Below are 288,358 nucleotides of genomic sequence, written 5' to 3'. Positions count from 1 at the left end.
GCTTGACTGGCCAGCAAACTCGGCTAACCTGAACCCCATAGGAGTCTATGGGTTGTTGCTATAAAAGCAACATAGTGCTGTAGGCTGATCTCCTCCATGCCACGCCGTATTAATGCAGTAATTCATGCAAAAGGAGCCCAACCAAGTATTGAGTGTATAGAAATGAACATATTTTTCAGAAGCCAGACATTTGTGTTTAAAATATCCTTTTTTTATTGATCTTGTGTAATATTCTAATTTTCCGAGACAGAGTTTTGTGTTTACATTGTCTGTAAGCCAGAATGATCAAAATTACAAGATATACAGGCTTATTTCACTCTATGTGTAGTGAATCCATATAATAAACAAGTTTCACTTTTTGAAATAATTGACAAAATATATTGAACTTTTTCACGATATTCTAATTTTTTGACATGTACCTGTAAATATGAAGTACCAGTGTTTTTTTAGTTTGTGCTCCTGTGTATTTTAAGACGCATTGATCGAAACTGAAGGCTGTTGTTTGCTCAGTTAAATGCACACAGTTTTGGGGTCTATTTGCATTATGCACAGTTGTGGAATGTAAATAAGTACATTTACTCAAATACTGTACTTAAGTAAAAATTTGAGGTACTTGTACTTTTCGTGAATTTTCATTTTATGTAACTTTATACTTCTACTGCACTACATTTTAAGGGCCTGTATTATACTTTTTACTTCACTACATTTAGCTGACAGCTTAAGTTACTTTTCAGATCAAGATTTAACATAAGAAATACATTATTAATTTAACTTGATTAGACATTCTTTTTTCTTAATTAAACCTATATTGAGTAGTTAAAATGAGCCCTATCTTTACAAAATTAAAATGCTTCTTGAATGAATGCATCAATACAAATTATCTAATAATATATTTAGAATATCTAAAACAATCTGAGTGGGTCCATTCTGCCCAAATACTTTTACTTTTGATACTTTAAGTACATTTTGATCCTGATACTTTTGTACTTTTAATTAAGTAGGTTTTGAATGCAGGGCTTTAACTTGTAGTGGAGTAATTTTGCAGTGTGGTATTGGTACTTTTATTAAGTAAGGGATCTGAATACTTTTTTCCTCCGCTGATTATGCATAACCCCGCTGTATTAAACTTATGCCATTTTACAGGAATTTATGGCAGCTGCGTTGGCATTCAGGAATAAATATGCAAGTCGACCATATTTGCCAGAGGAGCTCATCCCTGTTGACGACAAGAAGGTACCAAGAGATATTTTTAAAGCCATTTTTAGTCCCTGAAATTATGTTTAGGAGATGATGTGTGTATTTTTTTGAATTTCTTCCCACAGCCTTTTTTCAGCATTGACTCAGAGGTGGAGTGGCCCAAATTGTCTTCCGGTGATGCTGAGCTCGGACCTGGAGGCGAGACTATCATCAGGTCAGAAGGGGGCCGAGCTGTCTTGATGCTGTCACCCTCAGGTGAAGAATTCTCCGTTGAGTTCACATGCAGCCTCAGTCAGACTCAGAATCAGCGCCGCAGCCTGCAGGGTTTCAACAGAGACTCTGAGAGCAGCGCAGCAAATCAGCTGCAGCAGCAAGTAGGCGATCTGACCATCAATGATGTGAACAAAGAGGCGCATCAGGGAAGAGCAAGCAGAAGGAATGAGTCTGTTAGATCGAGGTCTTGCTCTCCACGGATTATCAGCACTGGCCAACCAAAGGTAATGCTTCCGAGCAACATTTCTCTGCTTATATCGTAGCTTTGATTAAATATCTTATTTCCCTTCCCAGCCAGAGGAGATATACCAGTCCACCACAGTGCTCCAACATCACTCCTGCTGCACTGTTGCCCCCATCTGGCGCTTCCCTCTCTCCTTGGCTCACCAACTCTGGACGGCTCGCCTCTCTAAACCAAAAGATGCCAGAGCACAGGAAACTGGCGAGCTCACCCAGGCACAGAGGAGAATAAACACGTCAGATGTCTCCAACGCTGAAAGACGGTCTCACCTTCCACAGGCTCTGCCTCTCACATGTCCATCACCTCACTGGCACAGGTTAAATGATCCATTCACCTGAGGGGAAACAACAGACATGCAGTGAACTATTTAACAATGTTTGACTTATTTAAGCCTTCCTTCTCATGTATTTAAGATGGAAAGTTAAAGACCCCCTGGCCAAAGAAGAACATTCAGACCAAGATCTTCCAACAGAGTTGGTAAAAGTGATGTGGTGTCAAGGAGTCTCCTACAGGTAGGTATGCAGGGATTTCAGGATTTAATTCAAAGATTCTGAACATATGGTATATGACATATGGAACAATACTAATTAGGGCTGCACATTTATATCGAGCTGATAAATTATTGGCCGATAAATGCAAATTTATGTTGTTATGCATTATTCCCATGATGAAAGTACTGCTTATAAATAGATACAACGTCAAATTCCTTTCATTGACTTTATACAAAAATAACATGAAGTGTCTAAGTATGGAGTCTAGCCTCCCCAAGAGATTGAGATTGAAGCAAACATATATAACCAGTAGAGGTGGGGGAAAAATCGATACAGCATAGTATTGCGATATTTTGCGTATTTTTCCACAGGTTTTTTTTCCGGAGTCCGTAGTGGGCTTACTTTTAGAAATATACTTGGGATACTGGTATCATATGAAATTACAAGGTCTAACGAATCTTTAGGCACCATATGTGTCAGGATATCATGTCGGGAAGTTGTCGAAATAACGCAAAATTAGGCAAAATTAGTTCATTAAAAAACATTCAGAGCAGTGAAGCTTAAAGTTGAGGAAAGTTTAATAAAATGCTGCAATTGCTCGTCGTCCATACATGTTTGATATCAGTTCAGTTCAGTTTGACTGAATACTTTGTTGGTCAGTCTGTGGGTTCGACTCATTGTGGAGAAATAAAAAGACTTAAGTGAGATGAATAGACTGTGAATTTTCTGTTATTTGACAAAACAATTCTTGATTGAATTTAATTTTGTGGACACAAAATGCAGTTAAACAGTTAAATCGCAATATATTGTATCGCAATACTCTCCATATCGCAAAATGCTCAAAATCGCAATAATATCGTATTGTGACTCAAGTATTAAGATAAAATCGTATCGTGGTGCCTCTGCTGATTCACACCTCTAATAACCAGAGGACAAATAGCATCAGAGACAATCACAAATTTAAGATGAACGTTTATTATATCATTTGGTCTTACAGAGATGGTGGCGGCGAGCATTAGGTGTTTGAGATCTGGTGACTGTAAAGCTTGTAACATTTTATTCACATCATTTTCATTCACGCCAAACCATTCAGTGAGCCCTGGGACCGGAAAGCATCTGAATTGTATATGTTACTCCACTGTTTTGTTCTAGTTTTTGCTTTAACTTGTCCCCTATCTGTATATTTTAACTGTGTGTCTCCTGTTTAGGATACTGAGCGGTACGGTCTCAGTCATAGAGGTTTCCCCAGGAGATGGATCAATTATCCGGTCTAACGGTGTCCTGAACACTTATTTTACCCATCAGAAACCTGAGCTCCAGTCAGGCCAGGTAAATATAATTCTCTCATCATATAACTGTCACAAACTCTAATCCATTATATTTAATGTAGCTTTTTTTGGAGATAAAATACAAAACCAATCTAGAATTGATTGATCTCACAGGTGAATGAGGTAACATACCATCTGAACAACCTTCCGCCTGACGTACCCGGGCAGCTGTACTCTGTATGCTCTGTTGTGAGTCGTGCGAGCAGGTGAGCCGAAGCTTCATGACAGAATTTGACGTCTTTATTGCATCAGTCTATGACCATCATGTTTCTGTGTTACAGGATCCTCACATGCTACAACGAGGCCAAGCATTCACTGAAGCTCCCTGCAGCACCCAGCTGCTTGCAAGAGGTAGAAGTAGTGATGCTGATATTACTAGAACTGTGGATATCTACAGTATTTGCACAATATTAAGGCTTTAAAATGTACTTTATGTTGCATCCAGGGGGGGCATTTTTCTAAACCAGCAAGGATTGAAGAAAATCTGTCCAATCTTCTATCTTCTAAGCAGCTTGTAAATGTCACACAGATGGCAGAAAGTCGGTGAGTTGTATATTTTTTCTGATCACTTCTTTGGTATTCCATTAATAAATGTAAAAATATTATTTAAAAAAATAGTATTTAATGTTATATGACTTTCCATTCTATTTAGGTCAGATCTTGTAGCTGCAGAACTGGAGAAGATAAAACGATTTAACTGTATCCTTTGCACTAAAGGTCATGCATATGTTGCAAATGACATCGACACTTCCTTGTCACTTTACTAAAATAATGCTGATGTAGATCGTTCAAGCTCTTTAACATCCTGTGCCCAGTTCTACTGGAGAACAACCACTTGCTAAGAGGTGAGAAAGGATGTGCAAAACTGGAGGGTGATTCCGCAGAAGAGGTGACTCATGAACCGGTGACAGAGAACTATATCGCTGAGGCTCTTCAGAAAACATCCAAAGCCATACATGATATTGATGCTCTCATATGTGCAGCCACACTAACTTGATAGAGATTCGATTAAGAGTAAAGTTTTAAGAAGAAGAAGAAGCCCCAATGTATAAGCTTGCCACTTAAATATATAAAGCTGTTTTCCTGCTATGTGTAGAGACCAAAATATGGATTTCTCTTTATATTGATGCTGGCAAATGGTTTTTTATTATTTACTAATGATCCTCAAAGGTTATATTTTACCACTAACTGCCAAAACTACAAACTCTGGCATGACTCCCAAAAACTTTAATACAGAAAGTGCTTTCCCAGTTGCTAATCGCCACGTCTTTGTCATCACACAGTCCCTTCCTGTCAGATAAGAACTTGCAATGGTTAAAAATTTCTTTAACAACATGATGTTTTGTCCCCAGACCCATGACAAGTTGCGGGTATCATGTACAAGGTGTGACTGTTAAAGAAAAAAGACCTCAGTTTTCAGGCTTAGAAGTGCATTAGTGTTAAGTATAAATAACAACATGCCTCAGGTGCAATATGTAGGTCTATATCATGGCAGTGTTCACGGTCAAAAAGCACTAGAATTGTTTTTTCTCAAACATTTCAGTAAATGATGAAAAATAAATGAATAAATAATGCAAATATAGCCCGCATGCATACTTGTGTTTTTCATTTATCGTTGCAGCTGATAAAAAACAACTTTATTTTTGCCTCTATGTTAGAATTCCTCGTTATACACTTTATTTTTATATTGTTATATTTACATTTATATTATATATTATTATTGTTACCTATTTTGTTCATTACTTTTCTTATATTCTCCTATATTGTGATTGTGTTTGTTATTGTTTTGGAGGCTTCGGAGCAATCTGGAACCAGAATTTTTCTTCAGGATTAATAAAGTTTTATCTTATCTTATCTTATCTCCTCTCATGAAAAATGTTCCCAGTCTCCAAAACATACTGCATGTAGTCATGAATTATACTTTTTTTAGACAGCGCATACTCTGAACATTTCCATTACAGTCTGTCTTTCTTAATTATTGGTTGGTCTAAGGTTTGTATTCATGCTGTCAAAAGTATGTCCCAATAACTTATTGAATGACTCATCTTGAGTGCTAATCAGCAGGTGGGCGATAACGTTTTTTATCATAATAAGGAGACAGCATTTTGGTTAAGAGCTACATAGTTCCCTTATAGGTGGAGCATTCTTCTGTAGGGAACAGCTGCATCACACAGACTCTGGTCACTCAGACCTTCACAGCACTTCATACCAGCATCAGGTGAGTCGCTACTGGCAATTTGTTCTTTTTGTGAAATCTTCATCCATAGTGCTCTCAACTTTTTTCTCCCTGTTTTTTGTAACCTCTACCTTTACCCTTTCTTGTCTGTAACTTGTGGCAATTTAGTTTTTTTTTCATGCACTGGTCAATTTTGAGATTTTGATTTGGACCAAACATATTTTAGATCTATATTCTCAAGCTCTATAGAGATGGGTTTTATCATATATAAAAATCCCTTATTTCAGACCCAGGGGATCGATATCCCAACAACACAGAGTAAAAAAAATACAATGCTTTCCACAAAGTTCAATGTCTAGCATACAGACATGTTCGCCAGTGGTTCCAAAGTCTTGAATAAAATCTGACAGTACTGCGTACAGTGTTTACCAGGACAGAAATTTGGTTGTTTTGCGACTCAGATGCCCTGCACAAATTTGTACATTAGATTCCATAACACACATATAATTCGTAGCCTGAATTATATAAAAAATATTCCTAAAAACATGGCAAATCTTTTTTTGTGTGAGTGGCTGGTATTTACTATATGGTATTTTCTACAGAAAGGATTAAAAAAAACCAACTGACTAATATTTTAATTTAGGTAACAAGAAATTTGAACTTGGTGGTATTCGATGTTCATTTTTTTTCTGGAAATGTATGCAAATAAACACATATTCAAGAAAAAAATGCTTAATTCGCATATATAATTTTTACATTTGAGAAAATTTTAAAATGAATCACCATTAGCAGTTTCATGGTAAAATCTATTGTTTATCTTTTTTTCTTTTCTTTTTTTTTTTTTTTACATATTCATCTGTATTGTCTCCATTTAAAATGTGAAGCTGGGCAGAAAGATTTTCAAGACTAAACAGGATTTTCCCCCTTTATATAGGGGATTTATGGCTCACTTTTACACAGATAGCAGCTCTGTGCTGGATGCGTCCTATAAACCAGCACTCCAACAGAAGGTGTGCGCTGCATCTCGAGCAAGAATAGCAGCCTTCGAGGGGAAAATATCAGGTTCTGTGAAAACACCCAGCAGTGCACGGACACCTAAGCCTGAAACTGAGAGATTTACAATCACACCGAATATAAAGCAATCATCACACAGTTGTGAGTGAAATTATTAAAACCTAGTGAAACTCACAGTGACACTGACTCCTCTGGATCCTCTGGGCCTTCTCCTCTGAAAATGAAATCAAATATTGGTGATTACAGACAAAACAGTGTGTCTATTGCTTCAACCAAAGCAGGGTGGATGAATAACAACAGAGTGAAGTCTCTGACAGCTCTGAAACCAGGAACCCAGGAGTCAGGTGTGCCGTTCTTTCCCAAAGTGTGCCAGAGCACCGTACTATCTCTGGCACAGAAAAACCTTTTCACCAAAGACAGAGATGATGGAGTCAAAAACAACATCCGCACCAGCCATCCCAACCCCAAAAATGCAGAAACCTAACTTCATAAGAACAAGTGGAATGGAAAATAAACTCAGAAGAGAGAGCAATGACTCCTCTTTTCCCAAGAGAAGGCTTCCTGGTGTGCTTTCTCTAGGAAAACCTCCTCCGAAGCCAAACAGGCCTCCAAATGTTGACATACACAGAATCAGAAGGAATCTAAAGTATTACAATAATGGTGAGAAACGGCTTTAAATAGTGCATCATTCCCACATGTGATATATTGCTTCTTAAAATACCATTATGTTAAAAAAATGTAGTATGTTCCATTATAGGGAATCAAATTAAAGTTACATTTTTGTGCAACAGGACTAGGGATGAAGATGCCACTTCCTGTTGCTCCTCCAAATACCCCTCCACGTCTGCGTCCGTGCCCATAACCCAACCAAGCAGCTGCTCTGTAAGTGTTCGTATTGTGGAGCTGCTGTATTGTAACAGACATGGGCCTTGATTATAAGCTTGATCAAACTGATGAATTCCTGTGAAGTCATGCTTCACAGCTACAACACTTTGCCTGCTGCTTCACACAGAAAACTGATCTCTGTAGTCTTGAGAAAATTTGACTTTCATCATGCACCATTGTAAAGACAAAGTCTATCCCAGTCTGCCCATAAAATGTTTGAATTTCTCTTTCTGGCCATAGTCAAGGAGACAGCAGTTGGACGAGGATGAGATATATGACGATGTCGACATCATTAACCCTCCACCACTCTCCCTTGAAGGTCATTCCCAATCAGTCAGCTGCAATGTCTCAAATTTCATATTGCATTCAAATAAAAGTCTCAAGCGAGGGAGTTCAAGTATCTCAGGGTCTTGTTCACTAGTGAGGGTAGAATGGAGTGTGAGATGGACAGGCGGTTTGGTGCGGCATCAGCAGTGATACGGGCATTGTACCGGACCGTCGTGGTGAAGAAGGAGCTGAGCTTGAAGGCAAAGCTCTCGATTTACCGGTCTATCAATGTTCCAACCCGCACCTATGGTCATGAGCTTTGGGTAGTGACCAAAAGAACAAGATCTCGGATACAAGCGGCTGAAATGAGCTTCCTCCGTAGAGTGGCTGGGCTCAGCCTTAGAGATGAGAGTGAGGAGCTCAGACATCCGGAGGGCGCTTGGAGTAGAGTCGCTGCTCCTTTGCGTCGAAAGGAGTCAGTTGAGGTGGTTTGGGCATCTGGTAAGGATGCCTCCCGGGCGCCTCCCGTTAGAGGTGTTCCGGGCACGTCCAACTAGGAGGCCCCAGGGAAGACCCAGAACACGGTGGAGGGATTATATCTCTCTCCTGGCCTGGGAACGCCTCGGAGTCCCCCAGGAGGAGCTGGACGTTGTGGCTGGGGAGAGGGGCGCCTGGAATGCCCTGATTATCCTACTGCCCCTGCGACCCGGCCCGGATAATCAGATGAGAATTGATGGATGGATGGATGGATGGATGGATGGACTCAAATAAAATCAATTTAGGGATAAGATTGTGGAATAACTTGTTGCTTTGTATTCACAGCACATCCCTCAAAGAGAAAAGAGGTAATACAGTAATCCTGCCACTGTTAGAAGTTATGTTGACAGTTTGATGTTTTTTTGTCCTTACAGGCACATTTAAAAGAAAACATGTATGAACAACTCAGGCAGAAATAAGGCACATATTGTATTGTATACACACAATTAATATTTAATTAAACATCTCTCCAAAGGAGAGAAAAAGGAGAGGAATCTAAAAAAAACTTCAAGAAAGTAATAGTAGAAAAGAGGACGCAAACCAAGTCAAAGAGGATGGTTCCAATATATTTGTGTGTTGTATAATGTTTATACTTGCTACCAAACCGGTGTCTTTAATATAGATTTGATGCAGTTATAACTATGATAATCAGGAGCATAAAGGAAGGAAATTAAAGGGCAAGATTTAAAAGCTGAGTAAATAACTGACATCTCCTTCTCCCCAACTCGATTAAAGGACTTGCTCACATAATCAAGAACTGGAAGGCGTTCGTTGATTTGAAATCAGACTCAAGGTCTCTGGATCAAGGAAAGAGCAAAGACGTAATCCACAGAACAGGTAACTCAAAGGAAGGAACATGGTGTGCTTCTGTAGATTGCTTTACATGCACTGCAAATGTAGAGGGGAAATAAGAAAAGAGTGGAATGGGGATGTGCATATCCAATCCTGAGCGGTAATCTATGCTGATTTATGGTCATATATGCTTTTAGGTGACTATGTGAGGACTCAGTTTGTCAATAAAGGCCATGATGATTTGGAAGAAGGGGAGTATGAGCCTATAATTTTCCAGTCAGAAGCAGAGCCAGATGTGTAAGACAACATTGGGGCACCAGCTGAGGTTTGCAGGTGCAAAATTACTCTTAAATACTCCAGACATCCTGAAAGACAAAAAAAAAAATCAGTGTAAAGATTTCACTTTTTTCTTTTAGTGGGCTCAATGCTAAAAATGGTCAGCCCTTTGGATTGAGTATTTGTTTGAATATGACAGTATGACAATAAGCTCCTATCATTTTTTTCATTTTCTTTTTGAAACAGACGAGGAGGATGACGTTTATGTTGTACTCTTTTTTTAATTTGTTTTAAATGGATGTGTCAGATTTGCTTATTTATTAATCTAGTAAATTGCAGTGGGTTTATTTTAAGTAGATGGTAATGATATGGGTTATAATGTAGGTTAGTATTTAACCAAAAAAAGTAATAAAATGCATTTTCTTGAAAAAATGTAAGTACAAAAATAATATATACATAGAGAAAAATGTAATTCACAGTCTAAAGAAATAGTGTAATTGTCCCTTATAATTATTTCCTATAGTTAAGAAACTAAATATTTTTTCTACAGTTTGGCGTGATGTGAATTGTTATGTATGGGTGACACCTTGTGGTTGACATAATTATTGCAGCTATCTTAAAGTGTGTGTAAACTAAAGTAGTTAAATCCAACATAATAAATGGTAAATGGACCTGCACTTATATAGCGCTTTTCTAGTTGCTTTGCGACCACTCAAATCGATTTACACCACAGACTGCGCTCATTCACCCGTTCACATAATACCTCTCTACAAGTCATTAGAACCATTATTTTTCTTTTTGCAAGTGTTTATGGTATACTGTCCATTCACTTTACTTAAAACGTTTAAATATACAAACTTCATGTCTCTTTCAACCACACCAAACTGCATCTTTCTAATTATTTTTCTCTTCCCACCAGAGCTTTTCCTCTGCCACAACCAAACACAACATATGTTAAACATAAATGTCTTTGTGCCCACAGATGATGTTTATGATAATCTTGAGTATGCTGAAGAAGGTATATGTTCTGATCACTCAAAAATAATAACTAACAGACAAGTGTTCTGTGGTGAAAAACAGCTATAAATGTACTCAAGCATGAGCTTCCATAACACACATTCTCTCAGACATCCAGAATACACACATGGAAGTGTTTTATTTCACTTTGTCTTTTTGCAGCTGTAGATTTTTCCTACATTCACCAAAAGTTACAACAAGATAATGCCTCATTTGTGTATATAAAATAATACAGTAAAAAAAAATTCAGGTGACTTGTCACCTAAAAATAATTATCTTAATGTAAGAAATCAACATGGGAAGTTTCATGGTGATATCTATTATTTAATAATTGACATGGAGTTTTACATTATATACCTGTAAAGGCTGCTTTCTCAAAATGAGCCAGAAAGCTTCACATACACCAAACTGTTCATTTTCATTACTGCCCTTAAATAGAGTATATTTTACATTGTGGCATTTGTATTTTAACTCAGGATCTGAATGCGTCTTACACCACTGTAGTCCAAATATTCATTGAGATTCAATGTAAAGAGAATACAACAACAAAAAAGACTAACCAACTTAAAATGATTCCTTTTTTTTTTTCTTTTTTTTTACAGGCGATATCTATTTAATGTGCTGATCTACAATATTGAATGTCACATGTGAAAGGCACATCTCAGACCCCTCATTTTGTAATGTATATTTTCTTGATTAAAGTGCATGATTAATGATTTTGGCTGTGTTAATGCATATGACATACATTTGTATAATAATTAAGTGAAAAACAATACGAAAATCATTAAAACATGTATAGCTTATGTTTATTTTAGGAGCAGTTTTAGAAAGTGGAGATTTTTTTTTACTCAAAGTCAACAAGTAGGATTTTTTTTAAATCTGACACTGGAAAAAAAAAATCACTGTTTGCAAGACTGTAAAAATCCCCTAAATATTTAGAATATAGTAAATAATCTAAATTTTCGGGACATTTTTGTGCTTTATTTAGTTTTTTTTAAATATTCAGTTCATAACATTTGAATAATTTTTTGGGGTGTGGTGAAGTTAACTTTGAACGCTTATTGAATTGATCATTTTATGAAATCTGTTCAGCCGTCGAGTCCTTGCTTCACTGACCATAAAACAGTCGCCAGGTCAGATTTACGTTTTTATCCGTCGTAAGATTAAGCGGGTGATTAAGCAGGATCTATCTGATCTCAGGTCTGTGGGAGGTCTGCTGTTGCGGCTATGCCTCCGTTGTCCGTTTTCTTTTCTCGCGAGAATCCGCGAAGTTTCCGGTGTTGTGTATGTTCCTGGAAACATGGCGGCCAGCTTCCGCGGCCGTCCTATCCGGAGTCTTCGGATGCGAGGTAAGCGTGAAAAACTCGATTCAGTGGTGTGTCTAATAGTGGCATATTGCAAAAATAGATGTTCTCAGGCACCTGATGACCCAGTTGTAACCCCTCACCGTGTCCGCGGTGTCTGTTTTTGTCAGGTCGGAATGACAGCGGGGAAGAAAACGTACCGCTGGATCTGACCAGGGGTAAGCAGAGCTGCATCACATCATCACCCTCAAAGCGATTATTGTTCAAAATGGATGAGGAGCTGTCCTGCAAACACTAGCCCCATGAAGTGAAACCCCACTTAGTCCGTGCACTTGTCCTGTCATTGCTGTTGTCATTTCGTCCCTTTTCCCTTTCTGTTTCGTGTAATAACATTGCTAGCTATCATAATAACAGGCGGCAGCGAGCTAACTTAACTAGCTGAGTTAGCGTTAGCTAGCTGCCACAGCTAACCAGCCATGACGACGCTCTGTTGTTTTGATTGGTGTGCGTGTGGGCAAGATAGCCTGTTATTTAGCCAACCAACCATAAGTGCTGTAGTCATGCATTGGTCATCGCTGGCTGTATGAGAAATTGGGTTTCAAGGCTGTTAGCTGAGTAGCATTTAGACAGCGGAGGGTGTTTTTTTCCAGTGACACACTGATACACAGCTGCACAGTTTGGTCAGATTTACTCCTGCAGCAGCAGCACATACCAGTTTGTTTACATGGAGCTGCGGTTCTCTCTCCCAGTCCTAGGGGCCCAGGCACCGGCGGATTTTCTAATATAACCATGTAAATCGTGCGATATTTTGCAACCGAATGAATGCAGCATAAAAAGCCAACTGTATTTTAGGCCCATTGACGCCTTTTGGAGTCCCCCACATAATTAGCATGGACTAGATATGTGAGCTGTTTCATCATGAATTGGCAAAATAACTGTGTAGAATATAGTAATCAACCTCAATATTTCCTGTCAGATCAGTGTGTACGTGCAAAACGTGATGGTAGTGTGCCACAGATTTTTGTATATTCTAAAGCTGCAGATTTTTTCAAGTGTTTTTCTTGCATACACTGTATCCCTGTGATGTGTCTTACAAGGGACACATCCTCAAAGGCCATTTGCAAGCGACTTTTGCACACACACACACACACACACACACACATCTATATATATATATATATATATATATATATATATATATATATAAATATAGATACCTATCACAACCCTATTAACTACTGGATTGTTATATCCGACTTGCTGAAAATGGTTATTATTTAATAATTTATTCTTCAGTCTTTGTATTAGAATCATTTCAATGCTAGCAAAGTTGTTTGCAATGCTATCTGTTTTTTAAGTTCTTATTTGTGTTTGAGTTATTGCTTTGGCTGATGACAATTTGAAGGATTGAAACATAATCTGGATCATTCTTATTATTATTTTTGCAGCTAAGAAGAAAATATTGCATGCAATTCATAAAGCTGGTGTTTTCATAGTACCTGCAGCATTTATCTTGTTGTTAAAATGCACTATCTGGTACTCGTTTCCATGCAAACTAAATCAGGTTAAGGCACTGATTCTTGCCAAGAGAATTCTCTTTTATTTAAAAAAAAAACACCATCTGTCTTTTGTGAAGAACATTTAGTATCACTGAAGCACATAATCGTTTAAAGGAACCGAAAACAGAAAAACCCATCCTGCACAAGTCTTGCTTTAACTGTCTAGACCTTGTTTTGACTGTACACACTTATTTAGTTCTACCAGCTAATCCAACTTCCTTCCTGCAACATATAAATAACGGTTCATTGACTGATATTATGACAATATAGCATAATTCTTGTCTTGGTTACATTGTATTTCCTTTCTCTCTTTCTCTGGCAGAGCCATCAGAAAACTTCCGTGAAATCCTTCAAAATGTGGCCAAACCACATGGAGTCAGTAACATGCGAAAATTGGGCCACCTGAACAACTTCATAAAGGTAATGCTGTCAAGTTGTGACGCCTTTACCTCAGTGTTCTATTCCTAATCGAGTCAATGTTGAGAACACTTAGAAGTATTGAATTAGTTGTTATATCCCAGGACCAACATGAAAGAAACATGGAGCTTTCAAGAAGGTTGACTCACTGTTTAGATATCTGTAAAGATTGACTAGCTGCGCTCCCCCATTCTCTGTAGTGCCACCACTAACCTCTCCTTGATCCTCTCCTCCTGGGTGTTGCTGCCAGCAGGCCTAGCTGTGCCTGTCATTGTGACGCTGACAGTGAATGTAACAGGAGCTCCAGGGATAGGAAAGCACTCTGACATCAAGAGCAGAACTCAGACTTTGAAACCTGAAAGTCCTAATCTTTAGTTATTGTTCATATGAACCCCAGAAACCCTCATTTTTAGATGTGAATGTTCTGTGCACAGGTGATAAACAGTCAGTCTTGTCTTAGTTTGCACTGCAGTGTTGATGGTAAAAGCAAAGATGGCCCTGTACGTGGTGTATGACGTACATCCAACTTTCTCACCTGGATATGAAAGCAGCTCAATTATGTGGAGGTAAATGGAAACATAAATGGAGGCATTATGTTTAAAATGCTAAGAACAAGCTGAATAACTGTCTGTCATACTTATCAGCAGGTGATAGCTGCTATGCACAGATTTTTCTTTACAAATGAATAGTTGAGGAAGAATTAGATAATAAGTTGTTTTCTTCTCTTTTTTTTAAGTTTCTGTGCTAGACACCTACAGATGGAAGTTATTTTCACATGTCATCAGTGGTTTTAGATTTTATTGTTTTTCTGCAGACATGGCGGGCCACTGTCAGCCCCGTGGTGCACTAGTGACCTCTCCAGGGTGTTTTTCTGCCTTCCACCCAACACATGCTTGCATAGTCTCAAGCTTTCCTGTTATTCTGAACGGGAGTAACATGGTGTAGAAAATGTGTAAATGACTTGCAAAACTGAAAGCTCAGTATAAGGGGAAAACTTGCAGACATCATTTTTGCTCACCATCACCTCATTGAGAAATGTTGAAGCTTTTTACACAACACTCGCCACTGACTCCTGCCCAGACGTTGCTGATTTCTGCTGAGCAACTCCAGCTGCCTTAAACCACGTCTGACAGTCTGCCATGGAAATATTTTGACCAATTGTTGGTGGCCGTGCAGGCATTGAGTGCTTCAGAAAACTGTAGCTGGCACAATTGCAGTGTGTGGGCCTTCCATACACCTAACTCTCTTGTTTACAACTGACGGGAGGGTAATAGCCATGGTGCATGCGCGTGTGTGTATAAGTCTGTGAGAGCACCATGCCTCTGATTCCTTATAAGGGTTCCAGGACAGTGAGGGTGACCTAATCCCCCCCCAGAGAGTGTCACATACCCCTCTCCCCTTCTCCTTTCCCCTCCTCTTGCCTACTCGAGCTCTGACATCACAGCTGGTTTAAAACAACCCCCTACTCACCATGCCTCTCATCACCCATCTCATTATGCTCTCCTCCGGCTTTCCTCTGTGGTTTATGACGAAGGAGAGAGGAGATTTATGTCTAGCCTTAAGAAAGAAGTCTCACCAAGATTACCTGTTTAATTCACTCATCGGCTCTCCTTGCTGCTGCCTTGGGACTGGCGAAGGTAGACTGAACTCCTGTGATGGAGTAGCACTGACTTGTTGGGAGCGTTAGGCTGACTGGGGGTGCCCATAAGAAATGTGGCAGCTCCAAAATGGCAGCATCCTTTGCCGAAGGAGCTCATTTCTTTGTGCATATAATGAGTTTTAGACTGTGCTGTTGTTAGCTTTGGCCTGCCAGTTGACACAGATTGTTGCTGAAGGCTTATTGTTTTTTATAATGAACTGCTTTTGTGTACATAGAATTTGAATCTTGTATACACCAGCTGTGTGTGGGCCTCTGTTAATGATTGAGGACCTGTGATGCTAAAAGTGGCAATCCATGCTAAAAACAAGGTCTATTGCCAGGCCTGGTACGATACAGAAAACAGGAACAAATACTCCGGCTGTGCACAGAAGACAACAGAACCTATTGTTTACTTTATGTTGTCACATTCTACTTTCATATATCCAGCACATATATTCATACAGGCACATGCACTCACAAACAATAAATGGTGGACGTGACACCTACCGACACCCACTAATGGACCTGTGAACGTGTTGCCCCAACGCTTTCCTGATTATAACCTTCATCTACCACCAGCGAAAGCACAACAATAAGCAGTCACGATTCACCTTCTCCAAACAAGTCAGCATGTAACAGACAAGTGGAAAAATACAACAAACACACCTGCATGGCTCCTGCGGCATCCTGCAGGAAAGTGTTGTGCTGTTTGTTCGACACTGTTAAACAGTGCGTTTCTCAGGTGAAGTATGGTGTCATTTTGGAGTTGCGTAACTCCCTTATGAACTCCTACAGGGGCTCCAGTTCTAGCACAATGCCCATGCTAGGCTTATTTTTATACTTGACCGAAGCAATGTTATTACATCCCTTGTAGGTCTGTCACAATAATTACAATATCAACTCATCAAGCTCAGCAAAAAGTATCGAGGTCATTTCCAGACATTGTATGATACGTTTAAATGCATTTTTTGTTTACATTAGGACATCGGCAACATTTCAGCCAACATGATGCAGAATAAACAACGTTTTCCATTTTTCTGATCACCCCCCCCCCCCCCCACACACACACACACACACACACACACAATTATAAGTTTGTTGCACTTTGAAAGGGTGCATTATTATGCATTTATATAATGATTACATCAGTGACATAAAATTGACATTTTGTTTTGTTTTGTGTCTCTGTGTTATAGCTGCTATGCAGCATTAACCACCGCGAGGAAAACTTTGGGTACACATACGAAGAAATCATCATTTGGTAAGTGTTGTTGGCACCCAGTAGTTGCTAATTGTACACCATGTACTTTTCTATCAACATGTGCTCTATTTACAATTCATTGGCTTGTGATTTTTGAACCCATGTGAACTTGTTTGTAAGTCTGTGGCTAATCAACTGGAATGTTTTGCATTTGGAACATTATTTGGTAAACGGCAGTAAAGAAATCATCATGCTTATGAAAATTTTCACTGAATAATAAGCATTTGTGAAGTCTCAGTTAATATTACATCATGTCCATTTGCAATGCATCTAAGTGTTTGTTTTTTTTACCCTCTAGTCTGCGACTAGCTCTACTGAATGAGGCTAAGGAAGTGCGTGCTGCAGGTTTGCGGTCGCTCCGCTACCTCATTAGAGACACCACAGTGCTGCAGAAGGTCCTCAAACTACAGGTGGACTATTTGATAGCCAGGTGAGATCCTGCTCTGACCGTACCAGTCAGGTGAAAAAGTGCTGTCTCACTGGAGTCAGGAAGAATATTCCCCTTTTTTTTCAAGAAGTCATCTCATTTGTCTGGAGTCTGCCAGTTCCTTTGAAATGTTATACTTTATTCACACTTTTCTCTTGCTGATACATTTATTGTTCTCCTTCTTGCTGGCAGTGGTAATAGAAAAAAGGACGTGACTAATATGCTTTTATGCTTGTTTAGATGTATTGACATCCAGCAGAGCAATGAGGGGGAGAGGACTCAGGCTCTGAGACTAGTCCGAAAGGTAAGGTCACATGTGTTTTTCTTTATTTTCACGCCTCCACCGCCTTTCTCGAATTGATTTAGTCACTGTCGTGTTGCTAAAGAAATCTGCCCTCTGCCCTCACAGCTCAGCCTTAGTGCCAGCAGAAAGATCATTGGGTTAGCAGCAGTGTCAGTGTGTGGACGGTTTGCACAAGTCTGCAGGGGAGGTTATTTATAGCCCTTTCTGTAGTTTACTGTAAACTCTCTTCACACGCACACACTCATTTGCACACACATCACACAGACACACACATAGAGTCAGGGTCTGGTTTCAGAAAAGGACTATTGGCCATCCAGGCAGTAATATAACCCCTGTGTTCACTGCATAACATATCGCCACTTAAGATAAAATCTGATATATTATATAAATTCTCAGAATGCATTCAGGTAATCTTTTTGCATTTTTAATATGCATCTTTTTCGAGAGCACTAGAAGAAGTGCCATAGATATCATTGTAGTTATTTTTCTTCCTCTGTTTGTCAGGATTTGTTTGATGACTCATGTTTTCCTCCTCTCCCTCTTTTAGATTATCACTGTCAATGCGATGCTGTTCCCCTCCTCTGTTGCAAACTCTCTAATTGCCGTGGGCACTGATGGCCTGCAGGAGAGAGACCGCATGGTCCGCGCAGCCATCGCCATCGTATGTGAACTAGGTGAGTTCCTGGCCTTTTAACATGGACACTGGAGAAGAACAATTAATTCTGTACACACAGTGGGTTGGGAAGTTGTGGTGTTTTTTTCTTTCTAAGAACTGCAATTGACAGCATACACATTTTTGCAACTTTTAATTCTTGAAAAACTAAAAATCAATTGTTCCTTCACAATGAAAAATTGGCTATTAATACATTTTCTTTACATTTTTCCCCCCAAATTGTGCCAAGGTACAGGACCCTTCTCTCACTTTAACAAATTTCAAAATAAAAGTGCTCCAGGACAGGTCAATTGACAAATAAAATCAAACTAAAATTGCAGTTTATCATATCTTTATGTAACATGCTTTACTTCAGAGGAAAATGGGGGCAATTTTCAAACTCCATCCTCACATAGTCACTTGGTCTTTCTTGAGGTTCTTTTTTCCCCCCTGTTAGTGATGCACATGTCAGGGTCCAAAACATATGCTAATAAAGCGCCAACTTCATGCAATATAGTAGCAAGATTGTCAGAACTGAGAAGGGGGGTTGTAAATCACACTGTTGGTCAATGACTGTCAGCCATCGCAGACCAGCCCTACTGCTGTGTATGCAATGCAAAACCATTATGCGGCACATGTGTGTAAACTCAACTGGCCAAAATTGGATATACATGATTGATCTGCCGGTCATGGCTGTGCAACTGACAACCGGGCAGTTTCGACCAGTTACCGATCGACCTGTGCATCTTTTCTATGAAGACATGTGAAAAGCCTCTAATGTTTCTTTGTTGCTGATTGTGTAGCTCTGAAGAACCCAGAAGTGGTGGCCAAACGTGGAGGCCTCACCACCATCCTGAAGAGTGTGATTGACTGTCAGTTGAGTCGCATCAACGAAGCTCTGATCACCACCATCCTCCATCTACTCAACCACCCACGAACCCGTCAGTATGTGCGGGTTGACGTTGAACTGGAGGTACACACACGCACACACACACACACACACACACACATACAGATATAAATTCAGGGGAAGTGGCTGTTTCTAAATGAGCCAGTGTGCTGGGAGTCATTCCAGTCAGGATTAGCAGCCGTAGGTTGCCTGTCTCTTTCCCATGGAGCTTACAGTAATCAGTTACAACAGTTCTCTAAAGCCTCATTGTCTGTAAACAGACACCTGGGACAGAAGCATCTCATCACCACAGTCATAATATCCACATGGATGTCATATGAGATTTGAAGCAGGTTCATTATTACTGCAAGAGTGGGGATATTTAAAAATGCTGCCATTTAATTTTCATGAACTAATGAAGAGCGTTGAAGTATGCTGTATTTTGTACTCATCCCTCTCCTGTGTGTGTTTGTTCCTTCAGCAAATCCTCGCGCCTTTCACAGATTTTCACTACCGTCACAACGCAGACACGGCTGAAGGGCAACTCAAGTGAGTGTGTGTGTGGGGGGTATGAAGAGTGTCACTGTTACAGTAGAAACAAAAAGATAGTGTTCTGACATTTCCCTCTGTTTACCGTTTGCTGTGCTCCCATATTGGTAACACCATGCGTTGAGAAAGTTGAGGGTTTGTATTGTGTTTTTGTGATATGACCCTTGTTATCAGGGCTGCTTGACTCCAGCATGACTCGCCTGAGGTTGTGAAGCAGGCCAAGTCATGATAATCCTTTAAGTCACTCTGAAAGATTTGCTTTTATATCAAAAGATGTTTTTATGTTTCTCCTTGACTTCTTTCAGTGTTTTCTTTTTTGTTTTGCTTTTGCGGTGTATGTTGATCTTTTGTGAGATGCTTGGAAAAAGCGCAGTACAATAGAGTTGGGTCCCCTTGCAGTTTTGCCAGTCGGGTTCGGTGTACGAGCTTAAACCGGTCTGTTAGTTTGTTAATACTAAAGGAGCCACTGGTGTCTGACAGGTAGTGCGCTATTAACCGCCGAATCAAGGCCAGCAACATGAAGGAGATTTCAGTAGAGATAGCTGCGTTGTGTTGCGTTATGTTCATTTTGCAATTTGAGTTCTTAATTAAATTGTCACTCAGTGGTTTTATAAAATCTGGATTTTATCCAATGGCTGAAGAAAACGGGGGATCACAAAGAACGCCCTAAGGCGAAAAGCCGGCACAGATCTTTCGGGCAATATAGCGGGACATTTGCAGGACTGCACTATGAAAGGGGCTATTGTCTCACACAAACATACTATTTGTCCCGAATTTGGTATATTGGGATGAGGTCACCCTAGTAAGACTAAAACCTTTGGCCTCTCAAAGGCATATTGATATCTTTGGTATCGGCATGTATGTTGTCCAGTATTAAATTCTTACGTAATATAAAATGCAGAATACAATGCTTGGGATTATTTAGAAATAGTGTAAGCTTATATTGCCATATTGCTAATGGGTAACCATTGTCTCGTCTAACATTGTTTTTTTTTCTAAAAAAAAAATCCATATGGGTCAAGCTCTAATTTAAAGCTAACAAAAGAGGTGAGGAGTACTACACTCATTCATGGGCTCTCTCAGTCTCATTATGTTCCCAATCATGAGCGGCTGCTGAGCAATGTGCAACACCTAGTGGTAGAATTCTGTATAGCAGTCTGGTGTTTGGCTGAATATCAAACTGGTTCGAAGACTTCTACACCGGCCCAACCCTACTGTACAGAGTTCATTATGATGCTGTGTGTATGGAACATGGTGCGCTGTTTTTGATGTGTGCATGTTTTTATGTTCACAGGGAGGACAGAGAAGCCCGTTTCTTGTCGAGTAGAATGGCTATAGTGGCAGCCTTTCGCTCCTGGTCTGGTAAGAAATTGAATCTAGTTATGAATAATTTCAGTGAGAATTGTAAATAAACAGACTCGTGTTTTTTATTACTTGTGCTTTACTGTTGATGTTTCTCTTCAATGTCTGTCTTTTTGCCCCCTATTATTCAGGTATTATCCACCTGTGCAAGGCTGGAAATTCTGGAATCCAATCTTTAATTGGTTTACTTTGCATACCAAATATGGAAGTTAGGGTGAGTATTAAAACAATTGCGTACATAAAAAAAGTTTATGTCTGCAAAAGCTTAGCAGTGAATAGAAAACTTTTGTAGCATCAGTCTCATTTTGCTTGCTGTAATGTTAGCACTTATTTCTATGGTCAGTCTGACCTCCCTCACTATCCTAATAATGGCGATGACAGGAGCCATATTGACCTGTGTTCTTTTAGGATGGAATACTTCAAATAAAAAACAAAACAAGGCCTTAGCAGTTTTGTGGTGGAGTCTGGTTTCATTTTCGGAGCACAGAGTGAGTTACAGTATAACCGAAGGCAGCAGCGGCAGGGATAGATCAAATCAGATATTATCACTCCGTTTCCTGTGGATTCAGAGAAAAACTAGGGCTACCCTCGAGTAATTTGAGTATTGTCGAACACAGCCACAACACAGACATATCAGAAGTGCTTTTTTGAGTGCTTGCAAATGTAGTTTGTGCTGTATCAAATGTGTATCTGATGGCTTTAATGTAATTTGCCCTGCAGAAAGGCTTGTTGGAGGTGTTATACGAGATATTCAGGCTCCCTGTGCCCATTGTAACTCAAGACTTCACAGAAGCTCTTCTAAGTGTTGGTAAGAAAAATATGTATTTTTTTTCTTATTCATTTTTGTGCTTCCTCCCAGCTGCTGTTTCAGCCCAAACAAGTCTGTTTCAGACAAACAGTTCGAGCTAATCTTTCCCCACGTCTCCTTCAGACCCCGCCAGGTTCCAGGACACCTGGAGACTCTCTGACGGGTTTGTTGCTGCTGAGGCCAAAGTCATCCTACCCCATCGGGCTCGCTCTAGGTGAGAGGAGAATGGAGATGGAATAGGCTAAACAAAATTTGACAAAAGGGATAAGTGATGCAAATGTGTGGCGTCCAAGTGTTGTCATATAAATAACAAACCCGGCACTGACCCAGACCTAACCCAACAGAGACAGTACGTCCTTCATTTAAAAAAAAAAAAATGTTTTTATGGTCCATAGAAAAGCCATTAAACCGTTTTTAAATTTCGCACAGAGAACCCTTTCTATTGTATGTCCAGTCCAGTGTTTTTATTGATTGGGACCCAAGGTACTTGTATAAGTCTGCCATATTCACTTCCTCTTCCTGGCTGACAACCAGGAAAGGTCTTCAAGTGAAGACAGCATGTTTCTCACTGGAAATTATTTCATACATGTCACAATAGTGATAACTTCCATTTTGCCCAAAAAATACACTTGATACCAATTTAAATAATACATTTAGAATCACCACTGATATGGATGTAAACTTAACTTGTCTGGTTGGAAGATGCGTTCATCCTGGTTTTGTGTTTTCCTTTATTAGGCCTGATCTGATGGACAACTACCTTGCATTTGTTCTTTCTGCCTTCATCACCAGTGGGCTGTTAGAGGTGAGCTAATACAGTTTTTTTTCCTCATACATTTGCACCTAAAGGCTGATTTCTAAAATATTTTGCACAGATGTTTATCAGAGTATCAACACACCATGGCCTTTAATGGTACTTTAAATGGTAAATTAGTTAAACCTTATCCTCCTCTATTATCACCACAGGGTCTTGTTGAAGTTGTGACCAGTAGCGATGATCAGCTTGCTGTGAGAGCCACCATCCTCTTGGGAGAACTTCTACACATGGTAATATTAAAAGCAAAAAGTATCTCTGACCTGTTTATTTTGGAAAGCTGAAAAAGTATTGTTTCTACCCTGAAACCCTTCACACGAAAGAATGTTTGTGCTAGTTTGTGTATCACTGCAGAATAAACATTGCAGAAGTCTGCAAGATTTGTGTGTTTTGAAAAGCTGCCTGCTACAGCTGAGTTATTTTGAATCTAATACTAAATGCACCCCCCCTCCCCCCCCGCCCTTCTCTTGTTTAGGCAAACACCATCCTTCCCCATTCCCACAGCCACCACCTGCACTGCCTCCCCACCCTCATCAACATGGCAGCCTCCTTTGACATTGCACAGCAGAAAAGACTGTGAGTACACTCAGACATGCATGTCTGTTCCCCCTGACAAAGATATAATCAGTCCTACCAAATGTATTTACCAGAACTACAGTAAATAATTATCTAAACTTACTATCTCTCATAAATATATGCTGATACAGTAGAGCAGTGAACAGACAGTTATGTTAACATTTTCAAACCAAATTTCTGTCAAATCCAAACATTGCAAACATATTTGTTGTTTTGTTCCAGTCGTGCAAGTGCAGCAGTCAACAATCTGAAGCGTTTCCATGAGAAGAAGAAGAGAGGCTTGAAACCGCACAGTCTTTACCTGGACCACATCATCCGCAAGTCTGTGTCTTCACATAACCGTAGAGAGTCTCACTCACGTGTCCACAGGGACATTTATGTCATTAAGGTAATTATGAATTTTAACCTCAGCTACCCTACTTTTCTAAATGCTCGAGTGTGCTACATTGTAACATCTCTGGTCTCTCCGGTCTCTCTTCACCCGTTCTTGAATGTAGTGTAGTGAGTGACTGAGCGCAAGTCGATTAAATGAACGGTCGTCGAGAAAATGAGATGTTTTCCATTATTGTTATGTAGATTTTCAATCAATGTTTTCTGTGTTTGTGTTCAGGACACAGAAGAAGCACTGATGATGAACCTGAGAGACAGTCAGATTCTCAACCACAAGCAGAACCTGGAGTGGAACTGGTTGCTGATTGCCACCATCCTAAAGGTGAGACTGTTTTCATGAAGGACCAGAGACTCTGTTGTCAATTTTGTTTCTCCTGTCTGATGAAATGTTTTCTCTTCCAGTGGCCACATGTAAATCTCAGGAACAACAAAGACGAACATATGCACAGGTAAGACGCCTTCATGTCATCAAAACCTGGAACAACATTTGCAGTAGTCTGATGTATTTCTCTGACATCTTGTTTTAAATACTTCTCTGTTTTCTGCGGTGCAGGTTTGTGCGGAGGCTGCTGTTCTTTTATAAGCCCAGTAGTAAATTGTACGCAGGGCTGGCATTGGATCACCCAAAAGCCAGACAACTCACTGTGGTTGGCTGTCAGTTTATCGAGTTCCTCATGGACTCAGATGAGGTTAGAGAAGTGTGCACGTACACATAAAAAAATACTTTCCTGTTTTACCTTTTGTCATATTCTAACTTGCCTCTCCTGTCAACGATCTCCCTCTCTCCTTCTCTTGCTGTCACCAGGACGGCCAGGGTTACCTGGAGGACCTGGTGAGGGACATGGTGTCATGGCTGTCCTCGTCCTCAGGGCTGAAGCCTGAGCGCTGTCTGCAGAGTAACGGACTGCTCACCACACTCAGCCAACACTACTTTCTCTTCCTGGGGACGCTCTCTGCAAACCCACAGGGAGTCAAACTGCTGGAGAAATGTGGCCTGTTTCAGTGGTGAGTGTACAGATACATAATCTATGACTTAAAGAAATGTTTGTTGACACATTTTTATTAATGTTCGGCCAAAAACTCTTGTTCTCTGCTTTTGCAGCCTGCTGAATCTGTGCTCTGTGAAGAACCAGGATGCTGTGCTGAAACTTGCTGTATCCACACTGGACTACAGCAGAGACGGTCTGGCCAGAGTGATCCTCTCCAAGATCCTCACTGCTGCTACTGATGTAAGACAGCTACAGCAACACATGTTTACAAGTTGTCAGTTACCACAAATTGTTCAAAACATTAGACATCACGTTGTGGAGTCATTATATACAAATTCATGCACCCAGCACGTCATTGTTTCTTCCCACCTACAAAAACTGCATCCTGATGTATCCTCTTTCTCCCAAAATGCTTCTTGTCTCACTGAGCAGGCGTGCAGGTTGTATGCCACCAAACACCTCCGTGTGCTGCTGCGTGCGAGCGTGGAGTTCTTCAGCAGCTGGGGCATGGAGCTGCTGGTCACACAGCTTCACGACCACAGCAAAGCTGTGTCCATGGAGGCCCTGGACATACTGGACGAGGCCTGCGAGGACAAGGTCACTAAAGCTGCAAGAAAAATTTGTACATTTTAAAGTAAAATTCATCAATTTGGTGCACTTTGACAGGAAAATTAAGTTGTGGCTTGACATGTTGAAGTTAATTTGCCTTATTTGATATCACACCTCCTGCGAGGTGACTATTGTACATGAGCACATTGCAATAATGATGCTTAAGCAATGTTTATTGTGCAGCCCTACAGTTTTGAATGGATTCTTCCCTCCCTTGAGAAGGGAAAAGAAAAAAGTTTGTCTGACAGTGGTGTTGTATGTCCACAGCTGTTGTTTGACTCAGTATGTTGTGCTTGTTCACAGGCCAACCTCCACGCTCTGATCCAGCTGAAGCCAGCTCTGTCCCACCTGGGAGACAAGGGCCTCCTGCTGCTCCTCAGGTGCGTGTTTACAGCAGTACTGCTGATCAGACACAGCTTAAAGTATATCACATGTTTCAGTCTTTTGTGTACTCGATAATGAAATAACCTGTACATCTTGTTTCTGCTGTTTAGGTTCCTGTCCATTCCTAAAGGTTTCTCCTACCTCAACGAGAGGGGTTATGTCAGCAAACAGCTGGACAAATGGCAGAAGGTATAGATAAAATGGCACAATAAACTCTAATTTGCAATCCATGTCTAATTTCATGTGTACTATATTATAGGACCACACTCTAATACTCTACTCTAATATTCTAATAGAGGTTTTTGTTTGACCTAAATACCTCTTTGGTTGCAGGAATACAACCTTAAGTATGTGGACTTGATAGAGGAGCAGCTCAACGAAGCACTAACAACTTACCGCAAACCTGTCGATGGAGACAACTACGTCAGACGCAGCAACCAAAGGTGAGAAACTGGAGTCTTTAAATCACCTGATGAGCCAACAGGATGCGCTGCAGAGGGTGTGCCTAATTTCTTTCTGGTTGTGTCTCCAGGTTACAAAGACCAAATGTCTATCTCCCTGTGCACTTGTATGGTCAGCTGGTCCACGATAAGACGGGCTGTCATCTATTGGAGGCTCAGGTAAATGCTTCAGCTTGCACAGTCTGCTTTACAATTTTCTACATTAGTTTCTGAGTAGCATTGTCTTATGGAGATTAAGCGTCCTTTCTTCCTAATGTCTGTCTTTGTCTCCAGAGTGTGGTTCCTGACCTCAGCTATACGGTTCGCTCCCCGATGCTGGACACCTGGGAGGGCATTAAACAGCTGAAGGCTGCACTCTGGGCCCTGGTCAGTATCACCTACTGTACATTTATGTTACTTTGTTGCTTTTTAACATTCAAAGCTTCTATTGAGGTTTTCATATGTCAACGTGACATATGAAGCCTGAGTTGCTGTAAAAATAATAATAGTTACAAAGAGATTTTCCTGATGGTTTGTGTTGATTTCATTGCAGGGCAATATTGGCTCTTCAAACTGGGGTCTGAATCTCCTGCAGGAGGAGAATGTCATTCCTGACATCCTCGCATTGGCTCAGCACTCTGACGTGCTGTCAGTACGAGGGTAAGCTTATCATTTCCTGTTTTTACCAACAAAATATTTTCCTCTAGACTTTGTCTTAAAAAATTGTTTTGTTTCCTCCAGCAAGAAAACAATGTTCGCAGTAAACAAGGTCTTCTGGTGGTGAGAGCTCCAAATATAATAAACAGCGAGGAGTAAAAAGCAGTAAAACGAGCTGCTTACAATGCTGAAGTCATTTTTTTTCTTTTTTAAATAGAACCTTTTATTTTGCTACATTTGATTAGTCATATTGACCTGAAATGCCTTTCAAACCAATCTACTCAAGCAATGGCACATTTTTCTGAAAATATGTACGTTAAGTGTGTTTTCTAACCGACCTCTCCCATCCGCAGGACGTGTGTTTATGTGCTGGGTGTCATCTCCAAGACCCGGCAGGGTTGTGAGGTGCTGAAACAGTACGGTTGGGATGCAGTCAGACACAGTCGCAGGACGCTGTGGCCTGTCACTCCAGAAGAGGTCGATGCACAGCTGACCTCTGAACTCTCCTCAGTACCAAGCACGCTCAGTCTGAACTCTGAATCCACCAGCTCGCGCCACAACAGTGAGAGCGAGTCTCATCCAAGTACGTAGGACTTAATTTGACTATGCTTTAGTGCCAGCACTCATCATAGTAATCAAATATTTATTGTCATGGCAGTTATGATAGACTCCTATGCCTCCTATGCTCATATTGTGTTCTCATTTCTCTCTCTGTGCTCTCAGACATGTACATCCTGGACGATGACAAGTGTGATGTTCTGGACCAGTCAGACGAGCCCTCTTTCTATCTACACTCCAAACCAGTCAAGGAACGCAGTCCCTTCACAATCCTGGCCTCCACACGCTTCGTTCGCACTCGCTTCCTCAACTCCCTGTCCCTTCCTAGCAAGAAGCTGCGTTCCACCAGCGACCCCAAAACCCCATCAGGCTCTCGCACCCCTACTGACATGAAGACGGGGAGTATGAGGCGGAACAGAACAGTGACGGAGCCCTCTGTCTACAGCCCAAACCAAGGGGACGTCTTCACCCCTGTATTTAATGGCAGAGGGATGCCGAAGAGTCCCACAGTCAGCCTGGAGACGTCCTTTGTCGGGACCAGGGGGGGCTCTGAGGAGCAGCTTGTGGATGGCAGGCTGGCCAGGAGCGGAGGCTCAGGCCTTGGACTAAGTGGTCTAGGAGGGCACGGGACCGTGGAGCATCCCAGCCGAGAGAGGGAGCAGAGCAGCCGAGAGCGTCTAGCAGGAGACGGGGGCTCCTCGTCTAGTGGAGGCAATGTGGGAGGGGTTGGAGGGGGCGGCGGAGGTACTCAGTTTAAAAGCCGCAGTCAGAGCTTTAACACGGACACCACAACCAGCGGCATCAGCTCCATGAGCTCCAGCCCCTCCAGGGAGACCGTTGGGAACCCCGAGCATCCCGAACCCGAACCAGACTCCTCTGACTGTGTGAGCCTCAACACAGTGGTGTCAGCCAAGACTGTCAAAACGCTCTCTTCTCTCACCCCCCAGTCTCAGACCAACCACATGTCCTCGTCTAAGTCCTCCACTGTCTCTCTGGTACCGCCCGGCTCCTCGCACACTCTCCCCCGCCGAGCCCAGTCTCTCAAGTCTCCTTCAGTGACCACCATTAAGAGCCTGGCCGACTGTAGCTTCATGTACACCAGCCCACGAGACGCCCTGGGCTACGCTACGCTGAAGAGGCTGCAGCAGCAGAGGATACATCCATCTTTGTCTCACAGTGAAGCGTTGGCTTCCCCAGCCAAAGACGTGCTGTTCACCGACACTATCACTATGAAGACCGGCAGCCTGGACTCAAGATTAACGCCTCGCAGGTAAGTCAAACATCACTACAGGGATGATATGATACGAAGCATCTGTACCTTTTTCTTTTGTCTACATGAATGTGTTTGTTTTTGCATGAATTAAAAGATGTGTGTTTACTCATCCCAAAGAAATTCTGAAAACTTATCTCCAATTCTGCTGCTTGTAGCTTAAAACCCTCTGAACCTCGAACAGTTTCACTTTTTTGTTCTCGTCACATTTTACTCACTGTGGCCTCATTTTTACTCCATGGAAGTCCTGCACCTCTATGGAAACTGCACAGTCATGCTGAGAAGTAGGAGTAGCTCAAACATTTCTTTTGTGCAGTATAACTACAATTTTATGAATCTTACAGGACCTGCTTAGTGAAAATCTTTTTTGGCAAAATTTCACATGTAGAATAAAAGTGAATTTGATTAAATATCACTATGCTAAACTTAGATTTAGTTAATGTTCCTGACAGAAGCAATTGAAAATGCAACCATGATTTCTGTTTCTGGGGGCAGGATTTTCACTTCTGTCTGCCTTGGCAATGACAGTTGTGAGTGTGATTTGTGTGCACCTTCTATGTCTGTCAGGATATCAGATAGAAGGAGTACCTGTCCAGAGCCCGGCATCTTAAGTCCTTACCGCAGGCTGTCCAGAACATTCATACCGCGGTGGGTGGACCGCCCAGTGTCCTCCTTTGTCGAGATGTAGCTTCTAGCACTGGTCCAGACCAACATTTCCTCACTGTAGCTCTATGCCTGCAGTTTTGTGAATGCTCCTGTAGCCCCGTAGTGTGAAGAAGCTCCGTGTAGACTGATCAGTTGTTGATTGTTCCCTTCTCTTAGAGCATCAGCTCTTCATAGAGGTGTGAATAGCACACAGGTAGAGATTGGTGCCATAATATAGATGTGGCTGTGCCTTTTGTTCTGTTATAAAACCGTATTTTAATTCTTAAGTAGCTTGTGCATGTTAATGCAAAGGTGAGTTTTGGAAACAATGACTGACTAACTATTTTTTATTTAACACAAAGTTTTTTTTTTTCCTCTCTTAAGAACATCTGCATCCAGTTCAACCTCAACTCTATCTAGGTATTTTAAATATGTGAACCTTTAGAATAGTAGTCCTTGTGTGCTTTAGTGTCTTTAAAAGCTATCCCAGTAGGTACCCGACACTGCTTTAAGACCTCGATATCACACTTTGCATGAACAGGTGTCCTCGAGTTTACCTGTAGCTGTAGGTTGCTGCAGTCTTTCAGGCTTTTGTGATCCAGTCTTCCTTCTCACTTTCTGTTCACTAAGTCTGTCTCTCTGTGTTTTTATCCAACATTTTTTTCACTTACTCCTCATGTTCCTTTTTCTGTCCCAGTCTCTCCCCCCGGATCCTCTCACGCACCTCTCCTCTTGCCCTCCCTAGGTTTCTCAAAGCTCTTAGCTTTGCTTCTCTGGATAAAGAGGAGCTACTCAGTCCCATCAACCAAAGCACTCTTCAACGCTGCTCTTCAGTGCGCTCAATGGTCTCTAGTGCCACCTACGGGTGTAATGATGACTATGTAGGCCTAGCACTTCCCATGGACATCAACGACATGTTCCACATCAGAGACTCCGCCTACTTTCAGCAGAGGATCAGCCCGCCGTCAGAAGAGCGGAAACGCTTCCTCTTTGGAGATGGAGACGGTAAATTCAGCTTGATTATTAAATCTATGAAAATGTGATGAAGAAATATAGATACTTTGTCAAAATAATGCTGTATGATAAATATTTAAGTATTTTAAAATAATGACAAAGTATCTTGAGAAAGTTTTCATTGCTTGAGGTACTTTGTTTCTCATTAAAATGACTTTATATTATCATTATCATTTATATACTCAATATTTTTTTAAATTGTATTTGTGGAAATTTGTTTCTATATAAATTACAGATTTGTGAGAAGAGACAGATTTTGAAATAGATAATCTTGTTTGTGCTCACCATGGTTTTCTCTCTCTAGATCGCCCTCCTCTCCCAGCACTGAAGCAACAGTTCAGTATCTCTGAGCTGATTGTCTGCCGAGGTGACAACCAGAACCACACGATAGGTTCAGAGGAGACGGGACTGCAGGAACACACTGAAGAAAACTGCCTCTACTGTGTCGGAGCCATCGTCCTCGGATACCCCACACAGCCACAGATCAACAGCACACACCCTCGGACAGGTGGGCCGAAATAAAAAGATGCTTTGTATAACAAGGCAAAGATTGAAAGCCTTTATTGTAGCAGCTAAATCATTGAAAAGGCCAGCATGTTTTGATTGTTTGGACCATGTTTCATCAGGGATTTTAACAAGGATTCACATACACAGACTTAAAACTCCGTGCAGAATATAACTGGTTATCTTTTTTACCCCAGACTACGTCGACTTCCCATCATGGGGAGGGCAGGGTGGCCATCGTCTGGAGGCGATGCCTCAGTCCAAGTTCTCTGGGGTGTCAGGCTGCAGCGATGCTGCTGTGTCACAAGGCTCTATCTGTAGCACGCCCACACCTGGTGACATCGTCCTAGGTAAGACCAAGGTTTACCACAGCCTGCCGGAATGTTAATTTGTAAAATTACTTTTTGTTTTGTTATTGTTTCAATAAAACTTTAAAAGCTTTAAACTCTTACTCTCTGCAGTTTTGTCTGGATGACAAATTCTTATTACTGTACCTCCAGTATTTGCACAGTGGTACTGCTGTATATTGTGAATATTAAATATTTTTTTCATGTGCGTCATGTAGGCAGCAAGACGATATCCGAAGACGGCCCCGCCTCCCGAGTGTTGCTGAGGAAGGAGGTGCTCCGCCTCATCATCAACCTCAGCTCCTCTGTAGGAACTAAAGGCCACGAAACAGGACTACTGACGTAAAGCTCTCTCTTCTCCTCATTCTACATATATTATTTGAGAACAATACACATTTTTTTTAAGGCCTGTTGAATATCTCTTTTCTCTGCAGGATAAAGGAGAAGTTTCCCTATGCGTTTGACGACATCTGCCTGTACTCCGAGGTTTCCCACCTCTTAGCCCACTGTATGTTTCGTCTGACCTCAAGACGTTTCATACAGGAACTCTTCCAGGACGTGCAATTCATGCCGGTATGTAGAATTTGGTCTTTTTCTGGCTTTGCTGGGCTGATTTACTGGAATGATTATATGCCAACCAGGTGAACCGGCATTTGTCACTATGGCTCTTCTTTTCGTTTGCTTTCCCATGTCTAACATTGCTCGCCCTCTCTCTTTCCCAAACTTTCAGATGTATGAGGAAGCAGAGGCAATCCTGATGAAGCTACCAAAACCTGTTGAAGAGGACGGTGACCCTCCTGCAGAATCCTGATCATCCTCCCCCTTGTGTTCCCAGCACAGCCCCGGTCCTGCCACCCTACAAAACACAGAAAAAACGACTGAGAGAATATAAGATATAAGGTTGGGGAGGTGCCTGGCATGTTTCTGCTGCTCAAAACAGAGTACAATAGCCCAAGGAAGAGGAGGAGTCATCGCTCACCTTTTGTGGAAGCGTAGGATGTCGATTTCTGTAAACAAAATCTAACCCGACGCCTAATGCTGTTTAAGACTTTTTTTTTTTTTAACAGGAAAAAGGGGGAGCAGTTTAACCAAATACTGTTTTCAGATGGGTTGGCAATCTTGAGCAACACTCAATAATACATCAACATAATGCTAAAGGACAAGCTGGATCATTAAGACAAAAGACTCACGTTGTGTTTAAAAGAAAAAAAAATCTATCAACATTTTATCTCTTTCCAGAGATGGTGTTTTTCTGTAATGAAATGAATAAGGCATGTTGTTGTGTCTACCCAGTGATTCCTCGGACCCCGCGTTCTTTTCTCCTTATGAAACAAAACACTACAGAAGGGTCCTGCTGTTTTTAAAACTTATCTGGAGCCTCCCTGGTTCATATCCCACCCCGACTTGTGATCTGTTCTAGCCAGATGCGTGCTTTTGCTTCTCTTGCCTCACCACTTCCTACAACCTGTAGCCTCTTGTCAGCACAGACAGCCAATTACTTTTCTATTTCTTATATCTCAGACAATCAAACATCACTAGTATTGTATTTTCTAAAGCACTATATATGCCACCCTTACACAGTACATGAGGAGAATAGCATGTAATTTAATGCTAGTTTATGCCATCCTTTACTTGCTTAGGACCTATAATGTTTTTCTTCAGCCATGTCATTATTAGTAAGCTCCTCAGGAGGTGGCTTGATCTTTTGGAAAGATGCTCAGTCGTACACGTTATCTGTAGAATGACTCATTACAGATTCAGTACCAAACTCTGCTCTGCTCACAGACGTCTCCAAAACCTGCTAAAGCCCAGCAGCTTCCCAACTCTATGCCTTCTTACCTCTGTGCTTCACTTCCACTGCATGTGCAACAAGCATGGCAAAGTTGTAACGTCACCTTAACGTGTTTCTTGCTTGTAAAACTTAAAAAAAATAATAATGATAATAATAGGTTGCCATTACATGCTGCCATTACATTGTAGGAATATAATTGCCCCTGAATCTGTTTCCACAATGCAATATCACTGTCTGTCATTGGCTGAGATGGAGGAGGGGGGCGGTGTGATGATGACTAAAGGATTTGTAAAAGTTTTCCAGGGAAACGGGGGATCTCTGTTTCCATTGGCTTGTTTTTGCTATAATGCTGCTACACAAATGGACTCATAGAGAGATGATTCATAGATCAGCTGAGTGATGTCAGATCTGATCTATTTATTATATGTCTGTACCATAGAGTGAGCTCAACCAGAGAAGAAAAAAAGTTATTTATATTTTTTCCTCAAGACTGTATTATAATTTAAAAAGATTTTTTTTTTTTTTTTTTTTTTTTTTGCCTGAATCGTGGTTTCCCTTGTATAATGTGTACAGTATGTTTTTGGGGGCATTGATGACCTAAAGAAACATACAATCCTATCAAAGGGATGCATTGTTAATAAAACAAAATTTTAAATACCCAAAAATATTGGACACTTTCTTTATTTCCATTTTTCATGAGTAACCTATATCTGGATTTACTCACAAACTGGGCATGTGTCAAATGTCCCGACATGGATAGTCTGTCAAACAAAAAACCACATCCGGAAAACTCAAGCCTGGTTTCATTAAAAGTTTTCTCAAAGAAGTGTTTTTTAGTGATGTGTAAATGAAGCTACATGGACCACTTTCTTTATTTTCTCAGCACAATAGAGGGCACTCTTGGTTTTGATAAAAGACTTATGGAATGGAAAATTCAGTGTGCTTTCAGTTCTTTGTTGAACAGAGAGCACAATCTTTTGGGCCCAGAAAATGGTTCATGAAACTTTGCCTCACTCTGCCAGCGGTCCCTGAAGTCTTTGAATGAAATGTATGAATAATATATGAATCTGAAGTTTGTTATAGCTTGTATTTATTTTATCAATCATTGCTTATTACACAAACTACATATTTTCCACAAATACATTTTTAAACCTTTATTTCCATTATCTACCATTTAAAATAATGAGAATTCACGTTTTATACGTATGCACTGAAAATGAATCTCTCTTGTGAGCGTAGAAATCCTTTCATTAAAGTGTCCAGTGCTCAATTAGTTTAAAGGCCTTGCATGGTACCAAAAGGGCACCCCCTCAAAGCATGTAAGTTTTTGTCAAAACAAGTCAAATTTTAAATGACCCCCTCAAAAAAAGTCATACTATAGTATGTCGATTTTTGTCAAATTGTCAAATTTTAAAATGCCTAAAAATGCTTCAAATGGGTCAATTATAGTCTGTTGATACATATTAGAGCAGAATGTGGCCAGAAATGACAGAAAAACACCATATTAAGGGATGTCCAAAAATGACCCCCTAAGATCAATATACTACAGTATGTCAATTCTTAATTTGCCTCACTCTGTTCGGGGTGCCTGAAAAGTTTTCCAATTAAATATATGAATAATAATCTATGAATCTAAAGTTTGTTATAGCTTTCATTTATTTTATCAATCATTGCTTATTAACACAAACTATAGCCTATTTTATATGCCTATTATATTAAAGCCCCAGGCTGGCACTGTAATTGTTCTTTTTTATGCTTTTTATTATTTCATATATATTTTAAACTTTTATTTCTACCATTTAAAATAATGAGAATTCACGCTTTATTTAGACTATGACTACTACTATGCACGAAAAGTGAATCTCTCTTCTATTCTAATTCTTCACATACGTACATTAGGGGGATTCTTGTGTAAGAAAATGAGAAAGGAAAAAACTTAAATATGAATAGAAATCCTTTCATTAAGGTGCCCAGCTCAGTTTGAAGGCCTTGTACGGTACCGAAAGGGCAATAACAAATAAAACCATCCTCACAATAAAATCTGCATAATTTATTTGATTACACACAAAAGCATTCACATACAGACCTTTTTTGATGGTGCAAAAACTAGTGTGTGAAGGCTCCTTTTTAATCCATAAATAACCTATGAAACATAATGATACCACATTAAATATGTTTTTACTGATTACATATTTTACAGCAATATCCCCCTACTATTATTGAAGAAACTATAATATGAAAAGCTGGAGTGTGTTTTCTTTAAAAATCACTCTACACAGTGCTAATGTGAAGTATTCACACATAGAAAATAATTACATTCAATACAAAAAAAATATACAAAATGACTAATTCAAGAACATTCGTCGACTTCCTGTCCTGTCAAATCTTGCCTAGCTGCAGTGCTACTGAAGACAGACGTAGTTTTTCTTTTTTGATATTGAGACAGGAAGATGACTGTCATTGCATTGTTCAGAAATATTGCACAATGTTGTGTTGTTGTCTCCAGTCCCACTTGTCCAGTTGTGATTGAGGTACATAGTTTAAGTTCATGATTTCCACAGGGAGACAATACATGTTTGCTATCTTTGTCCTTTTCTGTGTCCATCGTTGTTCACTCAGAGCTTAAAAAACAGTTTTGTTGTTGTTGGTACTCAGAAACGGTCAATTCTCCCCTCTTTCTCCTCCTCCAATGGTTTCTCTATAACCTGTGATGGCTTTGTGGAGTTTGAGTCTGGCTCCTGTTTAATCTCACTACCTTCATAGCCCATGTTATCATAGACTTGTCTCATGTTGTTTCTCATCTCCAGCTCTTTGGTGGCCTTCGCTTTGTCCTGCTGCATCTGCAGCAACACTGCTTTATTCACACCAGGACCTGAACAAAAGAAAACATGAAGATGTGAAAATATGCATTCTGTTTTCATATAGCTCTTTGTTGCACACATGAACAAGCACCTATAAAGCACATACCAAAGTAGCTGAGCAGCACAGGGAGGAATATGAGTCCGTGAGCCATCCCCAGTAGTGTAATGACCAGGTTTAACCGGAAGAAGAAGATCTGGATAAGTTGCGCTTTGGCAAACGCCAGCACAAGGATGCCTGGCAGGTTGGTCATAGCAACACCAGCAAACACCTACAAGGTGCAAAAAATATATATTTAACTCACTGCAGATATTTTTACAATCAACTGTTTGTGGCACCAAAACTAGATGTTTATTTCTCTTTTTAAAGGGATTAACAGTTTCTGCTCTAAATTGCCCTTAAATTCACTTACCGCGCTGCCCATGTTGGCTGTAGCCTCCTTGGCTCTCTCTACATGTGAGGGCTTCGTGCTCAGTGCAAAGGATCTTGTCATATGAGACACAAACTCCACAGATATGCCCACTGCCTGAAAACAACATGGACAACACAACTTAGTTTAGGAAGAAATGATTATACAAATTAAGTGTGATGATATGGATTAAAAGATAAACTAAGAACTGAGCATATTCTCCGTTCTTCTTACCGTGACCAGATTGATAAGGGCCACTGCGTTGTAATCGATGCCCCACAGTGTCATGACACCAACAGTGTCCACTGTGATCATGATGATGGTGATTAGGTTGAGCAAGCCGGAGCGCAAATCCAAACCCAGCAGCAGACAGCACACCAAGAAGGTCGGCAGCAGACACAAGGAGATGTTGAAGAGTCCCTCTGGTACAATGGTTAGGTACTGCTCATAAAATACATTAGTCACCCTGGAAGAAGAAAAGAGAAAAAAAAATGGTCAGATATGACAGACTGCACAGGCCTAAAGGGATAGTTCGGATTTTTTGAAGTGGGGTTGTATGAGTTACTGAGTGTAAAGCATAGTATGCCATAAAATGTCATAGAAAAGGTAATATCATTATAAATTTAATAAAATGCTATAGTATAGTATGCAATAAACATGTCACAGTATAGTATGACGTCCAAATTTTCATAAAAAATGTCATAGCATAGCATGACATCCAAATTTCATATAAATGTCATAGTATAGTATGTCATCAAAATATCATTAAAAAAGTCATAGTGTAGTATGACACCCACATTTCATTAAGAAATGTTATAGTACAGTATTAAATACAAATTTAATTGTAAGTTAATTGTAGTATAGTATGACGTTCAAATTTCATGAAAATTTCATAGTATAGTATGACGTCAGAATTGAATAAAAAACGTCATAATGTAGTATGTTGTCCAAACTGGATAATTCACAGACATCTTGAAATATTGCTGCCTTTCATAAAGTGCATGTTCAGGAGTTGCAGAGTTGCATGAGTCTCTCTCATGTGCAGGACTGTTGGTCCAGGACTTAAAGGCACCATGCTCTTCTGCTTCTGCATTGCTTTCCCCAAGTGGTGATAAGAACAATGTGTACTTTAACCCAAGTGGCCTCAACACAACAAGATCAAGACCAGCTCATGACATTGGGTTCAGTGACGTTTTCCTCGCCTGATACTTACAGGGAGGAGCCGATACCTACTATGCTCCATCTGATCGAGACAGTGGCAGAGCTAAAGACTGTGAATGAGAGAGAGGACTTTGGTCTTTGAAATATACTCTAAGAAAGGCTGAATGTGGGAAAATGTGTCTCTCCTGCTGATAAACTTTCAACTCTTGTGTGCCACTCCCAGACCATTCCAAGAGATGACCTTTGTGAGAGTCATCAAGCTGAAATGTCTGATAAAGGGTTTGTACGCCTATAGGTGTGTGTTATATGATGAGTGTTGTGTGGATACTGGTATCAACTTTTTTACTCAGCTTATTTCAATGAGTGAAGAAGAAGATGAAAAGATGAATAATGAATAACTAGATAGGAAAGGTGTTAATTATTCTGACTTATCCCTCTGGAATGTAATGTCCTTATATATTTTTCTGTTTTGTCTTATAATTTGTCATACATTTGTCATTAAATCTTCAAACTTGTCAATTTTTTTTTCTTTCTCTAAAGTCCTGTAAAAAACGTTATAGTATAATATGACATCAAGATTTCATTAAAAATGCTTATATGGGTCAATTATAGTTTGTTGATACATATTAGAGCTTAATATGGCCAGAAATGACAGAAAAACATCATATTATGCGATGTCTAAAAACTGCAAAAAATGAATGTTGATTTTTGTCAAAAATGGTCAAATTTTTAAATGCCTAAAAATGCTTAAAATTGGTCAATGATAGTCTGTTGATGACCCCTTAAATAAAAAAGTCATACTCAAACTATATGAGTCAAACGATATAATATGTTTATGTCGATTTTTGTCAAAATGGTAAAAAATTTAAAATGCCTAAAAATGCTAGAATTGGCCGATTCATGGTCTGTTGATACATATTGGACCGAATATGGCCAGAAATGACAGAAAAACAGCATAATATCGGATGTCCAAAAATGACCCCCTCAAATATAAATCATACCATATAATATCATCAAATCATATGTCAATTTCTTTTTCCATAAATCGGTCGTTAATAGTAGTTTTTCCCTCAGAGTTTCTGCCGACTTAAAGTAACATTTACATACATAGTAGCAGTAAATCTTGATGTTCAACCACCTAAACTTTGGCAATTTAATCCTATTTTGGGTCCTTTACTATCCTGACAGTGAATACAAGTCAGGAAATCTCACATTGTTAAGGGTTAGCTAACTCATGTAAGATAATCTGTCATTGATAATAAACCATGGAAATAATCAGTAAAATCATCTGGACGATTCATATTATTTGACAACTGTACCGCTCTCAACTTCCACTTTCTGTCACCAGTTAGGCTCAGCCCACAAAATAAGTCATCATTGTTGGTAAACAGTAAATTGGTCTAAAGCATGACGTCATAATTTAATAAAAATGTCATAATACAATGTGTTGTCTAAATTCAATTTTAAAAATGACATAGTATAGTATGGTGTTTAAATTTAATTAAAACTCACATTATCGTATACAGTAAAAGTTTGATTAAAAAATGTCATATTATAGTATGTCATCCAAAATGTAATAAAGTTCAATAAATATAAAGTACATACGTATAAGGAAATACTTCGAAGTCCTCTGAGGTGCCTGGTATATTCCTCATGCCCATTGTGATGTTGTGGGCCAGCTCTCTGGCCATCAGCAGTGCAGCGGTGAACTCCTGAGAGTTGGTTAAAGGCGTGTGGTAAGCCATGAACCGGGAGGCTGAGAACACAAAGAAGAAACTTACCGCTCTGAAGCAGAACAAAATTTTTTGACTGCTTTGAGATGATTTGAGAGACCTACCTATAACTTCTCCAGACTGATCTGTCACCACAGATGTGTCATACGCTCCAAGACCTCTGTTAAAGAGGACGATAAGCAGTGAGAATGTTGTTTACATGTTGTGATGTTTTTAGACATGTGCCGCTATGATACACACCCTTTGGGGCACTGCAGGTCCGGTCTGTTCCCCAGGAAGTCTGGGAGAAAGCGGTTGAATTCTTCCACACTGGGCCTGAGGACGCCATCTGGAGGAGTAGCCATACACTTCTTGATACATTTATAAGCAGCTATGGAGAAAGGAAAGCAGAGTCGGCGTTAATGAAGAGGCCTTTCATCATATAAGGAAACTCACAGTGTGTCTAATGTGGTGACTCACGTTCGCTTGCAGGACAGAATTGTCCTGCATTCGGACCATAGGCGTACAGACGACAACATTTGGATCCAGGGTTCAGCCAGTCAATGAAATCATCCACCCAGGAGTTAGCAGGAATAGCCAAATAGGAGCTACAGATAAAATAATCAGTGGGTTAAAGGAAGGCACAGTTATAAATCCATGTTAAAGGATATTCTAGGTTTTTCTTATGGTCACCAAATTCAATGAATATACAGAAAACAACAGTTAGTCCATCCATTTAAAGAGAGTGAAACTGAGATGTACGTCTTTAAAACAGCTCACAAATCTATACTTTCATTTCATTAAATATTTAGTTATTGCCTGAAGCAGTTGGCACTGTGATCTTTAATCTGGAATGTGTGTGTGGATTCAATGAGCCCAGTTTTATTCATGTGTGTGTTGATGTTATTGTAGTGATTATTTTTAAACTATTTTTGAAACTTGACCTCACTGTATAAAACGAGCTGCTGTGACCTTTAGGATAATCACAGCCTCATGAAACTACAATCACAAACTAGAGACCTAGAGCATTCGGAGGATGTGTAGCTTGACAGTAAGAGGGTTTCTGAGCAGTTTCCAGAACAGACATTCTCACCAACCATTCAAGCATTATCTGAAAGTTTTTGATACCAAATCACAGCATGAATTTTTTCTTTGGTGTTCCTCAAGCTCTGTGTGTCTTAAGAAAGTTTTGGGGTGGATTTTTGACCATTTTTATACATTTTCAAGTGGTAAAAATTGTATAAAATAGCACCAAATGTGTGTAACAAATGGTTTCAACCCAAACATTTGCTGCAACAACTTATAAGTTAACTCAGCAATGTAATTGCTGTAATGTGATGTAATGTAACTCTAAGCGCTCAAAATTGTGTATAGACGCCTGACCAAAACAATATGTTTATCAAAGATTCCCTGTCCTGCCCTAAAAGAGACAGAAATGAGCCTATGTGGGCCTCTAAGGGTTAATTGGAGCACCATTTGAGCTCTTTTAGGCAAGCATTTGGTAACTAATCCCTTCCAGTAAATCTAAAAACTAAAAACTAAATCATTGCTTTTTCAGTCTCACGTCTTTCACTTTCAAATGTAATTCTGGCAAATCCCTCTTTCTGAGAAGAGCTTTGCTGTTTGCCAGCAAGCAACAGATAATGCTAACAATAAAGTAGCTCCATAATCCTTTTTATCAGGAGGAAACAAACATGTGTTGTAAATTCTAATCCCTCTAACAGTCTCCTTCAGCCCTTCAAGTAATCTATAGCTGATAGGATTTATGCCATAATGTCATGTCAAATGTATCACATTGATCACAAGCTGATAAGTCTTTACTGTAAGAGTTCAGATTAATTTATGCATCAAAAGTTAACTATTTGATGGAAAAGATACATATTATACTGCAGGAAACAGCAAAAGGAAATAGTGTTATTGTTTCTTTCTTATCAGCTGTTTTTACAGGGGATTTCTGGGGTGATTGCTTTCTTAGCCTGGCACGATCGGTTAGAGGAACCCTTTATCTGCCCAGTAGCGTTCATGTAACCAAGTTCATCATTAACTGATCCCATTGCTAGTATGCAAGAGGTGGCTACTATGATATCAGCAAGTTCAAGGATCTGTCCGTGAAAAATAATAATGTGAAGGACAAAGGCAGAGAGCCACTCTGCTCTGAGCTGAGCAGTAATCGAGTTTGGCAGAGCAGCAGCAGAGTAAAAAAAAAAAAAAGTGCACAATTAAATTGTAAATTAAGCAATGCAGGTGACTGGTGAGGAAATATGAAGAGAACTTTTATGGAGTGTCTAGAGGGGGGCCTTTACAATTTATTGATATACTGATTTGTGCATTGGTGGATTATGAGACAGTGGACCCCTAGGCACAGACATGAGAAAGGCCGCACCACCTCTCTCACACTGACTTTACAGGTTTTTTTGGCTGTTTTGTTGTTGTTTTCTGTCTCTTTGTCGTCCTTATGCGTCTCTCTATAATTTTGTGCATCTTTGTCATCTTTTGGTGTCTCTTTGCAGTGGTTTTGCATCACTTTGCAGTTGTTTTGTGTCTCTTTGTAGTTGTTTTGTGTTTAGTAATCTTGTCTTTTTGTTTTGCTCATTATCAAAGCCATTGTGAGTCTCTTTGTGGCCTCTTTGAAGCTGTTTTGCATCTCTTTGTAGTTGCTTACTGACTCTTATAGTTGTTTTGTATCCCTTTGTAAATTAAATCTGTGGTTGTAGCATTATTAAGTGGTGCCTTGTTTTGAATGTGCTTTAACTGCACCTTACTTTTTTGTTTCATTGAAATACTTGAGGTATGTCACAAAACACTTGTTTTAAAAAGGTGCACATCTTATCTAAAAGCTCATATTTTTTCTTTCTAAGATATGGGCACACTCACAGTTCAGGGTAGTTGGTGGCGTATTGGATCTTCTGCGTGAGCGAGAACTGATCGCAGCCCACACTGGAGCAGACTCCATTCATGCCCTCAAGAGAGGTGAAGTTGTAACCCTTTTTTGTTACAAAATAAACAGGAACTCCGACTTCAAAGTATTTGTACAGGTACTGAAAGTAGTCCAGCATATAAGAGCCCTGCATGAAAGAAAGAATAATCTTTGTAAGACTACATTGAAAGATGAGCATGCAGGCATTCATTTATATTTGTATTAATATTTATAAATTAGTTCTTAGTGACCTTAGGCATAGCCAGCTCCTGATCCAGACCCACAGTCACATTAAACATGAGGAATAATGATGCACAGAGCATGAAGATGAAAACCAGCATCTGCAGAGATAAATATCTAGTTAAAAGGCTTCAGTGCATGGCGAGAATTTTTTTTTATTTTTATCAGAGCTTATATTCAGTCCATTTTTTTCACATTAAAGGTACATCAGATGTCTTATGTTGTATGTCTTATTTTAAAGCTAATGGGTTAGTAGCTTTACCACTATGATCCTGGTGACACGGTGCAGGAGGACAGGGGCGTAGTATTTCCTCATGAAGGGCAGCAGGAAGCCCTCGTTTGGCTTGTTGGGACGTTTGGTTGATACTGTTTCACAGCAGAACAGTTCACAGCGGTTGTTGTCTTGGCGCCGGGCATCCAGGGACAGCAGCGCCACAAACGCTGTCATCTGGAGGACGAAGTCCATGAGCACAGCAAGAGCTGCATATAGTGCAAAGGACTTCACTGCTGGCATGGTGGACAGGGCCCCTTGGGTGGCAGAACACACATAGATAAAGATTTACACATCATTCTGACACTGCATGTAAAAACAATTGTGAGAAAATGTGTTTTTTTGCAAAAGTTTCTTACCTAGAAAGAAGCAGACAGACTCGGACAGACTGCACAGGAACATGCTGGGAGCCACGTTTCCGAGGACACGACCAATCTGCTCCTCTCTCTTCTCTCTGGGTCTCCGTACGTCTCTCTGCACAAAGGAGGGAAAGGTTCACATCACTAACTGGAATGGTACTTGGCGAGCACAGACCTCCGCCAAGGCCAATGGTGCATTCACACACTCCTCGGATGGTCCAGTTTACTGAATTGGTCAAGCGTATTTCATTTTTATTTTGTCTTATTTGTATTTTATTGCTCAGAGCATTTAAAAAACATGCTGATAGCTGTTTTCAGTATTTTTCGTGACAATGAAGTGCAAAGGAAATGGATCAGGTAAACCAGTAAAAACATGATAGGGAAACAAATTTTTCCAGTTATTCAGACACCACATTAATGCAGTACAAAAGCCCTGTCACAATGTTAAAACAAGTGAAAATGAATGAGTGTATCCTCTCTGTGATTTGGACATGTTATGTCCAAATGTTTTTTTGGCATTTTTTATGCTTTTTATTGATAGTGATAGAGTGAAAGGGGGTGATAGAGGGGAAGACATGCGGCAAAGGGAGCTTAGGCCGGATTCGAACCCGGCTCCACCGCAGCGAGGACTGTAGCCTCTATACATGGGCGCCTGTGTAACCCACTACGCTACGGGCCACCCCACATGTTATGATATTTAATAGGTTCTTCCTTGGCCAGTACTACACTCTTCCACCAAGTTTCATAAAAAAATCTGTTCAGTAGTTTTTTTGTAATCCTGCTGACAAACAGACAAATTTAACTAAAAACATAACCTCCTTGGGGTAGGTAAAAGTAATATATACATCTTATAACATCTGCAAAGCTGTGCATTGATGTTGCAAACAAATACATACCTGGTACTCCAGAACAAAGATGAATATGTTGTCAGCTCCAACGGCGAGCACCAAGAAGGGTACAACCTGCAGAATGACCAGCGAGGAGGGGATGCCGATCCAGGAGTAGAACCCCATTGAGGCCAGTACAGAACAGCCGACCACCAGGATCCCACCCAGACCCACCAGAAACTTGGAGTCCACCTGCAGGACAAAGAGAAAAGAATCAAGATGTGGATTCAACTCAGAGAACCTTCATATCTTCTGCTGTATCACTCACGTCTTGTGCATTGTATAACTTCATGGCCAATAAACATACGTGCTTCCCCGTAGAGATAAGCACCATACAGCTGACGCAGCTATACTACTGCAGTCTCTCCTTATCATGTGTGTGATAAGTGCCGTTTCATCAGTTTTACTTTTTTTGGTGCAGGCTTATCGTATCCCAGGCACATGTTCTATACATCTGTTTTTATTGTATGACAACACATCATACATGTAGGAGCAGCTTGATAACATTAGACACTGGGCCCTGTTGTTTCCATTGAACATTTCTCAGTCGTGCATAAAGCCCAAAAAGTTTGACTTCCATAAATAAAATTAACTAGATCTTCTGCATTTGTGTTATTATCACCCTCTTAGTGCTTAATGCTTATCAGGATGTAACACAGCTGAGAATGAAGGGAATATCATTAGTTTAGCAGGAATGTGGTCATAAACACAACTATTGGACAAAGTACAATTTTGACCCGATAATTGTCAGGGGGAAGTTATTACAATTCATCCAAGTGGGACATGGATGTGTGTAGAAAATCTCGAGGCAATCCATCCAACACAAATATGAACCTCATGCTAGAAAGTGAGGGGATCACCAACACCTGTAGGATTCATCCTCAGGGGAGCAGGAACGTCTGAGCAAAGGTTAATAATCCATCCAATAATTATTGGGTAATCTGGACTAAAGACGTGGACCGACCAACTGCGAGTGGCTAAAATAAAGTCTTACCAGTATCCGTTTCCATGAGGAGTATTCCCCCAGTGCCACAGCAATGTAAACAAAGATAACAGCATAGCTGATCATGAAGATGGGGATGTCTTCTGCTGTTGTCCGGTTAATCTCATCCTCCAGAGACCGCTGTAGCCCGAGGGGGGAGGCCAGAGAGAAGAAAGAGGCTTAAGAGTTAAAATAGCTAGTGAAAGAAACAGAAACAGCTAGAGAAGTCTTTATTAGTATGGTTACAGATTACTCCTTTTTTTAGGCATTTTGCCGATGTAAGATATGAGATGGCTGAGATGAGTAATGACATGCAAGAAAACCCATGACATTGTGATTACAGGGTCATAAAATCTTAAGCTACCACAGTGCCCTGGCTACTGATCACAACAATTATTGCCTCAATCACAAAAGTTTATGATCATTAAACGAAAATTGTTTATGTTTTTGTTATAGGATAGATGTATAATGTTTTTGTGAGACTTCATATTTCACTCTACCTCTGCCATGTACGCGAAGGTGAAGTTGGCAGCCGGGCTCTTCTGGTAGTCCTGGACAATTTTAAGAAACTCTGTCTCCCACTGCATCGCCACTTTGAACTTGGGGTCGTTGCGAGGGTAGTTGTTGAGGGAGAAAGTCATTATCAGAGCCTCAGCATTGGTGAATTCATCATCTAGGAAAAGCAAGATGTATAATGTTCAAGTCAGTTTTCTTGTAAGTAATTTTTTTGTAAAAGATGGTGCGGAAAGTCACTCACTCTGGTAGCCTCCCACAGCCAGAAAGTTGAAGACTGGAGCTCCGTAATCAGCCATGCAGCTCATTTCTAAACCAGTGATGTCTTTAAAGGACAGTGGAGAGCTAGAGAGAGAGATGGAAGAAGAGAAGGTTATGTTGAAGTTTCTGAACAGTTGCAGGGGATTTTTCCCCCTCGGTTTGATTTCCAGTTCTTACCCAAGGCAGTAGATCAAGTGGTCTCTCCAGTCCACTTCTTTGGTCACTCCCAGCTCTGTAACGTTCACCTTAAGGTTAATATTTTCCAGGCTGTTCTGGAAGTACTGTGGCAAACTGTTGACGGCACAGTCTGTGCTGGAGGGGTCGGTTGGGTTCAGTGGTGCGAAACACACATCCTTCAGACTCGCTGTGCGGTTCAGATCCTCGGACCAAAACGAGATGTTCTAAAAGTGGCATAAAATAAGCATCCATATATCAAAATCACAAATTTAACAAATCAAAATCAACACAAGTTGGACTTTTAAATTAATGACAATGCCTACTGAGTAGGCCCAGGGGCCCAAAGTGATAGGGGGCTCCCTGGTCTTCACATGCAAAATATCACTCAAAGAGACACATCCCAACCAGGTTGAGACTCAAAATGACCAAAAAGAAACTTAACTAACATAATAACGACTATAGAGAGACACAAAAAGACCACAAGGAAACCTAAACAACTATGAAGCGACACAACATGACCAAAAAAAGACACAAAACCATAGAGAGATGACTACGAATACAAAACAAAAACAAAAAGGTTATGGGGCCCTTTAGCTTATAATAGAATGCCAATGACTCATGACTTAAATTTGTACTGAACCTTTTTGACTTGAAAATACTAGATACCTTCCCACCAGCAATCTTTTTTAAATCATGATTTTTTGGGGCTTAAGTGCAAAGACTGAAGACTTTCTTCTGTCAACTGTCAGCTTTGATTTCGGGGCTCTGTACCTGGATTCGCGCCTGGAGCTCCAGCAGCTCTGTGATGAGATCTTTGGACATGATCCCGCTGAAGTTCTGCGGCCCAAATATCAAAGAATCGTAGATGTGGCCTTTTCTGCCCGGCGCCGTCAAGATCAGCTGGTTTGTCCTGAAGAAGGGACCAAAATACGAGTCGTGGAATTCTTTCTCCTGGCGGGCACGGCTGTCAGGAGCGGACCACAGCTCGACCGGGTCAGTTGTCAGCTCAATGGACTTGAGGCCAGCAGAGAAAATAGCCACCACTATGGCCGACAACAGGAGCACCTTAAATAAAGGAAAATATTAACAGCTGAGACATGTCTTATTCCTCTGGCCAACGACTGTTTCTTAAAGCCACGGTGTCGAATTACAATGTCTTTATAAAATGCTTCATGTTTTTTTGTTTTGTAGCCTCCATTTGTACCAAATTTCAATTGATGAGGAGTAAATCAACAGCTAAGGAATAAAGCTCATCAATGACAGTAGTGAGCATACAGCACGACTGGGGCTTGACGACACTGTGTTTTATTGTTGTAGAGGAGCTAAACAATTTAAAAATGTTGTTATTGATAATTGGGATTTCATAAAATTGGTATCAGAAAAGGTTTTGTTCAGGAACTGGTATCAAAATCGTATCGTATCTTTTTTTTTTACAGAATTCTACGCTACTTACGTGTAGGATAGAGTTCTTGTGTGATCAGTACCTAAAGTGGCTAATGTTTCTTAATGTGAGCAGTAAAGTAAAACACCGCCAAACTAACCGTGAGAGGATAAGTGGCCATGATGGTTCCCCAGTGCTGAAACTGACAGCTTAGGAAAGCTTGAGCAGCCAGACTGTTCCTGTCAGCGCACGTCACCTCTGACGGATCAACAAGCCGCTGAGTCACATCATTGCTGTTCTGGTCTTTGCCCTTGCCCTTTCTTTTTCCTTTCTCTTCATCCTTTCTTTTGTGAGACCTCACAAAGCAAGACACGGAGAGGTATAAAACGAAGGCAAGCAACAGAAGGCAGAGTAAGAATATAGAGATCACGAGGAATCCATCCGTCCCCAGCAGTCTGAAGGGGCCGGGGGGCTGCGGCGGTTGCGGCATCCTCGGGCACGACTCTTGGCAGTCCTGGCAGGAGCAGGCCTCACCTCCGGACGGGGTGGTCTCGTTACACTTTAGAGCACGGCCATTGTAGGGAGTCACGCCTTCTGGTACTCCCTCAGTGTCTCCCTCTTTTATCAGGCGGAAGTCGATGTCCAGTGGAGCCAGGCCGTTACTGGAGTCTCCCTGGAAGTCATACCAGTGCTGGGGGGTGCACAGCTTGGCTCCATACCGTCCACACATGGTGGCGATGGCGAAGCCTCCTGTGGCGGGGATCCTGACATTCTTACAAGACCCGAATGCAGTCTCTGCAAAGGTGTTGCTGATAAACGCCTGGTAACCGACCACGGCCTCCTTCGTCTTGCCCGTGGTTGAGGTGATGTTCATGACCTTTGAGACTTTTACTGTTGTGGTCTGGTTGGGGCTGCAGGTGTTGATGCAGTGCAGGTGGGCAAAGTTCTCAGCGCAGGAAGGGCATCGGTTCAGCACCGCCTTGGACAGGACCAGACTCTTTTCCAGGGAGTTCAACTGTTTGATGGAGCAGCAGGCGAATGTGTTGCCCACCCCGCGGTCCAAAATGGGACACACCTGCAGCGACAACAATACAAACTGAAACACAAGCTCACTTCCTTCCAAAGGATTTTTAAAAAATGATTCCCTAACACTCTACCATGCTTTAATCAGTCATGTTGCACACTAACCAGGACCTACAGACCTGTTTGAGTTTCCTGTAGTGCTCTCCTGAGACGGATCGGGCGGGGCTGTAGTCTAAACAGGGGACGATAGGCGGGAGGAGGGATCCTCCAACTGACGGGTTACGACCACACTCCTCATAGAAAGCACAGAATCCGTCCTCATGTTGGGCCTCCGACAGCAGCTGCCAAAGTTGGTATAGATATAGTTTTCAATATTAATTGACATAATTTCTCTCTCTCTCTCTCTCTCTCTCTCTCTTTTCTCTTTTCTCTTTTCTTCTCTTTCTTTTCCTCAATGAAATAATTAATTGAATAAGCAAACAATTAAACATGAATATTTATTTACTTGTTTATTCATTCTTTTGGCACTGCCTCTTGTAAAAAAATGCATAAATGTGGCAGGATGAATTGAATATGTGATAAAGCTGCTAATATTTGTAATCTCATAACCTGCAATAAAGTATTTTTTAAAAATGACATAGTTGACATTATTATTTATTACAGGAGAGAGAACTACACTATGTTGCAGGGAAGAAGACACACTTAAGACACTTCAACACTGATGCTTCACAAGTTATATCCTAATTTTATAATATAATATATATAAAGTATATTATGTACAAAGTTATTTTGCATAAAGAGATGTCTTTATTTTGATACATATTCCAAAATTTTGTACTTTTGTTGTGCACTTGTGTTGGTGTTGTCATTGTTAGAATGACTTTTATCTGTTTTTGCACATTAACTCTTCATATGATTAACAATAAAATACCAAATACCATAGTTATTACCATTAATTATCATGTGTCATAACTTGCTTCATGACTTTGTTAGTGTACTGTGTCCTGCTGTGTCAGCTAATTAAAGCCACCTTGCAACATTAAATAAAAATTAAAAAAGTTCAAGTTCAATTGTGTTGCGTATGTTCAAGGCTGATTACAGCCACAACCCACATCAAGAAGATAACAATGTCCAAAAATCAATTACAAATAGATATCAGTTTCATACTGAAGCAACTCTTTAATAGTTAATTAATTCATGTTGCCGTGACTTATTACTTTCCTTACTCTTTATAAACAATATAGGGTACCCGTATTGATGATAATTATCAGATTTAAAAAATGAAATATTGATGTCATGTCAATAATACATATATTATAATATTGTGTGGATAATGCAACTCCTGTTATCATACACTTTTCAGACACTTTTGTGTAAATACACTATTATTATCATTATTACTATTATTATTATTTTTTATTATTTTTATTATCATTAAAGCTTTCCTAGACATTGAAATAACATAATTATTGTGAATACTTTTGGCCACAATAATCATGTAGTGAAAATCTGATATTGTAACAGTACAGTTTTTCAACATGATGCAGAAAATAAAGGTTGAAAACAGACATTATTCTAGATGAAAGTCATAAACATGTTTAAAAGTTTTCATTTTGAAATATCATCTTTTAAAGATGACAATTTGTTTACACTAGATTAGTTAATATAAAATATATATTGTATCGTACTTTACTTCATTAAACCATTTAGGATCATTTTAAATGCCTAGAAAAACAGAAATAAAACAGATGAGGCTACAGTAAACATTTTTAAATACCTATTATGATGTGTTTATTTAGGCATTTAATATGTTTTTGTTATGGTGCTTTACCAGGGTATCTACGGGTACTGGAGAGTTAAATTTAGTGCTTTTAAAGATTGTTTAAAGAGTTTTATAACAACAGAGAATAGGAATGTTTTATGGAATAATCGTCTTTAGCTTATTAAAATGAGCATTGTAGGTTATTGTGAAGGTAGCTATATATTTGGTCTTGTGCTAAGGTCATTTTAGGTACAAACATTCAGGTTACATACATTATTCAAACATATTCCTTTAGATTAGATAGCTGTAGCTGGAATACATCAGACCATTTTTCCCTTTCTTATTTTTGTGAATGCAACATTTTATACAGCAAAGATTTTTGTGTAAATCTCTCCACAGATGCTGAAGTGAATAAATAAGGTTTCTTGTTTGCATGTAGCTGTTATTAATGAGAGTAAGTGTCAAGCTTACTTACTTACTTACTTACTTACAAAGAAAATATTAAGCTCAGTGGTAGGTTAAAACATCTGCAGTTTCGATTTTCATGCAGAAGAGCTTGACAAATTATGATAAAAAAAGACATTTTAAAAAATATAATATAAATTAAAATGTTTGTGTGGAAGATCTCAGACTGTTTAGTGACTCAATGTATAACATATGCCTAATCTAAAACCCTGTTTAGTGCCAGAACAAATAGTCGGCTGTAGTCCTTTTGTGACAACCAACATCAACATGTCCTCTTGTCTGTAAGTGACAACATTTTGTAGGTATTTCCGTTATCAAAGCACCTATATGTATTGTGATACTTTTCAGTCCTGGTCACAGATCATATCTAAGTAAACACAGATAATGTTTTTAATAGCAAGCCAATAGAGCAATGCGAGTTATTATGTCGCTCACTGAAACAAGTGTTACAGTTATCAAACTCAGGAACAAGAAAAACTTCCAGCTTACCACACAAGTCAGAAAAGTGATCAGGGCTGCAACACGGACCATGATTCCTGAATATATCTCAGCCACAGAAGAGTCCGGGTCCTCAGGTACAGTGTATGTGTAATGGAGTGTGTATTATTCACTGCTGCCCTGTTAGAAGAGACATCAGACAAAGTAAAGCAGTGAGAGAAAAGTCCCTCCAGCTGTCCCTCCGTCCTACACTGTTAGGGTTGGGGAAGGGGGAAACATCATGACGTGTACCACATCCGTGATGTCACACCTGTCTTATCTGGTGTGATGCCGCGTCAAGCCAATCGCAGTTACTGATGGACAATTCTCTGTCTGATAATTAACCTTTCGATAGGTAAGGAGGAGGAGATCCAAGAAGAAACTACAGGTGGAGCCGAAAGTAACAACCGCACCCAGATCTTCACATTGTTTTCACTGACACTCTGCAGCTTTTGGTGGTTTTATTGTAGAAACACATTTGTTGACAAGAATCAGATCAAATGTTCACTGACCATGACCTTTGGACCATCTGCTGTGTGCAGGCCAGCTGATACAGTGCAGAGAGAGAACTATCTGCTAATCTCCCTGATTCGTTTCTGTCCAACAAAATGTTTTTTTATATCATTTTTTATATGAAAGTTTCAAATCAAACCCAGTGACAGCCTGAATAAAGCACAGACGACTATGCCAAGACAGCACTGATTCATTTTTAGGGTATTTTTGCCTTTAATGGACAGGATAGATGGAGAAAGACAGGAAAGGGGGAGAGAGAAACAGGAGATGACATGCAGTAAAGGGGCGAAAGTCAGAAACGAACCCAGAGACTCAGCCTTTATACATGGGGCGCACTCTCTACCAGATTAGCTACATCAAGCATTAACATCAGCAATGAACAGGCCCTCACACCACTCTAAACATCTGGGGTGCTGGTGGGACGTTGGTCAACACCGCTGTGCATTTCTGCAACCATCGGACACTGCATAGTGTGCATGCGATCTGCTGGAGATAAATATAGAGCAAATTTTGTATCACTTCCTATCTCCAATACGTAATGTTAGAGAACACACATGCATTATGTCACTTTTTATCCAGTGTAGACCACACAATGGAAAATTCTATGTAAATCCGATAATGTTTGTCACATAAAGCTGACTTCCTATGAGTGGTTATGATTTGTACATGTTCTCAGGACTCATGAGAATAAAACATGAGAAATGTGGGTCAGATATGATCATATACAGGTGCAACTCAATAAATTTGAATATCATAGAAAAGTTTATTTATTTCAGTAATTGAAAAAGTGGAAATAACATATTATATAGATCCATTTCACACAGAATGAAACATCTCATCTAATTTCTTGTAATTAGGGCCCTAGCAGGCAACAACCTGCGAGGTCCCTATTGTATTTCGAATTATTTTTTTTTTCTTCTTCCCAAATGATCACATTTTTCACTGCCAGAACATACCCCAAAACTCATGAAACTTTAAATATAAGTCACACCTGGCGAAAATTTTTATAATCTATTGTCATCCTGAATTTCCACCACTAGGTGGTGCTATAATAAAGGAAAGTGCGTTTTGGCTAATAACTCCCACATACTTTATCGCACATTCAAAAACCTTATATCCACACGTTCACTGAGTTGTGCTGAATCTCGTGATATAGGCCACGCCCATTTTCGCTTAGAGTTTTTTCCCCGCAAATTTGCAAAATGTCGTAAACATACTTTTTCGAACTCCTAGGCAATTTCATCGTTTTGCACCAAACTTTGCACACATCATCTATGGACCTTCACAACAAAAAGCTATTAAAATAATTTTGATAACCCAAAGAATACTCAAGTTATTGAATAACAACTTCCTGCAGGTGGCGCTATTTTAAACACAAAACACGAAGTGTTGCATATCTTCACATTGGTGTGTCTGAATGACATGAAACTCAAGATCCTACTTCCCCATGAGCCCCTGAGGCTCTGTGCAAAATTTTGGCCGATGAACATTAGGTGGCGCTCTTTAAATTTAAGTATTTTATATCTCCACATCGGTTGGTCGGATTAACACCAAACTTGGTATACTTATTGTCAATGCCCTCCTGAGGATAACCCTTGAAGGTTTTATTGATCGGCCCCTAGGTGGTGCTCTGGTGGCAGTCTAATTTAATATTTGGCACTGTGCCCAGACCATAAGACTTAAGGCAATGAAATTCATTATCATTATCATGTTTTTTTTAATCTTTTTATCTATGTTATTTACTTCATACTGCAAACAAAATCTACCTCTGGGTACAAACAGAGTCCTCATACACACAAACAAAAGAGGTACATATCACACATCATTCAACTTAAGACAGTGGGAGTTAAGAAATGGCAAGTTAAATAAAAAATTTAAAAAGTAAATTAAAAATTATTAAAAGTTCTTAGATGTCCAGACTATACTTAGATATTGATGTGAACTAAAATACGAATAGCAAAAAAAAAAAAAAAAGAAGACAGAAAAATAAACAAAATAAAACAGCAAAATAAAATAAAACTTGTTTTGGCTGTATAAAACGTAGATAAAGGTTAAAATGTACATATAGAAATAGTAAAAACATACATAAAAGCAACAATAAATAAACACCTGTGCAAAGCACAGCAGGGACAAAACCTTTTTGTGTCTTTTTGTTCTACACCTAGGGATTGTAAACCTACGCCCAGAGGAGAGGAGCTGAAACTCTGTGTCAATTTAAAATTGAACCAATAATGCGCTGTAATTGTTTTGTGTACAAGGTCTCCATGTTGAGCTGTGGCTCTCCAATTAGTCTGCTAGACCACTTTACTATTTTGGTTGACTGAGTTTTTATTTTTCAATGAGAGGTTGCCGTCGGGGTGTGTGCGTTACAGGGGCCAGTCTATACCACCCCTATGAATTTCATTGCCTTAAGTGTTATAGTGTGGCCACGGTACCAAATATGAAATTAGACTGCCACCACAGTGCCACCTAGGGGCCGATCAATAAAACCTTAAAGGGTTATCCTCAGGAGGGCATTGACAATAATTGTACCAAGTTTTGTATAATAATGCACAAACTATCCCTTTAATCCTCATACAGTTTCTGAAGGAGGACTCTTAACTGATACGTATAAGTTAGAAGAGGCAGGTAGCAATGGTGGAAAGTAACTATGTACATTTACTCAAGTACTGGACTTAAAGTAAAATTTTGAGGTACTTTTATGTACATTTTATGTAACTTTGTACTTCTACTCCACTACATTTTGAGACATATATTGTACTTTTTATTCCTCTACATTTAGCTGACAGCTTTAGTTACTTTTCAGGTCAAGATTTAAAATGAAAAACATGATACATTTAAAATGATTACCCATTTTTATAAATTAAACTACTTAAAAGTTTATTAGGTAGTTAAAATGAGCGGAGTGGAGTCATTTCACAGTGTGGTATTAGTACTTTTACTGAAGTAAAGGATCTGAACACTTCTTCCACCACTGTCATTTTTACTTCTTTCCTTTTTTTAAATTTTTTTTTTTTAACTTTTTTTTTTTAATTTATTTTTTAAAATATTTTTTTATTTTATTATTATTATTTTTTTTAATTATTATTATTATAATTTTTTATTATAATTTCTTCTGCGTTTCTGCGTTTCTGCGCATGCGCGGCTTTTTCCGACTTCTGCGCATGCGCGTCTTTTTCTGCGTTTCTGCGCATGCGCGTCTTTTCCGGCTTCTGCGCATGCGTGGCTTTTTCCGCTTCTGCGCAAAACCCGCGCATGCGCAGAAGCGGAAGAAGCCACGCATGCGCAGAAGCGTCGGGAAAGCCGCGCATGCGCAGAAGACGGGAAAAGCTGCGCATGCGCAGAAGCAGGAAAAAGTCGCGCATGCGCAGAAGCGGAAAAAGCAGCGCATGCGCAGAAGCCGGGAAAAGCCGCGCATGCGCAGAAACGCAGAAAAAAATTATAAATAAAATAATAATAATAATAAAATTTAAAAATTTTAAAAATTAAAAATTAATTAAAAATATATATATATTTATATAAAAAAAAATAAAATAAAGAAAAAAAAATGTAAAAAAAAGTTAAAAAAAAAAGTAAAGAAGTAAAAAAGAGAGTGGTGGAAGAAGTGTTCAGATCCTTTACTTCAGTAAAAGTACTAGATGTATCATGTTTTTCATTTTAAATCTTGACCTGAAAAGTAACTAAAGCTGTCAGCTAAATGTAGGGGAATAAATAGGGGTGGTATATAATATATATTTTTTTTTTTAGATAAAAGGACTTGACAGATATAATATGAAAGTATGTGAATATATTAAGCCAAAATAAAGCACACACAAAAAAACCCCTATTTGGGTCGATCATGGATCCCACTTCACAGATACTATTATACTATATTTTACTATATTAGATATAGTAAAAAATAAACTGCCTAATCAGTAATCACTTTCTGGATCACATCCTACAATATCAGATCAACTTTGTAATTGTGTTGTTATCTCATGTCAAGGTCGTGGCTGAGATAAGACTTTCAAACCAAGGCTCCTTGATCATGCCACAGGTGCATCAGGGCCCTGCACTATCAGGGCGAAAGTGCATAAACATCTCGATTTGTGATAAACGGAGATGGTAAAAAGGACAAATGGGGCAGATATGGGGATGTTCTTTGTTCTCTCATATGTTGATAAGTCACGACAGCGCGCAGAATTTTGTAATTTGGCCAGTAAACCCAAAAAACTATTCTAATCAAAAGGCAAAATCATGTGATTTAGTCTCTATTTATCCACTGTAATCAACATGTTACTTTCTTCTGGAAAGTACTTGTTTACAGTGTTTTACCTTATAAAATACTGTAAACTGTGTTTTATCTGTGACCTAATTATCACATGAGAGGTGCAAAGTGTACTGGCACCCATTCTTTATGATCTCCTAAATTCTTTTCATAAAATTAAATAAGCATCAGCACTTCCAGAAGAAACTATATCCTGCAAAATCACAAAATCAAAAGGGCAGAATCTGAATTTTAATGTCCGCTGCTACAACTTGTCTTCAGTGTATACAGTAAGGACTTAACTACAGAGCTTATTTTACAACTCTGGTTTTAAATTTACACCAATACATATGATGAAGATGTATTTTATATATTTAGCAAAAAAACAACAGCTTCAACAGATGTAATATTGATGCAACCACTTTTTTCCTCCAAGAGAGGACACAGAAAAAAAAAGTAAAAATGCTTTTTATGGTGAATTGCTCACCTGAATTATCTGACACAGGAAATTTCAGGGGTTGGACACAAAAGCAAGAACACCTGATAAATACATTAAATGTGATATATATGTGTGTGTGTGTGTGTGTGTGTGTGTGTGTATATATATATATATATATATATATATATATATAGATATAGATATAGATATAGATATAGATATATTATATTTACCTTAATAATGTTATATTGCTGTTAAGGCTGTCATAGCAAAATTGATTTTACTATATGGTCATTTTTTATTGTTTTACTGTTACTAGTGATAGTGTATCTGATTTAATTTGACACAGCTCAAACTATTGTTCCCATTATCCCTCCACAATGAAATTGACAAAAACGTGGACCCCAACATGGAGTATTAAAGAAGACCACTAAAAATAATTCAAACTTACTTGCTAAGTTATTTTAACATAAAATGTTTTTACATAAAAGCACCAGCCATGATTTTTCCAAAGAGGGAGCAAAAAGGTTTACAGACATGAAAGGTTTTTATTTATTTAAAAAATATATTTATTTCTGGAAAACATTAAACCTTTAATGCACTATATATGCATTTATATTATTTATTTATTTAAATATTTATTTGTGTTTTTAACATAAAAAAGGGAAAGGGAACACTTTACAAAATAAGTCATGTTAAATTTCATACATGTTTAATATATAATATTGCTCAGAATACTAATTTATCTATTAGTAAAAGTACATTCTACTTTTATTGTACAATGTAATGATTGTACTACATGATCATGAGACAGAAACAAGGGGTCAATAATTGAGTTATGTGCACTGATACTGTTTTGGCATTTTCCCTTAAATTAAACTGCATAAAGGACAAATATAGATATTGGTGTAACTTTTTTCTTCTGTGGTTCAAACATAGGACTGAATTTTATATAAATTATTATCTAAAAAGGCCATCTACATGCCGAGAGGTCACAAACACTTAAATAAGATTTATTTATAATCTGACATGTAATATATTTATATAATCATGCAGGCTTTAAATCATTACGCATGCATATGTATACAGAATGTAAATTATGAGGTGTAATTGGTGACAAATATCTACTGAATCATTGTGCTTTTATAAGTCACAGGCTCAGAAGTAGAAAAATCTTACAGAGAGTTGTGGAAAGTCTCTTGCCATCTATCCTCCAAGGTACAGTAAAAATGTACTTATCTAGAGCATTTTTTCTCTGAGACCTTGCTGATCTCACCTTCAGATAAAACACACTTTCCCCTCTTTATGATCAAGTCCTTATCAATCATCATTTATGGAGCTGTCACTATGCTGGCAGGTCGGTCTTGACTTTTTGGACTCCGGTATGGGTGAAGGGTGGCTTCCTCAGAAAGACTGTGGCTATCAGCTGAGAACTGTAGAGAGGATATAAAACCTTCGCGTGATGGAGATAGGAGGATCCTCAAATATCTGCAATTTCAATCAGATTGTCTCTTTTATCAGGTGCCCTATCACCTACAACAACATCTATTGCACGTCTGTCCGTCCTGCGAGATGGATCCCTCCTCTGTCGCTCTCCCTGAGGTTTCTTCTTCTTTTTCCCCTGTTGAAAGGGTTTTTTGAGGAGTTTCTCCCTGGCCAATGTGAGGGTCTAAAGACAGAAGGTGTCATACTATGTACAGTCTGTAAAGCCCTTTGAGGCAAATCTGTGATTTATGATTTTGGGCTATATAAATAAAATGTACTTGACTTGCCCTCACAGCTGGAAGTTTAGATGTTTGCTACAGCTTCAAGTCTTCTTTATTACAGACGTTAATTATGGTCCCATTTAGAGTAAGAAAAACATACGATAAAGCAGTGTACGCTTAAGGTGGGGCTACATGTGATGTGATTGACAGGGGGCTGCCACCTTTACTTTTAAGTAAACAAACAGTGTTCAGTGTTCTGGTGTGCTAAAAGACACTCCAGGGAGTCAGCTTTTCATTTTAAATAGACTTTGCTCTACAAAGTATAACTGGAGCCACTATTAATATCTGTTACACCTGTGCCTTTCCCACCACAAATTGTCATTATAGCATACAACAACTATTAGTTGCTTGCATTAACTGATAAATTATCTTCTGTGCATGCACTGGCTACAAAAAAACAAGATGGTGACGGGCAAAATGCAAATCTCAAGGCTTCAAAACTGGAGTCGTCAAACAATGGGTGAGGGTTCGTGGCTATTTCAATTATTTTTATACAGTCCATACCAGGGGTCGGCAACTTTTAATAACAAAGGAGCCGTTGTTGGCCAAAAAAAGAGAAATAATGTAAGAACGGAGCTGCAAACCTTATTTTGAGCCTTACAATGAAGATAAAACAGCCTACTTAGTCTGAATTAGCCTACCAACATTACTTATAGATCTTAATGAGCATTTATTAATATGATTTTGTCAGAATGCAGCGAGGACCCAAATACAAATGAGAAGCTGGACGCTGAAGAAATATCTCAGGAGATTTGGAATAGAAAGCTAGCCTAGGGAAACTCAAAACTAGACTTGAAGTCGGCAAAATTTAGAGGTTAAGGCACTGCTTTAGGCCTACACCAATGATAAATGAAAATATCTAAAGAAAACCATTTTATTTCTCTTTTTATTTTTGTCACAGCCACAGGGTGCCAATGCAGATGGCTTGAAGAGCCTATTAAGGTCAAAGGGTACAGATGACACCCTTCAGATGGGGGCCCATGCAAAGCTATCATACTGGAGTGGGTGTGGATGAAGGATCTATTGTAAAATGTCCTCCCCTTGTCCATAATTCCTTTTTGACGTGCCCGCTCCTGCCTCACAATTAGCGCGGGTTATCTACCAGTAACAGTGCATTGCTTTTTGTAAATCTACTAACAGTGAATGAGAGGCCAGAGCTACTTAATTTGAATCTCTAATTTACCACTGTCACTTCCCTAACTTTATTTTTTTGTTTTTGCGACACAAAGTACAAGAATATAAGCCGTCCCTTAATGCACCGGTCTGGCACATGCATGCTGCAACTGTTTGACTATTATGCAATCATAAACAGTTTCAGTCCACTTCCATTACAAATCAGACTTTCTCTGCATGCTGTTTCTGTTTGGGTTTCATCCTGACAGCTCAGTAGATGACGGTGTTTTTTTTTCTCTGCATGAAACTCAAACAGTAGAACATGATGTGCGTTACACACTGCTGACATGGCACGGGTCTGTACTGAGATCAGCACTGGGAGCGAGCTGAAACAGCATTTAAAAACTTTTATTCTTGTGTTTCACCCTGCTGGGATCGATGAACTTTGATCTTTAAACTCTGAGTCTTTTGAGTATTTTCACAGAGTTGTACATAAAACTCCAGCTTAAATTTGCATCATGGAGAACCTTTTACTCTATTTCAGTTATCTGATAAATTCAGTTACTCTACAAGTTCAGATCAATAAATAATAAATATTACAGCACAACTTGTTTATTATTATTACAGACATATCATTCTATCTATCAGCATATATTTTGTAAGATATGTGCCAATATGACATTTTTTCATAGGACATATAATGCAGAAAAAGATGCTTCTGGTGATTTAGAAATGATGTTACATATTATTTCTATTTTTATGTATTCTTTATTTTAATTGCCAGCAATTGACTGATACAGAGCATACAGTACAGATGTTTATTTAGCTATCTATTGTATTTTTTATTCTTTATTTTCTAACTTTTCATTTCTACAATTGGCTGACAATGTCATACATTTATGTATGTCTCATAATAACATTAATAATGTTAATTATTCTTAAGAAAGTAGCCTTCTGAGAACCTTTTCACATACTCAAATCGGTGCAAAATTGATGCACAATCCAGATAGAATAGGTCTGTCTTCATTCCAGCTAAAAAAATATATGTGAATTATCCCATTTAAAATCTTGAAAATCTCATATCTTTCGGTTTCTTTTTACCACCAGTCTATAAAGAAATGAACATGAGCTCCACCATTACCAGCTGCAACATCAAATTGATGAACACATTAATGCACTAATAATCATATCATGTATTATTCTAGTATTTTGATAAGTATATTTTGATGCTAGTAGTTTTCTCGAGTAAGAATTAAAATGCAGAACCTTTACTTGGAACGGAGTATTCCTAAACCTTCCTGTTTATTAGGCCAGACAAAGAAAATAAAGAAAACGTTTGTATGAATCAGAACTTCCTCCTACTGCTAATGTAAAGCAGACACCCCGTCCATTTAGTGTCATTAGTCAGTGAATTGTGACATTTCAGTACACACTGCTCACTGTGTCGGTATGCAGGTGTCACTACCCTCAGTGTCAGTTTAGACTGTGTGGGCACGATGTTTGCTTTATTCTTCATTCAGCGATCTCCGACTCTCTCAGCTTCCTCCTCGGTTAGAAGATGGATGAGTCACAAAGCGTCTGGTTCTGTAGGTAGGTGGTGAATTACCCCGGGAGTCACCCGTCAATAAAAATCAGTGGCCTTTTTAACAACACACACTTTCTGTTGCCATAGCAGGGAAATCACTGTCCCACTGGGTTCCAGGAAGCCTTAGCAGCGGCACACCTTAATGCACTGGAGCCGGCATTAATATCCGTTACACCCAGGCTCTGATTGCTATGAAACATCATAACATATGACTTTTAGCTGCTCATGATTTATGGCAAGCTGTTTAACGTTAATAAATAAATTAACAAAGCCACACTCCTATCTTCATAATAGAATCTCGTGGTTTGTCACTGGCCAGAATGAGAATTAAAGATATCCATGGTAAAGTTCTTGATAGCAGGAATTGCACTTTAAGATATAGTGATGGAAAAAATTATTAGACCACCCTTGTTTTCTTCTATTTCTTGTTCATTTTAATGCCTGGTACATCTAAAAGGTACACTTGTTTGGACAAATATAATAACAACAAATATAGCTCATATGGGTTTAATTTAGGAGCTGATATCTAGCCATTTTTCATGGTTTTCTTGATGATTTTGGTTATCAAGAAAATCATGAAAAATGGCTAGATATAAGCTCTTAAAATAAACTCTTATGACTCTTATTTTTGTGATTATATTTGTCCAAACAAATATACCTTTAGTTGTACCAGGCATTAAAATTAACAAGATATTGAAGAACACAATGGTCATATGTTTTTTCCATGACTGTATCTACAGATTTGATTGTACTATAGTCAAAAATAAATTTAATATATTTGTAAATCCTTAAAAAGTAAAAGTGGCAATTTTAACATTTAATAGCTAGACTGGAAATGTATTGCAGACATCTGTAATTTATTTTTTCCAAGCCAAAAAAGAACATTTCAGATATCCACAATCATATTCTCCAGAAGAAAATAACTTATGACAAATATATGACATATACATAACTTTAATTTCAGATATCCACAACGCAATTTTGAATACCCAAAAATACATTACAAATATCATTATAGATATCAACAATTTGCATTGTCACTAGTTAAAAAAAATGCAATTTACGATATCTACAATTAAAATGATGTCAAGAAATAATGCAACTTCAGACATCCACAAATGTATTGTTGATATCTGTTGATGTGCAGTTTTTGGATATTAAAAATCATGAGAAGTAACAACTGGATTGTAGATATCTTAATAAATGCATCATACATTTAGAGTGCAATGCATTTACTTGAAAAAAAAAAAAGCTTTGTTGTTGCCAAATCACTGACACAATTATCTCTAGAATTTAGAAATAACAGGGAAAATATTTTTCTTATATTGAGCCAATGTCTTACACTCCTGTAGAAACGGTACTTTTTTCAAGTAAGAATTATTTTGCAGATATCCCGAATGTTAATACACTTGTAGTATACAGAACAGCTTTATTTAAATCTTTAAATAAAGCTGTTTTTATACTATAGGTGTTGCTGTACTTTTGACCTCTTCAGATTTTTCCCTCTCCATGCAGCCTTGGAAATGAGTGGGCCAGAACCCTTGAATCTGAAATTAAAAGCCCAATACACATGAATGGCAAAACATTGTGGGTGTCTGAAATGATCTTTTTGAAGAATCGAATTACAAGTATCTGCAAAACACAGTCAGTTTAGCCATTATATGTGGCTTGTCAAAAAAAATTGTTCTCTGACTGGAGGGGAAATAAATGTATGACAAGCTCACAAAACATTTGTAATAACACAGCCGAGCCTACAATAAGGAAGAAAAAACAAAATCAACGATTAATAATTAATCAGCAAGGTAATTCACATCAGCTGGTGTGTAGAACAATCCCAAAATAACCTCAACATTAGTATTATTTCTTCACGATTGTTGTTACTGTGTTGAAAAGCAAAGCAGCAACTGTTTTCATGACTGTTTGCACTATATTCTGCCTGACTCGTTGGAGATTGTGCTATTGACGTTGACATTATATGCTGCCTTGGGATTGTGATTTAGGTCACTGATTTATCAGTGGGCCCAGAGTTCATACAATCAATACTCTAATCTGTGCCAGAATGAGACTTGCCATCTTTTCTCTACACAATGGTTATGTAGAAGCTAAAAAATGTGTCTTAATGGGGACAAATTTGGCTCCAAGCTGCTCTGAAACACATTGAGAAGTCTTTAAATTAAAAATAAAAAAACAAAATTCTTAGGGAACCGTGAATTTATTCCAGAAAAAGCCAACATGTCCAAGACAAAAACATTTTCTATCCCTAACACTAAAGGTGAAAAATAACATAAAACATATGGCTCATTTGGAGTTATGACATTTTAGTACTAAAGACACAACTCAAAAAAGGTACAAATAAAAAGGTAAAAAAAAAAAGACATGCAACAGTTTTTTAAAGTTCAAAAAGTAACTCACTACCTGAACTTTAAAATACAGTGAGTATGAAAAGGGTAGACATGTGATTTAAAATCTGCGCTGCTTGTTTGGTCCATAGTCTCCAGGCCCGGGGAGGCCTCTGGGGAAGCCACCCTGGCCTCCTCCCGGCATGTTGTTGTTGTTTCCTGGCCCGGACATCATTGGAGCATTCTCAGCAGCCATGCCGGGAGTACCTGCAGGACCAGCGTTGCCACCCAGAGAGTTTCTGTTCATCCCATGACCGCCCATATGCATCCTCATGTCTTGCTCTCTATTTTCAGAGAAGTTGCCTCTGAAGCCCTCCTGCTGCCTCTTCAGCATCTCCTCATTGCGCATCCTCATCTCCTCCTCTCTCCTCCGGCGTTCCTCCTCCTGCCGGAGCTCGGCCTGCTTCCTCTTCTGCACCTCCTGACTGTGGAGCTCCTCCATCCTCCGCAGCTCCTCCTGCCTCCTCAGCAGGTCCTGCCTCATCAGCATCACTTGGTGCTCGTGCCTGGCTGCCTCCATCTCAGCCTCCAGCTTCTCCTGGGCCTCCTTCATGTTACGGTCCACCATCTCGTACTGCTGCTTCTCCATCTCCATCAGGGCCTTCCAACGCATGGCGTACTCGTACTCGAAGGAGCCTGGCTGAGCAAACCGTGGTGGCTGCTCACGCTCTTTGTGATACTGCTGGTTTTTGTTTATGAGTTTCTCTGACAGGCCCTCGTCTTCATCAAGCTGGTCCATGGGCTCCACTGTAATAGGTCTGGGGAAAGCTGTGAGCAGATAGGCACCATCACTGCATTTATCCAAAGCCTTTCTTGCAGCTGGCTTTGAGGTGTACTCCACTATCCCCTTCCCTGTGGGTCTTCCTCGGTCATCCACTATAACCACAGCTCTTTCTATCTGACCAAACACAGCGAAGGCCTCCTCCAGCAGCTCATTGGACACAAACTCTGGTAAATTTTTCACAGTTAAAGCAGCACCGTGTGTGGCAAATCTCACCCGAATTGGCCTGCCTCTGAATGGAGTGTCATCTAGCTCGGCTCTGGCGATTTCTGCTATGATCCTGGTCTCCAGCCGGATGAAGCCGAAGCCCCTGTCCTTGTTGATGAAGATCTCGCTTGCTTTGCCGTACTTTTCGAAGAGTTTCTCCAGATCCGCCTCAGTCACTCCGGTTGGTAGGTTCCCCACAAACAGCCTGCTGCGCTGGGTGAAGGTTTTCTCCCCGGGCTTTCTGAAGCTCTGCAGGTCCAGAGTTAAGGCCTCATTGGGGTTTGTCTGCTCGCTGGGATCAGGCTGCTGCCCATTCGTGTTTGTTCCTCCGGGTTTCTTCTGGTCTCCCGGGCGGTTAGACCCGTGGTTCTGCTGGCCTCTGTTTCCTTGCATCTTTTTGTCTTTTTGCAAACGAATTAAAACCCGAATCGACGGTTAAAATATGCTAAATTATTAGCAGCTAGTGGCGCACAAAGAGCGATGAAAATGGCGAGGCTGCGTGCTGCCGCGACGCTTTTGTGACGTCGATGTTCTGCGACTAATGTTTATAAATCTGTGACGTAAACACTACGCGACGGTGTGAAAAAAATAAAAAAATAAACCGGTCTCGGTTTTTTAATCTTAACATTATACAACCTTATACCCGTATATATAACAATAGTGTGCAACACTACATCTTAACGTGTATTTAGGTACTTTTCGTCTCCGGTTTATGGTACGTTACGTTACTATAATGTCTTATTTTTGTTTGATTTGTTTTTCTCGCGAGATTTCGCGCTCGCCTTGAAAAAAATTGCAATGTTGAGCGAGTGATTTCGCGGGAACTGTTTCTTTTGCTCGCTGTTAAGGAATAAAATCAGTGATATCTGGAAATACAACGTAATACCTGATTTAAAACGGGTATCAGCTGAAGCTCGACTTTCTCTCTTCTAAGGTAAGGTTGTTACAACTGTCACAGTAGCGATATTATGAAAGCAGTAGGCATGTTTTGTAAGAGACAGTCACAGCACTACTCGCTGTCATTAACTAACGCGAAGTCAAAAACTCCTGTGAAGCTAGCCTGGTAAAGCCACTTTGTAAACCTGCATATGTACATCTCCCCTGCTTCAGGACAATCATGTTTTCCGATATGAGCGCCCAGAAGGAGGGCTCCTCTCTGCTTTGCCGACCTGCCTCCGAGGACCAGGGACCGGTGTTTGAGAGGACGTCGCTGGCCTACAGTCCATGCTCCGACCGATACACAGTCGGGGATCGGAGTTTCAATCGCCAGTATGCTCACATTTACGCAGCACGACTCATGCAGATGAGGCCCTTGCTCTCAGAAAGAGCCCAGCAGAAGTGGGGTAAGGTTAGGACATTTATGCCCCACATGTGGGAAAGTAAATAAGTACATTTACTAAAGTAGAGTGCAATTTGGAGGCACTTGTACTTTACTTGAGTGATTAATCGACTTGCACTTCTGCCCTTTTACTCTTTATATAATTGAGTTTTTCATTATTTTTATTGTTTTCATTGTTGTTGTTTTTTAATGTATCACTATATTTGGGTATGATTTTATTGTATTTTAATAACTGTACAGCAATTTGGTCAACCAAGGTTGTTTTTAAATAAGCCTTGACTTGACTTGACTTATGCAACTAAAAAGCATCTGAATTAAATTTCCATGTATTTTCTCATCTCTTTGTCTCTTTCTGTCTCTGCAAGGATCGAATGTGCTTATCAGGAAGCTGTGTGATCTTCAGACAGGGGAGCAGTGTTGCATTGTGGGAACCTTGTTCAAGCGTATGGAATTGCAGCCATCTATTCTGAAAGAGATCAGTGAGGAGGTTAGCAGTCGTGCTTAATTCAACATCTGTGGCCCCTTTCTCACAGAGACAAAATGAAATCAGCTTCTGGCAGGTGTTATGGATGTATCATGTCTGCGGTTTTCCTCTTTCCATCAGCACAACCTGCTGCCTCAGCCTGCACGGACCAAATACATCAGCGACACAGATGAGCTGATTCTTGAGGATGAGCTGCAAAGGATCAAACTGGAGGGCAAAATTGACCGAGACAAGTGTGTCACAGGTCAGGATCTTTCTTGGTGTCACAGCAGGATGAAGAAGAATTTAACTATCAAATCACTAAAAGAGTAACATCTCTTTTGCATCCCTCCTGTTTCTCTTTCAGGTAGTGTTATTGCAATATATGGAGCTGAGAAGAATGATGGGAAGTTCACAGTTGAGGACTTTTGCATGGCTGATCTTCCTCTGCAGACACCAAGACCTGCGCTTAGCTCTGACAGGTACACACACACACACACACACATACACATAAATCCAAGCATTTTGTGATAATAGATCCTAATCTATTGTCTGTCACTTTCAGGTTTGTGCTCCTGGTCTCAGGACTTGGTCTTGGAAGTAGTCATGCTGACAGCATGCTAGGGTTGCAGTTGCTTGTCGACATGGTAACCGGTCAGCTCGGTGACCAGGGGGAGCAGAGCGGGGCAGCGACGATTTCCAGGGTCGTACTGGCTGGAAACCTCCTGAGCCAAAACACACAAGACAAGGACGCATCAACAAAGGTAACTGGAGCCTGTTTCACCTTGACGCACATTTACAGACATACATATATCTCTTATTGGTTTAACTTCTTCAAAAAAGTTGTTCACCTAAAAACATCCAAATACCTGTTTACCCTCTCTGTGTGTCCAGCCCAAGTACCTCACCAAGAAGACTCAGGCTGGCAGCGTGGAGGCCATGCGTCTGCTGGATGAGCTGCTGCATCAGCTGGTGGTGAGTCTGCTTCCCCCTCTACATATGTCCAGCATATGCATTTTTTATATTATTTTGTACAATATATAGTGTGCATTGATATATTTGTTTACCCTCCGAGATTGTGCCATATTGTTAATTTGTTTTATTATTCCAGTCTAATTATTAAATCCAAAAACAGGTTGGGAATAGATTTTTGTCAGAAAAATAGCTAAATCGTGGTACGTCAATTTAAATTACGTAAAAAGTGAGGATTTTATCAATCACCCATCCTCTGAACCCCACAACCTGCCGACAGGTATCTAATCTTTAAAAAGAATGAAAAAAGTTACACCATTTATCATAGCCATAAACTGTAAAAAATGAATAATAATAAACATTAGACATATTAAAGCCTGGGACAAAAGACTGCTCAACACAAGTTAAGTAAGTAAAATAATTTTGAACTGAAAAAAGTGCTTCAGTGTCACTTCTTTCTGCTTTTCTAGGCCTCGGTTCCAGTGGATGTAATGCCCGGCCAGTACGACCCCACCAACTACACCCTCCCTCAGCAGCCTCTGCACCGCTGTATGTTCCCCTTGTCCTCAGTGTACCCCACACTAAACTTGGCCTCCAATCCATTCCAAGCTAACATTGATGGAGTGAGGTGAGCGTAACATCCAAAATTGCTGTGTTTCAACTTACCTTTTGAATCCCAAGCAAGTTTCCAGATGTTTAAGGTGTTTGTCTCACTACCAAGGTTCCTGGGTACATCAGGCCAGAATGTCTGTGACATCCAGAGGTACAGCAGCATGGAAAATCACCTGGAAATCCTGGAAGACACGCTACGACTCAGACACCTGGCCCCTACGGCTCCTGATACTCTTGGTTTGTTGACAAGTTGATGCAGAAGAAAACACAAACCTTCATGCTGATATCAGTCCAAAGTATTCACACTGTGGTCTTTTAATTTTGTCAGGTTGTTACCCATTTTACAAAAAAGACCCTTTTATCCTCGAGGAGTGTCCCCACGTCTACTTCAGTGGCAACGCCCCGACCTTTGCGTCCAAGCCCATCAAAGGTCAGTATGTGATGTGCACATAAAACTAGTTGGATGATCACGATGGTCTTACTTTAGACTCCAAAATATTGACACTATTTTGGCTACATTATTCCATATGAAGGGACTTTCTCTTTAGTAACGTGCCAACATATTTCTTCTTTTTCTCTTTCTGGCAGGCCCTGATGGCCAGGAAGTCCTTTTGGTTACTGTTCCGGACTTCAGCAGCACCCAAACGGCGTGTCTGGTTAATTTACGTACTCTTGCATGTGAGCCAGTCAGCTTCTCAGCCTTCTCCGCTGACGACGATGAGGATAGTGAGATGAACATCAGCCACTGAGCTTCCATATCCACATGCAGCACCAACACACCGACACTTCTCGGACACTATTTGTTAATATTCATTCTGGGCACAAGGAATCAAGGCAGCAGTGGGCAAAGAATTGCAGTCCTTTCTACACTGATGCTGTCCAGTATCATAAGAGTCAATGGATTGCTGTTAGAATCACCTTTATATATAATGTTGCTTCTAATGCTTCTATTAAAGTGTTTACATAAGACTGTAAGAGATAAACATCACTGACATCCTGCTACTCTACTCTTCAATCAGTGTTCACAAAGGTGCCAAAAAAGAGACAAGCATTCTGTATTAACAAGCCTTTATTTGAAAAATAACCAGCTGTGTCTGCTTCTCTGTTACCAACTTTGAAAACATTTTTAAAACCTTCTGTGACTGTTCATACTATAAAAAATATTTCTGCAATGGATGGTAAATAACTCTGGTGAAGTAAAAAAAAAAAGCATGACTTTTCTTTAATGTGCGTCCACAATAAACAACTTTTCATGAAGCAAACAGACGGAATAAGAAGTCATAAAAATGTGAATTTGTGTTTGTGTGTACTCTTATAATTAACAAGGTCAAGTACTGTGAAGAGGCGTTTTGTTGAGTAATAGATGCACTATCTTTATACAATGAATGTAGTTAATATTCTGTACATTCCCACTGCGTTTGTGTCATACAAAGACAGGATTCCTCATTAGATTCTTTATCAGCCTGCTCCAAGTACAACACGGCAATGAGAACTACTTGTAGAAGAGGACCGTGTGTGTGTGTGTGTGTTCAGATTAATAGGCATCAATCTTGTACTCGTAGTTATAATCCAGGAAGGAGTCTGTGAAGCCGCCAGGCGTCGAGGACTGTCCCTCCCCTATGACCCACGAGTCGTACCAGGATGTCGTGGTCTCTGGTGTTGTGGGAATTGTAGTTGTTGGGGGTAATGTCGTCGTTGATCTTAACCTCAGTAATCTCTGCTGCCGGAGTCGACGGAGACGAGCTATCCTGAGCCTCCTCTGCCGTTCAGCGCTGATTTGTGAATTCTGTGAATATCCACTGCTGCCACTTACCACACGCCGGTTGCTATTGGCAACTGCAGGGTTGTGTACTTTGTTGTTGCTGTAGCTGAGTCTAATGGGCTTGTTGCCATGGAGGGCCATAATCTGCAGAGAAATTTAAAAGAGACTTTTTTAGGTACTAGATCATTGTGATGCACATATTGCAATTTTAAAAACAGACCTTCTGATTCTGATTTTCTATGACAAACAATTCTCAATTCTTCAGTTGTGTGTTCAAAGTAAAACATTGGCCATTGAATAACTTTTACACTTCCCCCCAAAACTGCACAGGACTATAACAAATCTCAAAATAAAAGTGTTTTAAAGTCGAAGTCCAACTAAAACTGAACCCCAGATAAATTAGCTGCCTATTCTGGTCACCGGGCAGCATGTCTTGCACTTGTATATCATTCAGGCAGCAAGTATTTCATTAACCAATTACAGTAACTGGGCAGTGCTTAACCCTTGAAGCAGTGCGTGTCCATGCAAAATACACTGACACGCCACCACATTAGGTACAAATGTACTAGTTTTGACCCCCATTTGTCTTTTAAAACTGCCTTCATTCACTGCATAGATTCAACAAGGTGCTGAAAATATTCCTCAGACATTTTTGATCCATATTGAAATGATAATATCATGCAGTTGCTGCAGATTTGTCATCTGCACAGTTGAACAGGTGTACCTAATGAATTGGCTGGTGAGTGCAGATAGCAGAAGGGGGCGGAGAATTCCATATGAAATTGCTCGCCAATGGCAGGCTTATCCTAATACTCTACTTTCAGTGAGTCAGTCTAGGGTGTGGTCAGTTCAGGATGTCTTACCTGTTTAATGCGGTCCCAGTTGGACTTGGCCAGGTTGAAGCTGCAGGCGGTGGCTCCTGACTGGTAACCCACCACACAGAGTTTAGTCACAGGAGAGAAGCCCTCAGCTCGAGCCGTCACGCGGTACTCCCCAGGGTTAAGCAGCCGCCAGTAGTCCCCTGTTTGTGCTGCAATAACAAAGAGAGGAAAGGCATTTTGTTTTTAGCACAGATTGTGCTACACTGTGTTAAGGCAGCTAAGTTAAAACATATGAGACGCATGAAGGGGAAGAGAGGAAGTCTTTCTGCAGACCTGTAGTGACATCATGGTTTATCCCTTCTACTGATACAGTGGCGTTTGCAATTGGGCTCCCCTGCTGGTCCTTCACAATGCCTCGGATGCCTCGATGCACCTGGATAGAGAGGGGGAACCGTTTAAAAGAGGGTCAATGTAATTACAAGGTTCCTGCAAATTCCTAAAAAGTCCTAAATGAGATTGTTAGAAAGGTCACAATATGTTATAAAAAGTCGTATTCATAATTCTAGTAGGTTTTAAATTTTGAGACGATGCCTTTTGAGGTGCCACTTATTAAATATGATTTGCTTCCATCACAACTCAGTCCAGTTCTTTCTTTTTCTTTCAATGTTGCAGTTATTTCTCCACAGGTCACCTGCAATTTTTAAGTTAACAGGATTTAAGAAGTACACAAATGTACAGATAATGGTAAAGACAGTTTGCAAGAGGATTCTGGAGAAGACTGTGTTAGTCTTATGTTATTTCTGATAGTAAGTAAAGTAGTTCTATTTATTATAAAGCACACCACAGTGGGACACATTTATCATTTATCAATATGGAGACAGAACAATATCTAGAAAATATTTTAATATTATCAAGTTGATTTCAAACATAAAGGTCAACCCTAATGTGGATTTGTTAGAATTGGAGTTATTTATTGTGTTGCCACCATGACTGAGCACCATTTTCATTTAATATACCTGTTTTTTGTTTTGTTTTAGGACAATATCAAATCAGAAAGTCTGCATTACAGTACAACAGATTGTATGCTGAACATGACGTGCTGTGTGTGTGTGTGTGTGTGTGTGTGTGTGTGTGACTAACCTGCTCCATGAAGATGAGCATCGCTTCTCTGTTCTTCTCCCACTCATACGCCAACTCACTCTGATGAGGGAACTTATCACATCCCAGGAACACGGAGAGCTCAAAACAGTTGGTGTGCAGATAGCTGAAATCATTCATACCTAGAGGGTGAACACACACACACACACACACACACACACACACACACAGATTAACCTCAGAGCGTGCATTTCACATATCGTCCACCAGGGTGTGATGTAAATGCATGCAGGCAGCTGAAATACCTGCGACCCACATGATGAACCCAATGGCCTCTACTTACTTCCTGTGACTGGCTTCCATTTGGCCCGGTTGACGATGCCGTGCACCCCGGCAGCTGCGTCTCCGTGGCAGGAGCCGTGGTAGGTGTGTGTCATGGTGAGGTGTGTGGAGGCGTAGGAGACAGCCAGCCACCTGAAGAGGGACTCGTCTGCAATCACCCGAGGCTCATCCTCCGGCTCAGTGTACTGGTAGCCGTCACTTCTTCCTCTGTCTTCCTCTTCCTCTCTGTGGCCATAGCCTTGGTTGTGGTCATAGCCATGCTCATAACCTTGGTTTTGGTCGTAGCCATGGTCGTAGCCTTGGTTGTGGTCGTAGCCATGGTTGTAACCTTGATTGTGGTCGTATCCATGTTCGTAACCTTGGTTGTGGTCGTAGCCTTGATTGTGGCCCTGGTCGTAGCCTTGATTGTGGCCCTGGTCGTAGCCTTGATTGTGGCCCTGGCCGTGGCCCCTCCACTCTTCTTCTGGCTCTCCGTATCCCCTTCCTCTCCAGTCTTCCTCTGGCTCCTCGTGATAGCCCCTTCCCCACTCTGTCACATCGAAACTTTCCTCTTCATACCTAAAAGAAATATATTTCTGCTGAACTAAGACTTTAACTTTGCATGAAGCGGTTCATGCAGAGCCACACAGAAGATGAGTAGAAAAAGTGTGAGATGAAATAAATGTATGTGTAAAGCAGGAAAACAACAACAACAAACATTGTGTCAAAAGGAGAAGATAAATTCATACTGTCTCTTCTTGCGGCTGTGGGGTTTCTGGCTGTTGGCAGGCTTGTTGAGACGTAAGCTGTCATAAGGGTAGGCTACAATTCTCTCTCCGCCCTGGAAGTTTGCACCTAACACAAATGGATAGCTTTTCATCCAGGAGATTATGGCCCTGGTTTCCACAGCAATCTGGAACAACAACAGGATCAATGTAAGTACAGTATACACATTTTTGTTTACTGAGTAGGCCGCAACCACCTTTTTAAGAGTGCAAAGGTCTTTTATTTCCATTGTATAGAAAAAACAACAACACTCGTATATGAGGAGAAGAGCTTTTAAGGAAAAACAGCTGGAAGTGTGTCGGAACCAGTTTCCTTATTACAGGTTCCCTTTTCCCTTAAGGGACCTTTGTTCTATCACTGGTAAAGTGATAACGCCCTGACTGAGTGACATAATTTATGGATTTTTCATATAATATGCAATGCACAACAACAGCAGTACAGAACAATTTATAATAATAATAATAATAATAATAATAATAAACAATTATACAATTAACCCAAATAGTTAAGGCAATTACTGCAGGAAGTTTGTGTAAAACAAGTTATTTTGATTCATTTTGAGCAGATTGTTTCCTGTGAATATTGCATTTGAAATTTGAGGAGGTTTAATAAGGTTACCTTTACTATTATTATTATTATTATTTTTGTCTTAACAAAATAACACATAAACAACACATACATATCTAATAAGCTTCTTTTTTTGACAAATGACATGTTTTATTTTCTGTGAAACTTGGCTGTTGTTCTGTTAGCTCATTTGTGTACTTTTCAACCAAAAAATGGCTATTTAACGAAGATTTTGTAGCATGGTTACGACAATGATTAAATTGCCTTGTTTTTATTGTATGTTAATTGAGATGTGCCGTCCCTCATGTGCGATCGGATCATATTGAAGCCCCGCCCCCTTTCTGCTGACCATGGATTCTGATTGGTGTGGCACTCAGTCGAGCCTGTCAATCAACCAATAAAGTTTTCTGCAGCTCAACAACAGTAGCAGCTGAGAACTTAGTAGATCGTTTACTTTGTCTTTTTTGTGGTTGAGCTAGACTTTGTTAATCATCCACCTATTTAAAATGTTTTCTACTTGATTTTATTACATTAATGAAGTCTCTGGAAAATGTAAACAATAAGAAAAGCTTGTCTACCATACAAAATTGTAACCAACTATTTGGTGATCTGTCTAGCATACAATGTTAATTTGCTCTCCACATTTTTATTTATTTCTGTGTCATTCTTTAGTCTGTCATGTGGTTCTTTATTGATGTAATTATGGCTCTAAGTTGTTTGACTGTATACTATTGTAACCCACAATTTAAAAAGAAGAAGCAAGGCTTTGTTGATTGTTTTAAAACTCTGGGGATTTATACAGACACTAGTTAAACTTTCTGGGGAATAATCTCCGAAAACTGATGAAACCTACACACACAGATTTATTTTGTTTATTAGTTAGTCAGGGGCTTATTTTAATGTTTAATGGTTTATTTAGTTGCAGCTCTTGGTTTAAAAGTCCTCATTTTGTTTCTTGTTTTTTAACAACAACCACAAGCCATTTGTTTTTCTTTTAGTCTGACCATTTATGATGTGTTTGCCTTTTCCTTAGAAATAAATACCTTGACTTTTAACCAAGAACACCTGGTTTTTGCATTGCTTTCCTTTTACCATGCTGAGCTGGCACTTAATACCTGAACCCTGAAAAAGTTGTTTTCACCCCTCAAAATCAAGAAGGCCTTTCAACCCCTGTGAAGCTTTGGAGACCCCTAGTCACTTGAGTTCTTCTGTCTCCTCTGTCTCTGTTCCCTCCTCCTTACCGAGCTGTTAGTCTCGTAGCTCTCTGGTATGGGTACGTGGTGATTGGGGGTGAGTTTGGGCACCATGCCCTTATCTTCGGCATCCCACAGGATACTATTCAGGTCGGGGAAGTTCTGGAAGATGTCATAGCCGTCGTTGGTGAAGTGTCCTGTGGTCCATCCACTCAGCTCTGATCCCTGCGGGGGAGAATTTGGACAATCACATGGCGCCAAGTCACCCTAAACCACTACCACAGCATGATTCACTGACATTTCCTGTTTGTTCCTCTCTTTTGTTTGCCAGTTAAGTAGAAACACATGACTTTTAATGATCACTGACCGCTTCAAAAGCTTCCATCTGTCCGTCGGGATTGAGCGATGGCACCAGGTGGATGCGTATTCCCTCTACCAGCTGCTGGGCTCTGGGGTTTCTGTCTTTGTACTCCTTGCACAGGTACTGCATCAGAAGCAGGATCATCTCCCGACCCACTGCCTCGTTTCCGTGAAGACCTGCCGTGAATCGCAACTCCGGCTCGCCTGCAGAGACAACCAGACGTGACTGTAGTTATTTGTCCCTTCGCCATAATCTGCTGACTTCCACCTGGTGTTTATTTGGATTTACAGGAATCATAGGTGGTGCCATCAAGACCCATCAGTCCTCAGGTGTTTAATAGGATAGTTTGGATTTTTGAAGTGGGGTTGTATAAGATACTTAACCATAGTCAGTGTTTACCTACAGCAGGGGTTTAGAGAAGAGGGCAGGAGTACTGACAGGGAAGCTAGTAAGTAATATACCACTATGCAATATCAGTTTAAGTTCATTCTATGTTTAGAATATTTTCACTGCTTTACCTTACCGCCAGACTGCCATTTCTGATGGAGAACTGAAGCTGCAATCTATGGTCTCTGAAAGCCACCAGACTCCTTTGACAAAAACAGTAATTTTACCTTGCAGAACACTGGAGTTGCTGGTCTACTGCTGCCCCGATCATTTAGTTTGTCTGTGTTATTGTGTGACTTTGTTCAATCTGAACTAACCCTTTAAAAAAACCAAAGTCACACTATAACCCAAACAAACTCACTGATCAAGGCAGTGGTAGACCAGCAAATTTCGGTGTTCTGCAAGGTAAAATTACTGTTTTTGTCAAATAAGTCTGGTGGCTTTGAAGAGGGCACAGACGGAAATAACATTTTCAGCTCCCTGTCAGAATGGGCTGTCTGATGGCAAGGTAAAGCGGTAAAAATATTCTTAATATATACATACATTAACCTGATATAAAAAATTTTTTAGGTGGGCCTTTTTTAAGGTGGCTAAAATAGGTTTTGCTGCTGCCCCCATTCACAGAAGTAGCTTCAGTGTCTGTACTATCCATTTCATTTCTTATTAACTTATGCTATTATCATGGTTGTATGAACACATTCATACCTATTTCATGCTCTGTGGGGTTGCCAGAGATGACCATGACCATGATATCCAGTCCCTTGGAGCTGCGGCCCAGGCTGTAGATGTTGGTGATGTTGGGACACTCAGAGTTCACTGCCTTCATGAGCTGAACAGGTGAGATTATGGAAATCATCAGTGTGCAAGGCATCATATTTACACATTATTTATGCAAGTCAGTCATCCATCTTCAGAGGCTTTCTTGCAGATTTGTCACAGCAATTTATTAAGTTAACAACAAGCCAATTGGATTTATCTGCGTTATTGAAAAATCATGAATCGTGCCCTTGAACAATGTACTCTGTACAATGGACTCTTCATGATTAGCAGTGCGTCAGTGTTGAAAGGTCTTGTTGCCCTCTGGTGGTGGCGAAATAACAAAATGAGGAGGAATGAGCCCTCTGCAGGGGTTTAAATATCAGTTTATATTAAAGTGGATTTAAACAGACCTCCTAGTTCAATGATGAATTGTTCCAGAGAAATTATTTTGTTTTCATCTTTGGGGAAATAACTGAGGATTTCCTGTGGAATTTCAATCAGCCAGCAGACACGCAGGCGGTCTCTGTATGAGGATACTCACTGCAACCATCTCTGAGTAGCTGTGATGTTTGAACTCCAAGTAGTCTACCGGGGTCACTTCATTTTGCCTGAACCGAGCATCTGCTGGATCTGTGAAACAAAAAGAACAAAATGCATTATTAATTGAATGTGTTTTAGTGTGTGTTCATGCATAATCGTTGATGTTTGAGGCCCACCTTGCACGGGGCAGCCGAGAACCTCCAGCCTCATGCACAGAGAGCCGTTCCAGCTCTGAGGGATGATTCTCATGTAGCGGGCCACCACAGGCTCTGCCAGCTGGTTCATGACCGGAGTGTCCCTATCATTGTTTCCAAAGAACAACTGGGACAGAGAGAAAAGGGAGAGCCTTCAGTCAGGGAAAGAGGAGACAGACTTCATGCATGGTGCCCATGGAGGTGAACTCACCCAGTCAGCGTATCCATCATGGATGGTGGTCCATTCTCTGCTGTCATTGCTAAAAGCCAGGAAGTAGGACGTCACGTAGTCACTCCTGAAATGAGACAATAAATTAGGAAATGGAAAATGGAATGTAATCATCTATGTTTATATATTGTTTATATCTTTGTGTCTTACTCGTTGGAGGAGTCTCGTCCTTGTGTTAGGATTCCTGTGAACTCCGTCTCCCTGCGAGCATCGATCTCAAACCAGTGGATCCTGTCCTCTGCGTTTGCACACCACGCTCCACCTCTCATGTTATCTTCATCTTCCGAGCCCTGGGAACCACAGAGGCCACAACACACGCTGATGCATCCTTTGACTCATGCATAAACTTCAAATATCAGCTCATCATGCACTGACATGCAAGTCATTGAAAGGGATAATTCGGTGGGGTTGTATGAGGAAGTTGGTGTAAGCTTCATACAACTTAATTTCAAAAGATCCCTTTAAGCCCGTCCCTGCACATACATCACAGATACCATAAAAAGTTGGCATTCAAAGTAGGTTTTGAATAAAAAATCAGCAGTGGAAAGCAGGAGCATTTGGAAGATTTATCATCTGATTTAATTACTAAGCTGCTAAAAAGATTCTTGGACTATAAAGATTGCTGAACATAAACACCCAAAGCAGCTAATGGAAGCGACAGACTTAGCCATAACAGTATTTTCCGACATGTGTCTGGAAGCTGGTGCTTATTTCCAGGTCTGGCACTATGTAAGTGATAGCTGTACTGTATGTGAGCGTTCAGACCACAGCGGTCCTGCTCTGATTGTTGTGTACCTGCATGTTGAGGCGCGCCCTCTGAGGTGCAAAAATATATTGAGACATGGAGGAGGCGGAAAGCTGGTCTGGCTCGACCTTATGGGACTCCAACCCCAGGGGAGGACACTCTGCCACGTACACAGAACATCAAATGATATGTTAATTATATTAGCAAAGCGTATGCAATGTTTTCCAGGTTTGTAACAGACGCTGACTTACTCTTTGGCTCTTTGTAGACACGTGGTCTGCTCCTGGCTCGTTCCTCTGCCTCCTTCAGCTTCTGCGCTCTCTCTGGCAGAAATCAGAAAAACAGTCTGAATGCCAGATAAATTGCGCTGTCTTGGATGAATATTTTCTCTCTCACTGCCCAGAAATGATTTGGGAATTCATGTTTATTTTGCTGATTTTATATGCCAAAACTCCCCCATGGCTGGAGTGCGGTGAACCCCCCCAGATGTTATAATCCCTCCCATTCCAAGTGTGTTCCCATCAAACTTGGATCATCCTGACCCACAGAGTTTATACTTTTGAAGAACACTGCAGAATCCTCATCCATCATCATTGACATGATGCAGTGTATTGCTGGCAGTATGGCTGCCAGACGTCTAACTGACAGCGGGAATGTGAAACATGTTGTAAGCTCACTCACCTACAGTACCTACATGCACAAGTGGACAAACACATGCACCCATTGACACACATTGATGTCTGTGGGTGCAATCACACATCTGCTTTAGACCTCTGTGTTACAGATCTGTGCTTCATGCAACAGAAACTGCTGAACTTGTGTTAGCTAAAAATGCCTTTTACTATAAGATAGCAATAAACTGTGTAGAGCTGTAGTAAATGTCATTTTTTGGAAATGTGAAACTTCTATTGAGGTTTTCAAATATCTGTTGTCGTTTTTTAGTGTGAGAAGTGTAAGAACGGAAATAGATTTTTTGTTATTGCAGGAAAAATTTAGTTTTATTGTAAGACTGCTGCTTAACCGCCCTGTTAAAACCAGTGTGTGCCTCCCTTTGTGTGGAACAAGAGGGAACATCTGCAACAATGAGTTGGCTAATCGATTAGTCGATCGAAATAAAAATAATTGTCAACTATTTTGAGTATCAATTAATCATTACTGTAATTTTTTATGCAAAAATTGCAAAAACAAAATGCTGTTTTCAGCCTCTCGAATATGGAGATTTCCTGCCTTTTCTTGTTCTTGTTTTCTTGTATCATATTACATTAAATATCTTTTGGTTTTGGACTGACAAAACAAGACATTTAAAGACATCACCTTGGATTTTGAGAAACTGGGAAGGACATTTTTCACTATTTTCTTACATTTTATAGATGTTTTTTTTTCAACTGCAATGAAAATGTTTTTGAAAAGCTGAATGGCAACAAACGAGGACTGACACAAATATTTTCTTAGATTAAATCATGCTGTGATGACTGGAACTGAACGTGAATGTCTTTTTCCAATAAATTTTGGTCTGGAGTTATTTGAAATGCTGCATCACAAGATTCAGAAACAATCTGAAGCAGCCACCACTGGAATCTGTTCCACAAAGCAAAACAAAAACAATTGCTGAAACTAATTTGAGCTATCACGCTCCATGTTGCTGGATCAGCCTCCAGAGGAGCTGAAAATATTGATATTTTTAAAATATAAACTAAAAACCTGCATATTTAGTCTGGCTTTTGTGTAGAGGTTTATAACTCTATGTCCTCCCTTTTTTCGCTTATCATCCTCATTATTTATTTGTTTAATAAACAATTTACTGTTGATAATTGTGATTAATTTTATTAAATTTTATTTTTTTAAGTTTAATTATTTTTAGCATCCTGAGTCACTTGTAAAACGCATTTAATTTGTTTAAATGGTAATGGTAAATGGACCTGCACTTATATAGCGCTTTTCTAGTCGCTTTGCGACCACTCAAAACGCTTTACACTACAGACTGCGCTCATTCACCCTTTCACACACACATTCATACTGGTGGCAGAGGCTACCCTAAACGGTCCCACCTGCCACCATTGGGAATTCATTCACACACCGATGAACACAGCATCGGGAGCAATTTGGGGTTCAGTATCTTGCTCAAGGATACTTCGACATGTAGGCTGGGGATCAGGGATCGAACCACCAACCCTTCGGTTAGGGGCCAACCAACTCTACCAACTGAGCCACAGCCTCCCGTTTAAAGGTACCATATACATAAGGTTTGATTGACTGATTGATTGATGCAAATAGTATATTACTAATAAAATTACTTTAGCCTAATATTTTTCTGCAACTGTGCAGAAATACTGGGTTTAAACTGAATAAATAGACATGTAATACAAAAATGAATAAAAAAGAAGCTGCACAGAATTCAGGTGCTAATTTAGAATTTGAATGTCAGTGTTATAAATGAAGCATTGAGCTATCCGGTACAGCCCTAGAACTGTCCACACAGGAAGAGCCCTATTGACACCATGCCTGACAGTGTTATATATCATCGTCTCCAGGCTCGCCTTAACCACCAGCTAACCCCACTACACACAGCAGACACGTGGCGGAGAAAAGAGTCCAATGTGGTGTGAATATTTTAGACATTGCAACATTCTCGCCCTGCTAATTCTCCCTTGTCGTCTCTTTCCGTTATCACTCTCACTAATCCGCTGCGTGCAGATCGTTCTCAGTTGACCTCCCACTCTTTGCTTTTGTCCAAGAGCTTTCTGTATAATTCCATTTTGTACTGGTGGGCTCAACTTTTGTCCCTGCCTTGCAAGTTAAAGCAAGTACCAAAAGGCCAGCTGACATCAGCGTGGCGGGAAGTCACATCTGCGTTCTGTTACAACAGAAATGTGATCCAAGGGAGTGAACACCTTAGCGCTGTTATCTGTTAGTACTTTGGCACTTAGGTCACAGAGCGTGTTCTTTGCTTTGGCAACTACAACATCGTATACATTCAGACATGACTGTGCACAATGATGTTATGTAAGAAAAGGGGGAAAAAAGTCTAACATCTGGGTTTTCTTACCTTTTGCTTCCCTCGCCCTCTCTTTTTCTGCCCTCTCTCTCTCCTTCTCCATCCATTTTTCGTCTGTCTCGTCTTCTTTCTTCCCTGTGGAAAATCAAGGAACAATTTTATAGAAATACCTATAAATACAGCAGCCCAGTATTCAGCAGTGTGCAAGTCTTTCTGGGTTTTTGCAAGCTTTTAGGAACCATAAACGGCAAAAAAGGTCACAAAGGATCATTTATAAATCCGGAAAATTATTGACCTGACTTTTTATCCTTTTTCCTTCCTCTAAGCTTTGTTGGCAGGAAGTTGCACTGCAGCTTAAGTAAAGGATCTAATGTAAAACACTCAATATGAATAGGTTTCTGTTGTGTGTGTGTGTACATACTCATTCCATATTCATCGTAATCATCATACCACGTCCCCTCATAGGGAGTGGCTGTGGGCTCCTCTGCATACAAAAAAAGAAACATCAAGTCAGACGACTCTCTCAATCACTCAGAGACACAGCGACATTACAAGTGAGACTTTATAAGATGACATGGTTTAATAAAGTTTTACAGGTTAGTACGGCCCTGATTTATTCAACCACGACAACTGTTCTCTATTTGGATGCCACTGTGAAGCCTACCATGTATTTAGGTTGTTAAATCTTTAATTTACATTTACAAGAATCATAACAGAGTTGTGATCTGATGACAGAGCGCCTTTTTTTTTTAACGCCACATCAAAACCGAGGAAAGTTTTGTTGACTCTGTGGAACTAAGCAAACCCACCCACTCCTGTTTGGAAAGTAGGGCAGGTTAGCTCACAGACTCACTATTATGGTATTCCCATGTGTTGAATTGCTCATGATTTCTCATCTGCTTCCAGCCTAAAGGCACAGATGGAACAGGCATTTCATCTGCGTCACAAGTCTACAGAGATTTCTTACTAGTTAACGGCCTAATTGAACATTTGACAGATTAATACATGTCAAAGGGATAGTTCGGATATTTAGAAGTGTTTATATGATGAATTTATCTATAGTGTATTACCCATAGTGGGTGGTTGGCATGCCCCAGATTGGAGAAGCAGAAAGGAATAAAGCAAAATGTATTTTAGCCAACTTAAAAAAAATGAATATCAGATTATGTACACTATATTTAGAATATTATCACCGCTAACTTGTTGCCAGAGAGGCCTGTTTAAGTTTATGTGGGGGAAGCTGCAGCCAATCTGTGCTCTCAAAGCCACCAGACATCATTTACTAAAACATTTTACCCTGCAGAATAACTGGAGTTTCTGGTCTACCGCTGCCTCGTTCTGTGAGTTTGAGTGACTTTGGTTGATCTGACTTCCGTAACACCAAAGTCACACAATAACACTCACTAACATACTAAACAATCCGGGCAGCGGTAGACCAGCAACTCCCATGTTCTGCAACGTAAAAATATTGTTTTTGGAGTCCGGTGGCTTTGAAGAGAGCAAGCTCCACGAAAACTTAACCCTCCAGTTATGTTCGTTTCTTCAGGAACAGCAATAACCCAGGGCATGTTTATTCATCCAAAAGTGTCAGAAACTAAAAAATCCCATCATTAATAACTCCATTACTAACCATTTCAATCAATTTTTTGTGCAATGGTGTTCTTTATCTCTCAAAGATCATGGTTTAATGAGGATAATTCACTTTCTTTTTCATAAAAAATGCATGTAAAAACTTTTTTTATGTACTTTAGAAAAAGAACTACATATAAAATAAAATCGTTTTAAATTACATTGATTTTTTTATTATTTCTTTTTACTTTTTTTTTAAATGAAAAAATACTTTTAACAATTTTTTTATTTATTTAGATTTTTAAACTTTAAATAACATAATTGCAACATAAGAGGAAGTTTAAACAAGACTCGTTCACAGTGGTGAATATGTTCTAAATATAGTTTACACTTTAAACTGATATTGATTTTTTTTAGGTGGCTAAAAGGCATTTTGCTACTGCCCCCTCCACAGCAGTGCATTACTTTGCTTCTGTGATAGTACTCCTGTCTGCTTCCTGCCTTTAATTGAATATCTCAAATCTCCGAGTGGCAGCAGTTACCTGTGATAGTTTCTACTTTGATTTCAGGGCTGACCTCTTTACCATCAGGGAACGGAAGATTCTCTGGCACCTCAACTGCAGGAGTGGAAAAAACAAAACATAGTAAAAAAAAATCGTAAATGATCAAACAGAGGGATTATTTAAGTGTCGGAAGCAGACACAGAAACAGGAGAAAGTGACAGAAAAGGCAGGACAGGCGGCGAGTGTGAGTGAATCAGTGGAAATGTTGGGAGAGCAGACGTTCTGTACAGTACGCTGGAAACACAGAGTAATGAGGACATGTTAGTCTGGTCCAGATGAGTGTCACAGAGCCAGACGACACACTGTTTCCTACATCTGAGCCTGTGGAAAAAACTGGTTCAGTAACTGCTGACTTCAGGTGGACAGAGGCTGGAAGAGATAGTGGTCATACCATATGAAATCTAATTTAAAGTCTGTAAATTAGATCCTAAACCCTAGAATCTCCTGGTCTAAATATTGTGTCTAATATGTTGTTTTACCGACACGTCAAGACTTGAAAAAAATACAATATATATTTTATTCAGGATTAGTTGTTTGGACTTATTTCAGGTAGTTAATGCAACGCATCAAAATTAATGCTCATTATTGACATATGAAAACCACTGTGAAAACCAATCTGCCTAGCATTAAAAAATAATTATATATTTTTTATTTTAAATGCAACAGCCACATTCTGCAAACAAACTGCCAATTAAAATTCTGAAAAATGACTTAATATTTGGTGGGAATGATCAGGGCTGAAGTAAGTTAAACGATTTAACTCTGTGAACGTGGAAAATTATATTATTATGTAATTTTTTGGCAGTTTTTTGACCTGAACATTTTCTTTCTTTAAGGAAATCAGTTTTTCAAAAGGATGCAAAAGGGTTAAACTACTCCCTGCACTTTTTCTTTGAAACATTTCTGACACTGTTTTTCAAACCATGACTCACTTATGCATGTTTGGCTGCGGCTGTTACCAACACAGGAAAAACAGTAGTGATGAGGCATTGTGGTGCATGAAGGAACAAAGCAGAGTAAAAATGAATGCAATTGAAAATTAAGTTAAAAAGCTCTTGTCATTCAAAGTAAATATTTGTTGGCTTAACTTTATTTGTTAAATGTATGTGCTTTAAAGTCTTCTCAATAGCAATGAATCATCAATGAGGGATCATTATAGTCTCATCTCATATTATTCATGTTTGACAAACTGTCATCCCACAAACATCCTTAATCAAATCAAAGCAGAGACAAACAGAGAGTCAGACTTACATGTGGCGTCCCAGTAATCAATGTCATCCGTCCCGACCTTCCCATCAACCTCAGGGGCAGGGGGCGTCGGGTCCGCCTCCTTCCAGTAGCTGTCATAGTTATCAGTCACAGGAGCATAAGGGTCTTAATTGTCTGGTGTCCAGTAGTCGTCGTAGATATCAGGCAGCGGAGTGGACGGCCCTTTCTCCTCCGGTTTCCAGTAGTCATCGTAGACGTCTGTCACGGCTGGAGCGGCTGTGTATTCCTCCTCCAGCCTCCAGTCGTCATATGGAAGATCTGTTGTGGGAGCCTCGGGCTGCTGGGGCCTGGGGGGTGTGGGGTCAGCTTCCCAGTAGTCATCGTCCCCTTTCCAGTACTCATTTTCTGACACAGAACAGAGGCAAAGTCAATCTCAGATGTCTGGACAAAAGTATTTTGTATGGTTCTCAAGTTTATTATATTATGGTTCAACTTCAGTCTAATTCCACTTCTAATTTGTGCATTGTTGGCTGTTATTCCATAAATCTATTAAGGTAGGTAGGAATGGTCTCCTGATGTGCCAGACACGTGCATTAAGTGTTTGGAAGGAAAGGGTACTCTGTACCACTGCGTATGGGATTGCCCAAAATTAAAAAAATATTGGGAAGAACTTTCTCTGACTTTAACTGAGAATGTTGGAGTGAAGGTACCTCACCAGGCAAAAATATGTATACTTGGTATACACATGTATCTCAATACATTAGAATATCTATGTCAGTAATTCAATTCAAAAACAGTCATGGAAAAAATTATTGGACCAACTTTTGTTTTCCATGGTTTTCTAGCATTAAATGATTTTGGTTATTACCAAGAAAAACGTGGAAAATGTCTAGATATCAGCTCTTGAATTAAGCTCTTATGAGCTATGTTTGTTGTTATCATTATATTTGTCCAAACAAATGCACTTTTAGTTTTACCAGGTATTGAAATGAACAAGAAATTGAAGAAAAAAAGTGCTCTAATATTTTTTTCCATGACTGTATATGCACTCAATACTTGGTTGGGGCTATTTGACTTGAACTACTGGAAATTTACTTTTCCATGATATTCTAATGTATTGAGATGCGCCCGTATATCCAAAAAAATGTATTGTCACTCCTAAAAAGTCAACTTTAATTGACTTCAGACTCTTGCAGGCCAGGAGGATGATCGCTCTGTTTTGGAAAAAAATGGATGTGGCCTTGATACATGTGTGGATAAAGGAGATGGCATCTTGTATTGTGTTGGAAAGACTGACTTATATAACCAGACTGCAGAGTTTGAGACTGTGTGGAAACTTTTAATAGGGTTTTTTAAATGTTAAAATGCACCTCAAGTTTCTCAACTTGAAACTGCTGTGTTGACATGTGTAGTTGAGTGTTTGTGTTTTATTTAGTTTATTTCATTTGTTTAAATGTGTGCAGTATGTGAAGTGTCTTGTTGTGGACTGTTTATTTTGTGGATGTTATTGTTTTGATTGTTGTCTATCTGTATAAGTGAAATATATATAAAAGTTCAATAAAATGAGTGTTGAAAAATAAAGGTAGGTAGGAATGCATTAAGGTAAATTAGATTACAACATCTTTTAGTTTACTCCACCAATTTGGCATAGCAGTCCTTCCACATTGTTGGTTACATGATGGATCAAAATCAAAGCAACAGAATGTCTTTTCAATTGCACACATTCTTCTACCTTGTGAAAACATCATGCCTACTTTACCGACAATGCAACTTCACTTTGGTCAGAGATTTGTGTGTGCTCTGCTACTGGTGGCTAAGGTAGCCTTGTGCCTTGAGCATTAAGTAGTGATGCAAATTGACTTACCATTGCTGTGTAAGAATTTGCATTATCACAAAAACCTGATCTCAACTTTATGCAAATGAGGTCCATCCATTACAACCCACCAGACTCAGATCAAACTATATAATATATAATTCAAGATTTTGTTACTGCAATGCCTATTTCTAGCCTCAAATGTCGTCAGAATCATATTTTAGTGTACTGTTTAGTACTGAGGAGAGTTGTGACCCGGCCAAGATGTTGAAAACAGTCAAGACAAAACCAAGCACTGGAAAACAGCCACAGTAAACCCTCCAATAAATCATTTTGAGTTTCGGCACATCTTTCTTTCGCTTGTTTGCCAGATTAAGTGTAGCTCCACCAAACTTGTGAACAGCCCCACTTAAAGCACTAAATCACTTGAGGTAATTTATCAGACAGCACACATTAAAACCTGTGAAGAGACTTCCCTTAGTTATTAACCCTCTATGGTACGATGTTGCCCTCAGACAACATAACCATTTTCGGCCTGTCAGATTTCTACAATGCATGTTTTTGCAAGAAACCGGTTAAAAAAGTTTGTTTTACAATGTTTTTAAATTTAAAATGTTATGTATTGGACCCTGTTGAAGTGACTCTTTTACACATGTTTATTAAATAAATGATGTTAAAATTAATTCAAAAAATGTTCTTTTTCACTTGTGCACTGTTATGGTACAATGTTGCCTACGGGCAACAAACCCCAAAAGCTTCCACAAAAAAAAAAAAAAAAAAAATTATAAATTTTATTCAGATTATGTTTATTTAGTCTATTTTAAGACAAAAAAACCCCACTCATTTCCTAACTGACATCACAATGCGTACCATAGAGGGTTAATGGTGGAAATTGTTTATCATTCCGGTATTTTAAGGTAAGTGTTGTAGTTTTTTTCCTAAGTCATGGGTAGGGTCCAAATTAGATATTAATGTTGTCTTGATGTGAAGAGTGCAAGAGAAATGTAAGATAAGCTTTTCTTGATCCCTAGCAGGGAAATCAACTGAAATATATATATTTTTTCTAAGATTATAAGATTTATAAGATGTATACACCATATATAGAAGTATATATTTACAGCCCATCCCCCCTTAGTTACTCCTGAGTGTGTGTCACTCACTCACCGGGGTCAGGATAGGGGTAGTCCGTGTATGGCTCTGTGTATGTCTCTGTGTATGGCTCAGTGGGTGGTTCAGTCGGGATTGCTGAAGGCAGCAGACAAACACAAGGTCAACAACATTCAAGTCATTCAAGTACAAACTTAGCTCTCAGCTCTGCTCTGCTCCGTCCTCACCTGTTGTGGTTGGTGGCTGAGTTGTGGTTGTTTTTTTGTCCTTCTTCTTCTTCTTGTCAGTTTTGGGCTTTTTGGTGGCGTTGGGGTCCTTTGGCTCTTTCTTCTTCTTGTCCTTCTTCTTCTTTTTTTCTTCGTCTGGCGCCCTCCTCACCCTGCCCAAAATACCTGGAAAAACGAGGAAAACGAGAAGGGAGAGGTTTTCCCAAAACTCACTTAATCGACTTTTAGTCAGAATCAAATTAAGCACGTAGCACTCATCAGAATAAATACTCATGCATAAATCATCGTCTTCTTTTGCCAATACCAGACGGCAAATTATTCATTGATTAAAGCACATTCAGGGCAACATTTTGTTTGATTAATTTATGAGCAGTGTGAGATTCAAATTATGCAATGATTTCTTTCCTGCGATGTCAAAAAGCAACGCTGCCAGGGAAAATCCAGACAGCCAGATACATTTCAGTGGTTGCTTCAGGTTCATCAGTATTTCCTTCTGAGGTTGTCTGAAGTTTTGAGGCACTTTCATGGAAAACACTTCTCTCTCTTTCCATTAGTTGCGCTCTATTAACCACGCTTCAGTTTTAATGACATAAAATCTATCCAGATGCTCAATAAACATATCACAATCACCTCAGCAACATCTTACAGCGAGAGCATAAACCCATCAGTGAGACTCATTAAAGGGCTAGTGCAGACTGATGTGTATTACATTTGAGGCTTAGTTAGAAAGTTCTAGAGAAGAGGTGTGTTGCAACAGTCTCCCAGAACCATTCTTCCAGCGTGAATGTGCAGTTGAGTCAGCATTAATCATACAGGGTTATAGATGGTGGAAAAGGTCAAAATCTGTCTGCAAGATGCTTGACTCAGTGTCTTCTTCTCATGTCTGTTTTAAGCTAAAAAAATAAAAAAAATCTGGCTTTGGTGAAGTATTAGTGGACAGATGAGCACCTGGACTTTCTCATGGCTGTTGAAGATGTCACACACTGAATGGGTGTGTGTTTGTGTCTGTGTTTGCTCTTCCATGTCATATTGGAGCTTAGACCAAACCTGAACAGCTTTGATGTCTCGTCTGTGTGACTTATTTGTATTTCTTTAAGTACAAAATGTGCCCACTCACCTGCCTGTGCAGCCTCTTCTGTGTCTCTCTTGTCCCTGCTGTCCCCTGTGAGTCCTTGCTCCCTTTCTGGGTCATCCAGGGACTCATCTCGCATCTGATTCTCCACTTCAGTCTGCTGGAGAGAAACTATCCCCCCAGCGCTCTCCCCTCCTCTGGGGATCAGGAGGCAGCACAGGGCCAGCAGAGCCACAGACACAACCACAGTCTGGCTTTTCATACCTGCTGCTCTTCCAACTTCAGAATCCTTTGGTTTGGAGTTTTTTCTACCTCAGCCGTCCAATGCTGCAACCTCGCCCCTCCAATAGAAGAATTCTTTGTCACCCTTTCCTCCCCTGTGTCCTTGCAATGTGATCAACACTTTTACTCCAGCAGAAGAAGTTTCTGCAGCTCCACACGTACCCACGGTGTCAACCAGACTGGGCTAGACGGAGATGGAGTGGGAGGGGGGTAAGAAAAGGCAGGGAGGGGAAGGGAGGTGGGTTATAGAGAGAGACGCAGAGCAAAGCAGCAATCCAGTCAAATGAATAGACTGGGTTCCTAATTGCCCTGCAGCTACGGTCAGCTGAAAAAACAGCGCAAGGCCAGAGGATCCCCTTCACCTGGCAGACGAGTTAGAACAGGTGCAGGGCTCAGACAGGAGGTGTGGGGGGAGGAGGATGAAGGAGGGCAGGTGAGGCCTCAGACTACAGGGCTTGCACCTCCTGGGTTTGAGATAGAAACCAGCTCTTTTTTCTTCTGCAGCTCCTGTTGAATTCCTCAGTGGAGAGCTTTCACCCTGCAGACTCACCACAGAGCAGAACAGCAGGAGAGGAGTGAGTCCTAGGACATTGAATTCCACAACAGGAGGAGGAGGAGGAGAAGGAGGAGGAGGAGGAAGGGGCAAAAAGGGGAGGATAGGGATTTAGTGTGTGTGTTAACAAAACCAAACACCACTAATCATCAGAGGGAGGAATTCAAAGAAAATGAAAACAGGCAGGAGTAGAACATAAATTATTTTTTAGTCCAGGACTTGCTTCGTTGGGAATGAATCTTTGCTTTCTCTTCTCGTCTCTGTGGCGCTCTGTCATTCTTTCCTTATGGCGTTGCGCAGCTCGCTTTCTTCTTTCTGGAGAAAAAGTTATGGTCGGCAAGGGGGCCATGGAGGAGCAAAGTTAAAACTCCAAGGACGGGAGGATTGTTTGAGCAGATGACAGAATAATAACCTTTTTAAGATTTGGTGTTTTCTCTGCCATCCCCCATCCTCCTCCTCCTCCTCCTCTGTCTGTCCACTGTTTGAAGATCTAGTCAGGGCCTTGAAATGCTGGAGGTGTAGTATATTTCACTGCGAAGAAAGTCAGTGAATATTCTTGTCCTCCCTGGTAATCCAGAGCTGTTTGATCTCAGTGAGGAATATGATAGATCCATTTTAGGTCTGAAATGTTACTCCAGTTAGACAGAAATAACAACAATTTTAGTAAAATGTTAATCTCAGCTAAATCACATACATTTATTAAAGTGAGGAAGAGATGCAAAACTTGTTAGTGGAAAAAGGTGTAATGTTACCCCACTTATGCAACCATTCCTACAAAATGCAATGACCTCAGCCCAAGTTGTTGCCTCACTTTCCTAAGAAAACTCCATCGTCACCTGCACTCTTCCACAAAAGTAGGTTTATTATCTAGACATGACTGATGTCTGAATAAAGCAGTGCAATCAAAACACTGCACAGCCCACTAAAGGCCTATTAGACAGAGTCATAAGAGTTTCAGTCTGAGCAAAAATGTCAGCCAAGATGGACACACGTGGAGGCACAGACTTCCAAGTGCATGCAAATACACACACCTGTTCAAATAATTTAATTCAGACAGTGGAACGGAACCGAATTAAGCTGAGGAGATTTGATTGGAAGAAAACTGTCTTGCAGATGCAATCATATCTGGAGGATATGACTAAGACTGCAAAGAATGCAGCAGATAATTCTGAATACAGTAAGGTTAAGCAGAGGCCTTTTCAACTGGCAACGATACAGAAACACACACTGGGGAGCTGGCTTGAGAATGCTTTCACTTTTTTTTTCAACCGAGCTATTTCACAATACAGACAGCAATCTGCAGGGGCAATACATTCAGTAATGAAAGCCAAATGAAAGCATGGAAAAGAAATATGTGAATCACTGTAATTACTTACTCATAAAACAGGAATTAGAAGAAAACTAAAGAAGCTACTTTCTGATTAAAAAACATTTGGTAACACTTTACAATAATCAACTAAGTAATGTTTATAGATGGTTTATAAAGCAATTATTAACACTTTACAAAGTGCTATACATATTTAATCGTTAAATGTTTTCAACCAATTTCTTAAAGGTATATGAATCATTTCAAAATCATTAACATACTTAATATGGCGTTAAAATGTTACAATGAGTGCAACTAAAACTATTAATAAACTATTCATTACAATTTAATTGTTTGTTAATGGTAAAGTAACTATAAACTTACATTAATATACATCTATTTGCCATTTTTTTAATTATGTAGTTAGTTAAACATAAATTGCCTATAAATGATGATTCAACATTATTAATCTCTGTTTACCATTTATAAATGATGGTTATTGTAAAGTGTTACCAAACATTTGTCTTACCTGATTATGGAGGGAAGACACATACTTTTATATTATATACTTTAAAAATGAAGCAACATTAGCTATGTGACAAGTTTATCAAATTCATACACTGTTAACAGATTTAACTATCCAATAATCTAGCAAGTAAGCTAGATTCACTCCCAACATCTACATTAAAGCGGTGATAAATAACACATCCTTCCTATTCCAGATAAACATGTGTAATGTTCTGCTATATGCAGTACATCCGGGCTCAGATAAGATTGCATTCCTGTTTGAAAAAAGGCCTCAGTGCTACGTCCCCCACAGAGAACAAATATAAATTGCTGGGTCTCGAGAGGAAGGGAGAGCTAATGTTAGTAGTTTGGCTGAGAAGTGCTACTTCATGAATGCATGTATCAAAAAACAGGTGCTCTTTGGATTCAAGGAGAAAATTAGGCTAGACGTGTAACTTTGCGATCAATGAGTCATAACTGCTTTGCAATACACAAATACTTGCAAGTCACATTATCTGTACCAATGCATCATAAGATAATCATATTTTATATATGTTGAATTTTTTTTGAACCAAGTATTTATTAGTGTTCATATGCATTTACACATCTTTTAGATTACATACGATTTTTCTTTCTGTTACATACATATAAACAACTATACAAAGTTATTCATGAAATGTATGGACTGAACAGTCAAACAAATAACAGTTTGGCAAACAACTTAGGCTCAATGGTCTGTTTCTGACTTACTTCTACATCACACATACAGTTGGACAGTTCTGAGGTAGCATAGTTTGACAATGTTTCACATATATATATATATATGTTGAATTTAAAAAGTAACTGATAACTATAAATACATGTGTGTAGTGGAGTAAAAAGTACAATACTCCACTCTGATTTATACTTGACAGCGTCTAACAATAAAGTTTTTTGCAACTGGCCAGAGCAACATTTCTACTGGCCATGATTAAAAATGTACCAGAAATAATATTAAATATCTATTAATTGTTAAAATATTAAATAAAATAGCAATGGCTCAATTGTGTAATTGGCTGATTATATTTACTGGCCTGACATCACTATTTTAATACTTACAGTTTGCTGATTAACATTACATTCATTTACTTAGATCCAGTGGTGGAAAAAGTCTTCAGATCCTTTACTTAAGTAAAAATACTAATACCACACTGCAGAATTACTCAACTACAAGTAAAAGTCCTGCATTAAAAACTTACTTAAGTAAAAGTACAAAAGAATCAGCATCAAAATGTACTTAAAGTATCAAAAATAAAAGAACTCTTTATGCAGAATGAGCTGACCCAGATAATAATAAGGGTGATTCTCCAACAATTGAAGAATTTGTGTCACAGGCCAAAATAAGAAAACAAAAACACATTTCTTTTTTTGCCACACTTACTTGACACCAAGAGGAACATTCCAAAAATAAACGATAGCTCAACTATTATTTTTAATTATATAAAATATGGTTTTGTATGGCTGTTTTTTGGCAATATTTATTTTGTCCCTGTGCCAGATTTTGGACATTCGAACCCTCATAATATTGAATTCACTTTTGATTTGATTGCAACTTCATGGACAAATGACTTATTTTGCTCTTTTAATGAAATGTGTCATGTGTTTGTAAGATATATTAGTATTTATATATTTTTAATAAAAAGAAAACCTGTCCCTAGGGGTCATTTCCACCAAACACCACAAACTGTAATTTTTGGGATTTTTTTGAAACGTTGATATTCCAAATATATTATTGTATTATTATTTTTGATGCATTTTTGTAAGCAGCATTTTACTGTTGTCCAGGCAGGATTCATTTTAAATACTTATTATGCTTTTATGTGGTTTAATTTATAAGCATGCATGATAATTTCAAATTGATCTTATTTTTTCATGTTAAACTATCCACCTGAAAAGTAACTAAATGAAAAGTAAGTAAATGTAGTAGAAAAACCACCAAAGTACAATATTTACCTCTTAAACGTAGTGAAGTAGAAGTATAAACTCATACTGATAATTAATGATTATAACTATACTAAAGTACAGTACTTGAGTAAATGTAATTAGTTACATTCTACCACTGTTTAGATCTCATTTTAAATGGGTGATCACACGTGTAATGTTGTGATTTTACAGCTCATACTGCGGTAAAGAATCTGAATACTTCTTCCACCACACAAATACCAATCCAGGACAGAAAGATAAGAACTGCTGACCTTTCATGTCACTCACATGGTGATTACTGCTCAGACAGAGTGAATGATGGTGTTTTTCTTCCAAGAAGCCTGAGTGTAATGTTTCAAAGGACACTATGGATGATAAGCACAAAGAGAAGATTTGAGGCCTTAAATTAACTAAGACAACCATTCACAGTGGCCCCACTCAGCACTTAAACAGCTTTATTGCGATGCAGACAGCAGCAGACTTTAATGCAGTTTTAATGGATCTGACATCACTTAAATTCACGTCTATAAATTCCTATATGGCAACCAAAAGCAGTAGTAGCAGTATACATTAAGTTTAGGGGTCTGTGCACACAGCCTTGAGTCGAGCGTCAGCATCTACTGGGCAGGAAACAATGACATCAGAGAGGGAGAGAAAGAGAGGAAGAGGGTTGGGGGAGGGGGGAGGGAAGGCGAGAAGAAGAAATGCTGTATTCCAGCAGGCTCACTAGGTACAAATGGAAACAGATTCATATAACTCCATCCTGCTCTTTTCTCTTCACTCTCACTGAGCATATGGACGCCTAAAGTAGTACAGTATACATGATACATAACCGAAATCTGTGTATAATATTATTTACCCCTTAATGAGCTCCAGAGTGATTAAAATGGAAGCTGTGTCTTGTATTTGTCCTTTGCTCTCCACTGAAACCACGTGTGCAATCAAAAAAAAACAGCTAATACAAGCACAGACAGCACGGCACACTATTAGCACGTATGAAAAATTGCTTATGGAACTGTGATTTCGACACAGATTAGTGATAAAAAAGTTTGGCTGAAATATTTTTTCCACCCTGTGATTCAGCAGGTCAACCACAGCTCAGTCATCTGGCACTGTGGGACTGGAGCCACGAGTCTGATTAGGCACAGATGTAGAAAAACGCAGCACCAAGATTCCTTTGGAGGCATCCCAACTTTATTGACCCAGGACCAAAATCCTCTCTCTCTGATGGGTTGCAAATACTTCAACATTGTACTGCAGTGGCCCTGTTTAATGACATCCCAAGAGAGACAAATGTCTGTTTAATGGTGCTCCAATGACGCCTAATTAAATAATTTGTTTCCCTGATGAAAGACGAAGCTCAGACCGAGGAGCCTTGGACTGTGGCAGAGAACTTCAAAAGTGTTAACACAGCCTGCGCCAATAGTTCTGCTCTGCCCTCGTGATGGAGCACCAGAGGAACTTATGAGGTTCACTTAAAACTAAACAAGCAAAAGGAGAATAAATAAAGATTAGGTTTAAATTTCACAGAAGTTAACAGACACTGCCTTGGAAACTCAAGTGCTGAGAAATACTTGGAAACATGTTGTGATCTTTTGCCACTGAACACACAAAAGTTTGCTTTAGTTTACATGTGCAGATGAGGTTATTTTGCAGTATTACAATTCAAAAAACACCTTGTGAATAATGTAACACCTGTACACTGTAATGTATCTCTTAGAGCTCTGGCTCTTTTATGCTGCAGATCTATCAAAGTGTGCACTCTAGTGGCAGAAAAGCTGAAAACCAGAGCTGTATCCCAATTCAAAACTGCATAATACCTGAAACAGAAAATGATAAATTGATTGGTTGATCAAAAGAAAATTATGCTGCAGCAATTTTGATAAACGGTGTATTTTAGTTGTTAATTAAAGCAGAAATTGAAAACATTTGCCAGTTTCAGCTTCTTAAATGGAAAGATTTGTTTCTCTCTCTGACTACAGGTTCTCAGAAATTTTAATGGCTGTTTTAAGACATCAAAAAGCAACTGCAGGGAGTTTTTAACTGGTTATGAAACAGTCTCAATATAATACTGTTGCCTCTATGAAACCTACAAAAGCAAATGAGAACCACCAGCAAGAATATTGACTATATATCTTTTGACCGGAAGAACTAAAAACATTTTCACAGGCAAAGTGTGTTAAAAAGAAGCCTTTTAAGCCTTTAGAGAATTCTCTTTTCAATGCTATATTTTGTGGTTATGGGTGATACTGGCACACAATCAGCACAAGGTGACTGAAGAACAAAAAAAAGGGACAGTGATAGAACACTGGTGGAAACACACACAAAAAAATACATTGCAAAAGGTCATTTTACATTGATATAATATTGCCACGCAGAATATCGTGATACTATCCTGTATTGATTTTTTCCCCCCACCTCTATGTAAATGTATATATATCTATTCATGTCCGCCAAGCATTGACATTTAGCTTTCTGTAAGTATCATATGAAACAAGAATATCTAAGGAATCTATAGGCACCATATCCTGTCGGGAAATTGTCGAAAATAACGCTGCAAAGTTAGGCTTTTTTTGTTTCATTCAAAGAAATTCAGAGCAGTGAAGCTTAAAGTTGAGGAAAGTTTGAGAAAATGCTGCAGTTGTCCACACTTGTTTGAGTTCAGTTTGACTGAATACTGTTGGTCAGAATACTCTTATTTGACAAAACAATTCTTGATTGAATTTAATTTTGTGGACATAAAATGCAGTTAAACACTTAAATCCCAATATATTGTAGTGCAATACTCACCATATCACAAAATGCTTCAAATCGCAATAATATCGTATCGTGACTCAAGTATCGGGATAAAATGGTATCGTGGGGCCTCTTGTGATTTCCACCTCTACATTTACATTGGTGGCTAAAACAAACATGTTTTTGTCTTTCAGCATTGTCATATTAACTTGCCTGTTATTAACATTGTGTAAGTGTGTATTTTAACCCAAACTATGATTTTTTTCATCCTAAATCTAATCAAGTAGTATTGTTGTCTAAGCCCAACTAAACAGCGACAGAAAATAATAAGTCAGCTAAAAAAAAAAAGAAAAAGTCAGTAATTCCAGAGAAAATAAATTAGTTTTTAAACAGCATTTATTTAGCTTTCTCCATACAATACATTTAATGTACAACAGCACATACTGTATTCTGAAATAACTCTCAGTATAAAATAGGGCTTCTACAATCAAGGTACAGTCATAAAATGCTCTGAGGGACATGACGACGACGGCAACAGTAAAACACCTTCATATAAAGCGCAGGATATTGAGAGAAGTGATTGTATTTGCCGAGCTGCTGCTGTAGGAAGCAGAACTTCACACCACACCTCTCAGAGCATCCGACATCCTGCAAGAACCCGTGTGTTTTTTTTTTCTCTTGGTTCTGGTTTCACAACTGAGGAGATTCCAAACGATGATCAAACGCATAAGAATATGATCTATTACAACTGCTGAAAATATAACTTTTGGTAATATGAGAGGATAAATCAGGCCTTGTTTGGATACTGAATATATACCAAGGTCAAAGCATACACCGTATTATGACTGCTAATCAAGCCTATATCTTTACAATCATATATTGAACCGTTTGTTTGTGACTGTAGCTGTAAAGACTGGATTGTTTCTGAGTGTTTTCCTGACATCAAACACTTAAACACAGCAAACGAATACTGTACTATCACTGAAGCCACAAGAAAACCAGCTTGTTTCAAACATGGTAAACATGAGCCAATTATAGTTCGTTTTAAAGAGGATTTTATCGTCTGCAGATGTGTATCAGAGCGAGTGTGTGTGTGGGCCTTTATAGTGTCTATAAATGTGTCTTTAAATAGAATACACATAACATTTACCAGCTTTTGTGTTAGTTTGCTATTATGTAGTGCTTCAGGTGTTGAATATACATTATATAACATGTCCAATTGGTATGAGAGAAGGCCTAGGTACAAGGAAACATAAAAAGATAGAGTCTGACTGAGAGGCCAAACAAACATCAGGAGAGAGAAAGGAGAGATTTGTCTCAAGTCTTGAGGTAAGCAATGTGTTTCAGTATAATGCCCTACAGACAATCATACAGTTACAATCATTAATTCTCTATATACAAACTTCCTGATTTACATACACTGTACTGCTCCTCAGTTTAAAATTTAATAAAACTAAATGTGAGATCATATCCATGGTGCTATTTTTATTTTTTATTTTTTTTTAGAGGGAGGAGGGGACTCCACGAAGCCTGTGTCATGAGGTGGGCGATAATGAACATTATGGCTATTGAAGATGGCCTGTTTCCTCTTGCATACATCACACATACTATCAAATATCTACAACAGTGCAAATTTTCCTGTTCAATCAAAACACTCGCAAACAATTGGCTAAACTACATCAGCTTGTTTTTGAAGTTATATGGGGAAGATGGCAAAGTACAACTATCCGAGTAGATGTTGACATAGAAAATGTACATGCCTGTTATGTATATATCCGTTAGTTAGGCCTGCATGTTTTAGGGGGGGGGGGGGGGGGTCACGTCAACTCTGTTTACTGCGTTACATGAATGGAGGAAGTCTACTGTGGCACGGTGGTTCAAATGAAAAAAAAAAAAAAGAAAGCGAGGACAAACCAGCGCTCTACCCCACATGGCTCCACTGGATGTAGGCACCGTTTTTACTGTTACCTTCTTAGAAGACATGGTTGAGCTCAATAACATGTCAAGCCTATCCCGCATCTCTCCAAAACATACGCTGCGCCACCTAAATGTGTGTCTACTGAAGGAGGCTTAATGCAAATACGAAATAAATGTGCTATAGTAGTAACAGTTTGCGCACTCATTGACACTACGGACTGTAACTGAGACATGACATCAACAAGCTTTACGAAGAGGAGGCTATAGGATGCTACAGTACTAGTGCTACCTGAACATGCTACAGATTGAGACTACGACGATGGGAGACGGTTTCACATTAGCACAAAGCAGGAACCAGCTTTGCTGAGCAGCTCCACCCATCCCAGGCCACAGAGCCGCTGACTCCAGCTCTGTCCAGAACCAACATGTTTTTCTTTTTTAAAAAGCAAACCAAAGTATGTGTTCTTTGTTTTAGACTTAAATCTTGTCCTAAGAAATGTTATGTACCATTTTTAAAATGACAAAAGTACCGTCTTTGCAGCTTGATGGATCAAGTACTTAGTAAAGCTGGCTTATTGTGTGCAGAGGAAAGCTCCCCATCTGTAGTCAGTTCCTGTCATACGACACACACGTACACACAAGCACACACACGTCCATACAAACACTCGCACAAGCGCACAAACCCTGAAGTAAGGAACGATTTCTATCGTCACACAGCACTATCGTTTTGATTATCATTGAGTGAGAGCTGGGATTGCATACTGTACCATACATCTCCGAGGAGAGGCACCCTTCATCAATATCAGCTCATTCATTTCATTTCACACGCACACACACACGCACACACACAGGAATAAAATTTTTAACTGGTCAAAAAAAATTACAATCACATGCTTTATAACGGAATGTAGAGAAAGCTCATACCAGACCTTCGATTTTAGCCAAGCACACAGACTGTTATGAAGTGTCTCCTTGGCTTTAACCGTGAAAATTTGAGAATTCATAAGATTTCCAGACGTTCTGGTGGAATTTAACAAAAATCCTTCTCACGGTCACCCAGCCATCGATTTAATGACAAACTTCTGAAATGCTTTTTATACATAACTGGGACGTTATGACAGTTGTCCCTTCAGAAAGGACTATAATAGTTATTTTCTTTTTTAAATTATTTAAAATATATCCCCCCCATATTAAGTGGGGGCTCTGCACCTAGTCTATCTGACCCCTGGCAACAGACACCATGAGTACACCAACAACTAGATATACCTCCAAACATCTGGACTGAGTGTCCATTCACATGACGTATACTTCATTCACGCTCTAATAGAGAATGCAAAGTGATCAGACCTTCAAAGCAAGCTGCATCCAAAGTCTACTGCGTGAGATATTTGAGAACAGCGTTTACTGGCAATTCCTGCTCAAAGAATTCTGTAACCTCCCCGGGTTTTCTATCTGCCGCTCTCCACTCATGCTGAGAGAAAAGCTGCTTCTGTTTGCTCTGCAGCAGGGGTTGGAACTGGTTCATTTCTGTCTTATCACCATAAAGCTAACAGAGCATTTAACAATATGTTTGACAATTTTGCCCTTTAGTGTGCATTGTGAGCTGTTAGCGTGCCCGTGTGACAGAGCTGTATCTTGGAGCGAGAGAGAACGTCAAGCCTGTTCAGAAGCTGCTCCGTGCATTGCTTCCCCCCTCTCTGCAATGTTAAAACACCCTGACTGAGAGATCCTCAGTGTGTACGTTTTGGACTCCTAGGCAAGGTTTAGTAAGGTAAGAGTTTAACCACAAGAATTGGACAGCTATCAATTTGGCTACTTAATCCGCAGAAAAGTGCAAACAATCACTTTGTGTTTCTGACCTGCTTTAGCTCTATATTTGACTGTTCTCTGTTTAAAAAAAATAAATTAATCACTGATAAAAAAAAAAAGAAAAGAAAAGAAAATATAACTCAAATATAAGAGCCCCAAAGCTTAATCTGATCAAAGTGCAGCACCCCAGCATCAGTGGAAGGAGTGGAAGTGTTTGAATAGGTTCACATAGCAGGTCCTAGTTCAGGGACTGGTGGGGTTCTAGCTCTCTGAGAGTACTCGCACATACCATGATAGATATACTCACACTCACACTCACACACACACACACACACACACACACACACACACACACACACACACACACACACACACACACACACACAGACACACACACACAGACACACACAGACACACAGAGTCTAGCTTAGATGAGTCTGGCCTCTCCCTCCATGTCTGGCGGTAGATCACACACTCCTGTGAAGTGCATCTCCTTTCCTTTGCTCCCCTGTCCCGGCCCGGCTCTGGCCCCCAGGCTGGGAGAGGGCTGTTGGGCCTGAGGGTCTGGCGATGTCCCACGGGGGATTCCACCTGCCCGCCTCTCTTTCAGGAAGACCTCTAGTCGGCGCAGCATCTGCTTGGGGTTCTTTTTGGCAAACAGCTCCACTTCTGAAGGGTTGGAGAAAAAACAGAAACGGTGGGCCTCACGGCGGGATGACAATCTGTGTTTCTGCAGACTGAATGTTGAGTTTAACGCACAGACCCATGAGAGTCCGACAATATTGGAAATGCATGAGTAAAATGAGAAGATTACCACCACTCGCATCTCTTTACATCAGCGTTTCCCCTACCATTATACACATGACCTACGAGGAATTAATTTATCCGTTTTTTCTAATAAATAAACATAAACTTGACGTTTAAAGTTGGAATAATCCCCTAATTATGCACAGTTCAAGTATTGTGTTTCTGAAAGTTGTGGTGTTTTTTTAATTAGATCGTTTATCTTTTCATAGCCGTTTGTCTTTAAAGAACGTGCATTAATCACTTCAGTTGTGGCATAGAGTTGCGGCATGATGCACTTCCAAAAGCTGCACAATGACCTAACCAACACTGACTCTATCCCAAGCCATGTGAGGTAATTTATCTGATTTCAGGCAGCTACAAAAAAGGCTTTTTACACATTGTCACATATGCAGTGTTGCTCCCCAAGACCTGTAAACAGTGTTGATGTAGAAAATTGGTAGAATTTCCCTTTACTGACGCATTATCAAAGTAAGAAAAATAGGAGAAACTCTAATACATGCAAAACTTTCACCACAGAACATCTGCAATACAATAATAGATCTTCTCATTACAAATGAATAAACAGGCTTGATTTTGTAAGTGCTTACTAATAGTAGAGACCATACACCATCTTCTTTACCTTTTAGTACAAAGCCAGAGTCAACAATGGTCTTCTGTTGGGTCTTCCACAGTTGGTACAGATGCAGATACGTGGCAACGTAGAACTCGTTGAGCACACCAACCACTTGCTGACGACGATTACACTCCCTGGCACGATGAAAACAGAGCATTTGTCTATTTGTCACACAGAACCATGTGCTGCACATACTGAAGAAGATGCAGTAAAACAAAAACTGAGGACCAGTGACTCACTTGGACAAGGCTTCCTCTCTGAGTACTTGCAGAGCGATGCGGGTCATGTTGATTGACATCACACTGAATGGAAAGTTCTAAACCAGAGAAAATACACAAAGAAATGTAAGTCCAGGTGGAGTACTTACAGAGGCTACAGGAGCAAGGCCTGAAACAAGCTCGTCTTGTAGCTGGCTTTATTGATCCCTGAGGGGAAATTCTCTTTTTTTTTTGCTCTAGTTCCCTCTGCGGGGAGGACAAAGGTCAGGGTCAGCTACAAAGTAACATGCCTGAAGTGGGAGGCGTTTCAGTGTCTCTGGAGGATTAGTGAAATCTGATTCCTTAATAAAACACATGCATGCGTGCACAGCCGAGCTGACTTTGGCACAAATTGCCTTATAGGAGTGTCTTTATGGCCTGGTGTTACCTGTGTCGGGTGTTGTGATAACTTGTAGATGTCTCTAGCCAGCGGTAGAGTTTCTGGGTCCATCACAAAGTACAACGTATGCATCAGTCCCAGGAAACCCGTGCCACGTAGGTCAGTGGCTGGGTCTGTACCTGCAGCACAGAAAACAAACCGACACAGAGACGATGTAACACACAGATCGTGATGTTTCCTTGTTTGGTTGAAATACTGCTTTTTCTTTTCTAAAAAAAATATTATAGCTTTACTCAATTCTTTCAATTAATGATTTAATTCATTAATTTGATTGATATGATTTAATTTATTCAGAGTAGCATTTAATACTGGAGAAATAGCATGTGTTGCACTATACTTTGTTAATGAACCATAACATTGAATAGCTTAAAAATAAACTAAATTATAGAATCAAGGATTAGTTCACTAGCAAGATTTAAGATGGAAGTCCACAGACTTAAACCAGTGTATCTTCAGCAAAGGATTGTACTGGTGTCTAACCCTGAAAGCCGATGTTTTCCCAGTGACCCCCAAAGCGAGGACAGTCCAACCTGCTGCCAATCAGCCTCTTATAAATGGTCTGGAGGACACGCATGTGGACTGTTTGGCTGTTGTCCACATGGCCTGTAAAAAAAACCACGCACAAATATGCAGGACTGAAACTCAGCAGTTTATTAGAAATACCCTTACAAACCATGTCTAGAGAGTTCTTCACACGGCAGAATGATTGCACAAACAGGTGCAGCAAACACACACTCACACTGTGCGATGGCAAAGACCAGATCCCTCTCCTCCAGGAGTTCCCTGTGCAGCCGTGGAGGTCCGAAGAGGAAGTGTGTGATCGCGGCCAGACCTGTCCTGCGAATGGTTGGCTGGATGTTCTTCTACAGAGGGGAGCAGAAATAAAATACCGCTTTTAAAATGATAGTAAAAGCTATCAAAACAATTCTTTACAAAATCCACAAGTAATCCAACTGATTCTTATTTGAACATAATGACTCAGCAAGAAAATTGTGATTTGAATCAACTGAAATAATTCTTTATTTTGCTGGTTGTATGCATACCTCTCTTAAGTAGATGTTTCACTGATATAAATCATGTTGTGGAAATGTACATTGTGTAGAATTTTGTCTTTGTTTCTAAAAAAAACAACAACAACAAAAAACCCTCCCTGCTATTATTTGAGAGTTGACCATTATTGAAATTGAGAATATATTATTTTTATTTTATACTGTTGGAGAATTTTTGGTATGCAGCATTCCTTACCAGCAAGTCCCCGAGGTCTGTGGTCTGGAAGTACTGCAGGGCTTCATTGAAGGAGATGAGCGGGGTTGGGTTTGTGTCCTCGGTGAGAGCTTTTTGATATTACATAAAAAGTTAATCTTCAGAAACAGCAACTTACAGACACAAACATTAACAAAGCCTTCATCATTTTGACGCAAACAGGTAAAACAGTGGGATTTATCTAACCTTGTGGGACGTTCTCCAGAGCCTCCCACTCCTCTCTGGCCTTTTCCAACTCCTCATTTTCCTCTGTATAGATAATATTTTAAAAAGAAGGTAAGAAAATAACAAAATAATACAACAAATGTGTCACACACAAACTTCACCAGAAGCGCTGTTAGGGGATGAGTATCTTCTCAGCAAATGGGCTATGGTGCATTGGCTGACATCCATCCAGCTCAGACATAAATCCTTCCTGTCTAACAGACCTGCATCACTCAGAGTGCCACTGAGACCCTGTGCTTCCTCTGAGCAGGCAACCTGCAATCCTGGGGGAGGTTTTACCTGCAGCAGCTGCCTTGTATCTAGGATACACTGTCTCACATTCCTGTGGGAAGAGGATGTGAGACAAAAGAGAGGTTATGTGAGAGTATGTGTGTGTTACCTGCAGGCTGAGGCTGGTCCCCTCCGGCTGCCAGGGTCTGCAAAAGACCATTCTGCTTCAGTGCTGAAATCTGGACAGGAACCAAACAATGGATTAGCTTCAAAGAGGGACATGTTGGTTGCAATGAGATGCTAAGAATTACATTTTTATTACCGGCAGGGATCTGAGTGGTGCGCTGCCGTTGGTGTGGTCTTTGACATTATGACTAATTATCAGTCCGTTCATGACCTGTGAAGACAAAAGTTTGGAATACCAATTTCTAAATTAAAGACTTAAGATGAAAAACAAATTATAAAGGATCAACAGGAAGTGATTTGTACTCACAGGCTTATGGTTGGAGTGTCCATTGGTGATATCCTCTAATGGTTTACATTCATGGGACAATCCATTCAGGCCCTGATGGGGAAGCAACACAGAGCAGGTGCTTCAGACATGTACACAGTGTAACAATAGTGCAGGTCTCAATGCTTTTACAAGTCGTTCATTATCATGGATCTTTTAAAATCTTTTCTCATATTTGGTAGTTCTGGCATTGCTGAAACTTTAAACCAACTTATGGCAATATTTAGTAGAACAAGCCAAATAAAAAATGTCAGAAATGCTGCAGAAGTTGCACACTTGCAAGCACTTCAGTTCTTCTTTTAATTAGGATGCTTCCTGTATTGTATGCCATTTTGTTGGTTGGTGTTCGCAGTTGGCCACTCTTCCCCAGCTCAACAAGCCTGAGTCTAAGAGTGCAGTGTGGTGGTTGAGCGAGATAGTGAATGACAGAGGAGAGGGAGCGACGTTCGCAATAACAAAGCCATGAATCACAGGAATAAAATGTATTTTGCAATTGTTTCACAGCAGTTATGTTCTAAAGCAGAAAAAAAACAAAACCTTTACACACCTCCGCACTACCCTGCAGGAAGGTGCTGGACTGCCTGATTTAAGGTGAATGCAGCCAAAGCACAAGCTTCATGCTGTCTACTGTGCCTCTCTGCTCTGTGTGTGGCTCAGCCCGCCTTCGGTCAAACTGGCACACCAACAGCACACAGCAAGGGAGAGACACAAGTAGCAGGGGAAACACTGATGCACATAAAAACTGACAGTGATGTAACAACCTGTTATCATACCAGGTTGTCAAAATATGCCAATTTGTATCGGCAATATGGCATTATTTGAAGACTTGGGAATGAGAATGGGCTGCACACAGGTTAGTAGCCGTGTTTCCATGAAAGTCAGAGCAAATTTTGAAGTGAAATTTTGAATTGTTGCATTAAAGAAAATGCAAATTAAGGATGTTTCCATCAGCTGCTTTAGCAAATATATAAAGCTGCATAAACGTACTTTCATCAGAAGATGGCAGTTTAATGTAATACTGTAGGCCAATTCGTCAGTAAACAGTAGAAGAAGTAGAGATGCACAAGAGAGAAAAAAACAACAACAGAAAAGAGGTTGCTAATCGGACAACTTTTGTCAGCCACGAGAGAAAATGGAGAGAAGTCTTCAGGAATTGGATTCAATTGGGCAACTCTTTCATGTCAGCTCGTCTTGACTGACAGAACACAAACAGCTGATCAGTCATGTGAGTTAAATGTTCGCCATGTAGAACTTCTTCCGAAAAAGTGTGTCAGCGCATTAAGTATATTTTTGGAAAAGACAAAAAGTACCTTGAGCAAGTGTACAAACGTTCATGCACATTTTCAAGTTTTATTGAATTCCATTGATTCCATTCCATCAAGCTTTTCTCATGCAAATCTTCAAAATGTGGATAGAAATTCATTGATGGAAACACGACTATTGGCAGGGGGCTCTTTACTGAAGCCCAGAGATGTCCCGTACACAGCAAAATAAAAATAAAAAAAGAAGCAAAGCGCATGGTCTCTGCAGAAACAGACACAACCACACAGGGGATCAAACTGATTTTTGAGAGCGTTTACTTGCATATTAGAACTTTACGGGTGCACTCCTTTTAGGAAACTGTCCCTGCCCTGTTACATTGCATCCAGCCAGGCTGGGGACATACTTATCCATCTGTTTACAAAAGAAGTAATACACAAGGATAGAGGCCAGGGAGCAATAAGTAATGTTACGGCTAGAGGCCACAAAGCTGGGGATAAGGGAAATGCCCTGTCAGCTGCCACCATAGTAACATGCCAAGCAAGGCAGGCCAGAGATTACAGCTAAAGCAGCAGGGAAACTGTTGACCTTAGGCCTTAAGTTAAACACATGTGACAGAACTGCTTAAACAAATTAGCTCTTAATTGTTTATTATACAACAGTGTGGAACAGGAAAGGAACAGTTATCCCAGAGGGTGACTACATCAATATGGCAACAGTGGTGAGACTTATATTCTGTTGACCAACACAGCAGGGGTTGTTTTCTGTTTAATGGTTTTAAGTTGCTGTAAACCCAAACACTGGAATGAGATTAAACGGTTATAAACTTTTGACCCAAGGTGAAACAATATTACCTCAGTGTGGGATGTGACATCAATGTCTTCTTCCATTGCATATGAGTGTGTTGGCTGGCGAGCGTGTTCCTGATCCTGGCCTCTAAAGGCTTCTGTAGTCGTGGACTGAGATGGGCTGAGGAGCTGATGCGAGGACCACCATGGTTTCCGTAGTGCACATTTGTAGTGACTGCAAGGATGTAAGCTTTTCTCCTTTTCTCCTCATATACACGGAGAACTCCACAATCACCAGTATGATTTCCAAAAACTGTCACTGGCAGAAGAAATCATATTCTTGTTTCTGCGTAATATCGATGATTGGTGCGGTTTTACTAGCTATTCTTAAGTCTAAACTTGAGTGAGTAAGCTGACAAGAATGTGCAGGTATCAGTCTACAAGAGCTGACAGGAGGAAATCCATCAATGCACAAGTTTCCTGGAAACCTGCCTCCTTCCTCTCCTCCACAGATCTGCTTGGCCAGTGGGTCCACTCCTCAGCCCCATCAGACATGCACAGAAGCTGGATAATGACATTGCTTTTCAGGGCTGGGCTCTCCCCGTCCGAGACACTTCATCACTTTGGCACTGAAGACAAAATCCAGTAGGCACCCAGAGGTTCTAGTACAGTTGCAGTTTAATTCACTTGCACCAAAGCTGTGTTATGTCTTCAGCCGCACATGAAACAGCAGAACACGTCCAAAGTAAGAAGTGAAGGTGTCCAGTGAGATGTGGGTCATGGATAGAGTTCTTGTCCGGTCAGAGTCCTGAGGAGGGGCTGTCATATGTACACAATATCTGAAAACTAACACAAAAAGAACAATTTAACTACACAATGTTAGTAGATGTCTGTCAATAAGCAACACACTAACCAATATAAGTTGCATGATAATGCAAATAACAAATAAAGGTTTAACTATGTCAAAACTGACTCTAAAAAATACTTTACTTAGTGCTATGTTATGGATTGGATCAAGAATATAATAGTGTAAGAGTCATAGTCATAGGTATATCTATACTTTTTACTACTTTTATTTTTGGTGCTTTGATAGTTTCACTTAAGTGACAAGTTACAAGTAAAGGTCCTGCATTGAAAATGTTACTTCAGTAAAAGCATGCAAGTATGATCAGGAAAAATACACTTGTGACTAATATACTTTTATATTTTATATCATCGAATGTCCATGTCTGAGAGGGTGAAAACAGCATTTTCTGCCATTTTTGTTAAAAGAATCACTTGTGTATCAAAACAGCTGTCTATGAATTTCTTTGTTGATCGACTAATTAATAAGTTGACTAATCATTGCAGCTCTAAATTAAAAGAATAATAAGAAAAAGCAGCATATCTTCACATTTGAGAAGTTGAAACCATGAAATGTTAGTTTGTACAGGAAAGATAAGAGCCTTTTATTGTTATTATACAGACACATATACAACGAAATTAGGAATGCCACAGCTGAAGGTGCATTAGGTATAAACAACATTAAACAGATAAAATGAGAATTAACAGATAAAAGAAAAATAAAACACTTAGGACAGAAGTAGTATGGTTTATGTTGTGATAAATAAATGCATAAATAAGATAATAAGGATAAGTCAGTAAGTATAACGCACATATTGAATGATATTGCATATTAGAGTTTAGGTATTGCACATGCTCTATGAGTATAATAGTGATAGTTGATTGAGCAATTTGTTGATTAACAGAAAATTAATTGGCATCTATTCTGATAATCATTAAATATAAAGTACAAGCTGTACTTGTTTGCTGGGCATTTTATAAACTCTTAATATGTTTTGTGTGCAAAAGTCTTCATCTGCTAAGAAGCTAAATCTATCAGATAAATCGTCACACCGTTAAAATAGTCACCAAAATTTTTTGTCAAAATCATCTCATGACGCTGGCCACCTATGGTAAAATCACCTACATCCTCAGTTGATCAGATCATGCGATTTTACCCCTTTGAGATAATGACCCATCTCTAGTGTGTGACTTAAGTGGATTTATTATGCCTAAGTCAAAATAAAATGTGACTTAGGCAATTTTTTGAACATGCCTTTGTGACTTAAGCAAGATATGGTAACACTTTATTTTGAAGGTGTCTACATAAGAGTCACACACCCCATGTCATAAACATGACATGGGGTGTGTCATGAACAATAATGGCACTTTGAAGTAACATTAATGCTCATGATACTTGTCATGTCATGTTTCTGACAGGCTTGTGTGACTTTTATGTAGACACCTTCAAAATAAAGTGTTACCATATCTTGTTTAAGTCACAAAGGCATGTTCAAAAAATTGCCTCAGTCATTTATTTCTCTTGTTACAAGAGAGTTACAAAATTTACACACAGTGTTATTACTATACCAATAGCCATCCTTTGTTACATCCTTTTTGAGTGAAATGATCAATAAATGTCATATGTTACACTTTTGGTGAAGTTTTTTTGTGTTTCCTGCAAAACTAGAAAAAATGAGTTAGGCGATTATTTTAACAGGGTGACGAAATGCAAGTTAGTGAAGTAAGATATTTTCCTCAAAGAGTGGCATGAAAAAAAGCCTCAAATGTGTCCTTAAGTAAATTAAATGAATTACTTTCCAGAACTGTGGAAGTCCAGCACGGCAGAGTACAGGCACATAGTCATGGCAAATTAAATAAATGTATTGAATAAGTGCAGCTTTGTCAGATGACAGTTGTCTACTGTCTTATATCGCCGCTTTGACAGCTCCAGTAGCAGCCTAACGTCAGCTAGCTCACATTATCTGTAGCCACCAACAAGCTAGCAATATGTCAGCTAGCAACCCCGCAGGCACAAAGACGCAGCTTCAGCTTCTCCTCAAACCGAGAATGCAGTACATGCACATATTGCATGAAAGGCCAGCCAAAATTTCCGGCAAACAGCTGAACAATTTAGGTCATGAATATCAAGTGCAATGAAGTAGTTGAGAGCCAGCTGACAGAAGAAAAGCCAGCTGTCAGGCTAACTAACGGGCTAGCCGTAGCTCTATTGAACTGTAACGGGGATGGAGTCTGTGCACAAATCCGCCAGCGACATACGGATTAATCTGTTTTTCTCTATAACGTATATTTAAAAAACGCTAAGAAACATTGCGTGCTGCGGCCTGTCCGAGTATATAATGCGATAAAAAGCATTTCAAAAGTACCTCAGTTTTTGACTGTTTCTCCCTCCAATCTCAGCTTCCCTTCCCCCGTCCAGTGGCCACGGTAATTTCAAGTGCATCATGGGAATTGTGGTTCCCTGTCGGACTGTAGCTTCATTACGTCATTGCTCTCTCTCTCTCTCTCTCTCTCTCTCTCTCTGAGTGTCTGATTTAACCCATAAGAACCCACGGTGACACGGGTGTAACAAACACTTTAAATGTTCTTGAATCTCCCATATCGTCACCTTGTTAAAATAATCGCCTGACTCATTTTTTCACGTTTAAAAAACTTCACCAAAAGTGTAACATATGACATTTATTGGTCATTTTTCACTCAAAAGGGATGTAACAAAGGATGGCTATAGGCAACAGTAATAACACTGTGTGTAAATTAGGTAACTTAAGAGAAATAAATGACTTAGGCAATTTTTTGAACATGCCTTTGTTTCCTGAATATTTGTAGGCTATAGACTATTAAAAAAAGAAAAAGAAACAAAAGCTCTAATAACAAATAATCTTTAACATGTTTATATTATGAAACATACATTCAATTACCTTATGGACTTGAATTAAATAAAATACATTGTGTTAAAATAATTATATATCAATATTTTATTATTATTATTATTAGTAGTAGTAGTAGTAGTAGTATAATTATTGTTATTTGTATATATTATATTTGTATTTATTTATGATAATTTTAACATTGCATTAATTGTAACTTATATGGTAAATGTTACAGACATAAATGTAAAGTAACAAAAGTCACCCCAAATTTCACTGGATTTTTATGTGACTTTAAGAATGTATTAAGACTCTCAAACTTGTAAATACTAACATTTTTAAAGAATAATAATAATAACAACAACAATAAAATTCTTATTATTCTATATTACTGAAGGTAATTTATGTACATTCTATGTTTATATGTAAATAATCATTCCTATCAAACATTTTCTATTTATTAATTTAAGTGTATATACTTGTTTCTCTGTACCAGTAAGTGCATGTCTGTACATTTAAATGTTGTTGTTTTTCCCCCATAATTAAACACAGATACTTCTCTTTGCTTGAAATAGAGTAAAGAGTCTCAGTTTTTCTTTGAACTTAATTCTGACTACAGTAATTATGGAAAGGCCTGTAATATACAAATGGTTTTGTTTTTTAACATAACCCCTCCAGAAAGCTTATGAAGTGCTACATTTCTCCCAGACTTAACCCTCCCTGACATTTGGAGTTGTATTCAAGTCAAAGGCGCATAGATGGAAACTGGATGAAAAAATAAAGAGGGCTGTCATCAGTGCCATGGGTTCGATATGACTGCCAGATAGCTTGTTTTGTCTTCCTGTTCTTATTACACAACTTATCTGCACTGCATAATTTTCCCTTTCCTACCCCAGAATCTCTCCGCTCCTCCCGTTACACAAATAATGGAACAAGAACTCAAAGTGGCTGCAACTCTCCTCACATCTGCTTATGTTCAGATTTTGAGGGATTTCAAGCAGATGTCAATTATTACCCTCTGGAACATTCTTTCAAGGGAAAAAATGTTTGTTTTGCATTGCACAAGGCAGCCCTTGGAGCAATTCTGCTCAAGTGTGTTTTATTTAGAGGACAATGGAGTCAGGAGCAACCAAACTGCGCATTTGTCTTATGTCTCAATTCTCAAAACGATTATGAAACAGGCTACCACAGTTCACAGGTTACAGGCAGCTCATTTCCTATTTCACCTCAGGAACTTCCTTTATATGGCGTCATAAGAGAACCATAAAATAGAATAAATCTGCAAAAGAAATTAAATGTGGAAATATAAAGAGGAATTCATAAAACAATAAATGGGTTATTAAAAAAAAATGGAAATTGCCTATAAAGAGAAATACAGAGAAACAGGGAAAGGGGAAAGGGGAAAAGAATAAAGGAAAAGGAAGGAATTGAATTAATAAATTAAATTATATAAAAATGAAAATAGAAAATAAAAAAATAAAATTAAGTCAGAACATGCAATAAAAATGTGTTTTTAATATATAAAAAAATTGTAAAAACACATTAAAATGCTTATAATTATTGTTTTATATTTCATAATGTATTCATATTTCCAGATTTTCTGTTCTATTCTATTATTTTATTCATATTCATTATTTATTAGCATTTTTTATTTATTTATTTGTGCTTTTATTCATTTGTCCTTATACGTACACATTTATTTTCTTCTTATTTTACAGATATATTCTTATGATTCCGACCTTCAGGCCTTATAGTCTAGTCTTATTTTTTTAAGTAAATCATTCTGTATTAGTTATGGGGAATATCTTGCAGCCAAGGTAATCATGCAAGACAGAAAGTGATTGCTCTACTCTAACTAATCCCAGCCCCTGTAGTCTGCGCTACTTCCAAGAAAATGAGTTGTTACAAAACATTTTGGATTGACACACAAAATAGGAAAAAAGTTACACAACTGGCAATAATAGAGGACAGATTTCCTGTTTGGGATGAGATCCACAGTTACTCGATCTTGGGGAATGTACTGCTGGCTCGCACTGAGCTGCTCGCTGCTGGGCTCCTCACACATCTGAATGGCCAAACACCTGCTCGTTCTGGCAAACAGTCAGTATGAAAACCCATCAAGGAACAGGAAGACATTTTTTATGGCCTTCGCTTCTCATGGTTTTAAAAAAGAAGATTTAAATCATCCCTCATCTCTGTCAAAGTGGAATGAGTTTCCAAGATAAGTTTTGAGTTGAGTTTTTCAAAGTCTGTATGACCAATGTGTATGTCTTTATCTTATTAGCTAAGCATGACCACTGAAATGTTTTATTAGCTTTTATTCGGGGTCACATGCATCTTGAAAGTACAGAGTAATCATTCTCCAAAGTGCTCTTCCAAAAGCATAAAAACAAGAGCATAAAAGCATAAAAACATAAATACCAATGACTTTGCAATCGTTTATTCATTTGGCAGTCATTGTAATGTAATGCATCTGCGCTACATCAATAAATAAAACACTGAAATAAAAGTGCAATTTCACAGCAGAGGGAAGGACAATAACTGAGGTGTTATCAGAAGGAAACAATGAGCAGTTTGTTACACGGTTTACTGCTCACACCAACTCGATTGTCTGCCAAAGGTAGAGTGGAGGGATATGGAAGAAATGTGTCAGAAACAATCAAAGTGTAAGATGCTAATCCCATGACAGATTTTTCTATTAAGAGGGGTAAGAAAAAACACATTTGCCAATTTAAAAACCAACATCTGTGCTGAGATTTTCCCATGATCTCAGACAAGCATCATCTCCTTCCGATCTTCTTAATTCAGTTTGGATTTCTCGTATTGTTTCAGCAATTCTAAGCAGATTTGTATGATTTTTTTTTAATGAGCAGAGGTTGCTCCTGTGCAACCGTTGAGCGCAGTGTGCCAAAGCTCAAGAGGCATCTTGTGTCAGCAGGCATGGGCCATCTCCATAGAAACATTATTAGCCATCCTTTGTCTGAGGTGTTTGGCAAAGTCCACCTGCGTCTGAGAGAGCATTTTGTTTATGATCGTCTTTGGGATCCAGCCCTGCAGACGACAAAGACAGTGTTAGATTGGCTAATATGATGTTTAGATACAGTTGTTACTTATAGTTCTTGAATACATTAAAGTGCAAATCAGTGTGGTTACTTTGGAAAAGTCATATATATATATATATACCTTTAGATCTATACTTAGTAACCAGGTGAAGTTGGTCTTATTTGGATCTTCAGCACAAGGCTTCATGACTATACAGGTCGGTCCATTCTCCGCTCTGAAAAATGCAATGAACAACATCAGTTTAAATAAACCAGAGTATTATTTAGTATGATTTTCTGGTACAATTTTTTCTTCCTGATAACAAATCAGATTTCTTTTAACAGCTGTATACCAGGGATGGAATGTAACTAAGTACATTTACTCAAGTATGTGTACTTTACTTGAGTATTTCCATTTCATGTAACTTTATACTTCTACTCCACTACATTTTGAGGCAAATATTATACTTATTACTCCACTACAAAAAACATGATCAATTTAAAGTGATTTGAAATTAAACTTCATAACAGTACATTAAGTAGTTAAAATTAGCCCTATCTTTGCAAAAATGATAACGGTACTTACATAAGTGCATCAATACAAATAATCTTAGAATATACAGTATTTAGAACATATATAACAGTCATAAAGAATACTTTTACTTTTGATACTTTAAGTACATTTTGATGCTGATACTTTTGTACTTTTACCTAAGTAAGGTTTTGAAAGCAAGACTTTTATTTGTATAGGAGTTATTTCACAGTGTGGTATTATTTATTATATAACTGCTACTATTGTTGTATGGCCTGGCTCAGGTTAAAGCCTTTGTAAAACATGAACAAATACAATATATTGGATCGGTGCACAGAATACGCTGATACCTGATTCCACATTTTAGGCTAAGGTAAGATATTATAAGGTGTTTCCATCCATCCTTTGTCTGATCCATTTTCCTCCTCACATAAATGCACAAGTAAATTATTTCCTCCTTCTGTTGGGAACTCACCTCACCACACCCCTCTGCTCCGGCATCTTTGCACATTGAGTGGACATTCCAGCCAGAAAGCAGGTGGAGCCCCGACGCTTGGCACAGCGGACGCTGACAAAGTCCCTCGGTCCCGCCACAGTCTCTGCAGCTACCTCATGGGTAACCATTGTGTCCTGGCCTATCTTTTGAAGGATCTGTGGAATCCCATTATGAATATTTATCAGTGTTCTTGCATATATATGTTACTGGTCTCATTGTGAAATGTGAAATGGAACCAGAATAAAAAGGATCCCTGTTTGACCCCTGGGGGCTGCCCGTGTCTTACCTTAACCTCTTTGACACGAGGGTTCCACTCTCCCATTTGCTCCATATTTCCCACAAGCTCTTCATAAAGATTGTCAGGGTGTTGCTCCAACATCACCTCCAGCTTGAACACCTTCCCGATGTCAGGCAACACTTTACTCAGGACTTTGTCTCCATTTGCCTGAGGAAGGGTGCAAACAAGTACTGAAACTGTCACATATATTGTGTCACATTTGAAAACATATAGATAATGTCAGATTATCTGTGTCATTAGAACAGACCCAAATTAGTTGAATTAAATATTCTGCTATTCTGTATGTTCTGTCCAATACTCACAGCTACAGTTTCAATGGTCCAGCCGTCCTGTTCACTGAGGATGCTGATGGCTTTCTGCAGTGCATCCTCACCTTGCTTCACATAAGACATCTCCTCCTCGCTGTACCCCTTCTCCTCCTCTATCCGAGAACCTATAAAGTAAAACATGTCAGTCAACTTCCACAATAATGTTTCTATATTTTTTTCAGATAAATGCGTCACAAGAAAAACACTGACATGTTTGTTTAGACATTAGACAAAAGCTTTTTTATGCTCTTATCAAAGCCACCAGACTCTATTGTCAAAAACAGTTATTTCATTTTGAAAAATGCCAGATTTGCTGGTTGAACACCTTTCTAACGTCAGACAACATCTTACTCAGGAATTTGTCTCCATTTGGCTAAGGAAAGGTGGAAACAAGTACTGGAATATCTGTCCCAAATGATCATATTTAACAACTCACTGAGGAGGGAGCTTCGTCTGCGGACTTGGCTGATCCAGTTACTGGGTCCCGGACCTGCCAGTCTGTTCAGCTCATGGTGAATAGCCACCATGGCATTCTTCCTCAGACCTGTGAGACGGAGGCAAAAAGTACACAATTATTGCAGTACTATAGTATATGAAAATAAAGGAAATTGCAAGAACAGAAACTAATAATATAAAGTTTTGCTTTATTCTTTTTAGTTGAACGATTTAGCAAATCTGAACCTGGGCTCCATGCAGAACTCCACGAAGAAAATGTGTGTTTTTGAGCAGCAAGTGAAACCTGGAGAAACTAGGCCAAGGCAAGAAGCTGAATGTCAGTCTAAACAGGACGCTCTCACTCACCTGTCATGTTCCTCATATGCCGATAGGAGATGCCAGCACACAGTTTGAAGGTTGCAGGCAGCATTTTCTGTTTTAGGAGTCTCTTGCAGCTTGAAAAGAACCAGAAAAGTGTAAAAAAGCAAGTGGATCCCAAAGATTCAATATTTAGTTGAGCTGTAAAACTTCTTCCAAGAAGTAACCTCACTGCTGATAGTGCTGTAGAGAGGATCTGGATTTCTAACTGTGGAGGTTTGAAAGTGTCTGTATATATAAGAGCGCTGCCCACAAGGCCGCCGGGCTATCACCACGTAGATAAACACACACACATCACTTCGCTGTTCCAACGGCCATGTCGCCAAGGTTGCCTGGCGGACACGACGAGCACGTCTCAGACTCACACAAACTCTGTGTCAGATAACGTGCCCTGGCCCACTGGATTGCTCAAACACACACACACATTCACAAACATTCCCATAGCAGTGGGTGATATCAGTGATGAGAGCACCTAAGAGAGAGGTCAGTGGCAGAGACCCTGAGTGACTCATCCATCCCTCATGGTCCATTTCTGCTTAAACACTCACTGGAATTTGAGGGCAGAAAAATTCCATTCGGTTTAGCTTGTTTCTTCCTCGTTATGATTGATATCTTAGTGAGCTAGAGGCATTATCTCTGGTGTGATTATCAGTGAGTGGAAATGACAGCCTTTAACCTAAATGTCTTGCCTTGGGTCATGGAGACTTGAGGTTGCTTATAATCATGATTTATGAACAGATTACAAAAGAATAAGGAAAATATAATATGTCGAAAAATAAATAAATAAAAGAATAAATAAGTGTGTAAAACTTGTGGGAATATAAAGAGGAATAAATTAAATAATTAAAAAAGTAAATAAAAGATTTTGAAATATAAAAAGAAATTCAGAAAATCGTAGATGATTGGGAAATATAAAGAGAAGTTAATAAAAAATAATAAATAAGAAAATAAAATGTGGAAATACAATAAATAAATAAATAAGGAATAAATATGGAAATATAAAGAGAAGTTAATATAATAATCAATCAGAAAATAAAATGTGGAAATACAAAATAGATAAATTAGTAATAAATAAATGTGGAAATATAAAGAGAAGTTGATAAAATAATAAATAAGAAAATAAAATGTGGAAATACAAAATAGATAAATAAGTAATAAATAAATGTGTAAATATAAAGAGAAGTTGATAAAATAATAAATAAGAAAATAAAATGTGGAAAAACAAAAATAAATAAAAAATAAATAAATAAATGTGGAAATATAAAGAGAAGTTAATAAAACATTTTAAAAAATGTAAAAAATGGGGGGCGTCCCGGTGGCTCACACCGGTAGAGCGCTTGCCATGTATGCCATGTGCTGCGGCGGATTCGGGTTCGAATCCGGCCTGAGCTCCCTCTGCCGCATGTCTTCCCCTCTATAACCCCCTTTCACTCTGTCACTATAAATAAAGCAACAAAAATGCCAAAAAAAAAAAAATCTTAAAAAATGTAAAAAATAGTGGGAAAACAAAAACAAAAAACAATTCAAAATGTGGAAACATAAAGTGAAGCTAATAAAATAATACACAAAAAATAAAATGTAGAAATAAAATTAAATAAAAGAATAAATAAATGTGGAAATTTTCATAGTTTTTTTTATTAATTTCTTTCTGAAAATATTATTTTTATATTTATTTATATTATATTTATATCTATGTAACTAGTGCATATCAATTACTCTATTTCTGCAGAAACAAGGCGTTACAAATATACTAAGCAATCATGTACAATATGCTCAGTCACTCTTTCTGTAAAAGTCAAGGTTAAACAAAACCCACTCACTGAGGGTTTAATATTGTTCAATAGCAGCCCTGTCATTTCCTCCATGGCGGTTAGACTTGTCAAACACATCACATTTCATAACAAACCAACATCCAAACATCAGCCTCATTATTCTGCTTCGGCCTCTCTCTGTCAGGGAAATTGAATCACGCTCTGGAAGTTTTTTTTCCAAAAGGCTTGCTTATCCGTCAAAAGGCGCGCCATGATCTGTTAATAACATGTTTGATCAAGCTGCTCATATGTTTTGACAACCTTGCTTATGCCGTCCAAGCACAATCCAAACTATCTAACAGCAATATTGCCTCAGCGAGCTGCATGTCAAACACACACTCAGAGTCAACAATGCACAAGACCACAGGAATGGAAAGGGAGAGGCAGACCATCTGATTAGTGAACAGAGAAAACAGAAACAGATGAATAAATCTGAGAGGAAGATTGGAGTCACCTTAACCTGCAACCTCGCGTCCCTCTGGCTAAATAACAGGAATTATCCATCAATCGCTTTGGCCTTCTGCAGGGTGAGTTCTCTCGTATTATATGAGTACACTAAGGCCTCGTACTTATCTGACCCATTACTCAGCCAGCGTGGACAGACCAGGTCTCTTCTACTGTAAAACTCTCCAGGAGCCAAAGTGGGTCATGTGCTTGTTTCTAATGACTCCCTATTTGACAAGAGCAGAATTATTCTTTAATGAGCCCATATGGATCCTACACTGGTCAGGGTTTAAAGGGGAGACACTAAATGTAAATAGGTGGATAAGATTTATTGTGACTAGGAAAACAATAACTTGGTCCCAAATGCAATAAAACGATTCAGTTAATTAATGCATTGGGAGACAGTGAGGCGCATAATGTTTGTCTTTACAAATAGGTATATGTGAGCATAAGTTTAGACACATCTCCTCATTCAATGCTTTTTCTTTATTTAAAAAAATATATATTTTCAACATTGTAGATTAATACTGAAGACCTCAAAACTATGAAAGAACACATATGGAATGATGTAGTTGTTTTTTTTTAAGTGTTAAACAAAACACTAGGTTCTTCTAAGTAGCCACCTTTTTGATGAAAAGCTTTATACACTTCTGGCTTTCTCTCAGTCAGCTTTGTGAGTTTGTCGCCTGGAATGGTTTTTAATTAACTTGTCAAAAGTTAATTTCTGGATTTTTTTTGTCTTCTTAATCCGTTAGAGACCATCAAAGCAAAATAAGTATCTAAAATATAAAACATACTCTGAGTTTGTTTACCATTTTTTTGTTTACTACATAATTCCATATGTGTTCTTTAATAGTTTTGATGTCTTTGAAATAAATCTAGATTGTAGAAAATGTAAGAAAAATAAAGAAAAATCACTGAATGAGAAGGTGTGTCCAAACTTTTGACTGGTACTGTATATGTACAATGGCACAATTTATAATCATAAGTCATAATATTTTTAGCATGAAATCCATTCTTTGTGCTTTCACAGGCAGGGTTTTGTTAATGAGCTGTGGTAGAGTTATAGTAACCTAAAGTGGAAATATAATACTGAAAAACACAATTTTTTCAGTGGTCACTTCAGAAAGGATCCTCCTTATTTGTCTAGCTTAAACTGCAGATGCCTCATATCAGTTTGGTCAAGAACGGTGTCACCTATTAAAGTACAACTGCATAAATAAATAGATTCTAATAAAAAATGGTGCAATCACAAAAATGTTTTCCCTCTGGCACCTGTTGTAGGGCCTTTATTTTGAAATACTCTAACTTGATGCAACTGCACCATAATTCAGTCTACCAGATATGCACCTGTGAGGATTTGTTGTATTCTCACTTCATATTCTAAATAAATAATCTTCTTAAAGAGACATTTATTATAGAAATGTATTGCTAAAGAAATACTGTAGTAAGCAATACTGCAGGACTATAAGGAAAATAGCTTTACTGTTCCATGTGCATGAAGAACTGTCATATGTCTTATTTTTAATCATTTATATGTATTTGATAATAAAAAGGAAATATTCAACTCTATTGTACTTTTTATAATTGTACTTGTTTATATTGTAAATTGTTAATACTTGATTTTTTTAACTTGTTTATTTGCTAATACCTGTTATTTTTCTAGTTTATACTGCTATTTTTTTGCTATCCACTTTGATGCTGTAACTCTGAAATTTCCCCGCTATGGGACTAATAAAGGAAATCTTAATCTTTCTGATGGAGGAGACATTGGTATTAAAAATGAAATAGTCTGACAGAGGAGACAGGGAAATAAAGAGACAGGCAAACTGTGGAGTACTCAAACTATAGCACAGAGTTTATTGGGACTTGAAGGACACAGTGGGTTTGGCTTTCACATGCACTCAGCACTTCGCTGTACATCACATTAAGAAGGAGAATCCCCTCATTGACCCTCACCTCGCATTACTTCACTCCTCCTACTTCTCTCCACTTCCAACAAAACTGTGTGAGTCTGTGTGTTTTTGTGTTGACGCGTTCCCCAGCGAAACAAACAAACAGAGCATGACAGTCAGAGAATAAACAAAGTGCTGATGTCTGTGTGGGCATTGTCTGGGAGATCATGCTAACAAGGAGGCACTTCAGTCTGATTCAGATTCTTTTTTTTTTTTTGTCCTATCAAGTACGCAGAGAAAAGAAAAACAGGCTTGCGTGAGATCTGTAAGAACGATTGAAATTACTGCATGGACCAGCTTTCACTACCTCAAATAGGGAAAATACCACATTCTTAAAACATGCTGAAGAGATGGAGCTCTTCCAGTCTTTTAATTGGCTGTGCTGCTGTGAGAAGGCCACTTCTTCTTTGTGTGGTGTTTGCAGGATACTCCGGTGTCTTCCTCTCCTCCTCCGCTCTGACAGGAACAAACTGGACTGATTCAAATAAAACTCAGATGAGATAAAACCTTTCACGTAGCCGTTGATACCCTGTGTGTTCGATTACAGTTGGGCACAAAACAAGAGGAAGGCCCTTTATATTTTTGTGAGGCATTTTGAAGAGCATGTTAAGGGGCAAAAATATAAAAATCTGTACATGTGACAACAATGGCTATGCAGCAATATCTGAATGGAAAAAGGCAAAGGGAGAGCAAGAACACTTTAGATTCAGATGTAGAAAACAAGCGGCATGTGACAATATCAATACAATAATGTGCCTTAATGATCAGAGGTAAAAACATTTTCATTTGGTGAAGAAACAGCATGACGTTTTTAAATTGTGCAACTTGTAAGTCAGGCTGAGTGCATGTGTTCCTCTCCACTCCTTGGGGACTGTGCAGAAAAATTGAGCAAAAAAAAAAAAAAGAACCAACAACAACAAAAGAAGAGATTTCTGTTTCTGTACAGCATATTAATTCGTTTCCACATAATGTCAAATATAAAGTGACACTGTAAACCGAGGGAGACGTCTGCGTATTGTACGGTATACGATGGTAACATCAGTGGAATGAGGTATGCAGAAGCGAAAGGGATACAGCTGTCCATACTTACACTTGTCCATGCAATGAAAACACAACACGATTCTCACAATTCTGTCTGTGTATGTCTATCTGATTGTGTATGCATGTATGTACGTGTGCTTTAAGCAATATGATATGTCTGCAGGCTCATATTTAGAGAAAGTGTATAAAAGGGATCACACGTTCTGATCCTCCTGTGGTTCTAAACAACGGCTGAAAACCTTCAAAAACCAATAAATCAACATGACAACAGTATCACAAAACTAAAGTGTAATCTTTGGCCTGAGTGTACGCAAGGCAATGTACATTATGTGTTGAGGTTGTTGAGGCGATGTGTTCTGAATGTTTAGGAGTGATCTGAGGTATGGGAGGTGGAAATGCAGAGAAAGAAATAAGTTAGAGTTGTAAAGACGGTGACACTCTAAAGGGGGTGTGGGTAGATGGAGAGATACAAGATACAGGCCAGAAAGTAAAGGACTGAAAATTAGTGAAAAAGAAATTCCTTTTCTGGAAAAACAAAAATTCACCAAGACCCCATCTTCTATTCCCTGTGGTGGTCTTTATTATACAGTGGATCCCCTGAATAATAGCTTGTTTTCTATCCTTTTTCTGTCAGTGGCTCTGTTCTATAGTCCAATAATCCTGAGGGTAAGTAAGGTTTGTCCGAATATTTTCAAACGTCTTTGCAACATTGACCATCCCACTACAAATGCCCGGGGTCGCAGGGCCTGGTCACCCCTCCCCTCCCACCCATGGGCTGACCATTTTAGACAGGCTGTCTCCGGCTGCTGCTCAGGCCCCGGCAGTGGACCAATCAGCAGTGGGGAAGCCCCTCGGAGCTCCTTCCCTTTGAGTGTGTGTGTGGCTCCCACACTGTCACTGTGCCACTAGGGGGCAGAGTTGGACATGGAGTCCACAGAGTTTACACTGGAAGACTGCACACGGCTGTGGGAAATAGACACCTCTGGGTGCTGCAGGGAAAGAGAGAGATTTGTGTGAGTTAGTTTGTATGCATCTATCAGTGTTTGTGTGTGTGTGTATGTGTGTGTGTGTTCACTTACATGCCTCCTGAAGATCCTGTCCAGCAGGCTGCGTCTGGGCGGCTCTGGCGGCTGATTCCAGTCCAGATCTGGAGGTCTCGTCCCTTGAGGTCCGAACACATTCAAATCTCTGAAACACTCGGTTTCTATCATCTGAAGGAGCGGCAAGACAAGGAGACAAGGAGAGGAGAAGAGGGAAATTCAGAGGAGATGAGGATAGGAGATTACAGGAGGGGAGGAAAGAGGAGAGGAGAGTAGGGGACAAGGAAAGGAGAGAAGAAAGGAGAGGAAAGAAGACAAGGATAGGAGAAAGGGAGCGTAGAGGAGACAATAGAGGAGAAAGGGAGAGGAGAAAGAAATTCAGAGGAGAGGAGATGAGATAAGGATAGGGGGCAAGGAGAGGAGGGAGGAGGAAAAGAGGAGAGGAGATGAGGATAGGGGATAAGGAGAAGAGGAAAGAGGAGATGAGATGAGGATAGGGGACAAGGAGAGGAGAAAAGAGGGGAAAAGAGGAGAGCAGATGAGGATAGAAGAAGGGTAGAGGAGACAATAGGGGAGAAAAGGAGGGGAGAGGAAAGATGAGGAGAGGAAATTAGGATAGTCGGGAAAAGATGAGAGCAAAGACGAGGAGAGGAGAGGAGAGGAGAGGAGAGGAGAGGAGAGGAGAGGAGAGGAGAGGAGAACTCTGTTAAATCAGGTCTTCCAGCAGTTATACAAACTGCACCGAGCATTTAAAGATGTCATATTAAGTGCACACACTTACCTCATTCTGCCATGGGATGGAAACGCTGCCTGTAGCAAATTTGGAGTAGAAGTCATTGTCAGTTTGGTCCAAATTTACTCCCTTGACTGTGGAGAACTGCTCTATGTCCAAAACATCCTTACAGTACACTGCCCGAGGCTGGGAGAGGGCAATGACCACGAAGAGGACGGGGGTTGAGAGGAAAAACAGGAGACAAGTTTATCTAAACAGATCATTTATAAGGAAGGAGTATTTACTTGCTGTAGTGGCCAGTATGGACTGTTTAAAGAGACAGCTCGGCGGTCAGCATGCCCCAAGATTGGAGGAGCCGGCAGGAGTACTTGCTCTGGAAACTAAGCTAAGCTCAGCTGTGGACGGAGGCAACTTTTTAATTATGTTAGCCACCTTTAAAGGTGGTATACAATATACAGATGCATCTCGATGAATTGGAATATCATAGAAAAGTTTATATATGTCTGTAATTCAATTCAAAAAGTGGAAATAACACATTATATAGATCCATTACACACAGAATTAAACATTTCCCATCTTAGTTTATTTAATTTCTTCTAATTATAATGATTAGTGCTTACGTTTAATGAAGACCTAAAATTCAGTCTCAAAAAAATTAATATTACAAAAGACCAATTTTAAAAAGTATGTTTAATAGAGAAATGTTGGCCTCTGAAAAGTATTTCTATCTACAGTATATGCACTAAATACTTGGTTGGGGCTATTTGACTTGAACCACTGGAAATTGACTTTCCCATCATATTCTAATGTATTGAGATGCAGCTGTATTTAGAATGTTTTGACAACATTACCTTAAGTGTATGCAGGGCAGATGAAGGCCTTACATATGCTTTCATCAAAGCCACCAGACTCCATTAACAAAAACAGTAATTTTACCTTGCAGAACACAGGAGTTGCTGGTATAATGAGGAGATAGGACTGGCTATTAAAGCCTACCTAACCTCATACAATCCCATTTCAATAAATCCAGACTATTCCTTTAAGGTCCTCACTGAATACAGGAATAGCAGATTTCCAGAAAATGCTTAGTGTGCAGAGAGATTGATTTAAAGATGCAGCATGTACAGTAATATAAATGGCTCACATCAGGCACAAAGGGAGGCTCCACTATTCCAGCCTCCAGCCTCTTGAAGTTGATGTTTTTGAAGAACGGGAGGGCCTTGACGCCCGCTGCTCTGTCCCCCTGGCACCCCGGCCTCTGCTTAGGGTCTTTGGTCAGCAGCTGAGTGAGCACAAGCAGAGATGAATCATTAAATTAATCATAATTTTTAGCTGTCTCTCCATACAAAAACTGTTTTTTTCTCTCAGCGCTCACCATTCTACAGATGGCCTTGGTGTCCTCTGTAAACTTGTCGTTGTACTCCTCCTCTTCCTCTTGCACCCTCCTCTCCACCTCTTCCCGCTTCACTCGTTCTTTGCGGGCACGGAAGGGCGATCGCCCGGCGGTCATCTCGTAAATGAGACAGCCCAGCCCCCACCAATCAGGGCTCATGGCGTATTTTTCATTATTTATCACTTCCGGAGCTGGAGAGAAAGAGAAACAGGTTGTTATGGTTGAAAAGTAGTAAAATCTCAGGTAAAATTAACTCACGGAAATGTTGATTACAGTGTTTCTTACCCATGTAGCCCACAGTCCCCACCCTGCCTCTGATGAGTTCTCCTTCAGGCACTTTGATGGCCAGCCCCAGGTCAGAAATACGGATGTGTCCTGCAGATTAACAGTGGTGATATTGATACATTCATTTAGTGGATTATGAAGCCACAATGCCATTTGAAATTGTGTGCCGTGCAATGAAATAACCAGTAATATAACCTGAAACTCACCATTGTCATCTAATAGGATATTCTCCGGTTTCAAATCCCTAAAAATAACACAGCATGTGTTAAAGAACAAAAGTATCGATTCATACGTCATAATTTATAGCAGAATTCTACTCTAGCATTAGGCAATAGGTTTTCAAGGTTAGTAATGCCGTTTATGCCTAATTCCTATCCTGTTACTTAAAATATGTAACAATCAGACAATATTTGCCTCTTTTTAGGTGGCAGGGATGATCTTCAACATTTGTTGTCTTATGGTTTCAGAATGATAAGGCCAACTGGAGAACATGTAGATACAAAGTAGGATGTAGGCTCTACTGGACAATTTTCTTGATAATTTTCATGTTTTTTCCAAGCTTTTTAGGCATTCTATTATCTAAAATGGTGCATATAGCTGCTGTTTTGGGGGGGAAAAAACCTCCCCTGACTCCCCTAGGTTTGAGTTGAGCCCTGATCAATGTCCGGCTCCGCCCCTGATGCACAGAATTTAAAAATCTGAATCACGAAAACTTTATAACGCAACAAAAGAGTCAACAATTGAGCCGAACTACATCTCAAAATGCATTTACGAGTGTGTAACATTCCCAGTGTTACCTGTAGACGATGGATTCCCTGTGCAAATGCTCCAGCCCACAGCAGATCTGAGCAGCGTAAAACTGGACCCTGTCTTTCTCGAAGCCCGGCGTGCCCATGTTGTAGGTGTGAAACTTCAGGTCTCCCCCGTTCATGATGGTCAGCACCAGACACAGAGCATCTTTGGTCTCGTATGCATACGCTAAGCTCACCTAAAAGAAGAGAAGAGAACATGTTAAATGGTGCAAAAGTGCCACAGGCACGCAGATGACATTTACACTCTTCTTCTACTCACCACAAATCTACTGTTGACTTTCTCTAAAATCTGTTTCTCGTTGAGAGCCATGGACTCTCCTTTCCTCTTCTTTATCCTCTTCTTCTCCAGCTTCTTGCAGGCATACATCTTCCCTGTAGCTCTGACTTGGCAGGCGCACACCTGACGCGACAAAACAGAAAGGTATCTCACTCATTGCTGTCACTCAAATTGCCGCACTTTTAGCTTCATCATCATCTCTTACCTCTCCGAATCCCCCCTTGCCCAGCACTCGGTACTGTCTGAACGTGTCTTTAGTGATTGGTTGCCTGACAAAACACAGATGCAGTAAAAATCCATTAATAGACGCTCGTATAGAATCGATTAGGACAGAGATATTATCAGCGGAACTCAATATCATCCTGTTTCCTGTGCAGAGGGTGGGGCCTCTTGTGCGCAATTTCACTTTCCAGACACGGATACAATCAAGGCTGCTCTAAAAGCCTGCTGTTTACTTCTTACTGCCTTTGATATGCACTCTGCATAAAGTATGTTCCTGTCTAGAGTCATCATACTCCTCTAAAGAGTCTCTGAAGTGAAGCGTAAGAAAGTCCAAGTCAAGTTTCTTTACCTGCAAATTGTTTTTCTCTGCAAACTGGTATAATGTGGAAAATCACATCTGACAGTGAGTTGAGTTATCAAGTGTGGTTAAATCAGCAACTAAGTGCACTTATTAAACAATTACATTTATATATACTAGTGCTTTGCCTAAATAAACCAACTCTTTTAATTTCCTACTTTTTATGTCTACTCTACCATATTATAAAATAAAATATTGCACTTTTTACTCGACTACATTAAATTTTACAATTTATAGCTATAGTTACTTTTTTACTTTGCTGATTAAGATTTTTAGTCGTGGAGCTATAGGGGTGCCATAACATTTTTGTTTTTAAATCTGTAAAAGATTATGAAAAAGAATATGAAAAAAAACAGAGAAAAGCTTGATGAATGAATGTAAATGGGAATCACATTTAAGTAAACTATATTAAAACTATATTCAAGGTTTTATTTATTAATTTACCAAACTTTTTTCTCCTTCTCCTTCTCCTTCTATTTAAATCACATTACACTTAAAAAAATAATGAATAAACTGCCTCATGCCTGTGCAGGCGTGCTACAAAAAAAATAATGTTTTGATGTAGTTTTGCTATTGATAAATGCAAATCTTTAGACTCTGACTTAAGTTCATCAAGGATTCATTTAATTTAAAGTAACACATGGTGAGAAACTGACATACAACTGGACATTTTCATATGTGAAGTACTCCTAACTAACTGCTCATTTTCGTACCTCTCCAGCATCTTCCACTGCAGGAATCGGTCAAAGTACATGCTGTTCTGGTAGTCCAAGAACGGAGCTCCACTCAGATAGTCATGAACGGTCCTGGTCCAACACAAAACAATTACAACTGAGAGAATATAATGCATGCTCGAATTCTATCACCTGTGTTGTGTGTTACATACATAACATTAGGTGAGAAAACAGAAATCAGGTGACAGTCCTGCAGACAGGTGAGAGGGAAAAAAGACAGAGAGGCGACTCACTTGCGGCAGTTGCTGAAAATCTCCTTACATGGACTCAGCTCGAGGTTCTCTCTGCACTGGTCTGCAAAAACCTCCGCTATGTCTACATGCTGAGGTGACTGCGTCAACACATGTAAACACACACAGTGACATACGTGCACACATACACAAATACATTACTTTTTATTGCACACACTACATCACACTAAGAAGAAACGAACACAACTCCGCAGCAGTGTCAAGGCATTATGTGCAAGCGTTACATTTTTATTTTTCTACATTTAATCTACATTGAATTACTTAAGCCTTTTAAGTACCCTTGTAAGAGCTAGAAAGCCTTTTATTTAGCTGTAACTCAACAACATTGTCACTGTAAAAGGTTTCTAAATTCACTTTTATAACAAACTGTTGAGACTTGTGTGTAGATAAAGACACTTACTTGTTTTGAGAGAAAAGTCTTGATGATCTGGTCCCCTCTGCTTTTTCTTTTTTCATCAGGTGTCACCTCATAGTCTTCCTAAAGAACAAAATAAATCAGATCATTAACAACCTGAGCCGTCTTTAATTAGAGTATTCAACATATGAAAAGAATTTACTTCCTCCTCTGTGTGTCAAGACCCACATGTATCGTAGTAGATGCAAATATTTATTTGTGGGTGCCACTTTCTAATAAGTCACCTTTTATATATTTATACTAACCATTTATAAGGGTTCATAAATAATTTACTAATGCTTTAAAGGTCAGCTGTGTGATATTAATGAGAACTTTTGGGTTGCCAGTTTGTCAAATATCACTATATCCTCCTTCACCATGATTCCTTATCTTTTTTAGGTTATTTAATTTGTAAAGAAGTCCCCTCCAATGCACTGTTCAACCTCTGACATCTGGAAAAAACCTGCAGTGCATCCAGAATCAATCTTTTAACAATTAATGCATGTATTATTCAATACATTTTTAACTGCAGACTTTTTCCTTTTTCCTGGTTCTGCAGACATGTTCCTTATTAGAAACCGGGAAACTCAAAAGCCCTCCACATTAATAACTTAAATAACATTTGTAACTGCAGGACTGCAGTGCAACCAGAAGTCGTCTGAGGTACATATGCTGAACCAGAATCAGAAAATAGAAAATAGCTTTATAGTGGGGCGGATTAGCTGAACAATCGTTCACTTTGTGATAAAAGCATGAAATTTGGTAGATGTGTTGGTGAATATGTTTCAAACAAATCTGGATATTGGGCCACCTCAAAAGCGCCCCCTAGTGGCCGTGGCAGGCATTTGTTATACAAATAAATCAATGATGAATAAAAACTGCCCTTTTAATAATACCAACTGGTGATGAATTGTATATTGTTGGAAAGCCTGATTAGTCACCTTTACAACGAGGTACAGCTTGTAAGGATCGTGCATTCATGGAATGAGCAACGGGGCTAAACGTGTGGGTAGCACCCCCCAAAAATGTGCATCCCCTGTGGGGCGGATTAGCTCAATAAATCACAAGAATTGTTTATTTTGTGATAGAAGCACACAATTTGGTGGATGTGTTGGTGGATATGTTTCAAACAAATCTGTATATTAGGCCATCGCAAATTCGCCCCCTAGTGACCATAGCAGTCATTTTCTTCGTTAAAATTACAAAAAATATTTAAATTATTTCTTAAAATATTTTAAAAATGTAAACTAAATATACAAATGTAATTTAAAAAATGTAAATACACATATTAAATTAACAAAAATCCAGTTAGACACTCTTTCAGTTATTTTTCCTGCCCCACCACATTCGGGCTAGCCATCGAGCTAGCTAGCAAATGAGCTAGCTAGCATTTGCTTCCTGGGACAAGCAGTGCAGTGGACTGTCCATCAAGGTATGTCTAAATATTTTATTTCACCTGTTATAATTATGAATAAAATATGCTATGAACATCATAAAGGCTAAAGAGAAAAACAATCATCATGGGCCTTGGCGGAAAAGTAAATTAGCAAGATAGCAAAAATAGGTACTTAAGCTAGCTAGTTAGCTTGGAACATGTATCAGTGGCTGTTGGGTGTGAAAGCTTATTAAGACACTGTTAAATTATGTCCTGTGGAATGTGGACATCCCTCTCTGCACACACACACACACACACACTATATGTAATGTCTCCTTTGCCCATGTGGTTCTTTTTTTCTTTTTTTAAATGTATTTTATAACTCCATCACAGTTAGTCAGGCGGCTTAGGACCAGATTTGAGAAGAAAGGGGACACGCCGGACAAAAGCACCAAAATTTTTCCACATGCTCTCTATCACCAAAGGTTTCAACTTTTGGTAGGAGCCACTTCATCAAGATTGCAGATAGGAGATGGCAGCCATAAGCCATAAGTCTATGAGAACCAATATATCTTCCAAGCCACTTAGAAGGTCAATCTTGGTGTCAAAATATACATTTTCTGGGTCAAAGAATCATTTAAAGCTATTGAGAATATCACTGGATGACTCACTGTAAATAATTTGTTGATCAAGATCTGACATGAGGTGAAAGCGTACCCTTGATTTTTTTGAGCAGTGTACATGGCAGCTAATCCACACTCTCCCGTGAACATTGATTCCAAACAGTTTCAACTCAGGATACCCTGCTGCAGCACTTGAAGCAAGTTGCCCAGTCTGAGTGAAAATGAATATATCTGTTTGATCAAATAATCATCTAGTGATATTCTCAATAGCTTTAAATGATTCCTGGACCCAGAAAATGTATATTTTGACACCAAGATTGACCTTCTAAGTGGCTTGGAAGATATAGCATTTCTCATAGACTTTATATGGCTGCCATCACCGCAATCTTGATGAAGTGGCTCCTACTAAAAATTGAAACCTATAATGATAGAGAGTATGTGGAAAAAAATGTGGTGCTTTTGTCCGGCGTGTCCCCTTTATTTGGCTAAGCCGCCTGACTAAGTCACACACCTCAGTACAAGGATTTTGCCAGAAAGAGTAACCTGCTACAAGTAACCCTAGTAGAATTTTTAAAATGTATGATTTTTTTCTCTGTCTAAATGTGTTTTGTTTTTATTGTTGCAGGTCATACAATATTGAAAATTATTTTTTCTTTTTAAGGAGCAACAGAAGAATACAAGCCAAAGAGGAGGCCGTAGCCTGTGAATGGGAATATCAAGACCTAATAAAATGTTATACAAAGTTAATGTTCTTTTCTATTAGACTGTAATAAAGCTTTTGTCACTTTAACATGTCTCTAAATTATATTTGTGGTGCTGAAAACATGAAACAGCAGCTGTAGGGTAGGCAAAGCATTCCTCGCCAGTAACCACCGGCGGCCATTTTTAAAAATGTCCGCCACAGCCATCAGAATTTTTTTTGCGATGGCCCAATATCCAGATTCATTACACATGTATTCAGCAATGAGTGTACCAAATTTGATGCTTTTATCACAAAATGAACGATTGTTCAGCTAATCCACCCCACTACACAGGGGATGCACATTTTTGGGGGGTGCTACCCACACGTTTAGCCCCGTTGCTCATTCCATGAATGCACGATCCTTACAAGCTGTACCTCGTTGTAAAGGTGACTAATCAGGCTTTCCAACAATATACAATTCATCACCAGTTGGTATTATTAAAAGGGCAGTTTTTATTCATCATTGATTTATTCGTATAACAAATGCCTGCCACGGCCACTAGGGGGCGCTTTTGAGGTGGCCCAATATCCAGATTTGTTCGAAACATATTCACCAACACATCTACCAAATTTCATGCTTTTATCACAAAGTGAACGATTGTTGTAAAATATTGAGCTAATCCGCCCCACTATTAGTTTAGTTGCTGCTGTTTAATAAATAAATATAGAAAGTATGTAAATAAGATAAGGATTTTTTAAAAAGCATGCTATACTAAATATACAACAATATAAAATATAATTGCAACAAGTCTTAAGTAAATAGACATATGTACAAATAAAAATAAAATAGAAATATGGAAATATAGAAATACATTTGAAGAAAAAAAAATGTGTGTATATATATATATATATATATATATATATATATATATATATATATATATGTAACAACAGTGTAAGTGACAAATTGAGTTAAAGTATGTCCTCTAAAAAAGTACTGATGTTGTTTCATAATCCTGCCTGTCCACCTCTATCTGCAATTCAAGTTTGAACAAATGAAAACTTCTGTCGAATTGTCTCTTATCTCTCATAAGCCCTCCACATTAATAACATTTGTAACTGCAGGAGTGCAGTGCAACCAGAAGACGTCTGCTCAGATGAGGGACATATTACTTTACCCTCCTGTTATGTTGCGGGTCAAATTGACCAATTTCAAAGTTATAAAATAAAGTAAAAATGAAAAAAAAAAGTTAAAAGCATTTTTTGGGATGAAGAAAAATTAAAAAATGTAAAATATTTATTTTTAAAACTCAATGTCATGTAAAACTATTGTATTTTATATGTAGGTCTTTGAAATGTACATAAAAAAGTTTTAACATGCTTTTTTTGTAATGAAAAACGAATGAATTATCCTCATTGAACCATGATCTGTGAGAGGTAAAGAACACCATTGCTCTAAAAATTGATCGAGATGGTTAGTAATGGAGTTAATGATGAAATATAAACAATGTCTATTGGGATTTTTGGGTTTCCGACACTTTTAGAAAATTAAACATTATGCTGTTCTTGAGAATCGAACATAACAGGAGAATTAAATTATATCCTCTAAAAAGAAGTACTGATGTTTAATGATCCTCTATCTGCTTTCCAAGTGTGAACATGGTAAAAAATTATCTCTCTGCTTTTCATGATTAAAAAAAAAAAAGTTAAACTTGTATGAGGGAATAGTTGCTGTTTGGTGGTGACGAGGACACACACCTCTCAGTCTGTATCTGTGTGTCGCTGTCACTCACACATAAACATATGCAGCTCTTGGCTGCGTGGTTTTAACATACGAAGCTGTTGACACAGACGGGTTTGGCTTTACACGCTGGACATATTGAACATCTCGCAGAGGCAACGGCATGAAGAGCGCCCTGACGCATTTCCTAGCCAGCACTTTTAACTTCGAAAAAAAAAAAGAGACCGGGTTCGTGTGGGGGGGGCAAAATGGCGCCTGTGCTGCACGCTGGCCCAACTCTTTCTGTCAGTGGCTTTTTTCCAACATGGTCCTGTGTTGCCTAGCAACCACACAGTAAACACGACGGGATTCCTTGAGGTCCTGGAGTGTCACAGTGTGTCACACCAGCGTCACCAGCTTTCCACTACAAAACACACACACACAAACACTCATGTATATATTCAGTACATACACACATAAGCCTGGAGCTTAAGGAAAAACAGGCTTTAAAAAGCCACAGCGTCACTGACACTTCAGAACAAAGCCAAAGAAGTCCAGAAATAAATACATACTGCACATACAAACGTAAATATATAGGAGTAGTATGACTGAAAGACACAAAGACAGACAAAGTGAGAGAGCGAGGAAAAGGGGGGGGGGGGGGGGGGGGGTTAAGAACGAATTGTGATTGCTGCCAAGTGTTGATTAACTGAGTCTTTGTTATCAGAGGCTCCAGAGAAATTACACACACACACACATACAGAGTAAATGAGCTGTCTGACTCCCACCCTTTGCCGGTGGGGGGTCAGCCAAAGGGAAAAGAAGACGCCCCTTTAGCCTTTTGGAAGCAGAGGGGATCCAACACACACACACACTATATTGAATGCACACACACCTTCTCATGATGTAAGAGGAACCACTGGAACCCCCCGAGCACATTCCTTCCTGTGCCACACACACACACACACACACACACACACACACACACACACACACACACAAACACACAAACACACACACACACACACACACACACACACACACACACACACACACACACTTTTTTTCTTACTGGTTGTGTTGTTTTAAATTACAGTTTTGGCTCCCACAAAATAGGAAAAACAATAAAAAAATTATGGAGATAAAACCATTACTGGGTCACATTTTGTTTCACAATAATGCTCTTCTTTTGTCTTGTGTTTCTAATATAGTTTCACCACTTTCATTTACAGCGTGCCTTTTTTTGCTGAGTTACTGACTGGAATATGTTGAAGAGTTTACCAAAATGTTGAAGATATGTTTAGAAGTTTTCAGCAGGTTGTGGCAGTGCAACACAACATATATTGATCTATTTTTTTTTTTTTAAATAAATTGAATATGCAGTTTTCAGTAGGCTGTGGAACATTACATCATAGTCAAGCTTATTTATTTTTAACCAAATCCACCAAAAAAAGCTTTAAAAAAAGAAAAAAAAAGTTCCATAAATGCATGTTTCCAAATGCAATGAGTAATCATGTTACATAATCGAGATCTCAATTGACCAAAAATAATTGATTATGATTTTTGCCATAATCAAGCAGCCCTTACACCGACATACTGTACACAAAATGTTTCCAGATTTCTCAAAAAATGAACAAAGCAATGAACCTTTTTTTTTTTATAGTTTCTGGAAATGCTCGATGACTACATTACGTAACAAAACTGTTTCTAGTAAACCTCAACACCATGCAGGAATCGTGTGTAATTTAATCACTTGAAACACGAGCACCTGCCTGGTTGTAATCACCCTCAGGGCTGGTTTATTGTCAGTAAAGAGGTGAGTATCAAGCTCAACACTGAGCGTGGCCTCAGAGTTTGTCCGAGAGTTTGCAGAATTAATACAAGCATGTGTTTAGGGTTAGTGCCTGTTAGTGGTTTCCCCCTTGCAGAGGGTGACGGTCAGTTTTAGGGGCTGGCTGGTACAAGGGGGCCAAGAAGAGGTGGGGGTGTCGGGGGTGCTGAGATTGGAAAGGGTGGTGTGGGAAACAATGCTGTCCTTTCTGTCCTGTCACATGCCCGGAAAGATATTCTGGGCATAGATAAAGACTTAAATGTGTCATGTGGGAGCTATTCAGTCTAGACGCAGAGAGAGAGAGAGAGAGAGATCAGGGGGGCAACAAACTGGGTGAAGAGGGGGATCTGGCTGGTTGAATAATCACTACTCAGTTTAATTGTCTCCTCTGGCTGCATGATCCAGCATCGAGGCACTTTGAGGCTACGCTGTAATGAAAGTGAGAGCTGGATAAAGTGGATGGGGTGTTTTCCAGACCTGCATTCATCCAGGATAGAGTGCTGCTTTTCCCACTACTCTAAATATATAGTCACACCTGGGAACACTGCGGGAATTGACCGCTCACTAAGCCCCTCCCCTGTTAGTTGCTGTTGCTATGCCTGTCAGGCTTTCTATTGTACTCTGGTTTACAATAATGGGGACAGATTTACTACTTGGGCTCTAGAATTCACACAGACGTAAACAAAAGCAGGTTTCTTCCTTTCTCCTGCAGATTTTGCTGGCTGGAATGAAAGCTGTTTTTTTAACACGATTTATCAGATTTACTGAGCTAGCATAAGGTAAATGATCACAAAAACTCCAATTCAAGCTGGGTTTTCAATGTTCCAGCTGATTCTTCAAAATTCCTGCAAAATGGTCATAAATTTGCACATTGTCATTACATCAGAGCGTGGATAACCGCCCTGTGTGTCCTGGAGGGTGAGGCCGGGTTCAGACAAATATTTACAAATGACGTTCAGGTTTGGGTCAGGTTCAGCCAGAAAATATGGCGTAAATGTAACATTGTATAAATGTAACTAGAGTACGGTGCACGCCATCTTTTTTTGTCCCAGACAGGGCAACATAAAATGAATAAAGTTTATGTAATGATCGTTCTGTTTATGCATGTTAAACCTGATATGAATAGACTATAAGACATGTATGTCACTACAGCTAATAAAATTGACCTAATTTACATTTTTCTTTCGTTTATTTCAATTACAAATTTCTGTCCAATTGAAATGATTTAACTTTAATTTGCCTGTTCACATACATATACATAACAGTTATACCATTAATAATATAAACTTTAATTTACCTTTAATTAACAGTAAACAGGCTTCTAAGCCACAACTTATTGGTGGTCTCAGTGCATTTATAAATGTTTACATTTTCAAACGTTTAATCAACGTTAATGTAATTACTTATCTGTTTATTTATGTGACCAAGCAAATTAAACTCAAATCAATTAAACTGGATAGAAATGTGTTATTAGAAAACATTTTAGATACAAAGAATTTATTAGCAGTAATTACATAAACTTGATCAATGTAAATTAGGTCAATTTTATTAGCTATAGTGACATACATTTCATATAGTGTATCATCTCAGTTTTTTTAAAATTTGATTACATAAATGGTACTTTTTATTTTATGTTAGAATTCAACCAATTAGATGGAAAATGTATATGTAACTGAAATGACTAAACTTGACAAAATAGACCAACATGTTTTTGGGTGTTCCAAATGTATTTCTTATTAAATGCTTTGTTCAGACACTTTGATGGCAGTCTAATTATTAAAAGAGAGTTGATTATTGACTTGCCCCACATTTTCATGGGGATATTACAGCTCGCAATGGCAAACTTCTGGTTACGGGACGGCCAATAAATGTGTGTGTGTGTGTGTGTGTGTGTGTGTGTATACCATTGCGTCCAGCAGCTGGATGCATCGATGCAGTTTGGATCTGGTCTCACAGTAAAGACGGAAAAGAAGCCGTCCGATAGGCTGTTTCTCACACAGGCAGACATAGTCCCTATCTGCAAAAACAAAAAGCACACACACACTTTAAGCCTTTTTTAGACACAATAACACAAACGCACCGTCTTCAGATGAGGGTTCGCACACAAACACGTACCGATGTCATTTCCCATCTCAGTGCACTGGCTTATATGAGGGAAGCGAAGGATCTCCTTCCATTTTTTGCTCCTCCCTTTCCGCTTTCCTCCTCCACCTGCGAAAAAACAAGAGGAGAAAGTGTTAAAATGACAGAACTTCATGAAGTTGTCAAAGTTTGTTTTCATCAGTGAGGAGCAAAGTAAGGCCTAATGGGTGAGAGGAGCGGGAAAAAGTGTGTGTGGGCTCTCCCTGAATGAAATCATAGTCTCAGTGTGTATATATAATTCATAGATTACGTCTCACTTCCTCTGTAAATCTCTCCTCTCTCTGCTGACTTTCTTCCTCACTCAGTAGCTTTTCTGAAAAGTGGAACAGTGTGTGTGTGTGTGTGTGTGTGTGTGTGTGTCTGTGTGTTTTTGTGTGACAGACAGACAGACAGACAGACAGACAGACAGACAGACAGACAGACAGACAGGCAGACAGACAGAAAGCCTATTCTGACCGGCTCAGTTCCCATCAGAACCCGGGACTTCGCCAGACTGAATTCCTCGGCTCTGAATAATTGCGCATCAGCTTCCTGCAGCAACGTAACACCATGATGAACTAAAATCACTTACTCTCACATCCTTAGATCTATAAAGGAAACTTTCTGTGCAGTCATCCATTAATTCTATTTATCTTGCCTGTCACATTTGACCGCCTCCCCATTTCCCATCTAAACCATGTTAAAATCACCTCTGCCTTGTCCTCTCGTATACTGTTTTAAACCATGAGAACTTATTTCACTTGATTTCCATCCATTCCAGCTTGCTGTGCCTTACGTCATGTTTGTTTCAGTTTTATTTTTTTTTCTTCATAAGCAACGACCGCTCTAATGAACTGACAGGGATTTCCTTTAACCGCTCTCTGCAGTGGAAATTGGCTGCGAGCGGCTCCAAGAGGCAACACTTAGAGAACGAGAGCAGGAGAAGCAATGACAAGTAGACATCTTTAAGCAATAACCCAGGAATGTGAGAGGCACTACGTCATGCTGGAGCCACTGAGTGAAAGCTTTCACAGGTTTTCCCATCAATCCCCCTGCATTACTGCCTCATCCCTCCCTCTGCTGCTGTGTGAAATGCATCTGTTAACGTCAAATACGCTGCGTTGCCTTTGTGATATTACATGATGCACTCACTTGGACTTCTAATGAAAAAAATGAGATGACAGTCAACAATTTCAAGATTATCGGAAACACAAATTAGCATGTTTGAGAGGTGGGAATCCCCAGAGACCCCACGATTTTATCCCGATACTTGAGTCACGATGTGATATTATTGCGATTTTGAGCATTTTGGTGAGTATTGCGATACAATATGATGCGATTTAACTGTTTAACTGCATTTTGTGTCAACAAAATTAAATTCAATCAAGAATTGTTTCGTCAAATTAGAGAAAAAATCTCAGTCTATTCATCTCACTTCAGTCTTTTTATTTTTCCACAATGTGAGTCAAACCCACAGACTGACCAACAGAGTATTCAGTCAAACTGAACTGATATCAAATGTTAATGGGGTGCACTTATATAGCGCTTTTATCCAAAGCACACTGAACACTACGCTCATTCACCCATTCACACACACATTCATACTGGTGGCCGAGGTTATCAGGGCACACTGGTGCCACCTGCCACCATCAGGAATTCATTCACACACTGATGAACGCAGCATCAAGAGCAATTTGGGGTTCAGTATCTTGCTCAAGGATACTTCGACATGTAGGCTGCCATGGTCGGGGATCGAACAAACAACATTCCAATCAGTAGATGACGTTCCACCAACTGAGCCAAGCCGCCCCATATCAAACATGTATGGATGACAACAACTGCAGCATTTTATGAAACTTCCTCAACTTTAAGCTTCACTGCTCTGAATTTTTTTGAATGAAACATAAAAGGCCTAAATTTGCAGCGTTATTTCGACAACTTCACACAATATCCTGATGCACATGGTGCCTATAGATTCTTTAGATCTTCTAGTTTCATATGATACCAGTATCTCCAGCATATTCCTAAAAATGAGCCCGCTACGGCCCCTGAAAAAAAAGGCGAAAATACTAATGGCCTGCTGGCGAGCACAAAAAAATATTTATGATATTTTTTCTTTTTATGAAAAAATACTTTAAACTATTTTTTAAAAAGATTTTTAAACTTAAAAATGGGTCCTGGCAGAACGCTTAATATGGATACTTGGCGGCATTGAATTGATATAATATTGCCACGTAAAATATCGCAATACTATGCTGTATCGATTTTTACCCCAACTCTAGCATGTTTTTTGTGTCTTTTGTGCAGTTTTATGCAATTACAGCGAAAACCACTTTGCCGCTCATCAGAACGCAAAGTGCTAATGAAATAATAAGCCTAGAGTTATCTAGCAGTCTACTAACAGTGACTACTGGGGGTCTTTTCATAGCTAAAAATTAAAACTATGATAGTTCTATAGGTTTGTTTTTGATTTTTTTACTTTACTCCCATACTTTGCTTTGCAGTAAGTCTGCTACCAGTTTTAAATTGATATCTTCCACTTTATTTTGAGGCCTGTTAAAAATTTACAAATGCACTGAAACCACTTACAAGTTGTGGCTTAAAGCCCATCTGTACTATATGTTACTGTACTTGTAAATAACCCAATATTGTTTTACACTAAAAGCTAAATATAATTTGAACTACATGTAGCTTTATAGACAGTAGGCCTACTGTAGTCCAAGTGTATTCAAAATTATACACAGCAAAGTAGTTTAATTTGTACGGTAATTTTTAAAGTGTTTGAAACAGCAGTGATTCGTTTAAAACGGTCCATAAAATTCAGTAAATAGCAAAGCTGTCATGTAATAAAAAGCAAAATAGTTGTTAATCTGCATAGAGACTTAGCGCAAAACTCAATGACTGCAGCTTAATTTAATAATGTTACAGCAGAATAACACAATTTTCACCACACTTCTGAGCTGCAAAATCCACAAAAAAAGGCTTTCAGGCTTAACCCTCCTGCTATGTTCGTTTTTTCAGGAACAGCAATAACACGGGACTTATCCAAAAGTGTCAGAAACTAAAAAATCCTAATAAACATTTTTTATATTTCATTAATAACTCCATAACTAACCATCTCAATCAATATTCAGTGCAATGGTGTTCTTTACTTCTCAAATATCAGGTCTAATGAGAATAATTCACTTGTTTTTCATTTAAAAATATACAATGTTAAAACTTTTTTAATGTACATTGGAAAGACCTACATATAAAATACAATGGTTTTACATTACATTGATTTTTTTTAAATGAAAAAATACTTTTAAATATTTTTTTTTTTAGATTTTTAAACTTGAAAATGGTTCAATTTGACCCGCAGCATAAGATGAGGCTTATATGAACCCCTATTATAACTTCAGCTATAGGGAATGATTTTTGATAAAGGATCTTGCTTCACTACAGCTGACGGAGTGGCAGCCATATCACCATAGACAAGCACCATGCATGAATGTATTAATAACTCAAGTCAAAATATCCCTTAAGAGAATCATTAACTCGCAGCACCTGCTTCTCATCAACATTACTGTAGCCTAAACAAGCTATAAACAGGCACACTTCCTTATTTAAGCACCAGTTGTTCTCTGAAAGCAGTTAATAAGTAAAGTTATGGTCCATAGTAAAACCACTCCGCTGTGTCGCTGTGTGGGCCAATATATTAATCTCTTTTAATAAAAACATGACGTACAGTGAGTGAAGGTCATTCCCCACGGGGGCCACCAATGCTAAAAATGAACGCTACTGTAAGGCATTTGTGGATAAAAGCGTCCACCGAATGGCATAGATTTCCTGTAGAGGGTCAACGGCATGTCAAATAATTGTACCAAAAATCTGTGCTCCACCCAGGCATTCAACTTCTACACAATGCTGAGACAACCACAAATAATGTAGTTCCTCTTTTGCTTTGTGTGTCCTGTTTTTTTCCTTCCCACTGCTCTCCAAACCTATTTATTTTTATTTCTCTCTCCCCCCTTCCTCGTCTATCCTACCATCACCTTCAGTTCTTTCTCCGCTTCCTGTAATCCAGCTTCTTTTTTTCTCTTCATACTCTGTTGTGGATTTTCTGTCACCATCACCTCTACATTCTCGCTGGCAGCCAGTGACTGACCTCATCTGCCACTTCAGGCCCATCAGCCCTCTTTGTTTTAGGGTTGGATAAGGTCACAAGTTTATGGCCGTATAAACAGAACATTGCTATCCATCAGTGGTTCCCTTCCTTTTTTAACAATGAACCAAAGTGACATCTATAGCCTCTGTTGCAGGAACATATTTTTTCAGCTTTTTATAAATCAGAAAACCCATCAGATTTCTCTTGAAACCAGTTGGTGAAGATGGTGTTCGGTAAAGGGGCCTCATTTAGCCAAATGTGGGTTAATTATAAGGTTGCATAAAACGTTATTGGGCTTTTCCTTATTTTCTGTCATATATACAGGTGAATCTCAATAAATAAGAATATAATAAAAAGTTTATTTATGTCAGTGATTCAATTCAAAAAGTGGAAATTAGACATTATATAGATCCATCACACACACAGAATGAAACATTTCATGTCTTAATTTATCTAATTTCTTCTAAATATATGATTATGGCTTACATTTAATGAAGACCTAAAATTCAGTGTCTCAGAACATTTTTAATATTACAAAAGAACAATTTTAAAAAGTATGTTTGATATGTTGGCTTTTCATATTAAACGGGCCAAAGTTTAAAAAAAAATACTGTTAATGTACGCAAAGTAACTCAAACCTCAGATTTTTAACTCACTCTCAGCTCACGATGACGTCAGCTTATAATCTATATATGGTCATCTGCTCCATTCACATTAGTAGACTGTTTCAATTGCATGCACTGCTTAATGTGTGCAAGGTGTGTGTTGTCGTTTTGTATGCCAGCGTCAAAGACAAATGTCTATTATATACAAATTGAATGGACAATAAGGTAATCTGAATTTGAATCTAAATGAAGCTACATTTAAACATCAAGGAAACTGGGAATTTTCTTTGCAAATGTTGTTAAGTTTGGGATCACGTTCCTGCTGGAACATGTTTGATTGGGTAGAATTTGGTATAGAAGCTTTCATTGGTGTTTTTTTCAGAGTAAAAAGTGCCACCATACTTATTACAGTCATTCTCTAGGCAACCGTGATGGCTGGCACAGAGACACTGGGTCCCCACCAGACTGAAGTGGCGATAGCGGCCTTTATGTCTGATACAAACAACAATGCAAACTGTAATTGATTAATGAAATTGGTTCATCTCCTCAATGCACTGCCCAATGTGAGCAGCCAGCAGGTGATCTCTACGTGGCACGGTTATCTCATCAACAATTGATGGCATATAACCCTTGATCTCTCTAACAGATCAAAGCTTTGTTTCAGGTGACGCCTTGTCCTTTTGGCAAATGTCTTCTCCTCCATTTCAGAGATATACTCCTCCCTCGCCAAACGTCATCTCTTTACAGGGGGCTTAAAGAGACAGGTGCTGAAACAGAGCGTCTCAGACAGGGTGAATAGAGGTAGAGCAGCCACGGAAAGTATGGAAGTGCATTTTTTAACATTGAAGCATGTAAACACGTTGTAGTAGAAACAGAAAATATACATATGAACCTAAACTATTAGAATAATATGATATTTAAATGTTCTTCACTGTGTGTGAAAAAATAAAAAGTTAGGGCGTGGGAAAGTCTGTGAAGATGACAACATCCAAACTGCTTGGCAATCTTACCACTATGCCTGTCAGCATGTTTAATGTGTCCAGCTGTAACTAACCACTTTATTACAGGAAGGAATATGAGAAACAGCGGAGGTCTGTTGGGTGCAAAGAACTAAAAATTCTGTATGCGAAAACACCCAACCGCTCCCACAAACATGCAAATATCATGCATAAATTATTCATCTCCACATAAGAGACTCATCCATCTGGATGTAACACACAATTTCCTGTCTTCTGACATCTCTGATGTCTGCGGCCCTAAAAAAATAGAGCCCTTAATCAGTTCAAATGAGTTCAGATTCTGTGCTGCATTGTTGGTGGCCTTCAGCTGTTGTATATCTGCTCGCTGAAGGGGAAATATTCTGGCGGGATGTAACAAACTACGTCTGGGGAGGGAAGTTTACAGAAAGGGTTGTAAATATCAACATAAAAGGAAGCACTGAGATTTTAAAATCAGGGTTTGATGCAGGAAACAGCAGCACTTTGAAGTGTTTTATGTGCAGATTTGCAACTCTGGATTCATGTTTAACAAAACTGTATGAATATGCTCGTAAATGTCATCCATAAAGCCTCTTGTACTCACTCCCCCATTCTCTATTAGACAGTTCTCACTCTCTCATGGTCTGTCACTTACACATGAGTAGAAATATGCACTGCGCCGTGGGTTCGCTTCACACAGGAACTTGTCAGTCTAATTTGTTCCATGAGGGCAGTGTGGTCGCCGCCCTTTATTTATGTTTCTGCTTAGCAGCTTTGACATCATGAAGGCATGTCAAGTGAAGCAAAAATAAGGTCAGAGAGGGAACGACATCCGTCTGGCGCGACACCAGGGGGTTACCGGCATCCCAAACATCTTTCTGTGTGTGTGTGTGTGTGTGTGTGTGTGTGTGCACAGTGCTTCTACTGTGACCTCTCTCTAGTAATGTCCTCATGCTCAATTTAACCGACTCAGGCAGTTCTGCAGGCCCCGTCCATCCACACATTGAAAAACATCCCTGCTTAGCTGTTATATTCATAAAGTGTTGACACACAAAAGAAAGCAGGACGTTAACCAGTGTGTAACTAAAACCCACACACAGACACGTGAGGTTTCAAGCACCTCCACTTACACTGTCACTCCAGATGTGCAGTCAGATCGACTGTGGACAACCAGCCGAAACCACATCCTGAAGCTCACACTGTGCATCTGGCGTATAAGTAACAACAACATCTGCAACAGAATGTGAAGTGTGAGCGCTGGCAGAGAGGAGCGCTGTGAAAATGTGCTCTTCTCTACACCTACACTGTGCAAAAGGTGAGGTTTTGGTAGAGCGCATCTCCTCCCTGCACAGATCTAAAATTCAATTCTTGTTCACAAACAATTGATTTTACCTTTCTGATTATCTTATTCTAACATCACCTCCTTTGTCTGATGTGTTAAATGTCGGCTACACGGTTGAATCACACCGTGGTGGTCAGTGAGGTACGACACACTGAAGCCAACTAGCAACAGACAATGATACAAACGCCTTTGTTCTCTCAAACTCTCCCTCTTCCTTCTCTCCCACAATGTCCAATTGTTCTATAGTTGGAGTTTATTTGCATTAGAGCTGCAGGTAAGGGTGCATGTCATTGTGTATGCAAAACACGAGTCGCAAATACACAACAATCACACTATCGAGCGTAGAAGAGAAGTTTGCATTGTCTGTAAAACATCCTATTCCTGCTAATCTGCAAAGCAAATCTTTACAGCATAATGTTTTGATTTATTGCAAAAAAAATCATCATACTAGATATTCATCTCTTGTAAACCACTACAGAGATGTTTGGGAATAGATCACACATTTCAACTTTTTGTGGGTTGTGCAGCAAATTGCCTGCAAATGTTTGCATGTTACTATGTTTACAGTATGAGCAGGGATGCACTAGTAAAAAAGGGAATATTATATTTTACCAGTTTATTAAATATTCCTGTACACAGGCCTGCAAGAATAACTACTTGTGTTGGGCAATATATATTGTCCCAAAAATAATAATTGGAACAAATGTTAAAAAATAAATAAAATTAAAAATTAAAAAAGCATTTATTTGAAGACCATTTATTGCCACTGATATAATGATAATAATTTAAGTTAACCCTTACAAAGACTGATAAACTCTTGATTCTAAAGAAAATTAAAAATTAAAAAAACACAACCAAAATAAGAAATACAATTGAATCTTGGGGTTCTGTTAACACAAAAATGCCCTTACATATATATTAAACATTAAGCATGGGGGTTTAGAGAGACAATCGTTCTTTACCAGGAAATATATTGCCATTCAAGTTGCTCAATGGTTACGATGCTCATAAACACCACAGGAAATATACCATATATGGACATGATGACCTTGATCATTTTTTCTGCCTGGTACAAGCAGTCCAGCCAAAATCACGACAATAAATCCAGTCCACGTTTTTCATTGATATAAAAAACTTCAGTCCGACTTTAAGTCTTATCTGGCACTTGTAACTTGTTATTAAAAGGAAGACATTTCGGGGTGAGCAGGTTTGGTTTAGCAGTGGCAAGTGTGTGTTTGTGTGTGTGGTCTGCATGCCACAGGAAGCTGAGGGAAACACTGCCCAGACCTGAGCAGAAGGGAAGGACTATAGCAGGAAGAAGCTCTTTGTTGCCCTGTTCCACCATGATGTCATGTCGGCCCTTTTCTGTCCCGCCGCCTTATTACCATCCTGAACGAGTCCCTCTGTCTATGCATTCCTCATTATCACAAAAATAACATCTGCTAACGCTCTCCAAGCAAACATCTGTGACGTACACTTTTTTTCTGGCAACAGTGGACTATTCTTCAGGCTGCTGTGGGGGGTCACATGTTAAACCACTTAATGAGGGGTCATAAACTCAAAATCAGTCATAGACAATAAAAGAGAGATCTTATCAGCAGTATCGGTGCTGGTGCACAGCTGTGTCCTGGTGCACCAAGTGTGCTGTCTTGACAATAACACCTGAATCTAACCTGACCTTAACAATGTAGCTGTGTTTAGCATGAAAGCTACATGTGTTTGATTCAGACATAAGTTCAGCATGTGACATGTTGCTCACAGCTACATTTGTACAGAGCATGAAAAAAACTATTTCTCTGTCTTTATGTCCTTGTAAACATTACTGCTATAAATAGCAACGAGCCAAGGGCAGGAGCAATGTGTTAATACAAACTGAGGTGGTCAAACCGGTCCATGACCTCAGAGCTGGTGAGCTGTGACAGTTGTCTCTAGAGTAACTGTGTCTGCCAGTGTGTGTGTGAGTGTGAATTTATAAATGAACAACCATGTGAAACAATGTATCCTCATGAACGGTTAATATGGTATCTTACGTAATATGATGGTTCTATTTACGCAAAAAGTTTTAAACCTGATTAGTGTTGTAAAAGAGAACTTCTTGGTTAAGTTTAATCACCAAAACTACTTGGTTAAGTCTAGGAAAAGGTCCAGATTTAGGTTAAAATAACTACTTCTTTATGTGACGACTGGAAGCAGCTACATAGGTGATGTAGAACGTAACATCTCTACACATTGAAGTTCATTTTTGTGTTAACTTAAAGTCGCAAGTTCCATCCACCTCCTATCCTTCCCTCCAACAAGGATTTGTTTGGTATTTGTTGTGTTAAATGTTCATCTCATGGTTGAAACACACCGCGGTGGTCCGTGAGTTACCGACACACTGAAGCCAACCAGCACCAGACAATGATATAAACGCCTTTGTTCTATCAAAGTCTCCCTCTTCCTTCTCTCCCACAATGTTCAATTGTTCAATACTTGGAGTTTATTTGCATTAGAGCTGCAGGTAAGGGTGCATGCCATTGTGTATGCAAAACACAAGTCGTAAATACACAACAATTACGTGTTAACTTAAAGCCGCAAGATCCTTCCACTTCCTATCCTTCACACCAACATGGATTTGTTTGGTATTTATATCTACTACGTTGCTTCACTTCTTGCATCACTCCCAGCCACTAGAGGTCTCCGCCTGAATAAGCAACACCTTCCGACTCACAATTATGTATTCCTATCAAATTCAGTGCATGCTTTTTTTTTAAACACACTGGGTAGCCCAATGTGACTCACATGCATGCTACCACAGCAAAAAACGCTTGAATTAAATGGTAAATGGACTGCACTTCTATAACGCTTTTCTAGTCATGGCTATCACTTAAAGTGCTTTAACACCACACATTATCATTCACCCATTCACACACACATTCATAAACTGGTGGTCGAGGCTATGCCCTACACAGTGCCACCTGCCAAATTACATGCATCTGCATACTTTGATATGCAGACAGGGATCGAACCACCAACCTTCTGTTCAGTTGGCTACAGCGCTACGATCGGAACCACAGCCGCCTCGGATTACAACACACGAAATATGACTTATATATGACTTCACTCTCTAGTCAGGATGCCATTACTCCACTATATCTTTACATAGCAAATATTAGTTTTCTGCTATTTTCTGAATGTCATTTACAGCCCCAAAAATAACAACGTTGACTTTTGGTTTCACAGAAAAAGTTGTCTATTGTGGTCAATAGTCGTCACACTTCCTAGAGGTTGCCGTCAAACAACAAACAATATGCATCGTAATAAACTTCCTCATGGCCTACAATAAGGTGGGTTATCTACAAACTACAGTGCATCACTTTTTGATGGTATGACTCAGTGAATGAAAAAATCCCGGTGGGAAGATAATCAGTGTGAAAACTTGCATGCAAGGGCAGAAATCTCAATCTCAAAGGCAACAGAAGGCTGGGTACATTTCCTGTCTGGGACAGAGCCATGTGCCACAAGTTTCCTGTTCTATAAATACATAAAATATGGAATGTGAAGAGGGGAAAAAACATTCAATAGACTGAAATTATATAACCTTATATAACCCACCAGGCTGTCCGATCAAAGCACCACACACACAGCCCAGGGCATGCTGGGTAATACATGCTGTTTGCTCATCCATAAAGATCCAGGAGGACAGAGCATAGTCCACATGAAGCTAGCCATAATGGGACACTCCTACGCTCTGACACGATGTTAGTGTGTTTGTTCACCTCCATAAATGTTTTGATAGGGCGAACATTATGGCAATGTAATCCTAAATCTCTGTGACGGATGATTTTATTTCCTCTGGCTCCGAGTGAAACTGCAGTTACATCACAAGTGAGCAAACATCGAGGAAAGTGCTTCCAATGAAAACAAACGGTCCAACTTATCAAACTGATGGAACACATGGTGCACTTTGTGTGGACAGACATTATTGAACATGTGTGTGTGAGTGTGTGCACAAAAACCCATCTCGGAAATAGGGTTAAAGTGATTACATTGCCCTCCTCTCTCGCTGTTTTCCATTTCCTTTTTGTCCTCAAACACACACCCTCTCTTCATGAAGATGTTTGTTCCACGTCTTGCTCCTGTGTTGACATTCCATGTTCTTTTGTCCCCGTTATGGCAACATCCCTAAAAAAAAAGTACTTGTGTGTGTGTTGCGAGCTGAACTGCTGAAGAAAGAAAGCTGCTGTTTCAGCTTTTACTCTGGAGCATTTTCAGCCTTACTCTGGGGCAATTTTTGTTTGCCTTTTTCCCCTTTTGTTCCAAACTCGCAGCAGGCCTCAAGGAAGAGCCGGTGCTATCAGGCATTTATTCATTTTTACTATACAAGGTCATAAACTCTCTGACTCATAAACAACTTTAAGTGTAAATAAAGCAGTCAACCAAGTTAAGCTGATCTACTAAATGGATTTCCACTCTATTCAACGATTGACATAACTGTTGTTACATCACGGTGTTGGTTGGTCGACTTCAAAAGACACAGTAGAGACAGTGACAGATGACTGAAACTGAAAGATGGAGACTGAGGACAGAAGAAGACAAAAGGGAGGCCTCTATTGTATTGCTCCTGGTTTTAGAAAATATTATTACTGTGGTTTAAGCCAGGGTCAAAACCACAAATTCTTTTTCCATTTTCCTCCATTTCAACTGTAGCGAAGCCACCAACCCTGTTACGTATGCAATGGTGCCACTCCAGTGTGGTGGCTCGCTAGATAGAGATAGACAGAAATTCCAAAAATAATTTTGTTATATCTGTCCAGTTTTCCCAATATAGTTAGGCTCTACCAGTTCCAAAACATGCACATTTCATGCCTCTTTGTAGACTCCGCAGGCCATAGCTTCCCATAAATAACCTGCATGTGGGACTATAGTCTCAAACACACACAACTATTTCTTCCTCCTAAACACATAAACAAGGTTTATAGTTTTTATTTAAGTTGCATTTTATTGTCTTAAATTATATGGCTTATGCAATTTCAAGCCCTGTAACGGCTGACCGTGCTGTGTGTGCGTACACGAGTTTCCATGAGTCTGTTGAAAAAGTGCAGAGTCGAGCTTTTGGCTCCTCATACAACTGGAGACATTAGGGAGGAAGCTTCATAAGACACAGTATTGATTATACCACGATTAATGCACATCAAATATTCATTGGATGCTCCATTAAAAGAGATGTGGCAGCAGTGCAGAGCACAGGAAGCACATTTTCAGGCTGTATATGCATCGAGACACGACAAAATGCTGCATAAGTAATCACCTGTACGTCTGACATGGGGAAAAAAGATATCATCACTTTGGCTGCTCAGCGCATTCCTGGAGTACTTTAGTGACGAGCTGTTAAAATTCACATTTTTTCTGCATCCACTTTCCCTCAGCCCACCTTGTCTACTTCTACTTTAGATAATTATCTCCTATATTTCCCAGAATTCCACTCGACAACCCCCGGAGAACAGGCGTGAACTTGTTGCATCCAGGCTGAGTTATGTATACTGTATGTGTGGGTAGAGGCAGCAATAACAATAGAGATAGTAAGAGCCAGAGAGCTGAATTTTTCCACTCAAGAAAAAATGAGTCACACTCCTACTCAAAACACAGCGAGCCTTGTGGCGTGTATTCGATGGAGAAGCGGGTATCTCTGCTTCTTCTTCTTCTTTGGCTTATTTCTCCATGTTTAACGGCTGGTAGAAGATGGAGAGCCAAGGAAAAAGCCCTTGTGCTTCAATCCTGAAGGATTCTCACACACACAAGAATGATTTTAACTACTGATGCAGAAAAGTTTCTTTCAGTTTCAAATGTGTTGAAAATATCTCCGCATGAAATAATTATTTTGTAAAGTGAACTAAATAATCAGGAAATTGGGCCAAATATTATAAAATAGCCTAGATATGTTTGTCTCTTGCTTTAATTTGAATGCAATTTGAAAGAATATTTGCATGTTGACGGAGAATAATAATATTGATAGAGAATGAATTCATACGGAAGATAGGGTTGGGTGGTGTCTACCAAATTAGCATATGACGATGCGGAAACATCAGGATAGATATTGTCTTCCAAACTAATCAAGTCCACCATTAAGAATAAAAGTATGTCTCTCATCTTATTAATTCCCTCTGGAAATTATTGCTTTACGCAGACGGTAAAAATAAGTGCTCTCAAAAATGTAATGGCTTTTTCCTCAGCCCATGCTACACCCTTTAGTTTCATGAAATTGGGCCAGTAGTTTTTCTTTAATCCTGCAAACAGACTTTCTGGTAATTTCGAGCCGTTGGGTTACTAACTTAACAATATTACCTGTGACCAGTTACCCTGATTGCCAGTAAACACTAATGCTGCTGGCTTAGCACTCCTGAAGCTTGCATGCAGTGAATCACCTCCAAGAGAAGTGATGAATATGAGATGTGTAAGAGTGGATCACGAACAGTTTGCAGCTATTTGCACCTTACTTTCTCTGCAGGTTTTCTAATCCTATGCCTTCTTTCTTTCCCGTCAGAAGAACCCAGCGAGGAAACAACAGGCTGGTTTCCCCCCTCGTGTATTTTACTCTCCCCTCCATTAAGGCTCTCTACCCAATAAAAGTCAACAGCATTATGTCATGGCTCCGTCCTTTTAAGAGGGCTCCTGAGGGAGGAGCACTCTAGGCCAGTGTTTTTGTTTGTGCAGAAGTGGGATAGAAAGTTTGTGTGTGAGAGCCTACAGTATATTATTCATACTGACAGTCCCATTAGCTGGCAGGTGGAGGATCAGACGGGAACACAAAGATTTGGTTGCGGTTTCAAACAGGTTACTCAGCTTGTTTCAGTAGAATTCTATCCGTCCTGATGACAGCAGCTCCCCCAGCTTGCTGAGACTTGCTGTGGCATCACATGATGAAGCAACACCACCCCGAACCCCCTACCCTCCTGCAGCAGGAGCTCCAAGACACTGTGCATGTTCCGAGGCAACACAAATCGCTTGTACGGACAAATACCTCATGCCTGTTATCTCATGTTATCTTGTATCATGCATAGCTTCTTGAAGTCACTAATCAGTTAGCCCGTGATGTCTGTACTCATCAAAACACCCTCTAGAGAGTGCAATGGGTGCATACACACGCACAAAAAAGCATGATATCATTGGTTTGACAGAATCCATTCAGGACTCTTTGCAATGTGAATCTGGGGCTCTGAAGGCCCTGTTGCACTTTGGAGGATCCCAAATGATTTGATACCATCATATTATGGTACTAATTGGCTTTTCTCCCATTTGTAATTTAGCACACAAACGACTCATTGATAGCTGCATAATTCTGGACCGGTGTCAGATAACTGTACCAAATTCTGATTTTGACTCATTGTGCTCCGGGGATAAATGGGCAACAGCCTTTAAATCACGTTTTTCTACGCAAAATACATCAAAAATGGTACGGGCCTCTTCATGCTCCATACTATAATATATCAGCCTTTAAAAATAAAAGATTTTAAGATATTTAGGTTGTAAAACAGGGCCAAAGACATTCCTCTATGGGCCAAAAGCAAATAAATGTATCACTGTAGAGCATTGGTTCCCAAACTAGTGTAGTTGAAGTGACATAGGGGGTGTGCAGTGAATAAAAAAGTCAAATAGTCCAATTACATTTTCGTACAATGGACCTATAAATAGACATGCAATCTAATCCAAATAGCCCCTTTGCATTGCCAAAGGTACAAATTAAATGTCATATAAGAGGGCGTAGCTGGAGGTTGAATGTCTGAAGGTGTACTGGATTGTAAAAAGTGCTGCTTCCAAAATGATTCTTTCAACAATTCTGGCATTTATCTAAAAGTTTTGCTGAGAAAGTGATGAGTGAGTGGGGAAAAAAAGCAAACCAAATGTAGAGAACAGCTGCCGTGTTCCCATCATCATCACGTCTCATGTTGTTACATGGAAATAACCTGATCCTTCACTACTTCAGGTCATATGGAGATATCCATTAATGCACTGTATGAAGAACTCCACTGTGCTGAATTTTACACCGAATGTGTCAGAACTGATTTTTACTTGCGCAACCACAACCTCCAAAAACACAACAGCCCAAATGCAAAAGCCAGCAGGCATCGGAGTGGAATTCAGTCTAGTAGCCCAAACTAAATACCCCAGCTCTGCTACAGCAATTCAAGAAAGGCATCTGGATGCAGCAATGCAGTTTTTCCCCCTTACTCTCATTCACTTCGACAGCCGATGACGTTCGCTCGCCTGGCTTGGAATCTGCGACTGCTGCCAGCAAGAGTTGTGAATGGGGAGGCAGAGACACACACACACATAATGGGCTCAGGGTCTACTGCACTGATGTTGCTCTCGTCAGAGCAGCTGGCTTCAGGTTACATTTAAACAAAGGAATTCACCCCCACACCCCTCATCTGCTAACACACAAACATAAATCTAGAGTATACCCTGGTATTAATGTTGCTAGCCATGTCACCATGTGTCAGCTGACATTAGAAAAAGGCAGATCAGAACAGATCTCGCCAGAAAAAAAACAGCCGTGAATAATCGCAGAACTTCATTTCAATCTGCTGTGACCCCCAATTTCCTCAGCTGACATAGATCATGCAGACAGCAGAGCTTTTAACATCAGCAACAGCAGCATTTCCTGCTGCTCGGACATGGTTAACAGCTACGGTAGTCACGGTCATCTGAGTATCATCTGACCGCGCAGAAGATCGGGGTGTTTCATTTCACTGCATACTCATATCCATAAAGTATCTTCCGCAGAGACCGGAGAGCAGCTCCACAGGAAGATGAAGCTCGGATGGCAGTAGCCCACTCAGTTTGTTATGTAACGATCAATTTGATTAAATAGCTTATGGGCTGCATCTAACTGATAGTGTATAATACCATTTGGCTTTATGTAAGACAGCGGTCACTTAACGAGATGGTTCAATATGATCAGAGCTTTTATTCTTTGGAAATCCATGAGTTACATTTTCCACTCTGTGATTAACATGAAGCAGCATATTGATTGTAAATCCTCTCTGATCCATACGTTTTACCCGGGCCCAGCTTGTTTTAATCTCCCATCCAAAGGTTCTCTAATCAACAAGGAGTGTTCACAAGGTCCTGGTGGTATAACCCAGCACCAGTGCTGTCAGATCTGCCTGACACAGAGGAGCCACAGAGCGATGGAAGTTGGCACATGGCCTGTTGTGCCGCTCCTGGCCTGGGGATATCAATCACTTTTTATTCCTACGCTTCGCTGCCACTCACACTGTTTTACTGATTTGGGTGGTGCGAGGACGCTGGCATAAAACACAGCAAAGATTGCAGTGGAAACTGGGCCTTCCTGTTGTGCGTCCCTGGGAGCGTTTGGACAGAGGATGCATGGCTCTCGCTTCAGCTGTGGTTTGAGACACACTCACATAAACAAACAGCAATAAATATCCATTCACATCCTCTCACTGTTGCTGTTATGTGACCAAAAGTCAGCCTCTGTGTATAATGTCCTCTGCTCTATATCCAGGGCTAGAAGGTCACAGTCGCAAGAAAACTATGTTGAGAAATTGGTACCAAATTCTTGGCCTTTTGTTGCTATTAGTGGCAACCATATTAACATATAAAGCAAACTGCACTGCTTAGACCAGGCTTCTCAGGGAGATTGGTGTTTATATGGAGGTTAAACGCTGATAACACTGGTGTCCCAGTCCGGACAGTAAAGATTAGGAATGCACAATATTATCGGCAAGTCATCTGTATCTGCCGATACCGATACCCGCCAATATAATATGCCGCTAAATGAATAGGCTGCTGCTTCTTTGATCAAAGACTCAACTTCAACATGAGAGAGAGAGAAACCGAGATGTCCGTGGTGTGGAAGTTTCTTAAAATGTCGTAAATGGAGAACAAAACTGCTATTTGCAATGACTGCTCAGTGTTGGTGCTGCGAGCTAGAGCCTTAATTGTTCATCTCAAGAACCGCCATCACAACCGTTACGAGTTTGTGGCGGCAAAGACAGAAAAGGAGAAACAAGAGGAAACTGGCAGGGCAAAAAATGTTGGCCAAATTAGTTGTTAAATATCGGTATATTCGATATTGGCAAAACATCCAATATGGTGCATCCCTTGTTAAGATTCCTGGTGATGAGCATCGCTCTCCTGCAGAAGCCAGGTCACGCTGGTGACTGCCAGCTAACTATGGCGCTAACTAACTCTCATTACTCTGTTAGCACTGATACCATTAGCACTTCCCATTCCCATCACTTCCATTGGCAGCTGACTAAGCTTGTGGCTGGCAGTACAAGCCATCGCCATTGACTCAGCCACCTCTATGTTTGCTTATCACGTTGTGATGGAAGCCGTGTGGAAGCAATCCAAGCCCGGACCAGAGATTTTTTTCTCATTATATCCAGCGCAGAACCTTTTAAATACGGCTGTCACAGTCAGACAACGCTGCACGTGCGTGGCTTTGTTTACTTGCTCGCACACTGGCATCTGTTTCAGAGACCATGGCAAAGCAAATTAAGCTGTTTGACTATGGGGTAAAAAGTTCAACTAACCATCAATACACAAACTAATGTACAAATTGATTTTACTAACAAAGAACCAAATGCACTCTGCACCAAATGAAGCCTTTGGAGGCAAAGTATCCCAGCATCTCTGAGCTGGACAGAAAATACTGTCATAAAGCTTTTTCTCTTTCATGTCATATATTTATTATTATTTCACGCATAATACATACAACTGGATAGTATCTTACTTACTCAATCTATAAAAGGTAACTAAAGATGGCAAACATATTTTCAGTTTCGGCAACTAAAAGCTGATGTCTGGCTGCCAGCCTGGCCACCACTTTTAAAAGTTATAGCGTTAAGCCTTATACATATGAGTGAGAAGCAGGAGAGTTACCACCAGCACACTGCAGGGATCTCTTTGGCACCGGGCCCTGTAAGATAAAACCTCTAATGACTCACACAGTTAAAGGACACTCACAACAACCTGTGACACGCTTCAGTGTGCACTGCAACAAATTTAAACTCAACTGTTGATCTACTCTCACACGGCTGCATTTGTAGGGCCATTGATCAAGCTGCGGAGAAAGTCGTGCCTCAGCTATTAACTCAAAGAACCGTCTCATCCCTTAATGTGAAATTGTAAAAGGCCCTTTCTCTCCCACACAAAGTCAGGGCCGTGACTGGATGAGCACCAATGGAGCAGCTGGGACAAGCGAGATCTGTCATGGGTCATTAACTGCTCTTATTAATTCATGAAGCTTAATACACCCGGCCCATTTGTGCTCTGCCCCCATAAAACAAAACGTCCAGATTGACCCGCAGGCGAATGTGTCCGTCGTTAAGGGTTTTGACAGCATGTCAGCTTCCTGTTTCACTTTATTACTCCATTAATTCCCATGAAACTCTCTCTCTGCTCTCTCCCTAGACTAGCCCCCTTTTTTTCCCTGTGTCATCATGTGAGATAAATGGAAGGAGCTGCCAGAGGAGCACAGTCTTCTCCTGCGTCACCGCACAACTCCACAGAGGCCGCTGCCACATGAAACAAATAGTGATGGGTGGACCGAATCTTTCCACAGTATTGGTTCCTTCGAGTTTTGATCCGTTTTGCAAAATTTAGCCTTAGTTTCTTCATGACACTTCATTATACTACATGCATGTTCAACAGCTAGTGCTGCCCGACCTACAAAACTTCTCTTCAATGCATTACCAATGATGTTTAAGTTTACATTATTAGTAAAAGATCAAATATTAATTTTATATTTCCATTGGTTGAACATCCCACTTGTATGTAGGTGGGCTGTCAGCTCAACACAATGTTGCAGAAATCTGGAGAGCTGTCTCACTTGTGGACCTCGTTTGAGAAAACGATTCCTGCTCATTCATTGGTTGTTGCATTTTTGTAGATTCATCAGCACTTGGTACATTGGACAAGCTGACTTGGTACATATAGGACACTAAAAAGAGTCGTTCAAAAAGATGTATTCATTCATTTGCTCCACCACGCAGCCCTACAACCAAACTTGTGTCTGCACTTGTTAGAGTGAGTTCCAAATAATCTAAGTTACTCGGAATTTAGAGCATTGCTTGTAAAAGAGTTGCGTAATTTAGTCTGAAATGACTTAAGTGTGACACACTCAGGCCACAGGATTCCATGGAAGTATGATGCTGGTGTACAAAAGAAATTCATGGACCTTCAGAGGACGTTCATTGCCTCAGGCTGCATGATGTTTATTTTTCTTTTTTTTTCCCCAGCAATTTCATTTTGTCTACTTCTGAATATTATTTCTTAGTTTATTTTGTTCAGATAAGGGTAAATAGGAGATGTATGATGTTTACCTGCAGGCGTTCATCCTGCCCTCAGCACAACCATGGCTTCCTCAAAAAGAGGCATTACTTCCACTATATACCTTTAAATGGGACTATAGTCTCACTCTGGCCTTCTTATGCACCAGCACCGTTTCTACCCTGATACACTTCTACACCTGATCACCAGGATCTCTCTGTGCAGGCCTCACACACAGATTTCAACACCACTCACATCATCAGATCACAAGTGTGGGCCAGCCATCCTACACTAGTGTATTCTCTCTGTATAAAGAGTTATGCACTGCTTCAATGTGTGCCTCAGCATGTATAACGTTGCGAAAGAGCGCATTCATTTGCACAGACAGCGAAAGCGGATGTGGGAGGCAGATCTCCCCCCTCCCTCCCCCTTACATATGTGGGAAAACGCATATGATCTGTCAATTGGTGAGGGTAAAATGATCCGTGACATTGATTTTAAAGTTAAAATTGATCACCAGGCGAGTGAGATGTGTTCATGATATGTGTATTACTGCATACGAGCCTTTTTGTGTTGCATCTGTAGGATTTACCTTCTGTGGGCTACTGAGTCCGCAGACTACCTACCTACTGCCGTCATCAGTACGATTATTCCCACCTTTTCTGCATATTGAGCGCAAAATGTGACACAGACAGGCCCACTTACTGTTTGCACTTAGCTCATTTATGTGACAACTTACCCTCTCTCGCTTTTAGCAGTACAGTGTTGGCTACTATATTCTCCAGCTCCATCAAAAAAAAAATCCTAAATGCAGAGGTTTTCGGTTCACAAGCGTCTGCAGCGAAAACAACGTCCTTCAGCTTGTTCGCTGTGTGTTTCTTCTTCACTCCTCGTCGGTATCCGAGCAAATTTCACTCATATCAAAGTCGTAATGGATAAAACAGGATGTCATAGATTTGCTTGCAATGTAAGCTGGGCATGGTTCTTGTTGTGGGCTGGAAGTGCGGCGCTGCATTTCTACTCCAATCCCCCCAAAACCATTCCATGCGTAATTTGGCTGCAGAATCTCTCCGATGCAGAGAATATCTAAGTTGGAAGCACCGATATATGCAAACCGGGTCCTTTACAGCGGATTCTTTCCAGCGGTACACCAGGACACTACCAGCTTTACATTACAACAGCAGGGGTTGGTTGAGCGCACCAGAGAGGACATCAGCGCGCCCCCCTCCCCTGTTGGTGCGTAATCAAAATGGGCTGGGCCTCTGTGGCACAGCTGCGTCAAGCCGGAGACGAAAACAACATCAGCCGGACGTGGAGCTAATTTATCACCAATATAAAAGCATACTACGAAGATTTCTTTTTCTGGCAGAATTGTAGCCAGAAACAGAAGTTGATGTTGCAAAGAGAAAATCCTTACTTGTATGAATATTACATCCGTTCCTATCACATGTGCTATAATTGCAGAAGCAGCCTTCAGCAATAATAGTTAAAGGCCTCAGTTACCTTCTGACATTAAAAAACTGTTTTTAAAAAGCATGCAAGTAAAGCAAAATCAGTATATAACACAAAACAAACGTGCAAAACGTGCAGGTTGGAATATAGGGCGAAAAAATGTACAAGAAAGATAAATAAAGTATTTAAGTTGTTTTAACAGTATTGCAAAGGAGTTATCTGAACGTAAACAGAATAAGATTGTATTAAATGTATACATGTATAGTGAAAAGTGATATATGATATGTGATTTATATGCAGAAGTGTGGCTTAAACTCCACATTGTGTCAATTGTAATGACACAAATCAGCAAATTAATGCGGTATTGAATATAGAGTGGGCAAAAGGTAAAGACTCCCTCTGGTGGTAGAATTCCTACATGATGAACTACATAATAGCCTATAAGATGTCTTAGTATGATGGATGCATCAATAATGCCTCTTAAGATTTAACATTTTTACTAGCTTTAAGACATGCTGACATGTCAAACACAAGGGAGGACGTGTCACTTGTTAAGAGCATCTGTACACTGCTGAGGTTTACAGAAGACACCCAATACTATTTATATTAGTCTTGTCCTTGACTTAATCTAAAAATGTTTTGATAGTCAAGTCACAAGTAGATAAAGGTGATTTGAGACTGTGATGCTACAGCAGGAGGTGGACTATGAAAATATACAGCTGTATGGAGCAGCAACTTATAGTTATATATTTTTTTATTAGCTCTAATGTTCATCATATTTCTTTAGTTTGCATTTTCCGGTATTCCAGCACCTACAAATATTGAATTTATTGTCACAGAAGATGAAGGAAAACAGATTACATTTGAAAAGACAGATTTTTGTGGCATCTTTGCTTGAAAACTCACTAAATCAAATTGTATCTAATTAATATTCTAAAAGCCTTTGTCTTGATAATATGCTGTAATACCCCGCCACCATACTTAAGTACAAAATAGACAAACTACAGATTTAAAGTGACCCACTTAAAGTAATAGTATGCAAAATGTCCAATTTCAGAATCATAGCCTATACAGTTTTTAATGGATTAATGTGTGCTTGACTTTATGTTGCGGCTTGTGGCCATGTTGCCTTCAGTAGAATTCATTTTATGGAGTTGTGGACTTTTATTTTGAAAGTTGCCCGGAAATCACACAGCTGTAACTGCACATAGCTTGACGTCTTTCTGGAAACTTTTTTTTTTTTTTTGCATGCAGGCTGCTGTACAGTGTTCACAGAAAAAACTCAACATACGTTGAATCTCGGCGGAAGACTGATTCACGTGGTACCACGATAACTCGTTTAAGAGTTCATGCCACCCAGTAGGCCTGAATACCGCCAACCTGCCTGCTGTGGCAGCCAGTGTAAAGGGCCGACTGAAGCCGTCAAAGGGTGCCTGTTTTATATTAACTTACTGTGTCCGTCCAAACGATTAACAAGATGTTATTGACTGGTGAAGGCAGCTGGGATCGATTTCTCCGCACGTGCTTATTATCTTCATAAACAGGACATACTGTAGTTTGATGCACTGATAGATATGCCACCTGCCTACAATTAATCTATCTCATTAATTATAAACTTTCCTCTAAGATAAGCGTAACAGATGCACAAATCTCACGTTTGATATCATATTGCAACGTGCAACATAGTTTGCTTGTTGGCATTATGGCATGGATGGATGGATGCATTACTGAACAGGCCCTATTGAGCACAGTGGCCCCCTCAGGCCTTCACCTGCAGAATGTCACTCAAAGAGACACAGACAAAGCAGGAAGAGATGCAAAAACGACTAAAAAGAAACATAAAACGACAACAAAGATGCACAAAAAGACTAGCCTACAAAGAGACCGGTACAAAAACATGCATACAAGCTGCAAAGACACAAAATGACCAGAAAGAGACACAGAGCAACTGCAAGGGGAGTCAAAATGACCACAAAGAGACGCAAAGTGACTACAAAGAGACAAAACTACTCAAGATACAACAAATATGGGTAAAACAACCACAGGGGAAGACTATAAAAAAGACCAAGGGACTGTTCCATAAAGTCAGTTTACTAAAACAGTCAGGCTTATTTTGGTTAGCTTGCCTCATTTTCAGTTGATTCAGTACAAGTCAGCATAGTTCAAGCTCAGTTCGTTTGTTTAAGGAACTGTTCACTGAAATTAGTCAGACTAACTGAAATAAGCCTGATTTATCTGATCTAGCTTTAAGAAACAGGCCTTAAAACAACTACGAAGAGACACAAAACAACGAGAAAAGGCTAAACAACTGAAATGTTTCTCTTGTTATTATGTAGGACAGGTGGTGGGGCCTACTGCACATCCCACGGGCCCACTGTCTCATTATCCACCCAATGCATTGTGGCACCATCAGGACACTTGCTGCTATGGGCCCAAATAATTCAGCCTTTAATGCCTCAATAGAGCATTAAATATAAAAAGGCAAACAAAATGGCAAACAGGGTCATGTGGTGTGTCGACAGAAATTTCTCCAAGCACGCCTTCCATAATGAAAAACTAAACTCTTTTAATGGAGCATAGCATGTAGTTTTTGTTAATAGCAGGCCCACATATCTCCAAATAAAAAGGCTCAAGACATGACTGACAAATGAGAAAGTGCTGCTGTTAAATAAATGCTAAATTGCCAACAGACTTACATAAACATGATTCTTTCATTTCTTTCTGTAAGGATCTGCAAAACTGAGAGCAGCCATCACATCCTTTTTCCTCCAAATAATTCAAATGAATTTCATACAGTATACAACAGTATACAGGCCCAGCATGATGAAGCCTTGTACCCATAAAAAAGAAAAAACATTCTTGTGCTCTCATGAACTTAAATTCAACGTAAAACTAAACAGTCTGTTACAAACTGAGAAAGAGGATTGTGGAATCTGTGTTAGTATTCATCTAAGTTGTCAGCTTTGGGGATGGAAAGGCCTCGGTCCTTCAGGGCCTGCATTTTCACTTTCTCCGTCTCCTGTTTAGTTTGCTGCTGCAACCGCTGCTCCTCCAGGATCTCTTCGATGGAGACCTGCTGCAGGACCGTGTCGCAGGGCTTATCCACGTCCTACAGAGACAGGGACAATGTTTCATCTGTCACAGGCTCGTAACAAACTTATCACACATATGTATAACTGTGTGCTCTTACCTCCAATAAGAACTTCAGATTAAAGCCCAGTACAAGAACCTTTTTAACAATTATGCAAATATTTTCTTGCTGACTTGGACTTGTCTACAGCTGACCAAATGTGATCATCCAGTATCTCACCTAGGGTTGTCATGATACTAAAATTTTCAACTCGATACCGATACTAAGGAAAATATTCGATACCATTTTTGATACCACAAGGATAAAAACAAAGACCCCAAAATTTAACAGAAATATTTTTGTCAACAAGAAAAATGCAACATGTAAAAATTAACAGAACCACAGGTTTGTATTATAATAAAAAACAGTTGTGCAAAAAGAAACTGCAACTATGATAACAAGCTTCAGGTCTGAGGTAGTGCAAAAAATAAATATGTACAATAAACAATAACAATTAGAAAAATATTTTGAGGTTGTATGGCTTAGCTGCTTAATAAGTTGTTGGATCGATGGATCTTTTGAAAATGAGTATCATATCCGGATACAACGTTTTAGTATCGATACCTTTGACAACCCTAATCTCACCTAATAAATATGAAAAGACACCAGTATGGAGTCATAATACAACTGTCAAAGTAATGCAATAAAAAAAGAATTTGAAAATAAATGTATTAACATAAAGACGAATAAATAAAAGAATACTCAAATGTGGAATTATAAAGACAAATGCATTTTTTAAAACAATAAGCATTTTCATTTACGTTTAATTTATCACTTCTTAATTTATTTCTTTATATATTTATACATATATAAAAATATGCATTAATTATTGCATAAACTACTTTTCTGTTTTTTATAAAATTGTAATATAATATCATTTATTCATTTTAATCCCTTTATTTTTACTTATTCTCTTCACCATTTACTTTTGCTGTGAAATTAAAATGCTTATATTCTTTGATTTTTTTAATTTGTCTTTATAGTTCCATTCTTTTTCTCCTTCCCTTACAGATTTATTCTTTTTTTTATGCACTCCTATGTCTTCATACATAAGTCCTGCTCAACCACAAACCCAGACTCTGTGCAGACTTAACCCCCACCCACATTTCCCTTTTTTCCCCCAGCAATTATAATAAATTAAATATGAGTAATAAAGTGACATAGCAACTCAGTGTAATTATCAAGCTAGCGCAAACCTCTCCACCACATACGATTTTAAACATCACACACATCACAGTGCCTCATCAAAAAAAAAAATGGTATAACATGATCAAACACTGTTAAGCCCATAACTTTGGTGGATTTTTTCTTCAATGACTACATGGATTGCTATACTCTGCATACTGTACATCGTCTGCAGCTGCAGATGCTGTGCTGCTGATCTGTGACTGAATGCATGAAGCATATTTATAGAGGGAGGTGCAGAGTCAAGTTGTGCAGGCCTAGAAGGTCCTATACTGTCACTGTAATGTGCCTGCAATGTGTTTAAGGTGTCAGTGCACAAATCCACACACTTTAAAGATGCATGATGATGACATAAATTAAATATTAAAGATGTTTCAGTTAATTGAACTCTTTTTAATGTTCTTAATGGAACTGTTAGTAGAACTGTTTTAGTAGGTTTCAGATATCTTACTGTGTTTATACATTTCATTTTATAGCATTGTTCAGTAAATCAAAATGGCATTGAAAACTATATTAATACTAGTTCCTGCAGGACTGAAATAGCAATAAGTTCCTGGACAAACCCCGTTATGATGACGAAGCTGCAATCAGGGCAAAATGTTTAAGAATGTGGGCTACTGTTCAATCTTTTCACAGTTTTATTTCTGCACCAAGCTATTGAGAGAAGTATCAATAACAGTATCGATACCCATGCCTATAACTTAGTGACTAACTGCCTGGAAATATTTGCAACATAAACATTAGTTTAGGTAATTAAATACATATAATGTTTACTTTTTGTTTTCATACAAACTAGAAGGATTAAAAATACACTCATAGGATAAGCAATAAAAATATAGACTCGACAATCTCATGCTATAACAAGGCAACATGGTTATTTGAACCTCAACTTTAACTTTTAACTTTAATTTGTGCCAAATTATTATTTGCATGGTTACTCGCCATCCACTGTTGTTAAATCCCAATAAGGGCTGGGTGATATATCGCTATAAAAAATATATAGATATATTTTTAAATTAGGAATTAGACCATATCACATATATCGGTATAGTTGTTTTTTTTTCTTCCTTTATATATATATATATATATATATATAAAAAATAAATGCTGCCCTTACTAGGGTTTGTCATATTTAGTTATTTGGTAACGTTTGTTATTCTTTTCTCATATAAATATATTTATTTCAGAAAATGACTGGCCTATTTAGTTTCATAGGCTATTTTACTTTATTTTTTATTTTTTTTTTTTTTTAAATGGTACTGTTATACAGTATTAAAGTTCACTTATATAAACTGCTTCAATAAAACTACTTGTGACATGTAACAATTGGCTTTGACTTTAACTTAACATTTTCTCTCACTTTGCGATAAAAATATCCGAATATATATCATATATGGATATTCAGCCTAAATATATCAGGATATAACTTTTGGTACATATCGCCTAGCCCTAATCCCAATTAAAAAAAATTTTTGTTTTAAATATAATTTCACCTACTTGCATCATCCAAACACACACACACACACACACACACACACACACACAGTTACAATAAAATAAGGATATTCCCACTTACTATCTCTCCAAGCAGCACCACATTCTCTCCTCTCACAATGAATATTCCTCTGGGGATATCACCAAATTTTTTCCCCACGTGGATGCGCTCAACTGTCTGATGGAAAACTAAATTGGCTGTGAGGACAAGAGAAACAGGTTAGTGAATTAAAGTGCAGTATTACAAAGAATGACACTTTAAAATTAAAATAAAAACAATAAATAGTAGGAATGTATGAATATTTAAATTGAGCATCTCTTGAATTAGCTAAAATACTTTGGCTTGTGTTTTGCAGCCAATATAAGTAAACATAAGTGGGATGTAATTAAATGAGTTATACCAAACTGATCAATGCTTCTGAGGTAACCGATCAGTGTTCTTCCATCTCGGAGCAGCACCAGGTGCTTCTCTGCAACACAAGCATGTTTAATTGCAACATTAAACGGTTACAAATGGGTCCAGTTTGTGTCAGACACGATGCCACATCTTGAAACGTTTCTTTCTTTTTTTTTTTTAGAAAAACATCTCTACGTGCGAGCGAGCGGATCCTCCTCTCAGACTTACTGTCGATGTCGTCAATAAGGCTTGCCGTCCCTGGTACGTAGTTCATCTTGGGCTGTTGTTTATTTGCTTCGTGTATTTTTATGTATCGTCAAGCCATGAATGTTTCAAAATATGTTTCTTTCAAGAGGAGTACAGGAAGCGTCTTTATACACGCCAGGGATAAACTTCCTGTAGACGCTTAACCCTTTGGACGCTGTAATATGATTAATTTTCTGTTCGCGAACTTTATAGGAACAGTGCTTAAAGAAAATACCTTTAAATAAATGTAACACCAAAAACGGAGAGTTTTTAATTGTTAAAATATTAGTGAACATTGATGAAAAAACAATAATTGTGACGTGTTTCCTGTTGGCTGGTAGCGTCAATTGACGCACAGACGCTATCAAAGATCGTTTAAATAGACAGTCACAGATTCGGTGCAACGCAACACTTTTGCTTTTACAGGGTTGGGTCAGATACGTAGAAATGGATAGAGATACTGGCACAAACTACAGGTTTTCTCTGTGTTATACAACTAGGGATGTTGCTTTATATCTGTATTGATGATAACGGTTTTTATAATTTTTTAACAAATGGTTACATACTCTCTCTCAACCTCCCTACATTGATATTTTGATTAATTTGTCAAAAAGAAAGAAAGAAAGAAAGAAAGAAAGAAAGAAAGAAAAGCAGCGTAATAAACAGTGTTAAAATTAATTTGACTAATAGTATTTTCTTTTTCAACATTTCAAATATTATTGTTATTATGAAATTATTTTGGTCCCAATAATTTTGGAATAAAAATCTGATATATGGGTTTTTGTTGCTGGTATTTTGTTGTTGTTTGTACAGTTTTAAAATTGCTATATTTTAAAGACGTATAGGACAACAACAACAAAAAATCAACTAATCCTTGGTCATGTTTTCATAATGCAATTGCACATTTTTCAAATCTAATCTAGGCTGTTTGTAGTTTCTTATTTTTTGTCATCTTAGAGTCAGAATCAGACAAAATGGCCAAGTTTGCATACACAAACATGGAATTGGACTCTGGTTAACATGTTCTCAATGTAAAGTGGTGTGGTATAGTGCAAATTGTGGAGATGTAAATAATATTGACATATAAAGTGTGCATAATTTACAATTAATAATTAATCTGATTATGGAGGTCTAATCCTGACCATGTGTAAAATGTTATTGCCTAACCCTGTGCAGCTTTAACATTATCCACATTTTATTTAATTTTTCAACCAAACATGAAACATTTCGCATATCGTCACACTGTTAAAATAATCGCCTAAGTCATTTTTTGTCAAAATTGTTTTATTTTTTTGCCTAAATCATCTCCTCAAGACGCCGGCCACCTATGGTAAAATCGCCTACATCCTCAGTTGATCAGATCATGTGATTTTACCCCTTTAAGATAATGGCCCATGTCAAGTGTGTTACTTAAGCAGATTTATTATGCCTAAATCAAAATAAAATGTGACTTAGGCAATTTTGTTGAACATGCCTTTGTGACTTTATTTTTGAAGGTGTCTACATAAGAGTGACATGAGCGTGTCATAAAGATGACATGGGATGTGTCATGAACATTAATGACACTTTGAAGTAACATTAATGCTCATGATACTCGTCATGTCATGTTTCTGACAGGCTTGTGTGACTCTTATGTAGACACCTTAAAAATAAAGTGTTACCATATCTTGCTTAAGTCACGAAGGCATGTTCAAAAAATTGCCTAAGTCATTTATTTCTCTTAAATTACATAATTTACACACAGTGTTATTGCTATGCCAATAGCCATCCTTTGTTATATCCTTTTTGACTGAAATGATCAAATGTCATATGTTACACTTGAAGTGTGTGAAGTTTTTTGTGTTTCCTGCAAAACTTGAAAAAAAATAGTTAGGCGATTATTTTAACAGGGTGACGATATTCTGACATATGTATGCTACATGACGAAAAACAAAATCCCGTGGTGCGCGAAAAAAGCGTCAGAGTGACAGCTCTTTACTCTTCACCGTATCTTTCCTTAAAGTGACAGGACAGGGTTGCCGAAGCTCGGTGCCATTCAATCATTTCCTGACTCCAATCAGGCGATCTCTACTTCTGTAGGAAAAACGGCAACATTGACACCAGTTTGGATCAACTGGCAGCTCAGATAAGTAACGTTAACCTTGTTAAAGGTTTGTCTTTTACAATGGCTGATAAGAGGACGGCTGCCGGGGAACGCGTTTAGCTGTAAGCTGATGCATCATCATCAAATGCAGTCAAATCTGAAACCCGACTGGCCCTCCACTTGCAACTCGGAAAATACTAACGGGAGCTGGAATAACACTATGGTAAGTAGGTGGACACAGCTTGGTCAAATCCAACGGGTTTGTCCGATGTCTTTGTGTGTTTAATTATCTTTATAAACGACAGAAAAACATTGTTACCCAGCTAGCTTGCGTAACGCTAGAGCTCTGTCTGTGCTAGCTGGACGGCTAACTGAGCTAGCTGGCATTATGTAATAGTTGCTGCTACATTGCTAGTTCAGCTGTCGCCCCTTTGTCACGTTTATCTTGACGTGACAACACTGCTAATAGTGCTACAGTTGGGTCAAACCGTTAATGTTTGAGAAACCTATTTCATTAATTGTTCAGCGTGGCCCGTTATCAGGTAGCTACACAGTGTCTGAGGTGTGCCAAACTGGTCCAGCAACAAATAAATGAGTCAGTGCTACTGTCTAGTCAGTTATTGTGTTTTCTAGGGTTGGCAGTGATGTTGAAAGCAATGTTTCACAGTTTCCATATCGTCACCCAGTTAAAATAATCGCCTAACTCATTTTTTTCAAGTTTTGCAGGAAACACAAACAACTTCACCACAAGTGTAACATATGACAATTATTGATTATTTCACTGAAACAGGATGTAACAAAAGATGGCTATTGGCATAGTAATAACACTGTGTAAATCGTGTAACTTAAAAGAAATAAATGACTAAGGCAATTTTTTGAACATTCCTTTGTGACTTAAGCAAGATATGATAACACTTTATTTTGAAGGTGTCTACATAAGAGTCACACAAGCCCATCAGAAACATGACATGGCAAGTATCATGAGCATTAATGTTACTTCAAAGTAATGTTCATGACACATCCCATGTCATGTTTGTGACACGCTCATGTCACTCTTATGTAGACATCTTAGAGTAAAGTGTTACCAATATTAGTGTCAACAATAAAACACTGATAAACTAAACTGACAACTAAACAATCTCCCTCTCGCTCTTCTTTGCTGTGTTCTTATCTGATGCCTATGAATGTGGCAAATAGTCAAAGAAGGGATGATTTTAAAGGGGTAAAATCACATGATCTGATCAACTGAGGATGTAGGCGATTTTACCATAGGTGGCCGGCGTCATGAGGAGATGATTTAGGCAAAAAAAAACCAACCAATTTTGACAAAAAAAATGACTTGGGCGATTATTTTAACAGTGTGAAGATATAGTGTGCTCAAACCAAGAACAGCCCCGAATGTAAATGGTACTTTCAAGGGCAGTCACTTCAAAATAACTCTCCTTTGTGATTTTCTGTGTTTACAGGACGCTCCTCAGTATCCAGGCTACCCCTCACACTACTGGTATCCCCAGTCTCATTCCACAGGACACTATGCAAATACCTATCCCTCGGGATCAGATGTTCAGCCACAGTACAATCCACAGGTACAGCTCATGATGCAACACACTGCCCCTTTAAACCCGAGGATATACAGTAGCAGTAAATATACTCATTATCCTTAAGTCCCTTAAGTGCTTTCACCTTTCCCTTACATTTTCAGCTTCTATGTCACAACAGTTACATTACTATGATACACTAACACCCAGACAATGGCATTTCTCATAATTAATTCCCCCTCGTGTGTTCGTGTAGGTAATGCCTGGAGGTTATCCAAATGGCCATGGTGTGTACAACCCAGCGCAAAGTCAATATTCAACAAGTGGTTTCCACCCATCCAACCCCTTCTACTGTGCCGACCCTCAGAGACCGGCTCCAGGTCCTTATCCTAACCAGGGCTGCCCAGCAGAGCAGAGCAGTGGGCCCTCTGGGCAACCACACTCTCAACACCAACACCATCACTATCCTGGTCCACACTGTCAAGGGGTGAGTTCATTTAAGGCTCCAACTGATGATTCATTTAATTCTGTTTTTAATCTGTTGATTATTTTCTTGATTAATTGCTGACTTGTATAAAATGTCAGACGTTTCCAAGTGTTTCCCAAAGCCCAAGATGATGTTCTCAAATGCCTTGTTATGCCGAAAACTGAAAAAATATTTAGTTTACTGTCATAGAAGTAAAGAAGTCAGAAAATATTCACATTAAAAGAAGCTGGAATCAGGGAAGTTTGACATAAATTTTCTTTAAAAAATGAATCAAACTAATTAATTGATCAAAATAGGTGGTGATTCATTTATAGTTGACAACTAATTGATTGTTTGCAGCCCGAACCAAATGTAACACATTGTTATGTCGTCTGACTGTGATGTAATATGCAGAGTGATATTGGTAATGAAAAGGTTTCAAATTTACCTTGACACCCAAAAGAAATAAAGAATTTTTGTAAATACTACATATATAATTTTTCTTGCCTCTAATTGCAGGCTCCTGGATATCCTCCTGGGGCGTACCCTCACTACAGTGAAAGTGGTCATTCCATGCCTTCAAACCCCCCGTACCCCACTGGCCAGGCTCTCCACCCAAACCCCCAGGCCGATGGCTGGGCGCACTCTGGTGCATATACCCCCCCACAGCAGCAATGGCAGCAAGGCCAGCAGCCTCCACAAAACCATTACGGAAACCCTGTCCGTCCACCGCATCCTCCAGCGTGGCCAGGGACTGGAACTGGTGCTCCACCACCTTACCAACCCAAGGTAGGAATCAGGAGCTATCTCTATATGATTCTTTGGGATGATTTAAATAAGCGAATGGAATGAGAAGCTGAAATAAAGGCACCAAGTATTACAATCTCAGGAGCTGTTGCATGCTAAAAACCCAAAACATTTACATTTATTTGTGAGTTTTGATTTTGGATGTTCGTACAGTTTGTATAAAAGCTGTGAATATGTTGAATTCTAAAACTTGAAAAGTGCTTGAACTTTGAATAGCGTGCTTCAAATGAACTTTGTGTGTTTTTTTGTCACCCTTCTGTGGAACGCTAGAATGACACATAATTTTCTCTGGTTTAAGACAATAACATCTATATTAATGTGATAGAGAAGTACAATAATCAGTATACCATATATACTGTATGTGTTATATGTAAATTACCAGACCTGTAAAGTGCTGGAAAATATTGAAATACTGTAAAAGCTTTAGAAATCCTGCAAAATATCAAGCTTTACCACAGTATAGGCATAGGTTGTTTATATAAGTCTATACAAATTGTTTTTATATGCTGTTGCAATTTATGATTATCGAATATCTGTACAACTTTTTTTATTTTTTGTTGCTGTAGGACCAACACCACCAACGTGCCCCACAAGTGGGACCTAAACCGAGACCGGCTTCATCCCTGAATCCCCCCAATGGAAAGCCTGCCGAAATAAGTTCACCTCCCCAAATGTATAACAAAACTGGGAGAGGTGAGCCTAATCCTTCACAAGGTGAGCCCCCGCCCTCGGCCCCGGCCCCAGCTCCAGGCCAGGCTGGCCCTCAGATTCTGAGCGATAACCCCGGCCTCGCTAAGGTCCAACTGGTCATGGCCAGAATGCTACTGCTTCAGGAAGACGTTGACGAGTTTGTTGGCAAAAAGTCAGACAAGAGTTATCGGTGTCTGGAGGAACTGCTGACCAAAGAGCTGCTGGTGCTGGACTCTGTGGAGACTCAGGGACAGGAGAACGTCCGGCAAGCCCGGAAGGAGGCTGTACAGAGGATCCAGGCCATTCTGGACCAGCTGGAGAAGAAAGCCTTCTGAACTGGACTAATGTACTGGTTTGTCGGTCTCTATATCTTGCTGTTTTCTTCTTCCAGATCTTCCATGGAAACCATGCGGGACTAGATATTTCTCTCTCTCTTTCTCTCTCTTTCTCTCTCTCTCTCTCTCTCTGAGCTGTGTTATCTTAAGGTTTTTTCCACCACCATGATATGAAATGCCTGAAATAAACGGCATGGACCCAAGACCAAGACAGAGCATTTACTGGTACACGGAATCAACCTTTTAAAGCCTAATTATGCTGGTAAAAGTGATCTGATGGTGTTAGAAGTGTAGACTGATGGTTGTACATATCATAAGTGACTTTCAGCCTCAGTGAGTGACGGTGCCGGCTACAATACCTGACACTCTTGCTCAGCTCATCTTTAATGTCATGCCTTTGCCAGCATAATGCAGGGCAGAGTCACAGGACGATGATTTTATTTAGTGCCACATTGAAACTGTAAGTGGTCTCTAACCTGTGATACTGATTATCCTCATGCTGTCCCTCAGGATTTTGGGTCGGTTTTAGCCTGATCCTACATTTAACAACACGTGCACTTCATTAGCCGTCTATTATTACATTTCACAGTCTGTTTGCATGATATTGTCCTCCCCCCGATAGAGGCCATTCACTTAGTTTTCCATTGTCACTGAAACACTGCTTTCCTTCTCAACTGTGCTCCCAGCCCTGCATGCACTGTAATGTCAGACGAGCACTCAACACAGTCATGACATCTCAAAGCTCAGAATTGGGCCTAGAGCGTAGCAGATTAGTGAAAACCCCTGAAGACTGCTGTCCTCATTATTCCATCTTTTTGGATGAAATTCTTCCCTAAGTGCGAACCCAGAATCAGACCTACATATGAATGCCATGTATTTTACTATAGGAACTGCTGTTATTACAGATACATAGGACATAAGGAAAAGTTTAAAAACTACTTGAAAAGATGTTAAATTCTGTTCTTTTTATCCCTTTTGAACACTTGGAATATATATATCTAAGCAAGTGAATTGTATTTTCAGAATTAAGTGTTCAATCCGTTGCTGTGACGGTTGAAGAAAAACATGAACTTTAACATTTGGGGTATTTTTTTTGTGCTTAAGGACAATGTTTGTCACAGCACTTGGATCAAGTGTTTAATTTGGACATGTCACACTAATATCCTTGTTATACAAGTCCAGATTTGCACCATAATCCATTTTCTTTGGTAGAACAAGTCTTTTTTTCAATCATTCTTGAAGTGTTGATTTAGAAAAAAAAGAGTGCCATATTTCAGGGGATGGTTTTATATAATTAGAAAAAAATAAAATAAAAGTAAGATCACAAGCTTTGCATGAAAACAAAAAAATCACCTGCTGTATGTGTTCATTTTCCTGTGCTGTTAAGTTTCTGTTACTATGGAGCACAACTGTACACTTTCAGATGTAATGCATGTTTCCAACACAAGATGGGAATCTTTGCCTGATCAGTAATTAAGTAAGAAAATAGAAGAGAAATAATTAAATGTCAGTATATTTTTTAACCTGTGATCAAATGATTTTTATTATTTCCCTCCATTTCATATTGTATTCAAAAAGCAATACACTAAACAGGGCAAACTTATTTATAAAAATATTTAGGATAGTTTCCAGGCTTTTTCTGTCAGGTGGAAACTGCTGCATGGGTATACACTCCCTACATCTGCCAGGCAGCAAGCAGAGCTTTAAATAGATGGCTATTTTGATGCAAAAGCATAACACAGGACCCTGAGGGCTGGAGGCACATGGGCTAGATTTAATGTGAGGGTCAAATGGCCTGACAAACCTTAGGGCACCCCGTGGTGAGTACATCTGAGACGAAGAATCCTGAGACTTAACCCATCATTTTGCCTTGTTGGACGCAGAGGTTCCAGCCAGCTTGTTGGAAATCCTCTTTTCACATCGTTTTTTGTTTTTTTTAAACAGTGGCTGCAGACTGGAGTGCCTTTTTTCTGTTTTTGAATGGTTGTATTGTCTACTTTTAAAGGACTAGGAATTGCCTTATTTGCTGGAAATACTGCTGTGTCACATCAGAGAACCACACAGGAAAAGCAATGTCCTATACGTCCAAACTTCCTGCGTCCTGGAACGATAAACCTCCTCCTCGGAAGGTTGAAATTGACCTGAGTTCACCCGGTTTAGCAGTGTTTGAGCTTGAAAGACTCTTGTTTACTGGCAAAGCCATCATCAGCCATGCAGATGAAGTGTGGCCAAATCTTTACATTGGTGACCAGTAAGTACCTCTCTTTTTCTCTTTTAAACCAATAAACAGGCTAGACAAGAATCACTCATGACCTTGTAGTTGCTGTTTGTTACTTTACAAATATTTTTGTGTCGCGTGAACAGACAAATAATACCCTACTTGGATTTAATCCACATATGTCAAAGAGGAACTCATCATAAATCAGATTTAAATGCTGTATGAGTAACTTAAGATCCCCAACTTGCATTCCACATTGAGCACTTGCGTAAATTTCAGCTCAGCAATGTGAGAGTTTCCACTTATGCCAAGGCATGAAAGCATGTCTCATGTCGCTTGATAAGTTCAACACACATGCCATAAATAGTTTTTTAAATATCAATCAATCACTCTGAAATCATCGAAGATTACACGCATTTGTTAATATCTGTCCTCCTGCTGTACAATCATGGATCCACAGGGTCTATTGCTGTAACAGCAGTCGTGTCACAGACATGGTATATGAAAAGTGGAGGTGCAGTTTTGGTGGTGGATCCTTCCTTTGGGCATTGTACTTCCATGTCATGGTGGATATCCTTTTCCTGTTGTGCTGTGCCTTCATAAACCATCCTTCATAATTCAATGCCTCAGCCTTGTGAAAGCCCTACTGGTGTTTTGATTCTCTGCTGTATCTCCGCTGTCATTAATTTCGTCCTTGGTAGACAGGAGACTACACTATATGGACAAAAGTATTCGGACACCTGACCACTATACCAACAGGGACTGCAATGTCAATATATTCAAATACATAAACTTTCATATGGAGTTAGTCCCCCTTTGCATCTATAACAGCTTCCACTATTCTTGGAAGGCTTTCCACAAGATTTAGGAGTGTTTCTGTGGGAATTTGTGCCCATTTATTCTATAGATAATTTATGAGGTTAGGCGCTGATGGTGGACGAGAAGGCCTGGCTCGCAATCTCCTTTCCAGTTCATCCCAAAGGTGCTCCATAGGGTTGAGGTCAGGGCTCTATTCGGGCCAGTCAAGTTCTTCCAAACAGAACTCGTTATGGATTTTGCCTTGTTTGCTGGGACACAGTCATGTTGGAACAGAAAAGGGCCTTCCCCAAACTGTTGCCACAAAGTTGGAAGCATAGCATTGTCCAAAATGTCTTGTAATGCCAAAGCATTAACATAGCCCTTCACTGGAGATAAGGGGCCTAGCCCAAACCCTGAAAAAAGCCCCATATCATTATCCCTCCTCCACCAAACTTCACAGTTGGCACAATGCAGTTAGGCAGGTAACGTTCTCCCAGCACCCGCCAAACCCAGACTCGACCATCTGACTGCCAAACAGAGAAGCGTAATTCACCACTCCACAGAACTCGTTTCCACTGCTCCACAGTCCAGTGATGATGCGCTTTACATCGCTCCATCCGGCCCTTGTCATTGGACTTGGTGATGTAAGGCTTGTGTGCAGCTGCTTGGCCATGGAAACCCCTTGGAAAAGGCTCCCGCTGCAGAGTTTTTGTGCTCACATTAATGGCAGTGGAGGTTTGGAACTCTTTAGCTATGGAATCAGCAGAGAGTTGGCAACTTTTACGCACCATGAGATTTTAAATGGTCTTCTGCTTCGTGGCTGAGATGCTTTTGTTCCTAAACGCTTCCACTTTCTAATAGTATCATTTACAGTAGACCGTGGAATATCCAGCAGGGATGAAATTTCCAAAACAAGCTGATTGCAGATGTAGCACCCTATCACAATACCACGCTTGAAGTCACTGAGCTCTACAGAACGACCCATTTTGCATCACAATTGTTTGCAAATGGAGACTACATGGCTAGGTGCTTGACTTTATACACCTGTGGCAAGGGGTCTGATTGAAACAACTGAACTCAGTAATTAACAGGTGTATATGGGAATATGACATCAATGTGAAGAGCTTGGGGTGTTCCTTTAGATGTATGTTCGTACAGAATTAAGGTCTTCTGGATATTGATATCAAGTCCCAAGATCTAGTGCATCCTGGCAGAAAATATGGGTTAATCTTAGATTCTGTATTGGTTAAAAAGTATCTTATTATCAGAATACTGGAGTTCATGATGGTAGTAGAAAGCACTTTACTTTTAGAAAAGTTAAACTGCTTAAGGTGGAGGATAGTTGCAAGGTATATGGCAAATAATCAACCACTCACTATATGAAACACTTAACATGTAAATGGTTCATTTGACTGAATACTCCTCCTTGTTAGTGAGTACAGAGCGTTGTGCTTTTCAGAGACAGTGCAGAGAACCCGGTTGAGCTAACGAAGCATCGAGTCACTCACATCCTGAATGCAGCTCACAGTAAACGCAGAGGACAGCCAGACCTCTACAACAGCATGAACATCACCTACATGGGCGTAGAGGCTCATGACTCTGTTGGCTTTGACATGAGCGTCAACTTCCATGCAGCAGCAGACTTTATCCACAAAGCTCTTAGCAGAGGAGGTGAGGTGAGGGGTGGGATATTGATTTAAAGCCAATCTGTTTAGAAATAAATGTTGTAATGTAATTTTTGTTTTCTCTGATTCCTAGGCAAAGTGCTGGTGCACTGTCATGTAGGAGTGAGCCGCTCTGCCACCCTGGTCCTGGCTTACCTGATGCTGAAGCAGAACCTAACCCTTGTGGAGGCTATTTGTGCTGTGAAAGAGAACCGGGGTGTCATTCCTAATCGAGGTTTTCTCCGACAGCTCATCAAACTGGACGGCCAGCTGTTTGGCAAACACTGAATGCTGCCTGGTAGTATTACCGGTCAGGAGAGGTCATACGATTTATTGGTTGGCTGATTTTGTCCATTATACTTGTGATGAGTATTGGCATATGTGTTTCCGATATGCAATCAATATGAAAACTGTCGTTTTCAGAACATAATCCAGGAAAAGATTCTTGATTGTTAGTACCTAGGTCATTTTAAAAAAATGGTGTCATAACACAGTTTGTCAGCTGTTTGACTACTTCACCAAGGACTTTTCTAGTGATTTATAAATAATTAATTCCCAGTGAAGTTTACTCTTTCAATGCACTGATGTCATTTTAGACAATAAAGTTTTTAATAACTGTAAACCATCCTGCCCCGATTACATATTTTAGTCAGACTCCATCACAAAATTGATTACTTTAGATTTGTAGTTCGACTTGGAATTTAACACCAATAACTATAGATAATATATCAGCTGATATATTGATACATACAGGCTGATATCAGACTGGCTCTATTCGTCAGATTTTATGCATCCAGAACAAATGGAAAATTCTGATAAAGATACAGTATGTTAAAAATATAAGATACGCTGATTTCATAGTAATTTTCTTTTAAGAGACTTACAGAATCTCATCACCTTCTGGATCAATGGTCAAATTGTACATGTTATAATGTTAATGGTTTGAAATTTTACATTAAAAATATGAACCTGATGCAGTTTTTAGTCAATGTATGGCTGTCACTTTATACATTAGTGCTGCTCACACATACAAAACATTTTTTATACTGTCTGGGCTAGAGTCAGTCATATTAATCACTTAAATGTTTTAGTATGAAGTGAAGTGAAGCAAAGCTACGAAGTTGCAGCAGTCTCAGATTGATCATCATTACACAGAACAAATGCAGGGGTTGAGCAAATAAGAAGTTGAGATACAGAATAAACAAAGCCAAAGTTCAGTTGCTCTGATCAGTATTTTAAAAGGGGCATCTCCCTCTGTCCAGCCTGTCCTTTGCTGTCTGGGCTTTAAACAAGAGCAGGTAAGTGACTAAAAAGATTAAGTCTCAGATTAATTATTCACTTACAAGTTTAATAGTTAAAACTATGTCTGATAGCTTGGGTCAGAGATGTAACTCTGCATACTGGAATAAGCAAATCTATGGGGTGTTACGAATGTAAATACTTAAAAAAAATGGTTTACACTTTTTTTAATCCTCCCTTTGGAGGTTCAATTAAATAATTGTAATTTCTGAAAATAAAAATTGAACCCCCTGTAAAGTTTACATTATTCCTCAAGAACATCAAATATTCATTATGTTTAGTCAATCAAAGAGAAAAGAAGTTCCTAGAAACCATGAATATCCTGATATTTTACTGTAAAAGATTGTAGGCCTACAATGCAGCTTATACCTATTTAGCAGTTGCTGTTTAGCTTGTGTTATCCGTAAAGACATGGAAAAAAGGCAACTTAGCAAGACAACATAAACCCGTATCAATAATAATTATGATCATCATGATACAGGTCACAAACAGACATGTCTAAATCAGAAACTCATACAGCTAAAACCAAGCCTCACTGACATGCAGGTATTTCTTATTTGTAAAAACAGTAGTATTAATAATAGTTATAATACAGTTATATGAATATGTTGTTTTGGAAAGCACTTTAGAAATTACTTTATTTTTGAGGGCATAAATGGACATAGAATAAACATAAAAACAGGGATAGCATACCATAATTAATGTAAAATAAGATGTGTGTGTGTGTGTGTGGGGGGGGGGGGGGGGGGGGGTACACACACACACACTTAAAGCAATATAGCAATATGAGCACTAAGCCTGCAACTGTGATATGTTAGCCTGAGAGTGGAGAAGGACAAGAGCGTTCCTTTTAATCCCCCCGCTCCTCCTCCAACCACTCTTCAAGTAGCCTCTGTGTGACGTACTTTGTTACATAATACTAAAGGGCTGAGGGCTGACTAATGAAACGCAGCATTGGATTGTGTGGATTCAGATGTGGCTTAAGCCCTGAATGGCTAGCATGCTTATTATAAAATTATATGTAAAATAACAAAACTGTTGCAACAAGAAAATGACGTCTTCATCTAGTAAAGTTCTTAGTAAGAGAGTTAAGAAAATAGGTTTTTTTTATGGGCCTTTGCAGGACTAATTTTAAAAGCAAACATTGAGTAACCCAAATAAACATTGCTGCACTTTTGAACTTTTGTCTTAGTTCACCATGATGCATGCAACTGTGGGTATCTGGATCTTATCAGCAGTGATCTGTGTGGGGACAGGCCACCACCATATCGGTCATGACAACGATCCGGCGGACCAAGAAACAACACTCAACGGCAGTGCCAACAGCGTCTCACTGGTGACTTCAGCCAACAAAGAGTTTGCCTACCGTCTGTACAGGAAGTTAGCAGCTCATGCTGACTCAGAGGGCAAGAATATCTTCTTCTCCCCAGTTAGTGTGTCTGTGGCCTTGGCTGCCTTGTCTGTAGGAGCTCGGGGGGAGACCCACCATCAGCTTTTCAGTGGTCTGGGTTTCAACAACTCCCAGCTGACGCAGACAGATGTAGATCAGGCCTTCCAGATGCTCCTCAAAAATGCACAATCTCAGCAAGACCGCAATGAAGGAACCGCTGTATTCGTAGACAACCGATTCAAGCCGGAGCCTGAATTCTTGGGGACCTTGAAGCAGTCCTACCTTGCAGATGGGTTCAATGTTGACTTCAGCCAAAGCAAAGACAGTGCCGATACCATCAATAAGTACGTGAACGAGAAGACCAACGGGAAGATAGACAAGCTGGTTGAAACCATGGATCCAAACACAGTCATGTATCTCCTCAGCTACATCTACTACAAAGGTAAAAGGTTCCGTGAGATCTGTGGTGTGTTTCTAAACCCATAGTACCATACTGTTTAGTATGATGGGAAAAAAGATTTAGCAGCCCCAAAACATTGTATGTCAAATGCAGGATGCAAAGCTACCAGGTCTCATGACATCCAGTCGTGCAAGCCAGCATGCTTTCCTGGTTACTCTGATCCACAATCCAGAAACATAGATAACAAACAAAATTATGCATTCTTGTAGGCCAACCTAGAAGTTAGCATCACCATTAGGTCTATTCAGAATTCACCTATGACTTTTGCATTGGATTTTGGATCATTGCATAAAATAAGTTATGTAGCAAACACATTTCTGATGCCTGTGCTTGTTGTTCAGCAGGCTTCACAAATGAACATCACTGTTATGACGCTTAAAGTGTTAACGCAGCCAACAGAAGTTAAAAGCTAACGTTATGCTACAGTGAACTACTCCACAGTCACGTCTTCAAGGGCACTTCAGACACTCTCCGACAACCAGCGGTTTTGACAAGCTAGCGAAACCGTAGCCTACTAAACTGTTTATTAACCTAATCTACAAGAGTTTGCAAGAGCACTGAAAACACGACTAGAGGCTGTGAGGCGGACTAGTGAGAGTTCCCGTTCGTGTCCGGTGTGATAACGTTTAATGTCCATGACAACCACTGTAGTCTCATTTAGCCACTTGTTAGCAATCACCTTTTAAAGGAAACGCAAAAACTTGAAAATTCACAAGTCAGGGTATTTACTAATGTGTTTTATGTCGTACAACAAAACACGAACATCTCTTAAGCTTGTGTTAGCCACCAACCTTTCAGGCATCTAACCAAAAAACCATCCAAAATTCTCATTGAGTTTAAAAGGATAGACCCCAGGGCGCTAAAATGCTAACTTACCTTCTGCTTTTATAACTCATTCCTGTGGCGCACTATGAACAAGATGGTCAAAGTTCAAGGCATACTGTTTGGACAAATTAGCATGTGCTAATTTTGTTCGTACTGCATGCAACAATATGTATCTTTACTTAACTAAAACTTGAAAAATATTTAATTACAAGTACAAGTCCTGCACTGAAATGTAACTGAGGTAAATGTATGTATAGGTAAGTAAAATCAGAAAAATGTACTTAAAGTATTAATAGTAAAACTACTCAAAAGCTCTGGAAAAGTGCTGTGTGCCTTACAGGTGATATTACATGAACAGTGGCACTGCCCATGAAGACATATATTTACCCCTGCTACTATATTTACCCCTCTCTTGAGACATGCCCTGTAGCCTATGTACTAAAAGTAAAACATAAAATGTATGCAATTTGGAATGCAGTTGCTTTTAGTTTTTTTGTGTATCAAACATAACTTGTGTTTTACTTCTGCTCATTGTTAAACAGGAAAATGGGCGACTCCATTTGATCCTAAGTCAACCAAGGAGGACCTTTTCATAGTGGATGAGAACACCAAGGTTGAATTGACATCATATATTTAGAACAGATCTGAGTTGCAGTAATTCTGCATCATAATGTATCCTGAATGTCTGAGTGTCTTTTCTAATTAATGTACTTCAAATTGTCATTTTCCAGGTTCCAGTCCAGATGATGAATATGGAGGACATGTTTAATACCTATTATGACCAGACAATTAACACAACCGTCCTCCACCTGCCCTTTAACAGCACCTACTCCATGCTGCTGATGTTGCCTGATGACATGTCAACACTGGAGAATGCCTTCTGCCCAGCCCATGTCACCAAATGGTTGAAGTGGATGAAATCCAGGTTTGAAGAATTTAAAATATTCCTTAAAATCTTTGTTTTTAACATAAAATGTTTGACACAGTATTAACAACTTGGCTTTGTCCTGTCAGATCAGTCACTGTATGTTTGTCTATTACCCATTTTTTAAAGGACTCAAAAGATATACATTCCAAAGTTCTCCATCAAGACATCCTACAAAATGAATGATGTGCTGACTGAAATGGGAATGACAGACATGTTTGGTGATCGTGCAAATTTGACTGGCATTTCAGAGGGGCAAAAACTGGCAGTCTCAGAGGTAAAGACAGAAAGCATGTGTTCATTTGCTCATATTCCCTTCCCTTTGTTCCTTTGTTATCCATCTCATCTTGCCTCCATTGTACTGCAGGTTGTGCACCAAGCTACCCTGGATGTGGATGAGGCCGGGGCCACCGCCGCAGCTGCAACAGGCTTTGAGATCACACTTATGTCATTCCGCCATGTCCCTGTCTTGAAGTTCAATCGTCCATTCATGGTCGCCATCGTTGAACGCAACACAGAAAACATCCTCTTCATGGGCAAGATTATCAACCCAAACATCTGATGGAAGGAGATCTTTGTGTTTGCTCAAGCTGACAAGCTGTTACATCACTTATTAAATACTGAGGAAAACCTGTTCTGTGGTCTCCTTCTTTGTGATTGAGTGTGTGGCAAATAGTGTTTGCTTTTATATTACTTTTTTAAGGTAAAATAACACCCATCAAATATTAACAGCAGGAATTTCCATTTGCATTTGGCATTTTCTATAACAGATCAGGTTTTATAAAAAATACTATAACTTCAGGGACTATGAGATACTAGGGCTGCATGATTTTGAAAGAAATCAGTAGTCAAATTATTTGACTGATACTGCATTTGCCATATGAGTCATAATGTTGGAGGGAATTATAATGTTTGCATCATTGTCATTATCATTGCCACAAGTGGGATTTAAACCCAGCCCTATATCTTAATCTTCAATGGAAAGCCTTCCAAACTAAGTTCACTTCTTGCATGTGTAACAAAACTGAGGGAGATGAGCCCTGCCCTCGATCCGGCCACAGCCCCAGGTAACGTTTCTCATTAACTTTTATTAAAAGTTTACGAAGCCCAGGAAACGCTGAACCTCCTTGTGACTAGAGGGAGTAGGCCAGTCTCTGACCCCACCTACCTTTCCAGGGTCCATCTTGACCTCCCCCTGAGCAACCACAAACCCCAAGAGAGTCAGAGTGGATCGTTGGAACTCACATTTCTCAGCTTTCACTTACAACTGATGCTGGAGGAGACTTGAAGGACCTTGTTTGACATGCTGTACATGAGACTGTTCATCAGGGGAGAAGAGCAAAATTTCGTCCAGGTAGACAAACACAGAACTATTTAACATGTCCTGAAGGACATCATTAACCAGGGCCTGGAAAATCACAGAAGTGTTGGTTGGTCAAAAAGTTATGACTAAGTAGTTATAGTGTCCAATGGAGTGCTGAAGGCTGTTTTTCACTCGTCCCCCTTCCATATCCCGACCAAGTGATAGGCATTCCTGAGGTCCAGTTTAGAGAAAACGATAGCCCCATTTAACTGTTCAAAGGCAGAGGGAATGAGGGAGTACAAACACCCATAGGGGGCGAGGAGGCAGGGAGCAACTCCACAATTGTAGGGGCGGTGGGGGGGTATCGACATGGCACGTGACTTGCTGATCACCTCCTGAAGATCATCATCATCACCTGACCAAGCAGCAATTTGACCTGTAGCCCAGTCATTGTGAGGGTTGTGGAGGACTTACCAGGGGAGCCCCAAAACAAGAGGGTGTTGGTGTGAGTAAAAACATATGAAAACTGATCTTTTCACTGTGTGATTCTGGGAATGATAGTGAGAGAGTCTCAGGGTAACTAGGGTTATTAGGGGCTAGAGACAGTTATAGTGTGGCTCACCAGAGCCCTCACTTTCAATGGCGAGCCACAACTTTTAGCTGACAGATGGTGATGAAGTGTCCCAGCTGACCACAGTAGATGCAACATCTAGCCCCTTTCATAGTGCCGTCCTGCAAATGTCCCGTTATATTGCCGGAAAGATATGCACAGGCTTTTTGCCTTAGGGCGTTCATAGTGATCCCGGTATTCGAGCAGTCTTGTTGCAGAACGAGGTGGGAGGAGACGATAGTGACGTGCGACAGAGCAGCAGCTGTGCTGCGCAATAGCACAGTGCTAATAGGCTACACAGTTAGCTCTGTAGCAGTACAGTGTATAAGTGCTGCAGCAGGATGCGTTCACTAAGTGATCTCCGTTTGTTTACAACAAGCACCAGACACTCTGTGCACAGTTAGTGATGCTGGCTTGTTTACGATCAGCGGTGGACATCGCATGTAAAGTTAGCATGCCGTCTGTTTACAATAAGCGGCAGACGATGTGCCAAGTTAGCGACAGTGGTGCCAGTAGTTTTGCATGCTGCTAATTCGATGACTGTTGGACCAAGTGGAAGGTGTGTGTCAAATATTCCGCTTTGCAGGGATGGCCTGTTCATAGTGGTCCCGCTTCCAACGGTCCCACCAATTTTCCGCCTCTGTGACTACCTCTGGAGGAGGAAAATTGGCATTCCGCTTCTGGCGCGTTCATATAGGAGGCGAAACATAACAGAGCTGTAAATGTCCCGGCATGAAACGGCACTATGAAAGGGGCTAGTGACTCTTTACTGACACTCCTCTGGGGATAGCCGAGTGTGGGTGCAGGGTCTGGAGAGGCCTCTTTCCCTCTCTCCACTTAGACATAACAAGGAGCATGATTTTACTCATCATTTCCATGTTTGTAGTTTGAAGCAAACTGAAGTAAAACGAAGCAAAGAGGTGGCAGCAGTCTCAGCTTGATGCCATCATTACACTGAACAAAATGCAGGGGTAGAGAAAATAATAAGTTGAGATACAGAATAAACAAAGCCAAAGTTCAGTTGCTCTGATCAGTAGTATAAAATGGGCATCTCCCTCTGTCCAGCCTGTGCTTCGCTGTCTGTGCTTTAAACAAGAGCAGGTCAGTGGCTAAAAAGATTAACTCTCAGATGAATTATTCACTTACAACTTTAACAGTTAAAAACTATGTCTGATAGCTTGGGTCTGAGATGTATCTCTGCATACTGTAATCAGCAAATCATTAACATCTGTGGGGTTTTACCAATGTAAATTCTGCAAAATTGTTTCTTCTTCTTATCATCCTTTTACTCAATCGAACAGTTCCTAGTAACCTCATGGAAAGCTTTATATGTTACTGTAAAATACTAGGCCTCTAACTAATTACAGCCTTTACTTACTTAGATGGTTGTTCTGTTTACTGTTACACTATCTGTAAGTGCGTGGAGGAAAAAAAGGTAACTTTGCAAGATATCATAAACCTGTATCAATAATAGTTATGATAATCAGGATACAGAGCACAGACAGACATGTCTAAATCAGAAATTCATACAGCTAAAACCAAACTTTATTGACATGAGTCTGCAGGTCTTTCTGATTTCTAAAAAACCTTGATATGTTGGCATGACAGTCGAGAAGGACAGGAGCGTTCCTTTTAATCCCCCCGCTCCTCCTCCAACCACTCTTCAAATGGCCTCTGTGTGATGTATGTTGTTATGTTAAACCAAAGGGCTGAGAGAGAGTGAACGAGGTGAAGTGGAACTACTAATGAAACGCAGCATTGGATTCAAATGTTGATAAACCAATCAGACACTGGCTTCTCTAAATACTTCCCACTTAGATAAGAACAACACAGATTTTTTAAAATATAAAATAACAAAACTGTTCCAACAAGAAAATGACACGTTCATGCAGGTTAATTCATAATAAGAGTAAAAAACAACAACATTGCATGACTAATTTAAAGTGCAAACATTGAGTAACCCAAATAAACATTGGTGCCCTTTTGAACTTTGGTCTTAGTTCACCATGATGCATTCAACTGTGGGTATCTGGATCTTATCAGCAGTGATCTGCGTGGGGACAGGCCACCACCATATCGGTCATGGCAACGATCCGGCAAACCAAGAAACAACACTCAACGGCAGTGCCAACAGCGTCTCACTGGTGACTTCAGCCAACAAAGAGTTTGCCTACCGTCTGTACAGGAAGTTAGCAGCTCATGCTGACTCAGAGGGCAAGAATATCTTCTTCTCCCCAGTTAGTGTGTCTGTGGCCTTGGCTGCCTTGTCTGTAGGAGCTCGGGGGGAGACCCACCATCAGCTTTTCAGTGGGCTGGGTTTCAACAACTCCCAGCTGACACAGACAGATGTAGATCAGGCCTTCCAGATGCTCCTCAAAAATGCACAATCTCAGCAAGACCGCAATGAAGGAACCGCTGTATTTGTAGACAACCGATTCAAGCCGGAGCCTGAATTCTTGGGGACCTTGAAGCAGTCCTACCTTGCAGATGGGTTCAATGTTGACTTCAGCCAAAGCAAAGACAGTGCCGATACCATCAATAAGTATGTGAACGAGAAGACCAACGGGAAGATAGCCAAGCTGGTTGAAACCATGGATCCAAACACAGTCATGTATCTCCTCAGCTACATCTACTACAAAGGTAAAAGGTTCCGTGAGATCTGTGGTGTGTGTCTAAACCCATAGTACCATACTGTTAAGTATATGATGGGAAAAAAAGATTTAGCAGCCCCAAAACATTGTATGTCAAATGCAGGATGCAAAGCTACCAGGTCTCATGACATCCAGTCGTGCAAGCCAGCATGCTTTCCTGGTTACTTTGATCCACAATCCAGAAACATAGATAACAAACAAAACTAGAAAATTTCCTCTGGGGGAAATTTTGAAAGGGCCACGGGGGCTACTGCCGGTGTGTGTACACTATGATGAGATTCTTCAGAGATTTCAAACAATTAATACTAGTAATGTTATGATACTATTCCTCTTCAAGTATTTATTTATACAGCAACCTATGCCCTTTAACCTCAAAATGTGTGTGTGTGATTGTTTTTTATCTTATCTCAATATTGTGTGATTTTCTGCGGCTGTAACAAAGAAATTTCCCCGCTGTGGGATAAATAAAGTCAAATCTGAAATCTGAATCTGAATCTGTGTGTGTGTGTGTGTGTGTGTGCGTGTGCGTGCGCGTGCGTGTATCTTTAACTGTTATTACATTAAATGACCAGTGTGTGTGTGTGTGTGTGCGTGTATCTTTAACTGATATTACATTAAATGACCATTGTGTGTGTGCGTGCGTGTATCTTTAACTGTTATTACATTAAATGACCAGTGTGTGTGTGCGTGCGTGTATCTTTAACTGTTATTACATTAAATGACCAGTGTGTGTGTGTGTGTGTGCGTGAGTGAGTGTATCTGTAACTGTAATCACATCAAAACATCAAAGCGTGGGGTCGACCAATCAGAGCAGAGCAATCAACGGAATTAACAGCTGTGGAATCTTCCGGCAGAGTGAAAGCAGCCAGAGGTGGGCAGAGTGAAATTTCTGGCCTCGAACAGAAAGCATTTTTGGCAAAACCATAATACCTATCATTGATCCGACTTCACTTTGAGCATCCTGAGTTCTTCCTGAACCTCTACATATGTTTTTTTTTTTTAAGAAAAATGAAAAAACAGCTTTGTTAGAGCGATCTAAAAAAACAGTTAAATCTCACTTTTTCCGAAATCGTCCTGCGTTTTTAATATGGGACCCAATGAGGCTGTTAGTGGTTTTGGTGGCGCATCTTTGCGTCGTACGCCCAAATTATAACTCTGACAGCTTTACCAGAGGATTGTGAGTGAGAAGACAAATTTTCCTACATTTCTATGTATAAATTATTTCTGTAGAGTGGAATTTGCGGCCTGGAGTGCAGTTTTCAAATTTATTTTTTGACAGTTTTACCTCTCCCTCTACACTCTGAGCGATGACATCACACACTCTGACACGAACATTCCGTGCAATACACACCCATTATAATCTCAGAATTTCTCCAAAAATGATCATGGTCATTGAACAGGGATTGATAAAAAACTATATGACCTATCGAAACGCAAAGTAATACACCAATACACAAGACTTGTGTCTACTGTTTAAAGTTTAAATGGAGTCTCTAGGTGAAATTATGCCGGAGAAGTAGACGTCTGAAAATCTTCAATTAATGTTCTTTTTTGCTCATTTTCTTTCGGCCGTCCCATTCATTTCAATGCAAAATTTTGGGCAATTTTGTCGCGACTTACGTTGCGAAAAATTCATATTCTGTAGAGAAAAGTAATAGCACACCGATCCCGATCAAACCGCACGTTTTGATATATAATTTGTATATATATTGTATATATATAATTTGTATTTGACTAGTAGCGGGACGAAATTGCGTCCGGAAGAGGAATAAGAAGAAATCCACAGTATAACAGTAGTGCTCGGGGCAAAGCACTGGTCCCTACAGCTATTGCTGTATGGGACCAGTGCTCGGTGCGATTGCCCCGAGGCCCTAATGATGCATTCTTGTAGGCCAACCTAGAAGTTAGCATCACCATTGGGTCTATTCAGAATTCACCTATGACTTTTGCATTGGATTTTGGATCATTGCATAAAATAAGTTCTCTAGCAAACACACTTCTGATGCCTGTGCTTGTTGTTCAGCAGGCTTCACAAATGAACATCACTGTTATGACGCTTAAAGTGTTAACGCAGCCAACAGAAGTTAAAAGCTAACGTTATGCTATAGTGAACTACTCCACAGTCACGTCTTCAAGGGCACTTCAGACACTCTCGACAAGCTAACCAGCGGTTTTGACAAGCTAGCGAAACCGTAGCCTACTAAACTGTTTGTTAACTTAATCTACAAGAGTTTGCAAGAGCACTGAAAACACGACTAGAGGCTGTGAGGCGGACTAGTTAGAGTTCCCGTTCGTGTCCGGTGTGATAACGTTTAATGTCCATGACAACCACTGTAGTCTCATTTAGCCACTTGTTAGCAATCACCTTTTAAAGGAAACGCAAAAACTTGAAAATTCACAAGTCAGGGTATGTGTTTTATGTCGTACAACAAAACACGAACATCTCTTAAGCTTGTGTTAGCCACCGACCTTTCAGCCATCTAACCAAAAAAACATCCAAAATTCTCATTGAGTTTAAAAGGATAAACGCCAGGGCGCTAAAATGCTAACTTACCTCCTGCTTTATAACTCATTCCTGTGGCGCCCTATGAACAAGATGGTCAAAGTTCAAGGCATACTGTTTGGACAAATTAGCATGTGCTAATTTTGTTTGTACTGCATGCAACAATATGTATCTTTACTGAACTAAAACTTGAAAAATATTTAATTACAAGTACAAGTCCTGCACTGAAATGTTACTGAGGTAAATGTATGTAGGCCTATAGGTAAGTAAAATCAGAAAAATGTACTTAAAGGAATAGTTTGGAATTTTGGACATAGGACCTCATTTCCAACTTAGCCGGTGTGATATAGGTCGGTGGAGACCGTTTTCAGCACATTTTATGCAGTCCTTATAGTCTAAAATTATTCTACCAACACAGACATGTACATCGATAGTCCGACGTTATAATGCATTTGTCTCGGGTGTTCTGCGGAGCAGGTAAAGCTGTTTTTAGTGACAGGCTGGATGTTACTATTGACGTGCGCTAGCTCAACACCAGTTTAGCAACAGTGACTTGTGCAACTATAAGGACTGCATAAAATGTGCTGAAAACGGTCTCCACCAACCTATATCACACCGGCTAAGTTGGAAATGAGGTCCTATGTCCAAAATTCCGAACCATTCCTTTAAAGTATTAATAGTAAAAAGTGCTGTGTGCCTTACAGGTGATATTACATGAACAGTGGCACTGCCCATGAAGACATATATTTACCCCTGCTACTATATTTACCCCTCCCTTGAGACATTCCCTGTAGCCTATGTACTAAAAGTAAAACATAAAATGTATGCAATTTGGAATGCAGTTGCTTAAAGTTTTATGTATCAAACATAACTTGTGTTTTAATTCTGCTCATTGTTAAACAGGAAAATGGGCGACTCCATTTGATCCTGAGTCAACCAAGGAGGACAATTTCATAGTGGATGAGAACACCAAGGTTGAATTGACATCATATATTTAGAACAGATTTGAGTTGCAGTAATTCTGCATCATAATGTATCCTGAATACTATGTGTCTTTTCTAATTAATGTATTTCAAATTGTCATTTTCCAGGTTCCAGTCCAGATGATGAATATGGAGGACATGTTTAATACCTATTATGACCAGACAATTAACACAACCGTCCTCCACCTGCCCTTTAACAGCACCTACTCCATGCTGCTGATGTTGCCTGATGACATGTCAACACTGGAGAATGCCTTCTGCCCAGGCCATGTCACCAAATGGTTGAAGTGGATGAATTCCAGGTTTGAAGAATTTAAAATCTTCCTTAAAATCTTTGTTTTTAACATAAAATGTTTGACACAGTATTAACAACTTGGCTTTGTCCTGTCAGATCAGTCACTGTATGTTTGTCTATTACCCATTTTTTAAAGGCCTCATAACATATACATTCCAAAGTTCTCCATCAAGACTTCCTACAAAATGAATGATGTGCTGACTGAAATGGGAATGACAGACATGTTTGGTGATCGTGCAAATTTGACTGGCATTTCAGAGGGGCAAAAACTGGCAGTCTCAGAGGTAAAGACAGAAAGCATGTGTTCATTTGCTCATATTCCCTTCCCTTTGTTCCTTTGTTATCCATCTCATCTTGCCTCCATTGTACTGCAGGTTGTGCACCAAGCTACCCTGGATGTGGATGAGGCCGGGGCCACCGCCGCAGCTGCAACAGGCATTAGGATCATATTTCTGTCATTCCGCCGTGTCCCTGTCTTGAAGTTCAATCGTCCTTTCATGGTTGCCATCGTTGAATGCAACACAGAAAACATCCTCTTCATGGGCAAGATTATCAACCCAAACATCTGATGGAAGGAGATCTTTGTGTTTGCTCAAGCTGACAAGCTGTTACATCACTTATTAAATACTGAGGAAAACCTGTTCAGTGGTCTCCTTCTTCGTGATTGAGTGTGTGGCAAATAGTGTTTGCTTTTATATTACTTTTTGAAGGTAAAATAACACCCATCAAATATTAACAGCAGGAATTTCCATTTGCATTTGGCATTTTCTATAACAGATCAGGTTTTATGAAAAATACAATAAATTCAGGGACTATGAGATGCCAAGGCTGCATGATTTTGAAATAAATCAGTAGTCAAATTATTTGACTGATACTGCATTTGCCATATGAGTCATAATGTTGGAGGGAATTATAATGTTTGCATCATTGTCATTATCATTGCCACAAGTGGGATTTAAACTTAGCCCTATATCTTAATCTTCAATGGAAAGCCTTCCAAAATAAGTTCACTTCTTGCATGTGAAACAAAACTGAGGGAGATGAGCCCTGCCCTCGATCCGGCCACAGCCCCAGGTAAAGTTTCTCATTAACTTTTATTAAAAGTTTACGAAGCCCAGGAAACGCTGAACCTCCTTGTGACTAGAGGGAGTAGGCCAGTCTCTGACCCCACCTACCTTTCCAGGGTCCATCATGACCTCCCCCTGAGCAACCACAAACCCCAAGAGAGTCAGAGTGGATCGTTGGAACTCACATTTCTCAGCTTTCACTTACAACTGATGCTGGAGGAGACTTGAAGGACCTTGTTTGACATGCTGTTCATGAGACTGTTCATCAGGGGAGAAGAGCAAAATTTCATCCAGGTACACAAACACAGAACTATTTAACATGTCCTGAAGGACATCATTAACCAGGGCCTGGAAAATCACAGAAGTGTTGGTTGGTCCAAAAGTTATGACTATGTAGTTATAGTGTCCAATGGAGTGTTGAAGGCCATTTTTCACTCGTCCCCCTTCCATATCCCGACCAAGTGATAGGCATTTCTGAGGTCCAGTTTAGAGAAAGTGATAGCCCCATTTAACTGTTCAAAGGCAGAGGGAATGAGGGAGTACAAACACCCATAGGGGGCGAGGAGGCAGGGAGCAACTCCACAATTGTAGGGGCGGTGGGGGGGTATCGACATGGCACGTGACTTGCTGATCACCTCCTGAAGATCATCATCATCACCTGACCAAGCAGCAATTTGACCTGTAGCCCAGTCATTGTGAGGGTTGTGGAGGACTTACCAGGGGAGCCCCAAAACAAGAGGGTGTTGGTGTGAGTAAAAACATATGAAAACTGATCTTTTCACTGTGTAATTCTGGGAATGATAGTGAGAGAGTCTCAGGGTAACTAGGGTTATTAGGGGCTAGAGACAGTGATAGTGTGGCTCACAAGAGCCCTCACTTTCAATGGCGAGCCACAACTTTTAGCTGACAGGTGGTGATGAGGTGTCCCAGCTGACCACAGTAGATGCAACATCTCTCAGTAGCCCCTTTCATAGTGCCGTCCTGCAAATGTCCCGCTATATTGCCGGAAAGATATGCACAGGCTTTTTGCCTTAGGGCGTTCATAGTGATCCCGGTATTCGAGCAGTCCTGTTGCAGAACGCGGTGGGAGGAGACGATAGTGACGTGCGACAGAGCAGCAGCTGTGCTGTGCAATAGCACAGTGCTAATAGGCTACACAGTTAGCTCTGTAGCAGTACAGTGTGTATGTGCTGCAGCAGGATGCGTTCACTAAGTGATCCCCATTTGTTTACAACAAGCACCAGACACTCTGTGCACAGTTAGTGATGCTGGCTTGTTTACGATCAGCGGTGGACATCACGTGTAAAGTTAGGCGCGTGTGTTAGACACCACACGCAACGTCAAATATTCCGCTTTGCAGGGATGGCCTGTTCATAGTGGTCCCGCTTCCAACGGTCCCACCAATTTTTGCCTCTGTGACTACCTCTGGAGGAGGAAAATTGGTGGGATCATTTGATCCCGGGATTCCGCTTCTGGCGCGTTCGTATAGGAGGCGAAACGTTACAGAGCTGTAAATGTCCCGGCATGAAACGGCACTATGAAAGGGGCTAGTGACTCTTTGCTGACACTCCTCTGGGGATAGCCGAGTGTGGGTGCAGGGTCTGGAGAGGCCTCTTTCCCTCTCTCCACTTAGACATAACAAGGAGCATGATTTTACTCATCATTTCCATGTTTGTAGTTTGAAGCAAACTGAAGTAAAACGAAGCAAAGAGGTGGCAGCAGTCTCAGCTTGATGCCATCATTACACTGAACAAAATGCAGGGGTAGAGAAAATAATAAGTTGAGATACAGAATAAACAAACCCAAAGTTCAGTTGCTCTGATCAGTAGTATAAAATGGGCATCTCCCTCTGTCCAGCCTGTGCTTCGCTGTCTGTGCTTTAAACAAGAGCAGGTAAGTGGCTAAAAAGATTAACTCTCAGATGAATTATTCACTTACAACTTTAACAGTTAAAAACTATGTCTGATAGCTTGGGTCTGAGATGTATCTCTACATACTGTAATCAGCAAATCATTAACATCTGTGGGGTTTTACCAATGTAAATTCAGCAAAATTGTTTATTCTTCTTATCATCCTTTTACTCAATCGAACAGTTCCTAGTAACCTCATGGAAAGCTTTATATGTTACTGTAAAATACTAGGCCTCTAACTAATTACAGCCTTTACTTACTACTTGTTCTGTTTACTGTTACACTATCTGTAAGTGCGTGGAGGAAAAAAAGGTAACTTTGCAAGATATCATAAACCTGTATCAATAATAGTTATGATAATCAGGATACAGAGCACAGACAGACATGTCTAAATCAGAAATTCATACAGCTAAAACCAAACCTTATTGACATGAGTCTACAGGTCTTTCTGATTTCTAAAAAACCTTGATATGTTAGCATGACAGTTGAGAAGGACAGGAGCGTTCCTTTTAATCCCCCCGCTCCTCCTCCAACCACTCTTCAAATGGCCTCTGTGTGATGTATGTTGTTATGTTAAACCAAAGGGCTGAGAGAGAGTGAACGAGGTGAAGTGGAACTACTAATGAAACGCAGCATTGGATTCAAATGTTGCTAAACCAATCAGACACTGGCTTCTCTAAATACTTCCTACTTAGATAAGAACAACACAGATTTTTTAAAATGTAAAATAACAAAACTGTTCCAACAAGAAAATGACACGTTCATGCAGGTTAATTCATAATAAGAGTAAAAAACAACAACATTGCATGTCTAATTTAAAGTGCAAACACTGAGTAACCCAAATAAACATTGGTGCCCTTTTGAACTTTGGTCTTAGTTCACCATGATGCATGCAACTGTGGGTATCTGGATCTTATCAGCAGTGATCTGTGTGGGGACAGGCCACCACCATATCGGTCATGGCAACGATCCGGCAAACCAAGAAACAACACTCAACGGCAGTGCCAACAGCGTCTCACTGGTGACTTCAGCCAACAAAGAGTTTGCCTACCGTCTGTACAGGAAGTTAGCAGCTCATGCTGACTCAGAGGGCAAGAATATCTTCTTCTCCCCAGTTAGTGTGTCTGTGGCCTTGGCTGCCTTGTCTGTAGGAGCTCGGGGGGAGACCCACCATCAGCTTTTCAGTGGTCTGGGTTTCAACAACTCCCAGCTGACGCAGACAGATGTAGATCAGGCCTTCCAGGTGCTCCTGAAAAATGCACAATCTCAGCAAGACCGCAATGAAGGAACCGCTGTATTTGTAGACAACCGATTCAAGCCGGAGCCTGAATTCTTGGGGACCTTGAAGCAGTCCTACCTTGCAGATGGGTTCAATGTTGACTTCAGCCAAAGCAATGACAGTGCCGATACCATCAATAAGTACGTGAATGAGAAGACCAACGGGAAGATAGACAAGCTGGTTGAAACCATGGATCCAAGCACAGTCATGTACATCCTTAGCTACATCTACTTTAAAGGTAAAAGGTTACGTGAGATCTGGGCTTCATTTCTAAACCCATAGTACCATCCTGTTTAGTATGATGGGAAAAAGAGCCCAAAACATAGTCTGTCATGATGTAATGTCAAATGCTCGATGCAAAACATCCAGAAAATCTAATGGCATCCAGTGATGCAAGCCAGCATGATTTCCTGGCTACTCTGATCCACAATCCTGACCAGTGTGTTTTACAGGAAAATGGGCGACTCAATTTGATCCTGAGCTCACCAAGGAGGACCTTTTCATAGTGGATGAGAACACCAAGGTTGAATTGACATCATATATTTAGAACAGATTTGAGTTGCAGTATTTCTGCATCATAATGTATCCTGAATACTGTGTGTCTTTTCTAACGAATGTACTTTAAATTGTCATTTTCCAGGTTCCAGTCCAGATGATGATTTTGAAACACGATTTTGATACCTATCATGACCAGATAATTAAGACATCTGTCCTCCGCCTGCGCTTTAACAGCACCTACTCCATGCTGCTGATGTTGCCTGATGACATGGCAACACTGGAGAATGCCTTCAGCCCAGGCCATGTCACCAAATGGTTGAAGTCGATGAACTCCAGGTTTGAAGAATCTTCAATCTTCTTTACAATCTTTGTTATGAATATATAAGGTTTGACCCAGTACCAACACCTCGGCTTTGTCCTGTCAGATCAGTCACTGTATGTTTGTCTATTACCCATTTTTTAAAGGACTCTTAACATATACATTCCAAAGTTCTCCATCAAGACTTCCTACAAAATGAATGATGTGCTGACTGAAATGGGAATGACAGACATGTTTGGTTATCGTGCAAATTTGACTGGCATTTCAGAGGGGCATGAACTGGTAGTCTCAAAGGTAAAGACAGAAAATAATGTGTTAATTTGCTCATATTCCCTTCACTTTATGTCTTTATTATCTATTTCCTCTTGCCTCCATTGTACTGCAGGTTGTACACCAAGCTACCCTGGATGTGGATGAGGTCGGGGCCACCGCTGCAGCTGCAACAGGCATTGAGATCGTATTAAAGTCCTTCTCCAGAGTCCCTGTCATGAAGTTCAATCGTCCTTTCATGGTCATCATAATTGAACGCAACACAGAAAACATCCTCTTCATGGGCAAGATTATCAACCCAAACATCTGATGGAAGGAGATCTTTGTGTTTGCTCAAGCTGACAAGCTGTTACATCACTTATTAAATACTGAGGAAAACCTGTTCTGTGGTCTCCTCCTTTGTGATTGAGTGTGTGGCAAATAGTGTTTGCTTTTATATTACTTTTTTAAGGTAAAATAACACCCATCAAATATTAACAGCAGGAATTTCCATTAGCATTTGGCATTTTCCATAACAGATCAGGTTTTATGAAAAATACAATAAATTCAGGGACTATGAGATGCCAGGGTTGCATGATTTTGAAAGAAGTCAGTAGTAAAATTATTTGGCTGATACTGCATTTGCCATATGAGTCACAATGTTGGAGGGAATTATAATGTTTGCATCATTGTCATTATCATTGCCACAAGTGGGATTTAAACCCAGCCCTATATCTTAATCTTCAATGTAAAGCCTATATAATGAACAAACAATAAATAATAAATATATAAATAAATACAATTAAAACAACTAATTAAGTAGTTATCAAGGGCAAACACATAACCTCAAATTTCTTTGAATAATTATGCTATTATTGTGAATATATGGATACATTTATAATTATTTATAGGCTTACTAGATTCAAAAGGCCTCTTCGTTCCTGAATGGTACTAAGGATGGGCGTGTTTCGAAGATTTTATGGATATGAAATGCATTTAATTCTTTACCTTCATTCAGTAGATCTTACAGTGGCAGGACAACTAACTGTAAGATCCTCATACCGACTGTCGGTGGCAGTAACGCGCCTTGTGGAGTATTTTCTGCTTGAATTTAAAAAAAATCCCCAGAAGAAGAAGTCTGTCGCGTTTTGATTGGACGGCTGTAAGTTTGTTTCAGACATGGCCGAAACAGCAGAAGGACCGCAAGGAGGACGATATTTTAACAAAGAAAGAATAAAATACAGCCCCGAGGAGGAGGCCAGACTGGAAAGGCAGCATTTCTGGAGAATAATCGATGCTTTTAGATTTTACAGGTATAATCACGCTTAAAAATAAAGTGCGGGCAAGGTATCGACAGTTGGTGTCAATATAGGATGTCGTTAGCAAATGAATAGCAAAGGAAAGATAACTAGATTTGGATGGACACCTTCTAATTTAGACAGCTCATAATATATTTAAGCTTTGGTTAGTGCGACCCACTGTTAAGCCTACCTGCATTTAACCATCCTCCTGTGGCATTAATTTGCGAATTTGCTGACTTTAGCTCCACTTATGTCATGGCACCATCTCATCCTTTCATCCCTAACACAAGTTAAAACAATCGCACTTAAAGCTATAATATGTAACTTTTCTGCATTAAAATTGATATAAAAAAAAAAAACCGACCAGAAAATGCTATATATTATTAGTATTGTGTACTTAAATAATCAAAATATTGAAACAAATTCTAAACCCAGAGAAATTAGTAATTTTATTCAAGGTTACTGTCTGTTTCATATGGTGGCCTGTCATCATATCCACACAGATGTGTGTATGTATGTGTGATTGACCCCACTTGGATTTTAAACAGACTACAAACTCATCTTTCCCAGACTGCATATCACCTTGGCAGACGATGGTCATTTCCCTGCATATGTGTGACGGCAGACACATTCTTAAGAATCAGAAACAAGCCGATTAAATGTTGGCAGCAGCTCAACTCACCCTTATCCTGCTGATGATTTGGCAATGACAGCAATTGTGGAGAAGACAACCACTCCCTTGATCCCATGCTACTTCATGATGCCTTTCATTGTTTTTATTGAGAGATTACTAGTGACAGAGTAAATAATATATGTACCATTTGCACCAGAGTGTTAGACACCCACTGCATCAATAAACACTCATTGTTCCTCCGGTGAGTGACTTGTGTTTGCCACACAGGACATAAATAAATCCTGTAAACTGTTGCTCTGTCTTGTGTTCTTGTCAGGGTCCATGTCCAGGAGCAGGTTAAGCGTGCAGAGCGTCAATTTCAGAGCCTCCCACCGCACCACCAGAATTTACTTCCAAATGTTTTGTCTAACCTGACTCGGATTCGCCAGTGTGCGGACCACAACCAGGAGATTCTGCAGGCCATCGTTCACAACAGCCTCCACATGTTTGAGAACATTGAGTATGGCGAGAGGGTAAGGCTTCACTTGCAGCAGGAGGTCTACATATAGTTACATTTTGTTATTTATTCAAGGAGTTTTGGTTTGTGTCTTCATTCATCTGCCAGGAGGATCCGCGGAAGGTGCGGCCGTCCACTACTTTTGACATGGACAAGCTTAAATCCACCATAAAACAGTTTGTCAGAGACTGGAGCGAGACGGGCCGTAGTGAAAGGGACACCTGCTACCTGCCCATCATTCAAGAGATCCAAAGACTATTCCCAAGTGACCAATAGTAGGAAGCACACATGCTCACTCACACAGACAACCACACAAACACCTCACTGCATGCTAATATACCTGCATACTAAATCATACAAGCAAACACTATTTCCAATAATTCTGATGATGTTGACTTTCTTCATGTTTTCCATGTGATATGTGCATTTTGTACATTTTTTATTATGTCAGTGATGTGTCTAAGGTGAGCGTGCTGATTCCGGGTGCTGGGCTTGGCCGTCTAGCCTGGGAGATAGCACGGCTGGGTTATATTTGCCAGGGCAACGAATGGAGCTTCTTCATGCTCTTCTCTTCAAACTTTGTTCTCAATAGGTACAGCATATACGAACACTAACACCACACTCCCCTTCCTGTGCATACATTCATGAAGGTTATCCCCTGCTTGCTTGAAGTGTAATTGTATTAATTGCTCTTGATTCTATAAGTTTGTGTCGGTGATCACTGATCACAAATAAAAGCAGAACACATTTTATATTCAGTGGTTTCAGGCAGTAGGTGTTTGACCTCATACTCTGTTGAATACCGCTTCCATCCGTCCACCTGTCCTCACAAATTTGGACTGCTCCATTCAGGTGTGAACAGCTGAACTCTCTGACCCTGTACCCCTGGATCCACCAGTTTAGCAACAACAAGAAATCCGCCGACCAAACGCGAGCAATCACATTCCCCGATGTCAACCCTCAGAGCCTACCGCTAGATGCAGACTTCTCCATGGTAGCAGGGGACTTTGTGGAAGTCTACAGGGACTCAGGTCAGTAGAAGCAGTGTGGATCTTTTGCTTATATAGTGTCGCTGAATTGCAGTTAAATTACATAACACGTTAAAGACAACAAGGGCTTTGGGTATACATCTGTCCCTTACGGATTTTGCGATCAAAATCCCTTTTTTCCTCTTTTAAAATAATCCTTTTAGGCAGAGCTCACTCCCACACTGTATACTGCCCTCAGCAAGTAACTGTATATCATTCTAGTTAGACTTTGTCACATCACAAAATTTAAAATAAAAAAAATGCTGGTAATACAGTGTTTAAGAAAAGCCCCTGCAATGTTTTGATGTCTGGTTGCAATAATCACAGAAATTTGATTAGAATTTGAAAAATGTGCTCACCAACACAAAGACATTTAACTTAAGCCCTCAAGAATGGGTTACAGATAGTAGAGTTGGGGGGGGGGGTCGATACAGCATAGTATCGCTATATTTTGCATGGCAATATTATATTGGTTAATGGCCGCCAAGTATCCGTATTTAGCGTTCCGTCGGGCCGTAAGTTTTTTCGCCATTTTTTTGTTTTTATCTGGAGGCCATAGCGGGCTCACTTCTATGAATATAGATAGATTCTGGTATCATAAGAAACTAGAAGATTTAAGAAATCTATAGGCACCATGTAAGGATATCGTGTCAGGAAGCTGTCAAAATAATGCAGCAAAATTAGGCTTTTTTTTATGTTTCATTCAAAAAAAATTCAGAGCAGTGAAGCTTAAAGTTAAAGGAAGAAAGTTTGAGAAGTTGCAGCTGTTGTTGTCGATACATGTTTGATATCAGTTAAGTTCAGTTTGACTGATCAGTCTGTGGGTTTGACTCATTGTGGAGAATTAAAATCACAATAATACCAAGTATAAGGATAAAATCGTATTGGGGGGCCTCCGCTGATTCCAACCTCTAACAGATAATTGACTGTATTGAAATTTGGCTGATAAGGTGTATATCATTCATCGTGTTCTCCGAAAAGCACACATTTAAATGACCCTGAAATAAAATGAACCATTTTGATGCGAGTGTGCTGTTCATGATGAATAATGAATGGTCAATTCTGCATCTTCACAGCATTATTTCAAAGTCATCATGTTAAAATCTATTGTCTGTTTCTGTCAGATTCCTGGGACTGTGTGGCGACCTGCTTCTTTATTGACACAGCTCATAATGTCATTGAGTATGTAGAGACAATCTGGAACATTCTTAAACCTGGTGGAGTGTGGATTAACATGGGTGAGTCAGCCTTTGAAAATAAAATTTTATTTATATGTTATCTTCCACAGACAAACTAAATTATTTCCACGAGAAGATAATGTGCTGTTGAAACTGTTGATGTTAAAAAAGACAAATAGACCCCAACAGACCTGCAACAACCAGAGAAATATAGAAAATCGGTGAAAGTTGGTGGTTCAATCTCCGACCATGTTGAAGTACGGGCAAGATACTGAACCCCAAATTGCTGCTGATGCTGCGTTCATCAGTGTGTATGAATTCCTGATGGTGGCAGCTGGCACCACGTAGGGTAGCCTCGGTCACCAGTGTATGAATGTGAGTGTGAATGAGCGCTGTCTGTAGTGTAAAGGGCAATATCAGTGCAGGCCATTTACCATTTACATCCCACATGGTAACTGCTAGCTAGAAAAATCTAGCAGAAGGTGTTATTAAGTAATAAACTGTGTCCTGGAGCATATTCTCTGCTGGTAACTGAAATATAAAAACCACAAAATATATTCACTCCAGTAATATAATCAAAACTACATTAAAAGAACTTGGGCAGCAGTCATGTTGGCAGAGCTGTGGTCCACACATGTAATTAGAAAATGCATTCTGCATGTATAGGGTTGTAATTTTACTAATTTTCTTTTAATGTAATGCTGGCAAGTGATCTGTACATGTACATGATGGAAGAGTGCTGCTGAACACATATACAGTGGTGTGAAATAGTGTTTGCCCCCTTCCTGATTTCTTATTTTTTTGCATGTTTGTCAAACTTAAATGTTTGTCAAACTTAAATGTTTCAGATCATCAAATAAATTAAAATATTACTCAAAAATAACACAAGTAAACACAAAAGGCCGGTTTTAAACGACAGTTTTTATTAAGGGAAAACAAAATCCAAACCTGTGTTATATTTGACTAATATTTAAATTTGTTCGTTGATCTGAAACATGTAAGTGTGACAAACTAAAATAAGAAATCAGGAAGGGGGCCAACACTTTTTCACACCACTGTACATCAACGTTGTGTATGAAATAAGAGTTTAACATTTAGTATAAATTGATCTCAACATTTAAATTAAATGTTCCTTCAGGTCCACTGCTGTACCACTTTGAAAACATGGCCAATGAACTCTCAGTTGAACTTAGCTATGAAGACATTAGGACAGCAATTGTTAACTTTGGCTTCCACATGGAGGTAAGCCAAGGGCTTTGAATTACATCCATTCATTTTAATCATGAAATCTTGTTCCAGTATAAAAACAGCATTTATATCTTGTGCTACAGGTGGAGAAACAATCAGTACAGACCACCTACACAGAGAATGACCGCTCTATGCTGAGATACATTTACGACTGTGTCTTCTTTGTGGCACGGAAACCTGCAGACCTGTATTTTAAGAAAGAAGAAGAAGAAGACGAAGAAGAAGAAGATGATGACCAACAACAGAGTTCTCCACCAGCCGCTAAGTCACAGCGGCGAGAAGGTACCGACAGCCTTACGTGACAGGAAATCCTTTGACAAAAACAGTGGACTTAGAGGTGTGCCACCATTGAAAAAGCAAAGATTGGATTGACAAAATGAAAAAGAAAATGGACACAGAAGGAAAATAATCAGTGGACATCAATTTTCTTTTTTTGTTATATTTTTTTATGATGCATCTCATGGAGAAACGTGTCTGACTCAGAAGACCCAGCGTTATCTGAAACACCTTAAAAACATCTACATCTATAGATACCTGGGTTTGAGATGAGCCAGTAAGCATTGTTTTCTGTTTTAGTGGTCTTTGAGTGTTTTCTACAAGCCGTGAAGACTATATTTCTTTTAACTGCCTGCTTGACTGCCTGCGGTCTTACTAATTCCCATCTCCATTGACTTTCACTGCCTCAGAGAGAGTGCGTGCGTGCGTGTGCGTGCGTGTGTGTGTGTGTGTGTGTGCGTGCGTGTGCGTGCGTGCGTGTGCGAAAGGACAGCGTGATGTGCTCATTAGCTCTTGAAATCTATTTATTTTTTTCAAATATGGTGCCAATTGTTATGTCTACTCATTTGAATTGAATATCAATCCCTGAAAATGTAATCAAAACATTTCTTCAGCTTTTCAGGAATACATTGTTTTAAATTTGGAGATGACTTTCATTGACTTTCCTGGTTTCTAATCACACTTTGGAATAAAGCCAAACATTTTAAAAAACATTAATATCAAGAGTTTAAATATTTTAAGTTTGATGCAGTTTTAACGCCGACATAACAGCCCTCGAACTCAGCTCATCGTTTGCGATTATTTCAGCATTTTTTGCAAGTGCTGAAAAAGCAAATGTGTGTTACAGGTGTGATAAAGATGCATGCATCTTAGTTTATACTAAATCATATAAGCTACAATATATTTCAATGCAGACATTTTGTCTAGCTGTCTAGGAAAAGCACAGGTAGAGACGATGCTGTTAACGATGTAGCTGTTCCATCCAAGGCTAGGAAAGGGATATTAATCTGTCAGAGGTCTCCAAAATTGTTTCTGTAGATGAATGAAATGACCAGGATTACAAATTAGACACTGCTTCGCTCCATAAATTTCATGTCATTTAACAGAGTTAATTGCGGCTGTCGGTGGGAGTGCATGTCACTTTCAGGCTTATAGACCAACATCTGTAAGTCCGTTTTCTTCCAAAGCTGCCTTGTTGGAAAAACAATTTCACCAAAAAATATGTATGAGTGAAAACTGTATCAATGACAGCTGGTTAAAGATATGTTTTTCATGTTACAGCTCCTCTCCACTCTGACAGTTGGGTCCCCCCAACCTTCAAACAAAGAGGATGGAAAAGTTTGAATAGAGTTTAAAAGTGAATGTATGAATGAGTTGAAAATGCATGTTTTTCCCTGAAAAAAAATTGACTGTTTCGGTATTAAGGTGTGGATGAGAAAGAATGAGTAGTGCCTGTGTCCTGATTGAGCTGATTTTGATGTTTGAATGAAGTTTCTATGTTGAATAATGTAGAAGGAGTGACAAAAAAACCTGAAAGAATAATAAACTTTAAAACTTTAAAAAAGAATAATAAAAAAAAATTGAAATAACTTGTAGTAAAAGGACATCGCCTCTAGCATTCACACCAAAAATCTGCATTTAGATACATAAAATTAACCCATAATCATAATATTATTAGACAAAAACTAAACATCTGTGTGTTGGAGGTATGAGCATGAATGCACCGCCACAGGAAAGAAGGATGCTGTGGGCGGGGTTAGGCAGCAGTGCTCTCCTCTGATTGGTTAAACAGACTGCCTCGCAAAAATGTACTACCGGCGCACACCATTGTGCGACTAAAGCTGCTGAAAACATCCGTGATCAAAGCAACTAGTAAAAGCATCAAAATCCCAAAGTGCTTTTTGATTACTGCTGTGAACTAGTGAGCTGACAATCATGGCGAAGAGACGCGTCGAGGACACTTTGCTGCACGACTCTCCCTCCAAAAGATGCTGCCGCTCACTTTGCGGTGTTGACATGCAGCTGGAAAGCATGGTTCCTACCGGGGGTGTGAGCCCGCCGTCCTTGCTGGCTCTTCTGGGCAGCCGCTGCAGAAAGAGGCCTCTCTACTTCGAAGACCCGGAGATACAAGAAGAGGCAGCGGCTGCCCTTTATCGCAAGCCCACACACTGCGACACCAGAAAGCATGCAGCTAATGTTTTGACGGTGCAGACTTCTGGAAGTTTCCAGGAACGGCGCAGCTCCAGCACGCCAACGAGCTCCAAGAAACGGCCTCGAGAGGACTCCACGGGTACAGAGACCGCGTGTAAAGCCAATGATAAGGTTAGTTATTGACAACGGAGCAGAAGTTTTACAGTGTGCAGAAAAATTGGGCTGTTCAGAGAGTGTAATGGCACCAAATGTCCACTAGGCGTCACCCATTACCCTTTAGATTCAGTCATGGGGAAAAAAACATTACCACCCTTGTTTTCTTGTTCATTTAATGCCTGTTACAACTAAAGGTACATTTGTTTGGACAAATATAACAATAACAGCAAAAATAGCTCACAAGAGTTTAATTTATGAGCTGATATCTAGCCATTTCCCATGGTTTTCGTGATAATGATTTTGGCTGTTATTAAGAAAACCATGGAAATTGTCTAGATATCAATGTTTTTCCCATGACTGTAGCTATATCCGTGGGAAAACAGGACTAATATGTTACAGCTGGACGCTTCTCCTGAGCTCAACCCTTTCTCTCTCTCTTTCTCCTCACTCCAGACTGATGAAGACTCCAACCCTGAAGACTGCAGCTACAACTCCTTCCAGTACTGGAGGGTCCCCTTACCTGAACTTGATCTTTCCCTACTGGACGATGCCAATGACTTTTCCCAAAGAAAAGATGAGTCAAAAGTCAAAGACTCTTCTTCTGCTGATGCGATGGAAACCTGAGGATGACAGGTGCAAGAGAGTCTGCTCTACTCTGTCCTTACATCAGCAGTCAAACATGATGAAAATATGATGCTTTTCACCAGATAAGAGACATAAAAAGCACATTGAGGTTGCTTGAAGTGTATCCAGGGGAGATGCAGCAACCTGATGTCGCAGTCCGCCAAAGTAGCCCTGACAGTGCTTTAGGTTGTGACTGAGCCTCATGCATGTGTAAGATCTCAGTGACTTGGCCCAAGCAACAATAACATCCGTGCTGCAAAAATTCTGTTCTTGCAGTGTTGTGAAATTTTAGTAAACCTGTGCTAAGGGTTCCCTTAAGTTGTAGATAGTTTCCACAGCTACAGTATGTGTGAAAAGTATGTCAGACAGCCTGCTGTGCAATGATGACTAATACTTTTGTTTCGTGCAGAATCTCTAACTTGCAAACCCAGTGTTTTATACATATATTAAAGAAATTAGGTATGAAAACTGGGTCTGCACATAACAGTTCATATTATAGTCCATAATATCTTTTCACTGTCTTTGTTTTGTGTAACACATTCCAAAGTTGTTCATAGTTTAAATGTAACATATAAATGTTGGATACAATTTTAACACCTTATTAAAGATTTTACTGTTTACTGGATTAGCACTTTTATTACTAATATTTTTACTGATAAACATTGGTAATCAGAGCTGATTGTCTCACCCACTTGTTTTCACTGGCAGAAGAGTTTTGTAAGAAGCTACAAAATCCAGCTAGAGAGAAATAGAGTAGCAAATTACATGCACATGACTATATATATATATATATATATATATATATATATATATATATATATATATATATAGCTGTGCACATGCCTGCTGCAATCCATGTTTATAAGGTTAGTATTTTTTCTCCACTGCCCTGAGACCTTAAGATCCCTTCACTTTTTGCATACTTTTTACATTTAAGAACCCATAATGACAACATGAAAACATCTTTTTAGAAATTAGTAATAAGACCCTTAACTCAGTACTTTGTAGAAGCAGCAATTAAAACTTTGACTTTTCTTGGATAAGTTTTGTAGACTTATGGGCAAAATGACAATTCTGTCAATTTAAAATTAAATCCAGAGTACAATCAAGTAGCAGTAGTGTGCTGTTGGTGAAAGTTTAATTCACTTTGAACTAATCTTTTATATTATTGGGGAGTAATGAGTAGTCTCTGTGAGTGATTAGTTCATTTTCAAGCAGTACGTTCCTTCGTCACATGGCATCAGCTCAGTGAGGACAGGAAACAAATGATTAGTTCGTGACTCAACTGTGCGTCCTCAAGTTTGAGTCTCTCGTTCATTTGTCATGTGACAGCTGTAGAGGCTCAGTCGCTGGGCTGAGCAGCAGAAATGAGTCGACTCGTTCACGTCTCATAAAAGATCATCAGGTTTGTGTCTTGCGTTCATTTGTCACGTGACAGGCAGCCCCAGGGCTGTGGGTGTCGCACTAGTTAAAATGAACGAAATTACTTAAAAAAAATTAAAAAAAAGGTTAGTTCAGTTTACAATCCGAGAGTCAGTGATCCGAGTCAGTAAAAGATTTGAACTTCCCAACACTATCTAGCAGTGGTGGAAAAAGTATTCAGATCCTGTACTGAACTAAAAGTGCTAATAACACTGAAATTACTCCACTTACAAGTAGAAGTCCTGAGTTCAAAATGTACTTAACACGAAAGTATCAGCATCAAAATGTACTTAAAGTATCAGAAGTAAAAGTACTTGTTATGCAGAATGGCCCAACTGAGATAATTTGATATATTCCAAATATATTATTGATGTAAGTAGCATTTCAATTAGGTAGGGCTAATTTAATTCACTTAATATACTGTTAGCAGGTTTAATTTTTTTTTTTTTAAATCAGTTTGTAGTGTTTTTTGTTATGTCAAATCTCAACCTAAAAAATAACTTAAGCTGTCAGCTAAATGTAGTAGAGTAAAAAGTACAATATCGTCTTCCTGTTAAAAATAATTGCCTAACTAATTTTTTCAAGTTTTGCAGGAAACACAAAAAACTTCACCAAAAGTGTAACATATGACATTTATTGAATATTTCCCTCAAAAAGGATGTAACAAAGGATGGCTATTGCCACAGTAATAACACTGTAAATTATGTAGCTTAAGAGAAATAAATGATTTAGGCAATTTTTTTTGAACATGCCTTTGTGACTTAAGCAAGATATGGTAACGCTTTATTTTGAAGGTGTCTACATAAGAGTCATGCAAGCCTGTCAGAAACATGACATGACAAGTATCATGAGCATTAATGTTACTTCAAAGTGTCATTAATGTTCATGACACATCCCATGTCATGTTTATGACACGCTCATGTCACTCTTATGTAGACACCTTCAAAAAAAGCGTTACCATATCTTGCTTAAGTCACAAAGGCATGTTGAAAAAATTGCCTAAGTCACATTTTATTTCGACTTGGGCATACTAAATCCGCATAAGTCATACCCTTGACATAGGCCATTATCTTAAAGGGGTAAAATCACATGATCTGATCAACTGGGGATGTAGGTGATTTTACCATAGGTGGCATGAGGAGATGATCTAGGCAAAAAAAAACAATTTTGACTAAAAATGGCGTAGTCGATTATTTTAACAGTGTGACGATATTTGCCTCAAATGTGGTGGAGTGAAAGTATAAAGTTGCATAAAATGAAAATACTCATGTAAAGTACAAGTACCTCATAAAAAGACATATCATTCACATATTAATTTCCATCATCCCTCTTGCCTACTTTCTCTACTCTTCCCTGTCTGTAGACCAAGACCTGGGTGGGGGACTCATTAGTCCCTCCAGCATTTGTTGACAGCTCAGGAGGTGAAAGAATCCTGAGTGTGTTTGAAGGAGGAGGTCATGAACTCCTCCAGGCCTCTGTAGAAAGGCTCTGCCTGCCCTTTGGACCCGCGGCTGATATAAGGGCAGTCAGTCCTTGTCAGGAGGATCATAAATCAAGTGGTGGGATTTTCACTCAAAGTTTAGTCTCGCATGGTGCACGTTTGTAACTGGAGTGTACAATCATGGTAAGTTATGCCCTTTATACAGTCTATGGTTATGCCCTTTAATGCTTGTATCTACTGAAGAAGCCAGCGAGTGTGTACAGAAAGCTCTCCTATTTATGGCAGCTGTAAAACTATTTATTAAACGCAACTTATTAGCTTGTTATTAGCAAATAGCTAATGTTAGCAGAGTTTACATTTGATTCAATTCTAGATAAATTAACACGTAATTGTTAATGTCAAGTGACGTTATGTTAGGAAAAACAATTTTCTTTGCTTTATATTTCATTTTCGTCTTCAGAATACACTTTAGATAAATGTTTTATTATTATTTTACAGTGTAACTTACTGTTTATATTTAACGCTATATAACTAGATTTTTTATTGCAGATAATTATTTATGGTACTTTCTGGCTTATGTTTGCATTAATAACGATATATAGCTATTAAGTTATAGTTACTGCAGCATTTCAGAGCAATATATTGTGTTTTAGGTATTCAACTCTACATTACTTTAGATTGAACTAGTGCATGATATTTTTGATTAATCATCAAAAACAACAACTGTGAAGCTGACAAGTTAGTTTAGAGAGGTTACATTATGCTTTATCAAGGAACTAATGATGGAAATTGAGATATATGGGTCATGCACAATACAATAATGCTGGGCAATATGAAAAAAAAAAAATCAATTATCACGATATTTTTCACCAAGTTATGCTACCTATATATCAGTATTGTAACAAAATTATAAGGTTGACTATTGGTGCTATATTTTTGAAAAATAATCAAAAGTAATATGGATATATGACTAAGTGGATAAAGGCAGAAAAATAATACAACAGCAAGGACAGTCTGGTAAGTTCACAAATGATATGAAATGATGATATCTTTAGTCTGATATCACAATATCAATATAATATTGATATAATGCTCAACCCTGTACAATGCAATACTTTGTGTAAATATGTCTCAAGGGTGCTAATTAGGGATGTGTCTTGCAGAACTGCCTCATGGTTGCCCACCTCTTTATAATAATAATATTATAATATTAATTTAACATCAACTACATGACCATACATCTGCATAAATAACTATATGAATTTATGTATACATTACCACATAGAGCACAGAAGTAGTGCTTTTTTTTGTTATTTCTGTACCAACTCTAAAAGCAGCAGCACATGGTAAAAAACTCTATCGGTATTGCAACGATATTTCATGGTTGACTGTTGGAGCTTTCACAAAATATTAACACCATTACCAAGTAAAGTGGATATAATGAGATGGATAAATGAAAGTAATACAACAGCTAAAACTGTGCTTGAAGTTTACAAAATTACGTCACTTACAGCCTTTAAAATCAGGAAAAAACAACTCTCATGCCATATCACGATATCCAAAATCTAAGACGATACAATCAATATAATATTGATACATTTCCCAGCCTTGCTGCAATACTTTGTTTAAATAATTGTCAAGAATGCTAATAAGGGATGTCTCATGCAGAACTGCCTCATGCTTGCCTACCTCTTTAATTATGGAATAATATTAATTTAACACCCACTAGATGGCCATACATGTGCATAAATAACTATATGAATAAATGTTTAAATTCCCATATAGAGCACAGGATCCTTAAAGTAATTCTTTATGTTATGTTAGTTTTGTAGCGGCTCCAAATGCAGCAGTGCATGTTAAACAATAGAGGTATGTTGTCTATAAAGATATATATTTATTGTAAAAATACTGTGAGCTACTTTCTGTTTAGTGTTTACACAGTCCGACCCAGGGAGGCAGCACACCAGCCCCCAACCCTGTGCACTAATCTCAGGAAGGGGATGTGTGTATGTTTCCTACCAACAATTTGCTACTCAGTTAGGCCATTGTTAAATTTGTCAAGGAAACGGACTACAAGAGCAGGACAGACCTTGAAAGACGAGGCGGAACATGAGCAAAAGACCGCTGTGAAACTGAATGAGATGCTGACTGTTATAGCTCACATCCCGCCAGTGTTTTTTAAGAGTGCAGTTCAGGTTTCTATGACGGGGAGGGACCTACACTTAGCTCCCTGTGGGCTCAGCATGTAGGCTGCTGCCGGCACTGCAATGAGCTTCACTGAGAAGGTCAGTGATTACATTTTCGTCAGGAATAGTTTTGTTTTCTTGCCGGGGGATGAGTTTGACAATGCAGCTGAGAAGATTGTGCTTGGCTGCTCCAGGATCCTGTGTACTGAAAGTTAATATTTTCTCTTCTCACTCCAGTCACGGAAGTCTTGGATTGAGGAAACCTTTTTCAAGAGAGAGTGTGTGAAGTTTATCCCTTCATCTCGGGACCTACATAGGTAAACTGGAATACGATCGCATTGAAGTGCTTCCAAAAAGTGTTTTTAAGTACATGTTTTTTATGATTCCCAGAAGAAGTACAGGATTATTTGTTCAGTTGGTGATATTATCAGCAGTGGTTGGAAACATTTTTCTAAGAGCAAAACTATTTGGCACTCAGCCCTTCCTTCCAGGAATAGAGACCATGCAGATTCTTTGATAATGTGTTATTTCCTGTTTCTTACAGATGCAATCCAGTATGTCAAGTATGCCAAAACTTGATCAGGTATTCTGAATTGAAAGATTATATATGTCTCCTTACACCATTCTCAAATCCGCTCCACCCCCCACCCACTCCACACCCCTTATTCCAGTGACGCTCTTGTTTTATTTCCATGTGGGTTGTTGTGTTACCTCAACTGGAGGTTAGTGGTAGTTGGTTGATTTATGAATGAGTAAGAGATGTGTGTGAATTTTCTGTGCTGTAAAATTAATAAACACAACCTTACAACATAGAGATGTAGACCCAAGGAAAAGGGAAGTAAAGAGAAAGAGAGGGAGACAGGAAAGGGGGAGGAATTGCCCCAGCCAGAGTTAAATAGGCCAGCTGGACGCCTGTCAGGTGTTTATTTTACTGAACAAGCCTAACTTGATTCTGGAGCATTTTTAAATAGAGGTTGCACAATTTATCGAAATTTGATCAGTATCCCAATGTGGAATTGTGCAAAATATGTGCCAAATTATCATGAATCATATCACAATTGTAATATCAGTCAAAATAATTACAATTAAATATATTTCCCAAGCACGCAGCCCTAAGTTACAAGCAAATACTTATTTGTGATAGCTTAAAAGTGTGACAAAATATAAGTGAATAATGTGTAGACACAAAAATAGATGTCAGACTGAATTTCTGCCCCCTCCACTCCACCTGCTATGCTCATTTACATGATCTTTCTCTGGCCAGATGTTGTTGTGGCCGCCTGATGGGGGAGCACTCTTGGCAAGAGTCCCTTCCCCCCATATCTCTGTATCCTGGTCCTGGACAGGACCTGGAAGAGGACTGGTCCATAGAGCTCCACACCAAAGCCAGTCCCACCAATGCCTATGGGACCGTAGACTTCCAGGACACTGCCACACGTGTCTGCCGGGCAAAGGTCTGTGAGTCTACTGACTGTACAATATGTTACAAAGAAGATATTGATTGTTTTCTTAGTTATCAAACTAAACTTTGATAACTCGACTACCATTTTCTACAGATTAAGCCAAAAATGAATGTGAATACTTGTTCAGGAGTAAGACAGGGATTTGGGCTTTTGATTGTGGTATAAACAAGTTTTAAGAGATTTAAGATAGTATCTACCTCACAATACAGTCACCTTGGCAGTACCTGAGAAGAGCACAAGCAGCCTCCCTAAAAGTCATGTCTTTCCTGTCCAGTATGTTCGTGTGGCTGTGGACTCAAAAGCAGAGTTGCTGTTCCAGCTGATGCTGAGGGAGTGGCAGATGGAGAGACCCAAGCTGCTGCTGACTGTCCAGGGCGGCTCAGAAAACTTCACCCTGCCCCTTAAAGTGAAGCAGGCCTTCAGTAAAGGGCTGATCACTGCTGCTGTCAGCACCGGGGCATGGATACTCACTGATGGCATTAATACAGGCAGGTGTTATGTGACATATATATATATGTGTGTGTGTGTGTGTGTGTGTGTGTGTGTGTGTGTATTCAGACCTGGGAATGTCGGTCAGTATTTATTACTCTTGAACAACACTGTATCTTGGCTATTTTCTTCAGTGGTGAAATGTAATTAAGTACATTTATTCGAAAACTGTACTTAAGTAGAAATTTTAGGTAGTTTTAAAGTAATAATAATAACACATTTTATTTGTAATGCAGTTTACATCACAGGAAATCTCAAAGTGCTACAGGTTAAAAGCATAACAGTCTAATTATAAAAACAATACAAAAGGAAAAAAACAGCTAAAAACAGAAAACATACATACATAATCTAAAAACCATCTAGATGGGAGGAACCAAAGGTTTTGCTAAAAAGGAACGTTTTTAGTCCTTTTTTAAAAGTGTCTATGGACTGTGGTGCCCTCAGGGTGTCAGGAAGGGCGTTCCACAGTACGTTCCACAGTACGTTCCACAGTACGTTCCACAGTACGTTCCACAGTACGTTCCACAGTGGAAACGTACTTTATTTTTCTACTCCACCACAGGGGTTTTTTCTTCACTACATTTATCTGACAGCTTTAATCAGTTGCTAAAGTAATTAGTTACATGTTACAAAATAAGATCTTTGTACAAAAAATCAGTAAGCCCATTGAAAGAAAATTAATTAGCAGCTATTTTAAATAAACATTCTCATTTTTTAAAATTCTTTTGAGTTTTTCAGGCGATTTTTAATTTTCTGCATTGAATGTGTTGGAGCTATTTAGTTCTTGTTAGTATTTAGTTGTCTGTTTAGTTTATTATTAACAATGAGTATTGTTTGATTATTTTAGACGTTTGTTTATTTTGATAATATTTTGTTTTGCTAGTTAATTGTTTAGTTTAATCATCATTATTGTTTAGCATATTTAGTTTACATATTATATTTTGTGTTTTATGGAATTTGGGTTGGCACCGTGGGCACCTGATGTTATATAGGTAGGTAGGTAGGCAGAGGGCCGTCATGCACCTGGGTGGGCCTATGGTTTTTTACCAGCGCGAAGATAGGCAGCAGGAGCCAGGTTTCTTTGTTCTTTTGTTTGCTTGCTCGCAATGGACAAAATAAACCTTTGGAACTAACAATTATGCATGGACATCACCTTCTTTGCCTGCGTACACCACACGCTCATGGTGCATCAGTGGCATTTTGATTAAGTTTGTTTAAGTTTAATTTTGTTATTTATTCGGACAAAATTGCCACTACAGAATGTTTTTAATTTTTTTTTTATGAACATTTGCTTGATTATACCTACTTACTCTTACTTAGTAAGCAACACTTTCTATGCAGGACTTTTACTTGTAACAGAGTATTTTTATTGGCCACTATTAGTACTTTTACCTAATTTACTTCAACAACTGATTGTCTAGTATGCAATCATATTACTGGGATTGCAGTTTGATGATACAATACTATTTAATCTGTGTTGGTTCTGGTTTGAAACAGCTAAAGAACCCTGTGATGCCTGTACGATCTTCACTAACCAGAAGATTAAATTTTGTACTGCAGGGAAATTTCGGTATGCCATGGTGTTGTAAATGTACTTTTCTTGGCCTGTGTGAGCTTGAGTGGGTGTGTCCATTTGCAAGGATTTCAGTCCATTCACTCTTAGTGTCCCTGTGTCTATTCTGTGGGACGTAGCAGCATTCTATGTCCATTAGTTTGCAGTTGCATAAAAAGGATACTTTAGTACTATTTATACAGTTGAATTGTATATGTGCTGTGCATTCAGCTGCTCTTTGCACACTCTTCAGGTGTGTCTAAGTATGTGGGCGAGGCAGTGAAAACATTTGGGAGCCACAACCTGAGAAAGAGAAACACAGTCGGCATCACGCCATGGGGAGACATTGAAAACAACACGGACCTTATTGGCAGAGATGTGCGTACTAAAATCTTATGTATTGTTGAATTAGTTAGACACTGAATACAATAAATATTTCTAACATATCCTGCTGCGATGTTTGACAAAGACTGACTCCTGGTTTGCCCTTGATGTGACTTTCCCTGGTTCAGGTTTTCAGGCCCTACCAGCCGCTGGGGAATCCTTTGAGCAAGAGGGCCTGTCTTAACGGTTTCCACTCCCACTTTCTCTTGGTGGATGATGGAACGCTGGGAAAACATGGCTGCCAACAAGGCCTCAGGAGGAAACTTGAGAAACACATCCAGCTACATAAGATACACCCTCGTGAGTCAGTGTGTGTGTGTTTGAGCAGTACATATAGAAAGAGAGAAAAGCTCCGGGGTTTGATGTTATATCACCATCTCTTCCCTTCTTTGTAGGACTGAACCAAGGAGTGCCTGTTGTGTGTGTGGTGGTGGAGGGAGGCCCTGCCATTGTGTCCACAGTGTTGGACTATGTTAGCAATGTGCCCCCCGTGCCAGTGTTTGTGTTCGAGGGGTCGGGCCGGGCTGCTGACCTCCTCGCCTTTTTACATAAGCAGACTGCTGCTGACAGGTATGTACGCCTGCCTTACTGAATCTAAAGGAAGGCTAATCAGACATCTGTAGGTTCTTCACATCCACTGTATATAATATATATGTTTGAGTAGCTTCCCTCTGGCCCTTGACTCAGGGCCCTGATGACGAGCCGGAACACATATAAGAGGGCTTTTATTCTCCGTGACATAGTTACTGAACTCCAAATGATGAATACCTCAGTATTTAAATGTGTTCACCTGCTGCTGCTGGGTCCTTCCCATTTGCACAATTTTTGTTGCTGTATGTTTTTATTGGTGTATAGTGTATTGCTAGTGTATTTATTTATTACTTATGTGTATTCATGTATATTCATAGATCGTTATGTTTGTATCTTATATATTGGAGAAGCCAAAGACAAATTTCCACCATGGTGGACAATAAAGTCTAATCTATCTAATATATCTATCTAAAGTAGATCTATAGCATATGGTTATGTTATTATGCCCCATTTAGCAACACTTTAAAGATACAATGTGTAATACCTGCACACATGCTTCAAAATCATAGGGGGCAGCTTTTCACCTCCTCCCACCCAGACTTTGTACAGATAGACATGCATAATAGCCCTTTTCAATGTGGTAATATGGTGAGCCAATCTACTATTGAGTCCTTACACTCTAAATATACAGTCAACAGCTATAGAGACAAAGGTTAACTGCTATTTATCTAACAGCAGAGCAAGAATACGCAAAATTGGACCAAACTGCTAAACTTTTGGAGCGGATCAAAAATAACACAGCTATCGTATATTCTCCATATGTAGCATCAGCCTGCAGTTTATGTTTATGTTATATAGCTTGCTTAGCTCAGTTTTAGCAAGACCATAGTAGCAAGAAAACAACTATTTTTGAACTATGTATTGACGCCATTTGTGCGTTTTTTCCGTATGGTTATGTTGCCATTAGTTGCAATTTTCTTAAGCATAACTTACATTTTCTCTGCAATTTTTAGGCAGTTGGATGCTGACATTAAAGAGGACTTCCTTGTCAGGATTGGAGATGTGTTTGGAGTAGAGATAGCAGAAGCCGCTGAGCTCTACGGCCTCCTCCTGCAGTGTATGGATCACAGACAGTCTGTGAGTTAAACACCATTGGGGAATGTGTATGTTGTGACTCAACGCATGGACTACTCACACTACTTCAATATGCTTTTGAACAACAGATAACCATCTTTGACTCCGAGTCAGAGGACCAAACGGCGCCTGATGCAGCCATTTTGACAACTAGTCTCAAGGGTACTGATATATATTTCTCCTCTTGGTTGTGACAATAAACATTGTTTGACTGCAGATATTTTGACATTTCATAGCAGGAAAACCACCAGTGTAATTTATGATATTAACAAACACTGCACTTGATATTAACAAACACTACACTTGTTATAACAACAGTCATAAGTTTTAAATCTGGACTTTCCTGCTATGACAAGTCAAAATTTCAGTTCTGAGAAAGGTTTATTATATTCATGAATGCTGTGATATAGGTTCTGTTGACTTTTTTTTGTTCTGTTTGATGAAAAGGTACTAAGGCCAGTCCTGCAGAGCAGCTGAGTATGGCCTTAGCCTGGGACAGGGCTGACATTGCACAGAAAGATGTGCTGTTCTACGGACAGCATTGGCAGGTGAGACCGACTTACGTAAGACACAGTGGCACGGGCCTCTGCAGATGGCATGAGCTATGAGCATGCTCAGAGGTGTTTATGATATTCTATGAACGAGCAAGAAGTAGCAGAAAAGAAGCAGACAGCAGAAGAAAAGGAAAGCTGCCTGGAAACGATAGTACACACTGACATACCACTATAACATTGTATGCAGTTACTGCCACTTACCTTCAAGTCCAAATTACTGTCAGCCTCTCGACGTTTAACAAACTGGACATCCATCCTCATCATCATAGCTCTGACAAAGCGACCTCTCATGTCTTTCCAAGGGTTTAAGGCCATTTGACTCTCCCTGATTTCTCTACATGAAGAAACTAAGTACATTTATTCAAAAACTGTACTTAAGTAGAAATTGTAGTTAGTTTTAAGGTTCTTAATTTTACTACACCATTACAGGGATAGAGGGATTTTTTCCTCACTACATTTATCTGACCGTTTTAGTCAGTTGCTGAGGATTCATTACTTGTTACAAAATAAGAGTTTTGTACCAAAAAACACGAGTTGATAAAATATAAGTACAGCTGAAACAATAGTTAATTAATTAGTAAGGTTAATTAATCAGAAAATTAATTGGCAGCTATTTCAAATAAACATTCTCGTTTTTTAAATTATTTTGAGTTTATCAGGTGTTTTTTATTTTATTTTCTCCATTGAATATTTTTACTTTTAATTTTTTGGTGCATTTTCTTGATTACACCTACTTACTCTTACTTAAGCAACATTTTCTGTGCAGGACTTTTACTTCTAACAGAGTATTTTAATTGCCGCTATCAGTACTTTCACTTAATTTACTTCAACAACTGGTTGTCTAGTATGCACTCACATGGATTTAAGGCCATTTGACTCTCCCTGTTTTCTCTACACAAAGAATCGTTCAATCCATATTTGTTGTCGAATCATAATAATTGTTTGCTGTATGCAGGTGGGTTCCTTGGAGCAGGCGATGCTGGATGCTCTGGTGATGGACCGGGTCAGTTTTGTCAAACTGCTGATTGACAACGGTATGACCATGAGCCGCTTTCTCACTATTGATCGCCTCGAGGAGCTCTATAACACGGTAAATATAATATATATTCAAGTATCTATCTATCTATCTATCTATCTATCTATCTATCTATCTATCTATCTATCTATCTATCTATCTATCTATCTATCTATCTATCTATCTATCTATCTATCTATCTATCTATCTATCTATCTATCTATCTATCTATCTATCTATCTATTCTAGTAACTATTAATGTTTGTGACTGTGTGTAAAAATTGACATAAAAACATAAACATATTATGAAAATATAGATATTTTAAGTGCACTGCACTTTTGTTTGTCTTGCTGTTCTATTTACTTGTTTGTTTCCCCCTTGGCTCACACTTTGCTTTACAAACAAGAGAAATTCAGTTCTTTTGTTTGCGACTCTTGAAGCAAAAAATTTCTAAACTGTGGCTTTGATTGAAATCACAATAATGCTCTCTAAGTGTTTTGCACCAATAATCTCTGTGTTTCCTGGTCAACTGCATTCAGGGTATTTCCCCAGTAGTTGTTGTTTTTGGATGCCTTTTAGATCACAAGATTCTTTGTCATCAGTACACACACACTTGGCTCTCTCCATACTGCCTTTATCTGTTGTGTATTAAAGCCTGTTTATTTATTCATAACTCTGGGATAATAAGTCCCCCTAAGAAACGAGCTAAGGATCCCCGGGCTTCTACTGTGTATGCAAAATACGACTGTGTTAAAAAGTAACCAGTAGATCCTTTTTATTTGGCTCTGATTTGATAGTTATTATCTCTTTACTTGTCTATACTCTCTGAATAATAATAAGAATAAGTTTCTCTCCACAGCCACATGGGCAAACAGACCGTTTCCTGCACCACCTTGTTGAAGATGCAAAACAGGTCAGTTATGAGAATGAGAACTCCTATAATTATATAAATAATACACAGTGCTTAACAAATGAATTAGACCATCGGTTTAAGCTACAGCTGTCCTAAATGAACAGCATTAGCAATTACCAAAATAATTTTTATGTTTCTGTAATGGTTAATACACCATTATGTAGAAGCTCTTTGACCGAAATTATATTTTTAATGCTGAAATATAATTATTATTCTTATCCATGAATTTTCAAATGTACTGTTTTACAAAAAGAGCATTATTATTTCTTGATTAAAATGTCAAATTATAGTTATTTACTTGCATTCCTGAACAGAAAAATGAGTTTTAGTGGTTGAATGTTATGCTTGATTATTTTTTTGCCAATGAGCGGCTCAAATTTGGATAGAAAAAGGTGAATTCAGTTTATTTGCCAAATATCTAACAGTAACATTTTAAGTTTTTAAACAAGCTTTTGAAAGATTTCTAAAATATTTGTTTGGTCGTTTTTATGACAGGTGGTCTAATACATTTGTTAAGGTGTATACTGTATATAATATAAATTATATAAATACACTACAGACAACATTATTGGCTGTTAAACCGTATTTGAATGGAGCTACATTTGTCTACACTATAGATTTATTTACTTATAATTACTTAATATATGCATAATTACTGTATTTGTGTGTGTGTGTGTGTGTGTGTGTGTGTGTGTGTGTGTGAGTAGACTTCTCTTCCCATAGGTTACCGTCTCTCTCTCATTGACATGGGTCTGGTGATAGAGTACCTCATAGGAGGAGCGTACCGCAGCACCTACACACGGAAACACTTCAGAGCTGCCTACAGCCGCCTGCAGGACAAAGTGAGCACTGATAGTTAGAAATTATTTCCTTTTCTCTTTTGTTTATTGATTGTAACTAGTGCATTGCCCGTAGGAAGTATATATTCATACATTGCATGCCACACTACAACGTCTGCAATTATTATGTCTGCGTTATTGGAAAATCGAACCTTTTAGTGCACTTTAAAACTCCTAAAGGTAGGCTAAATAGACTTACAGATGAGATGAGTCAGGTGTGGAAATCCAGAGTGAATTGTGTTACTGACTAGGTGTAGGCCTATCACACAATGGGGCGGAGCTCCCCTAAAAGGCGTCCAATCTGAAAAAGTGCAATGCTGAAACACGTCCTACTTAAATAATGATATTTTGAAAAATTAATTGAAAAATCTTCAAAATCAAGGATGCACACCTTCGTGCCATGCGCAAGCCACATACGAAATCTTTGGTCAGTCTGACTAACGGTCAGCGAGATATGCCCTAGACACACACACACACACACACACACACTCACACACACACACACACACACACACACACACGCAGACGTTTCTTGCTTTTATAGATAAATTATGCCCAAGCTTTCTTTCAAATAATGCTGTCTCCTCATTGTTGTTTCGGTGTCTATAGGAGGGTCGAAGGGACAGTTCCACCTCCTTGTCTAAACAGAGACGGGGATTAATACTAACTTCTACAAGGGGGAGGAGTCTCCAGGACCAGCATTTCTTCAGAACTGCTCAGCCCTACAAACCCAAGGTTGGTGGAAATCTTCTTCTGTATGAGTTGCATACAAAAAGTTTCCTTCAGTCAAGCATAGCAGTTTCAGGGTCATATTCTTTTTCATATTTTACTTACTGTGCTTTCATTTTTTTAGGGCAATATATAAATTCTTCACCCCTACCAAAATAACACAATCATGGCTAGAAATGGAGAGAACTCCAAAATGTCTTTTGTGCAGTAAAACATAGTTTTAAAAAGAAAAACACTTGACGACAAGGCCAACCTCTAAAGACCATCAGAGATAAATTGTGTAATTTTGGTGAGTAAAAAGAAAAAAAAAAAAAAAAAGAAAACTCTCAAAAGAAGAAAACTTTCAAACCTGCTGTTGGGTTGGGGGATTACAGGGTTAAATAGCTTTGTGTACGCATTTTATCTCTCCATTTTAAACTGCAATATATATGACTGTTTTGGGAAACATTGGTTGTTGTTTTTTTACCCTCCTGCCATTCCTTCTTCACTTCTTAACTTCTCCTCCTCTCCTTCTTTATCTCCAATCCCTTGTTTTTTTCGTGGACTCTCTAACTCTTCAAATTAGGAGCAAGATGCGTCACCTGGGACCAGTCAAGTGATCACGACGAGCTCTGGCCTTGGCGCTGCTCCGCTGCTGGTTCCCTTCAACTTCAACGACCTCTTCGTGTGGGCTGTGCTTCAACAGCGTCAGCAGATGGCGCTGTTCCTGTGGCAGCACGGCGAGGAGGCGCTGGCACGTGCTACAGTGGCCTGTAAGCTTTACCGCTCCATGGCCTTCGAGGCACGGCAGAGCAGTATCGACGACAACATTTCAGAGCGATTCAAGACATATTCTCTGTGAGTGTAAATATGTTACTGTCAGTTGTCAACCTGTGGGGACAATTGCAACTGAATAAAGTGCTCTGTTTTGATTTTTTTGTTGGTATTGTTGGCTTTTGCATGTTTATATATACCATATATATTGATGCAGTTCTTTCTATGAAAACCTGTGTATAGTGATAAGTCATTTGTGACTCTGTGTCTTAGTGAGTTTGGTCAGCTGGCGGTGGACGTGTTAGACGGTGCATTTCGTCAGAATGAGCAGATGGCCATGAAGCTGTTGACTTCAGAGATGGAGGCATGGAGCCACTTCACCTGTCTGCAGATGGCTGTCTCCTCGTGTCATAGACCATTCGTCTCACACTCCTGCACTCAGACCCTCCTCACAGACCTCTGGACAGGTCCGCTCAACATGAGAAAAAACTCCTTTGTGAAGGTAAACATTGAAAGACTTGTCAGCTAAACCAGAGGGAAAAAAATGCATGAATATAATGGGCATAAATGTCATCATTTGATTTAACCCTTATGCCCTCCTCTGGCATTTTTGTACATTTTTCTCTTTTTTTTCATTTTTTTGATCATTTGGCAGTGTTACAGCTTGAGGCATGACTTTTTGTAGGAACTTTTTCAATCCATTGTCATTAAACCTTACATGTCTTTAATACTTCATTGGTTCATTTACTAAACTAAACTGGCAAATAAAGGGTTAAGATTCTGAAAATTATTCAATGTTTGGTAGTTTTGAACAAGTCTGAAGTTGTTTAAGAGATTTATGAAACAAAAATCTGAAAAAAATATTGATGTATGGTGATTTAATAGCAGTTTTAGTGTGCATGGCCTTTTTTGGCAACGAAGGTCACGAGAGGGAGTATCTGGCACTACATAAAAAATACTAATGCAATCAAATCAATTTTGTCGCTAATCTTTGACATATCCAAGGCTCTAATTACCACCAAAACCGCAGCTCCCTACTATTTATTATATGGAAAATAATTAATTTTTGGTGTTTTTTGGAAGAAATTATGGAAAACTTCAAACATATAACTGGCATATAAAGGGTTAAGATTCTGAAAATGATTACATGTTTGGTAGTTTTGAACAAGTCTGAAGTTGTTTAAGAGATTTATGGAAAATAAAATCTGATTGTGATTTAATAGCAGTTGTTGTTTGCGTGGCATTTTTTGGCCACAAAGGTCAAAGGAGTAGTAAATTTGAGGAGGACATAAGGGTTAAGCTCTTGTCTCTGGGTAGTTGTACGAGCTTACATGAGACACTTATTATCTCTTTCTTACAGATAATTTTGAGCCTTCTTCTGCCCCCTGCCATCTTGCTACTGGAGTTTAAAAGCAAAGCTGAAATGTGCCATGTACCACAGTCCCATGAGGCAATGCTGTTTGGACTGGAGTCTGTGAAGTCATCACCAGCCCACGAGAGAACAGATCACACGGTAAAGTGCCAGTAGGGCAATTATCCAGGGCTGTTTTCTAACTGGAACCGAAATCCTAATGGCCTTAGTGTCGTACTTCTTCACACTAACTCTACTAAAGACCATCTCACACCTTCAGCTGGTACAAACACAGCTACTTGGCTTTGTCCTTGTCCTGAAATATTTGCTGTTCTTGTTCTAACCTTGTAAAGACACTTTGTAACTTTGTATTGACAAGTGCTGTATAAATATAGCTTATTCCTCTCCTCTCACAGGGCAGTCAGGATGCAGAGCGAGGCCTGTCGTTCCGTGACAAATGTTTGGGTCCCGTGTCAGAAACTGTGTCCTCTATCACCGTGCAGTGTTTGTCCTGGATCACAAAACTCTATGAATTCTACACAGCTCCTGTTGTAAAGTTCTGGTTTCACACAGTAGGTGGTGTACATGTTGTTATACTTGTGAATAAATGTTAAATATTTCTCCTTCTGAAAATACAATGCATGGATGATCTGCGAGTACCTGCAGCATGTGTGGTATTTAATGTACAGTCATGGAAAAAATGAATAGACCACCCTTGTTTTCTTCAATTTCTTGTTCATTTTAATGCAAAATTTGACTTGACTTGACTTGACTTGATCATGATTTTGGTTATTATCAAGAAAACCGTGGAAAATTGCTAGATATGAACTCTTAAATTAAACTCTTATGAGCTATTTTTGTTGTTATCATTATATTTGTCCAAACAAATTTACCTTTAGTTGTACCAGGCATTAAAATGACCAAGAAATTGAAGAAAAAGTGTGGTCTAATAATTTTTCCATGACTGTATATTTTTCTAATCTGTCTTTGTCTGCCTCTGATTTTTTTTTACGGTCCCTGTTTCCACTTTAGATTTCCTACTTGGCCTTTCTGATGTTATTCTCCTACGTTGTTCTGGTGAAGATGGAGGATCAACCCAGTGTTCAGGAGTGGCTGGTCATCGCATACATCTTGTCCACTGCAGTGGAGAAAACAAGAGAGGTGAGAGAACCAGTAGAGAGACATGTTCTCTTCCTTATTTCTCTTCTCTTCTTTGTAATTAAGTAACTGTTTAGGTCCACTGCTGTAAGCAGCTCTGACACTTTCTCTATAGAGGCTTAAAATGTGTCATTTTGAAGACAAAAGTAACAATCTTGTTTTAAGAGAACAATACAGCTTAATACTAATTACAAAAGAATGTCCATAACATATAATACCTTCATTAGGTTCTGATGTCTGAGCCGAGGAAGCTGAGCCAGAAGTTAAAGATTTGGTTCTCAGAGTACTGGAACGTATCAGACTTCATTGCCATCCTCCTCTTCCTGGCTGGATTTGTACTACGTTGGCATGCTCATCCCTACCGGATGGCAGGACGCATCAGTTACTGTCTGGACATCATCTTCTGGTTCGTCAGGGTGATGGATCTGCTGGCTGTCAATCAGCATGCTGGCCCTTACCTCACCATGATCACCAAGATGGTGGGTAGAGAGCAGAGCACGACCGATATGGGATTTTTTAAACCGATACTGATACTGATTTTAAAGGGGGAAAATTAATTGATAACCAATATGGTGGCCGACATATTATTTTTTTTGAGCTGGAATGAAAAAATACCTTTTTTTATGTGGATTGTGCACTAGGTAGACATATAGAGACAGACAATCAGGCTCTCATTCACTCCTACGGGCAATTTAGAGACACCTTAGTGCATGTTTTTGGACTGAGAGAGGAAGCTGGAGTACCCGGTGAGAACCCAAACTGACACAGGGAGAACATGCAAACTCTAGGCAGAAGAGCCGCAGGCCGGAGTCGAACCAGCGACTCTCTTGCTGTGAGGCAAGAGTTCTAACCACTACACCATAAATTTTCAGTCAATTGCTTACTGTTACTATTAAATTACTATTACTATTAAAGAAAAAAAAAAGAAAGAAAAAAATGAATAGCTTACACTATTATTAAGTCACACCAAGCAACATTTTCTGAATTATGTACTGCGTAAAAAGAAGTTTTTATAACAGCACATATCGTACAGCATATATACTGATATCAATATGCCTTTGACAGGCCAATATCAGCCGACTTGAGTGTACACGACTTGTTGGAGTGAAAGAAAGTAGAGATTTTGTTTTTTCATTCACCCCTCTCTCCTCTCTCTCTGTCTGCTCAGACCAGCAACATGTTCTTCATAGTGGTGATGATGGCTATAGTGCTGCTGAGCTTCGGGGTGTCCAGGAAGGCCATCCTGTCGCCAAATGAGGAGCCGTCCTGGAGCCTAGCTCGAGACATAGTCTTCCAGCCATACTGGATGATCTACGGAGAGGTCTACGCAGGAGAGATTGATCGTTAGTGGTTCAACAGAAAGCACTTAATACTTATTAACCAGTGTTGATTTAAGGTCCACGTCTCATGCTTCTGTATGCTGCAGATACAGACACCACACTTCAAAAAGTTTATACATATTAGTCTGTACATTGTTTTTTGAGAAATTAATTCTCGATGATGGTATTGATGGTCATTTGTGTAACGTCTGTGTGTGTTTTCGTGTTTTAACAGCATGTGATGACGGTCATCCGTGTCCTCCTGCTTCTTTCCTCACGGCCTTCCTCCAGGCTGTCTATATGTTCTTCCAGTATATCATCATGGTCAACATCCTCATTGCATTTTTTAAGTAAGTGTTTTTATAAAAATATTTCCAAATTACATTTTTATAGTGCAGGACTTCCAATAAAGAGTACTTTTATTTTAATGAATGGTCTGTTCTTATAACAGCAACATTTACTTCGACATGGCATCAACGTCTAACAAGCTGTGGAAGTACAACCGTTATCGCTACATAATGACCTATCAGGAGAGGCCTTGGCTGCCTCCGCCTGCTATCATCCTCAGTCACATGACCTTAGGCTTGAGAGCCATCTACAAGAGATTTAGTGGAGATGCAGAGCGGGAAGAGAGAGGGACTGGACTTAGTGAGTACTGCAAACATGTTAGGACTGAGGTCACAGCATGTTTCGTGTAATAAAGTCACTGTCTTACCCGTCTTTACCAGAGCTCTACCTGGGCCACGAGGATCGCAAGAAGCTCCACGAGTTTGAGGAGAAATGTGTAGAGGCCTACTTCCATGACAAGAGTGAAGGTTTCCACAGCAGCCAAACGAACAGGATCAGAGCCACAGCTGAGAGGTTGGATTGAAATTCTAATTGATTCCTATAAACCAGGAGTGTAGGATGTGAAATCAATTTGTGTTTTCTGAGAGGATGACCCTCCAGCTCTTGTGTTCCCTCTCAGAATTTCAATTGTGAGCTACTTTACTGGCTTTTTAGATTTATTTTGCTTGCACAGGCTGATGCCAGTGAATATAGAAATACTGGGGGCTGGATATGATGTAGCTTCAAAGAACGTTTTAAAAACTAAAGATATACAGTGTGAGCTATGTAGCCCTGTGCAAGTTGGCAGCGTAGTAAAGTGTTTATTGATTGATTGATTGATTTTATTTGCGTTTTTCATTAAAATACAGCTCAGCCAGGGCAGTGAGTGCTTGTATAGTAAAATAGAGGATGACAAAATAAAGCCCTGAGGCCTATTTCCAAGTGGGGCATCAAACATATATGTCCAATGCCAGAACCAATACATTCTTCCCACTATAACACCCACAATGGCTCATTTTGTCATATTTTGCCCCTCATTCTCATTTTCTCAGGCCTAACATTCTTCCCCATCTACAATAGAAAATTATAGTCAGGAATAAGATTCAATTGGGCAAGTTTTAATTGTTCTTTGATGTCAGCTAGTGTTGACCATGTTTCATGCTGTCCAAAGACAGAGAGGGAGATCAGTCATGTGAATTTAATGTTTGCTGCATTACAACTTATTCGGCAAAGGTGTTTCCATATCTGCATGAACTCTTCACCAAAGGCCAGAAACACCGTCAGGAAGTGTTAAAATTGTATTTGTGCAATTGAGGAAGTTTAATTGAATATTAGTTTCAATTGATTGAGTGATTTATTCTGGACATATAATGTTTATATCTTCTCAAATTGTTATTACTTCTTAACCAATATCTTCCAAACATATCACAATGAAAATTAAACCACAATTAACAGAGGATTGTTTCTAAAAAACAAAATTATTCCAACTTTATGGGTGACTGTGTAATTGAATGGAAACAGGGCTATTTTTGACATGGCATTTTATTATAGTTTGTTATGTTGTCAGCTGTGAGATTATGTATACAGCATGAACAGCAAGCATGTAACATCATAATATAAAGGTGAAATGTTTAAACTGTATGAATGACTTTTTTAAAATCTTTGTTCCACTAGAGCCGAGGAGATGTGCATGATGGTGGGGGAGGTCTCTGAGAAGGTCATCTTCATTCAGGACAGCTTGTCGGAGCTGGACTGTCAGCTGGGTCAGCTCCAGGACCTGTCTGCGCTGGCCGTGGACACCCTCACTCTGCTCTCTGCTTCTGACAGCCTCCACCAGAAGGAGGCACGCCTGGCTCAATGTCGACCCATCACAGCGTCCCGGCACATCCTGCCTCACAGCTGGACCCTCCTGCACAGAAGTGGAGCAGACTGTGATGTACTTAATATGCGGCGAGTGATGCCCAAGTCGTGTAAAAGTACCCCGCCTTCATTGCTGAAGGGCCATACGAGTAAATGGGCATCCCAAGAGTGCAGTGTTGGACCTCGGGGGAGCAGGGGAGGAAGACAAGGACACAGTGAGGAGGACGAGGAAGGAGCAGAGGAGGTACTAACCATTGTGATTCCATAAAAATACCACATAATGAATGACTTCTGCATTTTAAAATACTTTAACACATTTTTTTCCCCGTTCACAGTCTGCTACTTTTGACCATCATGCTTCCTTCTCTCACATTCCTGGTATCGGAGGTCAGGTCGGTGGTTTTAGGGACCAGACACCCTGTGAGTCCTGCCAACCATCCCGCTGTGAGTCTCCTCTTTCTCCCAGAGGCTTGGAGTCACCTTATCATAAACTCTGGACATGTGACCCATACCTGTATCCCAATCAGGAAGAAACTTCCATGGAAGAGAGAGAAGAAGAGGAAGAGGAGGAAAGGGCACATGAACAACTATCTAATATACGGGTGTCCAGAGCCTCCAGCAATGCTTTCCTTCTGTCTGAACCTCGAGACGTCTCAGAGGGTTTGGTGAATCCTGCCTTTTCTCAGGACAATAGCCGACCAAGTTCTCGCTCCAGACCTGCCAGCCACTGGGGACGACCTCTGAAACCGCCCAGGGGGGCGTGTTTGTCAAGAGACCGACCCTACGGCTACTGCAGGTCTCTGTCATCCAGCGTGGAGAATATGACTTTCTCTGGGACACCTTGTAGTCTGATGAGGGGATCATTTCCTTCTCTTAACGAACCTATGAACAAAGAGGGTTTGTCTGATGAGAGGAGTTTTAAGGACGACACATCACTACGGTGCAGCAGGAACAGAGGTAACTTTGTAACTTAAATATGCTAATTCATTTTTACATTATGTCTGCTTTTGTGTACAGAATCTGTTTTTTTGTTATCATGGAGCCGCACCAAATCAACTGTTGTGTTGTTTCTGCAGAGTGGTCCAAATCCTCTGACTTCACTCAGTCCTTGGACAGCAGAGGCAAAAACCAGAACAGGAAGATGGTGAAGATAAAAGAGAGCAGTCCAGATACTGTAAGACGTTCAGAGATTTACTCTATTCATGAGAGTTGAAATTCTCAATGATGACTCAGTAATACACTAATTATTGTTCATTATTTTATTTTATATTATGTGACTTCCAGGGCTCTACTAAATGTCATTTTGTTTTATATTCAACGCTTCTATTGAGATTTTTGAGTGAAGCCTTGGATCTCTGTTGTCATATTTTATGACCTCATCACCCCAAAAAATACTCATTTTAAATATAGTCTTTCATCAGATAAATGTCAGTCTTTTTTAAATAAAGCAATTTTCTTTAATGAATATAACTCTATAGCTATGGTGGTGTTAGGTTGCTGCTATACTACCTGCTAATACAGGTACGTGTTTTTAAGGGCTAAACAGCAACAAATTTGGACTGAAGCAGATGTAACAATCCTAAGCAGCCACCACTGGAATCTAATTATACAAACAGTATAATACTGATTTCAGTGTAGCCTAATCTTTATCTGCAACTGTGTAAGTGAATACACACGCAAAATATCCCCAAAAACCTGACTTTTTCTTCCATCTCTTTATTTTTTGTGTTAAATAGGTAACCACGCAGTCCCATTTGTCTGACGCCTGCTGGAGAAGGTGCCGGAAGTTGAGAGGAGAACCTACATGTTGGTCGGCTTCAACCAGCCTCAGTCAGCTCAGTAAGGACCCACAGTCCTATTTAAATTAAGTACATATTAGTAGCTGGATCATCCCATTAAACCTGAATGGACAGTGGTACCAGAAGGAGAATGTGGGTTTATTAAACAGAAGCCCCTGAATTTATCATGTAATCAACCCAGTATTAACATAAAGAGACACGGACCAGAGACTTCAAATGTGCATTAAATAAGTTACCTACAGTTTAACTTTGAAGATTCCAATATTGAAAATATCAATATTGTTTCAGATTTTGAACCACTGGATTTGTTGCAGAAGCAAGTGTTCTCCTATCAGGTAAATATGTGGCAATATACTGTTGTAACTGTGAAAACATTAGGATTATTGAGAAAAAATGAGATATATTGAGTGTATGGTATAATCTATGTGAGATTGGTTTTATTATCTTTGCATTGTCCTTCAGGATGCGAGGAGTCCCAATCACTCAGCATGGAACAGCTGGGCCAGACCCATGAGCGTCAGGTCTTCGTAAGTCTGCATGTCTTTTAGAATTGGAATCGGCTTTATTGGCCAAGTACAGTCATGGAAAAAATTATTAGACTGTCCTTGTTTTCTCCTTTATTTCTCTTTGCTTTCTCCTTGCTTTCTTGTTCATTTAATGCCTGGTACTACTAAAGGTACATTTGTTTGGACAAATATAATGATAACAACAAAAATAGCTCATAAGAGACTAATTTAAGATAGATAATGATTTTGGTTATTATCAAGAAAACCATGGAAAATGTCTAGATATCAGCTCTTAAATTAAACTCTTAGGAGCTATTTTTTTTTTGCTATCATTATATCTGTCCAAACAAATGTACATTTAGTTGTACCAGGCATTGAAATGAACAAGAAATTGAAGAAAACCACAGTCTAATATTTTTTTCCATGACTGTATGTGTGCAACATACAAGGAATTTTGACTCTGGTTTTACAAGGCTCTCAGGTACTTAGATAGAAAAATGACAAGCAGTTAAACACAGAATAAACTGAGCTACTTAAAGGTTAAGTGCACGAATAATGACACATATATACACATGTAAACTTACATACACATAGCCTGCTATAATAGCCGTGAATTTCAAAACACTTGTTTGTATTAATTACATTGCATATTTTTCTTTATGTCTCTGTTGCAGTTTTCAGAGTGGGATTGCCCCTGAAGGTATTTCTGAATACAGTACAATGTAGAATACAATACACTACAATACAGTGTAGATACATTATGTGTTGATTCAGATAATATATTAATTATTGTTAGATTTACTGTTTTTGTATTTTTATTTCCCTTTGTTTTTCTTTCTGCAGTGAAGAGCTCCTCCTTCCAGTCCACTGAAAATTTGTATCCTCACTATTCAGGTACTAAGATGATACGTAGCATGCAGCAAATTAAGTTTTGATTAATTAGGTTAATTAACATTTTGGTGCAGTAGATTCTTAAGTCTTTTCTGTGTTTTTTTGAGTTATTAAACATGCATTTTAGTGTTGTATTTGTGTGTTAACAGCTATGGAGAGAAACAATCTGATGAGACTGGCTCACACCATTCCCTTCACTCCTGTCTCCATTATGGGTAACTTCTTTGTTTGGTGTCACAGTCACCTCTTTTCTTCTTTATTACTGTCTCTCCTTCCCATTTACTCCAATTACTTTATGTCCTCATTCCCTGCAGGAGGTGAAGAGGTGAGCATCTACTCTCTGGAGGAAGTGCCCTCCAATGCTGACCCTGAATCCAGCACAGTCTCCTCCTGGTCGTCACGTGGCCTGTCTGCGATGCTGCAGCCCCTCTCTAGTGAAGAGGGCTCTCTGGATGGGGGTCTCCGGCGGGGCTGCAGGGTGCTGTGTACCTGGGCAGAGCGGGACGTGCTCAGGCCTGGTCTGGTGTATGTGGTCAAAGCCTTCCGGTCGGAGGTGGTTCGTGCCTGGCAGAGGTACTTCCATGGCAGCACGGCACTGCAGCTTTGTTTAAGAGTAAGTAAAAAGTAAAATGCAGAAAGGCAGAGAAGCACTGATATAGTATCTCATACAACCCCAATAAATAACAATCCAGACTATCCCTTTAAATGATCAACCTCTGTTTGACCTCCCTGAAGGAGATCCAGCAGCAGAGAGCAGCCCAGAAGATGATGCAAGTGTTCAACGAAGTCAAACCTGATGATATGCACCACTCACCAAGGTGTGTGTTTTCTCTTTTATGTGCTTCTTTGTGTGTCTGTGTATGTCTGTAATTATTGGTGAAATGTAACTGAGTACATTTCTTCAAGTACTGTACTAAGGTACAATTTTGAGGTACGTGTACTTTACTTGAGTGTTTTCATTTAATGTAACTTTATACCTCAACTCTATTGTACTTTTTACTCCACTACATTTAGCTGACAGCTTTAGTTACTTTTCTGCCAAATGTTTAATATAAAAACATGATAAACTTAAAGTGATTAGACTTTAAAAAAAATTAAACCTAATTACAGTATATTAAGTAGTTAAAATGAGCCCTACCTTGAGAAAATGAAAAGGCTGCTTGCATAAATGCAGCAATAATAATCCAATATATCAAACAATCTGAGTGGGTCCATTCTGCATAATGAGTACTTTTACTTTTGATACTTTAAGTACATTGTGATGTTGGTACTTTTGTTGTACTTTTACTTCAGTAAGGTTTGAATGCAAGACTTTACATGTAGTATAGTCATTTCACAGTGTAGTACTTTAACTGAAGAAAAGATTTGAATACTTCTTCCACCACTGTCTGTACATAACCTTTAGTTCTTCCTAAAAGGTTTCTTGATGTAGCGCTGGTCCTCTGGCATTCGAACAGCCAGTGGCTGACTATTGAGAGGAACATGTCCGGTGACTTCAGGAAGTACAACAACAACACTGGAGAAGAGATCAGCCCCTGCTGTTCACTGGAAGAAATGCTGCTGGCTTTCTCCCACTGGACATATGAATACTCATGCAGAGAGCTTCTGGTGCTCGATATACAAGGTAGATTCCTTTAATGTGTGCCGACACACATGTGAGTTTCTATCTGTCTTCTTTATTTACTTGTGTGCACTTACCTTGACAGGAGTAGGAGAGGAGCTGACCGATCCAACAGTCATTATGGCTGACGATCAAAGGTGCAGTAACCAGCAATATCTCAAGATTATTAACGACAGACATCTTTCCCTTTTGATTTAACGACTTGAGATGATCTGAAATACATATTGGTTAAACGGATATACCCTTTTCTGCCCCTGTTGCAGTGGTAGCAGGGGTGAGATGCTTTTTGGTCCAGATAACCTTGGAGATGCTGCAATCAGCGGTTTCCTGCAAAAACACTCCTGTGGTGCCTGCTGTCACAGACTGGGCCTGGCAGGTCAGTAATGTTCAGTATTTCTGTGTGTGTGTGTGTGTGTGTGTGTGGGTGTGTGTGTGTGTTTGAAGTCTTCACGGGTCCAAACATTTGTGACCAAACCCAAATGACGTGAAAATGGATTATCTAGAACCAAAGTGGACACAGCTATTATTTGAAAGCTGGCATCTGGACCCATGCAGAACCTATAAGGTGTTTTTTAAACTTTATTTTCAGACTAAACTTTCTCATCCTAATGCTGTAATGTTGCATGTTATAATACACACACACACACACACACACACAGATCCACACATGCACGCACACACACACACGCACACACACACACACACACACACACACACACACACATACACACACAGACCCACATACACACACACACACACACACACACACACACACGCACACTGACTCATACACATACACACACACACAGAAATATAAGTACACACACACACACACACACACACATGCACACTGACACACACATAGATACACACACACACACACACACACACACAGATACGCACACAGATAAACGTACACACACACACACACACACACACAACCCGTGGTTTCAAACCTGTATGGGTTGAGAGAGAGAGAGAGAGAGAGAGATAATATACGCATTGTTAACATAATTATATGTATAAGATTTTTTTTATTTAAATCAATTAGTTTTTTTGGACTCCTTGGATTATACATAGGAAATTTCTTTGTCACTGTTTTTTTTTCTTGCACGTGTGTATATGCATGTATTCGTATGTCACCTCTGTGTCGTCACTCAGGAGGCCGACGCTGGCTCTGAGATAAATCCCCGACAACTTCAAATGAAGACAACACACACCAACAGCCAGCTAATTAAGCCGCGAGTGTTCGTTTATTTCTATAACAACAGTAGTGTTTGAGGCATGGGGGTGGGCCCTGCTTTGTGCGTTGTGCTCCACGGCCTTTGATTACATATTAATCATGTCTTTGTGCTGGCGATGTGCTGCTGAGACATTAGCTTTGATTAGCTATTAATTAACGTCTCTGGGTAGGCACGATACCGGCATCTAGAGGATAACTGCTCGGAAAGAAACTGTGCTCAAAAACAAACAAGCCCGGCAAACAAACACACAAACACAAACACTCAGACACAGTTGTTTTGATATTTCAAAGGTGCGTTGTGTTTCCTCTTCCTCTTCTTGTGTCCTCTCCAAGATTTCTCCAACAAATCAAACCAAATTATTCATGCCGGATGCGTGGACTTTCTCCCAGGCCTGTCAGTATTCTCTTTCTTGTGGTAATGACTGTGTTATCGGAGCGACATGTCGCTAACTGATGTTTCTGTTGTTCAGATTTAAGGACGTATTCGGACAGCTGTGAGAACAGCAGCGAGGCAGAGCCAACAGAGGGGAGAGAACAAGAAGACGATGAAACAAGGATGTAACCTTTGACCCAGCAAGTAGGGAAATTAAGACACATGCACTTTTACCAAGACATGTACCTGAACACACACTCATATGGTTTGTTCATAAAACACTGTGGAAACTTATCAACAGCAGTCTGTGACAGGACACGAGAGATTTAATTGCTGTTATTTGTACAAAGGATGCTAATATATTATTTTAGTATATTAAGTAAATACTGTCAGGAGTGTTGCAGATTATTCTCATGAAAAGGGTTTATCATCATTTAGCTGTATCTCATAAATCATAAGAGGAAATATAGTTGTACTGATTTTTCAAGACTTCACAAAAGTCTAAACTATTATATTTTTGTATACTTTGTCTAGAAATATTTTGATATTGATATAATGATAATTGTGTTATAATTAACATACACTAATACATTATGGATTCATTTAACAAGAATAAAATTGCCCCATGTTTGGTTAAAATAAAAACATTTTAAAAAATCTAACATTGTGTATCTGTGAGACAGAAAAACGAGACAGAAATGCACCCATAAAATTTATTTTATTTTTTTTTCTTCCCACAACAAAATGTCTACAAAAGCGATAAAATATAGAATTTAACAAAAATCACTTCAGACCTTCACATTGTATATACATCTCAAAGGAGGACTCAGTTCGGGCCCTGCATAGCTCTGAACTTCAACCCATGCTGATCCATCAAATGTGGTTGTTTGTGGCTCTCCTAAATGAAAATTCAGGCACGCAAACGCACACACACTCTCATTCTCATGTGAAAGTGTACAGTAGAGCTGATGGATTTGTAGTAGAGTCAGAGTTCAGAGTCCAGCAGAGTCCCCTCTCACCAAATGAAAAAAGCATAAAATGTAAAAACTGTTTGTCAGTGTAATTAAATACACATCTTCCTTGGAGTTCCCCTTTTTTTTTGATTGGTTTCTCAAGTAAACTCACTCACAGTAAAGCATCTACGCCCCACTCTGCCAATCCTTCCTCTCCTCACTAGCTATGGCACTTTGAAAAAAAAAAAAAAAAAGTCTCATTTTATTGTGTTTTTTTTGTTTTGTTAGTCCTGTGTAAAAGAGATTCTGTAGCCCAAGCACCTTTTAGGTTTCGGTTACAGATTGCTACATTTTGTTTTATTTGCTCTTGCTGGGATGCAAAGACATTCTAAACAATAAATTAACGATTTTCAACACTACTCCAATTGCACGCATGTGTAATGCATCAAGAAAGTTTACAAAGCATTGGTAGAGCAGATGTCTCATCCTCTCTCTCTCTCTCTCTCTCTCTCTCTCACACACACACACACACACACTCACACAGGTTTTCTCAGGAAAGGGAGAAGGAGGTTTTTGGGGTGGAGTGTATTTAACTAAGTGTAGGAAATGCATTTCAAACCAAGTGTATTAAAAATGTCTGCGCAATTCATCCGAGCCGTCAACTGCGACTAGTTTTATTGTGCGGTCTGCGTTGTCATTCTGTGTTGATGGAGTGGTAAAGGCGCATGAAGCGTTCAGCCCCTCACACTGAACAGGCTACTCCATAACATTCAGAATAGATTAACCCCCCCACCTACCCACCCACATTGTTCCCTCCCGCTGCAGGTTAAGGGTCTCTGATCCGGTTCAATAAGGCCAGTTCCGAAAGGGCCGACTGGTTAAACCAACTCACACATTCAGAGGTTGAGAAAAAAAAAAATCATTTCAAATCAAGTTGAAATTGGTTGTGTATAAATAAGAGCATTTTTATTTAAAAATTCTTCCAGCTTGTGAAAGTAAATTTGCTTTGAACTGACTGAATTGACGTGGAATTTGCCCCGAACCCATCGCCCACCTTGCCCCTCCCACGAAACTCACAATATCATGAGAAGAGAAAACACAAATAAGCCCCAAATGTTTCATTGCAATGAAACGTCATGCAAATAGAACAGAACAACAATAGGCTAATAGTAATAGAAGAATAGTAGTCATAATAAGAACAATAATAATAGTAAATAGTAATAAAATAAAAAATAATCTTACAATGCAAACATGACAGTAGTAAATGCCTCCAGTTCTTATTGCTACAGTATCTTACTTACAGTGTTGCGTTGCCACTCGTTCTTGCCAGCACATCCCCTCTCATAACCCCATCCCACCCCTCAGATTCACAGTCTAACAAGGGAAAATAATAGCATCACACACAAAAACTTCATTTTCAGAGTCAGAATTCACTGTCCCGGGGGTGTAGTGATGGCGCTTGATTCACAGCTTACCAATGGACTTCCCTCACTGTCCCAAAAGCAGCAAAATAACCAGTAAACATGAGTGTACAGGTGGTGACAATAGCACACAGACATACAGTATATATATATTTTTTGCTTTTCTTTATGTGCCATGTAACAATGCTTGTCATATAGTCTGGGCTCTAAAGAGATTTGGACAGTGAATTCATGCTCTATACACACATACACACAGACACACACTTATCAAAGCCTTGTCTGGGCAGATTCCATTGCCAGCATACGTTGGCGGCGTATGCCTAAAAAGTTATTCTTTCATAATTTTTTTTGTAAATTTGCAAAAATATTAAACCCTCTTTTAATGCAAAGTCAGAAAAAGAGCTGGTCCCTGAGAGATGCTGTTTAGTGCATCGAGCCTTAATGAACAAGTGATTGTCTTAAGAGTCACTGGCCTCTGATCTGGGGTCGGGTCGGGTCGGGTCAGGGGTTGAAGGAAGGATCCTGTCAGTGGAACAGATGGATGTGAGCAGATAACTAATGTCTGACATTGATGCTCGCTCCATGTGCTGTCGACAGCGTTTTCTTTACTACTGTATATGGAGAAAACGTATGAAATGGTAACGGTTCAAGTGTTAATGAATGCATAGCTAGCCTGACTGTATCCAAGCTTATAGCATGTAGAAGATTTGGCCACTGTGCAATGATCACTTGCAAACAACAGACAGCCTAACACAGATCTTGCAAAATGCAAAAAATAACTAGTGATTTAAGTTGAGGTAAAAGTATAAGTGCTGTCTTAGATAAATTAGAAATTCCAGCAAAATTGCCATTTTGTTAAACAAGGAAACAAACTGTAAAAGTACCATGAGCTGATTAATGTTATGCTATCATCGTGAAGTGGTGCACTTATTTTGGTAAATAGCTTATTTTAAACGTGCATTTTGAAAAAAAAAAATAGGGGGCAGTATTTCACATTGTGCAAGTACTGCATGGTTTACTTACTAAATGCAGAGATGACACTCATCAAGACTTTGCAATGTCCTCAAAAATGTATAGTGAAAAAGTATAGCTGCGTCTACGTCTTCATCCTCTCTGAGGGCAGACTGGACTCACAACCGCCTCTCGACGCACAAGTGCTTTTTTTTACCAGACAGGAACGGGACGGGGTTAGCTGCTTAGCATGCTAATTTCAGTGAATATCTCACAATGCATAGACATCTTTGATATAACGCCAATCTCAAACTTTTGATATTATTTTGTTCATTTTTTGAAGGTTTTAAATGAAAAAACCTGGCCAAATCTTACAAACTGCACCATTAAAGAAGCTCTTTAGTTTGTACTTTGAAGATTTGTCATTGCTTTCCATAGCTTTTTTTTTTTTCAAATGTACAGTAATGCACACAGACCATCAAGTGGCTGAATGCAGAAGTGCTAACAACATGCTCAGATCGTGTAAATCCACAGTAAGAGCAGTGCGATTTTACACAGTGGCCAAATGCTAATCAACATAACATTAATGTAGAAAAAGCAACAAAAATATGACAATCTGTAAGTGCTAATAATTATGGAATGACTAAGCAAAAAGTGATTGTCTATCACAGCTGTCTGTGTGAATCGTCAGTGTAATATTGCAGCTTTAAAAGTGTTCAAGATCACCAGAGGCTAATCTGTGTTTCCTCACATCTTTTCAGTTATTTCCTAACCCCAGATCATATCACGTTAAAAACACTGCCGAGTGCGTAGTGGAATGATTACTATCCATAAAGATGATTGTTAGACATAATTAATGATCAAGACAAGAGTCAAATATAGTGCATTCTAGTTAAAAACTGCTACCCTGTTCTGAACAGCTGAAAATAGAAAGAGGAGGAAAGGAGAGATCAGAAAGGCAGTGTGAAAGTTATTGCTCTTTAGAGAAAAAGGGTCCTTCATATTCACAGCCTGGATTGATTGACATCCATGAACTGAATTGTGCAAATAGTGATGACAGGGATGAGGGCGCTTACAGGTTTTTTGAAGATTGGAAAATTGTAAATTTAATTAAAGTTTGTCTTGATTTTGTTTGTGGAATTTTTAAAATCCGCTGTGAATTAACTGTCTGTTGAAATCTCATGTCAAGGCCCTAATACATAAGAAATAAGGGGCAGGGTGACAGGAATTTGGGAAAAGCGGGGTTTCATAGTGAGGTCCTAGTTTCTGATTGGTTGTTTCTGTTTGATTGTTCGAAAGCAGTCCAGCTTTTTTGGACGTAATTATTGCAGCGAGAAGAAAATGATTGATAGTATGGCAAATCTGCCAGATTCTTTTTCTTGCAAAATAGAATATTTATGTATATATCTTCACCTTGAAAAGTAGTAGCCATTATTTTCTTTTTAAATCCTTCATATGCTCTCTTTACATTTCTATAAGTTCTCATCAGAAGGATGCAGTTCCTTCTTTACATATGAACAAAATCCAGACAAGGCTTCTATATATCAACAAAACCCGAATCGACTCCCGGTTTTACCCAATATTCTTTTACAAGTCTCAACTTTACAAATTCTGTACACAAGAAACTATCAAATAAAATAAAAACACAGACAAGGTATAGTCAGCCTCAATGGACTGCTGTATATTTAAATTAGGACTAACTTATTTTAACAGAACAAGAAGTAATACTGGAATCCGCTCTGCACTAGAAGAATATCTACAATAGCTTCTCTAAATCCACAGTTCCCTCCCCCGTCCAGCTTCTTCAAATTCACAATTTTCTTCACATGAAAAAAAAAAAAAAAAAAAAATCAAACAAACCAAAAAGATTTTTTTCAAAGTTAAAACAAATTAACTTACCCACTTTTTTTTAAAGATTGACAGCTTAAAATTGTTCCTAGATGTTTTTAAAGTCTGTACATTTCTGGTCAGTCAGTTCAGTTCAGGAGACGGGAGGAAGCCCCGCTTTAGTTGTGGCTTGGGGCGCGTTTCATTTATATATACATTCTTCAGACTGTATCGGTGAACAGGATGGGATAAGTGCTGGACATTCCTAGTATTGTTGGCGGTAACTGTAAGTTTCTGGCAGATGACTCCTCACCCCCCAGCCTGAAATGAGGCTCGGGGAGCTCAGGAGCATGTTGTTGCCACGATGGTGACATAATCGACGCGGCTGCTGTCGTCTCGTCAGACGTGGCTGTCTTCTTATTTTCTTGGTCCTCTGCTGATGCCGTTTGTTGCATTGGGACCACAGGCAGTCACTTGGGCATGACCATGGCAGAGTTGGGGTCGGGGTTGAAGAGTTCTTTGTAGAGCGGAGGGAAGAGGATGTTGACCGTCTCTGGGTGGAGCTGCTGGAAGGCCTGGAGCTCCTCGGTGTGGAGCGTGCACAGGGCTGACAACGTTGGGATTCGGCTGATCAGCTGCCAAACAAGAGGGAGAGATGGTCAAGGACAAAGAAATTTACTTTCATTTTAATTGTGTTTTCAGAAATTTTGACTCCCAACCTACAAACAGGGACAAACTCATTTTTCACTCCCAGCTAGTCACATATGGATGTTTGGTCAGGGGCAAATGGCATCAGTTTTTAATGCATAGTGAACCATTTTAGCATTGGTTTTGGACATGCAGGGTGGTCCGACTGATTGAGGTGGTTTATGTTGTGAATTCACACAAAACTACTTGGTTAAGGTTTGGAAAAGATTGTGGTTTCAGGGTGAAAAGTCCTGTCTATTGGATCCACCCTGACCTCCTCCGTCATGGACTCTTGCTTTTTATACTGTGTTACCTCAATTCCTCCAGCAGCCCATTCATAAATGACACCTTAAAATGTGACACCAAGGGCTACAGAACAAATTTGTTTATGTGTCAAGTATGGGAGTAAGAACAAATTACGTTAGAAGTGAGTTTTTATTTTTTCAAAGCTCCTCTTCTCCTTGTGGTCTGTGTTTGACTTGTTTGTTCCTTTAGCTAAAGGACAGTTCCTCCATGGTTACCTTGATATGATTTATCACACTACAAAGGCATGGCCTACCTTAGCCAGTGCATCTTCATCCATGTGGTTCTTCTGCATAATATGTTGCAGGGCAAAGTAGATCTTCTCCTGGAGCTTTTGGACTTTCCGAGGCTCCATCAGCCACGGCCGATCTGAGTGGAGAAAAAGGAAGTGTGTTTTTTTTTTATTTATGCTAATAGCTCTGAGTCAATACGTGTTGATTGGAGAGCTGTTTATGAAGTTTATACAGCTCTGAGGCTGCTGCACAAAATGGTAGAACTACTATTATCTTAATTACTTTGACTGTGATTAGGCTTCTTGATGCTGACAAATGTAAACAGACTTTTGTTTTGCATACTGCTAATTGTCTTGCTTCAGTGCATGCACTGAGGTTCGTGCAGGTTGCGTCCTCTATTATAATAATATTGGGGAATGTGCACTGACCTGTGGAAATTAGTACAGCTGCCGAGAACAGAGCGATCTCCTCCTCTGTCAGCTGCAGTGAACACAAACTCTTGGCAAAGTCGAACACTGCACTCACTAAGTCATCACAACCTTGAAGGGAAACACGGAGAGGAGGACAGAGAAGGGCGGACAAAAAGAGAGATTTTCATTACACTTTTTCCGGTCATGTATGCGCTAAAGAGCAACAATACCAATAGTAAAGTATTTTTTGCATTTTCAACTCTTAGTTCTATATTAAATGCATAGGTAGCAATGCCTTACCTAGAGCTTTGAACATTTGCATGCCTCCGTACTTCCCTTCAAACAGCACAGTGTTGTTGAGAGGGTTGAACGCCCTGCACATCCGCACCAAGACTACCTCCAAACAACCTGGAAGAACCATAGAGAGAGATTGTGATGATTTTGAAGTTGATATACCAACAAAAAGGCACATTAAACCACACTGTCTGACATTTTAACATGATAAAAAAAAGATATCCCTGAACCATCATTGTCGATCCAATCAACTCACCTGACTTGAGCAGCAGGATCTGGTCATTCTGGCACAGTTCCATGAACCCTGAGATGCGCTTGGCGAACTCCACCACGTACTGGATTGCATGGGTGATCTGGATGGCACACTGCTGCCACAGCACGTCCCGGGGCTAGAACCAAACACACACAGTTTAGAGTTATATGTACTCTACGTATGTTGTAATATTTACGCCAGTAAATCACGTACTGATTTTATATCTCATATTAAAGAAATATTTCACCCTAAAATTACTTTTTTTTTTTTCAATTACTTCCTCAGTTTTTAATGAAGTTTTGAATTCTTGAAGAAAACTTCTGTTTTGTGTTGTGCCTCCACACTCACACACTCATTTTTTAATGGATTGTCTTAAATGGAGGCCGCAATATGAAAACATCCACACAAAACTCTCACACAACTGCTGCAGTTTAATCCAAGTCATATTTTTGGATGGATTTTTTGGATGTCCTTTTAAGGGTGAAGTATTCTTTGAAATGAAGAGGGAAAGGACAAAGAGAAATTTATTTTTGGCTCTCCTCTAATTATAAATCTTTTGTCCGTTTCATCATTTGTTATTTTTGAGAGCTATATGTAAGTCCTGATTAAAACCTTGGAGTAGCCAAAAACTGTCAAATAATAGAAAAATAACCGAGCTACCTTGGGCATTGGAAAAATCAAATATTATTTTACATATGGAGAAGATGAACTCACCTTGCTCTGGTACATCTTGACCTCTTCATAGGAGTGTGTCTGCCAGGCTAGCTGCTGTAGCTCCTCTGTTGTGTACTGACATGTCTCCAGGTGGGACTTGATGATATTCTGAGCTATACGGTCTGTAAGAGAGGATTGTTTGGTTATTCATTTATTCCTTTCCATACAGTACGGTCAGTTCATTCATTTATGCATTAGATAAAATGGTATAAGGCACGTGTATCTATCTCAGTCACGTGCTATCCATTAACTGCTTAATTTAACATTCCCTTGGATTTGTGTTAAATCCTTAATTTTAACTTAATCATAACTTGTGCTACATACACTAATATGACACCTTGTCAGCTAGCTGTGTAAGCCTGTCTGATCGCCTGTTCTGCTCTCAGATTAGCACTCTGACTCAGACTTTAAACCAGGAATACTTTGCAGTTTTTTTCCATGTGGATAATTCATGCAGATTTGAAATGATGACCCATTCATATTCAAACAGAGTAAAAAATCCAGCTTTAGCCTTTACCCAGCTCTCCCATGCTGACGTTATTGGGTCCCAGCTGACTTTCCTGGTAGCCTCCGTAGCTGAACAGGTTGGGCACTGGCGTCAGGTCATACACCGGCTCCTGCTTAATGTGTTTCATTCCCGACATGTCCAAACCTGACTGATCTGGAGACGGCTGGGTGGAATCCATCCCATAGTACCCCCCTGGGACTCCGCCTCCGTTACCGTGGCCACCCTTGGGCAGTTCAATGACGTGACCATTAGCATAGGTGCCCCCAATCTCATGGTTAAGGGTGGACAGTCCATTGGTTAGGCTGGACGAGTAAACACGTGCCAGAGCTTCTGCTTCGCCTGTCTGCTGCTGCCGCTGCTCCTGCAGTCTCGCCTGGTGCTTCTGGACCTCTGCATACAGACTGTCACGTTGCTTCTTGGACATGCGGCCAAACTTTACCGCTGTATGGAGAAGACAAACAAGGAAGAGAGACAAAATTACAAAAAAAACTGCCACAACCTTACATCTTCAGGTAGATAAATCAATAAGAAACGCATGATGTAAAAGCTAGTTTTGCAGAAGAGTTGGGAAAGCTTAAGTATAAAGTACTGAATGTTAATCGTGCAAACACTTGTGCACCACCCATATGATCTGCATATACGTAGATATAGGTGGTGATAATCTGGGCCTCACCATCTCTGGACATTCCTAGGGCGAGACATTTCTGCAGGCGGCAGTGTTGGCATCGGTTGCGGTTTGTTCTGTCGATGAGGCAGTTCCTCTGGCGGGGGCAGGAGTAGGATGCATTATTCTGCTGACTCCGTCTGAAGAAACCCTGGTCACATGTCAAGAAAAGCGCATGAGTAAAGACGCACTTGTACCTGCATGAGCATAGAATGTGCCCGATTGGGTGCACAAGTTATGAAAGAGGTGTATCAAGTCTCACCTTACATCCCTCACACGTTATGACTCCATAGTGGATACCTGATGATTTGTCTCCGCAGATTTTGCAAGGTATGACTTCGATTTGGGCTGCGAGCAAAGAGAGAGGACAGAAAAGACTTGTGTTAAAAAAACACACTTTGGACAGGCCATAGGCTTTTATTTCCCAGATTCAGCTCACAGGTTTTTTTTTAGCTCCTCTGGGGGTCTTATTTAAGGTTAAAAACAGAACACAACCTGTTTGGCTGTAGGACCTGACTGAGGTTACTGTGTGTGTGTGTGTGTGTGTGTGTGTGTGTGTATGTGTATGTGTGTGCATGTGTGTGCATGCCTGCGTGCGTGCATGCGTGTGTGTGTGTGACTTCAACTTCACAAGGGCGCAGTGACATTCTGGACACCCTTTATGTCCTTGTCTGAGTTTTTTCTAACGGCAGGGACATAGAGGACTCCAGACGCGCTCAAACACACTTTCACACACGCATAAATGACAGGATAGCATTAATTGGAAGACACGAGAAGACCCCTGCATGCTTGAAGTAGAGACCCCTGCAGGTTAGAAACGTTGCTCATAATGAGAAAAAGGGTTACATCACTGACAGACCACACTTGTTGCTCTTCATCTCTTTCTCTCTCACACACAGACACAGACACACGTTGAGTCCTGCAACCTTACTAGTAAAGTGTTCAGCTCTTTCTAAATCTGCTATCTTAACTACTTTCCTTTTCATAAAAAATTTACTCACTGTGTATTGGCAGCTCCATGTAAAGTCACAACCAAAGGCACAGAATATAAACAAAGAAGATATTTCAATGCAACACGCAGAGGCACCGGCTACAGGTGTCTTTGGATTTATTTTCCATAATATAGCCTATGTAAGACAGACGCTGTTCCTTAAGAGATATGAGATTGATGTAGAGGTAGGCAGGTATGTCTGCTGAGATGGCACACCCTCTATAAAGAGATTAGACAGCCTATCTAATCCTAAATTATTTCCCGACGAGCTGGTTCCCTCCTCTGATGAGCATGGGCTTAGCCACAGCTGAAATAGCCATTCACATGTAATCTCCTTGCACATTCCTACCTGTAGGAAATTCTGCAACTTTTACGAAGTCACCTAGCAGGACTGAAAATACAAGTTCTGCAGTTTTATATTCCGTGTTTGCGTGAATATTTGATTCCTAATTGGTTCCCCTCAAGAGCAAAACTAAACTTGCAGTGTGTAGCTGTAGTTGGAGCTTCAGGGAGGTGTATTTGTGGAGGAAAAGTGTGTTTGTGTCCCTGTATGATATCCCTATGTATATATCCCTGTGTCTTGTGTATGTGTGTGTACACTGAAGTGAATCTGTAGAAGTTGCATCTGGTTATTTTTGCGCATCTGAGCAAGTGTAGATAGTCTAGTTTGACAGTATGAATTGTGTGTGAGTGTGTGGGTCTGTGTGTGTTGCACAGGCATACAGTCTATGGAGGAATGAGTGTGCAGTATATATAATTGGATAATCCCATATGAGGATCAATGGAGACATTTCTGTCTGTCTAAGCGACTGAGCAGGAGCAGGCGCTGACTGCTGTCTTTACACCTACACCTTCGCTTTAACCACTTCACAATTAAAGTATAATTTAATGCCTTAATGCACACAGAGACTCACAAACTGGTCTACCAGTGATGGCCAGATTCATAAGAATGATCCCTACTTATTTTGCAGAGACACTGTGGGACAACACAAGTTAAGAAAAGTTTGGAATTTGGAGACACTGCTGAAATAGTTATAGAAACAAAATAATAGAAAAAATAGAGCCACAAAGTAACTTTCTTGTGTGTTCCTTAATTTGTTTGTTCTCTAATTCATTCATCCATGTGCGTATGTGCCCCCTAGTGGCCATCAGGAAGCATAAAAATACCAACAAACTGTCCTTCAGTCTGCCATTATCTTGGACTATGCACTGTCCTTTTGCATTATGCTTTGTAATAGTTATCTTTATAGTTGTGATTTGAGATGTGAATGGGCCTTTAACCCCTTTATTTCTCACATGTGAAGTTGTAAATTTACATAAAGTACCCAGACAATAGATCATTGTCCCTTCGCAGTCCATCTGCGAGTGAATAACCTATGGACGGAACAACAAGCTGTTTGACTGTGTCTTTAAGGTACCGTAGCTCATGCTGTGAGTTCTGGTGCGGCTCAAGACGTGACCCATTTCCACCAATTCTCGGCCAACTGGCTCCAAACTGGGTCAGAGCAGAGCAGAGCAACGGACTGGGACGACACACAGACTACACATGCACAGAGCTGTCAATGAACGTGGCCTGAAACATGCTATTTATAGTCTGTAAAACAGGTCAGTTGCACCCAGGACAGGGCTGTTATCAACAAACCACATATGAGCAATAAACAGAAGACAGGACAACAGTGCATCAGCTGTGCTTCTTATCACCTTCACTGTTATCTTAAAGGAGCAGTTCAACCCCATATAAAAAATACATATTTTTTTCTCCTACCTGTATTGCCATTAATCAATATAGAAAGTTTGGATGTGAGTTGGAGTTATCAGTCGTAGAGATTCTCTTAAATACAATGTAAGTAATGATGGTACTAAACTAGAAAGAAAATAGTCCTTTAAAGTCTTTGGATTATCCTGAGAAACCGGGTCATGATTTCTGATAAGAGAGATTTTTGTGTCGAACATGTTTGCTCGATATCCTACAAAATTGCAGTTTTAAACATTGTTTTAATGCTGTGAAATGGGGACACTTATTTAGAATAAAGCAACGTGGTTAAAGTTAGAAAAAAGAACAGAATGCAGAACTTCTAACAGATCTACATGCCTGTTATTGATGCTACATCATCTGATAATTTTTGTGGGATTGCAACAAATTCTGGTGCATTATTTGTCATAGGAAAAAATCCAAAATGTCCAGGAGAACGGCCTGTTTAAGTTTCATTATAATCGAGAGAATGCAGAAAATCTACAGCTGATATTTCGATATTAGATTGATAAATAACACTTTTTTAAATAACACAATTTTGTGGTGAACTGTCTCTTTAATCGTTTGTTTATCGCATACTTTTGGGACAACTCTGATTAAATTGTTTCTCATGGAACAAGTGAATCTGCTTTAGACAAGCTGAATGTGTTCAGCCCACACCTGCTGCTGCTGCTGCTGTGATGTGGATATACATACTTATCATTTCTGTAGATTTCTCAGAATAAGCTCTTTGCATTTTTCCACCTTAGCGGAGAGTGTGTTTACTGTCTCTCTCCAGTGATTACATTATATGTTCAATGTATTTCTTTTTACCCCATGGGAGCTTGTACTCTTTGTATCATATAATTATGCCCAAAGGAGAATGGGCGTGTGGGCATGTGCATTGTTTTGTTTCGGCGAGGGTTTGAGTGAGCGTCTCACTTATAAAAAAGACACGGAGAAAGATAAAGTATGCGTACATGTCTACGTGTGTTTGACAAAGTGTTTGGGAATGTGTGTGTGTGTATGTGTGTGTGTGGGTGTGTGCATTGTTTAGTGTGTGTTGTGCTCATTGCCAGCGGGGACTGTCAGGTAGGATATAGGGAGACGGTCATGACAGCATTGCTGTTGCCAGGGTGACCACCCACTCGCTGCACTCGTCTGGCTGTCACAGCGATGATGTGCTAAGCTGTCACACTCTTAAAGGAAGTGATGTCATCGGTGTGTGGAGCCAACTCGGTGTATCATCACTGTTTGTCCTGTCGCCCTCTCTCAGCAGCGGAGGCTTTGTGGATTGTTTACCAAAAGGACTCCCACTTCCACATTCAGTCAACAATACACGCTTGCTGCCTTGTTACACTTTAGCTGCAGTGGTGGATTACAGCAGAATTAAGACGTGTTATCTGTTCGCTGTTTCGAGGAGGCCCATTGTTCTCAAAGTTAGAATGTATGATAATGGATTTTGGGGTCTTTGTTTTCATGGTTTTACATTACAGAAGCAAACTTGAAGCTTTGAAGCTGCAGTGAAAGTGATTTCCAAAATAAGAGTAGAACTTTAGAGAAAGAAGTCTAATGCAACAATCCCCCTAACCTCTCCTGACAGGCATCCATTTCCACAGAAAACCTTAGCAGGAAAAAAGCCACTCGTTTCTGTTTTTCAGAGATTATTTTGCTCTCAGGCTGCACGTCTTTCACCGGGGGTGGGAGGGGCCTTCCTTTCTCCAACCTGAGTTGACCCAATCCAAGCTGAGTGACTGACAGCGTCCTCAGCCAGCGGGAGCGTGTGTGTTTTATCCTGAGGTTATTATGTAAGAGCGGGACTGCAACGCTGGCGATTCCACAGCTAAGAGGAGGATCAGGCCTGCACAATCTCTTGAGAGAGAAAAAGATGCAGAGAACTAACTCAAGCTGAATTTCACAAAGAACAAAGATAGTTGTTGCAGCTTGCACTTCACTACGATGAGAGCCTGCACGTGTGTGTGTAGCTGATTGTGGCCATGAGGGCTGTATTGCGCTGGCACGTGTGTTATGATAATTGATTTTTAATGAAGTGAGGATCTCCTGTGTATTTCCTGGGCTGGCCCTCTCTCTCTAAATAGAGTCCTAATTATCTACATTGCGCTGCAGAAAAAAGGCAGCAGCCTAGCACCAATATGTTAACAATACTCCATCTAAAACACAGCAGCTCACACACACACACACACACACACACACACACACACACACACACACACAAACACACACAGAACCATTAAAGGTTACACACACATTATCATTTTAAAAGGGCAAACACTGACAATGCAACAACAAATTGAGGCCACTAGGTGCTGCTATACATGTTTAGCTTCTGTGTGTGATCATGCGTGTGTGTTTCAAGACCGGCAGACTGGACATGCATGTTTCATTCATTCAGCCTGCGGGGGGGGTCTACAACAGAAACATACCCAGAGCAACACACACAACCTAACACAGCGTTCAACACTCGAGGTTGGTGCTGTAGTATTGCAGCTTATGGAACAGTTGAAACCACTTTCTACCGTAACTTTTGCCCATGTAAGGCACTTAAGAAATGCAAACACAACTCCTACTGTAGTCCCAGGGGTTGCCTTGTTGGGGATGAATGTGGGTGGTATCTCCACTTCATTAAAAATATGCATAGAGTCTTGCCAGTTAACTAGATATCTTCTGGGAAAAATGAAGGAGATCAGCACTTTACCCCCCACCACTCCTTGTTAAATCTCAGCAACTCCGGCGCTGGTCTTAGATGTCTATATACTGTGAATTATGCTATCACTGTTCGCTATCCATTCCACTTTTTCATTTGTCTCTCAGAGTTCCTCCTCGCTGTAAGTGACTGGGAAATCATTTCAGTTTCTGTATTTCATGATCTATTTCCATCTCTCAGCGTAACTCTGTCTTCCTTGTCTCGTAGAGCTTAGAGAGGAACAAGCGTTTTTTTTCCTCCCTGCCGATGATGAAAAACACTCAGAAAACTTTTGGTGGCGTGATCGCTGAGTGGATTAACACACACAGCTGGGAATAGCGTATGGCAGTGCTGCTTGGGTTATCTCCCCTGTGTCTCCTGTCATGTTTTCACATCATACTGTCCCATTAAAATCAATGAAACACTGCCACTGCATATGGTTTCAAACGGACTTGTGCTATGTGCTGTCATACTTTTCTCTCTTTTCTGTCTGTTTTTACTGTCTTAAACATCAAAAAATATATTGAAGAGTGCTGGACTATCTGCTCTCCTTAAGAAAAAAAAAATAAGAGTAAAATGCATTTTGCTTACTTTCATCTGTCTTCGATACTGTATGTCCTCTTCTCTGTGTGGCACTAGTGTACAGTAGTAACCATAAAAATGATCGTTTGGGAGCCCTGGTGGCCCCTAAAACTGACCACTATGTATCAAAGCTGTTTTTCAATACAAGTGCAAATATATAAAACAATAACATTTTTTTTGCTACTTAAACATGACGAATATAAATATTTTCCCCTGCAGAACCCTTTTTTCCATTTGACTAAAAAAATCCAAACTTCTCGTATTTTATAAGCGGCCGTAACTTTCTTGAATAAAATTCAGTCTAAAATAGGCAAAAATATAAATTTAAAATCATAAATATCTGAATACAAATCTGACAGATCTTCTAATTCTTGCCGATTCCCAATACTCAAGCACAGAGGAATTTTGGTTGATTCCAAACTGGGGTTGTTGCGATATGTTACGTTAATAAAACATATATGATAATATTGTGCAAATATTCTATCGCTTCTGAAATAATTTCCTCTTCTTTCCGTGTCCCTCCCCCAACGCTCTCTATTCACACACGTTGATATTTGGCCTTGTGGATATAATCAGTTCCTCTGGTTGCCTTTTAGAATCCATTAAATATCGTTTTTATTTTTGTACACTTCTATTCAGTAATGGTTACAGACTCTCCCTTCATCTCCATACTCAAATATTTTGAATGTAATTCATTTACCATAAAAGATGCTCAACTCACAACCAAGTTGAAGACAAATTTTTATGTGAACTCTTTTGGCCATGATAATTATGTAGTGAAAATCTGATGTTATGATAGCAAATTGAGGTTCAACATGCAGCGACATCAGATTTAGCTAAATTTCCTGCTCAACAGGGTGGGATTTAATGAACATTTTCTCTTAATTTTTACATTGTTGAATGCTCATGTAAAAGATGTGGTTTGGCTGAGAGCATTGTTGCCTGATCAACTGTTTTTATTCAGTGTATTGAGAAACAGCTTGCCAGTAGAACTGCAACAATTAGTCAATTAATTAGTAGGTCAGCTGAAAATTAGTTGGCAAAAGTAACAATTGTTCTCTGGTTCCAGTTTTCTCTGCTTTCCTCTTGTTTACGTCACTGGAAATTCATTTTATGTGAGATTTTGACTGTTGGACAGACAAAATGGGTCAACTGCAGATGCACCTTGGACTCTGGGAAAAAGTTATGATCATTTTTTTGTAACGTTTTATACAGCATTTCATAAAGTAATTGAAAAAAATAATTAGTAAGCAATGATAAGAATGATCGAAGTGACCGCAGTGAACTCAGTGCCACTGATTATCATCCCTGACTCAAACATCTGATTGGTAAACGTGACGCTGGCACACTAACATGAACCGTCCTCGTTAATAAAAGATGACACAGTCCTGTACCGGTTCTGTCTTTGTCTGTACAGTCTGCCGTTCTGTGTGTTATAGTAATAATCATAATGCCAAGAAGCGGGCCCATCTCCCCTCCCCCATCACCATCCCTCGCCGCCAAGCATGTCTTTGTCCACTCTGTGATATAGACAGTCACACTGTTGCTACATGAGCATACATGCTACCACCCCCAACCTCCGCTTTTCCCATCAGTCCATCGTCATCGACTACCCCCCTCCTCCCCACCTCCACCACCCCCCTCTCTACACTTTGCCAACGCACACACACACTCGCACAAACAGTCAGAAAAACAGTCTCCCTCGCCCTACCCCCTTGCTGTATGTCAGAGGGCATGAGCTTGTCCAGCTTGCCATGCGGCTCCAATGCACTCTGGGTAATTGCTCAGATAGCAGGTCTGGGATCAGCTGCGGTTTGCTCATAGAATATTGTGCAGCGGCGTGATTGGACGCCACAGAGAGGGAACAGAAGGGGGCCACTGGCTGTCATCCAGTGCATCGATTCACATGCACAGGCACACACACACACACACACACACACACACACACACACACACACACATTTGCAGAGACACGTTCAGACAGACAGAGGCACATTCAGACATGCTTGAGTGCATACATTACTGCAAACTGCTTTTGAAAAAGCAGACTTTACAGTATGATTTCTATGCTTGCCCCCTCTCCCCCCCTACACACACACACACACACACAGTCTCCCACCCAGTGTAGCATGTGTCCTCAGATGGATAAGAGGAGATGGAGGCGTGGGAAAAAATCCACAGGGTAAACCCAACCCCTGCCTGAACACATATATACACACAGAGAGAGTCTGCCCATCTGCCTTCTCAGATCTGCCTCTCATGGTCACTGTACACACACACACACACATCCACACACACACACACACACACACACACAGGCGTACGCTCACACTCCAACCCCCTGGGTGACCTGTAGGACCCTGACGGCCTTTGACCTTTCCTTAAGGACTGAGAGAGTGCATCAGAGTGGAAGGAACAAGTCCAAGTGTGAGAGGTCTGCATCTGGTCATTACCGTCCTGAAATCAGCCATGAGAATGCACACACACTGAGGCGCACTTGCTGACATGCACACACATGCACAAAAACTCTCACATACACACACACACACACACACACACAGTGCTTTGAGCTCTCTCTTATAATATATTTTTACTCTTCTCTCACGCCTTTCACCCTCACGACAGCAGACATGCATGTGTGCACACTGAGCTGTTAAAATACAGAGCGAGGTTGTGGTGTTTATGTTTAGTCCAGATGCAGAGAAGAATACACACACACACACACACACACACACACACACACACACACACACACACGGACACACATTCAGACTGAGATCCTGTTGTTTCCTTCCTGAGGTGAGAAAATAACGTTTTGTTGGCTTCGGCCATGTCCTCATCCGCCTGTAACCTCACGCTCCTCCTCCTATGGTGTTTCTCTTGAGCCTAATTGTAGATGACAGTGTGTGTGTGTGTGTGTGTGTGTGTGTGTGCGTGTCTTTGAGGGGGAAGGGAGAGGAAAGGTGGCTATCCCAGTGTAGAGAAGAGAGAGATAGAAAGACAGGGACATCTATGGAGAGACAGACAGATAAATGCTTTCAGTTCTTACATAAGGTGTAGAGAAATGTGCCCTCGGTGTCACATCCTCTACAGAGACAGTCGGTGGTCAGTCAGATAAAACAGGAGCATCAACATGAGTGAGGTTGAATGGGCTCTAAAGCTTTAATGAAGAGAGCAGCACTTAGTGTGAATAGCTGACAGAATAAAATCACTGAGAGAGAGATGGAAACTCAGTCTGTGAGTGGATGTAAAATTGTCTATGAGAATATATAAAAACAGAATATACATGTAAAAACCTGTGGGTCCATGCAAGAAGTGCAATTATAGGCAGTAGTACAAAGTAATGAAGTACATGAAATAATGAAGTACCGTACTAAAGTGCAATTTTGAAATATTTTGCAAAATCAGTTTAATTTTGTGCTACTTTATTCTATTTATCTGAAAGCTACAGTTATTCTTCATTACTAGTTGCTTAACTTAGATAAACATTTTTACCAACAAAAACATATAATCAACAAATAAAATCTTATGTATTGTTATAGTTTAAACTACCAAACAGTATATAAAACTTTTAAGATTTGCTCTACATCAACCAAAATACTGTTTTAACATTAATCTGTTAGTATTTTCTGAACATTTTTTATTATACTTTTGTACTTCCGTACTCTGAAAAAAACCCTTACTTTTGCATGTTACAGCCAGGAAAATACTTTAACACTTTTTCTTCCTACTGGCTATATCCCAAAGCATGCAAGCGCATTTTAGCATTGGTGGTAACTGAATTCCCTATTTCTTTCTAATTAAATAGTGACAAATAAGGATGCACAATATATAAAGGGCTGATATATAATAATGGGAAATTTATGCCATTATTTAATATTCTGACAAATAATAGCCAATAAATAAGCAGCCGATAATACGCAACCAAAGAGCTTTTTCGTGTAGCATGTAGACACTCCGATACAATAGGTGGCGCTATGCACATTTAAGGTTTTGCGATCTGCCAATAAACATATATTAAGTATACGTTAGCATGTGCAATTTGACAAATTAGATATTGCTCTAAAAAAGCAAAAGTATTGTCTGTTTGTCAAGTACTATAGAGTTTTTTTTACACAGTGACACTATGACGAGTTAAGTAATTATTGTGGTTGTGAGTTCATGTTTTCCTTTGAGTGAAACTGTCTGCTTGTACGTGAGCATGTTACCGACTTCATATTTGAGTTTATGTGCATTTAATAAAAGGGTTTGAATATATGTGTTCATTTCAGTGTGTCTTTGTGCGTGATCGTGAGTGTGTGAGTCTATGTGTGTGTCCTCTCTCAGGGATGGCCGCTAATAGCTCGCCTCGGGCAACAATTTAACTCAGCCTAACAAGGTTCTCCCCAAAGTGGCCCCAGGGGCATCTCTAACAGAGGCAAATTGATCACAAAGACTATCACACAGCTCAGCTCGGCTTGGCCCGGCTTGCTCTGCTCTTCACCTGCTCTCTCTTTCTCTCTCTCCCTGTCTCTCTCTCTTTCTCTCTCTCCCTGTCTCTCTCTCTTTCTCTCTCTCTCTAGTGGGATGATTTAACAGAATGCGTTATGAACATTAAATCTGAGCCGGGAGAGCGAAAAAAGCAGCAGCAGTCTTGATTTCATAATTGCATTCTCTTTGTGAATGACAGGAGACCTCACATCAACAGCCACCGCTAAGGACACACACACACGTGAACTCACACACATACATACACACACACACACACACACACACAGACTGGTTAAGAGAGGTAACTCAGGATTTGGACACAGTGGGAGAGAGAGAGAGAAAGAGAGAGAGGGATGTGGAGAGAAAGAAAGATAGACCTAATAAGAGTCTCTTCAATGAGATTACAAGCACTAAAAGAAGCTAATCTTTGTCATTAAGAAAAGATGCCGCACTAGGCTAAGTCATATTATAGGCTTATTGTTGCTAGTGCGTGCTATGCACCTGCCAACACTGAACACCTTCACAGACTATCAGCATTTAGCAACATACCGTACGCCTAGATTTTAAATGTGGGTGTACGGTATTTGATTCTTCATTGTTAACTATGGGGAGACATTTACAGCCTTGTTTTTGCAGATTTTTGATATTTAGATTTGCCATAAAAGTGCATTTAATCTATATTTTTATGCATAAAGTAGAGGTAGGAATGTTCCACTGACACAAACCTGCAGTATATGGACTAATCTGCTTTGAGTGTTAGCTAAAGTCTAATAGGTGGTTTGCAAGTGTGGACTTTGGATAGCACAGTTACGGGTGCAGGCGTTATTCATTGCTAAGGGCAGCGACAGTGTGCAAGTGTAAGGACAGGAGAGTCTGTGTCTTTGTGTGTGTCTGTGTAAACGTACACGCACGTAAACAGTCTCCTGTTATATCCACCCTCCACCCTGTTATCCCTTACTCTTTCACATACACACTCTTGCTCAAGCACACACACACACATGCACAGTTGCACTATTATATAACTCCTGAGTCTCTCTCTTACTTGCTCTCCCTTTTCTTATCTCACTCATTCATTCACTCGCATTCCCCCTTCTTTCCTTTCTCTTTATCTCCTGCATTTTAATACTCTTTTTTTTAAACATCATAGATTCTACAATATTTCACAATCTTTTTCAAAGTAAATGCACAAAAGTCCGGAAAAGAATTTCATTGACAAAGAAGAAATGGAAGGGAAACAAAAGACATTACATTTTTCTGCTTCTGATATATTTTTTTTACAAAGCCAAAATTTGTTTTTTTATTTTTTTACTCCTGCATAAATCCAGTAGCAGATGTTCTACATAACTCTTGAAACCAGAGTTTAGACGTGCAGGTGAACACGCTCTCTGACTTTGGACTATCAAACACTACACTTTATCTCTCTCTCCACAAAAGCGAGGCAGATTGTGAGACAGCAAAACCCAATTCCTGCTCAAATATTCTTGCTATGAGCATTTTTTTTAAATAAAAGCGACCCATCCAATAATATCTCTGTCTCTCTGTTCATACATTACTCGGTTTCTGCTCTTAACAAGCGCAGTCACCCTCTTCCCCCGGTTTTTTTACTTCAATGCAAATCGAAGGGAAATGTGAATATTGAATATCATTGTGTCTCCATTGAGACATGCTGGCTTCATGGATGAGTAAAACTGACAAAACAGAAGGAGCTGTCAGAGGACTCTATGACTTCAAGGCAGATTTAGAGTTTAGGAGTGGTTCAGGCTGAAATCCCTCCTGGCTAAGATAAAGTGGAGACACAAACCGAAGCGTGCCGTATAGCCCACGCTTTGTGTGTATAAAGATTAAATAAAAAAGAGGGGAGAGAGAGAATTGACTGAGGAGAAAAACTGTTCGCCTAGACTCCCCCAGACAGCCGCAGAGGGATAAAACCAACATGGAGCGCACGCTGAGCACATGCTAAACAAACACGAGCTATGATAGCGGCTCAGTGGGACCACAGAAGTGCCATCCTGGCCACACACACACGCAGCATGGTGGGATGTTTTTGGTAGACGGCTTGAAAAAAGGTCAGGCAGACACGCTAGGTGAGGAGTAGACTGTGGGTATGTGAGGACAGGTGCACACAGACAGTGGGAAGTGAGTGTGAGCTTGTGTGTGTGTGTGTGTGTGTGTGTGTGTGTGTGTTGCAACAGCACTCTGGCGGTACCTCAGTCAGTCAGTAGGGCTGTGCTGAGGGATTAACAGTGTGGCCTGCACTGGCTTGGGGTAATCTCTCCTCTCTTCTTACATAACACTGGGCCATTAGTCAGCACAAACGCACAATAAACAACATGATCAACAACACAGAGCTCGACAAAAGACCACACGGACCCTGACAACACTGCAAACCGGAGATTCACTCAGGCCAGGTGCCCGCTGTTGTGCCCAATAAGTGATTTCATGGCAACAATGGGAAACAGTGATTTGGAGACACAAGCTGTGCGCTAACCTGCTGTTTCTGACTGAGGATGGTGCTGCTGGTTTCCTGATAGGTTCCCTCATCAATCATGTGTCTATTTGGTGAAGTTGTTCATTGTTGTGTCGTTATTATACAACTTTTGATCATACAGGTGTTTCATATGCACTCCCTGTTGATGATTTAAATCATCTCTCCGGACACTAAGCCCTTTATTTAGCACTTAAAAGCACTATAGAAACATTTCATAAATAGTTATAATGGAACACAATGAAGTTGTAAGTTTAGCTGCAAAGATGAATCCATTACTTGAAATTTTTTCATAATCGATCAGTTGGAGTTATTTTTTTAAGAAGAAAAAGGTTAAATTATCAGATTCCAGCTTCCTAAATGTGAATATTTTCTTGTTTCTTTACTCCTCTATGACAATAAACTCACTATATTTGAGTTGTGGATGAAAACGAGACATTTGAGGCCCGTCATATTGGGCTTTGGGAAACACTGATCTGCATTTTTGTTAATTTTCTGAGACTTAAGAGACTAAATAACTGCTGAATTAATGCTTAAATAATCAACAGTTTAATCGACAATGAAAAAAATCATTACTTGCTGCCCTAGTTCTAAACAGGACAGTTTTAAGTGCTTATTAATTATAGTACTATACACAATTAAAACTTCTCATATGAGCCTCCACTTATAGCTGTTGGCAAATACATTAATAGACATTTATCTCTTCCATAACTCAGTTAAATGCAAAATAAAGGGATTAAATGAAAGTGTTAACAATATATTATAAACAAATCAACTAATTTCAAACAAATAATAGGAGAAAACATGGAACAACAGCCGACAAACAAACTGAAAATAAATAAAAGTAAGGAATATTTTTGGGATCTCTGCTTGTTTTTAATGTAAAAGCTTGGGACTTTCAGCCACGCAGGTTATTTGACATAGATTTATCTAAACCGACTGCTTCCGTTGGCTTCGACTAAAAATTGATCCCGGGATGCTTTAGAATCGGACAAATCAATGCTCGCACAAGCCTCCGAAGCAAAGCAGGATGGGACTAATTCTATTGGCATGAGGCCGTCATGCGTAGTATTGCAGCTGTTTGTGTGTGTGTGTGTGTGTGTGTGTGTATTTGTAGTGTTTTCTGAGTTTGTATGACAGCACTCCTCATCCTGCGAGGTAATATAAATGATTTTTGAACTGAAAGGGCCACTAATGTTGCCACCATCACCAACACTTTTACTGGTTTCTCCTTCTGACACTGTTGTCGTCACCTTGGTTTGCTCTCTCTCTCACGCTTTCTGTCATCCTGTCTTTTCCCATGGTGAAGGAGCATGAGAGGTTGTGATTGACACATATCGCTAACAGAGGAGATCAAGTGGCGCTGCAAACCCCCCCTCCTCCCCCTGTTGCTCCCTCCATTGCTGAACTCTTTGACCTGTCTGACCCGGGTGCATCTATGTGCTGCAGAAGCTCGTCGGCTTAGAGCAGTAATACAAAGCACACACTGACACAGGCTGATGGGGACTAGTACAAGGAGCACCGTGGAAAGGAATAGGAAACTAGTGACAATTTCTGTTTGTGTCTTTTTTTACTTGTAAACATGTAAACACTTTACATGTAAATGTTTATATGCTTTCAAGTGTGCATTTGGTTGTCTCAGTAGAGGCACTTTGCTTATATTGATTATAAATTAAATATTTATTTGGAGGATTCTGATGGTGTTGTGCTTTGGATACCCAAACTTATTAAGATATGACTCATCTTACATTTAAATGCAAATTATTATCACGTAAATCAAATCAAAATAGATTAGACAAATTGTTATTTTACCCATTTAGGGTTCTTTATTATAATATGACTGTTGCTTAAAAATACAACTTTGCTATCACTGAAACTTTTTACCACTCAAAAAAATGACTGATGTCATTTCATTGCACAACCTCTTTGCTGGGTTTTAGAGCATCGCCACACTGCTATTGGAAACACAAAAATAATGATCCTGTTTTCAACATCCTCACAACACTGAGCCACGTTGGAAAGAAAAACCCCACAATGCTTCATTTTCTGAGATGCAGAAAAAGGCCCTGATGATATTATTCTGTCTGTTATTTTTCCTGGTCAGGCGATGTGGTGACATCATCTTCGGTCAGGGCTTCAGGAGTTGTGGCTATTGTTAAATGATAATTACCACGGCTCATGAGGGGCCTCTATTTTTTATATCCTTGTGGTTGTGAGCACATTTCTGTGTAAGGGCAGCCGAGACTCCACACACACACACACACACACACACACACACACACACACACAGGTTGAGAGTGGGGGCCGCACGGCCCACACTGATTTAATTCTATCTGACAAAACCCTTTGGGGCGTGCAGAGGGAGAGAGGAAGATGGAGAGAGAGAGAGGGAGAGAGGGAGAAAGAGAGAGAGACATGGAGAAAAAGGGGTGAGAGAGACGCTTCAGGGGCCTCTTCTGCCAACCACGGCTATAAAGTGAAAGCAGGAGCTTTCCGTATACCCCCCAAAGCCTCCAATGCACGAGAGTGGTCGCGAGGCCCATTAAAATGTGGATAAAATACAAGGTGCATGACAGAGGAGTTTGCCATGGGATAAGAGAGAGAGAGGGAGTGAGAGAGGAGAGAGAGAGGGAGTGAGAGAGGAAAGAGAGGTGGGGGGTGTTTGGCCGTCTCATGTTTTTTCTTGCCCAAGGTTTGATGGCCTGAAGCTGAGGTAGCAGAAAGCTTTATGTGACATTCAAAAACAAAAAGCACAACAGGAGATAGATAGATAGATAGATAGATAGATAGATAGATAGATAGATAGATAGATAGATAGATAGATAGATAGATAGATAGATAGATAGATTGTCCTGGTTATCATTATAATTATTAATCATGTAAATAACAATGTTAACAACAATCCGTTAAATACTGGTCTTGTATGATCTGATATTATTACAACATGGTCCCAGTCCAGAATATAAAGTCAGTCAAAGTATGTGTTTTATCTTCAAGCACTGTATTTTAGTTTGATATAATTTAATTTCCCCCAAATAATTATGCAAATATGTCATGTTTTTATGTGAATTTATACTTTCTACATTTAGTAAAGAAATCAAACAAATATAAAAATAAATAAAAAAAATGAACAGGGACTTGTTCCTCTTCTCTATGCAAAGTGATGTCGGGAACATTGCAGTGAATTAGTTTAATTGTTTCAAATGTCAAACCGCAACATGAGGAGGTTCTGCCGGTTAATAACAGATTGACTTATAAATTAGAGTTCAAGATCATCCAGCTGAACGAGTGTTGCAACTTTGCGTCAGCGGTAATTACCCAACAATAAGAAGAGTAAATAAAAACAAATCCAAACACACTCCGATGGCGATAATGAGGTTTAACATTAAAGCATTCGTCTGGGACTTAACTGCAAATTCTGATTAAGGAGAAACGAATTTTCCTGATTTAAAGGGAATTTAAACATAACTACAAGGAGAAGCTTAGTGAGAGTGGAAAGAGCTGTGTTAACCTGCGTGTGTGTGTAGGCCCATGTGTGTGTGAGAGCGATACAGTGATAGTGTGAGTGTGTGCGTGCGTGTAGGACGACATTGACGTTGAATTTCAACATCTCAGGCGCGTTGTAGAGGGTTACGGAAATGGGTTAATGAGCGCGTGAAAAGTATTCAATAAAGTTTATTCCCAGTACATAACGAAATAAAGTTTGTTCCGCCCCTGCACATCATCTGAGCTGAGCTGGTGGCAGTCTATCCTCAGTGTGTGTGTGGAGTGGAGCTCAAATGATTAAAAGCTTTAATCAAACATCATGGGCCACTTTTAATTTGTAATCACAGACTCAAATGGCTTTGCGCATAATTTTTGCGAAAACTGCTGGGCTTTATTTTTTCCACGCACACAAACACACACTCAAGCAGAGAAATCCAAATAAACTTTTATACGCATTTACAGTGCAAGGTGCTGAGATATGCAGCCACACACCCTCCGCTTCGGCTGCGAAAAAAGTGGCTTCGCAGCTGAAAAACTCCCAGAATAAACTTTCAAGGCCAAAGGTGGGATAAAGCCTGTCGTGCAATGTGTGTGTGTTTGTGTGCATGTGTGTGTGTTTAGCGGGATGAAGCTTTGGGGGAAAGTGCGGCGGTGTTTGCAAGAGTGGGATGGTCTTACCTCGCATGGTGTTGGCGTTGCTGGAGCTGGTGCTGAGGCTCGCTTCCCAAAGCAGCAGTCATGAAGAAACAAACATAAACACTTAAAAAATGGGGGGTGAGGGGGTGCAGGGGGAAAGATCCTCGGTTAAAAATAACAACAACAACGAAAACAGTGTTGGTGATCTGCGTCGACGTCCACTGGCTGCCCTGAGTGGAGGCGGCTCTGCGCTAAAAGCATCCCAGACCGGGGCGCAGGGAGTCGGGCTGAGGTCGGACGGTGAGTCGGTCGTTGCGCTCTGGTCGTGCGGTCGCTTTTCTCATGACATCTACGCTCTCACCTCTATGGGAGGGTTTCACTGTTTTCTGCGGGCTGAGGGAGGGAAGAGCGTATAGGAGAGGCTGTACCCGGCGGCCCTGATTGGACTGGAGCACTTTCCGCTCCTCCCACTCTCTCCTGCTCAGCCTCCAGCCCGGAGCCTACACACACACACACACACACACACACACACACACTGAGCGCACTCTGCCGCTACAGTATACAGACACAGTCGCAGCAAAGTTTTAATGTCGCCCTCCACATTTAGTCAGCTCCATGCAATTTCGGTTATTTCCTGCATACTCTGAAAAAAAACCTAAATCTTTAATCTGGTCCCATATCCATTCAGGAGGCTACTGGCATCTCATATTCTGTATAATGTAAAAAAAATATTGTATTTTTCTTGGTCCCATTCCAGTTTTATTTGTTTGAGAAATTTCATAGAAACGTAACAGTATTTTTTAAAAAGACAAATCAGATCAGTTGACTCAATACTGTTTGACCAAATTCATTTACCATATAATTAAGTTTAATAGTTTTCAAAACTGCCATACATTTGACTCAAACATTAGTACAACAATAAAAAAAAAATGTTACTAGACAAAAAGGATAAAGGGACTGTAGACTGTAGATTTATAGAGTCAATATTTTAATTTTATTTTTTTTATTAACATTGTAGAAATATCATGATAGCACTGCAGATAAAAAAAGAAGACTAAAATGATTATTGAAAGCTGAAAAGTTAAAAAGTAATGACTTTTTAAAAAAATGTAACTATAGCAGTTAACTATAAAGTCATTATGAACCAAACACTTATTTTAGTTCTTGTTAAATCTAAACTACATAGATTTTTAAATGTATTTATTTGAGGAAATTGTCATACTTATACATATAAGTACATACTTTATATGCATGGATTATTGCAGGATACTTCCACAACTACTGATTATCAACTGATTATCTCGTACTGATGTTGAACTTTTACAGTAAATGACAGCACATGCTGCCACATGAGTATTATATAAAAGTATATATGTATTCAAAATAACAATAAAAAAAACATTTGTTGTATTTATATTGAGGCTAACAGATCTTATGTCACAGAAAGAAGAGCAGCTCGGATGACGAGAGGTGTCTCAGGTGTCCACAGGATGGCTTTCAGGGTGGGGTCCTGTCCTTCCTCTGAGAAACACTGAAATACTGAGCTGGAAAATGAAAGAGTAGGTCCATGTTAGACCGCTGTACTGTACAATAGCTGACCCACTGTAGGCTGCGGCGTATTGAAATGAATGCACATTATGTTTGAACCAAACTTTCACCTCCTTTACTTTATGGATGGATGATTGTCTCTTTAAACCCCCCCCCCCCCCCCCCCCCCAAATATGTTTTTTTAATATGTATGTCCCCTAAAAGGTGTCCTCCTGCCTGGTATCTCTGCAAGTTTGTCATTAGAGAGGTGTTTTCACATTCCTCTACAGAAGGGGGGGATGTGTGTGCATTTCCTTACAATCTGTGATTCAAATGTAACTTGGGCGAGCTAGATTAGGTGCGTCACTACTTCAAAAAGCCAATCAAAAGCCGTAAAAGAAAACCTGAAACCTTCAGCGCAGAGCAGACCTGTCAGTACAGGGAGAAAAAAAACACTGTAACATCGTAGCAGTCATTATTATATGTTACACAACCACTAACACTGTGTCTAAAAGGCTAAAAGATGCAAACTAAACTTACAAGTCTGCAACATCTGCTAGTTGCAGATTTCATTGCAGATTTCATTGCACAAAAGACTCGTTTGTGTGTGGAGGCTCAAACCTGTATGGCCAATGTTTCCAATATAGACCATATGCTGAAACTAGCATTGTAGTCTGCAGACTGTGAGCAATGATTGGGTCACGCTGCTCTTTCACCAGTCAACCTAGCATGGGAGGTCAGATCTAGAATTTCTCAATGAGGGAGAAAGAGTAGATGTCCTTTCAGTTCCTTCTCTAATCATTTTTTTAATTCTATGTGGGGAAAACCATGTTAAATGAAATATTAATCAAATCCCAGTATTATTACATATCTGGAGGGGGATTTAATGCATTTCACATGCTTATTCTTAGTACATTATAACTCAAAATTAGGCAGTGTTCATAGTTTGGTTTGATTTTGATGAACAGTACATGAACTGCTTCACTCTGTTTTATGGACAGCTGTAATAATCCCATGGAAGTCAGTCAGTGTATATTCACCTTATAAAACTTAACACACTAGGACAGTTTTAGTGCAATACATGGCTTGATCTTCTGATAGGTCATTCCAGGTACATGTAGGCTACACCGGAATATGAGATAAGACTTTTAGGAGCTTGCTAGACATTCATGTCTTTTTCCAGGTTAAACGGGGACAACTGAGCTTTCAGTCTATTCTGTGTTCTTGTCTTATCATTCAAACAAACACAGGACTCTGACCCAGAAGACTGTTGTTCCTGTCCCCTCTTAAACTTTAAAGTCGACTTGTTTTATTAGGTGAACTTGTCAATAAACTTCCATTTGTGAGTATGTCACAGTCTGTGTCACCTTTACATGACCTATGCATCAGCATCCAGTAATTATGCACGGAAATAGTCATTCTAATCCAAACCCTGTTTTTTTAATAACCTGAACCAAGTTGTTGTGTTGCCTAAATGTAACTGTACAGTTTCTGTGAACACAACAGTTTATTTTGCATGTAATGAGTGAAAACTGACAAGCCATCCTTGAAAAACGGACACTGTATAGGGACACCTAGAGTGTCATATTTTGAAGCGTTGGGCCACTGAAAACACTTGTACAGTCTTAGTGTAATAAAGACTGCTAGACTTGACTTTTTAAGGTTAAACAGGGACAACTTAGTCCATACCCTGTTCTTGTCTTATCAATACAGTTTATCAGCAGATGTATAACCGCAGTATATTCTCGTAAACACAGAACCCAGGGGTAGCACCTGACTGACTCAAAAGGAAACCCCAGAGGCCTCCTTTGACCCGGGACCAACTCCTGGTGACCCCTGGTGCCCCGCACAGGGAAATATTACCGAAATGTAAAAACTGATCATGTCATGAACGGGCTGAAGTTACTGTCTGTCCTGTCGGTGCTGAAAAGAGCCACTCCTGTCACACGCGGTTAGCATCACGTCCGGCTTTCAGCGTCTGTCATTAGAGCGGTTTTCTAAGAGATAACAGTGCCGGAGCTTCTGTGTGTCTGTGCGAGGTAGGAGAGAGGCAGGTGTGGGTGAGAGGCACTTTCACCCCCGGTCTCTTTTAGCCTCTTTAGCTGTGGCCCAGGGAGAGAGAGAAACAGAGAGAGAAACTGCCCCGAGCACATCTCCACTGACCTACATTTCATCTGTCGCTTTTTTCCACTCTTCCCTTTTTTTTTCATCTCTTATTTCTCCTGTACCAACAGCTCCATAATTGTGATGTAATGACCAAAGCAGGCGTGATAAAATCCCAGACTGGTCAGGATGAAACACTCCTGAAGACAGGCAGACAGAAGAAAGAGATAAAGAAAGGAAGAGACAGTGAAAGACAGACAGGGGGGGGGGTGAAATGAAAGAGGATGGGTAGTTAGCTTTTCAAAATACAATAAAGGTTTCATCCTTTTTTGTCATAGCAATAAATGTGTCCTTATGTGATCTGTGTGCTGTGTGGACTTCAATCCATCTGAGAGCTGGGGACTCCATTAAGAAGGATTACCCCTCATTGCAAACTATTCACTGTTCTCCCAAAGCCACAGAGATAGCAGAGAAATTACTTTAAACATGACCAAATATGTACATCGTCTGTCGAGCGAGGATAGGAAGAAAAAGAACATAGAGGGTGTGTTTGATGAGATATACTGTGTGTATATCTGAGTGTAGGCTGCTCTGTCCATATGGTGGTGAGAGGGAGGAAGGGAGCAGGAGAAGCAGACCGGGCCATGCCTAAGGGCTGAACTTGGAGAAGGAGAAAGCAGCACTCTGCGCCGAGATGGGATCTTAGGTCCTTCTGCCTTTATGTTTCAATGTCTGTTTCTATTGGCTGCCTCTTCTCCTGCCTGCTACATCTCTGTCTGTCTGTCTGTCTGTCTGATGGACAGTCCTCCTGCCATGAATGTCATCAATTTTATACTAACTGATGGCTGTGAATCTGTTATTATGTTTTGTGTTTTTTTCTGTTTATTTCAATCTTCCCTTCCTTTTTTTAGTAATGCTGGCAGCGTGGCTCCAGGCATAGGACTGACGATCTGTTGGGTGGTCCACCACTTTGGTCCAATCTGAAATATATTAACTTTTGGATGGATTGCCATGAATTTGGTACAGACATTCATAATGCCCAGATGAAGAATTCTAATGAGTAATGTCTTTGATGATTCATTAGATTAGATTAGATTATCCCCAGGGGGAAATTCATGCATTGCACATACAGACAACAGCAAATAACACAGACAAACAACAAGTAACATCACACAATAACACATGACAGGTAAACATGCACTACTAGCAGCACCGTGAGGCCAAAACATTTAATTTAAAGTTAGCCTTGCATCCCCAGACTAATTCGGAAATGTGTTAGGGCCTATTTACACGTCAACGCTCTAGGGTGACAACAACAAAATATTTTATCAGATGTGCCTTTCGTTTAGAAGGCAACGGCGTTTTTTAGGCTTAAAAACAAAAAAATTAAACCACCCTTAATAACGCTCCAACACTGCCTTTCCGTCTAAAAGGTGAAAATGCAAAAATGTGATCAGCTCATGCTGGCTCGCGTCGCTTACACGTCTACAAAACGTCCATGTGCAGTCCAGGCAAACAACAACAAACATGTCGGATTATTTCCATCAGTCAGACATTCAAGTTGCCCTAGTAGCTCTGAGAACTATCCAGGAGTTATTTCAGCAGTTAAGTTAAACAGAATTATCACAGATCATATAACAGAACAGAGAAGGCAAGGGCAATTTTTTCTATTTCTATTTCTATTCTGTTTCTCACTAGTAGGAAGAGAAGTAGGAGAGAAGAGAAGTCTATGCATGCGCAAAGTCTTGGTGGTGTTGTGTGGCCACCTAGCCACCAGGACGCAAATTTCCCCCTAAAGACGCTTGTCTAAACACAGAATAAAAAGGTAGAACGCAACTCAACTTTTGCGTTTTCTGTCCAGATCGTCACCATCTTAACAGGGCCTTTGTCTGGAACCTCTCTGTCCATTTTAGATTTCCAGGAGTGCAGATCTAAATCTCTCTGGATAGACCTAAAAGAAGTCAGAGCAACAAAACAAGCAAGTTGGGTGAGTGCTTGGTTCGTTTTCAAGCAGGAAAAAATGGCAGCCTGGTCATAACTATTTTTATATTACAGCTAAACACTAAAATGTGTTTCTTGAGGCAAGAAATGGGCGATACAGTAAAATAATCTTGTTGAAAATGTGATCAGCGCTGCCTAGTTTGACAGTTTGACTGGTGTTTCTGTTTTTGTGCAGGACACCAGTATTCATCTCTAACCCCAATGACGTACGAGAGACGATTGAGAAGATTGGGATGTTTTGGCTTCACTTTTAGGGAGCTGTCGTGTCGTCAATCCTTATATACAGTTTCAGATTTTTGTTGGGGATTTTCGACCTAAGCTGTATATTGTGATTTGTGTTGGTTAGCAAATGTTTGCATGCCAGCATGGTGAACACAGTAAACATACCTAGAAACATTGGCACGTTATCTTCGTCATTGTGAGCAATGTTTGGCATCGTCAGAGTTCGATACACCATCACTTTAATACAGATGTCCAGATTTAATTTTCTGAGTCCCTTTGTTTTCGGTATTTACTGATATCAAGTGGGATCTGATACTTTTTACATTTTTACCTAAATGTTGATTAAATATGTATCTGACATACTGAAATAACAGCTGTAGACTAAATCCGGCACACCTTATTTTTTAATGACTGTACACGCTGACCACACAAACCATATGAAACAGGCGTTAGGATCAGCTCAGGACATCAAGTTAAATGGAAAAACATACTTACTTTTCATCTTTGTCTAATTTTGCCATTGTGTTGCCTTGAGTTTTATTGTCATAACATTTAATTTATTATTTTTTTTTTTTTACCTTTGAAAGCCTTTACCATCACATCTAATGCTCTGCCTGCTACACAGAGATGTTTTTATGGAGTGACAAGCAAACATACTCATCAATTTGTGCAAGTTTAATGTTGACAGACAGTATGCTACCAATATGTGTTTTTATTTTTCATCCAGTGACAGACAGTTCATACTCTCACTACAGTTACCCCCTATAGAGTAGATCTGATTAGAGTTTAAAGCACCTTGCTGAATTAATCTGCATCATACAAGGCGATATTTTTTTTATTGTATTAAACATGACAATCTTTGTGGATTGAGTTTAAATGAATGCATGCAAGCAAGAGAATTTAGATTTCTTGATCTTTGAGTTTGGACATAATTCAATGTAAACACTATGTAAATACAGTGTAAAAAAGACTGAAGCAGAACTGATTATTAGTAATTGCCAGTATCGCAACAACAAAACAACAACAGCACACCAGTGGAGAGACGTGATTGTGTTTTGAAAGACAAGAGAGAGAAAACAGCTGTCCTGAAGAGAGCAAGATGTGATAGCCTTGTTTCTTTTAAGGCTGTTCATTCATACCAGTCAGTGCTGCCCTTGAATCGACCACTAGGAAGTTAACTTATATATAATTAGATAAGTTTCCTCTTGAAAATAAGAAATTAGGCCACAGGTCTCTGAGGAATCTCCCTCTCCAATCTGACGACATGTTCCACACTGCCTCTTATTTTCCCCTGAAACAAGCAGGTGATTTTTCACTGTGAGGCTGTGTGTGTGTGTGTGTGGGTACAAGCACATATCTGTGACTTTGAGTGTATTTTCTTTGTCTGTGCATGTGTCTTTTTTATGCATTATACATATATAAATATATATATGTGTGTGTGTGTGTGTGTGTGTGCGCGAGCAGGGCCCTATACCTCAAAGACAGACTGTTTTGCCGGTGCAAAATAAAGAGGTTGCTCGTTTTTTCTATTATTCGCCAAATTGTTTCACATATATTGCCTCCGTGTAATGTGACATTGACGCATTGACATGTCAAGTGAGAGCTCAGAGAAAGAGAAAAGAGGGAGAGATGAGAGATGGAGAGAAGAGGACAGAGAGAGAGAGAGAGAGAGAGAGAGAGAGAGAGGGAGAGATTGAAAATACACTTGAGAAATTTGCCGAGAGATACCACAAGTGACATAGGCAATTTCTGTAGAAAAATTACTTCATCATAATTTCAATCCCAAAAAGAATTGAAAGGAAAGCCCTGAAGGAGGAAGGCCAAGTCACCTTGAGAAGCATTAGGGGAAACGCTTACCCACCACACACATGCAAGCACACACACACACACACACACACACACATACACACACATACACACACACACACACACACACACACACACACACACACACACACACACACACACACATGCTCTCTGAACATGGCTCAGTATGATTTTATGTGTTCATGCAAATCAAAAATGCTATCGTCTTGTCTGTAATGAGTAACTCCATTATTTGTATTCAGCCTCTTTGTCAGATCCCTTTCTGATGCTTTGGTGTTGTACATCTGTGTTAAGTGCTTAGAGCCTGTGGTATATCAGAGTTAAAAATATATAACCTATTAGTCTGGCTGGTACTATTACTAGCATCATCTAATCAAAGCTTTATATAGAGCCAGTGGTTCAGACAAACAGTTTCATGTCTCTACCTCACAGTGCCAATCATCAGATTTTAATTGGATTTCTCTATTATCTGTTTTTTTTCCACACAAAGCCATTAAGATATTAAATCTAGTTTTACTTTGAGTCAGTCATTTTCCCCTTCTCTCCTCTCTCCTTGTTCCTCTTAATATATATATATAATTTTTTTTTTTTTGGTAGGCATATCGAATATGCCTCTGTAGCCCGAGGCTCTCTCTCAAAATAATTTAGTCGTCGTTGATTTCTTTGGGAGAGCTTAATAAACGTTGACGTTGAAATGGGGAGGAAATTGCAAACTGGGACTGTTTGAGGCTTTCATGTTCAGGGCTACTTGATAGTTATGTTGATTTTCTGAAGTGGTTTGTAATGATATAAACCAACAGAGGATACGGCAACAACTTTGCAAATCAGCGTCTTCATTTAACATTCACTGATGGCTCGTGAAAGACAGGTCGGGCCTGAAGAGAGACACTTCACTCTTTATTGAAGAGGACCACTGAAACTGTGTGTCTGATTTTAGTGTGTGTGCATTCTAAGCCTTTCAAGAATAATTAGAAATCGTTTTCTGCCACATCCTAGTTTGTTGTTTTGTGAAATGTGCAGTCATAATCAGATTTCCAATCTCCCAAACTGTGGTGAAGCTTTTTTTCTTGCTTATTCTCTTGAGGCATCGCTGGCTTGATTTGTTCTAATCCCTCTCATCAAAACAAACAGATGTATCTCTTATAAACACCTCATCTCATACCCATCCTACCCCTAACCCATGACCCCTGACCCCCACTCTATCTCTAGGTGTCCAGTCCGGGTGGGGGCTTCTCTAGAAGACCAATAACGGAGCCCTGGGGGACGCCACCCAGAGATCCTCTTACTGTCTGTCGCACAGGGGCAGCATTAAGCACTATAATCTGAAGGGAGGGGGGGAGTGATCATGTGTGAGTGTGTACGTGTGGTGATGATGGGGTGGGGGTGGGCGGCATGTTTTTAACCCCTCCCTCTCTCACATCCCCATCCCCTCTCGTTAATCTGGAGTCTAGCATGTGGATTAGTGGACACTCTGCAGCACCACTGTTTGACAGAACGCTGCGTTTCCTACAGAGCATATAAGATTACGTCTTTAAGCAGTTTACACTCACAGCTCTGTGAGAATATTGGAGTTAGCACATTGGCTAATGACATCCTATGCAATCAAAGTGCTGGTGCATGCTTTAATGCTGTGGTCTGTAGTTTATACAAATGAAAGATTCTGCTTTTTTTGTGGGAGAAAGAGAGATGGAAGAAGATTCAGTGTTGGGAAAGTTTTCCCAACAGGTGTTTTGCAGGAATTTTTTGTTTTTTTTTGCTTTCGTCATGTAGTGGCTGCCAGATGATTCCGAACAACACCACACACAACTCACCCTACCCCCCATAAACACACACATTTGCACAAACAAACACTCATCACGTTAATACGATCATCACCTTTAGCGTTGGGTGGATGATTTGACATCTCTCTTTGTTTGGGCTGAGGTAAAATGAGTCTGTTAGTCTGTTAATCCACCAGGATTAAGAAACAACAACAATCCCCCATTGAGTGTGTGTGTGTGTGATCAAGAGAGAGAGTGCAGCACAGTATGTGACTGATGTCTGAATGGACATCTCTGAATTTTGATTTTGACACTTCATTTCCTTAGAATATTGTCAGATGTAGAAAATAAGTGAGGATATATTACTTTAAGGGTTTAATGTAACACCGATGATGATGGTGATGATGATGATAGTGGTGATGACGATGATGAGTTGTAGTAGGAGGAGAAGAATGGATGTTGAGGGAGGGGTATAGGGTAGAAGAGTGTAGGGATTAGTTGATATTTCCCTGGCATTACGTACGCTTTGGTGAACATCTACTTAAGTCCTGCCTTATGCGCCGCTGTCTGGAACACACACACAAAAAGCCCTCTGTCCCATTCACACACACAAAGACTATTAGTACAGTCCAGCTCATCCTCTCAATGCGCAGAAGAAAAGAGAGAAAAACATGTTAAGTCTTTGTCCTCTTCTGTCTGGGCCTATTCATTCTCCCATACATGGGAAGAAGAGTAATGGGGAAAAGAGAAAGGAAAAATTGGAAAGACATAGATGATGATTTGTCCATTGAGGTTTATGGTTGAGATGGTAAACACTAAGTTACTTCGGAGCGGCCTTAGTGAGTCTGGATGTGTACAAACCTTGACAAAGAGGATGGCTGCTGTGGCTAAAATAATAGGATTGTGTATTTGGAATATCACTGATCATGTAGCCACTATAATACAATGCTGCTGGAGACAGTAAAACTGATATTTGGTCAGAAACCTCAGTGATTTCAGCAGGGAGGCACCTTTCTGATAACTCATATTGCAGAAGAGGATGTTCTTGTCATTATTAAAGGTGTACAGAGATGTCAGTATCTGTTTTTGTGGTTATTGGTGTCTGTATTCAGATTAAGGGCCCAAAATCAATGTAGTTTATACCGGATGTCACATTAAGTAGGGCAACATTTGTATTTTCTAAACTATTATTAATCAGCAATCTAAACGTTGTGCCTTCAAAGCATAAAACGTATTTAATATCAGCATATATTTCATTTGGGAGATATTTTTCCCGCATCCTTGCACTGTACTTTTAATAATTTCAAGAAATAATAATAATAATAACGAGCAATGTTGTATAGAAGAAATATCTGTCTTCATCATGTTATTTGTGCTTTCCCGAATCAGATATGGCCACATCCCTATTTAGTAAAGTATTATGAATTAACCGTGTGTTTCAACAATGTTTCAACAATGTTTTTTTTTACGATCACTTTTGCACAATTTAATGTCTGCTCAACAATAGAATTATAGTTTTTACACATACACTGTTGAGTTTAAGAGTTTGTGAATGGTTAATTGATGACTGCCCTTCTTACCAGCTACTGAAATCAACTGAAAATTTAATCACAAATTCCACACAAAATTGTTATCTACATAAAAAATGCAAGAAACAATAATAATCACATTAAAGAGGCTTGGGAGGTAGCATTCTGATGCAGGTTTTGATGCATGTTCTCGGTGCTATTCTATGATATTATGCTGATAATTTACTGTGTCTGTTGTCCTCCTCCTGGGATTTTTTGCTCCACTCTCTCTTCTATTTCTTTTGCTTTACATACTGTACTTAGCCACCGCTCTCTCTTTGCTTTAGTGGCTGCCACTTCCAATCTCTCCTCTCCTCCTATCCCTTCCCCCTTTTAACTCATTCTGAATTATCCATAGCCGCATCGCTCCCTCACTTTCCCTCTTTTCCCCTCTCCATCCCCCTCTTTCCTGTCTGCATGTTCACTCGCTCTCTGTCTCTCGTTCCTCGTCTCTTCCCCCCTTCTCTCAATTTGCTCTCTTACTTTATGGCAGCCTTTCACTTTCTGCATCCTCTCTTCGTGTCTCCCACCCCCCCCCCCCCCCCCCCCCACCCCCCCCACCCCCCACACACACACACACACACACTCCTCATCTCGCTCTCTATTCCCTTGCTCTTCCCCTCTCTCTCTCTCTCTCTCTCTCTCTCTCTCTCTCTCTCTCTCTGTTTCTCTATGTCTCTCACTTAGTGTAACTGTAGGATATAGGTCAGCAGGGCGGCTTGGCTGACTCGTGTCTAGACTCAGCCTCAGTCTTGGGGGCATGCAGTCACACAGCGGAGCACATTGACCAGCACAATCACCGCACCACACTGGAGCTCCATTGACTGCCTGACTGTGCCTATGTGTGTGTCCGTGTCTGTGGAAAACACAGGCAAACACACACACGCAGAGGGAAAAAAAGCTGAGGGGCAAAGTTCTGATAAGGAGGCTTCGCAGCACGCTGGGCATTACCAAAAACATTAACGCCATCTGTGGAGGAAAACAGAGTGGTAGAAATGTCACTGTAAATGCCATTAGTTGTGAGTTGATATTTACAACAGGGCAAACATGACCACAGGGCGCTTCTTTAAATCAATCTGAAATTTTCAAGCGTGAATAAATGCAAATTCAGTGCTGATGAAAGCAGTGTTAATGTGGCAGTGTGTAAAGTTTCCCTTTTGTTGAGCTGGATAGATGAGAAAAATATGAAATGGAAATTAAATTGGATACAGCATGCATGGGGATGTCTGAGCTTCTATGTGAGTTAAATGCACTGTAACTACGCCTGTGTTGGACTCTTTTAAAAGGGGGGTCGGCAGCTGTATGGCAGTGGGTGCTGCAGGGTGCAACATGCTGTGGGGAAGGGTAGATGGGATGACGATGTGTGTGTGTGTGTGTGTGTGTGTGTGTGTGTGTGTGTGAGTGTGTGTGTGTGTGTGTGTTATTGCAATGATTCATTCAACTGAATGTATGTTCCACCCATCCTCCTCCTCCTCCTCCTGCTCTTCCTCTCACTCGGTCTGTGGTCCAGATGTGATCCCCCCTCATTCTCCCTGGATACTGATTCAGTCCCTCCACCCAGCCTGCCAGCCCCTCCGCCTCTGCAGCCAGACCAATGAGGAGATGGGTGCAGGAGGGGAACATGCAATGGGTGCACATTAGTTAGATGTGGCATAAAGAGCCTCTAATAATGACAAGCCACTAAATATTGCAATGCTAGCAATGACCTGCGTTTAGTGTACATGATGTTTCACTAAGTGCTCAAAGCTCTCTGTGTAAGATGTAACATTTATCTTTCTATCTGACTGCAACACATTGTTCACACGTGAGCACCATTGTTAGACTGTACAGCATGATTAGGTTATTAACACATTAATGCTGATTAATTGGTTATATTTAACCACCACAACCCCTTACTGAAGGTCAGTCACCGAAACCACTATGCTAATGTTTGTCTATCTATCTATCTATCTATCTATCTATCTATCTATCTATCTATCTATCTATCTATCTATCTATCTATCTATCTATCTATCTATCTATCTATCTATCTATCTATCCATCCATCCATCCATCCATCCATCCATCCATCCATCCATCCATCCATCCATCCATCCATCCATCCATCCATCCATCCATCCATCCATCATGTATTAATTGCTTTGTATTGCCTATGACTGAATGGATTGCAACGTAACTTACAAAATTGAGACCTTCTCCATCTTTCTACCCTGTGGACTAATTTCTGTGTAAAGGACTTGAGATGATTTTGCCAGGAAAATCCAAAGAAAGTGACATTTATGGAGCTCACAAGTGCATCTCTTCAGCTTCCGTACTACACTAACCATAGACTGTATCTAAAGATTGACAATGACGCTCCACTTCCTACCACTGTACAAAAATGACGCACAAATATACCGGATATCGGATCTGCTGTCTTGCGCATTTAGAGCCATTAATGATCATCTGGTGGAGCCTCAGTATTGAGGCCCTGCCCATATACCAACCAGAGAGATGACTAAGGTTGCTTTTACATATAAGTCTGATGTGATTCAGTGGTGAATATGCAACATAACAATGTTGCATATTCACCACATTTTTTATTTGGTTTGGTTTGGTTTGCTTCCACACACTGTAAACAAATCATGCTGTTGATGCTGTCCTTCGTCTATTGTACAGAATATGTAAGGGAGAGAGCTGACACTATTTCTAAGCAAGTCGTGGACTTGAATGTATTGTTGGCTGAGTTGTTTTTACTTTCATCCACTGTGTGATCGAATCCATTACCCACCATTCTGTCGCCTAATAATTTGAAGACTTTGTTGTTTTTGTTTGTAGCCACAAGCAACAAGCCTTGACTTCATCATTAGATCACGTCGGTTCACAAGACATTTTTCAAGCCTGCTACTACCTTGTCTGCACAAATTCAATACAGAATGTGCTGTGTTTTTGTTCGCTTCCTTACTTTGGTTCAGACTGCATTTTCACCTACAGCGAACTGAAATCTGATGCACTTGGAAGCGAACTGAAACCCCCTGCTTTTTAACGGACAAGATTTCAGTTCTGTGGTCTGTACCAGGGTTCGTTTGAACATTCATGCCAGCAAAAACCAAACAGACTATCAGACAAAACGCGCCAGAGTTTGTTTCACGAGGACCAAATGGCTCAGGTGTTAAAGCCCCCTAAGGGTCGATTGCACTGTGAATGTAATCCGACCAGAATCCAACACATTTAAAGGAAATTAATCAAAACGCGGAGGATTGTGGGCTACCTGCACAGGCATTTTGTGAGATGTACACAGATAATAGCATAAAGATGAAATTCACAACAGACGCTAATTCCGATCGTTTCTCTCCAAATCAGTTTGGTTGGAACACCAGAGCAGATTATGGCCGGTATAATCTGACGTACTCGGTTTGCTCTCAGTTCCATGTTGCTTTGTTTACATTTTTCACTGACAACTTTTCAACCAATAAGAAATAATAGTGCATATAGATTTTCAGCCCTTTAAATCTTTTTTTGCTTAGATTTCTGCACTGTAAAAGCAAACCAGCGAATTATATACAACTAGTGCAGTGCCCGTAGGGAGTGTGTATTCGTATAGTGGAAGATTAAGTAGATTTTTCAATTATGGTAATTAATATTTGGTAATACATGGCTGTACATTAAGATATAAAGAGACACAGAAATAGTTATTTTAAGAAAAAGAAACTTAATCATTCAACATGGTTAGACATATATACAGACACAGATGATAGGAGGGAATAAGTCTACATGCAGCACAAACAGATGGATGTGAATAATGTGAGTAAGGGTTATTAGGTGTGTTGTGGAATGTGTAGATTGATTGTTGTGTTGTGTTTCATATATTGTGGCTATGCAGACCACTGCCTTGCTGCAACTACACAAAACACTTACTTTTCATAAGGTACGCAAACCATCCAGCACATACACCTTGAACACTGATTTTTGCTGGAAAATATTAGAATATTATTGGAAAATCGAACCTTGTAGAGCACTTTAAAACTCTGAAAGATATGTAGGCTCAATAGACTTACAGATGAGATGAGCCAGGCGTGGAAATCCAGAGTGAATTGTGTTACTGACCAGGTGTAGGCCTATCACACAATGGGGCGGAGCTCCCCTAAAAGGCGTCCGATCAGAAACAGTGCAATGCCGCAACACGTCCTACGTAAATAATGATGATATTTTGAAAAATGAATTCAAAAATCTTCAAAATAGGGGATGCACACCTTCGTGCCATGCGCAAGCCACATACGAAATCTATACGAAAGCAGTCAGCGAGATATGCCCTAGACACACATCCACACACACACGACAGACAGACGTTTCTTGCTTTTATAGATAGATCGATACAGACAGAGTAAGCAGTTGGATATGGACCATTGCACAGAGAATATTGCACATATAAATGTAATTATAGAAATATTGTACAGTGTTTATCTGGTATTGATTGCTTCATAACGTTAGACAAGTAATTTACCAACAGCAAGCTAATTCGTATCATGGATCAACATGATAACAGCCAGTCATGCTTTTCTATCTGTCAGGCCTCCACTGAAGAATCACCACCAAAATACCAGTGATTTAGTGGCTCCACTTTACAATCTTTCATGTAATGATTTTGTCATTGGTTGATCATCATTTTAAGATCATTGTTTCTTAATCTGCCTGGTAACAGTAGCATCCCCACTCTGCTACGCTGAAATATTGATAGATGAATGGGATTAGAGGTGTGTTAGTGCACTACTGTGCGTGTGTTCGTGTTGTTGGCATGTATGAGTGTTTCAGAGTCTTCACATGGCTTTTAGAAGACATATCCAATCTGTGATGTAGCTTCATGTTACCTTACTCCCAGCCCATAAATAATGTTATGTCTGCTGTCTGCCCTGTCTGCCTCCTTCTGCCTCGACCTCACTAGTTTTGTTTCTTATTTTTTCCCCTCAGCTTTCACTCCAGTTTTCTTTTTTCCTCTTATTAAAAACATATTAAGTCACTCTGTAAGTCAATCACAGTCTCTTTCTCTAAAATCCCCCTCCCAGCCGCTGTCTGTCATCCCGTCTTTCTCCCTTTATCTTTAGAGTCTCGTGGGTTAAAAGCATGAAAGAGCTTTCTTTTTTTTTCGCTAATGAGAAAACCTGCTGGCAAATCTCACCTAACATGACAAATACAAGGAGACTCACACGTATACGGGTACACACAGACACACTTAAAAAGGGATCATGTACACAAGATCATGTACAAATTGGTTTGATAATGATTCATTGTATTAGCTAATCACAGGTCTTTAGATTACATCCGGACATCCTCTCTCAAAGAATCAGAAATAATTTAACTACACACATTTTCTCACATAATGTAAACACATGCATGCATGCACAGACACACACATGCATGGATGGCTGTGCATTTACCGTCCATGCATATGCAAATGTTAAACATGGTTTAGCAAACACAAACATTTTCTCTGCACACAGACCTTGTTATATCATCCCACAGTGATCCTCCGCCACACTAACGCTGAAAAAACAAAAGAGAAAATGTTTTTAGAACAACAATTTCTCTCTTTTTTCCGATGCCACTTGGTGCCAGAACCAATTTCAGTCTCTTTCTGTTTGAGAGGGTGCAGACAGGCTGAAATCAATGAACGTGTGGCTGCAAATCTCATTACAGGGCATTATGAGGGAGAGATGTTGTTATGATTACTCTGCAATGTTACCTTTGGCTGCACATGTAATAATGTTGCAGCTGAAGGACAGCATGTTGGGACCTTCTTAGCACGATGTAATCAATCACACACATCCTCTTGATACAAGAACAAACTACTTGACTTTCAGAGTTTTATTAAAATGGGATGCTTATTTATTTATTTTGTTTGTGCTGGAGTGTTAATGTGTGTGTAATAAGAGATGAGGTTGTTAGGTCTGTGACTTCTGACTCGTGGGTGCTGTTTGTACGATTCCTCACTGTGACCTTGTTATGTACGTCTCACTGCTAATTGAGTATTTTACATTAAGTCAATTCATTGTCTTGTCAATTGATATGAATTAAGTTGACAAGTTGATCATTTCCTAATTAATTGTTTTATTCGTTTATCCACTTAGAAACATTTCTAGCTTTTTATATGCAAGCATTTTCTGCTTTTTCCAACAAAAAAAAGCAATTTAAAATTATAACCTCAGGCTTTGAGTCTTTTGATGGGCATTTTTCACTCTATCTGACATTTTAAGGACCACAAGATTGATTGAACAGATAAATCATTGATTAAAAATAATTGGGACGGCTGTGGCTCAGGTAGAGCGGTGGTTTACTGATTGGTAAGTCAGTCGTTCGATCCTGGCAATCTGCATGTTGAAGTACACTTGGGCAGAATACTGAACGCTGAACGACTCCAGGTGTGAGTGCACGTGTTAATCTTAACATTCCTGATGAGCAGGTGGCAAACTTCACCTCAGCCACCATGTATGTAAATGTGTGGCTGAATGCTGGCTTGTATTGTTAAGTGCTTTGAGTGGCTGCTGATACTAGATGATATTTACAGTAGTTGCAGGCCTATTTTACATTGCTGCTGTTAAAATCAGGTCTACAGGAAGTTGAAATTGGTAACCAATCACACTATTTAACATGTAACCTATTTAACCAAGTAGTTTTGCTTAAGCTTGAACAAAGGGTTTTAAAAGTGTTTTTAAAATGTTTAAAACAGCAGTGGTCTCGTGTCACAATGACAATGAGTTACAGCAGTTCAGAAATGTTTGAATTTAACATTTCTGGTTAAAAAATGTTGAGATTTAACATATCTGTGGTTTGCAGACACATAAAATGCCAGCATGTAACCCCCCACTACACAACAATAGCTCATAGAAAATATTTAGTTGGAGGCATGTGGTGGAATGTAACTAAGATGTACACAAATACTGTACTTAAGTACAATTTTGAGGTATGTGTATTCCCACATATGCAACTTTATACTTTATACAACTCCACTGCATTTTAGGGGCAAATATTGTACTTTTTACTCCACTACATTTAGCTGACAGCTTAAGTTACTTTTCAGGTCAAGATTTAACAAGAAAAAATATGATCACTTTAAAATGTGTATGCATGTTTATAAATTAAACCATATAACAGTAAGTAGATAAAATTAGCCCTACTTGGGCAACAGTAAAATGCTGCTTACATAAATGCATCAATAATAATGATACAATAATATTATGTATGTATTTCTAACAATCTAAGTGGGTATATTCTACATAACTGTTACTTGTGATACTTGAAGTACATTTCGATGCTGATACTTTGTTACTTTTACTTAAGTAAGTTTTGAATGCAGGACTTTTACTTGTAGTGGATTAATTTCAGTGTGGTATTAGTACTTTCACTTAAGTAAGGGATCTGAATACTTCTTCCACGACTGGTTGGAGGTAGTCACTGGTTAGTTTAGCTTAGCACAAAAGCTGAAAACAGAGAAGTTAGTCTGGCTCTGTCTTAGCAGCAAAAATCACCTATCAGCACTCTAAAGCTGACTGATTAACACATTATATCTCACATGTTTCGCTTTAAAACCTATAAAACCACCTGTACGGAATCCCTAAATGTTTATCACCATTCTATTCTCATCTCTATCTCAAAACACATCAGAAGAGAAGATCCAGCGGGCCGACCCTGTGTCCTTTTAACCTCATTTACTGCTGTAGGATGATGTGTATGTGTGTGCATGGTTATATAGACTGATGTAACAGTACAGCTCAACCCATCCTCCGCTTCCCATCCCCTTTTCTATCTCTGTCTCCTCTCTTTCACCCATGTTGCCCCAGGCGCCACTGTCACCTCCCATCATGCTTTGCTCCAGCCGTAGAAGTGATGGCTGTGTAGTGCGTTGCTATGTACGTTTTTCCTGCCCGTCCAACACTGCAGAATCCCGTATTATAATATATGAATTCTATATAGCTCTTTCTTGTGAGGTTAAAAGGTGTGTCTGGCAGAGTGCATTAGAATCATTTTGCTATACATTACCCCTCACACTGTGATTCTGCATCATAAAGGAAGCAAACTGCTGCAGCATGTGAACCCGTCTGTGCTTAATCCACATTACAGGATACAGACGCAGCTTTATGGTTTACCTTTTACCAAAGCACATTGATCCTTTCATGTTCTGGCCTCATGGGAAAACCACAGCTGCAGACAATCAATTATGGTCGATTTATAAGCCAACCATACATCTCAGCTGTTCATCCATACAGTGAAGTAGATATACTGTGAATAACACTGAAACAACTGTTATGGTAACTGTAAAGGTGTTACTGTGGATTAAATAAGGCTGCTGGAATAACGGATGTAATCATGCCTAAATAGTGTTATTAAAATACAAAATACATCCATTAAAACGAGTCCTCCATTATGGATATCACCTACACTGTGTCTGATTCCTCAGGGTGATATGTCATTGTCATTATTATATTTCTTTTTACGTCTTAGGTGACATCATGTTTAAACAGGAAACGTGTGAAAATTCTGGCAGTAACATAATGTTTCACTTTGACACCATGAACACTAGAATATCCCCTTAATGTTCAATAATATTTAGATGCTGGTTTTCACAACTTCTATGAATGTGTTAAGAAATATGAGTGCGTAAATGTTAATAATACAATTCCTTGGCTGTTATGTAACTGTGCAGAGAAATCGACACATCTACTGGCTCCTAAAGATGACTTAATCTTATTATGACTGTTATCTTGTTACAAAACTCATATGTAATGTGTCCGTGGAGAGTTATTGGATACGGTATTCATTCCTCCTTTACAAACTAAGGATAAAGCTATTCTATGGTTTTCAGGGATTGCATGTTTTTGACTGTGCATCATGCATCACTTGCAGAATGTATCTGCAGCATGATTTTATAATTTGCAACATGTTTCTCTGTGTTTTTGAATTGGCATCGTTTCTTAAGCTGCAGTACTTTTCTCCTAATGGTAATGTTTTAAGTCATTAGGCACGTTTCCATTAGGGTAAAAAGTGGCCGCTGGGAAAGTTTAGGCCACGCCCTCTCAAATGGCCGCTCACTCGGCGTGTCTCTATTACAAAAAAAGGCCCCAGAGGGATTTACGAGACTCTGGAGGTGACGTATTGTTTTTGATCGTTGTGTAATCGCTTAGCAGCAGTTTTGGCTCATATTCATATCAGGGCGTTTCGGCGAGGGAGACCCAACTCATTCCAGGTATTCGACTATAGTGGAAAACGCACCTATTGTAGGACTTTATCTTATTACTATACCTTTATAGTGCGACTACATTGAATTGCATGCAAAATGCATTCCAAAGTTCAGCCGAAGCTGCTAGGAGGTTTCAGTTGTCTCAGTTCAGTTAGCCAAATCGAGTGGTTATGTTTGACCTGTCAGTTGCATGTAGGTAATTTTTGCAGCTCCTACAGTGAATGCCACTGCCAGGATGTACATCTGCCACAGCTCAGCAAGGAAACCTCAAATATATTAAAACAGACACTGACACAGAACCCCTTTTATCCACGACTAAGATTCACACACAACAGGCCAAGCCTATTTACACATAAATGTACAGATGAAACAATGCATCCAATCCACAATCAAAACACTTTCTGCTGCAAGTCTAAATAAAAAAAATAAATGCACCTACATACCTGAGACAAGCACTAGTTAGTTTTATTAATGACTCAGTTTACCACCTTGCAATGCACATATGTTGTGATGTTGTTGACAGACAAGTCAAATAATAGGTAAATGTCAAACTGCATAGCAGGTGGCAGTGGGATTGGTTGATGGCGACCAATATTTTTTGGCTAGTTTACAAATTAATAAAACAAAACACAGACATAATTTGGGTTTTTATTGAAAAAAAAAAATCTATGTCAGAGTCTAAGATAAAATAAGAGATGATAGAACTGTATTTATCCCGAAGGAAATTCTTGTTCCAGATTGCTCCAAAGTTACAAAACAATTACAAAAACAATCACATTATAGGATAATATAATAATAAAGAAAACTATGAATCGAACATCTAAAAATGTTATTGTTTTCGTTATTTCCATGTCCATAAATACATAAACATGCAAATCCCTTTGCTAACCGACCGTCTGCCTCGACACACACTTGGTATATACTTAACTACATGTGCATATAGTAAACATATATAAGTGCACTTTGTCATCTTCTGCTTCCTCTTTTCATCCATCCGGGGTGATTTAGCTGCGGCGGAGGCCATGTTTCCCAGCCGTACTTCTCCCACAGTTGTGGTCGTATGAAACATTAAAGCCAAACTCAGACCATCTATATTTCATACAGCATTTTGCAAACAACAGATGAATAAATTATACCATGAAAGTGGGCATAACCTCTGCATCAGCATATCACCGTGGCCTATTTCTCTGCTTTTCTGAATGGGGTGAGTGGGGCTGATGTGTGTGTGAACCCGGCATGTGTACGGAGGGGGTAACCACATATGTGCATATGAGTGTATCTGTGTCCTGTAAGTGTAATTTTGTCCCTTGTATACGGCTGTACACATGTGTGTCCAGTGTCAGCAGGGTTAGGTGTGTACTCTTCAAGGATTAATGAAAACTCCACCGTGCCCCTTCTGTGAAAAAGAGCAACACTGCTACACTTGCCAGTCCGCCATCTCCACTGTCCCCAACCATTATCACTCCCATAAAGACTCTCTTATATAATATGGCCAGCCATTAATGGAAAATAACACTCGGCTCCAACAAAGGACAGAAATGTAATTACCGGTCTGAATAGCACTGCTGCTCCTTATTCTTACTCAGAGAGAGGAGGCAGAGAGACAGACAGAGTGACAGAGAGGGACAGAAAAGCAAGGGTAGGACTGAGAGACCTGACAAGCATTTAGTGAAAGAGAAAATCATGAAGGGATGGAGGCAGTGAAGGTAATAAGAACAAAGGCAGGAGGAAAGGTTATAGTGGAGAAAAGGTCATTATCACTTCTTTTGTTGCACCTCTGTCTGCGCTTACCATCTGTGTATGTGCAATCCCTGCAGTTTAAGGTTTGGTGAGGTTCAGGAAAATAAATACTTTAACAAAAGGAAATCTAAACTCAAGGTCCACTTATATACCTTACTAGTTACAACCTGCAACGTCATGCTCTTCCATATAGAAGGTGGTTATGGTTAAGAGCTTTAACAGAGGAAGGACGATCATGGTCATGATTAAAAGAAACTTACAATTACTGTTGATTGAAAGTGAGAACCAAACAGTAGGTTTGTTCCCAATAGCTGGTTCTATTTTGCATCCCTTTTGTAGTTTGAAAAATATTTTGGATTGATCAACATTTATCTCTCGTTTTTTGAATTCACAAAACCAGGCGTCTCTTTTTATGTATATTAAGGGGCATATTAATATGCACATAAATATTTGCATATGAAATATATGGGATTCCTTCCCTGTTATCTATATTTTGCAGGCAGAAACAGCTGGTACCAAACACAACTTTAGATAGCACTGAAATAGTAATATCAAGCTTATGCATGTGTGTCTGATGTAAAGTGTTGTGTTTGGTCAACCCACTTTTTGACCATATATTGATCCACATTTATCTCTCCTTTTATGAATTCACAAAATCGGGCGTCTCATTTTAGGCCGGCCAAATACATGAGCCATGCAAAAGCAGCAATTTTTTCCCACATGCAATTTTTGATGGGAGCCACTTCATCAAGATTGCGGATTAGCGATGGCAGCCATATAAAGTCTATGAGAGCCAAAATATCTTCCAAGCCACTTCGAAGGACAATCTTTGTGTCAAAATATAAATTTTCTGGTTCAAGGAATCATTAAAGCTATTGAGAATATCACTAAATGATTATTTGATTGAATGGATGTTCATTTTGGCCATGTATTTACGTAATTGCCAATTCAGTACCTTAGCGGTCGGACATATATTAATATAGGTCATATACAGTACTTATATTCTGAAGAATGAATAACATGCATATATTTAATTGAACTTTATCAGCCTCACTTGTATTATTTGTTACATTTACAACTACAAAGATTTGCACTTTGAAATTCCAGTGTGCCTTTCTGAATGAGCACCTTGCACCACAGCCACTTACTTTTACAACCACACTTGACGAGTTCACTGCAGGCTTTTGATGGGATTGGTAGTAGAAGGACGATCGTGGTCATGATTAAAAGAAACTTACGATTACTGTTGACTGAAAGCGGTTCCAGTAGCTTGTTCTATTTGGCATGCCTTTTTTGGTTTGAAACATATTTTGGATTGATTGACCTTTTATCTCTCTTTTTTTTTAATCCACTGAATCAGGCAGCCAAATACATCAGCCATGACTAATTGATGCTAATTCCTTGCTAAAATAAAACTTTTTATTATTATTATTATTATTATTATTATTATTATTATTATTATTATTATTATTATTATAATTATTATTATTTTACCGTTTAGGGGTTAAAGGCCCTCCTGCAAGCTGGTGTTACATCAAAGATAATTTGGGAGGAAAACAAAAACATATTTCTATAACAACACTTGACAACCATGCATGAACTGTGTGCTAAAGTGTGGTAACTCTCTTTTCGTGCATTATACTTTAATTAGCTGATTAATTTAATTGTTTTGCATCTGGACCTCCAGGATTTTAAAAAAGTAGATCATGAAAAATAAGATGCAAGTGGGGATTATTTTGTCTGGTGCATTACATCTACTTTTGTATCTATTGCTGTTCAGGTTGTGAACATTTATTAGACTGACATGCAAGACTGCAGTGTTTCGACCATTTTGTTGTATCACATCTTTTCACTTGACTCTATAAAACTGACACACCTATTGAGCCTAATATTTGACTCAGGAATAAATCTGTTTGTTTGAGACAAACTCACGTGATCGTCCTTGTTCTTGTGACAGGCATCATGTTAGGCATGTTTACCGTATTCTCCTCACTCCTGTCGATAGCATGTAACATGCCAAACTTGCTGAGGGCAAAGACACACAGGGACTGCATGAGTGCGCCTGCGACATTTCTGCACACATTTGTGTCTGAGCATTTTATTGAGTGTGTGTGTGTGTGTGTGTGTGTGTGTGTGTGTGTGTGAGTAAACATGCCTGTGGCAAAGACAAAGGCATTACAAAAACACACAGTTAACATCTGGAGGAAAGATGGACTGACAGAACATTTTCACTGTGGCTCCCTGCGAGGGGGCAGGTGTGTTTCTATTTATACGTGTATGCATGTCTTTTGTGTATGTACATAAGCATATAAATTTACATATGTGTTTACATCTGTGTGTCCTATTGCGCCTGCCTATGTTTATTTTTTTGCCATGCATCCGGATGCTTGTTACGCTGAACAACAGTTTGCATGGGTGCATTATGACTCATCTGTGTGTTACAAATCACCTCCTGAACACATCTAACCTTCATGGTTCAACTTCAGGGTGAGTTCTTGTGTTAGTCAACGCGCCGATGTGGGTTACTGACTCGGACCGACCCCCACATGTGTTTTGTAGAGGGGGGGGGGTTTTGCAATATCCTGTATGTGTGTGTGTGTGTGTGTGTGTGTAATAAAATTAGTTGCTGGAACATTTGCTCTACTGTATCTATATGTGTACAGTGCTGTGTTGGTTTTCTGCAAATGCTTCGGAGAGCGAGAGAAAATGAAAAAAGAGGCAGAAACGTGAAGAAATAAGTGAAGCCGTCGAGATTCATTACATATAGAGACAGAAGAAAATACAATGAATTACATCCACACACTGCTCCTCTGCGCACATGACATTAACGTCACTATTACATTCAATTAACGTCAACAAAATATTTTCATCCCTCTCTTCGGGCCCATTGTCCTCCCATTTCCTCATCACTTATTGGGAAGACGAAACATTGACGATTAAAAATTTACGTCCCTTTTCTTGAATAATTTATCAGTGAGTGGCATATGTTAAATATGTGTTGAAAGCATACATTAGATTTGTTTTGTATACAAATCAGCTCCAGGCATGCACCCTTAGGGGGGAGATTGTAGCCTGGGAGATTTGGCGTATACTGATGGTTGTATTATTTAGATGTGCATAGATTTCTATCCCTATTCCTGCTGTTGCTTTTGTTATGTGTCTGATTATACCACACATTATTTTAACTGTTGAAGGGAAGAGAGAGAGGAACACAATTTGTCTAGAAAACAGTTTTTCCCCCCCATTTCCATTAATAGCTAAGGTGCTTTATTACTAGGTGCAATTTTAAGAATTGCATTTATATATAAAGATTGTCTTATTTATATTTCACATTGATTGAAAACTGGACTTTGTCAACATGCCCTTAACAAAGCATCTTGTATTTTTTTCTTCCTGCAATCATTGTGTTTCTTAGTGGAGTGAGTTTAAGCTGAATTCCAGGTGAGATAAGGTCAGAGGTGATGAGTTGAATGTTAAAGAGATCATCTTTCTTTGTTTTGTGCCAAGAGAAAGGGAGGGCCACTGTTTGCTGGTCACATTTTCTCAGATCTGTGAGAAGAGGTCAGCAGGGAGACTAGATACAGCAGAATTACATTCATTTTTAATAGGATGTATATAATTAGATTATTAGTTCTATTTACTTTTCTTGCCTCACTTTTCGGAAATTAGATAATTTAAATTACCAAAACAACCACAAGAATTTTCTCTTTTTTGGTATTTTTTTTTTTTATTGGCAGAGATTTACAGAAGACTGTTACAAAAACACAGTTGCACATAAAGTTGGAATAAAATATCTTCTCGAAACTTTATTAATCAATCTCTTCCAAACATATCACAATGAAAATGAAACCACAATTAACAGAGGATTGTGTCTGGAAACAAAATTACTCCAACTTTAGGAGCGACAGTGTACTTTACTTGCCACTAGGGGTGCAACTGTGTGAGATTTTTTAACAATAGGATAACAGAAGATTCACAACATTTAACGGTATTACGGTATTCAGAATTACACAATTATTATTGTTATTATGATAGTAAATCAGTTGAAATGACCCTTTAAGGAATGAAAACAGATAATTTTTAGTGGAAGCATGTGTTAACAATTTCCCTTTTGCAAATAAGTACAATAAATGAAAGTTGATTGACATGATAAATGTAAATGGAATGAGACCATCAGTTTTTATACCACAGTATACTGCTGTAGCTCTACTTCCTGCCTGTGTTGACAGTTATCAATCACTACAGAATCAAGTGATTTAAGGGGTAAAAACAAGCAAGAAAAAACAAATAAAAAGCCTTTTAGGGTTAGGGTTAGTTTAATTCTAAATGGATCTAATTTCCATTAGATCCATCATCAAGACAGCCGTGTCTATTATCAAAGGGAATCTTTTCCTTACTTCTTTTTCCTTTGCAATTTGACCAATTGGATCAACAACAAAGGACAAAGAAATAAAATGAATAATTTAATAATAATATTAATAATAATGTATTAAACATATGTTAAAACATATTTATGGATATACCTAATATGCACATACACGATCACCAATAAAGTTTGAATAATTATGTTTTCAGACACAATCCTCTGTTAACTGTGGTTTCATTTTCATTGTGAGATGTTTGGAAGAGATTGATTAATGACATTTTAGGAAGGTGTACACTTTATCTGTTAATAATAAATCCAATTGTCAAAACCATTTCATGGAAAGAGATAAAAAAAAAAAAATCCAACTTTCCGAGCAACTGTGTATTAACATAAATAAAAAAGTATTAAAACAATTTTACTTGTTATATTATTTACTTATTTTAAATAAAAAAATATCATCTTTAACCAGTTAGTGTAGAGAGCTCTTTTTTTTTTTAATTGGGAGTTGTGGGCAGTGGATGTTTATGGGGAGATAGCAGGTCAACAATAAATGCCACATAGAAGCGGTGGACATCATCTGAAAGCTGTGAACCTGAAGATTAATTAAAAATGCAGCTCAGCACTGTGTGTCAAGTTGTTCTGGTCAGAAAATATCTAATAAACATGACTTAATTAATTAATTAATTAATTAATTAATTAATAAGCCTATTAAGTTGTATATGGGTTCAAAACATTAATATATGTCCCTTTGAAGTCCATACGTTTTTTTAAAGCAATTTTTGGGTTGATACCATTTGTTACACACATTTGGTGCTGAATTATGCAACTTTATTCATATCGAGAATCGATAAAAATGGTCAAAAAACCCTCCAGAATATTACATCAGTATGCCAAGACCTATGGAACAACATAGAAAAATTATATATATATATATATATATATATATATATATATATATATATATATATATATATATATATGTATATTAAGGGGCATATTTATAAGCATATAATAAATATGCATATAGAATAAATGAGATTCCTTCCCTGTTTGCCTTATTTTGCAGGCAGAAACTGCTGGTACCAAACACAACTTTAGATAGCACAGAAATAGTAATATTGAGGTTATGCACACGTTTTGTCTTTGGTCAACCCACTTTGACCATATATTGGCAAATCTGTCTTGATGTAATCTATGAAATTATCTTAATCTATAATCTATATATAATAATATTCCATTGATGAACTCTGCAGGCCCTCAAGACCATATTTTTCATGTTAAATTCAGCCAACTTTCCCATTGTTTTCAGCTCAGAGTGATGTTTTGCGATGAGACGTTACGGACCTGATCAAGATATTTTGTGATGAGCAACAAAGTGTGAATATTTTGAGCGAAAGTGAAGACGAAGAGAGAAGAGGAAGGGGGGGGGGGGGTGACAGAAACAAGAACTGTGGGGGAGGGAGAGAGGAGAGGAAGGAGAAGGAGGGAGGGAGGGGGGAGCATCTCACGCTAACACAGATCATGATCATCATGTTGGCAGGATCTGAAAGATTAGACACATCAATAGTTTATGAATCTCCACAGAGTTGCGCTCAATTCCCTCTTCTATAAATTACTAAATAAGGGCATTTACATCACAGCACCACTGCAAACTTTTTCCTTTTCTCTGCTGTTTCCTTTCATCTTTTTCTAGTTGAAACTTGGACACAGTCCATTTGACCCTCATGAACTGACTAATAAGAGAGAGGAACAGAGGGGAGAATACTGCAGCGGATGTCTTTATTGCTGTTGTGATTCGGTAAAGAAGATAGAGAGACAGAGAGAGGAAGAGAAGAAGAGAGGGAGAGAGAATAAAAGGAAAAGAAGACGTGGTAAAGACGCGAGCACCTAAAAGACTGACATAATTAATAGATGTGGCCCGCCGATACACATGAATTATGCAACTTTTATATTCAAGAAAATTACAAACACAACCCATTGGGAGAGAATGGAGAGGAATCATTATCTGCAGACTTGAACCTTTGTAAAATGCACCAAATTTTTAATAATTAATCCACATAAACAAATAACACATGAATAAAGAACACTTAAAAAGCCACCCAAGCCACAGGAGTTGTGCGAACTTCCTCTGTAACTTTCCTTGTGTGGAGAGGAAGTGGAGAGAGGGAGGAGGACTCGGAGGAAAGAGAGGGGAAATAATATGATAATGAAAAAGTAGGATTTTCTCAGGCAGATTGATGAATTCATTTTCATTTTAGTTTCCGATTCTGATTGCTTAACTTGTTTATATTTACCTCTAAACCAGCTTTAAAACTACATTTACACATATATAAAGTTGATCATTAATTAACCACAATAACACATCTAATTTCCTGCCTTGCAGTTCTATCAACAAAAGTTTAAAAACTTGCAACAGTCAAATTACATTCAGCATGTAAACTGCTGGTTCGTCTTGTGTGCTGAGTGAACAGAAGTAGATCTAACTGCATCTGCAAACTTTTAGTTTTTGTCAGATTAACCGATAATTTCAGCTTTCAACTGTAGCTTATTCAAAATAAAACTGTAGCCACTAAATACTGTGCAATGTGCAGCAGAGATGTGGTCTGGAGACATCACTTGGACTTGAATCAGACTTGTGTCACATGTTTGATGACTAAACTTGACACAATCAGAATAAACTTGCAACTAGACATGGACCTTTATATCAATAATTCAAGGCTTCACTTGGACTTTCTGGAATTGAAAATAATTGATACCTTCCCCCAAGCTCAAAGATTTAAAAAAGTATGTTATTTAAAAAGTTGAAAGGCTTGAATCAATTAATTTCCCGAATCAGCCAACATAAACGCAATTTTATTCCCAGCAAGTCGACACTTAATTTTCCAAATCCACTTTGTTTGAACAAATTTAACAGCATCCAATAAAGTTGCAGGAGAGAACCATGAAGAACTAACTAGTTACCGAGCACCAGCTGGCACCAGTGACCCTGTTGTTAAAATGGCATTACGTTAGTTTAAGAGTGCATTGTGACTTGTTTAGGACTCAAAACTCAAAATTTAGTTCTTGGGACTTGTCTGAGATAAAAAAATAAAGACTGTCTGGCTTGAGAGATTAGACTCACTTGTGACTTGCAAAATAATCACTTGGCCCCATCTTTAATCTACAGTAACTGATACTGCTACTTACAGATGATTTTGTTGTAACGACAAGCAGTGGCTGAAGTAAAATTGTAGCCTTTAAATAAAAAAATAACTGAAGCAAGAAGTCTATTCATATGCTAGATAGATTAGCTGAGATTTTAAAAATGTCCTCATACAAACAGATCAGTGTTCAGAAGTAGGACTGAAACCGCAATAATTTTTTAGATTTTTTCATTCGCTTTATCAATTAAACTGTAACTTGTATTCATGATTGATCAACTAGTCGTTTGGTCTACAAAATGTCAGAAAAAAACACTCATAACAACCAATTTCACAAGTTCTTCAGAATGCTTGTTTTGTCCAAGCAATAATCCAAAATCTAAACATATTCAGTTTACTTGCAGATAAGACAAAGAAAAGCCGCAAATCCACACATTTGCAAAACTGGTGCCGGACAAGGATTGATGGAAAATTAGTTAATTGCTTAATCAGTCTCAAATCACGAAATCAAACTTGTTGTAAACTGTTCGAGACATACTTTTAACCACCTTTAATTATTTAAGTATTATATTACCGATTGAACCTAGAAATAATATATAGTCAAAAAACACACACACACACCCACACACACACACACACACACACACACACAAACAAACACAGACACACACACACACACACACACACACACACACACACACACACACACAGTCACATACTGTATATCCATGAGAGCAGGACAGTGAACGTGTCAGATTGGGTTAGGATGGTGAGGCTGAAGAAAGGGGAGGACAGGAGGACACCCTACAGTGACCACACAGTGATGCCCTACGGGTGCTCTGACTGGAAATGAGCAAGAGCTGCAACACACACACACACACACCCACACACACACACATACACAGGCCACAGTCACCTTCAGCAGTGCAGCATATGTTTCACACTGAAAATATCAGTCAGAAAAGCTCACACCAGCCGCTGTTCAAATACAGAGGCTAAAATGTCAAGTTTCATCTTCCCGCAGCTTTTGCAGACCCTCTGCACTTCTGTACTCCTCCATCCACTTTCTTTTTATCTCTTCATCTAGTTTATTTGCAGTTAAGTTTAATTTTATTTCTATCACAAAAATATGGTGATCCTATATCCTGCTTATTTTAAAAATGTTACATTAGGTTGTACAATTGAGTACTACAGAATTAAGTAGACTCCAGCATTTTAGTTTATAGTATAACTCTGAATTATTGTACTCTTCTTTGCTACCACATATTAACCTGCGTTTTGCCTCTTTATGTGGTAATTTTCTGCCCTTTCTGGCAACATGGTGTTAGTAAATGTGGGAGGAGAATGCCATGTGCATGAGGCGGCACAAAGCGACGTCTTATTCTGAACCATGCCTCACCTTTATGTCTTCACCCAGTAACGCTGCTTAACCAGAGGCAACAGCTGCATGAGTCATTGCCTTGCCTTTTCCAACCCAACTGGCAGCAGAAATATTTCTGTTCCTACATTCTATTTTGACTGCAGTTGAGACAGATTTATGACCATAACCTTTTTGGTGGAATTTGGGAATTTTGGAACAGAAAAGAAGCTGCAACAGTGTGCTTCATACTTGGTGCTGATGACTTGATGATGAGGTTTTCCCATAGTGGGTAATAATTATCACAAAACAGTCTCCAGAATGGATACAAATCTAACCTGATATGTTTGTATGGAAAACTGTGCTTTTACAAGACATTTAAGGTGTCCTTGTAGCCAAATGCACTATACTGTAGTCATTAACTGATCCCTGTCTCCTAAAAACTACATTTATATACTAAAAAAAATAAATAATATGTTGTCAGTGAACAAGAGACTGAGGTGTTTTCCTATTGTTATGGCATATGAGTGTGGATAGAGATCTTAAAAATGTTTTATGTGGAAAAACCTTGGTAACAGTATTTATTTTTCATACTTTAAAACGTGTCAGGAGGGAGGATTTTAACATAATGACCTTAAAAATGCTAGAGTGGGAGCCTTCCAAGGGGTAGCCAGCTTTTTCTAGACATAGTCTAAGTGCATATTAAGTGTTAACATGGCGCTCTGGAGGATACGGTTTACCAGAGGCACATGAATTATTTTGTTGTCAAAATTTCCACCATTTAACTTCCAAGTTTGCCAAAAGGACCAAAGTAATAGTATTTCTTTCTATTCTATGTTGGTAAGGAACCATGTTTTTCCCATTTGTTTCTAGCTACAAACCATGAGAAAGTGCTATTTATTTGTCTCGCTGTCCATCCTCATTCCTCTACGTTTCCCCTCACCAGAAGCCAGCCAGGGTTCAGTCAGCATGGCAGAGCAGGAGCGACGTCTCCAGCTTTTGTCTCTGTGGAGAGCAGGGGTTGTGTGGTTCCTAATTGCTGTGTGCCAAAGAGACCTGGGGAGCCAATCAAAATGGCCAATCTCTAAAGACGAGCCAAAACTAATTTGTTAGCAATATACCATCATACACCTCACTCTCTCTCTCTTTTGCTCCATCTCCTGATGGCAGTCAAGGGTTCATTTCTGTGTCACAGTGGTCATGACCTCTCCCTCTCTCCCTCTCTCTCCCTCTGTGGCTTCACCGCGAGTTCATCTTCGATGCCTCTCTGGTCGTGACCTGGCTCCGCGATGATGAGAGCGGTGACAAGGCTGGCACTGGGAAAACAAATCCTCTGCCTCTGTTTACTAAATTCTGTGTGTTTCTGTATCTTCAGTCACTATCTCGTCCCCGTAGTGTGTGTTTTTGACTTTGTGTGTGTGTGTGTATGAGGGACACACCTCAGGGAGCGTGAGAGCGGAGCAGCTGTGGGCAGAGAGAGAACACACACGTTAGCTTTGGGTTTCATCCTTGGCTTGTTCAGCAGGGAATCTGGCAGCCTGCTGAGAGGCCGAGAGTGAGTGTGTGTGTGTGTGTGTGTGTGTGTGTGTATCAGTGATCACATGTCCGTGTGTGTCCTGTCCTGTTACACACCTCATACCTTTTACTTTGTCACTATCTCCAAGCTCCCCCTCTCTCTTTTTACTTTTCTCTCTCTGAGGATCCACAACTTCAAAAGGCAACTTTAAAAAGTGTATATTTCACACAGTCAACAAAAGCATTGCTAAGAGCACACACAAACACACACACACACACACACACACACAGGCACATAGCTTTCTCTGAGAACACACCTAGCTCACTATCTCTGCAGGACACAAAGCCTTCAGAGAATAAAAAAACAATCACTCTTTTATATTATAGTGATACTGGCGTTTATGGCTGCCAAAGCACCGAGCAGCTTCCTTGAGGCAAAGTATAGAGGAAGAAGTAAAAAAAAGGGGGAAAAAAGAATTTATTGTAAAAGCCCCCGTCATGTGTCGGCGTCTGTACACTGAGAGACAGATAAGATTGAAGGCACACTCGATTGTTTGATTGAATTCACACAAGCGAGCTGCAGAACGAGCATGTTTCTCCGGCAGCGGCTTTGATAGTTGCATTAGCTCAAAGTGAGGAAGCCACGCAAACACAGTTGCAGGTCTGAGTGATGCAACCTCAAAGCAACTCTGCTCCAAACTGCTTGTAAGCAGGTCACAGTCACACACACAGACAGCAACTAATAAAGGTGATCTGTAGCATGAAACCGCTCCTCATTACAGTGTTTGGAAGTGCTACTGTACATGTAGAGTGGACTGGCCATCTGGAGACAATACTCCTAAAATATTCAGTCAGAGGCCATGTGCTACAAAACCAGAGTACTGACTGCAATAGTTAATATGACAGATTATCTATGAACATTTCTTTTTACATAAATGACATAAAATCTGAAGGCTTCACATACAGTCATGGAAAAAAGTATTAGACCACCTTTGTTTTCTTGTTAATCTTAATGCCTGGTACAACTAAAGGTACATTTATTTGAACAAATATAATAACAACAAAAATAGCTCATAAGACTTCAGTTTTAAGAGCTGATATCTAGACATTTTCCATGGTTTTATGATAATGGTTTTGGTTATTTTCAAGAACACCATGGAATATGTTTAGATATCAGCTCTTAAATTATACTCTTATGACCTATTTTTGTTATCATGTTATTTGTCCAAAGAAATGTATCTTTAGTTGTACCAAGCATTAAAATAAACAAGAAATTGAAGAAAACAAGGGTGGTCTAATAATTTTTTCCACAACTGTATGTATTTTAAATTCCACGCTGCAATCTCAGCTTTTTACCTCCACCAGTGGGGTTATGTTTTGAGTTCAGTTTGTCTGTTTACATGTCAACAGGATTACAGAAAAACTACTGGCTTAATTTTCACGAAACTTAGTGGAAGGGTGTAGCATGGGACAAGAAAGAACCCATTAAATTGTGAAGCACATTTAAATCACTGGGTGAATACTGGTGGATGTAAAAATTATTTTTCACTTTCGAAATATTATATTTTATTATTATATTTGGAAAAATGAGTTTCCAATCATATTTTGTGGCTCATGTAATCCGCTTCCATTACACTTCTTTGTCACACATACACTGGATATGGCTATTAAAGCGTTCTATAAACCCTCTAAGCAATGAAATACAAGAGATCTTTGCAATGTCCTTGTTGTTTTACGACTTAAAGTGGTCGTACATGTAATTCAGAGGATATCGACTGTCTGTACACAGCTCCAAACTCAAAAGGGACCATCCGAGGAGCACATGAATGCACCACTGGCCTTGGTAGAGGTCTGTACTCTGCAAGTGCTATTGTTGTTTAGTTTATGTATTCACTTATTCTAGGGGACAGTGCACAATGATCAACATAAATGTGCCTGTGTTAGCTGAATGGGTAATTTTTTAACTGTTGTTCGACCGCCTGCTGTTAAATTGGTCATTAAAACAGTAAAATAAAACACACAACAAATAAAGTTAGAACTGGAGATTAGGCAAAACATGAGCCGAATGAAAAGCTTAAAGTCAGAATCATGAAAAGTGGGACAACGTTAAGCAGAAAATCAGCACTTAAACCATGACAACATAAATTCACAGTACAGGAGACATAGCACAAGCAGACAATCACAGCAAGTAATTAAAACCCAACAACATAAAATCGCATTACATTACAGAGGACAGGTGGAACCAGAAGGGAGGATATCTGACAAAAAGCCAAGCAAACTTGGCAACATTACTGATTGCAGATGCCACATTAATTCCAGAGACCTTAGTTTTGTTGGCAGACTTTGAATTCATTTTGGACTTTCATTTCACCAGATTTTAATT

General features: G+C 39.5%; 19 protein-coding genes across 21 annotated transcripts in view; 11 read left to right on the top strand and 8 right to left on the bottom strand.

The window, feature by feature from the left end:
* The window catches only part of c7h5orf34 (chromosome 7 C5orf34 homolog), a 5,834-nt gene extending 722 nt beyond the window's left edge, over window positions 1-5,112 (top strand). Inside the window, exons 2-11 of the mRNA XM_059337629.1 lie at window positions 1,144-1,233; window positions 1,323-1,694; window positions 1,765-2,027; window positions 2,125-2,223; window positions 3,411-3,531; window positions 3,645-3,736; window positions 3,812-3,881; window positions 3,976-4,073; window positions 4,183-4,229; window positions 4,346-5,112. Coding sequence (XP_059193612.1) covers window positions 1,144-1,233; window positions 1,323-1,694; window positions 1,765-2,027; window positions 2,125-2,223; window positions 3,411-3,531; window positions 3,645-3,736; window positions 3,812-3,881; window positions 3,976-4,073; window positions 4,183-4,229; window positions 4,346-4,527 — 1,434 coding nt within the window. The 3' untranslated portion in view covers window positions 4,528-5,112. The remainder of the gene's footprint in view (window positions 1-1,143; window positions 1,234-1,322; window positions 1,695-1,764; window positions 2,028-2,124; window positions 2,224-3,410; window positions 3,532-3,644; window positions 3,737-3,811; window positions 3,882-3,975; window positions 4,074-4,182; window positions 4,230-4,345) is intronic.
* A 6,345-nt stretch (window positions 5,113-11,457) lies between these two features.
* Window positions 11,458-33,319, top strand: LOC131974725 (rapamycin-insensitive companion of mTOR-like). Of its 2 annotated transcripts, XM_059337158.1 has the most exons (38): window positions 11,458-11,843; window positions 11,969-12,016; window positions 13,680-13,777; window positions 16,610-16,674; window positions 16,973-17,104; window positions 17,342-17,405; window positions 17,953-18,079; window positions 18,861-19,030; window positions 19,428-19,495; window positions 20,790-20,857; window positions 20,989-21,071; window positions 21,578-21,665; window positions 21,789-21,879; window positions 22,404-22,470; window positions 22,632-22,712; window positions 22,955-23,055; window positions 23,278-23,443; window positions 23,666-23,767; window positions 23,848-23,894; window positions 23,999-24,134; window positions 24,251-24,450; window positions 24,548-24,674; window positions 24,867-25,031; window positions 25,347-25,423; window positions 25,538-25,616; window positions 25,761-25,870; window positions 25,960-26,047; window positions 26,162-26,254; window positions 26,421-26,527; window positions 26,878-27,107; window positions 27,248-28,352; window positions 29,382-29,417; window positions 29,743-30,002; window positions 30,316-30,519; window positions 30,713-30,865; window positions 31,081-31,204; window positions 31,297-31,435; window positions 31,593-33,319. In XM_059337158.1, exons 1-38 carry the CDS (start codon window positions 11,795-11,797, stop codon window positions 31,671-31,673), a joined length of 5,229 nt encoding a protein of 1,742 aa, XP_059193141.1. In that variant the 5' UTR covers window positions 11,458-11,794; the 3' UTR covers window positions 31,674-33,319. The 2 variants fall into 2 exon arrangements, with proteins under 2 accessions (XP_059193141.1, XP_059193142.1); XM_059337159.1 differs by lacking the exon at window positions 29,382-29,417 and having other exon boundaries at window positions 11,459-11,843.
* Window positions 33,320-33,793: 474 nt separating this feature from the next.
* Window positions 33,794-50,882, bottom strand: npc1l1 (NPC1-like 1). 2 transcript variants are annotated; one of them, XM_059337915.1, is made up of 21 exons: window positions 50,523-50,879; window positions 47,986-48,147; window positions 46,944-47,858; window positions 46,174-46,467; window positions 45,403-45,626; window positions 45,209-45,309; window positions 44,952-45,124; window positions 44,464-44,592; window positions 43,479-43,661; window positions 42,583-42,697; window positions 42,215-42,480; window positions 41,964-42,053; window positions 41,670-41,860; window positions 39,276-39,403; window positions 39,057-39,186; window positions 38,921-38,976; window positions 38,689-38,839; window positions 36,157-36,388; window positions 35,926-36,039; window positions 35,622-35,784; window positions 33,795-35,526 (listed from the first exon to the last, which is right to left on the bottom strand). In XM_059337915.1, exons 1-21 carry the CDS (start codon window positions 50,562-50,564, stop codon window positions 35,306-35,308), a joined length of 4,080 nt encoding a protein of 1,359 aa, XP_059193898.1. In that variant the 5' UTR covers window positions 50,565-50,879; the 3' UTR covers window positions 33,795-35,305. The 2 variants fall into 2 exon arrangements, with proteins under 2 accessions (XP_059193896.1, XP_059193898.1); XM_059337913.1 differs by having other exon boundaries at window positions 33,794-35,526; window positions 38,689-38,976; window positions 50,523-50,882.
* Window positions 50,883-62,365: 11,483 nt separating this feature from the next.
* nono (non-POU domain containing, octamer-binding) lies at window positions 62,366-64,168 on the bottom strand. The gene has a single exon (XM_059336821.1). It carries the CDS (start codon window positions 63,950-63,952, stop codon window positions 62,633-62,635), a length of 1,320 nt encoding a protein of 439 aa, XP_059192804.1. The 5' UTR covers window positions 63,953-64,168; the 3' UTR covers window positions 62,366-62,632.
* Window positions 64,164-68,207, top strand: pold2 (polymerase (DNA directed), delta 2, regulatory subunit). The gene is made up of 11 exons (XM_059336820.1): window positions 64,164-64,493; window positions 64,670-64,902; window positions 65,264-65,385; window positions 65,503-65,626; window positions 65,729-65,843; window positions 65,927-66,125; window positions 66,256-66,336; window positions 66,804-66,961; window positions 67,055-67,182; window positions 67,274-67,375; window positions 67,534-68,207. The coding sequence occupies exons 2-11, from the start codon at window positions 64,677-64,679 to the stop codon at window positions 67,692-67,694; spliced, it is 1,416 nt and encodes a 471-aa protein (XP_059192803.1). The 5' UTR covers window positions 64,164-64,493; window positions 64,670-64,676; the 3' UTR covers window positions 67,695-68,207.
* On the bottom strand, window positions 67,997-88,106 carry aebp1b (AE binding protein 1b). The gene is given in 22 exon segments (XM_059336819.1): window positions 67,997-68,851; window positions 69,571-69,737; window positions 69,862-69,961; window positions 70,669-70,808; window positions 70,970-71,526; window positions 71,697-71,860; window positions 73,542-73,718; window positions 73,861-74,057; window positions 74,947-75,070; window positions 75,542-75,630; window positions 75,717-75,861; window positions 75,946-76,030; window positions 76,114-76,253; window positions 76,759-76,868; window positions 76,960-77,031; window positions 79,755-79,838; window positions 80,125-80,187; window positions 81,815-81,889; window positions 83,087-83,449; window positions 86,022-86,102; window positions 86,192-86,356; window positions 87,309-88,106. Coding segments are annotated over 22 exon segments (3,687 nt in total). The 5' UTR covers window positions 87,526-88,106; the 3' UTR covers window positions 67,997-68,479.
* A 6,881-nt stretch (window positions 88,107-94,987) lies between these two features.
* On the bottom strand, window positions 94,988-107,967 carry elmod3 (ELMO/CED-12 domain containing 3). The gene is made up of 13 exons (XM_059336973.1): window positions 107,879-107,967; window positions 104,736-105,515; window positions 102,604-102,675; window positions 102,433-102,507; window positions 102,280-102,349; window positions 101,862-101,924; window positions 101,658-101,746; window positions 101,152-101,275; window positions 100,893-101,015; window positions 100,401-100,531; window positions 99,995-100,071; window positions 99,762-99,889; window positions 94,988-99,004 (listed from the first exon to the last, which is right to left on the bottom strand). The coding sequence occupies exons 2-13, from the start codon at window positions 104,769-104,771 to the stop codon at window positions 98,763-98,765; spliced, it is 1,230 nt and encodes a 409-aa protein (XP_059192956.1). The 5' UTR covers window positions 104,772-105,515; window positions 107,879-107,967; the 3' UTR covers window positions 94,988-98,762.
* A 2,907-nt stretch (window positions 107,968-110,874) lies between these two features.
* On the bottom strand, window positions 110,875-114,083 carry star (steroidogenic acute regulatory protein). The gene is made up of 7 exons (XM_059337298.1): window positions 113,856-114,083; window positions 113,491-113,598; window positions 113,049-113,179; window positions 112,735-112,893; window positions 112,428-112,603; window positions 111,563-111,656; window positions 110,875-111,430 (listed from the first exon to the last, which is right to left on the bottom strand). Exons 1-7 carry the CDS (start codon window positions 113,917-113,919, stop codon window positions 111,311-111,313), a joined length of 852 nt encoding a protein of 283 aa, XP_059193281.1. The 5' UTR covers window positions 113,920-114,083; the 3' UTR covers window positions 110,875-111,310.
* A 3,871-nt stretch (window positions 114,084-117,954) lies between these two features.
* grk5l (G protein-coupled receptor kinase 5 like) lies at window positions 117,955-154,531 on the bottom strand. Its single transcript, XM_059337216.1, has 16 exons — window positions 154,059-154,531; window positions 133,964-134,059; window positions 133,753-133,865; window positions 125,624-125,701; window positions 125,206-125,303; window positions 124,952-125,044; window positions 123,864-123,927; window positions 123,641-123,781; window positions 123,367-123,557; window positions 122,776-122,813; window positions 122,570-122,659; window positions 122,267-122,475; window positions 122,036-122,173; window positions 120,940-121,077; window positions 120,198-120,329; window positions 117,955-120,107 (listed from the first exon to the last, which is right to left on the bottom strand). Exons 1-16 carry the CDS (start codon window positions 154,108-154,110, stop codon window positions 120,024-120,026), a joined length of 1,755 nt encoding a protein of 584 aa, XP_059193199.1. The 5' UTR covers window positions 154,111-154,531; the 3' UTR covers window positions 117,955-120,023.
* Window positions 154,532-157,317: 2,786 nt separating this feature from the next.
* On the bottom strand, window positions 157,318-161,441 carry lsm1 (LSM1, U6 small nuclear RNA associated). The gene is made up of 4 exons (XM_059338013.1): window positions 161,206-161,441; window positions 160,982-161,050; window positions 160,663-160,778; window positions 157,318-157,880 (listed from the first exon to the last, which is right to left on the bottom strand). Exons 1-4 carry the CDS (start codon window positions 161,249-161,251, stop codon window positions 157,710-157,712), a joined length of 402 nt encoding a protein of 133 aa, XP_059193996.1. The 5' UTR covers window positions 161,252-161,441; the 3' UTR covers window positions 157,318-157,709.
* A 1,797-nt stretch (window positions 161,442-163,238) lies between these two features.
* On the top strand, window positions 163,239-168,665 carry bag4 (BCL2 associated athanogene 4). Its single transcript, XM_059337767.1, has 5 exons — window positions 163,239-163,529; window positions 164,773-164,892; window positions 165,101-165,331; window positions 165,830-166,099; window positions 166,684-168,665. The coding sequence occupies exons 1-5, from the start codon at window positions 163,437-163,439 to the stop codon at window positions 167,140-167,142; spliced, it is 1,173 nt and encodes a 390-aa protein (XP_059193750.1). The 5' UTR covers window positions 163,239-163,436; the 3' UTR covers window positions 167,143-168,665.
* A 98-nt stretch (window positions 168,666-168,763) lies between these two features.
* Window positions 168,764-172,847, top strand: LOC131975184 (dual specificity protein phosphatase 26-like). Its single transcript, XM_059337768.1, has 3 exons — window positions 168,764-169,393; window positions 171,618-171,829; window positions 171,917-172,847. Exons 1-3 carry the CDS (start codon window positions 169,215-169,217, stop codon window positions 172,108-172,110), a joined length of 585 nt encoding a protein of 194 aa, XP_059193751.1. The 5' UTR covers window positions 168,764-169,214; the 3' UTR covers window positions 172,111-172,847.
* A 156-nt stretch (window positions 172,848-173,003) lies between these two features.
* On the top strand, window positions 173,004-177,355 carry LOC131974083 (serpin A3-5-like). The gene is made up of 6 exons (XM_059336215.1): window positions 173,004-173,120; window positions 174,314-174,953; window positions 176,339-176,409; window positions 176,528-176,721; window positions 176,851-176,998; window positions 177,089-177,355. The coding sequence occupies exons 2-6, from the start codon at window positions 174,320-174,322 to the stop codon at window positions 177,281-177,283; spliced, it is 1,242 nt and encodes a 413-aa protein (XP_059192198.1). The 5' UTR covers window positions 173,004-173,120; window positions 174,314-174,319; the 3' UTR covers window positions 177,284-177,355.
* Window positions 177,356-179,580: 2,225 nt separating this feature from the next.
* Window positions 179,581-185,707, top strand: LOC131974856 (alpha-1-antitrypsin-like). The gene is made up of 6 exons (XM_059337343.1): window positions 179,581-179,735; window positions 180,635-181,274; window positions 184,692-184,762; window positions 184,880-185,073; window positions 185,203-185,350; window positions 185,441-185,707. The coding sequence occupies exons 2-6, from the start codon at window positions 180,641-180,643 to the stop codon at window positions 185,633-185,635; spliced, it is 1,242 nt and encodes a 413-aa protein (XP_059193326.1). The 5' UTR covers window positions 179,581-179,735; window positions 180,635-180,640; the 3' UTR covers window positions 185,636-185,707.
* Window positions 185,708-187,903: 2,196 nt separating this feature from the next.
* Window positions 187,904-190,792, top strand: LOC131974963 (serpin A3-5-like). Its single transcript, XM_059337475.1, has 6 exons — window positions 187,904-188,026; window positions 188,921-189,560; window positions 189,775-189,845; window positions 189,963-190,156; window positions 190,286-190,433; window positions 190,525-190,792. Exons 2-6 carry the CDS (start codon window positions 188,927-188,929, stop codon window positions 190,717-190,719), a joined length of 1,242 nt encoding a protein of 413 aa, XP_059193458.1. The 5' UTR covers window positions 187,904-188,026; window positions 188,921-188,926; the 3' UTR covers window positions 190,720-190,792.
* A 775-nt stretch (window positions 190,793-191,567) lies between these two features.
* carnmt1 (carnosine N-methyltransferase 1) lies at window positions 191,568-198,133 on the top strand. The gene is made up of 8 exons (XM_059337882.1): window positions 191,568-191,701; window positions 192,640-192,835; window positions 192,928-193,094; window positions 193,271-193,411; window positions 193,672-193,850; window positions 194,972-195,085; window positions 196,164-196,267; window positions 196,357-198,133. The coding sequence occupies exons 1-8, from the start codon at window positions 191,568-191,570 to the stop codon at window positions 196,573-196,575; spliced, it is 1,254 nt and encodes a 417-aa protein (XP_059193865.1). The 3' UTR covers window positions 196,576-198,133.
* A 219-nt stretch (window positions 198,134-198,352) lies between these two features.
* On the top strand, window positions 198,353-200,100 carry wu:fa19b12 (uncharacterized protein LOC560551 homolog). The gene is made up of 2 exons (XM_059337883.1): window positions 198,353-198,871; window positions 199,310-200,100. The coding sequence occupies exons 1-2, from the start codon at window positions 198,485-198,487 to the stop codon at window positions 199,478-199,480; spliced, it is 558 nt and encodes a 185-aa protein (XP_059193866.1). The 5' UTR covers window positions 198,353-198,484; the 3' UTR covers window positions 199,481-200,100.
* A 2,083-nt stretch (window positions 200,101-202,183) lies between these two features.
* Window positions 202,184-228,188, top strand: trpm6 (transient receptor potential cation channel, subfamily M, member 6). Its single transcript, XM_059336646.1, has 40 exons — window positions 202,184-202,526; window positions 204,767-204,846; window positions 205,074-205,112; window positions 205,794-205,983; window positions 206,267-206,480; window positions 208,287-208,411; window positions 208,546-208,717; window positions 208,813-208,987; window positions 209,962-210,085; window positions 210,172-210,244; window positions 210,530-210,630; window positions 211,592-211,726; window positions 212,512-212,565; window positions 213,273-213,407; window positions 214,014-214,139; window positions 214,699-214,970; window positions 215,160-215,388; window positions 216,247-216,399; window positions 216,654-216,809; window positions 217,270-217,398; window positions 217,623-217,874; window positions 218,564-218,738; window positions 218,950-219,064; window positions 219,166-219,362; window positions 219,443-219,575; window positions 220,716-221,145; window positions 221,237-221,858; window positions 221,978-222,075; window positions 222,638-222,740; window positions 222,989-223,035; window positions 223,163-223,227; window positions 223,881-223,906; window positions 224,050-224,100; window positions 224,247-224,312; window positions 224,412-224,710; window positions 224,833-224,915; window positions 225,516-225,721; window positions 225,804-225,855; window positions 225,982-226,094; window positions 227,432-228,188. The coding sequence occupies exons 1-40, from the start codon at window positions 202,524-202,526 to the stop codon at window positions 227,521-227,523; spliced, it is 5,910 nt and encodes a 1,969-aa protein (XP_059192629.1). The 5' UTR covers window positions 202,184-202,523; the 3' UTR covers window positions 227,524-228,188.
* A 2,931-nt stretch (window positions 228,189-231,119) lies between these two features.
* On the bottom strand, window positions 231,120-253,973 carry rorb (RAR-related orphan receptor B). Its single transcript, XM_059336645.1, has 10 exons — window positions 253,681-253,973; window positions 236,815-236,900; window positions 236,562-236,703; window positions 235,898-236,329; window positions 235,381-235,502; window positions 234,670-234,802; window positions 234,420-234,527; window positions 234,138-234,248; window positions 233,733-233,845; window positions 231,120-233,121 (listed from the first exon to the last, which is right to left on the bottom strand). Exons 1-10 carry the CDS (start codon window positions 253,685-253,687, stop codon window positions 232,957-232,959), a joined length of 1,419 nt encoding a protein of 472 aa, XP_059192628.1. The 5' UTR covers window positions 253,688-253,973; the 3' UTR covers window positions 231,120-232,956.
* Window positions 253,974-288,358: the final 34,385 nt, after the last annotated feature.

Source organism: Centropristis striata, chromosome 7, assembly GCF_030273125.1.
Source record: "Centropristis striata isolate RG_2023a ecotype Rhode Island chromosome 7, C.striata_1.0, whole genome shotgun sequence".
NCBI lineage: Eukaryota > Metazoa > Chordata > Actinopteri > Perciformes > Serranidae > Centropristis > Centropristis striata.
This window is presented reverse-complemented; position numbering and strand designations above follow the sequence as displayed.

Bases quoted from the DNA above. Each gene is read 5' to 3' on its own strand.
- LOC131974725 (XM_059337158.1), top strand. From the start codon at position 11,795: ATGGCGGCCAGCTTCCGCGGCCGTCCTATCCGGAGTCTTCGGATGCGA. The intron at 28,353-29,381 runs GTAAGTCAAACA...TCCTCTCTTAAG, and splicing joins TCAAGATTAACGCCTCGCAG to AACATCTGCATCCAGTTCAA. The intron at 30,866-31,080 runs GTAAGACCAAGG...TGCGTCATGTAG, and splicing joins ACCTGGTGACATCGTCCTAG to GCAGCAAGACGATATCCGAA.
- npc1l1 (XM_059337913.1), bottom strand. From the start codon at position 50,564: ATGGTCCGTGTTGCAGCCCTGATCACTTTTCTGACTTGTGTG. The intron at 42,481-42,582 runs GTAAGAAACTTT...CTGCCACCCAAG, and splicing joins GTCTGTCTGCTTCTTTCTAG to GGGCCCTGTCCACCATGCCA. The intron at 42,054-42,214 runs GTAAAGCTACTA...TTATCTCTGCAG, and splicing joins GTGTCACCAGGATCATAGTG to ATGCTGGTTTTCATCTTCAT.
- nono (XM_059336821.1), bottom strand. From the start codon at position 63,952: ATGCAAGGAAACAGAGGCCAGCAGAACCACGGGTCTAACCGCCCGGGA.
- pold2 (XM_059336820.1), top strand. From the start codon at position 64,677: ATGTTTTCCGATATGAGCGCCCAGAAGGAGGGCTCCTCTCTGCTTTGC. The intron at 66,962-67,054 runs GTGAGCGTAACA...CTCACTACCAAG, and splicing joins GCTAACATTGATGGAGTGAG to GTTCCTGGGTACATCAGGCC. The intron at 67,376-67,533 runs GTCAGTATGTGA...TCTTTCTGGCAG, and splicing joins TGCGTCCAAGCCCATCAAAG to GCCCTGATGGCCAGGAAGTC.
- elmod3 (XM_059336973.1), bottom strand. From the start codon at position 104,771: ATGGAAGAAGACATTGATGTCACATCCCACACTGAG. The intron at 102,676-104,735 runs GTAATATTGTTT...CTTCCCCATCAG, and splicing joins ATGTCACATCCCACACTGAG to GGCCTGAATGGATTGTCCCA. The intron at 99,005-99,761 runs GTAAAGAAGATG...CCAACCCTTCAG, and splicing joins CTCTGGCTTTGTACTAAAAG to AAGTGGAGCTGTTTGCCAAA.
- star (XM_059337298.1), bottom strand. From the start codon at position 113,919: ATGCTGCCTGCAACCTTCAAACTGTGTGCTGGCATCTCCTATCGGCAT. The intron at 112,604-112,734 runs GTAAGACACGGG...GGGATTCCACAG, and splicing joins CTCGTGTCAAAGAGGTTAAG to ATCCTTCAAAAGATAGGCCA. The intron at 111,657-112,427 runs GTGAGTTCCCAA...TGCATTTTTCAG, and splicing joins GAGCAGAGGGGTGTGGTGAG to AGCGGAGAATGGACCGACCT.
- grk5l (XM_059337216.1), bottom strand. From the start codon at position 154,110: ATGGAGCTGGAGAATATAGTAGCCAACACTGTACTGCTAAAAGCGAGA. The intron at 123,782-123,863 runs GTAAGAGATGAT...TTGTCGCGTCAG, and splicing joins GCAAGGGGGGATTCGGAGAG to GTGTGCGCCTGCCAAGTCAG. The intron at 120,330-120,939 runs GTAAGTGTGTGC...CCGCTCCTTCAG, and splicing joins CCATCCCATGGCAGAATGAG to ATGATAGAAACCGAGTGTTT.
- lsm1 (XM_059338013.1), bottom strand. From the start codon at position 161,251: ATGAACTACGTACCAGGGACGGCAAGCCTTATTGACGACATCGACA. The intron at 160,779-160,981 runs GTATAACTCATT...TTGTCCTCACAG, and splicing joins CAGAAGCATTGATCAGTTTG to CCAATTTAGTTTTCCATCAG. The intron at 157,881-160,662 runs GTAAGTGGGAAT...CTGTCTCTGTAG, and splicing joins TGGTGCTGCTTGGAGAGATA to GACGTGGATAAGCCCTGCGA.
- bag4 (XM_059337767.1), top strand. From the start codon at position 163,437: ATGCATCATCATCAAATGCAGTCAAATCTGAAACCCGACTGGCCCTCC. The intron at 164,893-165,100 runs GTACAGCTCATG...GTGTTCGTGTAG, and splicing joins AGCCACAGTACAATCCACAG to GTAATGCCTGGAGGTTATCC. The intron at 166,100-166,683 runs GTAGGAATCAGG...TTGTTGCTGTAG, and splicing joins CACCACCTTACCAACCCAAG to GACCAACACCACCAACGTGC.
- LOC131975184 (XM_059337768.1), top strand. From the start codon at position 169,215: ATGTCCTATACGTCCAAACTTCCTGCGTCCTGGAACGATAAACCTCCT. The intron at 169,394-171,617 runs GTAAGTACCTCT...TGTGCTTTTCAG, and splicing joins AATCTTTACATTGGTGACCA to AGACAGTGCAGAGAACCCGG. The intron at 171,830-171,916 runs GTGAGGTGAGGG...TCTGATTCCTAG, and splicing joins CAAAGCTCTTAGCAGAGGAG to GCAAAGTGCTGGTGCACTGT.
- LOC131974083 (XM_059336215.1), top strand. From the start codon at position 174,320: ATGATGCATGCAACTGTGGGTATCTGGATCTTATCAGCAGTGATCTGT. The intron at 174,954-176,338 runs GTAAAAGGTTCC...ATTGTTAAACAG, and splicing joins CAGCTACATCTACTACAAAG to GAAAATGGGCGACTCCATTT. The intron at 176,722-176,850 runs GTTTGAAGAATT...CATTTTTTAAAG, and splicing joins TTGAAGTGGATGAAATCCAG to GACTCAAAAGATATACATTC.
- LOC131974856 (XM_059337343.1), top strand. From the start codon at position 180,641: ATGATGCATTCAACTGTGGGTATCTGGATCTTATCAGCAGTGATCTGC. The intron at 185,074-185,202 runs GTTTGAAGAATT...CATTTTTTAAAG, and splicing joins TTGAAGTGGATGAATTCCAG to GCCTCATAACATATACATTC. The intron at 185,351-185,440 runs GTAAAGACAGAA...ATTGTACTGCAG, and splicing joins AAAAACTGGCAGTCTCAGAG to GTTGTGCACCAAGCTACCCT.
- LOC131974963 (XM_059337475.1), top strand. From the start codon at position 188,927: ATGATGCATGCAACTGTGGGTATCTGGATCTTATCAGCAGTGATCTGT. The intron at 189,561-189,774 runs GTAAAAGGTTAC...TGTGTTTTACAG, and splicing joins TAGCTACATCTACTTTAAAG to GAAAATGGGCGACTCAATTT. The intron at 190,157-190,285 runs GTTTGAAGAATC...CATTTTTTAAAG, and splicing joins TTGAAGTCGATGAACTCCAG to GACTCTTAACATATACATTC.
- carnmt1 (XM_059337882.1), top strand. From the start codon at position 191,568: ATGGCCGAAACAGCAGAAGGACCGCAAGGAGGACGATATTTTAACAAA. The intron at 193,851-194,971 runs GTCAGTAGAAGC...TGTTTCTGTCAG, and splicing joins GGAAGTCTACAGGGACTCAG to ATTCCTGGGACTGTGTGGCG. The intron at 196,268-196,356 runs GTAAGCCAAGGG...CTTGTGCTACAG, and splicing joins ACTTTGGCTTCCACATGGAG to GTGGAGAAACAATCAGTACA.
- wu:fa19b12 (XM_059337883.1), top strand. From the start codon at position 198,485: ATGGCGAAGAGACGCGTCGAGGACACTTTGCTGCACGACTCTCCCTCC. The intron at 198,872-199,309 runs GTTAGTTATTGA...TCCTCACTCCAG, and splicing joins CGTGTAAAGCCAATGATAAG to ACTGATGAAGACTCCAACCC.
- trpm6 (XM_059336646.1), top strand. The intron at 210,086-210,171 runs GTGAGTTAAACA...TTTGAACAACAG, and splicing joins GTATGGATCACAGACAGTCT to ATAACCATCTTTGACTCCGA. The intron at 222,076-222,637 runs GTAAGACGTTCA...TGTGTTAAATAG, and splicing joins AAGAGAGCAGTCCAGATACT to GTAACCACGCAGTCCCATTT.
- rorb (XM_059336645.1), bottom strand. The intron at 234,803-235,380 runs GTGAGTTCATCT...GTTTGGTTCTAG, and splicing joins TCAAGATGTACCAGAGCAAG to CCCCGGGACGTGCTGTGGCA. The intron at 234,528-234,669 runs GTGAGTTGATTG...TGGTTCTTCCAG, and splicing joins GATCCTGCTGCTCAAGTCAG to GTTGTTTGGAGGTAGTCTTG.